Here is a 222,833-nt window from a genome sequence, read left to right on the forward strand (position 1 = left end):
GTGGGAGAGTTGTAGTTCACCTACATCTATAAAGCACCACGAACTCAAATGATGATGCACGCATGCCTGGTACGCTCAAACTGGAATAATGGAGTGGTTTGGGAAGGATAAACCTCAATTTTTGGGAATTGTCATTCACCTATAACCAGAGAAAATGTGAACCCCACCGATGATGGACCTGGATCAAACTTGGCACATAGAACCATCATGACCAACTGAATATACTGGAGGGGTTTGCAGGGAACTGACCTTCATTTCTGGGAGTTGTAGTTCACTTACATTCAGGGACACTCTGACTGCCACCGATGATGGATCTGAACCAAACGTGGCACACAGAATCCCCATGACCAACTGAACGTACTGGAGGGAATTGAGGGCGACTGACCTACCATGGTGGGAGCTGTAGTTTATTCTGCAGCCAGAGATCACACTGAATCCCACCAATGATGCATCTAGAACAAACTTGCCCAACATGACAAACTTTAACTACTGATGAAGTTTCAGGGGGTTAACTTGGCATTATGTGAGTTGTAGTTCACCCACAACCATATGCATTTTGTAAATAAAAAAGACTTTTTCAAATAATCCAAGCAATGCCGAGTACCCAAGCTAAATATAAATAAAATAACATTGTAATGCTGAATTTTGACCTCCCCAGTTAGGTTTTGAAGTTAAAATACCCATGTTAGATTTTCGACAATCAATAGTCATTTATATTTTTAATAAATCTTCCCCCCAGGTTTCATTCTGACTCTTTAAGCATTTTAAAACTAGTAGTGAAAATCTAAGGGGAAAATATTTAAGGGTATTAGCCTATGACAACTTGGGACAGCCCCCATCCAGTTGCCAGTCGTGGTAGAAACGGGTTATTATGGAAACGAAAATAGCCAGGAATTTGGCATTAAACCTCACCTCCTTTCCCCCACCCCCCTTTTCTCATAGCAACATATCATGGTGGGTAAGTGGGTGGAAGGAAGTGGGGAGCCGGTTCTGAATCAGAGCTGACTCAACCGCTTTGATGCCAGTCTTTTCTGCCCCGCGCTTAAGGACCTTTTATCCAAATGTTGGGTGTTCTGCGGCAAACCATGGCACAAAAGCTAGCTTGACCACCAGGCAGGTGAGCTCCAGGTAGCACAGGTAGGCGGGTCTCCCTTTGTGTGCCTCCTCCTCATAACGCCATTCTATTCCAGGCCTGGATTAATGCACACCTAAATCCTACCTAACACATTAGCTATTCTAGGCACCTCATGCCCCAGGCGGTTCTCTCATGACCTACAAGCCGAGCCTGAGCCGACAATAACATACAGCCTCCAGTCGGTTGTTACACAATTCCTCAGGCTTTTTTATATCCTGTTGAAGTAATCTGTCAGGGGCTGCATGCCAACGGTAAGAGGGGCCAAAGCCTTGAATGGGTAGAGTCAGAGCCAAAAAGTAGCTGCAGACATCCCTTTTCCTTTCTATCATTGCCTTCCCTCTGCCTGCCTCCTTTTTTCTTTTTCCTAAGAAAGGGACAAATGTCTTATCAACGATTTGGATACACTAGCAAATTGGGACATGTAACAATAGGGCCCCATCTACAAAGACACAATAAACACAACTCAAAAAAGTGGCAGCTACAAAATGCATATCTCAACGCATGCTGCAGCACCCATTTAAGGGCATACGGTGGATTTTTAAAGTTGCTGCAAAGTCTGGCTTTTGTCAAATAATGTGTTACAGCACATACCAGTGTATGCCAGATTCATGCCGCAAAATGTGGTGTGCATTGTAGACATCCACCCTGGATGAAGCGCATAATAGGCTCCAGAATTATAGACTCCAAAAAGGATCTCAAGGACAGCATGCTCTGGGATTAATAATTGATTACTTCTTTCTGCTCCTAAATGTTTTCCCAACACGGTTTTTTTTTTTTACTCCATATGCTTCCAGAACACTGATGCACATCTACTTTGGAAATGAGGGGCTTTGGAAATGAGGGTACTCAAGTTTGAGGACAGGTTCCGCTTTCAGTGCGGTCACCCACCTGACCGCAGACCAGTTCCAGAACTGTCAATCTAATCACCTGCACAGCAAAACCAGTTCTTCCCAAATCGGTTCCAAGTTGCATTATAGTGTCAGGAATTCCATTTTTTCAGAGTGTTCTCAGTGGCAAGGGTGTTATAAAATTCCATACCTCCTGAACAACTCTCTGATACATTATTTTGTGAGACAGTTGCACATTTATGCTTTTCCTTATATGAGGGTTATCCAGAAAGTAAGGTTACAAGATTTTTTTTTTAAAAAAAAAATCAAATAATGAATATATTTTAATAAAACTTACATGACTTGTACATAGGTATTACATTATTTTTCCACACCATCACCATTCCGTTCAATACATTTTGTCATCCGTGGGACGCCTGTCTCATAGAAGGGTCTGGAGAACAAGCCTTATGAGGAGTGGCTTAAAGAGCTGGGCATGTTTAGCCTGCAGAAGAGAGGAGACATGACAGCCATGGATAAATATGTGAGGGGAAGTCATAGGGAGAAGGGAGCAAACTTGTTTTCTGCTTCCCTGGAGACTAGGACGTGGAGCAAAGGCTTCAAACTACAAGCAAGGAGATTCCACCTGAACATTAGGAAGAACTTTCTGACTGTGAGAGCTGTTCAGCAGTGGAACTCTCTACCCCAAAGTGTGGTGGAGGCTCCTTCTATGGAGGCATTTAAACAGAGGCTGGATGGCCATCTGTTGGGGGTGCTTTGGACTGGATGGTCCACGAGGTCTCTTCCAACTTTATGATCCTATGATTCTATACGTTTCCCTCTGCCTTTTTCAGCCAGTTCATCATTTCGGTTTTCACTTCGTCGTCATCGGAAAAGTGTTTTCCACCAAGGTGTCCTTCAATTTTGTAAACAGATGATAGTCACTGGATGCAAGATCGGGGCTGTGAGGGGGTGGCTGAAAACATCCCAACCAAAAGTCAACAAGTCTTGGGTTATATGAGCGGTGTGCAGATGCGCATGAAGAACACAGACTCCCGCTGTCAGCATCCCATGACGTTTGTTTCGGATGGCTCTGGGAAGTTTCTTCATGGTCCCACAATATATTCTGTACCCATTTTGTCACATGCTATCTTGACATTATGCCCTCCTCATAATCTGAATTTTTTTTACAATTAATCGCAGTGGCGTTTATACCCTTAGCATTTAGGTAGCATATTACAGTGCGAATTTCGCACTTGGAGGGAAACAGAATGAGGACGCTCATCTCTAACCTTCACCATAATGCAAGTCGATGTGCTATTGATGACTGGCACTGCTTGTTTGCTTCTATTGGCTTCTCGCTACATGGCAGTGATACTAACTCCCCCTGCGAAAATTCCCAGCAAGAGCTATGTGCCTTGTACCCGTTCTTTCTGGATAACCCTCGAACATATGCCTGTGCTGTGATTTTGTTAATGTACACCAATAAAGGCTTTTTGTTGTAGTAGTGTCAGTGTAAATGTGCCCAGGGTGGTCACCTATCTTTGCCCTACAAGATGTTCCTGCACGACCATTTTTGCCTCTACAAATAGTGGCACAGGAAAAGGATCAAATGTACTTTTAAGGGGAACACATATTCCATTTGGTTGGTGTGTTTCCTCTCACACAATGGGATTTCCTCAGATATACAGACATCAACAATCAGCATTAGAAATAACACCTGTGTTTCCTTTTCCATGGTGACTCATACGGCCCCTTCCACACTGTATTCCAAGATCTAATCCCAGATTATCTTCTTATCCAAGATTTTCTGGCAATGGAGACTCACATAATCCAGTGTAAAGCAGATAATCTGGGATCAGATCCTGGGATATAGGGTGGTGTAGAAGGGGCCTCAGAGAATCAAACATGTGGCCCTTCAGATGTTTGGACCTCCAACACCCAGAAGCCCTTGCCAGCTTGTCCAATGGCTAGGAATTTGGGGATCGGAAGTCCAAAACACCTGGAGGGTCACAAGTTTGACACCACTGTCTAGATCAGCAGTTCTCAACCTGGGGGTTGCAACCCCCAGGGGGGTCGTTAGGCCATTTTCGGGGGGTCGCAATGCTGCCTTGGTTGGCCCCGCCCTCTCCAAAATGGCTGTTGTGTGGGCAGCCTTTCAGGCCGGCCCATGCGCCTTTTCAAATTCGGAAGGGTGTGTGGGCCAGGCAGAGGGCTGCCCACAAGGCCTCGCCATGCAGGCAGCCTTTCCACCTGGCCCACGTGCCTTTCCGAACTCAGAGGGGTACATGGGCCAGGCAGAGGGCTGCCCGCAAGGCCTCACCATGCGGGCAGTCTTTCTGCCTGGTCCACGCGCCTTTCCGGACTTGGAGGGGCATGTGGGCCAGCTGGGGGGCTGCCCGCAAGGCCTCGCCATGTGGGCAGCCTTTTTGTCCGGCCCACATGCCTTTCCGAACTCAGAGAGGCGCATGGGCCAGGTGGAGGGCTGCCCACACAGCCTTGCCATTGAGGAGCCTTTTCTGCTCGGCTCTCATCCCCTGGGCGGATGGCTCCTCGCATGGCCTGGCCATCCACAGAGTGCCATGGCTGCCTGGCACTCACCCTCTGCTGAGCTTAAGTGGGGCAGAACCAGGAGGAGGGCTCCACATGGCCTGGCAGTCTGGGGAGCCTTTACCACCAAGCCCTCACCCCCTGCCAAGCTCGGTCCAGATCCATTGGTGTTTGGGATCACAGTGCTCTCTGGATGGAGGACAACTACAATTTCAAATCAAGGTAAATTTCCCCTAAAGACCAGTATTTTTTGCTGGCCGTGGGGTTCTGTGTGCCAAATTAAGTCCAATACCATGTTTGGTGGAGCTTTACTAATTGCAGGAGGAACTGTAACTCCTACATGTCTGAACATATTTTCCCCAAACTTCTCCAGTATTTTCTATTGATAATGGGAGTTCTGTATGCCAAGTTTGGTTCAATTCCATTGTTGTTGGAGTTCAGAATGCTCTTTGATGGCAAGGGAACTATACATCCCAGTACCTGCAACTCCTAAATGTCAAGATCTGTTTCCCTCAAATTCCATCAGTATTCAAATTTGGGCATATTGAGTATTTGTGTCAAGATGGGTCCAAATGCACAGTCGTTCACAGTGCTCTCCATTTGTAGGTGAACTACATCTCCTGTAAATCATTGTCAATTCCTCCCAGCCCCCTCCAGTATTTTCTGTTGATCATTGGGGTTCTGTGTGCCAAGTTTGTTCCAGGTCTATAATTTGTGGGGGTCTTAGTGGTCTGTGGAAGTCAGAGCTGAATCAGTTGAAGGTACTGCAAATCCCATCATCCATCGTCCATACTCCTCGAGCATATTGTTTTTATAATCAATCACTATGCTTTAATTATGCTCAATTTCTAACAATGAAAATACATCCTGCATATCACATGTTTCCATTATTATTCATAAGAGTAGCAAAATTACCGTTATGAAATAGCAACGAAAATATGGTTGGTGCTCACCACAACATGAGGAACTTTATTTAGGGGTCACGGCATTAGAAAGGTTGAGAACCACTGGTCTAGATGCAAGAAATTGAAGAAAAGCTCCTTCTTGGGCAAGATATCTTTCACCACTTGAGGGAGCACTTCCTATAAAAATGTGCTTGGTGTATCATCTTGTTCAGAGTTGGGCAGAGAACTGGTTCTGCGTGCAGCTCCAATGGGATATTGTGGGGATCTCATATCTGTGACAGCCCAAAGAAGGGGAACACAGCAAAATGGCCAGTTGGGAGAAATATTTCCCAAAACAATTTTGGGAGTGCTCCTCCAGGACCAGGAAATGGGATACTGCCTGCCAACCCTTGACAATATCCCACCTTTGACTTAGTCTTTTCCTAACAATATAAGAAAGGGGAGAATAAAGGAACTTCAAAGCTACCCATAAGTATTTAGCACTTGAGCAGTAGACTGCGCGGGAGGCATTGCTTTCTTCATCACGGGAGTGAAATAAATAGCATTTCCTTTAAATTACTGTCATTATTTCTAAAATTGCACCTACCCTTATAAACTGTCACCATTTTTAAAGTGAAAACCGTTGTCCTTTTTTTTCCTGGTGATACATTTTCTCCTTTTTGGGGCAATACATAAGTGGCCACACACAATCCTTTTACAGAGCATATCCAGGTCAAGTGAGAAAAGTTGCATCCTGGTGATTCATTTATGCTTGCCTTCAATCGCTTGCTCAAGAGGCAAAAATAGCAGTGCCTGTGCGGACATGTGCAAAGCTGATAAATTGGGATTTTTGGAGGTTTTTTCTAATGTCTCCTTAAGGAGGAATTTCCAAATCAGCGGGGGTACCTTAGGTATTATGAATGTTATTAATTCTTTGGCAGCTATTTAGGGCTGGCAAGTGTATGAGGTATGCCTTATTTGAGATCTGGAACACTTGCTTCTTATATGACTGGTAGATGTTTGAAGATTGGAAAGATTTTTCTTTCATACAGACTGAATTAAGTTGCCAACAAATCCTATAGTTTGTTGCAGACACATATTGTGTTGCAGACCCTTCCAAAGGAAATGAATATATTGTATAATTTATGAATGTGGACCAATATGTTAATTTTATAGAGAAATGCATAGCTAACTTAGCAGAAAATAATACTTGAATTTTTTGTTGTTGTTGTTGTTTTTGTCGTGTCAGGAGCGACTTGAGAAACTGCAAGTCACTTCTGGTGTGAGAGAATTGGCTGTCAATTGACTTAGCCCAAGGGATACCTGGATGTTTTTGGTGTTTTATCATCCTTATGGGAGGCTTCTCTCATGTCCCCACATGAGGAGCTGGAGCTGATAGAGGGAGCTCATCCACGCTCTCCCCGGATTGGAACCTGCGACCTGTCAGTCTTCAGTCCTTGCCCGCACAGGGTGTAACCCACTGCAAAACTGGAGGCTCCACTCGCATTTGGCTATGTGATTAGATATATTTGTATTAATAACTACTTTTAAGTTATCTACTCTTTATCTTTGGTTTATTGCTAATTTGAAATCCTGGCAACATTACGGCCTTCTTGTATTGAAACTGGATCCTTTGTCCACCTATTTTAATGTTGGGTTGCTGTGAGTTTTCCAGGCTGTGTGGACATGTTCCAGAAGCATTCTCTCCTGACGTTTCGCCCACATCTATGGCAGGCATCATCAGAGTTGAGGGGTCGGTTTGTTCAACCTCTGAGGATGCCTGCCATAGGTACTTACTTTACTTACTTACTTACTTAGGCGATCCCTCGTTGTCCGAGTAGGATAGCCTTCCAAGATCAGTGTACTGGTGGGTCCGTAGGTGACTGTGGAGCCCTATTCTTGATCTGCATATTCTCCCACAGTGAGGGCATTGGTTTTCAGGAGGAAGGCAATCTCGGTCGGGGTTAGCTTGATGTGACTTCCTCTTGGCACCTTTCTCTCTTTCGCCCTCCATTCGTGCCTCTTCAAATTCTACAGCACTGCTGGTCACAGCTGACCTCCAGCTGGAGTGCTCAAGGGCCAGGGCTGCCATAGATGTGGGTGAAACATCAGGAGACAATGCTTCTAGAACATGTCCATACAGGCTGGAAAACTCATAGCAACACAGTGATTCTGGCCATGAAAGCCTTTGACAACATATTTTAATGTTCTCTGCACCTGGGGTGAGAATCATTGAGCCCTCCATGGTAAGATTTATTTGAAACATTCGTCTAGATACCACTTTAGGAGGAAAGTGGGCATGCTCACACTTGCATATAACTTCCAGAAGGGAAAATTAGCTGATCCATCTGAGATACAGAAGCTGCTTACCTTATAAGTGCATGATTAACTTATTTTTTGTTGTCTGGTTGATTTTCTTTCTTCGTTTCATGCATTTTCTGCACAGATGTCAGCACTGGAATTCTGTGGGGGAAAGTTAATGAAATCTGCAATCTTCACAGTTTTAGACAAATGATCTCGCTCTTCAAATTATCCAAAGCAGTAGTTAAGGTTTCCATCAAGAAAAGAAGCTAAGCCATCTCTGGACCTCTGCAGTGCTTACCAGACTGAATGGGTGGCTGAGATAGGGGGCCCTTCCACACAGCCCTATATCCCACAATATCAAGGTAGGAAATCCCACATTATCTGAGTGTGGACTCAGATAACCCAGTTCAAAGCAGATATTGTGGGATTTTCTGCCTTGTTATTCTGGGATATAGGGCTGTGTGGAAGAGCCCAGTGATACCTTTGCTTTCCGATGGTTCAGTGTACCCAAACTTTATTTTATTCACAAAATTATTAAAAATATTGTAAATACAATTACCTTCAGTCCAAACGTATAAGATAAAAATGAAACATAAAAAAGCTTCATGTTTAGACATGGGTCCCATCACTAAGATATTTTTGTATTTATACCTGGGCCCTCTGATGGCACAGAGGGTTAAACCACTGAGATGCTGAACTTGCTGACCGAAGGTTGGCCGTTCGAATCTGGGGAGCGGGATGAGCTCCCGTTGTTAGCCCCAGCTTCTGCCAACCTAGCAGTTCGAAAACATGCAAGCGTGAGTAGATCAATAGGTACTGCTTCTGCGGGAAGGTAACGTCTCTCCATGCAGGCATGCTGGCCACGTGACCTTGGAGGTGTCTACAGACAAGGCCGACTCTTCGGCTTAAAAATGGAGATGAGCACCACCCCCCAGAGTCAGACATGACTAGACTTAATGTCAGGGGAAACATTTACCCTAGCCCCCTGGTGATAACAATGGGTTAACCTACTGAGCTGCAGAACTTTCTGACTAGAAGGTTAGTGGCTCTAATCCGTGGAGTGGCGTGAGCTCCCACTGTTAGGCCCAGCTTCTTCCATCCTAGCAGTTCGAAAACATGCAAATATGAGTAAATCAATAGGTACCACCTTGAGGGGAAGGTAACAGTGTTCTATGCAGTCATAGTAGCAATATGACCTTGGAGGTGTCTGCCGACAACGCTGGCTCTTCAGCTCAGAAATGGAGATGAGCACCACCCCCCAGTGTCAGACACGACTAAACTTAAGGAGAAACCTTTACCTTTATTTTACCTATACAAGGTATACCAAAATTGGGGGGGGGGGGCAGAAATCCAAAACACTTCTGGTTCCAACCAGTGTTACAAAGTCTCTAATAAGAACTTCCCTATTATGCCCAACTAAAATATTTCCAATTAATTAGTAGAATTTAAACCAGGGCCAAATGACCAACACTCTTCAACACTAGAAAAAAAATCGTAGTTGTCAGGAATGTGGAAATTGAGAAGGCGCATCGGTTGCTTTGATAAAATTGTCCACAGATGCCTGTCTCTTTGTGGGTGGGTGTGTATTGTGGCTGAAGCAAGTAGTGGGAAGGAAGCACCATCCAAAAATGTCAGTCGTTTTTGTTTCCTCCTTTTTGGCTTCCGGTTGCAATTGAAAGCAAGGCGGAACAATTTGCCATGGCAAAGGAAGATACGAGTTTCAGATTCACCCATTTCCAAGCTAAAGCTAAAGCTTTTCCCCTGACATTAAGTCCATTTGTGTCCAACTCTGGGGGTTGGTGCCAGGCCCGTAGCCAGGATTTCGTTTCGGGGGAGGGGGGATTTTTTCAGGGGGGATTTCGGGGGGGGCTGAGTTTCGAGGGGGGGGCTGAGTCTGAGTCTAGCCTAGCAAACCTTTTGTATCATTACCCCAATACCCCCATGCATATGGGATATATTGAGTATGGTGATCAGATCATGATATGAATAAACATAACAGTTTAAATAATGCACCAGTAAGGCCTTTTCGCAAACCACCATGAGAATTTTTTGGGGGGGGGCTGAAGCCCCTCAACCCCCCCCCCCCCCCCGGCTACATGCCTGGTTGGTGCTCATCTCCATTTCTAAGCCGAGGAGCCAGTGTTGTCCATAGACACCTCCAAGGCCAGGTGGCCAGTATGACTGCATGGAGTGCCGTTCCCGCCGGAGCGATACCTATTGCTCTACTCGCTTTTGCATGTTTTCAAACTGCTAGGTTGGCAGAAGCTGGGGCTAACAGTGGGAGCTCACACTGCTCCCTGGATTCAAACCTGTGTCCTTTCGGTCAGCAAATTCAGCAGCTCAGCACTTTAACTCATTGTGTCACCGGAGTTTCCAAATTCTGAGTATTTTCCATGCATCCGTTTAAGGTCATGTTGACTAAATGCAGTCAATAGCAGCTGGTATTTGCTAATGGTCTCTCATCCAAATATTAACCAAGACTTACGCTGCTTAGCTTCCAGAATCGGATGGGATCTGTTGTCTTTAGAGTACCTAAATTATCTAGAATTATTACAGGGTGCATCTACTCTACAAAATGCAGTTTGACATCAATTTAGCTGCCATGGCTCAGTATTGTGGCTTCATGAGAGTTATAGTTTTACAAGGTTTTCAGCTTTCTCTGCCTAAGAGAGCTGGTACCAGGGTTGCACAGGAATTGCAGTTAAAGTGGTGTCAAAGTGGTGTCACTCTTTCCTCCAAAATATTCTAATAATGTTGTCCATTGCATCATTTAGTCCCCCCCCTCCCCCCCGCCTAAAGAGCCTGCAGCAGTTAGTAAACTAAAGACAGAAGAGGAAATGGGGAAGATCTGTTAGAACTGCCTTGTGCTCAGGCCAAAAAAGCAGAAAGATGCAGGAAATGGGTAGCAGAGAAAAGAAGCTCTGCTCATGTGGTTTCATCTGGGTCCTAACGCACTCTCACTTTCACCTTCCACAGCTCAAGATGTGGCTTTTCTGTGGCTGAAATGGGATTCAGTTATCTATTTGCTTCCCTTGGAACATCATATCTATTGGGTGATGCTTAGCCCTTTCTCTCCCAGATCTCTTGTAGTGTTCAATGCTTTTCATCATTCTTGCGCATATAAAGGGAGGATTCAGTATAATGGCTTGAGTGATGGAATATTATGATTAATAATAATATTTATTTGTACTCCACTTTTTCTCTCTCCCAAAAGTAGTTCACAACTTTTAAAACTATCCAGTCGAAAAAAACCTATAAAATGTAAATATTATAATAGAATTAAATGCTATCATACAATTATGGAGACCAGGATTCAAATCCCTGCTCTAGCATGGAAACCCACCGTGCGGCACTCCATCAAATTGCATTAAGTCTACAGTGTAGATGCACCGTCATTCATATGGTTGTCATTAGTAAATATTGACTTGATGGTACATAGCAAAAATAAATACCCCAGTGAATGAAGGAGCTGTGCTCTTAGGCCCCTTCCACACTGCACCTATATCCCAGGATCTGATCCCTGGTTGTCTTCTTATCCCGGATTATCTGGCAGTGGAGACTCATATAATCCAGTTTAAAGCAGGTAATATGGGGTCAAATCCTGGAATATAGGGTAGCGTAGAAAGGGCCTTACACATCACTTATTTGTGACAAAGTTTGATACAGGAGGCAGAAAAACATGGAAAGAATACGCCACAAAAAAAGATGTTACAGCAAAATTTTCATTTCAAGTTAAAATGCACATCTATATAAATAAAAATGTAATGTTCATTTGTGGGATTAACATAACTCAAAAACCACTGGAGAAATTCCTGCCAAATTTGGCCACAAGACACCTACTAACCCAACGAGTGACCATCACTAAAAAAAAATTGATTTTGCTATTTGAGAGTTGTAGTTGTTGGGATTTATAGTTTACTTACAATCAGAGAGCATGCTGAACTCCACCAATGATGACACAGGTCTCCCATGACCAACAGGAAAGACTAGAAGGGTTTGGTGGGCATTGACCTTGAGTTTGGGAGTTGTAGTTCACCTATATCCAGAGAGCACTGTGGACTCAATAATGGATCTGGACCAAACTTGGCACAAATATTCCATATGCCCAAATATTAACACAGATGGAGTTTGGGGGGAAATAGACCTTGACATTTGGGAGTTGTAGTTACTGGGATTTATAGTTCACCTATAATCAAAGAGCAGGCTGAACCCTACCAACGACAGAATTGGGGCAAACTTCCCACACAGAACCCCCATACTTAAGGCCATCCTGTCCAACTCCCTTCACAAGGGCAAGAAAACGTAATCAAAGCCTTCCTGACAAAGAGCCATCCAGCCATAGATATAGATAGATAGATATGATTCACACACACACACACGTATATGACAGATATAGTATCATAGACTTGAAAGGGACCCCTAAAGAACAATGATATGTTGCATGTTCCAGAGCAGGCAAACCAGACAATCTCCACATCAACACTGACAAAGAAACAGCAAGAAATACTGTTTACCCAGAAGCACAAAGAAATTACATATATTAGAAACCAACAATTTCTCATTACTATATTTTCCAGATCACCAGACTGGGCCACAGCAACGCGTGGCAGGGGGCAGCTAGTTATATAAATAAAAATGTCATGTTCGTTTGTGGGATTAACATAACTCAAAAACCACTGGACGAATTGACACCAAATTTGGACACAATTCACCTATCAGATCAACGAGTGACCATCACTCATAAAAACACTGGAAAACACAGCAGAAGAGACTTAAAAAGCAAAAAAAATACATTACAACACATACACAAAACTACATATATATACACAAACACACATATATACAGAAATACACACACACACACACACATATATATATACACACACACACACATATATATACACACATACACATATATATACACACACAAAACACATATACACAGACTGGGCCACAGCAACGTGTGGCAGGGGATGGCTAGTGTGAAATGAAACAGTCTGATTCATCCACTTTTTAATGATTTCTTAGGTTGGTGTCAAGACTTATAAATCTATCAATTTGTAACATGTAGGGGTAAACTAATCTGCACCCCCCCCCCCCCCCCGTCTCCTTTTATGCAGAGTTAGTGAGGAAACATGAAGAAATCTGCTAGTAGGAAATTTCACAAACCCTAGTCTCTGAAATTAGGTCTTTGGTTCAGCCTCACTCATATCAGCTCAATTTTGCCAATTGTATGGGACAGACTTCATCACGACAGCTGCTTAGATAAATTTGCAGTAATTTCGCTGTCAGTCATAACTGCCTTTTGACACACAGCAAAACTGGGGCTGGAGCCTTTGATTCCCATTCCCTTAAAAAAGCAACATTTAAACTGGAATCCTGAGTTTTCATTTACGGGAGGAATTTAATATAAGAGAGAACAGCTGCTTTATGAATGGTGGTATTTGACAGGAGAAATAGTTCCCACCGGCAGACTTTGGGTGCATTTGCATTGTAGAATTAGTGTGGTTTAACTGCTATAGCTCAATGTTAGGGAATCTGCTACAAAACAGGAGCTTTTTGGTTGAGTTCCAGGGTCAGAGAAGCAGATGGCGAAAACAGAAGAACGGCCTGCCTCAGAAGAGCATGCTTGCTCCATCAATGTTTAACATTTACACAAATGATCAGCCACTGCCAGAAGGGACAGAGAGTTTCATCTATGCTGACGATCGTGCCATCACCGCTCAAGCAGGGAGCTTTGAAATGGCTGAAGAGAAGCTCTCCAAAGCTTTAGGTGCTCTTACTGCCTATTACAGGGGAAAGCAGCTGATTCCTAATCCATCTAAAATATAGATGTGTGCTTTTCATCTTAAGAACAGACAAGCATCTTGAGCTCTGAGGACTGCCTGGGGAGGAATACCACTGAAGCATTGCAGCACACTAAAATACTTGAGAGTTTTTTTGGACTGTGGTCTGACTTACAAGAAGCGCTGCTTAAATATCAAGGAAAAAGTGGATGCTAGAAATAATATCATACAAAAGGTGACTGGCACAACCTGGGGATCACAATCAGACACAGTGAAGACATCTGCCATTGCGCTTTGCTACTCTGCTGCTGAATATGCATACCCAGTGTGGAATACATCTCACCACATTAGCACAGTATATGTGGCGCTTAATAAGACATGCCTCATCATCACAGGATATCTACGTCTCACACCACTGGAAGAATTATACTGTATAGCTGGTATTGCACCACCAGACATCTGTCAGGAAGTAGCAGCCTGTAATGAAAGGACCAAGGCATTAACATCTCTGGCCCATCCTCTGTTCAGGTATCAGCCAGCAAGACAACTCCTTAAATCAAGAAAAAAGCTTTCTAAGATCTGCAGAGATACTCGCAGAAACAACTCAGCAAGCAAGAGTCCAAAAGTGGCAGGTTAAACCCTGGAACCTCAATCCGTGGCTGATACCAGATGAGGAACTCCCTCCTGGGCACACAGAAGACTTGAAAGGTGCTGAACAGACTGTGCTCTGGAACCACGAGATGCAGAGCTAACCTTAAGAAATGGGGCTACGAAGTGGAGTCCACAACATACAAGTGTGTAGAAGAGCAAACCACAGACCACTGACTACAATGCAGTCCGAGCTCTGCCACATGCACAATGGAGGACCTTCTTATAGCAACACCAGAGGCACTCCAAGTGGCCAGCTTCTGATAAAAGGAAATTTAGTATAATGCCAAGTTTTTAAACTTTGCTGTTTTTTTATACATTATAACCATATTCTAAATTTGCTTCTGACATGATAAATAAATTAAACAGGGAATCATGGGTGCTTTACATGATCTTTAGCCTTCGCTACCAAAGAATGCTTAATGCTTTTGCTCCACCAAACTAAAACTCCCATGATTCTATAGCATTAGCCAAGGCACTTAAAAGTGGTGTAAAACAACATTAATTCTGCAGCACATATGCATCCAATGCCTGTAAACATTTTAGGTTTATTTTAAAACCAAAGGTGGTCTAATTTCTTTTTATTTTCTCCGTTTTGTTTCTCCTGATGTACATATGTCTGAATCTGTTTGTTTGGAGCAGGCATGTAGCCTGCTCATGGTGGTCCACAAGAAGGTCTTACTGGTACATTATTTAAACTGTTATGTTTATTCATATCATGATCTGATCACCATGTCAATATATCCCATACGCATGGGGGTATTGGGGTAATGATACAAAAGGTTTGCTAGGGTAGACCCTCTTTCACTCAGACTCAGCCCCCCCCCCCCCCGAACCAAACACAGCCCCCCCCCCCCCCCCGAAACAAAATCCTGGCTACTGGCCTGGTTTGGAGCGTCCAAAGCAGCTTGCAAATACAATATGATCCTGTATCTGCAGGGGATAGCTCCCTGTCTTTTGCATGAATACAAACCACAGATCATAACAAATCCTATTGAAATGAAGGACTTCTGGCCTTAAGAATATCATATAGTCTTGCTGGAGGATCTTAGAAATGTTGCGAGAGGACATATTTTGTTAGACATGGATAAATGAAACTAGGGACATCGGTCTTGCAGATATGTGGGGTATGTTGTAGCACTCCAGGAACACTTTGCTAGGGCTCAAAAGAACGGATAAAAGCATCGGTCCATTAGAGAGCGAGAGAATCCCAAATCCACTCTCAGGCAATCGATAAATCTTTCTGAGGGTGGATCCTGATGTCACAGAATAGTGAGCAAGCTTTCCAGTAGTCCAAGTAAAGGCAAAGATTTTCCCCTTGACATTAAGTCTAGTCGTGTCAGACTCTGGGGGTTGGTGCTCATCTCGGTTTCTAAGCCAGAGAGCCGGTGTTGCCCATAGACACCTTCAAGGTCATGTGGCTGGCATGACTGCATGGAGAACTGTTACCTTCCTGCTGGAGCGGTACCTATTGATCTACCGTATATACTTGAGTATAAGCTGACCCAAATATAAGCCGAGGCATCTAATTTTACCACAAAAAACTGGGAAAACTTATTGACTCGAGTATAACTGAGGGTGGGAAAGGCAGCATCCACTGGTCAATTTCAAAATAAAAATTGATACCTATAACATTACATTAATTAAGGCATCGGTAGATTCATAGTTTTGAATATTTACATAAGAGGGTCATTTAAGATAAGGCTGCCCAACTCTGACGAAACCATTATTCTAACCTTCTTCAATATAAATGTGCTTACGTAGCCTTCCACTAATAGTAAAGAGAGTAAAATAATAAATATAATAATAATAAATAGAGTAAAATAATGGAAATGTAATCATAACAATAATAAAGTAAAATAATAAATATAATAAAAGTAATAATAATAATAATAATAATAAATCAAGTAAAATAATAAATGTAATAAGAATAACAGAGTAAAACAGTAAATATAATAATAACAACAATAACAACAGAGTAAAATAATAAATAACCTTGACTCAAGTATAAGCTGAGGAGGGACTTTTTCAGCCTAAAAAAAGGATTATAAAACTTATTTTCGAGGATATACACTACTCACATTAGCATGTTTTTGAATTGCTAGGTTGGCAGAAGCTGGAGCTAACAGTGGGAGCTCACCCTGCTACCCGGATTCCAACCACCAGTCTCTTGGTTAGCAAGTTCAGCAGCTCAGCAGTTTAACCTGCTGCACCACCGGAAGCTATGCAGTCGTCCAATGCATAATTATGGTTGACATTTCAGTCCCTATTGTGAATTTTGCAGTATCTCAGCTGTCCCATCAGCAACCCCACACTTGTGTGGACCCCAAGCAGCCCATCTGACAGCCCATCTGACATTGGGAGTTGTCTGCACTGTGGAATGAATGCAGTTTTACACCACTTTGACTGGCATGGCTGAGTGTTATGGAATTTAGAGACTTGTTCAATGAGGTACCAGTACTCTTTGACAGAGAAGGCTCAAGAGCTTGTAAAACTACAACTCCTGTGCTTCCATAGCATTGAGCCACCGCTGTTCATGGAATTATAGAGCTGGAAGAGGCCACAAGGGCTACCAAGTCCAGTTCGCTGCCATACATGAATACACCATTAAAGAATCCCCAACAGATGGCCATCCAGTCCTGTCAAACTGCATTCATTCCATAGTGTAAACATGGGCAAACTGTGGCCCTCCAGGTGTTTTGGACTTCAACTCCCACAATTCCTGGCCTCAGGCTCCTTCCATTTCCCGCTCAGCAGCTGAGGGGAAAAAGAAAGGACTTGAGGCCAGGAATTGTGGGAGTTGAAGTCCAAAACACCTGGAGGGCTGAAGTTTCCCCATTCCTGGTGTAGATGTACCTATTGCAATACACTCCTAGGTTGACATGCATCTCCAAAAAGCCATATAGCAAAACATTTTGGGGTTCAGCAATTTTTGCAATCAGCACAAATTGTGCTACTGGTGGGCCTCAGTATGTGCTGGGATTTGGTTCCAGGATCCCTATGAATACCAAAATGCTCAAATCCCATTATGTACAATGGCATAATAGAATGTATGTATCCCTTATATAAAATTGCAAAATCAAGTTTGAGAGTTTTTTGGGGGGGTGGGGCAAATTAAACATACACACACACACACACATATAGACACTAGCCGTCCCCTGCCACGCATTGCTGTGGCCCAGTCTGTGTATATGTGTTTTGGGTAGGAATATGTGTGTGTTTATATTTTTGTATATGTGTGTTTGCGTGTATATATGTGTGTGTGTGTTTTTGCGCATGAGTTGTAATTTTTGTTATTTGTGTTATGTTAATCCCACAAAAAACATTACATTTTTATTTATGAAGACTAGCCATCTCCTGTCATGTGTTGCTATGGCCCAGTCTCTGTATATGTGTTTTGTGTGCGTATATGTGTATATGTGTGTGTATATATTTGTTTATATATGTGGTTTTGCGCATGCATTGTAATGTGTGGGTTTTTTTTTTTTTTTTTTTGCTTTTTAAGTCTCTTCCAATGTGTTTTTCAGTGTTTTTATGAGTGATGGTTCTGTGTGGGAAGTTTGCCCCAATTCTGTCATTGGTGGGGTTCAGCATGCTCTTTGATTGTAGATGAACTATAAATCCCTGTAACTACAACTCCCAAATGTCAAGGTCTATTTTCCCCAAACTCCATCTGTGTTCATATTTGGTCATATAGAGTATTCATGCCAAATTTGGTGTAGATCCTACATTTGAGTCCACAGTGCTCCCTGGATGTAGGTGCACTACAACTCCCAAACTCAAGGTCAATGCCCACCAAACCCTTCTAGTGTTGTCTGTTGGTCATGGGAGTCCTGTGTGCCACGTTTGGTTCAATAATTCCATCGTTGATGAAGTTCAGAATGCTCTTTGATTGTAGATGAACTATAAATCCCAACAACTACAACTCCCAATGTTGTGATGTGAGAGCTGGACCTTAGGGAAGGCTGAGCGAAGGAAGATTGTATCCTTTTGTATCCTTTTGAGCTGTGGTGTTGGAGGAAAGTTCTGAGAGTGCCTTGGACCGTGAGAAGATCCAACCAGTCCATACTTCAGGAAATAAATCCCGACTGCTCACTGGAGGAAAGAATAGTAGAGGCCAAGATGAAGTACTTTGGCCACATCATGAGGAGACAGCAAAGCCTAGAGAAGACAATTATGTGGGGGAAAGTGGAAGGCAAAAGGAAGAGGGGCCGACCAAGGGCAAGATGGATGGATGGCATCCTTGAAGTGACTGGACTGACCTTGAAGGAGCTGGGGGTGGTGATGGCCGACAGGGAGCTGTGCCGTGGGCTGGTCCATGAGGTCACGAAGAGTCAGAGACGACTGAACGAATGAACAACAAGCAAAGGTTGTCCCCTGACATGAAGTCCAGTCGTGTCCAATTCTGGGGTGTGGTGCTCATCTCCATTTCTACGCCAAAGTGCTGGTGTTGTCCGTAGACACCTCCTAGGTCATGTGGGTGGCATGACTGCATGGAGCGCTGTTACCTTCCCGCCAGAGTAGACCTATTGATCTACTCACATTTGCATGTTTTCGAACTGCTAGGTTGGCAGAAGCTGGGGCCGCTCCTTGGATTTGAACCTGCGACCTTCTGGTCAACAAGCTCAGCAGCTCAGCGCTTTAACCCACTGCGCCACCGGGGGCTACACTTTATTTATATAGATAATATATTATATAGATAATAATATATACATACATACACACACAATTATATATATGTATATATATAGACAATATATTATATATTGTATTATATATAATATAAACTAGCTGTCCCCTGCCACGTGTTGCTGTGGCCCAGTCTGTTGATCTGGAAAATAAAATAATGAGAAAGTGTTGGTTTCTAATATTTGTAATTTCTTTATGCCTGTGGGTAAACAGTGTCTGGTTTGCCCACCCTGGAACATGCAACATATCATTGTCCATCTTTAAGGGTCCCTTTCAAATCTGTGATACTATATCTGTTTGTGTGTGTGTGAATCATATCTCTATCTATCTATGCCTATCTATGGCTGGATGGCTCTTTGTCAGGAGGGCTTTGATTACATTCTCTTGCCCTGATTAAGGGAGTTGGATTGGATGGCCTTAAGTATTTTCTGTTGGTCATGGATGTTCTGTGTGGGAAGTTTTCCCCGATTCAGTCGTTGGTGGGGTTCAGAATGCTCTTTGATTGTAGATGAACTATAAATTCCTGTAACTACAACTCCCAAATGTCAAGATCTATTTTCCCCAAACTCCATCTGTGTTCATATTTGGTCATACAGAGTATTCATGCCAAATTTGGTCTAGATCCTACATTGTTTGGAGTCCACAGTGCTCACTGGATGTAGGTGCACTACAACTCCCAAACTCAAGGTCAATGCCCACCAAACCCTTCTAGTGTTTTCTATTGGTCATGGGAGTCCTGTGCTACGTTTGGTTCAATTCCATCGTTGGTGGAGTTCAGCATGCTCTTTTATTGTAGGTGAACTATAAATCCCAGCAACTACAACTCCCAAATGACAAAATCAACTTTTTGAATGGTCACTCCTTGGGTTAGTAGGTGTTTTGTGGCCAAATTTGGTGGCAATTCGTCCAGTGGTTTTTGAGTTATGTTAATCCCACAAACTAATATTACATATATATGTGTGTGTGTATATATGATACATATAATATATATTTATAGTATATATATTATTTAATACTAAATTGTATATATATCTTAAATTGTGTGTGTATATGTATGTATGTGTGTATATATATTCAAAATGTGGATGATGGGGCCCGCGGATACGGAGTCTTGGCTGCGCCTTCTTCCCTCCCTCCCTCCGCCCCAAAGGCCAAGGGCCCGGGATCTGCGTGGGAGCCTCCGCCACGAGGAAGGTATTGGATTATGCTGGATGATGAGGATGATTTTGAATAATTGATGGGCGAGGCAGAAGCACCAAAGCGTGGCCCCGCTCCCCCCCTCGCCCTTCTTCCCCCTTGCCATGGGTTGACGAGTTCAGTGGGCTTTTTCTCCCTTTCTTTTTGCAGAGAGAGAGAGAGAGAAAGAGAGAGGGAAGGAGGGAGGGAGAAGAGGAGGAGGAGAAGGAGGAGGAAAAACGTGTCTCGCAGCAGCGGGGTTTTTTTCCCGCTTCCTTTCTGGGCGATTGTGACTGTGTGCCTTAGAAGCAGGATCTCTTTAAGACCCAGAGGGAATTTCCTCTTATTTCCCTTCTGCTTCCCCCCTCCTTTTTAATTTCCTTTTTTCCCCCTCTTCTTTCCAGGGTGCCGTTTGCATCAGGGCTGGGTCTCCATCGCTGAGCTGCTGCACAAGCAGAGGATTAAAAAAAGGAAAGAGAAGATAGAGAGACACAGCGAGGAAGAGGAGGAGGAGGAGGAAGAAGAAGAAGGGGTGATGAAGGCGTAACCCACCCAAGCTGCCTGCAGGAGTGGGCCTGGGGAAGGAAGGGAGATCTCTTTCTGTCCTCCCCATTGACACCCATCCCAGGGGTAAGGACCCCATTCCAACCTCACTACTCCTACCCCTACTCCTTTGCTTAGCTGCTGGCCGACCCATTTTTCACATACCCCCCCCCTTCCCAACCCCAACCCCAGTCAATGACTGACTGACTGACCGCCTTTCCCTCCCCGACACAATGAAAGCCGCTTTCTAGATGGAGCTGTCGCTGTTGCTGCTATTGCAGCCTCCGCTGTTGCACTACGGCGCAGTTCTTCGCTGGCTTCTCGCGATGTGAGTCTGGGCTGCAGCTGAGCAAGGAAGGGAGGAAGAGGAAGAGGAGGCAGTCGAGGAGGAAGCAGTGGAGGCTATGTGGTGTCCGCGACACCCGGAGTCCGGCTGAACCATGATGAAGACCGAGCCCCAAAACTGTCCAGGCAGTGGCACCAACAGCAGCGCCAGCAGCAATAGCAGCACCGGCAACGGAGGGAGCCTGCGGAGCGCCTCGCCTCACCGGAACGCCTACGAAGCCGGCATCCAAGCCTTGAAAGCCCCCAAAGATGCCCTGGGCAACGCCGAGAGCGAGGAGGCCAAGAAAGCCCGGCACAAGAAGTATGGCTCCAACGTGCACCGCATCAAGAACATGTTCCTCCAAATGGGAGGCGAGGCCGGAGGAGGTGGCGGTGCTGGCGGTGGCGGCATTGGCGTTGGAGGAGTGGAGCTGGCCAAGCTGAAGGAGAAGCCCGTCCGGCTGTCCTTGCCCCGGGCCAGCAGCCTGAACGAGAACGTGGACCACAGCGCCTTGCTGAAGCTGGGCACCAGCGTGTCCGAGCGGGTGAGCCGCTTCGACTCCAAGACGGACAAGCCACTGTCCAAGCTCCAGGAGACTCGGAAGATCTTCGAGAGGAGCCTTCAGGAGAAGGAGACCACCAACAAGCTCCTGCTGAGGAAAGAAAGGGGAGGCTTCCAGGATAGGAAGCTGGACGTGGTGGTGCGCTTCAACGGGAGCACTGAGTCGCTGGACAAGCTGGACACCGAAGCCGTCTCGCCCACTGTCAGCCAGCTCAGCGCCGTCTTTGAGAAGGCCGACCTGAGGAACAACCTTCACAAAGCGCCGGGCAAAGTCGGGCCTCTCAACTCCAAGATTGTCCCCAAAAGATCCAGGGTCTTTCTCCAAGCTCCCGAAGTGGGGGCCAAGGCGGACACTCGGAGTAGCGATGGACCTGCCGCCCAGGCGAGAGGACAGCAGCCCGAGGCTGACAAGAACCAAGGCAAACCTCCATCCAGTGGTCCAGCAGGGAAGCCAGGCGATAAGGACAGTCACGCAGGCCTCCGTCCGCAGAAGGTCCAAGAGGTGCGTAAGATCAAGCCTGTGGAAGTGGAGGAGAGTGGAGACTCGGAGCAGGAGTTCGAGGCGGCAGAGGTGGCAGTGGCAGCCGCCATAGCGGAGGAGCACAGCAAGGCCTCCAAAGGGTCGGACGCTCTCAGGGCCGAGGTGATCCAGGCGGAGGTGACGGTCCATGCGGCCTTGGAAAATGGGCGGCTGGGGTCTGAGTCCCACTTGGAAACTCCAGACACGTTGGCAAGTTCTTATGGTGAGGAAGCTACCAAGGCTGAGGGACCAGAGGAGAATGACTTGTGTGATGAGTCCAAGAAGGAAGACTTCTCCGAGGCTGACCTGGTGGACATCAGTGCCTATAGTGGGCTGGGGGAGGATTCGGGAGGGAGCGGGCTGGACGAAGACGAGGATGCCGACGGACTGTACGCACCAGAATCCAGCTGTATGGAGATCGCTGGCTTGTCGGAAGAGGAAGAGTCTGCCCCCAACCGCAAGATCCACTTCAGCACAGCCCCTATCCAGGTAGGCCTTTGGGTGCAATGTCCCTTGTAGTAGTGGGGCCCAGGAGGACCACTTATCTTTGGGATGTGATGTGGTGGGTAATAGAAATGCAAATTCTAAACCAGAATCCTACAACCTTAGTAGGATGCAAGTTCACAGTCCCTGCCTTTGGGCGTAATTTCTCACTGACGAGATGGGGAACCACGGTTTCTTGTTTGTAGCCCTTCAACGACAGCAAGTATGTGACAATGCCCTTCCATAGAAAACCCAGCAAATGATTAAATAACTATACTTCTTTGCACAATGTCGAGGACAAGGTTTCCAGCCTCACATTTCCTCTGATGTGTTAGTCTTCTATCCGTGGTGAGCTTTGTGGGGACATTGTTTTGTTTTGTGAGTATTCAGGCGTGTAAGCTTCCATCTGTCATCCTAAGCGGCACAGGAAAGATATAGGCTTTCCACCCTCTTTCTGAGAACCAGGCCGAAGCCTGATAGATAAGCAAGGGCTCCCCCTTCCTCTCTTCAATACGATTTCCTGTTGAAGGTCTTGATTTTGCAAAGCATGTTGCTTTTGTGCTCAAGGGCTAGAAGCACCAACAGGAAAGAGGCCGTGTTTTCTTTTGTTTGCATTTTATTATCCCCTTGGTTTTTGGTGTATTCAAATATATCGACTGAAAGGAAGTAGATTGTCTCACAATGAAGGGCTGGTGGATGAGATCCGGGCCTACTTTTGACAGAATGTGATGCTGGGTGTTGAAATGGTGAATCACAGGCTGCCAGAATATCTGAAAATGTGGCTTTTGTAGCATCGGGCCCGCAGATATCATTGGAGAGAGTGCTGGTATTATACAGTACATCTCCTCCCACCCAGCAACACCCTTTCTGCCCCTCTTTTTTTGCTCACCATTGCAAAATGGGGAAGGAAAGAAGGGGTGGGGTTGAACCAGGCCATTGGGGTGACTTGATTTCCAAAGGTGGGACGGCGAAGGGAGAAAGAAATTCTCTAGAACATGGCCATATAGCCCGAAAAAACCTACAACAACCCAGAGAAAGAAATTGCTCTCCATTACTCATCCCCCCCATCGCTATAGCATCCCTTTTATGAAACGCTAGGGGCGAGGGAGGGATTATTAATGAACCCATTTATGTCTGGTGGCTGGTAGTAAATGGAATAACACATTTGATGTGAAATCTCAGCTTCTCGCATGGTTTCCGGCCTTGGCTGTGTCGGGTAGGGTGGCCGTGGAGGTGCCTTTGAGACAAATTGAGAGAGATGCTCTCCGGCAAGCAGCACCTTTCCGTCTTTGCCTGCACACCTTTTGCTCACTTGGGAGTCTCTGTTGGTTTTAGTCTATTTTCATAAACTGTTAGTCTTAAAGACGTTTTAAGGTCCCTATTTACCCTTTCCATCCCAGTTCCTATCTGTAGGAGCCCTTCCAAAACTTGGCTCTTCTGATGTGCCTTTGGAGAGTGACCATTTATCCCATTTCTGTTTGTTCCATCTATAGTGTTGCCCCTATGATGCACTTTTCCCCATCCTAAACTGAAAGCCTTACCCCACTGTTTATCCTTTTTGGGCTCCCCTCAATTACACTTTTCCTATTCCTACCTCATCCAGGGTTTTATCATTTGACCTCATCCATTTGGCCTGCCCTTTCTGTTCGATTTTATATTGTGTTAATTTGCTTTATTTATTTTACTACTGTATGCATTTTATTCTGATGTAATTTTTGTTTTCTGCATTTTATTTTGCTGTATTGTATCTTTGGGCTTGGCCTCATGTTAGCCGCCTCGAGTCCCTGTCGGGGAGATGGTGGCGGAGTATAAATAAAGTTATTATTATTATTATTATTATTATTATTATTATTCTACACATTATTGGCTTTGAACTGGGTTATGTGGCAGTGCAGACTCAGGTATTCCAATTCAAAGCAGATATTGTAGCATTTTCTGTCTTGTATTCTGGGTTATATGTCTGTATGGAAGGGCCCTTGGCTGTCGCACACCATCACCCGGTCCAATGCCAGGCAAGGATCAAAGGCATGCTGTGCATCGTTCCCTAGGCTTGGCAGAATTTCATAAGAGGCCAACCAATTTGCCAAGGCAAGGTTGGAGGGCCCTCTGCCTTCCCTAGAGAGGAAAATGGCATCTCACTTTGACAAGTCATTGCCTTTACTGCAGCTTTTCCTAAGGTGCTTTCTTCCATATGCACCATATACTCTGCCAACCGTACCCTGGCTTGGTCTGGTGGGACTTGTAGTCCATGGTGTAGTGCAGTGCATCTGGAGGACACAGTAGCTTGCGAAAGGCTGCTGTAGGGTCATAGAACTGGACAGATGACACTCGGCCTGTCCTATCCAATCTGTATAAGACTCCAGGACAGGATTTATGACTTAGTAACCTAGTTTAGCTAGCTATCAGCTTCATTCAAGGCCAAGAGCGGGCAACATGTAGTTCTCCAGATGTTGTTGGATTGCAACTTCTATCCACCATAGCCAGCATAACTAATGGGGAGGAATGTTATCATATTCTCGAGGGCTAAACTTTGCCCATCCCTATTCTAGATATTATAGAATCATAGAATCAAAGAGTTGGAAGGGACCTCATGGGCCATCCAGTCCAACCCCCTGCCAAGAAGCAGGAATATAGAGCAGTGATTCTCAACTTTCCTAATGCTGTGACCCCTTAATACAGTTCCTCCTGTTGTGGTGACCCCCATCCATAAAATTACTTTCGTTTCTACTTCAGAACTGTCGTTTTGCTACTGTTAGGAATTGTCATGTAAATATCTGATATGCAGGATGTATTTTCATTCACTGGACCAAATTTGGCAGAAATGCCTGATACGCCCCAATTTGAATAATGGTGGGGTTGGTGGGGGATTTGGGAGTTCTAGTTGCTGGGATTTATAGGTAACATACAATCAAAGAGCATTCTGAACTCCACCAACGATGGAATTGAGCTAATATTGGCACACAGGACTCACATGAGCAACAGAAAATACTGGAAGGGCATTGACCTTGAGTTTTGGAGTTGTAGTTCGCCTACATCCAGGGAGCACTATGGACTCAAGCAATGATGGATCTGGACCAAACTTGGCATGAATACCCAATATGCCCAAATGTGAACACTGGTGGAGTTTGGGGAAAAGAGACATAACATTTGGGAGTTGTAGTTGCTAGGATTTATAGTTCACCTACAATCAAAGAGCATTCTGATCCCCTACCAACGATAGAATTGGGTCAAACTTCCCACAAAGAACCCCCACGACCAACGGAAAATACTGTGTGTCCTGGGGTCTTTGGTAACCCCTTTGACACCCCCTCACGACCCCCCCCAGGGGTCCGAACTCCCAGGTTGTGAAATGCTGTTATAGGGGTTAGCAGACTGAATTAAAAAAATAGAACAGAGAGATCCTGCTTGAAAGTTCTGCTTGAACAGGAAGGTTATTGGTGACCTTGGGTAGTCACCATCCTTCACAATATTGTCACAAGAATAAAGGGGAGGGGAAGCAATATGCCAACTTGAGATTCCTGGAGGAGGAAAGAGCCAAACACACAGAAATGGGTTGGTGTAAGTTATCCAGGCTGCATGGGCATGTTCCAGAAGCATTATCTCCTGACATTTCGCCTGCATCTATGGCAGGCATCCTCAGAGGTTGTGAGGTCTGTTGGAAACTAGGCAAGGGGAATTTTATATATCTGTGGAATGTCCAGGCTGGAAGGAAAAACTCTTTTCTGTTTGAGGTAGGTGGACCACTCTTAACAACTACCATGTCAGAGGAAGCCATTGAAACCCACAAGCATGTGGACAATTTCAACAGAAAGGAATAAATGATGGAAATGAACAAAATCTGGCAACCAATATTAAAAAATTCTAAAATCATAACAGTAAATAAAGAACAACATTAAAAAAACAGGGGAATTCCAGACAAGAAACAATCAGGGCCAGCTAATCACCTCCCAACAAAAGATTCCCCCAGGTAGTAATAAGCCAGACATTGAAACTGCTAGGATATTAAATGCTAATCAAGGTGTCCAATTGAAACATTCACACCTACCTCAAAGAGGTAAGAGTTCTTTCTCTCATCCTGGACATTCCACAGATATATAAACCTCATTTTCCTAGTTTCCAACAGACCTCACCACCTCTGAGGATGCCTGCCATAGATGCAGGTGAAACGTCAGGAGAGAATGCTTGTGAAACATGGCCATACAGCCCAGAAAATAATAATAATAATAATAATAATAATAATAGGTTTGTTGTAGGTTTTTTCGGACTATATGGCCATGGTCTAGAGGCATTCTCTCCTGACGTTTCCCCTGCATCTATGGCAAGCATCCTCAGAGGTAGTGAGGATGCTTGCCATAGATGCAGGCGTAACGTCAGGAGAGAATGCCTCTAGACCATGGCCATATTGCCCAAAAAACCTACAACAACCCAGTGATTCCGGCCATGAAAGCCTTCGACAATACAATAATAATAATAATAATAATAATAATAATAATAACTTTATTTATACCCTACCACCATCTCCCCAAAGGGACTTGAGGTGGCTTACATGAGGTCAAGCCAATCAAATACAAATACAACAATACATCCACAAACAAGCAAGCAAATAAAACAATATAAATAATATAAATAATACAATATAAATAATACAATTGAACATATAAACAATAACATTAGAAAAACTTACAACAACCTAGTGATTCTGGCCATTAAAGCCTTCGACAATACAGAGATGGATTGTAACATGTGGGCAGACCTCAGGCTTTTAGGTGTGTGTGTGTGTTGATACAAAACAGAAGCACTAAGACATACAGAAGTTTGAATCTGTTTTGAATAGCAGAACTGAATTGGAAGCTCGTGGCCCTTCTGTGCAAAAATCTGCCTTCATTTAAGTGGCATAATTTCAGGCAGAGAGAGTCATTGTTAAGAAATTAATTTTAAAAATCTATGGCAAAACTCACTTGAGGACGTAGCCAGGAACCCGTATCTTCTTCCTTGGATTAATACCTGGGGGTGGGGTGAGGGTGAGGATTTTGACACTGCAGAGACAGATGGTGGGCACGAACAAGGTGCCACATGCCAAAGGTTGGATTTCCTGGGCTCTTGGGGCATCGTTTAATCTCAGCCAACATTCTGGCTTCGAATCACAGCCAACTCAAATGCCTGTAGGGGAAGAAGCAAGGGGACAAGAATGCTTGGTCCTTAGGAGCCGTCCTTACCTTGGGTTTACAAAAATATTTAAACTTAGAAGCCCAAAGCATCTCAGACCCTAGGATTTTAAAACCACTTCCTGATTACTATGAGCCACAATTTACATATGACTGCAACTCTCTAGGGGTGGCAGTTAAATGGGATATGGTTAAGTAACAGGCTTTAATAGACAATAAGTACATTCAGTGTTGCCTGTTTATTCCCCCAACATGCATAAAAAAACTACCCAATCCTCACCCACCCAATCTACGTCAGAATCAAAAACTGAAAACAGGAAACCATAGTTTAGAGAGAGCGCTCGCGTTTGTGACCTTTCCAAATATATTCTGCCATTAGTCCTTGTATTGGCTGTGGATGATGGGAGTTGTCATGAAAAAATTCTGGAGAGGCCCAAATTAAGGGAGGTTACTCACAGCAATAATTCTCAATCTTTGGCCCTCCATATGTTCTAGCACTTTTTTGAACTGCCACAGACAACAAAATATGTTTATTTATGTATTTATTTACTAGCCGTCCCCTGCCACGCGTTGCTGTGGCCCAGTCTGGTAATCTGGAAAATAAAGTAATGAGAAAGTGTTGGTTTCTGATATATGTAATTTCTTTATGCTTGTGGGTAAACAGTATTTCTTGCTGTTTCTTTGTCAGTGTTGATGTGGAGATTTTTTGCCTACTCTGGGATATGCAACATATAATTGTCCTTTAGGGGTCCCTTTCAAATCTATGATACTATATCTGTGTGTGTGTGAACCCTATCTCTCTCTCTCTCTCTCTCTCTCTCTCTCTCTCTATGGCTGGATGGCTCTTTGTCAGGAGGGCTTTGATTACGTTTTCTTGCCCTGGTGAAGGGAGTTGGACTGGATGGCCTTAAGTATTTTCTATTGGTCATATGGGTTCTGTGTGGGACGTTTGCCCCAATTATCTCGTTCGTGGGGTGCAGAATGCTCTTTGATTGTAGGTGAACTATAAATCCCAGTAACTACAACTCCCAAATGTCAAGGTCTATTTCCCCCAAGCTCCATCTGTGTTCCTAGTTGGGCATATGGAATATTTGTGCCAAGTTTGGCCCAGATCCATCATTGTTTGAGTCCACAGTGCTCTCTGGATGTAGATAAACTACAACTCCAATACTCAAGGTCAATTCCCACCAACCCCTTCTAGTGTTTTCTGTTGGTCATGGGAGTCCTGTGTGCCATGTTTGGTTCAATTCCATCATTGGTGAAATTCAGAATTCTCTTTGATTGTAGGTAAACTATTAATCCCAAATGACAAAATTATATATATATTTTTTTAGTGATGGTCATTCGTTGGGTTAGTAGGTGTTTTGTGGCCAAATTTGGCGACAATGAATCCAGTGGTTTTTGAGTTATGTTAATCCCACCAACGAACATTACATTTTTATTTATATAGATTTACTATATTTGTATACCGCCCTTCTCAAACCGCAGGCGACTCAAGGCGGTTTACAGAGGCAACAATTCAATGCCCAACAACACCATAAAACATTTTAAACATTTTAAAACATTTGCGCCTCCAAGTTAAAACGTCCAATCTCATCATCCAGTTGTTCCATAGCCCTATGTCTGTTACACTGCATTTTCAAATGCTTGCTCAAAAAGCCAAGACTTGACTTTTTTCCGGAATGTTAAAAGGGAGGGGGTTGATCTAATGTCCCCAGGAAGGACGTTCTATAGCCAAGGGGCCACCACTGAGAAGGCCCTGTCTCTCGTCCCCGCCAAATGTATTTGTGACACAGGCATAATCGAGAGTAGGGCCTCCCCCAATGATCTTAATGTCCTAGATGGTTCATAAGGGGAGTTGTATTCGGACAGGTAAGTTGGGCCAGAATCGTTTTCTCAGTTTTGCAAGACTATTTTCTTCTGCTCACATACCACTAGCCACACTCCTCTGGAGTATGAAAGGCTGAGCACTAACGTATCTGAAGAATGAAAGCTGACAACCACTCTCTTAGGACGCACGGAAGACTGTCACTTGAAAGCTATGAGGTGCTTGGTAGTGTTAATGCTTGCTGTGCCAAACAGGAGGTGTGACATTTGCCATATCTGAGCTAAAGATGGAAAATTTGCTCTAGATCTGTTTGTTAAGCATACCTCCAAAGTTTAATCTGATCTTCTTTCAACTTCCTGTGAAAACATTGCTTGGCTCACTTGCAGGAGAGACCTAGAGTTAGACCAGTGGTTCTCAGCCTGTGGGTCCCCAGGTGGTTTGGCCTACAACTCCCAGAAATGCCAGTTTACCAGCTGTTAGGATTTCTGGGAGTTGAAGGCCAAAACATCTGGGGATCCAGGGGTTGATAACCATTGAGTTGCAAAGACTTTATTCTTGTTCTCTTCTTAGAGATTCGTGGGTTGTGTGAGAAATCCTATCCTAGAAATTTAGTTCCAGCTTCTGTGATGTTGGGAATTCCCATGTGCTCCATCTTTCTCCGAAACCAGGTTGTTGTTAGGTTTGCATCATTGTTTGGCAGGAGCTCTGGTAGCACAATGAGTTAAACCCTTGTGCCAGCAGGACTGCTGACCGAAAGGTCGGCGGTTTGAATCCAGGGAGTGGGGTGAGCTCCCGTCTGTCAGCTCCAGTTTCTTACGCAGGGACATGAAAGAAACCTCCCACCGGATGGTAAAGCATCTGGGCATCCCATGGGCAACATCCTTGCAGATGGCCAATTCTCTCACACCAGAAGCGACTTGCAGTTTCTCAAGTCGCTCCTGAGACGGAAAATAAAAATCATTATATCACAAACTATAGGTGCAAAATGCAAAAGGACTTTTTAAAAAAGTATGTGGCACAGTGGGTTAAACTATTGAGCTGCTAAACTTGTTGACCCAAAGGTCGCAGGTTCGAATCCGGGGAGCGGCGTGAGCTTCCGCAGTCAGCCCCTGCTTCTGCCAAACTAGCAGTTTGAAAACATGCAAATGTGAGTAGATGAATATGTATTGCTCTGGCGGGAAGGAAACATGACCTTGGAGGTATTGCTGGCCACATGACCTTGGAGGTATCTACGGACAACACCGGCTCTTCAGCTTAGAAATTGAGATGAGCATCAAATCCCAGAATTGGATATGACTGGACTTAGTGTCAGGGAAAAACCTTTAGCTTTACCTATGTTCAGCATAGGAAAATAAGCACAGTTCTTCTAGATCAGGTCAAGGCCTTGCCTTTTCCACAGTGGCCTTTCAAATGTGTCTAGGAACTCCACAAAGCAAGATATGAAGGCAACAACACCTTCCCACTCATGTTCCCAGTAACTAGCATTCCTGAATATATTGAATAGGTCGCTGGAGGTAATATGTAACCATCATGACTATTAGACACACGTGGCTGTAAATTTCCTGTTTAAAACCATCCAGATTGGAAGCCATCACTACCCTTTTGTGAGAATAAAATTATGTAGTTCTCCTTGTGCATTGTTTGAAAAGGTTCATCATTTTGTCGTTTTCTTTAATGTCATGCAATTCATCTTACAGCAGAGTGAGGCACACACAGCTTGTAGGAATTCATTTTAGAATCAAAGAGCTGGAAGATACCCCAAGGGCCATCCACTCCAACCTCGTGCAGGAACATACCCTCAAAGCACCCCTGACAGATGGCCATCTAGCCTCTGCTTAAAAACTCCCAGAGAAGGGGACTCCACCACACTCCTGAGGCAGCATAGTCCACAGATGAACACCTCTTTCCATCAGGAAGTTCTTCCTAATGTTTAGGTGGCATTGTTTTCCTTGCAATTTGAATCCATTGCTCTGTGTCCTAGTCTCCAGAGCTGCAGAAAACAAGCCTGCCTGCTCCTCAATGTGACATCCTTTCAGATATTTAACCATGGCTATCATGTCCCCTCTCAGCCTTTTAAGCACTCATCTCCTTAAATAATTTCTCATAGAGCTTGGTTTCCAGACCTTTGATCATTTTGGTCGCCCCTCTCTGGACATGTTCTAGCTTATCATTATCCTTCCTGAATTGTGGAGCCCAGAACTGGACACAGCGTTCCAGGTGGTCTCAGACACCATTTTTTTCAGAGACAGTTTTTTGTTTTTTTTTTTTGTTTTTTTTGCTATCACAATCTCCATAAGAACCTTACACCATTTAACACTTGCCCAAGGCCCACTTTCATTACTGATAGAGGATCTGAATGTGATCTCTCAGGGTCCTAATCCATCTCTCAAACCACACCAACATACACATACAGTCAGCCTTCTGGATCCATGGATTTTGGAACCATGGATTCAGTCATCCACCACTTGAAAATGTTTGACAATAACAAAATCCCAAAGGCAAACCTTGATTTTTTTTCATTTTATGTAAAGCATGTCATTTTACTATATAATGTATATCATGGGACTTGAGCATCCACAAGTTATAGTATACATAGGGAGTCCTGGAACCAAACTCTAGCAAATACTTAGGACCCACAATAGGAATGTATGGTGGTTTAATCATTCGTATATGTGTATGTTTGTGTGTGGATAGATAGATAGATAGATAGATAGATAATATGATATAATATAATATATAATATAATATGTAGATAGATATAATATATTGTATATACATATAATATTGATAATAGTATTATAATGTAATTTAACATAATACTAATAATAATACAATATAATAATTTTATATTATATATTACATGTAATATTACTAATAATATTGCACTATAGTGGTGTAGTACAATAGTTATATATAATATTAATATTGTGTTATGCTAATAATTAAAATATATTATATGTACATATAATATTTAACATAATATTGTAATACAATATAATACTAATGATCTGGGAGAAACCTGGGCACTCTAACCCCCTTCCCAAAAGCCCTTTAAAAGACAAAAGAACTTACCCAGCCTCCATTAGAGGGCTACCAGAGCTTTCCTGGCATATAGAAATGATGCGCCAGGAAAAAGGAGGGGGCAGGAACAATTTTCCTCCTACCCCACCCTTTTCTCCTGGCGCATCATTTCTACGTGCCAAGAAAGCTCTGGTAGCCCTCTGATGGAGGCCGGGTAAGTTCTTTTGTTTTTTAAAAGGCTTTCGGGGACTTTTGAGGAGGGGTTTGGTGTTCTCATAGTTTTCTGGGGTAATTTAGCCCGAAAACAGTGGGACTACTGTCTGGATTGCAGTCCAGACCCCGGAAGTAGTGGGCGTGGAATAATTCGCCACAAACCAGGGTTTGTCCAGGACATCATCTGAACAGCCCCCTTTTAATTGCGGGAACTCCTGAGTTAAAGGGGCTGTCTGGAATAAACCCACTAACAAATTTGCCACAAACCAAGGTTTGTCCAGGACGTCATCTGAACATCCCCTCTTTTAATTGTGGGAACTTCCGCATTAAAGGTGCTGTCTGGATACGCCCATAGTGTTCTAAACATAGCATGAAACCATGGCAGTTAAAGTGGTGTTGGACTACATTGATGTTACAGTGTAGATGCAACCCTAGTTTCACCCAGAAAAGAAAATACCTTGCTAACTTCAGAAACAAACTAAAATGAAAAACCTTTTTAAAATATATTTTTAATGAGGAGAGGATAAAGCTGAGGAAATTGGCTTTGAGTGTGTGTATGTGAAGTCTTCTGAGCAAAATGCCCCTTTAGCCAGCCCCATTGCTCACTTAGGGGCAAAAAGAGGCATTTTAATCCTTGATTAAAGCTTTGCTTGCAGAATATACTGATTAAATCAATTAAAACTTAGAATCCCCCATTTAACATACCATCAGACTGTACCAAGTTCTTCTGACTTGCTTCAAAAATGTTATATTTCTTTAACAACTAGCTTTGAAATGAGGTTGTGCAATAGAGTCTTGCCTTAAATAAAGACGTGGTAGAAATTCACCCACTCCATTGTTATCTTGAGCTTCATCTCGGAAATGCAGAACAGTTTGTATGGTTCTCCTCAGTCCTGTATCTTTGCAACAACCTTGTAAGGATGAGAGATGCTAGATGCATACTACTATACAGTTATAGCGGTTGGATGCCACTTTATGTGCCAGGGGTCTGTTCTATTAAATCCTGGATTTTATACTTTGGTGGAAAGACTTGCATTCCCCAGAGTTCTGTAGGATAGAATTTGGAATCCCTTGTGACACTACAAATCCCAAGATCCCATGGAATGGACCCATGACACTTATAGTAGTATCAGACTGCTACAATTATACAATGTGGATATATCTAAACGGTTTGGGACCCGCCTGCCTGCGTGACCGCATCTCCATATATGAACCCACGCGTTCCCTTCGGTCATCTGGAGAGGCCCTGCTCACGATCCCACCTGCGTCGCAAGCGCATTTGGTGGGGACGAGGGATAGTGCCTTCTCTGTGGTGGCCCCCTAACTCTGGAACTCTCTCCCCAAGGACATCAGACAAGCCCCAACGTTGGCAATTTTTAGGAAGAGCCTGAAGACCTGGCTGTTCCAGTGTGCCTTTCCAGATTAGGAAACTCCTGGCATCATGTCCCAAATGCACTTTGTCAGAGACCAGGATTGTCTGCACATTGCACTTACCTCCAAAAAACCTCTACATACCTCCTGTCAAGTTCAGCACTTTTAAATTCTGTCCATTACATTTGGCCCGGCCTTTAGGTTTGAATGCGTCATGATGTCATTGTTTTAGTGTTTTATTGTTTTGCTTGATGTTTTACTATTTGCTTATGAGTTTTACTGTGATGTTTGTATGTTGTTGTTGTTGGCGGCCTTGGACTTTGTAAGCTGCATCGAGTCCTTCGGGAGATTTTGCGGGGTATAAATAAAGATAATATAATAATAATAATAATAATAATAATAATAATAATAATAATAAATCTCTAGAGATGGAAAAGGTTATCAGTCCATGGTTAGCCATGGAGCATTGTTTTTAGAATTTTCAAATATTTATATTCTACTAAAATCCAAAATTACAAAGTCATATACAGTACGTAGACCTAGGAACACATCTCTTGTGAGATCCTTACCTGAATATGTTTTTTTCAACTTGCATCTAAAACTAAGAAAATGGGAGCATGTTGCATACTTAAGTTACATAATTAATTTGACAAAGGAACACATGGTTAGGTTAACAGAAATCAATACTTCCATTTGATATTCAGGTAAAACACAAAACCAGTTAACAGTTGCTTCCTAGTTGTCACTCTGGCATGTCATGAATGTTGATTGTCTGTTTGGAGCTCTAATCCTAAAAGTAGTGAAGATAAAAGAGATTTTTCTTCTCTATTTGGTTAACTCTGCAGTGATTTTCTAGTTGGCAGCCGAACAGATGTGATCATGATGTATCTAAGTGAATTGCTGCATAATGTAAATTTTTAAGGCGTGATTTACACATGCAGCAGAAAGAGGCAGTGGAATGGAAAGTGCCACTCCAAACTACAGGTGGGAAGGCATCCTTTTTGAATGTTCACTCAAAATAAATAAATGCATGGAGATGGGAAAAGAGCACGCCAGGCAGAAATGTTCCTTACTGGTCTACTCTTCGGTGCACTTTATTTCTATTTTTAAAAGAAATACAGAGGGACATTTTTAAAATGTGTTCCCCTGCATGAAAGGGAAAGTAGTATGGATTTACTCTACCTTCTTTATCATACACTTTTAGACTGGACCTAAGGATCATCCTTACTTCTTATCTATTGCCTATGTCAAGAATGACTTTTCAGTAACTTTGAAACATAAGTTCTTTTTATTGCAATTTCCAGTGTGAGAGAAATTACAAAAAAGCATTTAGACAAAGAATGAAATTAGACATACAGACATATAATAATAACAACAACAACAACAACAACAACACTTTATTTGTACCCCGCTACTATCTCCCCAAGGGACTTGGTGTGGCTTACATGAGGCCAAGCCCAAACACAACAATACAAGCAATTAAAAAAAACATAGACAATAAAATACACAACATTATCAATAAAACAACACATAATTAAAAACAGTGGGAAGGCCAAATGTAGAGTTAAAATTGGAAATAATGCTGGGACATGAACAAAAGGCGATACTGGTGTTTGTGGAGATTCCATGTGACTACATTGGATTCACAATTATATTGGTTAACAAACAAACAAAAGGGAATTACATTTTCACTCAACATTCACACCACATGTACACGCATTCATCCTCAGGCATTCAAATATTACCATATCATTTTCTCCCTCCTTGGAGAAGCACCTGTTAGGCCAGACCCTGCTTTCTTGCAGCCTGTCAACATACAGTTCCAAAACTTCCATAATGCCATAACTTCAAAATGCCAAAATACCAAAACTTCTTCCCTAAGAACAATGCCAAGGACCAGATCTCTGTTTTCTATACAGCAGAACCGGACTCCCTGCACAAAATCCAAGACTCCAAAGCACACCTCTTCCTCTTCCCTTGAGAAAGAAGGCCAAAGTGACCAGATTACTCCCTTGCAAATCTGCCACTCCATGGTACACTATCTCTCTCCTTCCCATGGAGCAGAGCATAACGAGTGAACAGCGACTCTGTCTGTCACACTTTGAGCATTATTAGACTGAGTCTTATAGGAATATTCTGCTGATGTAGTCCCAAAGTTGTAAATTAATGATAGACGTCTTCTATCCTGGCTCCATCTCAGTTTTCTGGCCAGATATTGATCTTCTTGATTGGTATTAACAAACACAAGGTTTGTGTTGGCTTCCTTCTTAACATTGTAAACATTTCTGTTATCACTGTCCCTTTCTTATCAGAGTTTACTTTTTCAGCTGTCATTAGCAACTTTTAATTACAGTCCAGCAAGCAGGTAGTTAGTCATTGCAGACCTTAATATTTTACTGGTGTTTCCAACATTATTAACTCCATTCATCATTCCATTCTTCCATTCATTCCCACACATCATTATTAAACCCACATTTATCAAATCTGCATATTAAATTTTTGTGACACCTACCTTGGCTCTTGCTTATACTTTTCTACTCTGACATTATGCAAAGAACACAAAATACTTGTTTCCTGACTTAAGACTGCTTCCAGGTCAAAGGTGTGAGAAATGTTTCATTAGTGCAATGGTTCTCAACCTTCCTAATGCCGTGACCCCTTAATACAGTTCCTCATGTTGAGACGACCCCCAACCATAAAATTATTGTTGTTGCTACTTCATAACTGTCATTTCGCTACTGTTATAAATCATCATGTAAACATCTGATATGCAGCGTGTATTTTCATTCACTGTACCAAATTTGGCACAAATACCAGATATGCCCAAATTTGAATACTGGTTGGGTTTGGGGGGGGGGGGGGGGGCAATTGGTTTTGTCATTTGAGAGATGTAGTTGCTGGGATTTATAGTTCACCTACAATGGAATTGAACCAAACTTGGCACACAGAACTCCCATGACCAATATAAAACACTGGAAGGGTTTGGTGGGCATTGACCTTGAAATTTGGAGTTGTAGTTCACCTACATCCAGAGAACACCATGGATACAAACAATGATGGATCTGGACCAAACTTGGCAAGAATACTCAATATGTCCAAATGTGAACACTGCTGGAGTTTGGGGAACATAGACGTTGACATTTGGGAGTTGTAGTTGCTGGGATTTATAGTTCACCAACAACCAAAGAGCATCTTGAACTCCACCAAACAATGGAATTGAACCAAACTTAGCACACAGAACTCCCATGAACAACAGAAAATGCTGGAAGGCTTTGGTGGGCTTGAAGATTGAAGCTTCAACTCCTTGAAGTTTGGAGTTGTAGTTCACCTACATCTAGAGACCACTGTGGACTCAAACAGTGATGGATCTGGACCAAACTTGGCACGAATATTCAATATGCCCAAATGTGAACACTGGTGGAGTTTGAGGAACATAGACCTTGACATTTGGGAGTTGTAGTTGCTAGGATTTATAGTTCAACTACAATCAAAGAGTAAGGATAGAATTGGGCCAACCTTCCCACATGGAAACCAGATGGCCAATACTGTGTTTTTGATAGTCTTTGGTGACCACTCTGACACGTCCTTATGACCCCCCCCCCCCAGGGGTCCCGACCCCAAGGTTGAGAAACACTGCATTAGTGGGAGATGATAGATAGCATCTACCACTCTCCATCAAGACTTCCACATTCTCTTTCAATTAACAGTGATCCTCAGATTGATGTTTTTCCCAAAACAAGAATCATAGAATCAAAGAGTTGGAAGAGACCTCATGGGCCATCCAGTCCAACCCCCTGCCTAGAAGCAGCAATATTGCATTCAAATCACCCCTGACAGATGTCCATCCAGCCTCTGTTTAAAAGCTTCCAAAGAAGGAGCCTCCATCACACTCCGGGGCAGAGAGTTCCATTGCTGAACGGCTCTCACAGTCAGGAAGTTCTTCCTCATGTTCAGATGGAATCTCTTTTCTTGTAGTTTGAAGCCATTGTTCCGCGTCCTAGTCTCCAGGGAGGCAGAAAACAAGCTTGCTCCTTCCTCCCTGTGACTTCCTCTCACATACTTATACACGGCTATCATGTCTCCTCTCAGCCTTCTCTTCTTCAGGCTAAACATACCCAGCTCCTTAAGCTGCTCCTCATAGGGCTTGTTCTCCAGACCCTTGATCATTTTAGTCGCCCTCCTCTGGACACATTCCAGCTTGTCAATATCTCTCTTGAATTGTGGTGCCCAGAATTGGACATAATATTCCAGGTGTGGTCTAACCAAAGCGGAATATAGGGGTAGCATTACTTCCCTAGATCTAGACACTATGCTATTGATGCAGGCCAAAATCCCATTGGCTTTTTTTGCCGCCACATCAAATTGTTGGCTCCTGTTTAACTTGTTGTCCACAAGGACTCCAAGATCTTTTTCACACGTACTGCTCTCGAGCCAGGCATTGTCCCCCATTCTGTATCTTTGCATTTCATTTTTCTGCCGAAGTGGAGTTGTAAGATACCCCAAAGCAAAGTGATTTTGGATCGCTTTGTTTTAATCGACAATTGAGATCTGTTAGCTTGACAAAATACCTACTTATTGTTGAGATGGAAACAGCCAGCATAATGTGAAGCAGATGAACTCTTGGAGTATCATCGTAGTCAGGCCTTTTACTCCTCTGTACTGTGTTGTGGTCAGAAACTCCTCTCTGATTTAAGGTCCTGCATATCAGAAGCACCCCAAAGGATTGCCCTAGCATTTTCCAGGCTCCAAGCATTACTCAAAGCCGCAAATCAAAGTGTGAATAGATAATGCCAACTGGTAATGGACCAAGATGGTGAAAGACCAAAGGGAGGAAGATAATTCAGTCTAATCTAAACAACAGGAGAAAACAACGATAACAAAGGGACAGAGCAGGTTTGAGGGAAGCTTTTCCTCCCATTATAGTAGCATTTCTCTGACTTTAAATAGCCAGCGGAGAAAGGATTTAATTTTAGAGTACAGTAGACTCTGGCACACATGGGAATTGGTAGATGCTGGATAAATGTAGTTTCTAGTTGCTTGAGAGTTGCTATTAAAAATAGACATAATTCATACTATATCATACCATAAAGTCTGTATTGATTTGATATTACTATTGAATTACCAACATTAAAAGCAAATTAAGAGAAATAAAGACAAACTGAATGCAACAGAGTTTTACTGTACTATAAAAACAGCTTTGTGAAAGCAATACACAATTTTAGTTAAATGTTTTGGACAGTTGCTTGACTGTATATTCAATGGATGGGACTACAGCTCCTGCCAGGATTTATCATTGGTTTTGTTGTTATTTGTTGTTATGTGCCTTCAAGTTGTTTTGGATTTGACCCTGAAGCAAATTATCACAGGTTTTCTGAGACTAAGACTTGCCCAAGTTTTCATGGCTGAGCGAGGATTTGAACCCTGTTCTCCAGATTTGTAGTCCAATGCTCAAATTACTACGCCAGGTAGGAGCCCCCAGTGGCGCAATGGGTTAAACCAGGGGTCCTCAAACTAAGGACTGAAGGCCAGATATGGTCCTCCAAGATCATTTACCCGGCCCTTGCTCAAGGTCAACCTAAGACTGAAATGACTTGAAAGCACACAACAATAAAAACAATCCTAGCCAAAAGCAAGCCCACACTTCCCATTGAAATACTAATAAGTTTCTATTTGTTAAAATTGTTCTTCATTTTAATTATTGTATTGTATTTAACTGTTTTTTGCACTACAAATAAGATATGTGCAGTGTGAATAGCAATTCATTCATGTTTTTTTCAAATTATAATCTGGCCCTCCAACTGTTTGAGGGACTGTGACCTGGCCCTCGGTTTAAAATGTTTGTAGATCCCTGGGTTAAACCTTTGTGCCGGCAGGACTGCTGATAGAAAGGTTGGCAGTTTGAATCTGGGAAGTGGGGTGAGCTTCTGTCTGTCAGCTCTAGCTTCTCATACGAGAACATGAGAGAAGCCTCACACAGGATGGTAAAACATCTGGGTGTCTTCTGGGCAACGTCCTTGCAGACGGCCAGTTCTCTCACACCAGAAGCAATTTGCAGTTTCTCAAGTCACTCCTGGCACGAGAAAAAGAGAAACTGCACCAGGTAGGAATGAGCTGACCCTGGAGAGAATGCTTCTCTTCCATTTCTGCTCAACTCATTAATCTGAGTGAGGCCTCTTCTACACTGCCATATAAAATCCAGATTATCTGCTTTCAATTGGATTATATGGCAGTGTAGATTCATATAATCCAGTTCAAAGCAGATAATGTGGATTATATGTTTTGATAATCTGTATTATATGGGAGTATTGAAGGGGCCTGAGACTCTTGACTGGAAGGAAAGAAGTGTCGTATGCAGACAACCAAAGAACAGCCTCATTCTTGGCTCCTGTTGCAAGAAACTCATAGCATAATAGCTCTCCTGTATTGGTGTGTTTGGTTGCATCCCTTCAACCAAGGTAGTGCTTGCAATGTACCATTTTTATCTCCCTTTTTCGCAGTACATAATTCTGCGACATCTCGGCAATGAAAGCAGGCAAACTACCCAGTCAAATCCAAATGCATTGAGCTATCTAGTCATATCCAACTGCGTATCCAGCTATTCAACTGCATGGACCTCCTGTCTCCTGCATAGTAGGAGATGGAGCCAGTACAACAAATCAGATCAGAGAAATGATGGGCGATCCAGCCCATGACATTGTGCTGCCTGAGGCAGAGTAGCAAATAGTGATCTAAACACATGTATACAAAAATGGATTGAATGATATACCAGAGTTAGAATGCCTGTCTGCTGAAGTTGTCAGTTAAACAGGGCAACCTAAGGGTGCATCTCTATACTACTGCAATGCAGTTTGAGACCACTTTAACTACTATGGCCCAATGCTATGCAATCCTGGGAGTTATAGTTTGATGACCCACCAGGGTTCTTTGACTGAGGGCCTTCTACACAGCCATATAGCTCAGAATATAAAGGCAGAATAACCCACAATATCTGTTTTGAACTGGATTACCTGGATTATTATTTTATTTTGTTACTTTATGTATTTTGTTGTGGTGTAATTTTTTTCTGTTGTTTTTTGTCTAATTATGCTGTACTGTTTTTGGTCTCGGCCTCATGTTAGCCGCCCCGAGTACCCTTTGGGGAGATGGAGGCAGGTTATAAATAAAGATGATGATGATGATTATTATTATTATCTGAGTCCACAATCATATATCCCAGTTCATAGCAGATAATGTGGGATTTTATTCAGCTTTGTGGAAGGGGCCTAAGAAGACTGATGATCTTGTAAAACTGAAACTCCTATGATTCTATAGTAGTTGTTCTCAACCTTCCTAATGCCACGACCCCTTAATATAATTCCTCATGCTGTGGTAACCCCCAAACATAAAATTATTTTCATTGCCACTTCATAACTGTAATTTTTTTACTGTTGTGAATCGTAATGTAAATGTCTGATATGCAGGATATATTTTCACTCACTGCCCAAATATCCAATAAACCCAAATTTGAATACCGGTGGGGTTTGGGGGAGGGATTGATTTTGATTGATTTTGTCATTTGGGAGTTGTAGTTGCTGGGATTTATAGTTCACCTACAATCAAAGAGAATTCTGAACTCCACCAACGATGGAATTGAACCAAACTTGGCACACAGAATTCCCACAAGCAACAGAAAATACTGGAAGGGTTTGGTGGGTATTCTCCTTGAGTTTTGGAGTTGTAGTTCACCTACATCCAGAAAGCTCTGTGGACTCAAATAATGATGGATCTGGACCAAACTTGGCACGAATACTCAATATGCCCAAATGTGAACACTGGTGGCATTTGGGAAAAATAGACCTTGACATTTGGGAGTTGTAGTTGCTGAGATTTATAGTTCACTCATTATCAAAGAGTATTCTGAACCTCACCAACAATAGAATTGGGCCAAATTTCCCACACAGAACCCCCATGGCCAACAGAAAAAACTGTGTTTTCTGATGGTCTTTGGTGACCCCTCTGACACCCCCTCACCGCCCCCCAGGGGTCCCGACCCCCAGGTTGAGAAACGCAGTTCTATAGTATTAAAGTGGTGTTGATGGCATTAATTTTACAATACAAATGCACCTATAGTCACAAGACGGTGTTTTTTTTTTACATATGACTACTTGAACTTTAGTACTCTAGTGTCCATGAATTTGCTGCTTTCCCCTCTGATGTTTAAATTGCATATACTGCTTTTTTGCATCGAGGGGTGCGCCCCACGTGCAATACAAATCAAGAATATTGTAGCATTCAGGAAATCTGCTTTTTCTTCCCATATCATTGCCCTAGTTTGCTTCATGAATCTGTTGCTAATTTATTTAGTTTCTTGATGTCTGTGGCAAGGTTATGTGTCTCCTCCTCCCACACATTTTGTTATAGATAAACTGGACTCCTTCGTAAGACTGAATCAAGCTGCAGCGAACAGCTAGATTCCCCAAACTGTATTAGTTGCTTCTTATTGAACACTTCTCAGTCACAAGGTTATGTCACGTTATTGTTTAATAAGCTAGAATCTCTCATAAGGATGGTGTCATGTTGTTGTTGTTGTTGTTGTTGTTGTTGTTTTTACCTCATTTTTTCTCCCAACGGAGACTCAAAGCAGTAGTGGTTAATAGGCAAGACTGCAGTGTTGTAGTCTTTTCCTGTTTTACTATTATCTATCCTAAGTAATGAAGCTGGAATGCCATACAATACAGTTGGGCTCTCTATATTCTCAGTGCATTATTATTATTATTATTATTATTATTATTATTATTACTACGTGAAACACAACAAAATGAGTCCACAGCAGACAAGATCACTCTGCTGGCTATTGTATTAGATTATTATTGTTATTATTATGATGATGATGATTATTATTTTAAACACAACAAAATGAGTCCACAGCAGACAAAATCACTCTGCTGGCTGTTGAATTGGATCACACGTCGGCCACTTCCCAAGTGTCTAGGACTGTGTGATGCATTGGTGAATAATGTGTGCAGATCCCAGAAAGGTGGCCTTCTGCAGCTGGCAGATGGTAATTTTGTCAGCGCCAATTGTGTTTAAGTGCAGGCCAAGGTCTTTAGGCACTGCACTCAGTGTGCCAATCACCAACGGGATACAACAGTTCTAAATAAAATATAATAAATAAATAATAAATAAAGTACCTAACATTCAGTTCCAGCGTGCCATATAGTTGTGCTGGAGGACCTAGAGGTTCCTGGAGAGATTGACTAGGTCCACTAGCATAACTTCGTGGTAACACCTAGAGGAGAGGGAGAATACCATAGAATCACAATGGAATAACTGTCAACTTTATGAACCTTCGAGGACTTTTAAGATCGTCAGGAGAGGCCCTGCTCTTGTTCCCACCATTGTGCAGGTAGCAGGGCTCAGGTGGGATTGCAGCAGGTGGTCAGTGGTTTGCTCTTCTCCACACTTGCATGTTGTGGATTTCACTTTGTAGTCCCATTTCTTAAGATTGGCTCTGCATCTTGTGGTGCCAGAGCGCAGTCTGTTCAGTGCCATCCAAGTTGCCCAGTCTTCTGTGTGTCCAGGAGGGAGTCTCTCATTTGGTATCAGCCATTGGTTGAGGTTCTGGGTTTGAGCCTGCCACTTTTGGACTCTCGCTTGTTGAGGTGTTCCGCAAGTGTCTCTATAGATCTTAGAAAACTATTTTTTGATTTAAGTCGTTGACGTGCTGGCTGATACCCAAACAAGGGATGAGCTGGAGATGTCACTGCCTTGGTCCTTTCACGATTGGCTGCTACTTCCCGGCGGATGTCAGATGGTGCAATACCGGCTAAGCAGTGTAATTTCTCCAGTGGTGTAGGGCGCAGACATCCCGTGATAATGCGACAAGTCTCATTAAGAGCCACATCTACTGTTTTAGCGTGGTGAGATGTGTTCCACACTGCACATGCATACTCAGCAACAGAGTAGCATAGCACAAGGGCAGATGCCTTCACTGTGTCTTGTTGTGATCCCCAGGTTGTGCCAGTCAGCTTTCGTATGATATTGGAAATGTAATAATAACAGTAATAATAGAGTAAAATAATAAATGTAATAGTAATAGAGTAAAATGATAAATGTAATAAAATAATATAATAACAGAGTAAAATAACAACCTTGACTCGAGTATAAGCCGAGGGGGACTTTTTCAGCCTAAAAAAGGGTTGAAAAACTAGGCTTATACTTGAGTATATACAGTAGTTTGTGCTCATTTAATTCAGAGAGAAGAGAATCTTTCCCTCTGCTGTAGATTCAGGTAAAATCAAACTGCTGCAGTTTCTCTCGACTTGTGTGTTCCTCCTCATTTATAACTTTTGCCATCTTTGGCCACGCTCTGCTGTTGCTTGGCTACGCATGTCCCAATTTCCGTTTGCAAAATGTGGGAGGGCATGAGATTCCCAAGGTTGCTTTTCTCCTTCTATGCAAGAAGTGTGCTCAGATGCAAGGAGAACATTTGGCAGTGGAAGCTTGTGGGCGAATTCCTCCTCCTTCTGCCGCTTGGTCTACACACCTGTGGCACTTGGAGAGAGATTGGCAATGGCAGCGGTCGGTTCGATAATGCTCACTCGCACACACATTTTGTGGTTAAAAATGAACCACGTCCTGTTTCACTACACTGAAATAGATCTGTATTTCAAAACAATAATGAGATGCTCTAGTTTGGTCCAGTGTGCAGCTGTAACATTACTTTCCTTGTGACCATCAGAATAGGAAAAGGGTCAGAGAGATAATGAAAGAAAAGGGACCGCAAATGCCAGCTCGAGCTCAATATTAGCTGACAACACTCATCACCTGGGAAAGAAGTATTTATAGCAAGCACATGCTTCGTGATCCATTTGTGACATCAAACAAAACTGAGGAAATTCAGTATCAACCAAGAAATGCCATCTCATTAAAGGAAAACTCATCATGCTAAGATTGTTCGAGGATCAATGGTGAGGACGGAGATAGGCAAAGCTGAAAATTCCTGCCTTTGGTGGCTCCCTATTGCTCTCTTCAATGGTAGCTGCCTTGCTCCGTATGGTATCTGCAGTCAGCCTTCCACATTCATTGGGGTTAGGGGTACAGGACCTCCGTGAAAGTGGAAAAACTTCTCTGTGATCTTTTTAGAAAAGGGGTGTCAATCTCATTTTCTTGATGGCCACAATAGCCTTATGGTAATAGTAATGGCTGTTCTATTTTCTTTGATGTCTCTTGTTTTAGTTTGCTATACGTCTCTTAGTTGGCACTGAATGTTTGCCAGATGGGTTGGATACTGCCCTGAGTCCCTTTGGGGAGATAGGGCGGTCTACAAATACATTATTATTTGAAACACAACAAGATGAGTCCACAGCAGACAAGAACACTCTGCTGGTTGTTGTATTGGATTACACGTCAGACCCTTCCCAAGTGTCTAGGACTGTATGGTGTATTGGCAAATAATGTGTGCAGATCCCAGTAGGATGGCCTTTTACAGCTGGCAGATAGTAATTTTGTCAGCGGCGATTGTGTGTAAGTGCAGGCCAAGGTCTTTAGGCACTGTACCCAGTGTGCCGATCACCACTGGGACCACCTTTACTGGCTTTGCAATTCGATCTTTAAATCCTCATATCGTGTCAGCTTTTCCTGTTGTTGTTGATGATGTTGTAGTTGTTGATGATGATGCTGCTGATGATGATGATGATGATGATTATTATTATTATTGTATTCATGGCTACAGATGGGTCAACTACACAGTGACCATTGCTCTTTCCCCCCAGTTTGGGTCCCCAGACATTATTGAATGACAACTCACATCACTTTTGATCATGGGAATTGCAACCCAACAGCACTTGTGGTTGGAAAGGTTAAAAGGACATTTTAAAGTCAGACATCCTATCCACAAGACTGTATTTAAGTCTAAACCTCACTCTCCTGACTCAACAGAACAAACAGCAGCCTTCCAGATGCTACTGTCTCAAAATTCCTATAAACTCTAGTCATGATATCTAATATTACAGGAGTTTGTTTTTTGGTGGTTTTTTGTTTGTTTTTTGTCGTGTCAGGAGCGACTTGAGAAACTGCAAGTTGCTTCAGGTGTGAGAGAATTAGCTGTCTGCAAAGACGTTGCCCAGGGGACGCCCGGATGAATTGATGTTTTTATCATCCTTGTGGGAGGCTTCTCTCATGTCCCCGCATGAGGAGCTGGAGCTGATAGAGGGAGCTCATCTGCCTCTCCCCGGATTCGAGCCTGTGACCTGTCGGTCTTCAGTCCTGCCAGCACAGGGGTTTAACCCACTGTGCCACCAGGGGCTCCAATACAGGAGTAGTAGTCTAGCATCTGGATGATCACCTAAAATGACATGTTGGGCCAGATTTGACCTGTGGACCTTGAGTTTTACACATGCGATTTAGAACAATTGTGAATATGTCACAATGTCACATATGGTGAGTGCATCTGTGTGTTCTGTGGATGTGGCATTGAAGAGACACCAAAATCCACCCTTTGGGTGTTTAGATATTTTTTTAGTTTATGTTCTTGTAACATAGAGCTTGCAGGTAAGGTCAGCATTATTCCTATCTAATACATGGTAACTGAAACTAAATGGAAAGCAAACCAATGTGCTGAAGGGCATATAGTGTGCTTTCCAAGCATTCTGATGTATTAGACCAGCAATAATTTTTTGCAGTGTGCCAGGGACCAATACTCTATTTGTGTACATTAACTATGATTGTTCTTTCTTTCCTGGAACTCAGCAGGGATTGGCAGCTGATGGTTCAGGGCCTGATACCAATCAATTCATAGCCCATCACTTTGGGCATCTCTGCTCTAAAGAACCCAATCTAGAAATCAGTTTCCTGCAGTCCAGTGTTTGTAAATTCTTTTTTTCTGGAGCTGGCTTTCTGAAAAATTAGTGCAGGGGTGGATAAAACCCAACAGTGAATCCAACATCACTGTTGTTTGGTTGTTTTTTCCTCTGCGATAATCTTCTGCTGCAATCCTAGTGTTGCAAATGTCGAAACCATGATTGCCCAGTTGTGGTAAAATAATAAAAAATGGGATGGGGGAAATAGAGCAGTTTCACTGGGTAGGACAAACATGGGTAGAAAGCAAGGCTATGTAGGAATTTGCAACAACAAAGTGCCAGCAATTTTCAATTGCAACAAGGCTTGAAAGAGGGTGTTCCAATGATGTTCTGTGTATTTTACTCATAAAGGGTTATAGTAATGGTTAACAAAAGGTGTGGCTACACTGTAGAATTAATACAGTTCGGCACCACTTTAACTGTCCTGGCTCAATGCTGTGTGATCTTGGGAGTTCAGTTTGTGAGGCATCATTGTTATTTGGCAGAGAAGATGAAAGACTTGTTAAACTACAACTCCCAAGATTCCGTAGCATTGAGCCATGACAGTCAAAGTGGTATCAAACTACAGTAATTCTACATATAAATGCGTCCAAATACATCAACCCATTTTCCTCGTTGAAACAGAACTGAGAATCCACTGAAAAATGCAGTATGTACAAAATGCCTTCTGTCTCCTTATCCCCGTGCTGTGGGCGTTCGTGATGGTTTTGATAGATAGCTGCAAGCCACCAGTTGTAATCTCATTATGCTTCTGACATAATATCTCTTTGGTACATTGTAGGAAATATTTTTTTAAAAACAACCCGTTATTAGAAATTTAAAATGGTGGGATCATGAGCACACATTTGTAGACATAACAACAACAACAACAACAACAACAACAACTTTATTCTTGTATCCCGGCACCATTTCCCTGAAGGGACTTGGGATGGCTTACACATGGCACAAGGTGCCAAAAACAGAACATAAAATAAAACACAATTTAAAATACAGTTGAATAAAACTTATAGGCATAGGTAAAGGTAAAGGTATTCTCCCGACATTAAGTCCAGTTGCGTTCTACTCTGGGGATTGGTGGTCACCTCCATTCTAAGCCAAAGAGCCGGCGTTGTCCATATACACCTTCAAGATCATGTGGCCAACATGACTGCATGGAGCACCGTTACCTTACCATGTTTTCGAACTGCTAGGTTGGCAGAAGCTGGAGCTAACAGTGGGAGCTCACTTCGCTCCCCGGAGTCAAACCAGCATCCTTTTGGTCGGCAAGTTCAGCAGCTCAGCTGAACTTTAACCCTCTGCACCACTGGGGGCTCAATATAGGCATATAACAACTTAAAACTCAATTAAAAGAGCACTCATCAACCAATGGCGGTAAGCAACTGTAAACATGGCTAGGCTTTGGGATGGGGATAAGTGCAAAGCTGTAACCATGGGACAAGGGAATGCGATGAAGTGCAAGGCTGCATAAAAATCGCATAGATCAGTTAGGGACTAGGCATTCTCAAAAGCTTGTTTGGAAAGCCAGGTCTTCAGGTCCCTACGGAAGAATATAGTTTCCAATATTTCACAGATGCCCACCAGATTTTGAGTGGCCAACCAACATCAAAAGTGTGACCAAAATGGCAAAAGTTATGAATGAGGGGAGAGACATACGCTAGGAAAAGCAGCAGCAGTAGTCTGCTTTTGCCAGAGTCTTGAGCAGTGGTTCCCAACCTTTTTTTAACCAGGAACCTCTTTGACCTTGACCAGGAGCCACTTGACCAGGGACTACTTTGACCAGGGATCACTCTGCAGCATTAGTACCAAAAGGATTATGAATCAGTTTTTGGTCAACTTTAGATTCGGTTTGGGGTTCTGATTCAGAAAATTGCATTGGATAGACCACATCAGCTCTAGTTTCTGATACAGAACATATGCCATGGTCAGTGACAGTGAAGGAGTGGCAAGCGGCATGAAAGGAGTGGAAATAAAATAAAGAGAAAGGAAGCTTGCAGACCAGATTTTTGTTTTCATCCCACTGATAGTCCACAGCCCACAGGTTAAGAACTACTGGTCTAGAGGAAAGGAGAGGATTTTTCCCCTCTTCTCCTGAGTTAATTGGGGATGAACTACCTTTTGAACTTAGTTTGCAGCAATTGATGTAGGTTGAGGACAAAAAGGAAAGTGGGAGGAAGAGACAGAAACTGTAATATTTTAGACATAGCTTAAAACATGGAATAACAGGATTAATTGGGATAGTTGAAATGAGTCTTGCAGCTAGTGAGGCCTGCTAGGGCAACAAGGTTTGAATGCCAACACCATTTCTGGCAATGTGCACGTGGGTTGTCAGTATGGCCAGTTCTGTGAAATGCGGAATATCACTCCAGGTCAGGGCAGCATGTAGTGGTTACGAGTGTGAGATTCAGGGTCATGTCCCCATTCAGCCATGGAATGCACTGGGCTACTTACACTTAGCCAGAATAACCTCACAAGATTGTTGTGAGGATGAAGTAGGGATGGAGAGAATCACTTATGTGCCACTGTGAGCTCACTTAAGGAAAGGCAGAACAGAAATATAACAGGGAAATGTCAGCTAGCAGTGACTCGTGAAATATCAACCGGCAAGGTTATAAACAAGGAAATCAAATGCATTCGAGTATCAAACAGAGCTCGCGTATAGGCGGCAGCTGGGAGACTAGCTGGCAAATCTACAACAGGAAAGACAAATTTGAGGATAATTTCTGAAAGCTTATTCATCTCTGCTACTTTGCCTTTAGTACCAGCAATATCGGAAGGTAGCTCTACGCCCAACCATACTGATTCCTTCATATTATTTTGGGTGGTAGAGTTTGTCCGAGTGGTGTTATTGTCTTCCATGTTTAACCCCCTGCTGCTATAATCCCCCATGCCCCCTCCCCAGGAGAGGATGCGGCTTTATCCTCTTGGTTGGTGGCCTCCATTTGCCGGCTGATGGGCCATCTGCTCGGCCTCATTCTTGGAGCATCAGGTGTACTCTAAGCAGTGGGATGAGTGAAAGAGAGCAAATTGTCAGACAATACCCTTTGTGGAACAATATAGCGCTAACAGGCTTGTTGAAAGAGCCCGGACGTGCTCTTTTGAGTTGTGCCACACTTCCCCTTTATCTGATGCTTGAGAGAAGTGTGAAAGTGAGGACAAGAGAGGCCCATGGCACAAAGATCCTCCCTTGCATGCACCAGATGGGAGATGCTGATGAAAGGAATGAGGGTGTGCCATTCACCGAAAAGGAAGATAATCTCATGTTTCCACAAAGCGTGGCCACAGAGTCCACAGTAGTTATACTGGGCAGGGATCACAGTCTGTCTGTCTCTATAATATGACAAAGTTGCTGTGCAGAAGAACATCAACAAGTACTTCTGGGTTGAAGTTGGGTACCTTGTGTCCGTACCACTTATTCTGAAGTTTATCACATGGAAGTGCCAAACAGACAAAGCAGCATGCCATTGTGTAAGACTTGTCGCCTATATGTCACCTCCCTCCCCATGGTGATAGCCCCTGGCCATAGAGCATTATAACTGGAGATCAGGTGTTATGAACAGTGCTATGGATTTTGAAGAGGCACAAATAGAGGATCAAAGAGAGAAACATGTCAAGAGGAAGGCGCATCAAGCCAACCCTTGTCAAGCCAACCCTTTTTTATGGTTTCTTGTTAAAAGTTCCCTTCCATTACTGATCTGTAATGGAATGCCTTCCGTCTGCAAAAGATCATGCAGATCCAAAATAATACTCTACATTCACTTATGGACCCACCACCAAGACTCTACTCATGGAAGATAATTATACTTGGCCACAAGTGATTGCCTATGATGATAGCTTCTGATTTTGCCACAGTGCTGGGATTTGTGTGATGAGGTCCCCTGGTTTCTCTGGTGGCATCTGCTCCTCCAGGATTTTTGTATTTTTTAAAACTGCTCTAAACATTAAAAAAAACTAATGGAGGGGGTGACTTTGCATTGCGGAGGAGTTGCAGTTGCAATGTTACCCATCACAGTGACAGTAATTAGCTGCTAATCCACATCATGGAGACACTGAGAGATAGTGATCCATGTGCAGTAATGTACTTTGTCACTGGCATATTTTCCTCAATAATTTTCCCAAGGTCTTGTTTTCTCAACCTTCCCCAAACTACATATTTTGGATGAATTTAGGCTCAGCAAAAATGCACACCCCCCCCCCCCCGACCCAGTTCCTATTCAGCTTTTATCAACACTGATCGATCCGTCTCAGATATAACACTAACTTATAGTATATGGAAAACCATGGGATTATGCATTTCCCTCTCTTCTGATAGATGTTTCCCGCTTGCAATGTTGTCCAAGTTAATCCTAACTATGATTTGTTGAAAGAAGTCTACTTCAAACTATGTTTTAAGAAACTAGCTTATAGTTCATATTTACCACACTTTTGTGTTCATTCAAAATGCTGAGTTGTGATTAACTCAAAAGTGGAAGTGAACATTTCCTCGTTGTAGCTGCATCAGCAGAGAGAAGGGAGGAAATGGGAAATATAAGACCAAGAAAAGGATTATTCTCACAAAAGTACAGCGTGCTTTAGTGTTACCACCAAACTCTGATTTGGTTAATCCAGACTTTGTGCTAAATCATGGTTAAGGAGGCTTTTATATAGTTTAACATGCCCAACCACAAACCCTGATGGACATCTGTTAACCTTTGTTTGAAATTGATTTGCATTACATGTGTTTTTATTACAATGTAATGAGCTCTATGTTGTCAAACTGCAGTTTGATCAGCCATATGTGGTTAGAGATTATAGGAGGTGCAATCTATCAGCATCCAGAAGATCACAAGTTATACATTCTTGCATTAAATACGCTAAAGCTTCTAGAATCTATCTGATATTGGAAGCTAAGCAGGATCGTATTTGGATGGGAATACTAACGAATATGCCAACAAATACCTGGTTCTGTAGAGGAAGGAATAGACAAAACAACCTCTCTAAGAAAACGGTATGAAATATATAGTGTCACCATGAATTAACAGGCAATTTGAAGGCAACCACATACAGTTATAACATCTTATTACTAGTGTCTTATGCAGATGTGACATCTGAGATGCGGTGAACCAATATTATCTTGGACTACATTCCATGTTTCAAGTTACGTAGAAAAATGTTTGGTGTGACCCTACTGTGAAATGTAGTGGTTGGTTCAGCCAACAGGTCCAAGAAACTGGATTAGACTAAGTCCATCTACTTCTGGTTCCTCAGTAATCTGAAGCTTGCATATGGTTATCACAGCAAATAGCCACTGATACCTTTATCCTTCCTGAACATGGCTAACCTCATTTTAAAGGCCCCTAAGCTAATGACTGTCACTATATTTTACAGTAGCAAAGTCAATGAGTTTGTCATTTGCCTCTGATTGGAATCTCCTGTCAGTCTCTCTCTTGTCAAATCAATGTCATTGAGTAACCCTAAACTCTTATAGTATGAGAGAGGAAGGAAAGGTCCTCTCTTATCCATCTCTCCAGACTATGCATAATTTTATCATGACTTGGAAAAATTACTTTATGGATTACAGCTAAGAGAACTAGGTCAAGACTATCTTGGGTCCTGTAGTTTCAGGGCTACAACTTGGGGACAAGGACAACCTCTTCTGATGCCTCAAGGATGGACCTTGGTCATGTAATCAGGTTAATATTACAAAGATCAGCCCCTGGTGATGCCAATAAACATGAGAAATTAAACATAATTAGTTATACAGTGTGTTAAAGAGTTGCTCTAATGAGGAAAATACAGGGTTAGTCAAAATGCATAGGCCAATAAGCCATTGTATATAGACATGGGTCTTAAACTGAGATTCTTCCTTCCCTCCTGAAAACTGAAGTAGAGGGACCAGACCTGGAGATCTGTGAATTCTGACTACAAATCTCAGCGCTCTCTGTCAGAAAGTTTGCTGGCTTGGGGATTTGTAGAGGTTTTTTTCCAAATAGTTTTTTATTGTGTTAAAAGTAAGGTTTACAGTGAAAGTGAAGGAACACATGATATGTATTGTAGGACAAAAAGTACCTTTTCCAAACTCTGAATGATAGAAAACGTTATCACGTTTCCTCTAGAATATTTTTTTCCTGAAATTGAAACATGCTATATGTCATAAACTTTATTCAGAGGGCAGTCACTCCAGCCCTTTAATCATGTTAGTGATTAAATTCAAAGGGCAGGTTATTACCTACAAAGCCCTACATGGTTTGGGTCCAGCCTATCTTCATGACCACATCTCCTCCTATGAATACACCAAGATCTGCCAGGGAGGCCCTCCTCTCGGTCCCAAGCATGGTTGGTGGGGACAAGGGAGAGGGTCTTCTCATTGGTGACCCCCCCCCCCCAGCTCTGGATCACCCTCCCCAGGGAACTTAGGCAAGCCCCCACACTGCTGCACTTTCAGAAAGAACTAAAAACTTGGTTTTTCAGTAGGCCATTGACAACATTTAAGATAGTAGCCAGACTGATTGTCAATTACCTTAGCACCTTCACAAAAATACCTATTTTCTGATGGGTATATAGTTGGGATGCTAAATCGTTGTATGCATCTTTTAACCATGGCTATAGCCATATTTTACTTACTCTATTTAATAGAGGTTGCTTTTGTTAATTTTATATGTCTGGTTTTATGTAATGCGTTACTGATTTTCTATGTTGTTGTGTAGCATTGTATGTGTTGTATGGCACCACTGTGTGCTATTTTGTAAGCCACCCCAAGTCCCTATGGGAGATCGTGGCAGGGTATAAATAAAGTTGTGTTGTTGTTGTTGTTATGTTAGTTGGCCTTTTTCTCTAATCTACAATATCTGTGAGATTTTCATATATGGCATCTTTGTTGAAATTAAGGGTGGCTATGGGCCAACATAATATAGTGTTTTGAGCACTTGACCACCTTTGAGACCGAGATTCAAATCCATGGAAACCTACTGAGTGATGTTGGGCAAGTCACGCTTTTTTAGCCTCAGAAGAAGACAAAGGCAAACCCCTTCTGAACAAGAAAACCTTGTGATAAGTTCACTTTAGGGTCATCATAGGTCAGAAATGAAGGCATACAACAGCAAGCAAGATGGTTGAATGGAACACTGATTTGACCCAGTCTGGCAACACTTATGCCAGTGACCCATTGAGAAGTTGGGTCACTGGCATCTCCTTCAACATTTTACAATGAGGTTGTCCAAAGGATAACCATTTCCATGGATTGCAACACATGTTAGGTGTGTGCATGCACTAGCTATGTAAAGAATGTACCAACATGTTCTGTCTTGGATGTAGAAAGGTGTTTTGACATATGGAGACACCTGGTTCTTCCCTGCTCCAAAATCAAATACATCTAGATTTTTGCACAGGGTTTTTTTTTTCATGAAAATTTGGTGTAAAGACTTTTTGTGTGTAAAAAGACGGGCTTGCACGAAAGACTATGTTTCTGTGGAAGAAACAGTGAAATTTTGTTCATAGTGCAGAGTCCTGGGAGAGGGAACAGGGTATAAATAAAGATGATGATGATGATTATTATTATTAATAATATATTTTTCTGTTTTCAAAAAGATTATTTTTTGCAGAAAACAATCCTAGTAAAAATTTCAAGAAAAAGTCTTGAAATGTGAAAAAAAATTAAAAATTCTGCAGACGTTACTGGAATTTTCACCCAGTGTAGAGAAATGATTTGCTACATTTTAATCATGTATGTGAAATTGAACACAAATGTTCATGTGGTATCAGTAAGACGATATTCTCCTTCAGCCTCAGGACAATAAATGCAATGAAACCCCTAAGCAGAAGGTGTCTTTTAATTTGAATTTCAGAGTCAGTTCCTGTTTTGGAGTCATTTTCTGTAATGCATGGAGAGGCAGCTCTCTACAGGCATCTGTAGAGATGTGTGAAAATCTTTTCCTAGCTTTTAAAGAGGGCAAATCGGTGCCACAGTTTTGCAGTATTCCCATCTGTATAAAGAACAGGCTTTCTTTGAGTCTTTGAGTCAGAAAAGAAAAGTCTTGGTTCAGCCTCCAGTGGTTTGGAACAAAGTTGGCAAACTTGACCACACTCTGCAGGTAGAAACAGCTCGGGACTCTGGAGAACATTGTTCACTCTGCATTTTAAATCAAGCTAGTGCAAAATGTGTTGGGTGTGTATTTTAGACCCCACATAACCCTGGTTTTCAGTTTGCTTCTGAGCTCAATCAAAAATGCCGGTTTTGACTTACTTGTGTTTGTATGTCATCTATCAAATTATGGTGAGTCTACAAATTTCATAGGGTTTTCTTATTCAAGGAATACTCAATGGTGGTTCTGTCAGTTCCTGCTGGTTGGAAGTAGTCTGCAGTGCCTTTCATGTTCCTTGATTCATGTTTGGGCAATGCTGTGTTTGGTGGTCCCTATGTAGACTTGTCCACAGCTGCATGGAATACGGTAGAATCCTGCAGAAGCGAGGGGATCCCTCTTGTCCTTTGCTGAACATAGCATTTGTTGGATTTTCTTGGTGGGTCTGTAGATAGTTTGTATGTTGCGTTTCCTCATCAGCTTCCCTATGCGGTCAGTGGTTCCCTTGATGTATGGCAAGAACACTTTTCCTCTGGGTGGACCTTGGGTTGCATCATGGCCATATAGCCCGAAAAAAACTACAACAACCCAACTTGAATAATGACTATGGATTTTGGAAAATGACTATGGATAAGTATGAGATAAAGACTTGACACTATATGTGGTTTTAATCTTTTAAAAAATTCTTTATGTGTTTTAATAGCTCATATGTTTTAACAGTTTTTATAATTTAATGGGATGTGTTTTATTGCTATGTCCATGTGGCATTGAATTTTGCCAGACTTTGTAAGCTGCCTTGAGTCCCCAGCTGGGTAAGAAAGATAGGGTAGAAATGAAGTTAATAATAATAATAATAATAATAATAATCATCATCATCATCATCCTACAGCATCTGGCTCTCATTGGTGCTCCCTCACACAAGTACTAACTAGACTGACCTTGCTTAGCTTCCACGGACAGACATGATGAAGTGCCTTCAAGACAAGTTATATGGAATATCTTGAGCCTGTCTAAAATTTGAGATCCTTACAAGAGACCCTTTTACATGTCCCAATATTTTGTGAAATGAGGCTGCTATGCACATGTAACAGAGCTTCCTCAATAGCAGCATCCCCATCATGAACTCCTTGTCAAAGGAAGTTTATTTATTTATTTACCTTGTTTTTTATCTCGTCCTCTCTCCTTCATTGAGGGACTCAGAGCGGATAACATTTGGTAACAATCTGATACCATTCAACATAACAAAAACATCAAATTCAAAATACATCAGAATAAATACATGGAAAATCTTACAACTCATCTAAACTGGGCATGATAAGACAGCATTAAAACCAATTAAATTAATTAAAAATCGTCTCCATCTCATTGCCATATCCAAAATCCATTGCCAATTAACTCAGCTAACCCTTGTCTTCCCCAAAAGTTTCCTTCCAAAGAAAAGTTTTTTATTTGTTTTCTGAAGGACAACAGGGAGGGAGACATTCTGATGTCCTTTGGGAGGGACTTCCAGAGCTGAGGGGGCACTCTCGAGAAGGCTCTCTCTCTCATTTTCACCAGCCACACCTGAGACGGGGGTGGGACCAAGAGTAGGGCCTCTCCAGCTGATCATAGGGCTTGGACAGATGAGGTCAAATAAATAGGTTGGGTCTGAACTGTTCAGAGCTTTAAAGGTTAAAACCAGCACCTTGAATTGGATATCTGTTGACCTTCCGTAACAAGGGAGTTGTTTGCTCCCTACACAGCTCTCCAGTGAGCAACCTGTCACGGATCTTTGGACCAGCTAAAGCTTTTGAATGGTCTTCAAGGCCAACCCTATGTAAAGCACATTACAGTAATCCAGTCTGGATGTGACAAGGGCATGGGCCACTATGGCCAGATTTGACTTCTCAAGGTATGGGCGCAGTTGTTTTAATTATGCGAAGGCTCCCCTGGCCACCACCAACCCTGAGGCTCCAGGGTCAGTAATGAGTCCAGAAGAACACCCAAACTGTGACTTTAGGGGGAGTATCTAACCCTATACCCTGATCGGCCTTCCGACTGACCAGGAGGACCTTTGTCTTATCAGGATTCAGTTTCAGTTTGTTCGTCCTCATCCAGTCCATTTCTGCCACTAGGCACTGGTTTAAGGTCGTTATGGCTTCCTTGGAATTGGGTGGTTTCATCTGTTTTTAGTTTCTAGCAGGCAGCTCTTCTTCCACGTGGCGTGTAATGTTTGAAACTGCTCTGTTTTCATTGTTTCAGAATTGTATTTTAGGATTGTTTTTAGACAGCCTTCAAAACGTTCTAAAAGTATTTTGATGTGTTCTTATTTTTTTTAATCTTTGTGCTCTTTTAATTGCTTTTATTTACTCATCACTTAGACTGGGATATAAAAATAAAATAGCACAAATCAGTAAGCAAGTCTCATTTCCTAGACTAGTATGCGTATAGAGAGTTTTGTGATACTCTTCTGGGTTCCGAAGTTTCACTCCCAACGTGAAAATACAGCATGCAATTTCCCTATGTTGAAGGAAATATATAGGCAAATAATTGCCGCATGTGTATGCTGGGAGAATTGCATGCAAGCTGCATGTATTGAGGAATGGGATAGGCAAAAAGCATGCATATTAGGGAATGCTGTGCACAAAAATGTGTATATTATAAGCAATGGTGTGCAAGGTAGTTATCGGGGAAATCATGTATGGAAATAAATGTGTATCACTGTGGGCATATTTAATTTAATTCTTTTTAATTAAATTAAATCTCAGATTTGGGAAAGGTAGGAAACAGACATAGGACTGAGTGAGTACACACAGAATTGACATTGACAGACAGCCCCCCTATCCGTACCCAGCAATCTTGGAGAGAGAGGAAAAGAGATTGAGAAGCATTGCTTTACGACTATGAGCATCTTCTAGATTCTTAGATGGAAGGAAGGCTTCTACTAGCAGTTTTTTAAGAGGTGTATTTCCGAGAAAGCACATTACAAGAAACCGAGTTGCTGCTTAATTTCCTTGCAGACTCAGGTCAGAATGACATGTTTGTTGCTGATGTACAGAGCGCTCTTGGGAGAGATGGGGAAGAACACTTGAAAGCTCAAAATAGCAGATGTTTGTGGGGGTTAATCCTTCTGCTGCTTTTCCTCAGCATCTCTCCTCCCCACTGCTTCCCATCCCCCTGGATATGTCTCTGTTACAGCAGAGCTATTGCTCAGGGGCTGCGCATAGGCCATGCATGTATGCCCTCTCCAGTTCACTTTCTGGCAATTCCAAATAGAATAGGATGGGCCCTTGGCCTACTTTACACTGAGCTGTGTTCGGTATGATGGGTTTTCAGTGGACAACTCTCTAACTGGAAGCATTCATAGAAGATCTTTCTAGTCTAAATCCAGTTTAATAATAAGGGAACATTAAAATAAGAATGAAACCCAGGAGTCATGAAATTGCCATACTTTCTAATTTGTCTATCATCCCACTTTTCCAGCTACTTTTAAACTGTCCCAGTTTCTCTTCTATTCTCCCACTTTTCCCATTTGTTTGCATGTTGCTTCAATGGTGGAAAACTGAGTTCAAAATGCAAAAGTAGTTTGCATTCAAGGAGAAGGGGAGAGGAGGCAGCCAAACATTGAAGAGGATGGAAGCCCAGGCAAAAAGCATTCTGCACTCATGGATTCAGCCATCCATGGCTTGAAGAGATCAATAGATAGATAGATCAGTCAGTAGATCAATCAGTCAATCATCTGACCAACCAGGCAATAGACAGACAGATTGATAGAGCTCAAAAAAACTTTTGACGTTGCTATTTTATATAAGGGGCACCTTTTTATTATTGCACTACATATCATATGACATGATCATCCATGGATTTTCGTACCTGCAGAGGGTCCTGCAACCAAACCCTAGAGCAGGGGTCCTCAAACTAAGACCCGAGGGCCAGATGCGGCCCTCCAAGGTCATTTATCTGGCCTCACTCAGGGTCAACCTAAATCTGAAACGACTTGAAAGCATAAAACAACAAGAACAATCTTATCTCATCAGCCAAAAGCAGGCCCATACTTCCCATTGAAGTACTAATAAGTTTATATTTGTTAATTTTTTTCTTCATTTTAATTATTGTATTGTTTTAAAGTGTTTTTTTTTTTTTGCACCACAAATAAGATATGTTCAGCATGCATAGGAATTCATTCATGTTTTTTCTAATTATAATCCGGCCCTCCAACAGTTTTGAGGGGCTGTGACCTGGCCCTCTGTTTAAAATGTTTGAGGACCCCTGCCCCAGAAGATACAAAGGGCCAACTATTTATTATTTTTTTATTTATTATTTATTACTATTATATATCAAGGCTGGGCAATATTGTTAACAATGGCACCCATTCTCCTTCATTGTTGGATATAAAGACTAAGGAATTTCAGTCTTCCAATATCCATAGACATTATGATTTCAGTCTTAATCCCACTTGGATGCAATTAAGTGTTGAATTCAGTGGAACCTATATCTGAGTAGGCATACATAGGACAGCCTTATCATCATCCTTCACAGCAGCGGTTTACAGCCTTTTTTTGACCAGGGGCCATTTGACCAGGGACTACTCTCCAACATTAGTACCAAAAGGGTTGCGATTCAGTTTTTGGTCAACTTTAGATTTGGTTTGGTTGTTCAGAAAATAAGCGGTCTATCCAATGCAATTTTCTGAATCAGATTTGGGGTGCTGATTTAGAAAATTGCATTGGATAGACTACATCAGCTCTAGTTTCTGATATGGAATATATGCCATCCAGTAGTTGTCATCAGCCCTCCCACAGAAACCCATATTTAATAATCTAGAGCTGATGTAGTAGTAGTAATCTTTTGTGGGTAGACAGCCTCTCCCCTCCCAACATCCCCATTGCCTTGGCACTATAAGAGGGTTTCGCGAGACCAGTCACTCTTGTTGCCAAGTGGTTTCAAGGCAATGGCTGTAGGCATGGTGAGGCTGCGGACCATGTGTTCATTCTTGCAGACCATTGGTGGTCCACGGACCACAGGTTGGGAACCACTGCTCCACAGAGAGTAAATTCACAGATTTCAAGCACATATGTGATCAGTATACCTGTTTCTCTTAAGGGAAGGAAGAAAATGGATCTTGTGAGCATGGAAGGAGCAATGGCTCTACAAATGGAGCTAGTTCTTCTCTCTATGCCATTTTTGCTGCCACAAGAAGTTGGCTTGACAAAAATTAGGGTGTCTGCTGTCTGCTGTTCTTACTTACTAAGGGGAGTTGTTGAGATGGAGGGAGCCGTTTCTCTTTGTCACCAAAAAGAAGCACAGAGGAGCAGATGTTATGTTCCTGCATGAATAAGACAATGAAGGTCATTTGGGGGAGTGAGTAGAAAGAGAAAGTGTAACAACTGGAATGCATGAGAGGGGGAGAGATAAGAAAGAAGCTTGTGGTGGAAGAGAGCAAGAGTGGATCACAATAAAAAGAGAATGTACTTTTTATTGCCCAAACTCTGCAGATATCTTCATTGGCTTTGTTGAGCCCAAAAACAGAAACTTGGAGGAGAGACACTCATACTTTGGAATTGATCATTCATGGAATCGATTAAGATGTTCTCTCTAGGAATCTCTAAGTTTTCCAGTGCAATTCTGTGGTCAGCTTTTGATAATGCCTCTGTGGCTGTCCTATTTATCTGCCTGTATACTGGGATGTTCTAGGTCAATATGATGCCCCCCTTCCCCACTGTGTATGAGAGCGGTCCATAGACTTCTGTTCTCATGCCAGTTCTGTAAAACGTTCAAAGGAAATGGCAAGACCCATGTGATGTTTAGAATATATAATATTACAAAAGAAACTGTCCTTGCCTGGGGATGCAGTGGGTGGGTAATATTGCAAGGGAATTAGCCTGTATTATTGGACCATGCTGCCATTACCAGCTGTCCAGGATCAATACCCCCCCCCCAATCTTTTGTGTGGGTTTCATGCAGCCCATCTATCAAAACCGCCCCACCCCTTTTCCCTCTGCTCTCTGTGTTACTTCATCAACAACATGCATATGTCCAGTTCAGGCTCAGCTGTTTCTATACAGGGAATCCCCCTCCCCTTTCCAGTAAGAACAAAGCAAGAGGGCAGAAGGGGAAATGGAAGGAAAACTGGGGAGCAAGCTAGTGGGGAAGGTCATAGAAAGGTTACCCACAAATAACGGAAAAGGACTTTTAAGTTGTCAGAGCATAAGGCCATGGAGTCAGGGTTGACATGCATTGTATGTCTATGTCAATGTTTCTCAACCTGGGGGTTAGGTCCGGGGGGGGGGGGGGCTTGCCAGGGGCTTTCAGATGGGTCTCCAAAGACAATGAGAAAACACATACTTCTGATGGTCTTAGGAACCCAAATCCCTCCAGTATTTTCTATTGGTTATGGAGGTTCTATATGGGGTTCAGAATGCTCTTTGATTGTAGGTGCTTTCCCCAAACTCCACCAGTGTTCACATTTGGACATATTGAGTATACGTGCCAAATTTGGTCCAGATCCATCATTGTTTGAATCCACAGTGCTCTCTGGATGTAGGTGAACTACAACTCCAAAACTCAAGGTCAATGTCCACCAAACCCTTCCAGTGTTTTCTGTTGATCATGTGTGCCAAGTTTGGTTCAGTTCCATTGTTGGTGGAGTTTAGAATCCTCTTTGATTGTAGGTGAACTATAAATTTCAGCAACTACAACTCCCAAATGACAAAATCAATCCCCCCCAACCCCACCAGTATTCAAATTTGGGTGTATTGGTCATGTGTGCCAAGTTTGGTTCAATTCCAAATTCTATTGTTGGTGGAGTTCAGAATGCCCGTTGATTGTAGGTGAACTATAAATTTTAGCAACTACTACTTCCAAATGACAAAATCAATCCACACCCCCCCCCCCTCCAATCCCACCAGTATTCAAATTTGGGTGTATTGGGCATTTGTGCCAAATTTGATATAGAGTTTTATAGTTGTATTTCAACTACATCCAGAGAGCACTGTGGACTCAAACAATGTTGGATCTGGACCAAATTTGGCTCGAATATTAAATATGCCCAAATGTGAATACTGGTTGTTTGGGGAAAATAGACCTTGACATTTGGGAGTTGTAGTTGCTGGTATTTATAGTTCACCTCTATTCTGCCTTGGTTAGACCACACCTGGAATATTGTGTCCAATTCTGGGCACCACAATTCAAGAGAGATATTGACAAGCTGAAATGTGTCCAGAGGAGGGCAACTAAAATGATCAAGGGTCTGGAGAACAAGCCCTATGAAAAGCGGCTTAAAGGGCATGTTTAGCCTGAAGAAGAGAAGGCTGAGAGGAGATATGATAGCTATGTATAAATATGTGAGAGGACGTCACAGGGAGGAGGGAGCAAGCTTGTTTTCTGTTGCCCTGGAGACTAGGACACGGAACAATGGCTTCAAACTACAAGAGAGGAGATTCCATCTGAACATGAGGAAGAACTTCCTGACTGTGAGAGCTGTTCAGCAGTGGAACTCTCTGCCCCGGAGTGTGGTGGAGGCTCCTTCTTTGGAAGCTTTAAAACAGAGGCTGGATAGCCATCTGTCAGGGATGCTTTGAATGCAATATTCCTGCTTCTAAGCAGGGGGTTGGACTGGATGGCCCATGAAGTCTCTTCCAACTCTATGATTCTAACTATTACAAAGGAGACAAGCTAGAAGGATCTTTGGCTTGTTAAAGTCTTGAGTTAACACTCTTCAGCTGTGGCTGATCCTGAGAGCAAAGAAAATCACAGCTCATATTGAGTTACAAAGTGAGAACACCAAGGATTTGCCCCAGGTAATGTCTCTGCACTAGAACAACCTCTCCTCACCTTTTGTGCTGTGTTTTTCTCAACTTGCTCACCTGACCTCTCTTTGTCTGTCTCTCTCTTACCTTTTTCACTTCCCCCAGATTGGGCCAGGCTTCTGTTTTGCTTTCCTTTTGAAATATTGCTGGGTATTGTGCATCCACCTCAATGCCCAGAGGTGGATTTGCTTTATTGTTGCGAGCAAAGAAATATTTTGGACCCTTGGTGAGTCCAGGACAGTGTTTGGGACCCGTATGAGCACTCTCCCAAAATACATTTCAGAAAAAAATAAGGCAAGAAAAAAATCCACATTTAAGAAGGTTAAAAATAAATCTGCGGAGCTCGATGAAAAAAGGAAACACACCCTTTTTAAAAATGCTACTTTGCATAGAATTTGTATATAGTAATTTATATGTTGAAATTAAAGTTCAGAAAGAATTCTTGTTGAAAGAGAAATATATTCATGTATTGTCAAAGGCTTTCATGGCCAGAATTCCTGGGTAGTTGTGAGTTTTCCGGGCTGTATGGCCATGTTCCAGAAGCATTCTCTCCTGATGTTTTGCCTGCATCTTGGGCAGGTATCCTCAGAGGTTGTGAGGTCGGTTGGAAACTAGGCAAGTGAGGTTTATATATCTGTGGAATGTCCAAGGTGGGAGAAAGAATTCTTGTCCCAGGATTCCCCCAGGCAGGAAGCAGCCAGGCTTTGAAGCTGCAAGGCTATTAAATGCTAATCAAGCTGGCCAAGTGCAACATTTACACCTGCCTCAAACTGACAAGAGTTCTCCCCCCTCCCTTGGCATACTGTTAACTCATGTATGCTGTCTATTAACAGTTGTGGGTCCATGGATCGTAATAAAGTTATGTATGTATGTGGAATACCCAGGGTCGGAGAAAGAACTCTTGTTGGTGAATGTTGCAATTGGCCACCTTGATTTAATAACCTTGCAGCGTCAAGGTCTGGCTGCTTACTGCCTGGGAGAATCCTTTGTTGGGAGGTGATTACATGACCCTGATTGTTTCTTGTCTGGATTTCCCCTGTTTTTGAGAAGTCAGCTATAGCAGAGCACTTGATGAACAAACCTGGACATAGCATATTATTTGGAGACATAGAAATGCTGGACCGCTGTGACAACCACCATGTCAGACTACACAGAGAAACAATTGAAATCTACAAGCATGTGGACAATTTCAACAGAAAGGAGGAAACCATGAAAATGAACAAAGACTCTAAAATCAGGACAGTAAATAAAGAACAACACTAAAAAATGGGAATTCCAGACAAGGAACAATCAGGGCCAGCTAATCACCTCCCAACAAAGGAATCCCCTAGCAGTAAGCAGCCAGACTTTGAAGCTGCAAGGCCATTAAATGCTAATCAAGGTGGCCAATTGCAACATTCACACTTGCCTCAAACAGACAAGAGTTCTTTCTCCCACCACCACAGATATAAAAACCCTACTTGCATAGTTTGTATAAAAACCCTACTTGCATAGTTTCCAACAAACATCACAACCTCTGAGGATGCCTGCCATAGATGCAGGCGAAACGTCAGGAGAGAATGCTTCTAGAACGTTGCCATACAGCCCGTAAAACTCACAGCCACCCAGAAATATATTATCTCTCACATTAGGTGATAGCTAAATTTGTTTTCTAAATGCTTGCTGGCGATGAGAAACTTCAAGGCCTCTTTTTATTTCTATTCTTGTGACTCTGTATCTTTAAATTGGGTTTGGACTGGATAGGTTTGTAAATAGAGAATACCTTGAAGTAGAGGACAGTCCTCTGAAAGCCCTTCGGTCAGAGAAATGAACCTTGCAAAGCAGAGTGCATGGACAACCTTGGGCAATTTAACTCTTTCCTCTGTGACATTTTCCCAATTTAAATCCTTCGCTAAAGCTACTGTTGGCCTCATAGGACAAATGTAGGGGAGGTGTGTATTTACAAGGAAGCGGGTTGCTATAACCTTTTCCAGAGGGGAAACCATGTTAGTCTGTGTTGCAGCAAAACAGCAAGGAGTTGTGTGGCAAACTGAAGCCTTAACAGACCTCACAACCTCTGAGGCTGCTTGCCATAGATGCAGGAGAAACGTCAGCAGAGAATGCTTCTAGAACATGACCATATAGCCTGAAAAACCTACAACAACCTGTAACAGATTTATTGAGTTTTTGTGAGAAAGCTGCTAGTCTTAAAGGTACTACTCGACCATTGTTTTGCAATTGACATTAACAATTTTCATGAAAATGTGCCACTGCAGCTAGACCTTTGCAGACTCCCTGCTTTCAAATTCTGTATAATCTACAAGCACATGAGCTGGTTGCCTGTTTCATGTGCAGGCAGCATGGGTACCCACACAGCGATGCTCTATGTCAGTGGTTCTCAACCTTCCTAATGCCGCGACCCCTTAATACAGTTCCTCATGTTGTGGTGACCCCCAACCATAACATTATTTTCGTGGCTGCTTCATAACTATAATTTTGCTACTGTTATGAATCGCCATGTAAATATCTGATATGCAGGATGTATTTACATTCACTGGAACAAATTTGGCACAAATACCTGATATACCCAAATTTGAATACTGGTAGGGTTGGAAGCATTGATTTTGTCATGTGGGACTTGTAGTTGCTGAGATTTATAGTTTATTTACAATCAGAGAACATTCTGAACTCCACCAACGATGGAATTTAACCATTCTTGGCACACCGAATTCCCATGACCATCAGAAAATACTGGAAAGGTTTGGTGGGCATTGACCTTGAGTTTTGGAGTTGTAGTTCACCTATATCCAGAGAGCATTGTAGACTCAAAACAATGACGTATCTGGACCAAACTTGGCACAAATACTCTGTATGCCCAAATGTGAACACTGGTGGGGTTTGGGGAAAATAGACCTTGGCATTTGGGAGTTGTAGTTGCTAGGATTTATAGTTCACCTACAATCAAGCATTCTGAACCCCACCAACAATAGAATTGGGCCAAACTTCCTATACAGCACCCCCATGACCAACAGAAAATACTGGAGGAATTTGGGATGAATTGACAGTGATTTGGGGGAGTTGTAGTTCACCTACATCCGCAGAGCACTGTGAACCCAAACGGCTATGCCAAATGGGTTTCTAAGGCCCGTCGCAAACTCTGTTCCTGCGAGAGAAAACCTTGCTAGCAAGTCCCTGACGTCATGAGCCTGCGCCTCTCTCCCCGCCCCTTTCTCCGCCCCTTTCTCTTTGCGAGCGTGGTTTTTCCTTTGCTAGGGCAGCATTGCCCGCATTTTCTCTCAGTTGAATTCTGCCAACTGAGAGAAAATGCGGGCAATGCTGCCCTAGCAAAGGAAAAACCACGCTCGCATGGAGAAAGGGGCAGAGAAAGGGGCGGGGAGAGAGGCGGAGTCTCGTGACGTCAGGGACTTGCTAGCAAGGTTTTCTCTCGCAGGAACAGAGTTTGCGACGGCTCTTAGACCATTATAAATATGTGTTTTCTGGTGGTCTATGGTGACCCCTCTGAAACCCCCTCACAGCCCCCCCAGATGTCCTGACCCCCAGGTTGAGAAACACTATTCTATGTAGCTGCTCTTCAGGTCTAGAAATCCCCTTTCTTTCTACAGTGTGGATAGGGATCTTAGGGGGCATCCAAGCTGTAGAATTAATGCAGTTTGACACCACTTTGACTGCCATGGCTCAATGCTATGGAATCATGGGAGTTGCTGTATTGTAAAACCCCTGCACTCTTTATCTGTAGATCTGCCATGCTGGTGTCCTGTAGATTTACCCCACAAAGGCCGTGGAACCATTCCTTTATTTTCCAGCAAAGCTAACTGTATTCCCCCAGCAAAAGCTGGGGAACTGTAACTTTACTCCCCAGCAAAGCTGTAAGAAGTGAAGCTTTTTGCAGGTGGGACAGAGAAAGCCCACACGTCCTGCTGTAAGGCTCCAAACTGTGAGACTAAACTAAGAGTCCCCTTTTCCCTCCAAACCTGGGGAAAGGGGCGGATCTAAAGGCTCTAATGATGATTGATGGGTTGTTGGCCCTATGACTGCAACCTGGGGAAAGCTACCCAATTGCAAAATGCATGGCCCAAATAGATTCATGCAAACTAACAGTGCAAGGAAAGGAAATTCAAACTCCTGGCACAGCTGTGCCAGCACACCATGGCAGTTCTAATGGTGCCAAACTGCATTAATTGTACTACTTAGTAACCCGTTTCGTACTGTACACTTTCAGTTTCATCCAGCCTTATGCTTGCTTCTCTCTGCATCGTAGGAGTCGGAAAAGATTTTATTCGCCAGGAAGACACAAGGCGTAAGGCTGAGAAAGTGGTTCTTAACCGCATCAGATTGCATTACAGTTTAGGAAGTGGTTCTTTCAGAATCTCATTATAAATACATGCAGTTATATTTGAGTGTTTCGAATGTGCTGTTGAATTTGGGCATTGTATTGACTCCAAACCGTCCAGTTGCCTTATGGAAATTAGCTAAAGAAACAGTGATACCCACCAATAGAAATATTTGGCCAGCTCAGTGAGTTTAGGTTTGAAATGCATGCCTAAACATGTCTATGCCAAAGTAATCCCCAGTGAGTTCAGTATGACTTCTTCAGTGGTAAATTTCGACAAGGTTGCACTGTGAGAATATCAAATGGACCGATGTTTTTCCTTGTTTTTAGGGAAGTGGTTGCCAAGTCTGATGCATTTATTTTTTGACTTATACATTCTGCGAGTCTGGGATTTTAAGCTGTATTTCAAAAAAGGGTTGTTTTTTTTTTCAAGCTCAGCTTCTTTCTCATATGAGTTTAGAAGTTAACATAAGAGATTTACTAATTCATATTTTAGTCCCTTTAGGGCAGGGGTTTAAATCTTTTGACTATTTCACCCTTGCTTGTATATTTTTCTGAATATTTATGACTGGTATTTGTACTTTCTTAAGTGTTTAAGGAAACAATAGCAAAAAAGATACACTATTTTGGTTGGGAAAACTCTGTTTTCAGGACATTTGGTGTTTTTGTGCAAAATTTCAGTGGGGACAGGAACTATGTGCCATTACTTACTTACTCGTTGTCCAAGTAGGATAATCCTCCAGGTTGGGTCCATAGGTGACTATGGAGCCCTATTCTTGATCTGCATCGTCTCCCGCAGAGAGGGCATTGGTTTCCAGGTGAAAGGTGGTCCTGGTCGGGTCTTCCTCTTGGCACGTTTCTCTCTTTCACCCTCCATTCGTGCCTCTTCAAATTCTGCAGCACTGCTGGTCACAGCTGATCTCCAGCTGGAGTGCTCACAGGCCAGGGCTTCCCAGGTCTCAGTGTCTATCCCAGTGTCTATGTCTACAGATATCACATGCAACTCCTAGAATGATTCCATCAGCGCTGCCGCTGGAAAATCCTGCCAATCTCTTGGGAAGACAAGCGGACAAATGCCAGCGTGCTGGAAGAAGCAAAGACCACCAACATTGAAGCGATGGTCCTCCGCCATCAACTCTGCTGGACCAGCCATGTTGTCCGTATGCCCGACCACCGTCTCCCAAAGCAGTTGCTCTACTCTGAACTTAAGAATGGAAAACGGAATGTTGGTGGGCAGGAAAAGAGATTTAAAGATGGGCTTAAAGCCAACCTTAAAAACTCTGGCATAGACACTGAGAACTGTGCCATTACATCAGATTTGTAGCAGGGCACCTGAAATTTTACCCTACATACTCGAGTATAACCCAACCCGAATATGAACCGAGACATCTTATTTTACCACAATAAATTGGGAAAACGGATTGACTCGAGTATAAGCTGAGCATGGCAAATGCAGCAACTACTGGTAAATTTCAAAATAAAAATAGATACCAATAAAATTACATTAATTGACGTTACATGTTTTTGAATATTTACATAAACTGTAATTTAAGATAACACTGCCCAACTCTGATTCTAACCTTCTTCAATGTAAATGTGCTTATGTATCCTTCCAATAATAATAATAGAGTAAAATAATTAATGTAATAATAATAAATAGAGTAAAATAATAAATGTCATAAGAACAATAATAAATTACAATAATAAATGTAATAATAATAATAGAATAAATTGATAAATGTCATAATAAGAATAATAAATAGAATAAAATAATAAATGTCATCATAATAATAACAGAATAAAATAATAAATAACCTTGACTCGAGTATAAGCCGAAGGGGACTTTTTCAGCCTAAAAAAGGGCTGAAAAACTAGGCCTATACTCGTGTATATATAGCACTTGAAAATAAGGAATGTTGGTATTATACAAGCAGACTTATTTTACTGGGTTGCTGTGAATTTTCCGGGCTTTACAGCCATGTTCCAGAAGCATTCTCTCCTGACATTTTGCCCACATCTATGGCAACCATCCTCAGAGGTTGAGGGGCCTGTTGGAAACTTGCTTGCCAAGTTTCCAACAGACCCCTCAACCTCTGAGGATGGCTGCCATAGATGTGGGTAAAACGGCAGGAGAGAATGCTTCTGGAGTCTGGCCATACAGCCCAGAAAACTGACAGCAATCCAGAAATCTCTCACATTAGGTGATTCCGGCCTTGAAAGGCTTTGACAATACATTCGACTTATTTTAATTTCATCTTCATGATTTATTGGTGATCAGATGAAATCCTCAAGTGTAAAGATATATCAGTGAGTACTAGTGTCAAAACCATCCATGCCAGAGTATTTCTGATTTTGGTGAAAGCAAACCAGGGAAGAAATCTAATAGGAAAGAAAATAAATTTATTTGCAATGTGTTCCTGGGACAGCATTCTTCTAACATAGTAGACTTCCACAAAGACAGATAAAATCTTAAACTCTCCCTAGAATAAATATGACTCAAGTGAGGTTATCATACATTGAGCATACCATGAGATACGAGGGTTGAATGAAAAAGAATGCCTCCACCTTCGTAACTCCTCAACAGATGGTAGTACTAGTAAGCGACAGGTACTGGCTTGTTCAGTAGACTCTTCTCTACAGTTCCATTTTGGTGGGAAGCCTTAGCATTGAACGGTTGTGTTGTTAAAATGTGAAGTATGAAACCCTTAAGCAACGTGCAGTCTTTGAAATCTTGACAGCAGAAAGTGTCACCCCAAAGGAGATTCATCAGAAAATACAAGCTGGTGATTGTGTTGATGTGAGTACTGTGTGTCATTGGGCGAGTAAGTTTAAAGATGTTGAGGTGATACCTTCTTCTGTCAATAATTCAATGACTACATGTTGCTTAAGTCGCATTGAGCGACCGTCTGCGCAAGGTTCCATACGTCGCACTTTAAAAACACAACTGTTCAATGCTAAGGCTTCCCGCCAAAATGGAACTATAGAGGAGAGTCTACTGAACAAGCCAGTACCGGCTGCATACCAGTACTGCCATCTGTTGAGGAGTTACGAAGGTGGAGGCATTACTTTTCATTCAACCCTCGTATAATAGAAATGGCATGAATGCTAGGCAAGGCTGAAGACAGTTAGAAAAGAGGAACATTGAGTTTTCAAGACTGGAGCTGGGATTTCAATGCAATAGACTCTTGGTATCTGCTGCACTTTGGTTCCAGGACTTTCTGTGGATACCAAAATCCATGGCTTCTCAAGTCTTCTTATATATATATTGGTGTAATAAAATAGCATATCTTATTTAAAATGGCAAACTCAAGGTTTGCTTTTTGGATTTCTTTTTGAACATTTTCAAGCTACGAATGGCTGAATCCATGGATAGCAAAATCCATGGATACGAAAAGACAACTATAATCAGATCTGAGTTGTAGGTTTTTTCGGGCTATATAGCTATGGTCTAGAGCAGTGATGGGCAAACTTTTGAGCTTGGTGTGTCAAAATTGGCCAAAAACCTGAGCATAACGGGTGGGGTGTCAACTTCGAGAAAAAATAAACGTAATTTTGCAATATTTATAGTTTAAATACGAAAAATGTATATTCCATGCTGAGTTATGGATTGAACAATGCTCAAACGTGCAGATTTATAGAGCCTTTTACAAATTTAAGGATGGAATTAGATTGGCTCTTATAAGGTGTACTTCTCTGTATGCGGCTGCATGTGGCCACGTGTCATCATAAATAGCCGTGTGTGTCAGTGCTGACACGCGTGTCATAGGTTCACCATCATGGGTCTAGAGGCATTCTCTCCTAACATTTCGCCTGCATCTATGGCAAGCATCCTCACCTCACTACCTCTGAGGATGCTTGCCATAGATGCAGGCAAAACGTCAGGAGAGAATGCCTCTAGACCATGACCATATAGCCCGAAAAAACCTACAACAACCCAGTGATTCTGGCCATGAAAGCCTTTGACAATACATATAATCAGATCTCTTGGAGGGCCCTCATTCATAGAGTCACCATATACCCAACTTGATTTGATATCAGTTAACAACATATTGCTAAAGATATTTTAGGATGGCTCAGAAAATGGGAAGCAAAAGCATCCAAGTGCCTTTTCTATGGGGAAACATTAAAAACATTACTGGCTTACAGCAGAAGAAGAGCCTTGCTGGAACAGACCCAAAGCTTATCTAGTCTGGGGCCTGAAGGCAAGATCTCCTCCTGCTGTTCTTCCCCAGCAAGAGCTATTCAGAGACCTACTGCCTCTGATCCTGGGGGGTAATATATAGTTATCCTAATCCCTCATTGACTCTGATACCTTTATCCTCCATTTAATGGGCATAAAGCCCCTTTAAAGTGATCTCAGTTATCTCAGTCTCAGCCTGGAGGCCATTATCACATTGTATGATAGAGAATTTCGTAAGTTAACAGCGCATTTTGGTTTGGAAAAAAAGGGTTGCTAAGAAGGAACATAATACAGATCCATAAAATCATGTGCGGTGTGGAGGCAATGGAGAGAGAGAACGAAATATATTTTTTTCCTGCCACTTCTATTCTCAAAATGCTAAAACGTAGGTTACGCACTGTAATCGATTAGTGGTAAGTTCAGGAGATACAAAAGGAAGCGTTTCTTCACACAAGCTGTAATTAACATGATTTGCAGCCACAGGATATAATAATGGACCCAGCGAAGACATCCTGAAGAAAAGATAAAACAATTTTTAAGAGTGGTAGGCATCAATAGCTATTGGCTGCATGGCAGCTCAGTCAATTCTCCATGTCCTAAGGCAGCATCCCCTTTGTGTTGTTGTTTGTGTACTGTCAAGTCATTACCGACTTATTGAAACCCTAACACAGGGTTTCTTGTCAAGATTTATTCAGATAGGGTTTACCCTTGCCTTCCTCTGAGGCTGAGAGAGTGTGACTTCGCCAAGGTCACCTGGTGGATTTCCATGGATGAGTGAGGACTCAAATCCAGGTCTCCAGGGTCATAGTCCAATGTGCAAACCACTTGCACCACACAATTATAGCATTGTAGGAGCCCCCAGTGGCGCAATGGGTTAAACCCTTGTGCCAGCAGGACTGAAGACCAAATGTCAGAGGTTCGAATCCAAGGAGAGCGCGGATAAGCTCCCTCTGTCAGCTCCAGCTCCCCATGTGGGGGCATGAGAAAAGTTTCCCATAAGGATGGTAAAACATCAAAACATCTGGGCATCCCCTGGGCAGCGTCCTTGCAGACGGCCAGTTCTCTCACACCAGAAGCGGCTTGAAGTTTCTCAAGTTGCTCCCGATACGAAAAAAATAGCATTATATATTCCCCTCTCATTGCTGTAGCCATATCTTATAACATCCTGGGATTTGCAGTTTGGGAGAGATATTTCCGCTTCTCAAAGAGTTCCTTGGTATGTCAGCAAATCTCAAATTCTGGGATTCCATGGGATTCAGCCATGGCAATTAAAACTGAATATATTAGTATTGTTGTGCAGTGTGGAAAGCCCAAGTTAATAAAGCTTTCTGAAATCGACGTCTGAACTGTATTTCCCAGAATTCACAAACCAGTAGAATGCTGGTTTGTGAATTTCATCAAGAAATAAAAACAAATTGCATTTTGGGCATCAAGGTTTCCTGATTGAGAGGCACACACACAAATATCCATTTCCCAGAAAGTGAACAGTGAACTTTATAACTTTCAAAACTAGCAGGTGGATGTGATCAAAGTAGATGATAATGCTTTTTATTTTTAGATGGGATACATCTTCACGTGATGAATGATGTCTGTTTGTTAGAGCACATGCTATTCCTCTGGAGAAAAACTGCTGAGAGAGGAGAAGAGTTCGACCCTGACCTTCCTTGTGTTACTCTTTCCTCTTCATTCCTTTTCTTTTTTGTTGTTGTTGTGGCATTTAATTTGGAAACTGTACATTGTAAGACAAGTCTGTCTCATTTCTACTCCGTGTACAGCACTTTGTAACTTTAGTTGCTTTACTACTCTTACTGTTACTAATACTACTTGAAGTTGGCATAATTATGGAAATACTTTCGATTTGGTTGGAATTCAAATGCATTGCAGGTGCTTGGGTGACATGGGGTCATTGTCACATGTGAATCTTCTCTCAGATAAAATGTTTGATTAATACAGAAATAGAAAACATAAAGCCTTCCAAAGGACTTGAATTTCAACTTCCAGCTGCTCCGGGTAGTGGTAGGGATGCTAGAGATTTTATTTATCGTGTCAGGAGCGAACCAAAACAGTTGTATTGCATTTAAAAAGCAACTCAGCAGCAGAGTAGCATAGCGCAAGGGCAGATGTCTTCACTGTATCTGGTTGTGATCCCCAGGTTGTGCCAGTCAGTTTTTGTGTATTATTTCTGGCTAGAGATTACAGTGCAACAACACCTGGAAGGCAGCATTATTCCTACCCTTTGGATGCATCTTACTGTAGAATTTATTTATTATTATTTATTATTTATTTACCACACTTATATCCCACCCTTCTCAACCCCGAAGGGGACTCAGGGCAGCCTTACAAAGGCAACAATTTCATGCTGTGTGTACACATATCATCGATAAATAAACAAACACATTAAAACATTAAAACCAGCCAGTCCAAACATCATATTAAACAACAATTCAGAATCACGTAATCCAGGTCATAATCCAGGGCCAGTTCGAGTCGTCAATGTTAATTATAGTCTCTTATTGTACTGCTCCCATTACTGACCAAAGGCTTGATCCAAAGCTATGCTTTTAGTTTTTTCCTGAAGGCCAGGAGAGAGGGAGCCAATCTGATTTCTTTGGGGAGGGAGTCCCATAGATGAGAGGCCACCACTGAGAAGACCCTCTATGTCGTCCCCGCCAGTAATGCTTGCGTGGGGATGGGACTGAGAGCAGGGCCTCCCCCAACGAGGTGGACCATAGAGGGAGATACGTTCAGACAGGTAAGCTGGGATGGAACCGTTTAGGGCTTTATTTATTTATAGACTAAAGCCAGCACTTTGAATTGTGCTCGGAAGCAGACTGGCAACCTGTGAAGATGACACAACAGGGGAGTTGTATGCTCCCGGTACACGGCTCCAGTGAGCAACCTGGCAGCCACCCGTTGGACCATTTGAAGCTTCCGAACAGTCTTCAAAGGCAACCCCATGAAAAGCATATTGCAGTTGTCTATTCGGGGTGTAACAAGAGTGTACCACCGTGACCAAGCTTGACTTCCCAAGGTACCGGCACAACAGGCACACAAGTTTTAATTGTGCAAAAGCTCCCCTGACCACTATTGAAACCTGAGGTTCCAGGCTCAGCTATGAGTCCAGGAGAACTCCCAAGCTGCAAACCTGTGTCTTCAGAGACAGTGTAACCCCATCCAACACAGGCTGTAACCCTATACCCTGTTTGACCTTATAACTGACCAAGAGTACCTCTGTCTTATCTGGATTCAATTCCAATTTGTTTGCCCTCATCCAGACCACCACAACTGCCAAGCACCAGTTCAGAACCTGAACAGTCTCCATAGTAGCGAATGGAAAGGAGTAATAGAGTTGAACATCATCTGCCATTTGAGACTACTTTAATTGCCATGAATCCAGGGAGGTGTAGTCTTACAAGATCTTTTGCCTTCTCTGCCAAAGACTGGTAGTGCTTCTCCAAACTACAAATCATAGGACTTTATAGCATTGAGTCAAGACATTAAAAGTGGCCTCATACTGCAGTAATTCTCCATTGTAGATGCGCCATCAAACTAATTTTGGTAGATCTCAGAGTGTCCTGGAAATCTTTTGAATGTAGGAATGCTCTGTTGTGATCTTTAAAATGTAGTGCTTCTTTCTGTTTATTCTGCCATTTTATTTTTGTGTCAGGAGCGACTTGAGAAACTGCAAGTCACTTCTGGTGTGACAGAATTGGCTGTCTCCAAGGCTGTTGCTCAGGAGACGCCCAGATATTTTTGATGTTTTACCATCCTGTGGGAGGCTTCTCTCATGTCCTCGCATGAGGAGCTGGAGCTGACAGAGGGAGCTCATCCACGCTCTCCCCGGATTTAAACCTCCGACCTGTTGGTCATCAGTCCTACCAGCACAAGGGTTTAACCCAGTGGTTCTCAACTTGGGGTCCCCAGATGTTTTTGGCCTACAACTCCCAGAAATCCCAGCCAGTTTACCAGCTGTTAGGATTTCTGGGAGTTGAAGGCCAAAAACATCTGGGGACCCCAGGTTGAGAACCACTGGTTTAACCCGTTATGCCACCGAGGGCTCCAATTCTGCCATAAGAAAAATGCACACTTTGCATACTTTGAAACACTTCTTCCTTCTGAGCTATGATCCAACTTCCGGTATCAAAAATTGGGTGTAAAGGTAAATCTTGGTTAACTCTTGCCTCAGTTTAAGTTTTAGATTTGTTCATCTTTGGATCTAGAGTCTGTTCCAGAGCAGATGTCTGACTCTGGATTGTTTTCTCTCTGGTGGAGTTGCTTTCTCCCACGGCTTTGGTTTTGTTTTGCCCTCTGAATGCTGTGAGGCGGAAATCCTGGCCCATTTTGCTACAGATGTCCTGGCCCCGACTAGCTTGCATGCGTGACTTCCACCATATGTGTGCCTGCTGACTCATACACTACTTGGCAGGTTGGCATTCTCATTTGTAGGGCTTGGCAGCTTGCATGTGGGCAGACTTTTCTGGTACAGCTCGGCTCAGTTATTTGCTCCTCCGGAGACAGTTAAGAGGAATCAACTGCTAGGAGGTGGGCGAGGGACAAGAGTTGGAACCTAAAGACAACCGAGATGTCTCCAAAGAGCAAACACAAAGGCTGGGGTTCCTAAGCCAAAGTGTCTTCAAGGCACCTGGTGTTTTGGGGAATCACCTCTGGGGAAGTCATGTATTTCTCAAGAGTGGCTCAGAGAGCCTATGTTTTTGTCAATTTTTGAGGTAATCCGAGCCCTACCAAAAACTCCTGGTACCTCACCAGACTACAAACCTCAGGATGCCATAGCATTTAGCCATAATAGTTAAAGTGGTGTCGAATTGCATTAATTCTATGGTGTTGATGCACCCTTAGATGCATCGCTTACTTTAGTATTGGGGATGGTACAGCATCCTTCACCATACCCTCCAAGATTTCACAGATGAAAAATAGGACACATGTGGTTGAGCAATTTTGGGTTATGATTACAATAGAAAAAGAAAGGACTACAAGGAAAGACCTCAACAGTTTGCTTTTCCCCGAATCTATAGGAAAAGGTATGATTTATCCCCTTATTCTCCTCTCTTCTCTGTTGAGTTAATTGAATGCAAATTACTTGTGCATTTTGCATTTACTTTGCATCTACTGAAATAAGTTCTCGACAAAGGGTGGGACGTTGGATGGAGGAGAGAGAAGTTTTGACATTTTTGAAACAGTTGAAAAAGTATGACAACAAAGCATTACTGGGATTATCCATTCAAAACTGAGATATACCTTCATCTAAGGCAGTGTTTCTGAAACTGTGCTCAAACTGTGCTCCTCCAAATATTTTGGACTTCAGCTTCCAAAATCCCAGACAGCTTGCCAGCTGTTAGGAATTGTTGGAGCTGAAGTCCAAAACATCTGGGGGAGCACAGTTTGAGAATCCAGTCTAAGGACTGAGGGATAGCTGAAGGAGGCCGCAATAGCTTGCCAGGAATAGGGCTACTCTAGGAACAGGGATAGGGACCAGGAACAGGGCTACTCTAATGCTTAATACAGTGTTTCTCAACCTAGGGGTTGTCATGAGGGTGTTTCAGAGGGATCGCCAAAGACCATCAGAAAACACATATTTCTGATGGTCTTAGGAATCCCTTTGGCAAAGAAGGCTGAAGATCTCGCCGCCTGTCCTTCTTTTCCTCAGGAGGAGGAGGAGCAGCAGAATCAGCTTAGGCAATTTGTAACATTATTTATTAGAAAAAAGTCAGTTTTTCATTTTGTTTTTTTATTAACGTTCCCATTAGAAAATGCATAAGGATGTGGGTGAATTACAACTCCCAAAATCATGGGTCAATCCTCCCCAAACTCCGCCAGCATTCAGAGTTGGCCATGCTAGGTCTGTGTGCCAAGTTTGGTCCAGATCCATCATTGTTTGGGTTCACAGTGCTCTCTAGATGTAGGTGAACTACAACTCTCAAAACTCAAGGTCAATGCCCACCAAACCCTTCCAGTATTTTCTGTTCGTCATGGGAACTGTGTACCAAGATTAATTCAGTTCCGTCATTGGCAGAGTGCAGAATGGTCTATCCAATCCAGCAACTACAACTCCCAATTATCAAGTTCTGTTTTCCCCAAACTCCACCAGTGTTCACATTTGGGGATATTGACTATTTGTGCCAAGTTTGGTCCAGATCCATCATTGTTTCTCCCTTAAATCACTGTCAATTCCTCCCAAAGCCCTCCAGAATTTTCTGCTGGTCATGGGAGTTCTATGTGCCAAGTTTGGTCCAGGTCTGTCATTCGTGGGGGTCTCAGTGGTCTGTGTAAGTCAGAGCTGAATCGGTGGAAGGTACTGCAAATCCCATCATCCGTTGTCCATACTGCCCCCAAATATATTGTTTTTGTGATGAATCACTATAATTATGTTCAATTTGTAACTATGAAAATACTTCCTGCATATCATATATTTTCATTACGATTCATAACAGTAGCAAAATTACAGTTATGAAGTAACAGCGAAAATAATTTTATGATTGGGGATGACCACAACATGAGGAACTGTATTAAGGGATTGTGGCATTAGGAAGGTTGAGAAACATTGCTTAATAGGTCTCAGAAGAGAAGGCTTAGCTAGCATATCCAATGATGAGGGATGCTGGGAATTAGAATCTAGGAGAGCCAGACATTCCCCACCACTGATGTGTCTTCTTTCTGGAAAGCTTCAAGAGAAAATGGGAAATGCTTTAGCATGTGCCTGCTATTACATCTGGCCAGTCCCTGGTCCTTTGAAGTAGATTGCTTTTCTGAACACAGATGTTCTATGTATCTGTCTTGGTCAGTAACCACCAGTGTATCTACTCTCTACGTTTTAATGGTTGCTTTGTGCACTTAACAGCTCCACACCAGTGATCTGCTTGTGTGAGCAGCATAATAGATGAGGAGGGAATGTGCTCAGTGACACAGATCGACTTATGCAATAGCAAAGCGCAAGGATGCGTACACGCGCACATATACCCTGCTCACAGAAGTGCCACTATTGCATAAGTTCCCTTTTCATATATTGCACCGCTCCCATGAGGAGACCACTTGTATGAAGTGTTCACACCCAATTCAGGGAACAGAATCAGTGCTGTCAGTCTCAGAGTCAATGTGTAGGTCAGAGGTGGAGAATTAGCTTTGGGTGCCTCATCCCATCCGTGTTTGGCCCTCCAGAGTTTGAGGAAGGAAGGAGGAGTAGGGCAGAAGCCACCCACTTCCTCTTCCCTATTTAACAAAGAGGCAGAAGAAGCAAAACATTTTTGCTTAGGTCAGAGAGCAGATAGCACAGGGAATCCCTCAACTGACTTTTGGGAAAACTTAAATGACAACTTCAGTCTGCTTAATATAATAATAATAATAATCATCATCATCTTTATTTATACCCTGCCACCATCTCCCCAAAGGGGACTCGGAGTGGCTTACATGAGGCCCTGATCACAATGATCACCATGTTCACTATGTTCTTATTATGGTCCTAGGAACCATAGATTTTTATGTAGGAAACCAGGAAAAGTGTTGACACGTAGAAGCAGAATGTGATCAAGAAAGCAGAAGTTATTCAGGAGGAAGGACACACCAGCTAGAAGAGGCTGCAGCATTTTGCTTTTGTCCAGGCATCCCAGGGAGGGCAAGATTCTACTCTCTCCTTTATCATTCTGAGTTAAGCAAATACAAGCTGCTCTTGTATTGGGTTGCTGTAAGTTTTTTGGGCTGTATGGCTGTGTTCCAGAAGCATTCTCTCCTGATGTTTCGCCTACATCTATGGCAGGCATCCTCAGAGGTTGTGAGATCTGTCGGAAACCAGGAAAATGGGGGTTTTCCATTTCTGTGGAATGCCCGTGGTGATAGAAAGAACTATTTTGTATGTACAACCCAGTTTGTGGCGCTGAAGTAAGCTGAGGACAAAGAGGAGAAAGGTGGGAAGGAGAGAGAAACTGGAACATTTTGACCATAGACTAGCACTGGAGGGTTTAGACCAGGGGTCCTCAAACTAAGGCCTGACGGCCGGATATGGCCCTCCAAGGTCATTTATCCGGCCCTCGCTCAGGGTCAATCTAAGTCTGAAATGACTTGAAAGCACACAAAAACAACAGAAATCCTGTCTCATCAGCCCACACTTCCCATTGAAATACTAATAGTAATAAGTTTATATTTGTTAAAATTGTTCTTTATTTTAATTATTGTATTGTTTTAAAGTCTCTTTTTTTGCACTACAAATAAGATATGTTGTGTGCATAGGAATTCATTCATGCTTTTTTCAAATTATAATCTGGCCCTCCAACAGTTTGAGAGACTGTGACCTGGCCCTCTATTTAAAAAGTTTGAAGACCCCTGGTTTAGACATTTCTAGAAAAGTGTTTCCTCTAGGAATTTCTAGGTCCTTCAGTATAACTCTATGGTCCACTTCTCTGAATTGCATTTTGTTTACATGGACTGCAATTTGCTATTGCTGTAATACTACTCAGATTGGTCTGTGTGTCAGAGGACAATGGTGACGCTGATATTGGTAATTATGGTTGTTTCAATGCAACATATTGCATTTTCATTGTTTTGTAAAAACATGCCTTTGGTTAGTCAGACCAACCAGCCAATGTTGAACCCCCACCTTAAAAGCTTTTCCAGTTTCTATACATATAGGTTAAAAAAGCAAGCTCTAAGGATTCAGATGCCAATTTCCCAGTACCAGGACGTACATTAGCTCCCCCCACCCCCAAAAAAGAAGGAGGAGGAGATGGAGAAATTAGGAGAGAGCAGAACAAGAGCAGCAGTGTGTGGAAGACATTTCTATCTCTCTTTTTTTTCAAGGCTTTCAAAAGTTGCAAACATTGGAAGAGGGAGAGCTGCATCTTCTATCAAAGGAGAGTCTTGGATGCTTATAGGAGTAGCAATTTGCCTTTTTCCCAATGAGTTTTGTGCTTGAGAAAAGATCTGACAGAGGCTGTAAAACGACAACAGGGAAACCTGTGGTTAAAAGGCCTCATGATTCCTACCGTTGCTAAAGACCCAGATCCTATCCAAAATGTATGTGGAATTCTGACCTTACATTGGTGATGTTCACTAGAGAGCGTCTGAAAATGATCATCCTGCAAACAACCAGATCTTTCCAAGCTTAGCACTCAGGTCCAAAGTACACATAAGTGTAGCCAATTCAAAGCCAGTCAGAGATTTTTAATAACCCTATCATTTTATATCTTCTTTGATGCTCAGAGCAGTAGCAAGACATTAGAGAAGAGACCAGCAGTTTGTTCTCCAACATGTAGTGGAAATTGAACTGCAGAAACAGCATGAGGATATCTGTTCTGCCTGATGTTCCCTTCTCACAGTAGTAATCTAGATCCAACCCCATAGATCCAATCAGATTGTTCAAGGACAGGCAGATGGGCAGAATAGGATCCAAACAGAGCAGAGTAGGGTTATCTTTTGAGCAAGATGGACAAAATTGTGTCAGGATCCCTATAGAGCAAACAGATTGCTTTCGCAAGTGATCCTATCTGCATAGTGTTAGAAAAGGTGGTATAGCAATAGCAGGAACAGTAACAACAGTGATAATTTGACTAATGGGAAGATTCCTTTCTAACTCTATATGTCTAATCAAGAGTGGCAATAATGTCTGAATTGAGAAGTGAAATTACATTTTTACATTTTTTTAAAAAAGAAGAGTGAACAACTAATTGGAAATCTTTGGGAAAACTCCCAAACACACCTGAATATATTTATTTCTCAGATGCTCTACTTTTCCCTTGTTAGGCGATTATATCTCAAAGCAGGTTTATTTTGTATATAATTCAGTTTGAAGGACATGGTGAGAATTTTGTGAAATATTAGATAGTGGGGGGTGGGTATAATCAATTTCTTCCACCACACGAATGTTATAGGTGGTACAGATATATGTCAGAAGGGGCAAGCGAAGGCAAATGGGTGGCTACCTTGGCAGATTAATTTATGCTGCCAAGGATGTGCGGTGGGAAGAGTGAGGGTGTTTTCAAGCTTTGTTTCTCTGACTGTGACAGCCTGCGTGGCTCAATTACAGGATAGAGCGAGCGTGAGAGACGGAGGCTGGGGGCGGAAGAGAATTAAACCTGCTCACAGGAATGCTGGCAGAGGAAAAGAGGCAGGGGTGGTGAGGATGTGCTGGAAAGATCACACTGAGTCTCCCAAATGTGGAAGGGTACCTGTGGGGTAACGGATAACTCTGGACTTGTGAAGGGCTGAAAGTGTGGGCAAGATTGGCAAACCTCTTTGGTTCTTGAGAATGCCAAATGCCAGGAACCTTTTAACGCTAGACCATTACAGTGCTTTAACTGCAATGGCTGGGTGCATAGCAGTTAAACCTTGGGCTTTGCAGTTTGGTGAGCCACTAGAACAGTCGTTCTCAACCTATGGATTCCCAGATGTTTTAGCCTTCAACTCACAGAAATCCTTACAGCTGGTAAACTAGATGGGATTTCTGGGAGTTTTAGGCCAAAACCTGGGGATCCACAAGTTCAGAACCACTGCACTAGAACCATCCGGGAATTCTAAATATCTCTTCCTAAACTGTAGACCTCAGGATCCCATAGAATCATAGAGTTGGAAGAGACCCCATGTGCCATCCAGTCCAACCCCCTGCCAAGAAGCAGGAAAATTGCTTAAAAGCCTCCAGTGAAGGAGCCTCCACCACACTCCAAGGCAGAGAGTTCCACTGCTGAATAACTCTCGCAGTCAGAAGGTTCTTCCTAATGTTCAGATGGAATCTCCTTGTAGTTTGAAGCCATTGTTCTGCGTTCTAGTCTCCAGGGCAGCAGAAAACATGCTAGCTCCTTCCTCTCTATGACTTCCTCTCACATACTTATACATGGCTATCATGTCTCCTCTCAGACTTCTCTTCTGCAGGCTAAACATGCCCAGCTCTTTAAGCCACTCAGGGCTTGTTCTCCAGACACTTGATCATTTCAGTCACCCTCCTCTGGACACATTCCAGCTTGTCAATATCTCCTTTCAATTGTGGTGCCCATAATTGGACACAGTATTCCAGGTGTGGTCTAACCAAAGCAGAATAGAGGGGTAGCATGACTTCCCTAGATCTAGACACTATGCTCCTATTGATGCAGGCCAAAATCCCATTGGCTTTTTTTTTGATGCCGCATCACATTGTTGGCTCATGTTTAACTTGTTGTCCACGAGGACTCCAAGATCTTTTTCACACGTACTGCTCTCGAGACATGCGTCCCCCATTCTGTATCTTTGCATTTCATTTTTTCTGCCTAAGTAGAGTATTTGTCACTGTTGAATTTCATTTTGTTAGTTTTGGCCCATATCTCTAACCTGTTAAGATTGTTTTGAATTCTGTTCCTGTCTTCTGGAGTATTGGCTAACCTTCCCAATTTGGTGTCGTCTGCAAACTTGATGATCATGCCTTCTAACCCTTCATCTAAGTCATTAATAAAGATGTTGAACAAGACTGGGCCCAGGATGCAGCTGTGAGTGGTAAAGGGGATGCCAAGGGCCCAGTGTACATACAGGAGGATGCAAAACATGGGGCACCATCAGCCAGCTAGAACCAGAAATGGCTCTAGGACATGGAGTTGTCTTGCAACTCTCCACTGCCTTTGCCAGTGTAGGTAGTGCTGAAGAAGAGTGGGAAGGAATACTGGCTAGAAGTAATGAACTTGGTTAGGCTCAGTATCCTGTTTATAAATTGGAACTGACATTTGAAGAATTCTATTTCATCTATATGACCAGAAAAAATGGGAATTGTATACCCTCCACCCCAGTTTGCTGGTTTGTTCCGTCGAATTCTCCTATTGCATATCTGAAGCTCTGTTTTTCCACAAAGCAGATCATTAGAGGTGGATCAACAAGTGATAGGTGCAGTCTACACTGCATGTCCAATATATCGTCTCTGACATCTTTAATCCTAATCAGAGAGTACTCTGCTGCATTCGTCCATAAATTGTCACATATCGCAGCTTGTGTGTCCTTCTCGCTTCCTTTTTCAGCCACCAAGTGTTAGCAATACTGGCAGTGCACACAAGAAAATGGGTCCCGAGGAAATGCTGCCCTTGATTTTGCATTGCAATTACAGGTGAAAATTAACTGTTAGCAGAGTGGACATGCCTTATCACTTATTCATTATTACATGGACCTTTTGAAAATAAAGTCAAAGAGTGAAGGAGGCTTATGAGAAATCAAGGACTGCTGCTCCTGAGTGGGGCCTTGTGGCTTTGAAAGAAGATACCTATCCTCTGGCATGTGAAATGTGTGGCTGACCATTAATTGGTTTGAGCTAAATCTGATCAATAGTTGCCCAGGGGCTGCCAGAGTGTATAGGAGAAGCTTCAAATAATTACAAGTGTAGTTATTTCAGAGAAGGAGCAGAATCTAGTACAGTCAACCTCCACATTCGCTGGGATTGGCGACTCTGGACCCCTGTGAAAGTGGAAAAGCACAAATTAAAAATGGTAGTTTTTATAGTTTCATTTCTATTGGCATTATATATACCTCAGTAAATATAGTTTTTTCCCAAAACAATCTGATTTATAACTGAGCAAACACCTCGTTAAGAATGTCTAGGTCCTTCAACATGACTCTGTGGTCAACTTCCACAGGAAGCTGAGCATAGCATCACACAAGAAAACATAGAGATTCCTAGATAGAACATTTCAATCAAATATGAGTACTAATATCCACCAAAGTCAAGCCAGCAAATGTGGAGGGTTGACTATACTGTAGATACAGTTGTGTTGCTACTCTTTAGGCTATATCTCAAGTGTTTACAACCCACCTTAGGAAGAAACAAAAAGAATGAACGAAGAGAGGGACAAGAGAGGGGGTGCATGGGACAAAGTGGCAGGAAAATGTGATCACAATGCTAGGAATTAATTCTAATCCTAACACTGGGCTGTGTAAATTGAATGTATGGCTCCATCTACTCAACCACTCAGTTTGAACTGCATTATATCGTCAGTGTAGATTCATATAATGCATATTGAACTGAAGTGAACTGGATTATGAGTCTACACTGCCATATAATCCAGTTCGATCGGCATTATAACGGCAGTGTAGATGGGTCTGAAGACTCAGTGCTATTCGTGCCCTACTGTCAGGCATACTGCAGCCTCTATCTCAAGTTATTGAAGGAAGCAGTTATTGAAGTTATATCATGAGAAGAGTGGGATGGATGAGTAGATAGATAGATGATAGATAGGTAGATAGATAGATAGATAGATAGATAGATAGATAGATAGATAGATTAATAGATGCTAGCAAATACTTCCAGACATTCTTCCTGAGTCTCCCTACTTTGGTGGAGGACAAACCCTTGTGTCCTCCATGACTTCTCATGCTCCCCCTAAAATAGCCGGCTGCTCTCAGGTGCACTGGAGGACACTGTTTTGTCAATCATGTTGAAATATTATGCAACGCCAGTCGGATTCACTTCTGTGTGTGGAAGCAGGGAGTGGTTACATCTTGTCCTTTGCTTCAGGCAGTAGATTGTCTTGGGATCTGTGGCATTCACATTCCTCATTCCTTTGCATGTTTGCTCAGACCCACAGTGGGCAAGTTTGATAGAGGATTGCTATCTCAAATAGTTGTACACCAGTTGACTAATCCAGCCTCATAAATAAACCTGCAAAAGATGTGTGTGTGCATTCACACTGTGTGTTGAAGTGCGCTTGAAGCGCAACTGGGGACAGCAGGCTAGTTTAGGAAGTACAGGGTAAGCCATGGAGAATATCTACCTCTGCCTTCCATCAGAGAAGGTGTTAATTTCATTGGGATTTCTTAGACAAGGAATACTCAGAAGTGATTTAGTTATGTGTTTGCAAAAAAAGTGGCTTGGGAACAGATTAATGGCTTGCATTTCCATGCTCAGCTTCAGATGAAAGGGGTTTTTTTCTCTGTTAAAAGTAGATTGTCTGTGGATGTGAAGCCAAGTTATCAATCTCTGCCCTGCCTTTCTGTTCACCTAACTGCAATGAATTTGTGGTCACCTGTTAGTAACAAGGATTAACTAATCACTCAGTAAAACCATCTTCAAAGGTTACCTCAGTTTATCTGTCACAGTTGGCGAGGTCTTTCTTAAAAATGTGTATTTGCTTAATATCTACCATGTTTTTAAGTAGGCAGACCAATTTGTGTCATTGCTACGTCGTGCCTTCAGATACAGTTGCCCTCCATGTCAATGGATTCTTGAATTCACAGATTCAACCATCTATATAGGTTGAAATTATTTTTAAAAATTATTCCTAAAAATAAAATTCAATTTTTTTTCATTTTATATAAGGGACAGCATTTAACTACACCATTATATATACTGGAACTATAGCATCCATGGAATTTGGTATCTACTTGGGGTTTTGAACCAAGCACCAGTGAATACGAAGGGCTCACTGTAATTTCCAGTTTATGGAAACCTACTACAGCAGTGATTCTCAACCTTCCTAATGCTGCGACCCCTTAATACAGTTTCTCATGTTTTGGTGACCCCCAACCATAAAATTATTTTTGTTGTTACTTCATAAATAATTTTGCTACTGTTATGAATCATAATGTAAATATCTGATATGCAGGATGTAGTTTCATTCACTGGAACAAATTTGGCACAGATATGCGATATGCCCAAATTTGAACACTGGGGCAGTTGAAGGGGGATTAATTTTGTCATTTGGGAGTTGTAGTTGCTGGGATTTATAGTTAACCTACATTCAAAGAGCATTTTGAGCTCCACCAAAAATGGAACTGAACCAAACTTGGCACACAGAACTCCCATGACCAACAGAAAATACTGAAAGGATTTTGGTGGGCATTGATCTTGAGTTTTGAAGCTGTGGTTCACCTATATCCAGAGAGCACTGTGGACTCAAACAATGATGGATCTGGACCAAACTTGGCACAAAGACTCAATATGCCCAAATGTGAACACTAGTGAAGTTTGGGGAAAACAGACCTTGACCTTTGGGAGTTGTAGTTGCTGGGATTTATAGTTCACCTACAATCACAGCAGGAGGGAGGGCTTTTGGTGGGAGGATTTCCTGTCTTGTTTCCAAAAAGGAAGAGAAGGACAGGTGGAGAGATCTTCAGCCTTTCTCCACCAAAGGGATTCCTAAGACCATCAACAACATGTGCTTCTGATGGTCTTGGTGACCCCTCTGAAACCCCCTCGCGACCCCCCCCCCCAGGGGTTCTGATCCCCAGGTTGAGAAACACTGTACTACAGAGTTTCCTTGGTAAAATTTGTTCAAAGAGGGTTTACTTTTAATATGTGAGAGAGTGACTTCCAGTGGGTTTCCATATCTGAGCCAATATTCAGACCTGGTCTCCTAAAGTCATAGGATGCATTTACACTGTAGAATTAATGCAACTTGGCCCCTGGTGGTGCAGTTGATTAAACCTCTGGCAGGACTGAAGAAGACAGGTCGCAGGTTCGAATCTAGGGAGAGCACAGATGAGCTCCCTCTATTAGCTACAGCTCCTCATGTGGGGACATGAGGGAAGCCTCCCACAAGTATGGTAACAAATCAAAAAACATCCGGGCATCCCCTGGGCAATGTCCTTGCAGACGGCCAACTTTCTCACAACAGAAGCGACTTGCAGTTTCTCAAGTCACTCCTGACACGACAAAAAAACCCACAACACTTTAATTGCCATGACTCACTTCTTTGGGAGTTGTAGTTTGGTGAGGCACCAATGCTCTTTGGCAGAGAAGGTTCAAAACTGCAATTCCCATGATTCCATAGTATTGAACTATCAACGTTGAAGTGGTGTCAAACTGTATTCATTCTACAGTATAAATGCCCCCTTAGTCTAGTACTCAAGCATCAGTAAAAACAAAATGCACTAAAATCATTATATCAAGTCTGAGCTGATGATCAGTTGTTTTAAAACATCCTAATCATAACAGATAATTAGATGTTCATTCCAGCAATAAAACCGTCTCCCGGAGGCATGTGAGAAGACATTTAAAATTGGTTCAGTGTTTAGGAATTAAGTAAAGGCAATAGAACTAGAAATCAAACCCTCTTTCATTAGTCAAGGGCATTGAAGTGTCTGTAACTATGAGAAGTTGCTCAGTGGAGCGATATCAAGGTGACCCACCTAGCCTAAAAAAGACTTGGCAGAAGATTTTGAACACGCTTTGTTTTTGCTGTCATCAGGGATTCTCACCTAATCCACTCCAAAGTACACCAACTGAGTTCTCCATTGTTCGGAGTCTAAAATGAAAAAGGCTTCAATGTACCCTGTACCTACTTCCTCCTTTTAGATATCAGTTCTGATGGGAAAATCTGCCAGTTTCAGTTTCTCTTACATTTTTAGAACCACAATATTTTTTCAGTTACTGGCAGTGAAGAAATTAGACATTTTGTGTTTTTAAAAAGATGAACCAAAATGGAATTGTCTCCCATCTACAATGGCTACATCCAAGGGGTGCATCTCTTCTCGGAATATCTAAAGCAGTGTTTCGCAGCCTTCCTAATGCTGTGACCTCTTAATACAGTTCCTCATGTTGTGGTGACCCCCAACCTTAAAATTATTGTTGTTGTTACTTCATAACTGTAATTTTGCTACTGTTGTGAATCGTAATGTAAATATCTGATATGCAGGATGTCTTTTAATTCACTGGACTAAATTTGGCACAAATACTCGATACACCCAAATTTGAATACTGGTGGGGTGAGGGGTTGATTTTGTCATTTGGGAGTTGTAGTTGCTGGGATTTATAGTTAACCTGCAATCAAAGAGTATTCTGAACACTACCAATGATGCAATTGAACCAAACTTGGCACACAGAACACAGAACATGACCAACAGAAAATATTAGGTTTGGTGGGCATTGCATTGTGTGCTTGTCCATGTTGTAGACCTTGAGTTTTGGAGTTGTAGTTCACCTACATCCAGAGAGCACTGTGGACTCAAACAATGATGGATCTGGACCAAACTTGGCATGAATCCTCAATATGCCCATATGTGAACACTGGTGGAATTTCGGGAAAATAGACCTTGATATTTGGGAGTTGTAATTGGTAGGATTTATAGTTCACCTACAATCAAAGAGTGTTCTGAACCCCACCAAGAATAGAATTGGGCAAAACTTCCCACACAGAATACCCATGCCTTGAAGGGATTCACAGACGCGAACCTCCCTCCACTCTCGCATGCTCCCCTTCACTTACACCTGCACACCACGCTGCCATGCACCAAGCACACCTACTTTCCCCTCCCCACTTGGAGTCTCAGAAACAGCCCTCCCCTTGGATGAGAAGCTGGCCAATCACAGCAGAGGAGGGGCTTTTGGTGGGAGGATTCACTGTTTGTTTCCAAAAGGAAAAGGATAGGCAGAGAGATCTTCAGCCCTCTCTGCTAAAGGGGTTCTTAAGATAATCAGAAATGTGTTTTCTGATGGTCTTTGACAGCCCCTCAGAAACCCCCTCATGACCCCCCAGTGGTCTTGACCCCCAGGTTGAGAAACGCTGCTCTAAAGGTTTGTGCTTGTCCATGTTGTAGATAGATAGATAGATAGATAGATATGGCAGTGGAGCACAAATAGGTGGCAATCCTAATTTAGCCTATCATGGTTGGAAACAAGAGCCAAATATGTATTCATTCCTAATCATGGAGAGAAGTGGATGGAGAATTAAGTTCCAGCATACCTAATATCAACCCTTGAGGCTTCCAGACAAGCCGCCTTTTGGTGTTCTCATAAGCCTGTCAAGAAAGCATAGCTTCTGTACAGATTTGTGGCTACTTGATAGGCACTCTATGTTCATGGAAGCATTCATTTAGATGTTTCAGAACAGGGATCTCATCACTGAGAACGGTTTCCGAGATTAGGATTGACATGTGTCAGCCCTAGTTATTATCAGTGATATTCATTTCTCTCTTTTTTCTTTTTCCAGGTTTTCAGCACCTATTCCAATGAGGAATATGACCGGCGGAATGAAGACGTTGATCCCATGGCTGCTTCAGCAGAGTATGAACTTGAGAAGCGAGTGGAGAGGTTAGATCTCTTTCCTGTGGAGCTAGAGAAAGGTAATGGAATGAGCCATGAAATGTACAAGAAGGGTGTGGGTGAATTGACATTTCTTCTTCGTCTGGACAAGAGGGAGCATGAACATGCTTTCATACAACTATTTGGAAAGCCAGATAGTCCTCTGTTTTTGGTTCCATCACAAAAACATGGAACGGCTTTATTAAACTACAAAAACTTTATTTTTGCGGGACATTTGCACGACATTTTGTCATAATAATAATAATAATAATAATAATAATACTTTATTTATATACCGCTCCATCTCCCCGAGGGGACTCAGAGCAGTTCCCAGGTAACGTCACAAAACATAGAAAGTAAAAACAACATACGATAAGATTAACAAAACAAAATATAAGCATGAAAATTGTCGCCATAACACACATATATTAAAAGTAATCCTGCCTGTTCAAGGCAATTTAAAAATTTAAAAGGCTGAGCCAAGATTTGTGCAAGCCCAGAAAATTCTAGGGGGCCCGGGAATTAAGTGCAAAGCTATGGCAGGAAACAATAATATTAGGTCTGTGGCTGTCCATTCCAGGGCCAATTAGAGGAAAGAATCTGGGTAACTGGTAGGAAGAATAAGGCCGTATTAGACAATATGTAGGGCTGAGTTAGAACTGGTCATTTTCAAAGGCTTGTTGAAACCACCAGGTCTTCAAGCTCTTATGAAAGTAGGGGAGGGATGGGGCCTGTCTTATTTCCCTTGGAATGGTGTTCCAGAGACGGGGGGCCACCACTGAGAAGGCCCTCTCTCTCCTCCCCACTATATCTATCTATCTCAACCAATTCAACAGAGTTCATGGCAGCCACAAAAACAAAGTTTCTGGAGTATAATAACTACTTTCAAAGTAAGTACCGCACAATTAAACAGGGAATAACACTTTCAAACCAAGAGCAGAAAATTGCCAAATTTTGTTACATTTCAGATGTCCAATCGTTTGCCTTGCCCTAAAACAATACTGTATATTAGGTTTTATATAAGTTCAAACCTTATAGCACAGAGATGGCCAGCCTTTATCAGAGTGGAAGGCCACATTTGTCCCCATTGAATCCTTTGTGGGCTGCATGATTGAGCAGGACTGGTGATGGGTTGAACTGAGACAAATGTATTCACCCCATTCAGTGACATACAATTCTCATGTGTATTTCTAACACAAAGTCTTCCCCATCCACCCTGTGTGTTTTTGCTTCGAATGAAAGTGGCTTTACTTTCAATCTTCTTTCCAGCAGTCCTAATGTAGACGGTGAGGAAAAGTGGGTTGGGTATCTGGGGACTGTTTAGAGAGCAGACAAGAGCCATCTGCAGGTTATAGTTTGTCCACTTATGCTATAGCACTTATAATCACATTAGTTAGCATTAAGCATTTTAGTAGGATTTCTTGAGCAGAGTGCACCCTTACTCCATTACTGTACACACTCAGGAGTTTATTACACCAGTTTCTAGTTTCATTACAATCATGTTGTTCAAGCGAATGGAAACATAATAATAATAATAATAATAACAACAGCAACAACACTAATAATAATAATAATAATAATAACTCAGCTGTTATCAAGACCTCAAAATCAAACTGCAAAGGCTCCGGCATAAACCAGTACAGGTGGTCCCAGTGGTCATTGGCGCACTGGGTGCCGTGCCAAAAGATCTCAGTCAGCATTTGGAAACAATAAACACTGACAAAATCACGATCTGTCAACTGCAAAAGGCCACCTTACTTGGATCTGCACGCATCATTCGAAAATGCATCACACAGTCCTAGGCGCTTGGGAAGTGTTCGACTTGTGATTTTGTGATACGAAATCCAGCATATAGATCTCATTTGCTGTGATATACTGTGATTTTGGGTCAGTAAAATAATAATAATAATAGCAACAACAACAACTATTTATACCCCGCCACCATCTCCTCGGAAGGACTTGAAGCGGTTCACAAAAAGCACACAATAGTGCAGTGACAAAACAGCATACATTTACATAACAACATACGTTTGCATAAAAACAACATAACATTTACATAAAATAGCATATCAATATAAACTCTACCAATTTAAAATCCAAGAGACGCAGCAAGACTGCAGATAAAAACAAGCTGTGTACATGCCATTATTGAAACAGTCACTTTCATACCTTGTTGCAACTGTGGTATTTGGATGCTTTGGTGATGCAAATTCCCACAATTGGTCCTCTACACAATCTCACTTCCTATCTGCGTTCACCCTATTCAATGCATGTGCATTATCTTTCCCCCTAATTTTAAGGCAGTTGCATAGTTGCACAGCTTTGCTTTAACCACCTGTCTCCATCCTGTTGCTCATCTGTCCTTAGTCTTCTTCTCAACTGTTTTTCTCAAAGACGAGGAGAGAAAATAAACCATCCTAAGAAAATTGGGAACCCCCTGTGGTGCAGCGGGTTAAATCGCTGAGCTGCTGAACTTGCTGACCAAAAGGTCAGCGGTTCAAATCCATGGGATGGGGTGAGCTCCCGCTTTTAGACCCAGCTTCTGCCAACCTAGCAGTTTGAAAACATGCAAATGTGAGTAGATCAATAGGTACTGCTCCAGCGGGAAGGTAACAGTGCTCCATGCAGTCATGCCAGCCACATGACCTTGGAGGCGTCTACGGACAATGCCGGCTCTTCAGCTTAGAAATGTAGATGAGTACCACCCCACAGAATCTTAATGTCAAGGGGAAACCTTTACATTTACCTAAAGCAACAGATTGGTAAACCCACCAGCAGCTTCTCTATCTCTGTAATCTTCTATCAGTTCCACTATTAGGTTTAAGTTTTTAAGTTTAGTCAAAGGTCTTTCACATATAAGGCAAATAGATAAATACATGAAAACCTGATTATTAAATACAATATAAAATACACCATTAAAATCCTATATATCATTAAAATGCTGCATTACACTATTAAAGAATCCTGAAGTGCTGATATACTAGGTTGTTCCTTCCTTGTCCTACTCTGTTTCTTATTTAATGTAGGATGTTAGAGTCTTTTCAGTTGTCAAATCCAAGAATTAACTCTGAAACCAGAGAGGTGTTACTATTTTTTCATTGTACGAGAAATTTCCATCCCAATATTTCCCTGAACAATTTGCATCTGCTCTGTTTCATTCCCAAACATCCATCCACTCCTCGTTTCCTTTTCAGAGTCCTTCACTTGATGTACATCCCTTCCTGCACAGACACACACCAGTCATTTCCCTACCATGTGTCTTCTGTAGTTATATGGCTCCCTTTTCTTTTTCAAGTCCTCACCTGTGTTGAGCCACTCTCTTTCTGCCCCCTGGGGCTGGAAGCTGAGAATACATCTCCTTTTCCAAAAAGCCACTAAGGATTTCCTTAGACAGGATGAAGAAAGCTCCAGTACTGGATTTCAAGTGTAAAATTTCTTGTTGGGTCCTGATTACTTCCAGCCTCGGCACAGAACACCCAATTGCTTCCAGCCTTAGCACCTCATCTTTTCACACAAAGCCCTTCTTTGTTTCTCCCCTGCAGATTCTGAAGGTCTTGGAATCAGCATTATTGGGATGGGAGCCGGGGCTGATATGGGCCTTGAAAAACTTGGCATCTTCGTCAAGACAGTGACAGAAGGAGGAGCTGCCCACCGAGATGGCAGGTCAGTCTGGTGTATTCGAAACGCTTGCCAGTGCAAACTGGTTTTGTTGGTTATATTCAAATTTATCATGCATAAATGAGTCTTGGAATCCTTCTGTTTGTTCAAAAGTGACGGATTCTATTCTTACTCGTCCATTGCTGATTCTACTCTTACCCCTCCTGTGCCAAATATATTGTAGTCTATGGAGTGTACAAAGGCAGCAAAATGGCATCATTTTCTCTAATCAGGAATATGGCCCTTTTCTTTCTATTGCTGTCTGTCTACACAAAGACAAACAAGGCAACCCAAAATGAGGAAGTACTTAGTAAGTGGGAGGAGCTGGAACATATGCCAACACTTTTAACGCAAATGACATTTAAAAAAAAAGAAATCGGAAATGTATTCATATATTCAAGACATACCGACATACTTGAGTATAAGCCGAGTTTTTCAGCCCTTTTTTACTCTGAACAACCCCCACCCCCACCCTTGGCTTACATTCAAGTCAAAGTGGCGCAGTGGGTTAAACCGCTGAGCTGCAAAACTTGTTGACCGAAAGGTCACAGGTTCGAATCCAGAGAGGGGTGTGAGTTTCCACTATCAGCCCCAGCTTTTGCCAACGTAGCAGTTCGAAAACATGCAAATGTGAGTAAATCAGTAGGTACTGCTCCGGCGGGAAGATAACGATGCTCCATGCAGTCATGACCTTGGAGGTGTCTATGGACAACGCCGGCTCTTCGGCTTAGCAATGGAGATGAGCACCAACACCCAGAGTTGGACACGACTGGTCTTAATGTCAGGGGAAAACCCTTATTATTATTACTATTACATTTATTATTTTACTCTATTTATTATTATTACATTTATTATTTTACTCTATTATTATTGTTATTACATATCCATAATTTTAATCTATTATTATTTTAGTACATTTATTATTTTACTCTATTATTATTGGAAGGATACATAAACGCATTTACATTGAAGAAGGTCAGAATAATGATTTAATCAGAGTTGGACAGTCTTATCTTAAATTTTAGTTTTATGTAAATATTCAAAAACATTTTTACCTACTGATGCCTCAATTAATGTAATTTTATTGATATCTATTTTTATTTTGAAACTTATCAGTAATTGCTGCAATTCCCACCCTATACTCAAGTCAATACGCTTCCCAGTTCTTTGTCGTTAAATTAGGTGCCTTGGCTTAAATTCGGGTCTGCTTATACTCTATCTTCATTGCCTCTCAGCATAAAATGGGCCCTGAGGCAATGCACAGTTGATAAAAATATTTTTAAAACTTTGCATAAATAACTAAAAGCCCATTAAAAATGCCCAAACCTCTCTTTAAAAAAATAATTCTAAAAGTAATCATTTAGAAAACAGCTTGAGCATGCATCCTTAGTTTTAAGAGCCAAAGGCCACAAAAAAATAACATAGTCTTCACTGTCTGCAAGAAGCTTAGAAGGGATGGAGCCAACTTAACTTCTCCTGACAAATAGTTTTATCATCAGGATGCTGCTACTGAGAAGCTACTACCATGTAGCTTCCTGACTGTGAGAGCCATTCAGCAGTGGAACTCTCTGCCCTGGAGTGTGGTGGAGGCTCCTTCTTTGGAAACTTTTAAACAGAGGCTGGATGGCCATCTGTCAGGGGTGATTTGAATGCAATATTCCTGCTTCTTGGCAGGGGGTTGGACTGGATGGCCCATGAGGTCTCTTCCAACTCTTTGATTCTATGATTCTATTCTATGATTCTATGTGTGCCTACCAGCCTCACAGGCTGATGGGAGGTGTAACACTGCAATTCGTGTGATCCCTGAATATTGGGCATATTGGCTGGAAGTTGTTCAAAATATCTAGGGGCACCTACATGCATTATCCCTATTCTGCAGACATACATAAAACAGAGTATTGGAATGCCTGGTGTGTGTATATCAGTAGGCTGGGGGTGACATGTTAGTTGGATTATAATGCACCATTTGAGACGTGCACCCCTTAAAACTTCTAGAGACCCCTCTCCCTTAACAATGGCTTTTCTGCAGACAACACAGAGGCATAGAGACACATTCTCAACAGTTGCTCCACATCTCAGGTAGTCCTTTGTCTGGGAAACTTGCCAAAAGCTAGATTGAATATTGTTTAAGTAACACAATAAGAGTATTCCCTTAAAAAAAAGATATAAATAGTAACTGACCTCAAAATCCATTGTTCCATATCATTGTACCAAGATATGAACAAACGTCTGGTTTGTAAGATTGGTTTTGATGATTCTTATAAAAGAAAAACAAATCGCAGTCTGGTTCAAAATACTTGCTTGTTGTTGTTGTGTTGCCTTCAAGTTGTTTTCTGATTCATGAAGACCCTATCACAGGGATTTCTTGGCAAGACTTACTTGTTCTGGAGCACAATACTCCTGACCTCACAATTATGTTAAAAAACAAAGTATGGATTGTCGATGTCGCAATCCCAGGCGATCGCGGGATCGCAGAGAAACAACAGGAAAAGCTGACACTATGAGGATTTAAAGATCGACTGCAAAGACTCTGGCACAAGTCAGTCAAGGTGGTCCCAGTGGTGATCGGCACACCGGGTGCAGTGCCTAAAGACCTTGGCCTGCACTTAAACACAATTGGCACTGAGAAAATTACCATCTGCCAGCTGCAGAAAGTCACCTTACTGGGATCTGCACACATTATTAACCGATACATCACACAGTCCTAGACACTTGGGAAGTGTCCAACGTGTGATCCAATTCAACAGCCAGCAGAGTGTCTGCTGTGGATACATCTTGTTGTGTTTCTAATAATGATGATGATGATGATGATGGTGGTGATAATGATGATGTATTTGTAGACCACCCTATCTCCCCGAAGGGACTCAAATTAGATAAAAGTTCAAAGTAGATAATGTGGATCATCTGCTTTGATAATCAGAATTATATGGCAGTGTAGAAGAGGCCACAGTCCTTACAGAGAATAATCTGCTCCTGGTTAAATTATGCTTCCTTCATTTCAGTGCAATTTAATACATGATGAGTTGAAAAGAATTTCTGCTATTATTTAATGATTGGGCTTCAGATTTCCTTCTCAGTCTAGTGAGACCTGCTGGTCAATTCAGATTTCCCTTCTGTCTACCTTCCCTCTTACATTTCCTTAGTAAATGAATATATGCAAAGGAAAGGAAATCTAGAAACCACTATTACCACTATGTCCATATTAAAGAATTGAGCCACATTTAAAATAAAATAAGTCATGGCACTATTCAGGTTCTATCACTATTGCAAAAGGTGGTGCGTATGTCTTGCTCTGAGTTTTCCGGGCTGTATGGCCATGGTCCGGAAACATTCTCTCCTGACATTTCACCCACATCTATGGCAGGGTACCTCAAAGGAATGTCCAGGGTGAGAGAAAGAACTCTTATCTGTGAATATTGCAGTTGGCTAGTTTGCTTAGAATTGAATATCCTTGCAGCTTCAAAGTCTGGCTGCTTCCTGCCTGGGGGAATCCTGGGACAAAAGTTCTTTCTCCCACCCTGGACATTCCACAGATACATAAACCCCATTTGCCTAGTTTCCAACAGACCTCACAACCTCTGAGGATGCTTGCCATAGATGTAGGTGAAATGTCAGGAGAGAATGCTTCTGGAACATGGACACACAGCCCATAAAACTCATAGCAACCCAGTGATTCTGGCCATGAAAGCCTTCGACAACACGGTGATGCATATCACATCTTGGCACCTCTAGAATATGCTAAACAACTTCCGCTGTATGTAAAATGGCATTGCTTGCTTGTCTTCTCAGGTGCTTTTAAGAGAAGGTCAGATTTGTCATTTCATGCCCCTTTTTCTGACAAATCAGCCAGAATCCTCTTAAGTGTGTCACGCAGCTCCAATTGTTGCAGTATAATAGTCACCTAATTTGCATTAACTTTGGGGAGGTTAAGTCACAATAGGACTAATACTTAAAAGATTGTTTTATATTGTGTGGTTTCCCGTGGGTTTTTGGAATACAGTCAGCCCTCCATATTTGTTGGTTTAATTTTTGAGGATATGATTATACACAGATTTAATTAATATGTAACTTAGGAATCTGTAGGTTCCTCCGGTGAGAGCTTACTGAATGCTGACCTTACCGTCATTCTTGAGGACCCAATGATTCCTAAAGGAGTGTTCTTTTGGTTAAAAAAAATAAAAATGTGCATTTTTTTAACTTTCATAAGGGTCCTGCATCTTTAACCCCAGCAAATGCGGAGGTCTGACTGTAGTCCATTATTATTTTCAAAGTACTAAAATCCATTGTGAGGCTTCATGAAGAGAAAGAGTAGCCTTCCATATGTGCAGGACTTCAGTCTCCTTCTTCCCAACAGCACTATGGGAGTTATACTCTGTATTATTATTTTCAGTCCTATTATCCACTAGGAAGCTAAATGAAGGGAAAGAGCAGCCTTTCATATGGGAAGGACTACAGCCCCCTTCTTCACATCCAGCACCGTGGGAGTTGTAATCTGTATTTTTGGAGAGCACGATCAGCTTCAGAAACGCTGGAATAGAATATACATACATTGGAATGAATAAGTATCTTCGATTGCATGCTGCAAGTTGCTTCCATCTAAAATACAAATGTGTACTTTTCACTTAAGAACAGACAAGCATCTTGAGCTCTGAGGATTACCTGAGAAGGAACCCCACTGGAGCATTGCAGCTCACCAAAATACCAGAGAGTTATCCTGGACCGTACTCTGACCTATAAGAAGCACTGATTAACTATCAAGAAAAAGGGGGCACTGGAAATAACATCATAAGAAAGCTGACTGGCACAACTTGGAGATCACAACCAGACACAGTGAAGCCATCTGCCCTTACACTTTACTATTCTGCTGCCGAATATGCATGCCTAGTGTGGAACACATCTCACCATGTTAAAACAGTGGATGTAGCTCTTAATGAGACATGCCGCATTATCACAGGATTCTGCATCCCACACCACTGGAGAAATCTGTTTAGGCGGTATTGCACCACTGACATCCATCAGGAAGTAGCATCCAATAATGAAAGGACCAAGGCAGTGACATCTCCAGCCCATCCTCTGTTTGGATATCAGTCAACATGCCAGTGCGTTAAATTAAGAAATAGCTTTCTCGAATCTACAGAGATACTCGCAGGAACATTCAGCAAGCGAGAGTCCAAAAGTGGCAGGCTAAAATCCGGAACCTTAAGCCATGGTTGATACCAAATGAGAGACTCCCTCCAGGGCACACAGAACACTGGGCAACTTGGAAGGCACTGAACAGACTGCACTCTGGCACCATGAGATGCAGAGCTAACCTTAAGATATGGTGCCACAAAGTGGAGTCAACGACATGTGATTGTGAAGGAGAACAAACCACAGACCATCTACTACAATGCAACCTGAGCCCTGCACAATGAAGAACCTTCTTACAGAGACACCAGAGGCACTCCAAGTGGCCAGCTTCTGGTCAAAGGACATTTAGTGCAATTCCAAATTTTTAACTTTGTGCTTTTAAATACATTATAACTGTATCCTCGGTTTGCTTCTGACATGATAAATAATTAAAAAGTCTCTTTTTCTGCATAATATATGCAGTAAAACAATGTATATACAGTAGACTCTCAGTTAACTATGGGGATGCATAGATGTCTTATAGAGGTTGTTTCTGGTTGCTTTAGAGTTATTATTAAAAATAGGCCCAGCTAATACTATATTCCATACTATATACTCTGTATTGACTTGATAATAATATTGGAATACAATCATTAAAAGCAAATAAAGACAACATAATGTGACAAAGCTTTAGTGTATTATCCATGTGTTTTAATTTGTATATATAGTATTATTTCTTTGATTTTTTTGCTGTTTGTTTGAGAGTTCTGGTTAATTCAGAGCCTACTGTATTATTATTATTTATTTATTTATTTCTTGCATTTATTGACCGCCCCTCTCAGCCCGAGGGCGACTTTGCAAGCTATTTCCGTCTCCCCCAGACCCTTAAGGTTGGGCAGGCCATCCATTTAAATAAATAAGCAGCCACTGAAACGGCCTTTAATGCTGCCTGTGCATTTCCACAGGACCGAAATTGTCCCAAAAAAAAAGCAAGATGGGGGAATGGGGGAGAGGAAGAGAAGCAGGCCTTGTACTCCATGCCAGCAGGGTTGCTGCTTGCTGTCATGACAACCAGGATGGCTCCCTGCCCGGTTCTGGGGGCACCAGCAAAATATAAACACCAGCCTTTATGGGAGAAAACCTCAGCACAATCACATGCACACACAGATACTGGAGATATTGCTCTCCCAACTTGCGTCAGGAAAGGGGTTTCTTTTGTAAACTTGGATGACTATAATGATATCTTTCTAGTTTAGGGAGGACGTTGTCCTTGCTTGCCACGGCTGGATGCTATGGAATTCTGGGGGTTATAGGTTCACGAGACACCAGCATTATTTGGAAGAGAAAACTAAAGGCCTTGTAAAACTACAGTGCCCATGGTTGCATGGCATTGAGCCAGGATAGTTAAAGTAGCATCGAACTGCATTAAGGCTCCAGTATAGATGCACCCCTTAATGCCTATAAGTTCATCCCTGCTACTCTTTATATTCCACCTCTCACACCATCCATCCAAAGGTGCTCCAGTGGCATGTTAGCCTTTGCATCATGGTTTATAGTGCCATGAATAAAAACATAAGGATTTTGGTGTAGTAAGTAAAAGGTTGTCTTTGGATGGAAGAGATCAAGGTTCAAGTCCTTGATTTGGCCGTGAAGCTCACAATATAACCATGGACTACACACATCCTTTTTTTTTCCAGGGTGTATCTGCTCTATGGAATGAATGCAGTTTGATACCACTTTCAATGGCGCAATGTTCTTCAATCATGGGTTTTGGTGTTTTACCAGGTCTTCAACCTTCTTTGACAAAGTGGGCTGATGCCTCACCAAACTACAATTTGCATGATTCCATAGCATTGAGCCATTGTGGTTATAGTGGTGTCAATCCACATTAATTCCACAGTGTAGAGGTACTCTCAGGCTGGAACTACATTGCCATATAATCCTGATTATCTGCTTTGAACTAGATTATGTAAGGCCCCTTCTACACTGCTATATGAAATCCAGATTATCTGCTTTGAACTGGATTATATGGAAATGTAAATTCATATAATCCAGTTCAAAGCATATAACGTGGATTATCTGCTTTGGTAATATGGATTATATGGCAGAATAAAAGGAGCTGGAGTCTACACTACCATATAATCCAGTTCATAGCAGATAATCTGGATTTTATGTGGCACTGTAACAGGGGCTTCAGTTTCACCTATTTGCAGATAAATAATAAAAAAATATATAAGAGCCAGCATTATGTGGTGTTTTGAGCTTTGGAAACCAGGATTTGATGTCCTGCTTGGCCATCAAAGCCCACTGGGCAACCTTGGATGATCACACACTCTCAGCCTCAGAAAACCCTACAAAAGTTTCTATTCCCTAATATCTTGCAAGCGGACGACAATAAAAAGAATACACATCTCTAGTTATACTGAGACATTCTGTAGAAATGACTGATAAAAATAACAGCAGGTTTTCAGATTATAAAAATAACACATCTTCTTCTGTCAAAAGAAGATGGGCTCCACTTTCCAATGATGAGCTGAGATTTAAAAATAAAAATACAAACTTAGCACAGAGGTGCTGCTTGACAATGAAACAGGAATGTATTCTTAGATATCAGGTTGGACTGTATGGCCCTGGTGGTCTCTTCAAGGCTCTGTGATTTCAGTGAATGGTCTTTTTGCTGCATTGCTGGCTTTGCACAAATATATGAATTGCATGGGAAACCCAATTCTAACTCTCTTCCTTTTCTCCTCTCCATCATTTCAGGATCCAGGTGAATGACCTGATTGTCGAAGTAGATGGCACCAGTTTGGTCGGCGTCACCCAAAGCTTTGCAGCATCTGTGTTGAGGAATACCAAGGGTAGAGTCCGGTAGGAGAACACCTAAGCAGTGTGATGGGACCAAAATATATTGTCCGTCTGTCTGTCTGTTTGTCTGCAACATAGGATACATCTACATTGTGGAACTGATGCAATTTGACACCACTTTAGTTTCCATAGCTCAGTGCTGTGCTATCCAGGGAGCTGTAGCTTGGTTTATTTATTGTGTAGCTTGGTGAGGCATCATCATAATCTGGTTGAGAACCTTCATGACCTTGTAAAACCACAATGCCTGTGGTTCTATAGCATTGAGCCATGGCAGTTAAAGTGGTGTCAAACTGCATTAATTCTACAATGTAGATCAGTTGTTTCCATTTTTTTTTACCAGGGCCCACTTTGACCAGGGTCTACTTTGACCAGGGCCCACTTGACCAGGGACCACTTGACCAGGGCCCACTTTGACCAGGAACCACTTGAATGGGGACCGCTTTGACCATGGACCACTCTCCAACATTAGTACCAAAAGGGGCGGGGCTGGTTAGCTCTGTGGAAAGGAGCGAAAATAAATAAAATAAAGAGGAAGGTGGTTTGCGGACTGGGTTTTCGTTCTTGTGGCCCATTGCTGGCCTGCAGCCCACAGGTTGAAAACCACTAATGTTGATCAACCTACAGGAATTATTACCTGGGAGGAAATTCTGAAGCTGTCCTATGAATTGACCTTTTGTTTCCTGGGGTATTTTATGGGAACAAGATGGCAACTGATAGGTTTTCCAATTAGGAATGATTTTGCTTTCTCTGTGTATACACGGATGAGCAAATACAGGAAGGTATTGCCTTGGGGAGTTCATTACATTGTGGGAGAGCCAAGGGGCTAAAATCTTAATGGTTCTCTAGCAATATTCTGGCTCCCAATTTCAGTTGATAAAATGCTCTATGTAGGAGGCGAGAACAGTGGAAACACATGGGAATTAATGTAAAAGACATATAAGACAGGCAATCATTGCAGGCTTTTAACTAATTGTGCCAAAAAAGTATAAAGAACACTAAGCAATAACAACATCTTTTTTTCCCTAGCAGTGAACATAGCTTTTGCTTTTGTGCTGTTAAATGTCTTGTGCGAGTTAGATGTTGAAATAATAATGTCACAAAGAGGAAAAACTTTACCTGATGAATTTCTGCCTATTTTAAGGTACCCAAGTGTAGTTTAAAGACTACCTTTTGTTCAGGAGCATTGAAATAGAACATTAGCTACATAGTTTTAAAAATACAGAGGAATGGAAAGGACATCTGTGCTTCTAAAGCTGCGTGAACAGAAGTTCAGTTGCTGCAACCTTCCCACATTATACAAAAAGGCTTCGTTTTGGCAAATATCTTTTATCTGTCACATCTGTTGCAAATTCCATTTCAGGTATCAAAAATGAGCTTTAACTTCTTGAACATATGTTCAACAATCCTTATTTCATTTTTGACCAAGTATAATTTCTGCACTGTCGTTTCCAGTTGTAAATTCCTAATATAAATCTTTTCCCCCCATTCTCTCTCTAGCAAATATATTTTCAATTTACCAGTATTACATTTATTAGGGCCCTTCCACACAGCCATATAACCCAGAATATCAAGGCAGAAAATCCCACAATATCTGAGTTATTTGAGGGCCTTTCCACACTTCCCTATATCCCATAATATAAAGACAGAAAACCCCACAATATCTGCTTTGAACTGTGTTATCTAAGTCCACACTCAGATAATGTGGGATTTCCTACCTTGATATTCTGGGCTGTAGAGCTGTGTGGAAGAGCCCTGAGTCCACATTTCCATATATGCCAGTTCAAAGCTGAAGATGTGGGATTTTATTTAGCTGTGTGGAAGGGGCCTCAGATAACCAAGTTCAAAGCAGATATTGTGGGATTTTCTGCCTTGATATTATCGGATATAGGGCCGTGTGGAAGGACCCTGAGTCCATTCTTCTATATATTCCAGTTCAAAGCAGAAATGTGGGATTTTATTCAGCTGTGTGGAAGGGGCTTCAGATAACCCAGATCAAAGCAGATATTGTGGGAATTTCTGCCTTGATATTATGGGATATAGGGCTGTGTGGAAGGACCCTGGGATAACCCAGTTCAAAGCAGATATTGTGGGATTTTCTGTCTTGATATTATGGAATATATGGCTGTGTGGAAGGGCCCTCAGTAATGCATTTTGGAATGGGATTTGTTTGCAGGATATTCAAAGCACATTTTTGTTTTTTTGTTTTTTTGTTTTGTTTTTTTTTTGTATATCAAAGTTTTATCTTAGCCATCCAGTGAGATGAATATTGCAGTAGAAGAAAAATAAGGCACACTGGGTTATCTAGATTTCAGTGTGCAGCAACCGCACATTGAGCATGGCTGTTTAATGTGTTTTTTTCTGACAGCCATTCCTCTGTATTTCCACAGCTCTTGCCCAGCACACAAAGTATTCTGACTGGAATCCAATGGGAGGGCTGAGTGGAACGTTTTGCGCTCAATGAGCAGGCATTTTGTTTCCTACAAAACGGACAGCAGCGATTTGCCTGGAGCATTGTGTGGCTATTTCGCTGAAAATGGGAGAGCAGAGCCCATTACTTTGGAACGTGTCTTCATGACATGACGGGGGAAAATGTTCACTGTCGTGGCCGTTTTAATTCCTAACTGAGAAGCAAATAAAAAGGGGGGGATGCTTTGCAATGGGTGCTGCTGCTGGTGGCGATAGACACGGAGCTGGCTGAATTTTCCTCTCAGCTGTAGCTCTGTTTTGTCCTTTTATCCGTACAGCTGCCTCTGTGGCCTTTTTCGAAACCTCACCAGAGGCATTTGGCCTGCCTTTTCCTGGCAGCGTTCAGAAATCAGGGGTTTGGCCTTCTTCCAGCATCCTCCTTGTAGTGGTTTTAAAAGAATGGCCTGTTTGAGAAATGGCTTCCAAGCAGGAAAAATCTCCAGTCCTCCCTTGCATCATTCTCTCTGTGTCTCTCACACACAAATATACATTTAGGGACAGGCCCGTACAGCAGGATGTATATGGGGCCGGACCTAGAACCCCGACGCCTTCCTTTCTCGTTTGAGTGATGCTGTGTTCCCAAGCGACAAGAACCTCCGCTGTGAGAAGGGGTTGCTAGGCAACCGTTTTCCTCCATGCGCCACGGCAACCACTCCGCCTTCCCAGGCATCGCTATGGCCCTGTTAACCAATTAATGCCTTTGGGTAATCAATTTAAGTGGTGCGTTGACCCATTTTAATCATACCGCCAGGACACACAAATGGAAGGGGGCATCCTTCGCCAGTCGTTACATAGCAGTTGCATCCAGACAACGATGCTAGTGGGACCCTAAACGTGGTCCTAGATCTGTCAATAGCAAGATAATGACTCTGAATCAGGCATGGGTAAACTTTGGCTCTCCAGGTGTTTTGGACTTCAACTCCCACCATTCCTAACAGCCTCAGGCCCCTTCCTTTCCCCTCTCAGCCGCTTAAGCGGCTGAGAGGGGAAAGGAAAGGGCCTGAGGCTGTTAGGAATGGTGGGAGTTGAAGTCCAAAACACCTGGAGGGCCAAAATTATTTATTTACTTATTTACAGTATTTGTATTCTTCCCTTTTCACCCCACAGGGGACTCAGGACGGATTACAATGCACATATACATGGCAAATATTCTATGCCAGGGGTCCCCAAACTACGGCCCGCAGGCCGCCCCCCCCCCCAAAGTCATTTATCTGGCCCGCGGGGTGTGGAGAAGGTTGAGACGCGGTGGGCGAAGGCTGGCTCTCTGGGCTCAGCCTGTGCTTCACCCCCGCCTCCCTGGCTCAGCTGCTGCTTCTCCTGCCTCCGGGATAAGGCCTGGCCTTATCCCGAAGGCAGGAGAAGGGGGGAGGCACCACCTCCCCAACTTTATATTTTACTAGTCGTCCCCTGCCACGCGTTGCAGTGGCCCACATGGGGGTTCTGTGTGGGAGGTTTGGCTCAATTCTATCGTTGGTGGGGTTCAGGATGCTCTTTGATTGTACTTGACCTATAAATCCCAGCAACTACAACTCCCAAGTGTTAAGATTCTATTTTCCCCAAACCCCACCAGTGTTCACATTTGGGCATATTGAATATTTGTGCCAAGTTTGATCACGATCCATCATTGTTTGAGTCCACAATGATCTCTGGATGTAGGTGAACTACAACTCCAAAACGAAAGGACACTGCCCACCAAACCCTTCCAGTATTTTCAGTTGGTCATGGGAGAAATGTGTGCCAAGTTTGGTTCAATTCCATTGTTGGTGGGATTCAGAATGGTCTTTGATTGTAGGTGAACGTTAAATCCCAGCAACTACAACTCCCAAATGACAAAATCAATTTTTTGAGTGAAGGACATACATTGGGTTGTTAGGTGTCTTGTGTCCAAAATTGGTGTCAATTTGTCCAGTGGTTTTTGAGTTCTGTTAATCCCACAAACGAACATTACATTTTTATTTATATAGAAGTGTGGGTTTTTGTTTTTTGGTTGTTGTTTTTGGGGGGGGGGGGGGTTGCACTGCAAATAATATATGTGCAGAGTGCATAGGAATTCATTCATGTTTTTTTTTTCAAATTATCATCCAGCCCTCCAATAGTTTGAGCATGCATCTATAGTTAACTTCTGGTGGAAGTTAGCCATAGTGTTACACTGGAGGATTTCTTCCCTTTCCACACAGCTGTATAAAATCCACATTGAACTGGATTATATGGCAGGGTGGACTCAGATAATTCAGTTCAAAGCAGATATTGTGGATTGTCTGCCTTGATATTCTGGGTTGTATGGCTGTGTGGAAGGGCCCTTAGATATTCCTAGAGTTAACAAGATCTGCAAATAATCATGACCCCAAGAGTGAAATCTGCAAAGAAGGAGTCCTTTTTTTTATTCTCCACGAGTACTTGAGTCTTCTGTTTGAAAGCAGTCTCAGGCCCTGTTTACACTGCCATATAATGCAGTTTCAGAATGCTGCATAGAACTGCATTATATGGCAGTGTAGACTCTTATAACCCAGTTCAATGCAATTAAACTGCATTATATGACAGTATATATGCAGTGATAAAGAACAGGAATCTGAGGGCCCTTCCACAATGCCTGCAAAAACATAAAAACAATTAAAACATTTAGCATAAGTAACAATCAATAAAATAATAAAACCAATAAAAGTATAGAACCTCAGCGTCTCATTACTAAAATCATCATCCAATCACATTGTCCAGTCATGCTGAAGATCAGAGTTTGTCTGCTACACTGCATTTGGGAAAGCTTGCTCAAAAAGCCAGCTTTTAACGTTCTTGTGAAATTTTAAGAGAGTGGGGGCAAATCTAATGTCCCTAGGGATGGCGTTCCACAGCTGAGGGGCCACCACTGAGAAGGCCCTGTCTCCTGTCCCCACCAACTGAATCTGTGAAGAAGGCAGGACCGAGAGCAGGACCTCCCCAGAAGATCTTAGGGTCCTAGATACTGTACTACCCTATATCCTAGGGTATGATCCCAGATTATCTGCTTTGAACTGATTTATATGAGTCTACACTCTCAGATAATCTGGGATAAGATCCTGGGCTATAGGGGCAGTGTAGAGCCAGGCTAAGGTTGCCACTGGGGGCCTTTCTACACAGCCCTATAACCCAGAATATCAAGGCAGAATAACCCACAATATCTGCTTTGAACAGCGTTATCTGAGTCCACACTGCATTATATTCCAGTTCCAAGCAGATAACGTGGGATTTCCTCCCTTGATGATTTGGGATATAGGGCTTTGTGGAAGGGCCTTAGGATAGAAACTGGAGAAGATTCTTGTATATTTAATGATGGTGTAAAACAGGGGATTCAACAGGTTTTGCTTGTCATGCAACAAGGTAACAGGTAATGGTTATAAGGCCCTATATCTCAGAATATCAAGGCAGAAAATCCCACAATATCAGCTTTGAACTGGGTTGTCTGAGTCCACACTCAGATAATGTGGGATTTTCTGCCTTGATATTCTGGGATATAGGGCTGTGTGAAATTCCCTCTTCTATCCAAGATACAGCAGCCAGCTCCAACTTTCATTTGGAGAACCCTAGCCCAGACTCAAGACCAGGGACCTATCATCCTTTTGACTTTTGTTTTCCTGAGACACACACACCTCAAACAAATTACAGTGGAAAACAACCTGTACAGCTATGGCATAGATTAGAAAAGGGCTGATGAATGTAGTAGACCATGGGCCAGTACTGGGCCAGAAATCACTGTTTGCCAGTCTGCATCAGCTTTCCAGGAATGAAAGAAGACTGTCACTAATGGGCACAAATATAGTATCAGTCCCTAGCACATTAAGGAAAATAAATTCCAATCTTCCATATGAGATAGTTTGAGAAGCAATAGATTAGAAACTCCATCTGCAGGGGAAAGACGGTTAGTTCACATTTTATAGTCACAATTATATTGGGATTGGAATGGTGCCCTTATGCCTCTGCATTGCTTGCTAGAACAGAATATATGCTGCCCCCATAGTATCAGCCTTGTTTGGGTTGGGGAAGACTAATAACACTACAGGGCTAATAGACAATGTGTGGGGATTTAGTTGAGAAAAACTGCAAGAGTTTCTCTTGCATGCACACACATACACAGAGGCCCCTTCTACACTACTATATTAAATCCAGATTATCTGCTTTGAATTGGATAATATGGCAGTGAACACTTGTATAATCCACTTCAAAGCAGACCCCTTCCACACCGCCATATAAAATCCAGATTATCTGCTTTGAACTAGATTATATAATGATAATAATAATAATGCTTTGGGTTGTTGTAGCTTTTTTCGGGCTATATGGCCATGTTCTAGAGGCATTCTCTCCTGGCGTTGTTGTAGGCCTCTAGAACATGGCCGTATAGCCCAAAAAAAACCTACAACAACCCAGTGATTTGGGCCATGAAAGCCTTCGACAATACATAATAATACTTTTTTTATATCCCATCACCATCTCCCCGAAGGGACTCAGGAAAGCTTACAAAGCACTCCAAGGTGCCCATATAACATACAACAGGTAAAAATGGTACAAAAGTATAAAACAAGTTACATAAAATTATAACAACAACCCCCATCAACACATGTAGCATATAATAATAATAATAATAATAATAATAATAATAATAATAACAACAACAACAACAACAACTTTATTTATACCCCGCTACCATCTCCCCAAGAGGACTCGGGGTGGCTAACATGAGACCAAGCCCAACAATTACAATAAAGCAAAATAAAATGCATACAACAAATAATAACCTCAAATAAAATGTGAACAAAACAAATAATGCAATAAGGTAAACACAGGATATGAAATAAAATAAATAAAATTGAGCACTGTGGGCTGGGCCAATTGCAAGGGATAAAATTATGAAAAACTTGTCTGAGATGGATGAATAGGGTAGTGTATCTGGTGGGAGATTCAGATGGGACAAGCGATGAAGTTTAATTTCACTAAAGGATGAGATAAAGTGCATCAAAGGACATTTTGCACTGAGCTGGTCATGGTATGGGGATTTGTTTATTCCTTAAAGGCACACCAGAACAGCCAGATTTTAAACCTCTTCCTAAAGGCTGCTAGAGTGGGTGCTTGCCTAATCTCTCTGGGTAGCGAGTTCCAAATAATATAATTTTAAAAGAATGGTAGATAAACTAATTATATCTATATATATAAATTTGTTAGGGGCATCCAACGAGGAAACAAAACTCAAAAACCCCCCAACGAAACTTAACCAAAATTCCCATGCCCATAACACAACCCACAAGGTACAAACATATCTACTCAAAATGAAAAACAACACAACAACACACTCACAAAACGGCAAAAGGATAAAACTCTAAAAAAAAAAAACAACGAAACTTAACCAAAATTCCCATGCTCATAACACAACCCACAAGGTACAAACATATTACTCAAAATGAAAAACAACACAACAACACACTCAAAACGGCAAAAAAAAACCTCAAAAAAACCCCAACGAAACTTAACCAAAATTCCCATGCCCATAACACAACCCACAAGGTACAAACGTATCTACTCAAAATGAAAAACAACACAACAACACACTCACAAAACGGCAAAACAACTGAGCATGCGCATTGGCGCCCAGCCGCAAGTTCCCTGGCGCGCGCACATGCCCTTCCAGCCAACGTTCCCTCTGCGGAAACCATGCCCACTCCAAGCCCCGCCGCGCCACTTCCCGCACACACACACACCCCTGCCGCACACACACACACAACCCCACACTCCATCACTCCCCCCGCCGCCGCACACACACACGCAACCCCACTCCCCCCGCCGCCGCACACACACACGCAACCCCACACTCCATCACTTCCCCCACTGCCGCACGCACACACGCAACCCCACGCTCCATCACTCCCCCCGCCGCCGCACGCACACACGCAACCCCACTCCCCCCGCCGCCGCACACACACACACAACCCCACGCTCCATCACTCCCCCCCGCCGCCGCACACACACAAGCAACCCCACGCTCCATCACTCCCCCCGCCGCTGCACACACACACACAACCCCACGCTCCATCACTCCCCCACCCCAATCTTACCTCCTTTTACTTCACGCCCCCTCCAAACCCCACCCCGCCCCTTCCCGCCCTGTCAAAATCTAGGAAAGACAGGAAGGAAGGAAAGAAGGAAGAAAGAGAAAGGGAGGTAAAGAAAAAGGGGGAAGGAAGGAAAGTTAGAGAAAGAAGGAAGAAGAAAAGGAAAGAAAAGGAAAGATGGAAGGAAAGGAAAGAGAGACAGCAGAAAAGAAAGAAAAAGGGGGAAGGAAGGAAAGAGATAGAGAGGAGAAGGAAAGATGGGAGGGAAGGAAAGAAGGAAGGAGGCAAAGAAGGAGAGAAAGAGGGAAGATTGGCCACAGCAACACGTGGCGGGTAAAGGTTGTTATTTCTATTATTATTATTATTATGCTATTGTTCCTATGAGACCCTGGAGGAATGGGAGAGGTGTCAGGTCCCAGAGGCAATACATTGCATTATTGTTATTGTTATGATGGTGGTAAAATAAAAGGAAATAAAAAGTGAAAGAAGGAAGCAAACAGGGAGGGAAGAAAGGGGGAGGGAATGAAGGAAAGAGAGAAGGATGAAACCAAGTAGTGAAAGAAAGAAAGAGGTAGAGAAGGAAGAAATGAGAGAAAGGGGGAGGAAAAGGGGGAAGGAATAGGTAGGGACCTCTCTTTCATAATAGTCCAGATATCTACCTCAACTTTGATAAGTTTTACTATAGGCCACAGCAACGCGTGGCAGGGCACAGCTAGTATATTATAAGGCAGTGAGGACCCATATAATCCAGTTCAAAGCAGATAATGTGGATCATCTGCTTTGATAATCTGGATTATATGTAGAAGGGGCTGCAGATAATGTGGATTATCTGCTTTGATAATCTGGATTATATGGCATTGCAGAAGGGGCATCTGTCATACTTTGCAGCACCATTGCCCAAATCATATTCTGTCTTCAATTAAAGCTGAAACACAAGGATATATATCCCTTATTATTTCAACCCTCTGAAAGTGTGGCCAAAGAGGGCTTTTATTAAGATGAAGGTTTTCTCCCCTACTTTTTGGCCCCTTTTACACTTCCATGTAAAATCCAGATTTGAGCTGGATTATATGGCAGTGTAGACGCATATAAACCAATTCATAGCAGATAATGAGGATTGTCTGCTTTGATAAATCTGGGTTCAATGGCAGGGTAGAATGGACCTTTGTCAGTGGCTAATCTAAGAAGAAATAAGTAAATATTTTGAAGCCTTTTCAGAATACAAAACCTGGCCTTCCTGTGATCATTTTGAGTGCAGGGTGGTATATACAGCCTGAGGCCGTTGTCAAATTCTGCAGTATTTTGTGACCCTTACTCTTCCCTTCAGAGAGCCACTGTAGTGTAGTGTAGTGGTTTGAGACCTGGACTAGGATCCTAGGAACTAGGGTTCGAATCAGTGCTCAGCCATAGAAACTGCCTGGGTATCCTTGGGCAAATCATAGCCTCAAAAGAAGGCAAAAGCAAACCCCCTCTGGTGAAATATAGCCAGGAAAACCCCATGATAGAGTCTCCATAAGTTAGAAACAACTTAAAGGCACACAAGAACTCTTCCCTTCATTCTGTTTCCTTTCATTTCCCTTAGGTTCCTGATTGGGAGGGAAAAGCCGGGAGAGCAGAGCGAGGTGGCGCAACTCATCCAGCAAACACTCGAACAAGAGCGATGGCAGCGGGAAATGATGGAACAGCGGTATACCCAGTACACAGAAGAAGATGAAGAAGTAAGTAGAATATTTATCTGGTTGCTTGCGAGGAAAAGAAGACACAGCTTGAGTTTTCTCCCAGGTGTTCTTTTTTGGCCGGCTGGTGATGAATACAGTATGGAGACTCAAAATGGAAGGAAAGAATTAGTGGGCGGATTTCCTAGACTGGATCTACACTGCCATATACTCAAGTTTCTGAAGCCAGATAATAATAATATCTGTTTTGAACTGGATTATGTGAGTCTACACTGCCTTATAATCCAGTCCAAATGAGATAATCTGGATTCAGAAACTGGATTATATGGCAGTATAGATGGGGCCCTAGATTTCAACAAGAACCTGCCACACAGACATACACACTCACAACCTTTTCTCACATTCCGGCCATGAAAGCCTTCTACATCACATTGAACATCTCTACAGGGAGAAACTGTTCCTAGGGCACTTCAACGCAGCCCTATATCCCAGAATATCAAATCAGAAAATCTCACAATCTCTGCCTTGAACTATTTTATCTGAGTCCACACTCAGATAATTGGGATTTTCTGCCTTGATATTCTGGGATATAGGGCTGTGTGGAAGGGCCCCTAGACACATGGAAATTTGAAGAACTAAGGACCAGGAAAGCACATCTACTGTGCTTTCAGATTTTCCTTCTACACTGCAGGGACACAGACACTACCTCACAATTTGTCGCAGCCAAAATCACTTTTAAAACACCATAGGCTTACTGTATTTACAACCATCTGGAACGCAATCTCTGACGAGAGGGAATTCACACCATCCACAAAGAACTTGCAAACACAGACAAGGAACTGTTGCACCTCCATATCAACACCAGCCAAAAGGTGAAGACCCAGGATTGGGATAAAATAGGCAACCTCACCTACAGAAAAACCTACAAGAGTTCTTTCTCCCACTCCGGACTTTCCACAGATATATAAACTCCACTTGCCTAGTTTCCAACAGACTTCACAACCTCTGAGGATGCCTGCTGTATATGTGGGTGAAATACTTCTGGAACGTGGCCGGACAGCCTGGAAAACTCACAGCAACCCATTTTCTCACACTGTTGAATTAAGTTCCTATTCCCTTTGTAAGGTGTATCACAAGGTTATGGAGCTGGAAGATACTATAAGGGTCATTCAGTCCAGTCCCCAACCATGCAGGAATAGCATTGCTGACAAATGACTGTCCAATGTCTATTTAAAAACTTCCAGAGAAGAAGACTCCAAGGCAGCATATTCCACTGCCGAAAGTTCTTCCTAATGTTTAGATTAAGTATTTTCAGTTGGTCTGTGCCTCATTCTTCGGAGCAACAGAAAACAAGATTTGATTCCTCTTTTATATAACATACTTTCAAATATTTAAACATGGCTGTCATGTCATCTCTTAACTTTCTCTTCTTCAGGCTAAACATACCCAGCTCCCTAAGCCGCTCCTTATAGGGTTTGGCTTCCAGACTTACTTCTGCTTTACTGTGCTGTCTCCTTTTAAATTGCATTGACACCGCTCCACATTTCCTCTTGAAAGCTATTTCTTCTCATGCCTTTTGCTGTTCATCATGCTTCTTGCCCCAACCTTTATGGGAGTTCAACTCCAAATAGCCAACTTTGTCTACGTTTCTCACATCATTCCTCTGACCTTCTGATACCTGTGACAGATTTGGAAAAGTATTTCCGATTCTTGTATGCATTCCCACATCCTTTGAGGCCATGCTTCAATTAGGTCACAACACAGGAGAAATGTACCGTTATGATTTCCATTACATGTTTTAATGCAGGAAGTAAATTGTTTCACTTGGTTTTAGATTTTATAAGTTGTCAGTCAGCATCCCCGAAATACAGCTCATGAATGTTCTCATTGTAAAGATGGGGAGAGAACAACTTTTTCAAGGGTTATTTCTGGCTCTGATAACATTAGATATCCTAAAGGCACCAAAATCCTGTCTGAACTTGGAAGCAAAGCAGGTCAGTTAATACTTGGAAGAGAGACCACTAATGCAGTGGTTCTCAACCTGTGGGTCCCCAGGTGTTTTGACCTACAACTCCCAGAAATCCCAGCCAGTTTACCAGCTGTTAGGATTTCTTGAAGTTGAAGGCCAAAACATCTGGGGACCCACAGGTTGAGAACCACTTCCTAATGTGCTGTGGACTATATTTTAGAAGAAGGAACTGCCAAAATCACCTCTGAATACTCATTGTCTAAGAAAACCCCATTGAATTCATGGGATTGCCATACTATGATAGGCAATTTGAAAGCATATATACACACACATAACTCATCACTTCCCTCAGTAGCTACAATGGCCATGCTGCCACTATAAGGGGAATAAAAAGAGAACTGGTGGATCAAGATTTTAAAATCCACAGATTTCGGCATATTTTTGCATTCAGTAGGACAACAAATGATTTTGGGACACCAACGAATGGAAGGTGAAATCAATATTCTTCTCAGCTGTCCTATTTTTGTCTGTCTTTCTTTCTTTTCCTTCCTTCCTTCCTTCCTTCCTTCCTTCCCTCCGTCCGTCCGTCCGTCCGTCCGTCCGTCAGTCAGTCAGATGGACAAAAGAAAGGAAGGAGCAAAGGAATGAATTACTTCACCCACTTTTCATTTGAGGGTGCATCTACACTGTAGAATTAATGGAGTCTGACATCACTTGAACTGCTATGGCTCAGTTCTGTGGAATCCTCTGATTTGTAGTTTGGTGAGGTGCTAGAGCTCTTTGGCAAAGAAGGCTGAATACCTTGTAAAGCTACCATTCTCATGAGTCCATAACATTAAGCTATAGCAGTTAAAAGTGGTGTCAAACTGCATTAATTCTACAGTGTAGATGCACCCTTAGTAAATCAGGTTAAAAAAATCCCATGTAACTCTCACTGTGTCTCTTACAATCACAGTATGCTCTCCATTCTGTAGAGCAAGGGTCCTGAAACTAAGGCCCGGGGCCCGGATACGGCCCTCCAAGGTCATTTATCCGACCCTCGCTCAGGGTCAACCTAAGTCTGAAACTACTTGAAAGCACACAACAACCACAACAACAACAACAACAACAATCCTGCCTCATCAGCCAAAAGCAAGCCCACACTTCCCATTGAAGTACTAATAAGTTTATATTTGTTAAATTGTTCTTCATTTTAATTATTGTATTGTTTTTAAGTGGTTTTTTTTTGCACTACAAATAAGATATGTGCAGCATGCATAGGAATTCATTCATCTTTTTCAAATTATAATCCGGCCCTCCAACAGTTTGAAGGACTGTGACCTGGCCCTCTGTTTAAAAAGTTTGAGGATCCCTGCTGTAGAGTATATAGCACAATGTGTGAATATAAAAATACTCAAATTAGATTTTTTTTTCTCTTTTGTGACTTGCAGACAGGTGAATATGCAACCGATGAAGATGAGGAGATGAGTCCCATGTTCCCCAGCAGCGAAATGGCAATTGAGGTTTTTGAGCTGGCTGAAAATGAAGATATGCTGTCTCCAGTAGAGATGGACCCTGAAAAGCTGGTGCATAAATTTAAGGAGGTAAATATAATCTGAGATCTAGTGTTGTGTAGTGATTTGAGTGTTAGACTGCTCCTTTAGAGACCAAGGTTGGAATCCTTGGTCAGCCATGGAAAACCACTGACAAACTTGGAAAGCTCATACACCCTTAGTCTCAGAAAACTCCATGATAGAGTATCTGGCCCAGCATCTTTTCCAAACAGATTATCCATGAGGAGTGTTGTCCTAAATAGAAATAAAAGTGTTCTGTCTCAAAATATATTCACATTGCTCTCTGACTGGTGGAAATAGCACTGGGACCTCTTTCTGTTTCTAAGCAAGCCGCAGAAAATGGTCAATACCATTTGTTCAGTACTATTAGTCACTTCTGGTATGAGAGAATTAGCCATCTGCAAGGAAGTTGCCCAGGGGATGCCCGGATGTTTTGCCATCCTGTGGAAGGCTTCTTTCATGTCCCTCCATGAGAAACTGGTGCAGACTCTCAAGTCGCTCCTGACATGGAAAAAAAAGTACTGTTCGTACAGCTGAGGAAATGAAAATCCTATTCTTAATTTTGAAGCAAACATACATGGAATAGTTCTATTTCTCAAGTTGTAGAAATGCATGATTAACAAATACCATATCCATGAAGCATACCTGGCCAGATCTGTGTCTAATGCATGTTAAAGGTCTCTTTCCTGAGAGAAAACCAGAAGTTTTTTCGATTTTGGAATCTTTGCAGATACATAATGAGATGGGTCTCAATACAGAATTCAAAATTAGTGTATAATGTACAGTCAGGAAGCAAAGGTGTCACTATCTCAGTCATTCATGTGGACAATTTCAGATTTCCAGATAAGGTATACTTTTTCTTTTTAGGGATACCTGAAAAGCTTAACGAGGCCTCATGCTTTTCACTCACCTCTACCTCAAGCCTCAGAAATCTTTCTATTGAGATCACAGAAGTTTCCCCCATTTTTCTGCCCCTTCTTTGCCTCAGGAACTTTAGCTACAATGCGTGAAAGAAGTATATCTTTTTAATATATGAACTTTTTTGGTTCAGGAGTGACTTGAGAAACTGCAAGTCACTTCTGGTGTGGGAAAATTGGCTGTCTGCAAGGATGTTGCCCAGGGAATACCTGGATGTTTTACCATCTTGTGGGAGACCTCTCTCATGTCCCTGCGTGAGAAGCTGGAGCTGACAGATAGGAGCTCATCCTGCTCCCCGGATTGGATCCGCCGACCTTTCAGTCAACAGTCCTGGCGGTACAAGGGTTTCACTTATTGTGCCACATATGAGCTGTGTGTATTTGATATCCCAAAGTGTGTCCATGGGGCCTGACACTTTTCCATCCCTCCTATTTTGAGGCATTTCTTTATGTGAAGATCAAGTGACAAATGTGGAACGTGTCATGGAAAGCAAATTTCCACATGGATGATGGCTGAGGGAAAGAGGAGAGGCTGCTGTTGTGAACATGAACGCGAGAGAGGCTGGCACCCATATTTCACATCCAGTGACATCTCACACTCACTGAGCCATGTTGCCTTGAGACTCAGACCTGCCACTTGGTCATCTGCTGAAAACAGTCTGCCAAGTTTCAAGACAGCAAATTACAGTTGTGAAGATAATCTCCTTTATTATATGCCAACTAATCTTAGTTTTTAATGTGGAAAAATATCTGCAAGCCCTGTATTGTATAAATTTTGTTTCCCAATGTCGATGTTTTTGTATCTTAGCAATATATAAGTATTTGCAAAGAAATGATGCCACCTTCCCTGCTAATCACAAAGTCTCAATGCATTGAACCTGTTGGCATTGGCTCCACTACAACGCTGTGCCCAGCAGCCAATTATTTACAGTATTTATATGTTTATTTACAGTATTTATATACTTCTTTTCTCACCCCAAGGAGGACTCAAAGCCAGGAGGCATCTTGCAATTGCATGTGACTGAGCAGGAGTGGTACAATGGGTTAAACCCTTGTGCCGGGGAAAGTGCATTGAGCTCCCTCTGGCAGTTCCAGCTCCCCATGCGAGGACATGAGAGAAGCCTCCCACAAGGATGGTAAAACATCCAGGCGGCCCCTGGGCAACATTCTTGCAGATGGCCAATTCTCTCACACCAGAAGCGACTTGGGAGTTTCTCAAGTAGCTCCTGACAAGGAAAAAAATGGGACTGAGCAAAATTGCTTCCTCTGTACTGAGCTGAATTGACATCCCTGGTCTCTGCTGGCCCCTAGTGGCAGACAAAAACCTTCCATTTTTAAGGGGACTGTCTTAAATATAGAACAAAGTCCTTGAGATAGCTGGGTTGTTCCTCTTATAGCTCAGCTCCACTGTGAAACTTGGCCTGTCGCTGTGCTCTACACACTTTCTACTAATACAGTCTTCTCATGTCTGCCAGGAGAACGCACCGTTCGCTTTGTTGGCTCACTCCAGGTGGCTTCATATATAATTCCTGGAATATTAGACACTCAATGCGTACCTAATTCTCCTCTGAAACACATGAGGTGGCTAGCCATTCTTTTGATCCAGAATAGAAATGTGCTGTGAGGACTTGACTCTTCAGCATGAGCTTCTGCAATCCATAAGTGGAGAATTAAAAAAGGAGAGGGAGACAGAGAGATGTACACATGACCAGCTGGAAAGCACTGAATATTTAATTATATCACTTCCTCGGCTGTAATGTGTGAAGCGGCCTCTATTTGACCCTGGAATCTGTGTCAACAAGCTTTCATTGAAGAAGCCAGAATCAAGCCAATTCAGTGCTGGTTTGCTGACACTCTATCCTGAATTTGAAGGAGGAAGAAGTGGAGAAAGGTTAAGTAGAAATCTACCAGGAGGGTGTTAAGAAGACAGGTCCAGGGTGAGAGATCTTGCTTGAAGGATGGAGGAGCTCTTCCATCCCAAAGACTAATATCAAGTTTAAGACCATTTCTCAAGAACCCTGTTCGAATAAAGGAAGAAGTTTTTTAAATTGATAAACCACCAAGCAGTGGTTTAAATGGAGAAGGGATATGGTCATTTGCAGAAACTCAGAGTTCCAAACCCTTCTCTGGCTCCAAACCCTTTCTTCCACCCCACAGCCAACAGCAACAAGCAGGAGCAACAACAATGGTCCAACCTCCCCTCTCCCTTCCCTGGCTGCCAATGAGCCTTCCAGCCATGTGATTGGGTTTATATACAGCAATGGATGCCAGAGACTGCAAACCCCTCTCCTCCCCAAAACGTAACCTCTGATTGGCTAAGAGGCAAGCAGCTTAGGCTTCGCATCCCAGCAGGCTTGTTTGTCGTTTCTGACTCTTCATGACTTCATGGACCAGTCCACGCCAGAACTCCCTGTCGGTCGTCACCACCCCCAGCTCCTTCAAGGTCAATCCAGTCACTTCAAGGATACCATCCATCCATTTTGCCCTTGGTCGGCCCCTCTTCCTTTTTCCTTCCATTTTCCCCAGCATAATTATCTTCTCCAAGCTTTCATTTCTTCTCATGATGTGGCCAAAGGACTTCATCTTGGCCTCTACCATTCTTCCCTCCAATGAGCAGTCAGGCTTTATTTCTTGAAGTATGGACTGGTTGGATCTTCTTGCTGTCCAAGGCACTCTCAGCACCACAGTTCAAAAGCATCTACCTTCCTTCACTCAGCAGGCTGAGTTGCATTAAAAATGCTTCATCATAGACATGAGAGAAGCCTCCCCGCAGGATTGCAAGACATCCGGGAGTCCCCTGGGCAACATCTTTGTAGACGGCAGATTCTCTAACTCCAGAAGCTACTTGCAGCAACACAAATCAATAAATAGTTTTCTAAGATCTACAGAGACACTCGCTGGAACACCTCAGCAAGAGAGAGTCCAAAAGTGGCAGGCTCAAACCCAGAATCTCAATCAGTGGCTGATACCAAATGAGAGACTCCCTCCTGGGCACAAAGAAAACTGGGCGACTTGGAAGGCGCTGAACAGCCTGCACTTGGGCACCACAAAATGCAGAGCCAACCTTAAGAAATGGGGCTACAAAGTAGAATCCACGACATGCGAGTGTGGAGAAGAGCAAACCCCAGACCACCTACTGCAATACTACCTGAGCCCTGCCACATGCACAATGCAGGACCTTCTTGCAGCAACACCAGAGGCATTCCAAGTGGCCAGCTACTGGTCAAAGGACATTTAATAAAATACCAAGTCTGCAAACTTTGTGTTTTGTTTGTTTTAATGCAATACAACTATTTTGGTTTGCTCCTGACATGATAAATAAATAAGTCATACTTCTGATTCACTTTCACATCCCTGAAATCAGGTTCGCAAGGCGAATTGAAACTATAGGGGACTACAGCCTCACGGAAACGTGGCGGAAGTCCCTTCGGAAGGCAAAAACATCCGATTTTTTCCTAATTATGCCACATCCGATTGTACATATCCAACCCTATGGAACATGTAGAGACCTGAAGCTGGATTTTTGTCTTATCTTTATTTTTCTATCTGCATCCTGTTACTCCTATTTTTTCTTCCATAGTTCCCACCTCATGAATACTATGGTGTTTGTTGGGAAATCTGAGCTGCTAGGCTCAAAAATAACCCTCAGTTGGAGTGGTTCCACTATAAATATAGAATAGTACCAGAAGTAAACATCATAAGCAGCAGAAACTTACATGTGATGAGCTGGGATAAGCTTCTATTTCTTAGGATGGCACAGGACTGCAGAATCAGAACTTGAGGCTCAAAAATATTTACTGAAGTAAAAGGAATACATTCTAGATAGGAAAGGACTTGGAGCTAACTAGCTTACTAAGTCTCATCTTCAAATGGAGGCAAAAGGGTAAAAAGTAAAAAAAAAATCCATGCAGCTACATTTTGCCCAAAGAGAGAGGCAAAAATGTGCATCCTCATTGGAAGGAAGAAAAACCAGAAGAGAGAATGGTGGTGAAAAGGCCACATGGCCAGGCCAGGGCAATAAAAATATCTTTCTGAAAAAGGAAGTTCCCTCACAGAGATTCCATTGCTACCTCTTCAAAGGGGGAGGAGACAGTGGAAAGGAGGAGGAGAAAAAACAAAGCCATTTTTGGTAAACATGCATAGGAATGTGGGGGAAGAATCCCTCAGTCTAATCCTATCTCAGTCTAGCTATCTCTAGTCTAGTTGGGAGCCCTGGTGGCACAGTGGGTTAAACCACTGAGCTGCTAAACTTGCTAACCGAAGTTTGAATCTGGGGAATGGTGTGAGCTCCTGCTGTTAGCTCCAGCTTCTGCCAACCAAGCAGTTTGAAAACATGCAAATGTGAGTAGATGAATAGGCACCGCTCCAGCGGGAAGGTAACAGCCCTCCATGCAGTCATGCTGGCCACATGACCTTGGAGGTATCTATGGACAACGCTGGCTCTTTGGCTTAGAAATGGAGATTAGCACCAACCCACAGAGTCAGACACAACTGGACTTAATGTCAGGGGAAAACCTTTACCTTTACCTAGTCTAGCTACTCACTGAGGACTGGGAACTTGATTCCACAAGATACTTGTGCAGTCCAGGGATGAAACCCAACAGTGTTAGCAAGGAGTGCATGGACATCAACTTTACATTTTCATGCAAGCTTTATAGTTGACAGGAAATCAAGATGCATGTTTATGTGTGTACATACGTACATGCATATACATATACAAAAACATGCCTTGCCTCTGAGGTTTTCTTCTCTGACTGATGGCAGATGATATTTAAAGCAAAGCAAAACAAGTGATACCTGCAAACCCTATGCCTACCCACAAACACCAGTTTTTAATGTGTTCTTTCAACCCAGCCATCGTCAAAGGAAATTAAGCCTCTTCCAAGAGATCTGGCTCAACCTTTGACCAAGACAGACACAGACATACTGCATTAGGGGGTCTGTGCTCTCATCCAAATAAGGGGAGGGTCTAAAACTCTCTTTTCTTCCCTTTGCCAGCTCCAAATCAAGCATGCTGTGACCGAGGCTGAAATACAGCAGCTGAAAAGAAAGGTAAGCATGAAGACTGTCCTGGAGCAATGAAGCATTGTTTTTGGCAGCCTTGAAAAGTCCCCTTCCTTCCCTTGAAGACTTGCCAAAATCCATGCTTGAGCACATTTTCCGGAAATACTGTGTGAGCTTCTCCTTTAGGCTGGCTTTGAACAGCTATTTTTAATTAGTTTTGGTGTCCACTGGGCAAGCAGTTCAGGCCTGATTTAGGTTCAACCCTGCTGTAGTTCAATATGATCTTAGGCTGGCTGAAAATTGAGAAATTTCATATAAGCCATCTTGGGCTTTTTCAGGGTGAAATGCAATAAAGTTCATGTACATTCCATAAAATTCATTAGTGAATTTACTTTACCCCTGTTCTCCTCAGTATCCTCTGATAGTCTTGGAAAAGTAGCTTTTTTGGACAGTTCTGGAATGCAACAGTTGGTAAGGTTAGTTTGCATGCTGGCTTCAGGATTTCTGGCACTGCAAAAAATAATTTCTCCAAACTTCAGTCCTTAGCTTCTCGGTGCTATTTGGGATACAAAATATTGGAAGCCAACAAAAGTATCTGGAATGATTCACCAAATCTTCGTGTGATATTAACTACAAGTTGTTCACTTGTATCTTTTGTTGGTACATCAGTTGTGTCCACTTGCTATGCACAAGCTGATACAGCACTATGAGGACTATAACCTCATCCTAAACTTTAATATTTCCATATTCCTCGTGAAAATGGGGAAATCGCAACCAGAAAAACCCACACTTTTTTAACCTGAGAGAACTTCTCTCTAGGAATCTCTAGTTTTTCAATCACTTTCTACGGGAAGTCTCATACTAGCAGTGGTTCTCAACTTGGGGTCCTCAGATGTTTTTGGCCTACAACTCCCAGAAATCCCAGCCAGTTTACCAGCTGTTAGGATTTCTGGTAGTTGAAGGCCAAAAACATCTGGGGACCCCAGGTTGAGAACCACTGTATTAGAGGGTTTCTAGGAAGATCATAATAATAAAAACCAGAAATAATACAAGCCAACAAAATCAAACTTTTTGTAATCATCAGAAATGAGAATAGCACAGTTTAAATCAAATTTTTATGCTGATTTTAAGTATGTCTTGCTTTTTTAATTTGAGGAATAGTACATTATAGCAGAATACTGTAAAGTCTGCACATTTCACATCGTATTTGTAAAACGCAAGCCAACAAGTATTTTTCATTAGATATAATTATAGGTCATTATAGAGGTTTTTTTGCGCTGATTTCAGATCTGTGTTTATTTTTTCTTTATCACGTGTAGTTTTTGCTATGGGGCTAATGGAATAATTAATGCATTTATGCAGTGTTATCAATTAGATTCTGTTGATATCATTGCCTAAATTAATTAATTATTCTATTAACTTGCTCCTTTTTTATCTCATTAGAGTTTTTAACATTTTATCCTGTACATGTGGCCCGCCCACGGTTACTGCGACTGTGTTTTTTTATTGTAATGTTATTTTGTTTTATAGATAGATAGATAGATAGATAGATGTAATTTTGATGATGTTGCTTGTTGTCTATATTTTGGTTTTATTTTGATGTAATATGTTGTTCGGGCTTGGCCCCACGTAAGCCGCTCTGAGCCCCCATCGGGGAGATGGTGGCGGGGTATTATTAATAATAATTATTATTATTATTATTATTATTAGCCTCACCGCAAAAACTGCATGTGAGAAAGAAAAAAAATAAACACAGATCTGAATTCAGTAAAAAAAACTCTTTAAGAATGAAACTAAAATTACATCTGATGAAAAATATTTGTTGGCTTGTGTAATTAAATCCACAAAACTTAAATCCACAAACTGTTAGTTAATAAGTAATTACATAAATAACACTTCTCTCCCCTGCTCTCCCCTGTTCTCAGCTGCAGTCCATTGAACAAGAGAAAGCCCGTTGGCGTCTTGAGAAAGCCCAACTAGAACAGAGTGTAGAAGAGAACAAGGAACGGATGGAAAAGCTGGAAGGTTACTGGATGGAGGCCCAGAACTTGTGCCAGGCTGTGGATGAACACTTGAAAGAGACCCAGGCCCAATACCAGACGCTAGAGCGGAAGTACAGCAAAGCCAAACGACTCATCAAAGAATATCAGCAGAAGTAAGAGCTCACTCTCCAAGGCCACTTCATATTTCTAGATCTCCATTCATCAAACTCCTGTTCTTTCATAAGGAGGGTTTAGCAGCCCTTGCTGCATAGCAGGCTGTCAGATTAGCAGATAATATTTTATAGAAGTCTGTGTACATTGAACAGGCCAGCAGTTGGCAAAGTGGGAAGAGTGGGAAACCTGGCTCAATAGCAGTACGCGTGAAAAAGATATTGGAGTCCTTGTGGAGAACAAGTTATACATGAGACAACAATGGGATGTGGCAGCTAAAAAAGTTAATGGGATTTTGGCCTGCATAAATATAAGTATAGTGTCTAGATTCAGGGAAGTCATGCTACCCCTCTATTCTGCCTTGGTCAGACCACACCTGGAATCACACTGTGTCCAATTCTGGGCACTGCAACTAAAGGGAGATGTTGACAAGCTGGAATGTGTCCAGAGGAAGGTGACTAAAATGATCAAGGGTCTGGAGAACAAGCCCTATGAGGAGCGGCTTAAAGAGCTGTACTATGATTTCAAACCTGCAATATTTAAACACTGTTTTAGTAATTGTAAAGCATTAATGAATTGTTTTAATTGCTTTTATCATGTATTACTGTTGTTGGCATTAAATGAATGCCTGTTGTGAAGCCGCCCTGAGTCCCCCTCCAGGGGTGAGAAGGACGGGATACAAATATGTGAAATAAAATAAATAAATAATAAAATGTTTAACCTGCAGAAGAGAAGGCTGAAAGGAGACATGATGGCCATGTATAAATAGGTGAGAGGAAGTCATGAGGAGGAGGGAGCAAGCTTGTTTTCTGCTCCCCTGGAGACTAGGACACAGAACAGTGGCTTCATATTACAGGAAAGGAGATTCCACCTGAACATTAGGAAGAATTTCCTAACTGTCAGAGCTGTTCAGCAGTGGAACTCCCTGCCCCACTATGTGGTGGAGGCTATTCCTTTGGAGGCTTTTAAACAGGGGCTTGGTGGCCATCTGTCAGGGGTGCTTTGAATGCGATTTTCCTGCTTCTTGGCAGGGCGTTGGACTGGAAGGCCCACAGGGTCTCTTCCAACTCTATGATTCTATGACTCAGGCATCACAGTCATTGTTCCAGTTTATTGAAATAACTGACTGGAGAGTAAAATATGTGATCGGGAGACTCTAAGGCAGGGGTCCTCAAATGTTTTAAACAGAGAGCCAGGTCACAGTCCCTCAAACTGTTAGAGGGCCGGATTATAATTTGAAAAAAACTTGAATGAATTCCTATGCACAATGCACATATCTTATTGGTAGTGCAAAAAACACTTAAAACAATACAATAATTAAAATGAAGATCAATTTTAACAAACATAAACTTATTAATATTTCAATGGGAAGTGTGGGCCTGCTTTTGGCTGATGAGATAGGATGGTTGTTGTTGTTGTTGTGTACTTTCAAGTCATTTCAAACTTAGGTTGACCCTGAGTGAGGGCCAGGTAAATGACCTTGGTGAGCCGTATCCGGGCCTTAGTTTGGGGATCCAAAAATGTGATCCAAAAATGTAAATTCTGCCTCATCTTTCTTCATTTCTACTCAATGACTGACTTCTATACTTCTTACTCTAATTCTTCCTTTTTGCTCTTCCTTATTCTTTCAGGGAGATTGAGTTCCTCAAGAAGGAGACGGCTCAGCGTCGCATCCAAGAGGAGTCTGAGATGGCCCACAAAGAAGAAGTTGACAAATTGCAAGAGAAGGTGGGCATCAAGGACAGCGCTGGGGGCTTGCCTTGAGCCCCAAATAAGGAAGGAAGGAAGGCAGGAAAGAAAGAATGAAAGAAAGAATGAGAAAATGAAAGAAGGAAAAAGAAAGGGCCTGTTCTTACTGGGGAGGCCATGGTTCAGCTCAGGGACACATATGGAAACTGTGCTCTTGGAAGCATCTAGTTGTCTCACACTTGTCAGAGGACAAGAAATGGAGGAAGGGAGGGACACATCAACCTTTCAGAACTTTAGATATCAATGGCTGGGTTTTGTAAAAGCTCGTGTCAAACACTGGACCATTTTTGGGCAGTAAATCCTGCTGCGTATGAGGGCAGAGGGAAAAAAACTTGAATCCTTCTGAATCCCAGATTCAATTGCATCTCACATGTAAAAGGACCCCATCTACATTGCCATATCAAAAGGGATCCTGCATTTAGATACTGCTGGTCCTTTAACTGAGTGCTGTTGAATCCTCCAGCAGGCCAAAGTGGATTTTTATGCCTTTTTTTAAAGCCTATGCTATACCTTCCTCATATCCTGTCGGTAAGAAGTATAGTAGATTCCACATCTCCTCAAACCAAATCCTATAGTAAGCTGTTTAGGCTTCAGTAGTGCTTTCTAGGCTTATGAACATTTTATTGAATTTTTGTCTCTTCATCACAAACATCACACACATGAGATTCTGTACTAGGCACCAGCTTTTGTTTGACCTTCCAAAAGATCTCATTGTCAAGTGTATTTACCTATTTTGGCTGGGCCATGGTGGATTCCTGCGATATCTGGATCCTACATCAGGCAATGGATCATGTCAGATTTGTTATGCTTGTCTGTGTTCAATGTTTGTGTTTGTGTGTTTGTGTGAATGCACCTGGGTTTCTCTGCTGGGAATATCTAATCTCCAAACAGTGTAGAAAGAGAAAATCCCTCTCTGTGAGCATATAGGATGCTCTCATACTTGGTTTTTTACTATAGTTCCCTCTGCTGGGCATTATTGACAATGCAAGACTTACTTACGTACTTAGGCAATCTCTCCTTGTCCGAGTAGGATTGTCTTCCAAATTCAGTGTACTGGTGATGAGTACATAGGTGACTGTGGAGTCCTATTCTTGACCTGCATGATCTCCCGCAGTGAGGTCATTGATTTCCAGGTGGAAAGTGGTCCCAGTCGGGGTTGACTTGACACGCCTTCCTCTTGGCACATTTCTTTTGCCCTCCATTCGTGCCGCTTCAGCACTGCTGGTCACAGCTGACCTCCAGCTGGAGCGCTCAAGGGCCAGGGCTTCCCAGTTCTCAGTGTCTATGCCAGAGTTTTTAAGGCTGTAAAACTCTAAGTAAGGAGAGGTCTTTTCTCAGCACCCTAAAACATGAACCACTGTCCTTAACAGATTTAGGAAATTAACTAAGGCCCCTTCCACACAGCTGAATAAAATCCCACACTTTCTAATTTGAATGGAATATATCATCATCATATTTAATTACTTATTAATCGCCCTCCATCCAAGATGCTCTAGGCGATTTACAAGCTAAAATTGTAAAGGAAAAAAATACATACATACAGATATTGAATAATGACATAGATCAAAAGCTCTAGTAAAAAACCAGGTCTTAAGTGCTAGGGTAAAAGGCCCTAACTCACGCATGGCTCTCATATAGGACAGCAAGGAATTCCATAAGGCAGGGGCAGAAATAGAAAATATAAAGTAAGTTGCGTTGGAATGGTCGTTGTGACCTCCGATGCTGGGAGAAGGAGAGACGGTCCCTAAGTTAAGATGGACCCTGGCCGTAAAGAATTTTAAAGGTCAGAACTAGCATCTTATATAGACCACGGTAATCAGTTGGAAGCCAATGCAAATGCCGCAGCACTGGTGTTATATGGCAGTGTGGACTCAGATAACCCAGTTCAAAGTAGATATTTTGGGATTTTCTGCCTTTATATTCTGGGTTATATGGCTGTGTGGAAGGGCCCTATGTTTGAACTTCCCAATTTTACAAAAACCCATCTTAAGGCTACATTCTCGTGATGTCTTTGAAGACAAATCAAGCTCTTTTTTTTCCTCCTTAACAATATAATGCTTTGAATGGTTCAACTGTTTCCTGACATCCAAAGAACTTGTACTTTCACTTTGATCCAACCAAGAGAGTGACAGCTTCAACTATGATTTGCTTTCTCTAGACATGTGTGTTCACTCTCATTTTCTAGTCATCATCACACCACCCCCAATGATTTTTCCTTTATCTGTGTCTCATACAGGCTCCAGGTTAATATTTCCACCTTGCCCCATTTAGGCCTGGTAATTGCTTGTATATACTATTTATAATTGCTTGTATATACTATTTATAATTGCTTGTATATACTAATCCCCTGGTCGGACAGCGGGTTAAACCACTGAGCTGCTGAACTTGCTGACTGAAAGGTCGGTGGTTCGAATCTGGGTAGCAAGGTGAGCTCCCACTGTGAACCACAGGTTCTGCCAACCTAGGAGTTAGAAAACATGCAAATGTGAGTAGATCAATAGATACCGCTTCGACTGCGTCCCATGCAGTCATGGTGGCCACATGATCTAGGAGGCATCTACGGACAACACTGACTCTTTGATTTAGAAATTGAGATGAGCACTACCCCCCAGAGTCGGACACAGGTAGACTTAATGTCAAGGGGAAACCTTTACTTTCTGTTCCTTCATTCAGAAGTTGGAGAAAATGACAGTGAAGTCTTTCAGTTTTACAAATATATACTAGAAAAACTATTTCCAATGGAATTGGTCTGTGGGTTATTAATTCTATATCTCCCAAGTTCTAACATGAATTTTTTTGGATTTCCAAATGTTCTGGGACTGAATGTCCTATGAGTTCCAAATAATAGGGCAAATCATTAAGTTAGTGTAGACACCATCTGATAATAATAATAATAATAATAATAATAATAATAATAATCTTTATTTAATACCCCTCCACCATTTCCCCAATGGGGACTCGGGGCGGCTTACATGAGGCCAAGCCCAACAGCATACTACAATAAAGTAAAACCAAAACACAGTAAAATACATACACATATGAGTACAAAGACGATAAAGCAAAATCATACACAGTAAAATTAACATAACATAACAATGAGCGGGTCGCATGTGCAAGATAAAAACTAAGATACTAAAAATACTAAAATCAGGATGGGATAGGGATGGAGCAGATTGTTTGTGGGGGAGAAACTCGCAATGGAATGGGGTCATAAATATACTGCCATACAATGGGGTTTCATGATATAGTTTAACTGCATTGTCAGTTTCATAATCCAGTTAAACTGGACTATGAAACTGAATTACATAGCAGTGTAGATGGGGCTGTAGTCTATCAACTTCCAAATAGTTACACATTTTAACCCTGTTGTAACAGTAGGTAAAGGTAAAGGTTTCCTCTGACATTAAGTCTAGTCATGTCTGACTCTGGGGTTGGTCCATTTCTAAGCTGAAGAGCTGGCATTGACCATAGACACCTCCAAGGTCATGTGGCCAGCATGACTGCATGGAGCGCTGTTACCTTCCCACAGAAGCAGAACCTATTGATCTACTTACATTTGCATGTTTTCAAACTGCCAGATTGGCAGGAGCTGTGGCTAACAGCGGGAGCTCACACTGCTCCCCAGATTCAAGCCTCTGACCTTTCCATCAGCAAGTTCAGCAGATCAGCGGTTTAATGTGCTGCACCACCAGGGGCTCCTGTTGTAACAGTAAATTAGTTTATTTATTGATTTAAATACATAGCCATCAAATTTACGGAAATGTCATAAAAATAGATAGAAAATATCCTAACCCTTTCCACAGAATTAATATCTGTCCTCCAGTCTACAAAGAGAAGGATGTTTGGAAATTGCTCACAAAATTGCTCCTATTCCAGGGAACGGAATATCAGGGTTCAAAGAAAAATGGTTTCTGTGCATAGCCATGAAATAACAACATAGCTAATAGTTTCAAGAGAGATCTTACAGATTGTGATAGGATGTATGGAGAGATCAATGCTAAGTAAAAGCTTTGTAGGTCAAAAAAGATGCCCGGAAAAGTGTAGTCAGTCACAGTGACAATTGGTCATGAAACTTGCCTCTGTTGATTTGTTAAAAAGGGAGGCACTGAGTAGCGAATGTCCTTTCATTCCTAGACCTTCAAGCTTACATTCCTGTCTATCTCAATTTGGAATAGTTAGATTTATCTGTTTTGTGATGGCTTTGCTCTAGGAAACTATTTAGAGGCATGTCTAAAGTAATCATATCTATGTCAGGTTGTTTCAGAGATTTCTAACTGGAACAAGAAAGCCTGCCTGCCTCTTGGCCTGTTCCAGTAAACTCAGTTTGGGTGTTGGCCTCTGTTTTTCTGTGATTCCCTCAAGTGATGCCATTAATTTGAAGACGTTTTAGACATCTAATTGTATCCTCCTCGTGTGATTTAACAGCCTGATGTTATTTACAAGAGCACTTCCAGGAAAAGATAATTTAGAAATCCTAGTTTTATCTGCTACTCTTTCAGCCTCATGTTTACCTTTTACATTTGTGGAATCCAAAAGAATCAGGGGTTGAGTTGCTGTGAGTTTTCCAGGCTATATGGCCATGTTCTGGAAGCATTCTCTCCTGACATTTCACCTGTATCTGTGGCAGGTGCTCTCAGAGTTTGTGAGGTCTGTTGGAAACTAGACAAGTGGGGTTTATATATCTGTGGAAGGTCCAGGGTGGGATAAAGAACTCTTTTCTGATTGAGGCAAGTGCAAAGGTTGCCATTGGCCAGTTTGATTAGCACTTAATAGCCTTGTAGCTTCAAGGTCTGTCTGCTTACTGCCTGGGGGAATCCTTTGTTGGGAGGTGTTAGTTGCACCATTCACATCTGCCTCAAACAGACAAGTGTTCTTTCTCCTACCCTGGACATTTCACAGATATATACCCCACTGGCCTCGTTTCCAAGAGACCTGTTGCACTCCAGGACAGGAATAACCCTCTGATTTTAAAACACCACGCGTTGAATAGGAAAACAGTCCTTTTATTGAAGATAAGTAAAAACAACAAAGTAAAGAAAAACACTTTAAAGGAATAGGCAAATCCAGTTAGGTAAAAAGATAAGCAAGAACAGATTAGTCCAAGGCCCTGAGTTGCCTATGGGCTGAGAGGGGCGGTATATAAATATAGCAAATAAATAAATAAAAAGGTAGAGTTCACCAATGCCCAAAAACAAAGTCCACAACTCTCTAACAAAATCCAAAGAACCAGAAAATGTTGATCCAAGGCATGAGCAGGTAATCACAAGAGACAAAACTCAAACCAGGAAACAAGAAATCTTTAAGCATGAATCTTCAAATCAAGGCTTCTCTAAGACAAGGACAAGAACTTAGCATGATTCTAAACAATGCTTCATCTTACTGTATTTTCCATGCTTGGAACTTTTAAGCACTCAGAAACTCGTTTCGCTTTCCTTGAGCGGTCCTTATCTTTTTCTGTTGAAGCCTGGCAGCACGCTGAAGGCATTGCTCGGCCTGTCTGATTTGACGAATTTCTGCCCACCTATCTATATGCTCATTAGTTTCTGCAGGTGCTGAGTTCTTTTCAAGCCCCAAATCCTGGGAACTCTCCAAATCCTGGGAACTCCCCAAATCCTGGGAACTCTGGGAGCAATTCAGGGAGTAAACCATCATCCATATGCCCTGTAGGAACATTCTCATGGGAAATTACACTTTCAACAGGTGTCTCTCTGTCATTCTCTGCATCAATATCACTGTCATCTTGAACCTCATTTACATCATTCCCCACATCCAAAGCACCCTGATCCTGAAACACAATCACAAACTCCAACAAGGCCTTACAACCTCTGCCATAAGATGCAGGCGAAATGTCAGGAGAGAATGCTTCTGGAACATGGCCATACACCCCGGAAAACTCACAGCAACCCAGTGATTCCAGCCATGAAAGCTTTTGACAATAGAATCAGGGGTTGTTTTCCGTTGTCATTATCCCTGGATAACTTAGTCATTAAAAGTCTGTCTCTTGGAAGTAGAACTGATTAGACAAAGAAGGCAGCTGTATTTGACTTTACCAACTTTGATTAGTGTAATTTATTCTGCACATTCTGGAGAATGCCAAGCAGAGTCTTCTAGAAACATTTGTCTCAGCAGGGACTAAGAATTACATGAAACAGATTGCAAACCCAAAACCATTCAGAAGCTGTGCTAACGATGTCTCCCGGCTCATATCCACACAAGGATGCCAGGTGTCTCTTCCCTTGTTCTTCACCATTTTTTTTTACCACTACCCCTTCCTCCAATCATTTCCCATTGCTGTTTGTGGCGAAAACAAACAACAAACAAGCCTGTCAATTGCTTTGCTTTTGCCTAGACGCCTGCATCTCCTGCCTGAGTCCTCCTGTCTCTCCCTACCCGATCCTGCTGTTTCTCTACCCGGAGATACTCTCCTTACCCCTTTCTGTTATGTGTTTTTCAGATCTCTGAACTGGAGGCGAAGCTGCAGACTTTGAAAAATTCCAACCCGACTTAAAAAGAGAGAGAGACAGAGAGAAAGAGAGCAGAAAAACATATAAAACCAACCAGAGCAATTAATTCTTCTTCTCTAACTACTACTATTATTTGCAAAGGATATATTTAGAATTTTTCTGCCACTCACCCACTCTAGAGTCTTCTCCCATCCTCTGCCTGATTTCCCTTATTTCTCCAATTGGGAAATAAGACCTAGTACAGTCAGAAGAACTACTGGCGGAAGGGTAGCCAATGGCCTTGCCTTCTGTTGAACGTGGGGGAGAGAGGAAAGCGGTGAAAGGTCAGGTGGGGTGCTGAAATACAGAGTGACTGCAGAGGCACAACCCAAGGGGGGCGAATCGTTGTCAGTTTCTGTGTCCAGTGTGCGTCTTGTGTCAACTGGATGGACAGACTGTGGGGAAGTGGAGGCTCCAGTCCCGTGTGTCCAACCTTATGTGTCTTCTGTCCCATCTGCCTGATGAGAACCTTGAACCAGCCAGGATGAATCAGGACTGAGATCTCTTGGCCTGCCACTCCTACACATGGTTTTCTCAGCCCTTCACGTCTGCGGGCGACAAACTGGAACACAGCAGGACTCTGCTGGCAAGAAGTGTGACCAGCTCATTCATGTTGCTTCCTAAATCTTTTGGGGTGGGTGGGGAATGGACAGACTTTGGACTTTGGAACTGGATGATCTTGCCTTTAAAATGTTCATGTGTTGGACAACTTGGAACCCGTTATTCTCTGTTTAGTGCGATGGTGGGAAATATGTCTGTGATTTTATTTTATTTTTTACAGAGGGGCCAGTAGGAGATTTTGCTGGCTTCCATCTCTGGGGACTCAAAAGAGGCATGACCTCCAGAAAGCCCAGGTGGCATCTGAAAAGACACAATGGCTGACTTTTTACATCAGGAAAAGAACATCTGCCTCGTTTTTCCTCCTCGTTGCATTTTATTAATGTTGTCCTGGAAAAATGGGGGGCTGGGGATAATACTCAGGAGGTTTACAAACAGGGCGGGAGTTGAATATTTAAACCTAAGAGTCATGAGTAAGCATGGCAAGGTGACTGTAGCCAGGAGTTGAAGCCAGAGCTTTGAGAAAACATGGAACTGAGTGGGGAACCCACTTTCTCCAGTGGCATCTCTCGACCTACTTGATCAAACCAGTGTCGCAGTTCTGTGCCAGCTGTCGTGCATTCGATAGAAGGAAATGTGCAAAGGTACCCCTTCTCCAAAGACTTGATCTGTGTCTGCTTGGCTCCTGTCAGCACGAGGGTGCAAATGTGGAGGTGGGGATCTAAAGCCAAGGGGCTGCAAAAGATAGAAACAGAATCAAAATGCATGATGAACCAATCTCTGGGGCATTGCTTGTAAGGGTTATTGCCTGGTGTTCCTTATTTTAGGTCATCACTTTCATTCCAGAACAAAACACTGAACCACTGTGGATATCCCATGTTTACATCACACCCACCTCTGCTTCATAAACTGCACACATACATTTAAGTTTTTATGTTTTGACCTGGCATTATTTAGAGGTATACTGTTCCTCTCTGATGCAACACCATGTTGTCAGAATTATCCTTGCAAGTGGATGCCCACCCAACATCTTGACCAGCATCTCTTTTTTCCCTTTTTCAAAAGTATGAGATAATATCAGTCCCAAAGGCACTTTAGCAGTGACTGGCAAATCTGATGGCATAGCCTTCATAGCCAGTAGTTTGAAGCAGTATTTAATATTGGCAATTATTTACAAAAGCTCTTAGTTTCGAAAATATCAGACAATTTCGGGTCCTCTTTCTTTCCAATCTTCTGAGAGCAATAGTCCAGGAATGTTGCTCCTCATCTACCATAACCATCATGGACCAAGGATTGATATGCCTGAAAATGCAATTATTCAGGCCTGAGCCAAAACATTATGCCACGGTAAACATAAAAAATATGAGAGAGAGCATGCATAAAGCTGCATTTCCATGGTATGGCTCTCCATCGTGTTTGAAATCTGCTGACCGCAAGGCATCAATTTCATGGACAGTGCTGCGACTGACAGCAACTTCTGTGTGCAGGGTGTAATGCTGGAATCAGGGTTTACAGAGCAAAATAGCTTATCCATGGAAAAGGGCAGGATGAAGCTTTCAAGAAGGCTGTATGGAGGCTCCTACTTTCTCCACGTGTGGTTTCTTTGTCTCTTTAACATGGTTGCCTTCTGAACCAGGCTTTTCTTTTTGATCATTGTACATTAATCAGCCTAGAATTTGATGAAAGGGTGGCAAGATAATTTTCTAAGCAGCTGGTGGGAATCGCTAATCCTTGATATTTTCTCAGAATTCTGTAAAATAGGTGCATATCACCAAGAAGGAAGTTCCTTTCTGAATCACCTGTAAGACATTTTGACAGTATTTTTGGCACTTCTATTAACTGTGAACCTAAAGCTCTTGTTGCGTATCTTCCAGGGAAAATGGAAGCAAATGTGTATATTGTAAAGTGATTGCTGGAAAAGTCACTTTTTCCCCTCAAAAGGAGCCAAAATAATGCTGTTTGAAAACCCTGTAAATTATTATTAGTAGCGTTAGTATTATTTAAAAGCAGTATTCTGTCAAGAATGAACCTACGTTTGGCTTTCATTTGTAAACTGGAATTTGTTGCGAGAGTGGAAATGCCTACCGCTTCCCCCCTTCTTCCATAGTTTCTACTTGAGTAAGAAAGGGGCTGTTTCCCTCAATTTAACTTTATATTCTTGTTCTTTATTTTTTGGGGTATATGATATCCCTTCATAATCATAGCATTTCTTGCTGTGATTCTGATACCTGCTTCAGGGCTTCTCAATGGATTGGGAGATACCGTAGAGTCTCACTTATCCAACATAAACGGGCCGACACAACGTTGGATAAGCTAAAATGTTGGATAATAAGGAGGGATTAAGGAAAAGCCTATTAAACATCAAATTACGTTATGATTTTACAAATTCAGCACCAAAATACCATGTTTTAAAACAAATTGACAGAAAAAGCCGTTCAGTACACGGAAACGTTATGTAATTACTGTATTTACGAATTTAGCACCAAAACATTGCAATGTATTGAAACAGCTGTGGATCTGGGCAGGAGGCAGACTGCATTGGATACAGAACTTTGGATGTGTGAAGGTTGGATAAGTGAGACTCTGCTGTATTTGAAAAGGTGGACCATCTTTCTCTCATTCTTCCATTCCTTTCCCTAAAACATTCAGACCAAAAATAAGGATATATAAATTCTCAAAGGGTAGATTCATACATAATTTTGTAACTTGGCATTCCTTGTTCGTTTCACCAGGTTCGCTGGATTAAGAGGCAATGAAAGCTGTCAAGCATTTTTCATACATGGCAATGATGTACAGGATGCAAACCTAAGACCGCAGGTCATACCTGTGTAACTATCTTTATGCTCCCAAGAGCAACTAAAGATGGAACAAATGGTAACTTGTTTTCAGGGCATGCTTATGAATGGAGTGCAGCTTCTGCTCCACATATCTGGTCATCCAGAATTAAAATGCTCAAGACCGTTTGGTCTAGAACTGGAAAACCTGTTTGCAGTTGTCAGATTGTATGCGCCATCACATATATATAGTACTTAGAAGCTCACGCTTCAGGAGGTAAGCACATCAATGCCCATAAATACATGCCTTGGATACAAATGACTGAACTCTTTGTGTTGGAAGAGTTTGCAAAAGGTCTCACCTGTATCCATGATGCGATCCAGAAGGTTGGGGCGTAAGTTTTTGGTTTGCTGTATTCATTTTCTAATGTGCTGTTATACCCACAGAATGCAGAAGTTCCTGGCTATTATCAGTAGCCAGAGATGCAGGAAAGGAGTGGATGACATTGTGGAAATCTCCTTTCCCCAAGGGTCAGAAAAAAGTCCATTAAAAAAAACACATTACCTTAACACAGACAACCACACATAGCATCCCAGGTTATAGCCAATGGAATAGCTTTGCACCGAAGCCGTGGTGCCAGAGACGTACAATGTACTGTAAACAGTAACTGTGTGCCAGGTCAGAATATTTTTTTTTTATGCAAAGGAAGATATGTTCTGCCGAAAAGTGTTTTAAAAGAAATCATCTTAAATTTTTAATTTGATCTCCTTTACACAGGTATAAAAGTGTATGTATATAATATATATATATCTATATGTATGTATGTACGTATTGTTCCTGGTTTTGTATTCCGATTGTCCTATCATCCGATCATATCAGATAAACTGCAGGTCTTTGTTTCCACCCTGTTCAGTTTTTCCAACATTGCTCTGTTCTCCTGAGCGGAAGGCACTTTGCATGGATATCCACTGTTGCCGCTGTTTGGGATATTCTTCACGGCAACCCTTACAGAAGGGCAGGGATGTTAATTTTGGATGGATGGCTAGGATGTAACCGGTTGGTGAGGATTCAAATATAAAAGTCCTCTTTTCATGGTGATGTGGACTGGTTATTATTATTATTATTATTATTATTATTATTGTTATTTTGAAAGGATACTTCAAGTCATCACCAACCATTAGATGAAACAATGGAAAGGAGAGATGTTTCTTGAATTGATTTGCTGTTCTAGAATTAATGTGTACAACTTTGTCACTGGTCCATAGTGTGTAAGGTAAAGTAATGCAAAATAACATCTTACCTTATGTATGGAATTTGAGGAGAAAGGTTCCAAATCTCTCACACCCCAGTTTTACATTAAGCCACTTTGTAGGAGACTCCAGTGGCACAGTGAGTTGAACCACTGATCTGCTAAACTTGTTGACTGAAAGGCCAGTGGTTCGAATCCGGGGAACAGGGTGAACTCCCACTGTTAGCCCCAGCTTCTTCCGACCTAGCAGCTCGAAAACATGCCAATATGAGTAGATCAATAGGTACCACTTCGGCGGGAAGGTAATGGAGCTCCATGCAGTTATGTTAGCCACATGACCTTGGAGGCATCAATGGACAATGCTGGCTCTTCAGCTTAGAAATTGAGATGATCACCATCCCGCAGAGTTGGACATGACTAGACTTAACATCAAGGTGAAACCTTTACCTTACCTTACTTTGTGCTAGTTTTATATTTTTTGGAACAAAGGCATTATCACAGCAGAAGTGGGTCAGTGTGGCAGGCGAAGAGGACTTTTTTTCTGCTCCTGAAGCCCTCTGATGGCTGCATTGACTGGCTATGTAAAAATAGATTTGGCAAAAAGTCGACTTCTGGTTTTGGAAAATGTATGTGTACCACTTTTCTCCCCATATTAATAAGTACAGTCAGCCCTGCAAGCTATGAAGAAGGAACATAGCTGCTGTATATGTTCCCAACATTTCACAGATGGAAACAAAGACCTGTCGGGCCAAGCGATATCAGATGGTGGTCAAGATGGCAAAAGGTATCAGGAAGAATATGCAAGCTAGGAGGGGCTGCAGCAGTTTGCATTTGCCTGAGCCTACTGAGAATGACAAGATTCTGCTGAATTCTCCGGCTCTTGCTTGAATTAACAGAATGCAAATGGCCTTTCATGGCCGGAATTTTCTGAGTTTTATGACCTGTATGGCCATGTTCCAGAAGCATTCTCTCCTGATGTTTTGCCCAGATCTGTGGCAGGCATCCTCAGAGGTTGAGGGGTCTGTTGGACCACTCTAATAACTATCATATCAGACTACACAGGGAAACCATTGAAATCCGCAATCATGTGGACAATTTCAACAGAAAGGAGGAAACCATGAAAATGAACAAAATCTGGCTACCAATTTTTTTTTTTTAAAAAAAAAACTAAAATCAGAACAGTAAATAAAGATCATGACTCATAAAGCAGGGGAATTCCAGACAAGAATTAATCAGGTCCAGCTAACACCTCCCAACAAAGGATTCCCCCAGGCAGCAAACTGGCAAGGCCTTTACAGGCCATTAAATCAAGGTGGCCAATTGCAAAATTCACACGTACCTCAAGCAGACAAAGAGCTCTTACTCCCACCCTAGACATTCTACAGATATAAACCCCACTTGCCTTGTTTCCAACAGACCCCTCAACCTCTGAGGATGCCTGCCGTAGAGGTAGGCAAAACATCAGGAGAATGCTTTTGGAACATGGCCATGCAGCCCGGAAAACTCACAGCAACCTGATATTGTCCATTCCAAATGGGAGAATTAATTCATACTGGGTTGTAGGTTTTTCGGGCTGTATGTCCATGTTCTAAAAGCATTCTCTCCTGACGTTTTGCCTGCATCTATGGCAGGTATCCTCAGAGGTTGTGAGGTCTTCTAGAAAATGGCCATACAGCCTGAAAAACCTACAACATCCCAGTGATTCCGGCCATGAAAGCTTTCGTCAATTCATACTGTTTTCCTGACAGAAAACAAAGTTGGTCTAGGAATCTGGAAAGCCAAGTGTCACGAAGTCATCCTTGGGAGCTCTATGTAACCACATGACCACACTTTGCTCACTCCTGTATCTACTGGGCAGATTCAAAAGCATGAAATGAAAAGGGGTGAATCCAACTAAAGCACCTTAAGAGGAAGCTAGCCTTTCGATAGAGTTCAATAACGCAATGCAAGGTTCCAATTACATTAAAAACACTTTTATTGTCAGCAACCAAGCAAAGATAAATGTAACGTCATACATGTAGAACGGAATATATTCAGCCCTGAATGCAACTAGAGAATATTGGTACACATCTGTTTCAACAAATAGTCTTTCATCAAGTTCATATGATTAATTCCAATTCCTAAGGGGAATGCTTTTCTGCTGAAATCCAGTTATATTGGGGTCAAACTACATGCTACATTGAACATGTCGCCTGCAGCTAAAGATAACCTTTTTTTGAAAGAACTGTAAGGTAAGTAAATGCCTGTGTCCCCGATCTGGACTGGAGCGTTCAGCATGGGTGGCTCTCATCTGCTTCAGGCTGAAAAAATCCCACATGGGGGCAAGGGGGGTTTAATAAAACTTGGCACCAAATTATAAATGTATAGGTCCCTGCCTCCCACTCTTTTCTTTATAATCAGGTTGGAGGCTCGATTCCGGGGATAATGTGGATGAGCTCCCTCTGTCAGCTCCAGCTTTCCATGCGAGAAGCCTCCGACAAGGATGGTAAAACATTAAAACATCAAGGCATCCCCTGGGCAATGTCTTTGCAGACAGCCAATTCTCTCACCCCAGAAGTGACTTGCAGTTTCTCAAGTTGCTTCTGGCACTATATATACATATATATACATTACACACATATATATATCACTATGTAGAAAGGGAAAGGTTTTGAAATATTTGAAGGCATACTAGCAGGAGAGAATTTCTAGGTCCTCCAGCATAACCAAAAGAAGTTGAATGTAGAGTTGCCTTGGGGAATCTCGAAACTCTTAGAACATATTAATCAAATAAGCCTATTAATAATAATAAAATCCATAAACATGAAACCCGCAAATGTGGAGGGCCAACTGTACAGATGGTTTATTTCTCTGCATGAGGAAGAAGATATCATTACTCTATATCAGTGGGTCCCAACCTTTTTTTGACCAGGGACCATTTTGACCAGGGACCACTCTCCAACATTATTACCAAAAGGATTATGAATCAGTTTTTGGTCAACTTTAGATTCGGTTTGGTTATTTGGGGCGCTGATTCAGAAAATTGCATTGGATAGACCACATCAGCTCTAGTTTCTGATACGGAACATAATTCATCCAGTAGTCACCATCTGCTCACCAACAGAAAAGCATATTTAATAAGCATCAGCACTATAAGAGGGTTTTGCAAGACCAGTCACTCTCGTTGCAGTGGTGTAGTAATGGTGAGGCCATGGACCATATTTTAATTCTTGTGGACCACTGGTTTTCTTCGGACCACAGGTTAAGAACCACTGCACTAAGTAGTTCCTAAAAGGAGGTTACGGAGGGCCTTGGTGTGGCGTAATGTAAAGATAAACCACGTGTAGTTCACATTTGATCAGCCCATGCACTGCCTCACCAAAGAAAGAAAATATGCCACGCAGGTGAACAATAAAGAACAAGTAGGTTACTCTTCATAGTTCAGAACAACATGTATACAATGTGATCAGTTGTATCAACTCACATAATGTTCTTTTATGAGAGATTTAAAATTGTCTTTCTTTGTCCATGTGGATAAACTCCTTCAGCAGTTTATGAAGCAAAGGCACACTTCAAACTCTCTCTCTGCTTCTCTCTCCTTCTCTGCAAGCATCTGCATAGCTCAAGCCTGAAAAATGTAACAGTATCCAAAAGTCCCAGACTCAGCCTGCTCCCTGGGCATAGCCCAACCAATCAGCTTCATGCATCTTATTTTGTAGTTAACACACACACACTCACTGATTCCTTACATGCTCCAACACTGCGCACATTCATAATGTGAAGGTGCATGTCAGTTAATTCTCACACAGAGATATATATGACAGTGGGCCCTTAGTATCTGCTGGGGTTTTGTTTTAGAACATCATTGAAAAAAATGAATATAGGATGCATTTAAGGAACAGCCCACATTGCAAGCCACACTTCCTTCTATAGCGAGTTCACTTTCATTGCTTGTTGCTGTGTGATTTCAGGTCATTTCCAAGTTATGACAACCTTAAGGTGCATCTATTTTAGTGTTTTCTTGGCAGAATTTGTTGGAGCCCAAGGTAATTCAATAGGTTTCCATAGACTATCACCTACAGAGACGTACACAGGCATATAATTAGGAACAGTGGTAAAAAGGTTTCCTTTAATGCTATATCACAACTTGGAATATAACAGCAAGGTGCAAATCAACATAATCCACCTCTAAGGCAATTTGCTCTCTGGTTAGTAGAAATGCTTCTCTGTAAACAAGAGATCAAATTTCCAGGAGCTGTCCATTCAGCACCTTGTATGCCTTTACCTTACTTCTCAACTTGATTTTTGAATTTCAGTGGCTCCAGAAAAGACAATAACTACCTGAATTCAATCCATCTTTGGAGGAGAAAAGGTCATTGAAGAGACAGGGAAAGTATTTGAAAGGATTCCTCTCTGTAAGGGCACTGGTAGAAAGAAATCCAACTCAACTGAAATGTGTTTTCTGAGAGTTCTACAGGTTGGTCAGCCAGCAAAAGTAATGGGCCTGAAAGTAAGTCAGTCCTGAATTCTTCCTAGAAGCTAAGATTACTAAACTGAAGCAGTTGTATTTTGAACATATCATGAGATGACAGGACTCCCTGGGGAAAAAAATAGCAATGTTCAGGAAAAGTGGACACAGTAAGAAAAGAGAAAGAAAGAACCACAGGTAAATGGATTAAATAAAGCAGTGTTTCTCAAAGTGTGCTCCTCCAAGTGTTTTGGACTTCAGCTCCCAGAAATCCCAGCCAGTTTGCCAGCTGTTAGGAATTGTGGGAGCTGAAGTCCAAAACACCTGGAGGAGCACACTTTGAGAAACACTTCAACAAGGAAAGATATAGCACAGTTTGTAAGATCTGAGAAGAGTAGTTGATGGCTAAGGCTCTTAGAAATCTCTCATTCATAAAGGCTGAAGTTGACTTTATCCCAAATTAAAACTGTGAGTGTATCTACGAGTTGTTGTACAGTGTACAGTGTTGTACAGTGGTTCTCAGCCTGTGGGTTCCCAGGTGTTTTGGCCTACAACTCCCAGAAATCCCAGCCAGTTTGCCAGCTGTTAGTATTTCTGGGAGTTGAAGACCAAAACACCTGGGGACTCACAGGTTGAGAAGCAGTATAAGAGTTTTTTTTTCAAAAAGTCACACTCTGTACTTAATAGGAAGTCAGTAGGAACTGATATTCTTGACCAATAGCACTATCAGATAAGAATAGCTTATTTGTTTATTTATTTATTTATTTACAGCATTTATATCCTGCCCTTCTCACCCCGAAGGAGACTCAGGGAGGATCACAGTACACATACACGGCAAACATTCAATGCCATTAAACAGACAGGACAGACAACAGATATAGGTATTATGTCAGCATTTTTTCCAACTTTGAAGTCCTGGAGGTTGTGCTCGATTCTGGCCACAAGGGGGTGCTGTTGCTCCATCCTCTATGATGAAGAGCCTTGATCACAGACTTCCTCCTTCCTTTGATGGCTGGCATTTTCTGATATTTCTTTTATGGCGCCATAAAATACGTACCTCCTCACTTCAGCGGTATCCAATTTCTGTACTCACAGTTCACAGCTGTTTTCTAACTGCTTAGATGGACAGTAAGCTGGGCTGAAGGTTGGGTGCTCACCCCAACCCAGGCTTTGAACTGCCAACGTTCTGATTGGTAAGACATATTGCTGCTGATGATTAACAAGCTGTGATAAAGCCCAGCCCTTGCTAAAGCTTGGCCCTAGGCTTAGGTCAGCCTTACTCAGTCTGACAATGTTTCCATCTATTAAGCCTTTTGACCATGTTAGATATGGATGATGGGGTTTCAGTTCCACCTTTCTCATGGTGGTCAATATATTTTATTTGCAAATCCAGCCTGAACCATCCCTAAAAGACAAAATGACTAAAACCAAAGCTATCATAAGTTGGCCATATCAGGTGAAGACAAGACTCACTGGAGATAGAAAGTAGTAGAAAAGGAGGAAGATTGCATTACAGATGGACAGACTCAAGCAAGGAAGTCACAGCCTTAAGGAAGGGTGCATGTGTTGTAGAAGCAATGCAGTTTGGCAGCACTTTCACTGCCAAATCTCCATGATATGGAATCATGAAAGTTGTTATTTTACAGGGTTTTTCACCTTCACCACTCAAGAGTGCTGGTGCCTCAGTGAACTACAACTCCCACAATTCCATAGCATTGAGACATGGCAATTAAAGTGATACAAAACTGTATGATTTCTACAGTGAGAAAGCACCATTATGTGGGGAGTGTGCATACCTCCCTTCCATACTTAGAATGCACATTGCTTGCTGTGCCTCAAACAGCAGAATATCTTGAGCCAACCGGATGAACAGTGAACTACCCCTGGATGCCAAAGTAAAGGTAGACTCATAGCACTATAGAGTTGGACGGGACCACAAGGGCCATCCAGTCAAACTGCCTTCTGCCAGGCAGGAACACACAATCAATCAAAGCCTCCAGGACAGATGGCCAACCCTCTTCTTATTAAAAACCTCCAGAGAAGGAGATTCCATTACACTGGGAGACAGGATATTTTACCATTCAGGAGAGTTTAAAGAGTGGGCTTGCATCGTGATGCAGGGTGGGCTCGGATTTAGATGTGGGGTGGTCTTGCATTGGGATGTGTGGTGGGCTTGCAATGAGATGTGAGATGGGCTTGCAATCAGATGTAGTGTGGGCTTGCATTGGGATGTGTGGTTGGCTTGCATTGGGGTGTCAGGTGGGCTTGTATTGGGGTGTCAGGTGGGCTTGTATTAGGATGTAGGGTGGGCATTGAGATGTAGTGTGGGCTTGCATTGAGATGTGCAGTGGGTTTGGATTGGGATGTAGTGCAGGTTTGCATTGGGATGTGAGGTGGGCTAGTATTGGGATGTAGTGCGGGCTTGGATTGGGATGTAGGGCGGGCTTGGATTGAGATGTGAAGTGGGCTTGTATTGGGATGTGAGGTGGGCTTGTATTGGGATGTAGGGTGGGCTTGCATTGAGATGAGAGGTAGGCTTGCATTGAGATGTAGGGCGGGCTTGTATTGAGATGTGTGGTGGGCTTGCATTGGGATGTAGTGTGGGCTTGCATTGGGGTGTCAGGTAGGCTTGTATTGGGATGTAGGGTGGGCTTGCATTGAGATGTGCAGTGGGCTTGCATTGGGATGTAGGGCAGGCTTGCATTGGGATGTGAGGTGGGCTGGTATTGGGATGTAGGGTGGGCTTGCATTGAGATGTGAGGTAGGCTTGCATTGAGATGTAGGGTGGGCTTGCATTGAGATGTGAGGTGGGCTAGCATTGGGATGTGCGGTGGGCTTGCATTGGGATGTGCGGTGGGCTTGCATTGGGATGTAGTGTGGGCTTGCATTGAGATGGGCAGTGGGCTTGCATTGAGATGGGCAGTGGGCTTGTATTGGGTTGTAGGATGGGCTTGCATTGAGATGTGAGGTGGGCTTGCATTGAGATGTGGGGTGGGCTAGCATTGGGATGTGCGGTGGGCTTGCATTGGGATGTGCGGTGGGCTTGCATTGGGATGTAGTGTGGGCTTGCATTGAGATGGGCAGTGGGCTTGCATTGAGATGTGCAGTGGGCTTGTATTGGGATGTAGGATGGGCTTGCATTGAGATGTAGGGTGGGCTTGAATTGAGATGTAAGGTGGGCTTGCATTGAGATGTAGTGTGGGCTTACATTGGGATGTGCAATGGGCTTGCATTGAGATGTGCAGTGGGCTTGTATTGGGATGTAGGATGGGCTTGCATTGAGATGTAGTGTGGGCTTGAATTGAGATGTAAGGTGGGCTTGCATTGAGATGTAGTGTGGGCTTACATTGGGATGTGCAGTGGGCTTGCATTGGGATGTGTGGTGAGCTTGCATTGAGATGTGTGGCGGGATTGCATTGGGATGTGAGGTGGGCTTGCATTGAGATATAGTGTGGGCTTGCATTGGGATGTAGTGTGGGCTTGCATTGAGATGTGAGGTGGGCTTGCATTGAGATGTGGGGTGGGCTTGCATTGAGATGTAGTGTCGACTTGCATTGAGATGTGAGGTGGGCTTACACTGGGATATTGGGTGGGCTTGCATTGAAATGTGAGATGGGCTTGCATTGAGATGTGCAGTGGGCTTGCATTGGGATGTAGGGTGTGCTTGCATTGAGATATAGTGTGGGCTTGCATTGAGATGTGAGGTGGGCTTGCATTGAGATGTGTGGCGGGATTGCATTGGGATGTGAGGTGGGCTTGCATTGAGATATAGGGTGGGCTTGCATTGAGATATAGTGTGGGCTTGCATTGGGATGTAGTGTGGGCTTGCATTGAGATGTGAGGTGGGCTTGCATTGAGATGTGGGGTGGGCTTGCATTGAGATGTAGTGTCGACTTGCCTTGAGATGGTAGGTGGGCTTGCATTGGGATATAGGGTGGGCTTGCATTGAAATGTGAGATGGGCCTGCATTGAGATGTAGGGTGTGCTTGCATTGAGATGCGAGAGTCCTTTCCCCTTCTGTGGCTGAGCCTTCCTCCTTGCCTCTCCCCTCCTTGCCTCTATCCCTGTATCCCTCCTCCTCCTCCTCCTCCTCCTCCTCCTCCTCTTGCAAGCTGTGCTGCTCCTTTCCCTTTCCGCTTTTCCCATCCCTGGGGCTCCTGGGGATTTTCGCAGAGCAAGCCAGCCAAGGCAGAGAGAGCATCTGGGAGGGGATTTCAGGAGATCAGCTCCGCGCGGCTTCCGGGCTCCAGGTTCCCCCCGCCCTTTGCTGACCCTCCTTCCTCCCACCAATCCTTGGGCTGACTCTTTCAGGGGTCGGGTTTTGGGGGGAGGGAAGGAGGGGGCAAAACATCTCCCCCGCAGAGCTGCCCATCTTCCCTCCTGGAGGCTGGGGCCCGGATTGGCGGTCCTGCCTCTTCCCTCCCGAAGGATGCTTTGATTTTTGGATGCAAAGACCCGAAGGACCAGAGAAGCAGCAGCAGCAAAGGGATCAGGAAAAGAGGCTCTTTTTGGGGAAGCCATGGGGGGAAAGGAAGATGGCCCTGAAAGGCAAGCACAGCAGGTCCTAGAAGAGAATTAGGAGGCTGCTCGAGGATGCCTCCTTGCATCAGGTAAGACTCTCTGATGGAGCAGCTTTCTCCTGTTTACAGTGCATGGGCTTCAGGGGCTAATCTGTACTTTGGGGAAGGGGGGGGGTCTTAGATATTACCCCCCTTTAACACAGGCACCAAGATCCATCGCTGGCACCTTCCTTTCCCAGTGCCAAACATTCCCCCAGATCTTGTGCTTTCTTTGCTTGGAAGATGAGCCATGACAGTGTGATTTCAGATTTCCTTCCCACACAGACCCACACACACACAATCCATTGATTTAATCCCCCTCTCTGACCCTTTTCGATCCCTCTGTCTCCCCTTTTCTTTCCATCTGTTCTCCCACCTGGAAGAAAAAGTCTACTTGCATGGGTCATCTCCAGATCTGGAGAGAGAGGAGATTTTGAATGATCGCCAATCATTCCCAAATAAATAATACATGGGTGTGCAGTATAGCAGAGCCAGCAAAGGTGGGGAGATGTATATGTTGCATCCCTGGGAGTGTCCACTGTCCATGGCTCTGCAGGTTTAAGTCTTTTTAAAATTCCAAATTCCCCATTTGCAGTTCTTATCCTTTTTTGGCTGGCTTGCTGTCCAGGCCTTTTGAGGTCTGTTTTCCCTGAAACATGAAGTATGTTTTTGAACAAGTTGCTTCCTTCTCTTTCTCGATCTCCATCAATGATTTCCCTTTTCCGTCTTTAGTCTACTGATCCAATTTTCATAATAATAAAAGACTTAATTGTGTTGTCAAAGGCTTTCATGGCCGGAATCACTGGGTTGCTGTGAGTTTTCAGGGCTGTATGGCCATCTTCCAGAAGCATTCTCTCCTGACGTTTTGCCCACATCTTTGGCAGACACCCACAGAGATTGTGAGGTCTGTTGGAAACTAGGCAAGTGAGGTTTATATATCTGTGGAATGTCCAGGATAGGAGAAAGAATTCTTGTCTGATTGTTTCCTGTCAGGGCCAGCTAACACCTCCCAACAAAGGATTCCCCCAGGCAGGAAGCAGCCAGGCTTTGAAGCTGCAAGGTTTTTTTGTCGTGTCAGGAGCGACTTGAGAAACTGCAAGTCACTTCTGGTGTGAGAGAATTGGCCGTCTGCAAGGACATTGCCCAGGGGACTCCCAGATGATTTGATGTTTTGATCATCCTTGTGGGAGGCTTCTCTCATGTCCCCGCATGAGGAGCTGAAGCTGATAGAGGGAGCTCATCCGCCTCCCCCTGGATTTGAACCTGCGACCTGTCAGTCTTCAGTCCTGCCGGCACAAGGGTTTAACCCACTGTGCCACCAGGGGCTTCAGCTGCAAGGCTATTGAATGCTAATCAAGTTGACCAATCGCAACATTCACACTTGCCTCAAACACACAAGGGTTCATTCTCCCACCCTGGACTTTGAAGCTGCAAGGCTATTCAATGCTAATCAAGTTGACCAATCGCAACATTCACACTTGCCTCAAATAGACAAGAGTTCTTTTTCCCACCCTGGATTTTGAAGTGCAGGGCTCTTCAATGCTAATCAAGGTGACCAGTTGCAACTTGCCTCAGAGAAGAGTTCTTTCTCCCACCCTGGACTTTGAAGCTGCAAGGCTATTTAATGCTAATCAAGGTGACCAATCGCAACATTCACACTTGCCGCAAATAGACAAGGGTTCATTCTGCCACCCTGGACTTTGAAGCTGTAGGGCTGTTCAATGCTAATCAAGGTGACCAATCGCAACATTCACACTTGCCTCAAATAGACAAGAGTTCTTTCTCCCACCCTGGACTTTGAAGCTGCAGGGCTGTTCAATGCTAATCAAAGTGACCAATTGCAACAGTCACACTTGCCTCCAACAGGCAAGTGTTCTTTCTCCCACCCTGGACTTTGAAGCTGCAAGGCTATTTAATGCTAATCAAGGTGACCAATCGCAACATTCACACTTGCCTCAAACAGACAAGAGTTTTTTCTCCCACCCTGGACATTCCACAGATATTAAACCTCACTTGCTTAGTTTACAACAAATCTCACAACCTCTGAGTATGCCTGCCATAGATGTGGGTGAAACATCAGGAGAGAATGCTTCTGGAACATGGCCATTCAGCCTGGAAAACTCACAGAAACCCAATAAGATTCTTGTTTACATAGATTTTATACCACTCCAAGCATGTTGAGTCAGCCATGAGACCCATTAAATTGAGTGGTGCTTTCTCTATGCTACATCAGACACAGATGTGCTTAAGATTGCGGTGTTATTTATTCAATTTCCTTTCCGAGCCACTTGTGATAGCTATTCCAGCGGTGTTTTTCAACCTTGGGGTTTCTTTCTCTCTCCTTTCGGCCCCAGTTCTATTGTTTCAGCACAAAATATATTGGGTTGTTGTGAGTTTTTTTTATTTTATTTTTATTTTATTTAAGTAAACATACATTTGCAAGTGTTTGTTGCATATAGTGCAATACTTTCTATCTATTAATGTTCTATAATCATTTATCTCATAATATATTTCTATTAAGGGGTCACAGTCTACTATCTAAATAATACATAGAAAGATATCATACATTCTTTCTTTATATCCACTTCTTCCTTGTCTACAGTCTTATAAGGGGTTGTTGTGAGTTTTTGAGCTGTATGGCCATGTTCCAGAAGCATTCTCTCATGACGTTTCACCTGCATGTATGGCAGGCATCCTAAAAGGTTACGAGGTCTGTTGGAAACTAGGAAAATGGGGTTTATATATTTGTGGATATATAACTGCTAGGACATTAAATTCTAATAATCAAGGTGGCCAATTGAAACATTCATACCTATCTCAAACAGACAAGAGTTCTTTCTTCCACAGTTGCTGTTAGTTTTCTGGGATGTATTACCATGTCCCAGAAGCATTCTCTCCTGATGTTTTGCCCACATTTATGGCAGGCATCCTCAAGCAGACAAAAGTTCTTTCTCCCAACATTCCACAGATATATAAACCCCACTTGTCTAGTTTCTAATAGACCTCACAACCTCTGAGGATGCTTACCATAAATGCAGGCGAAACGTCAGGAGGGAATGCTTCTGCAACATGGCCATACAGCCCGGAAAACTCATAACAACCCAATGATTGTGGCCATGAAAATCTTCGACAATACAAAAGATATTGGATGGCTAGTTGGGTTCTACATCTCTGGCCAGAATGAGTTCAGAGTTGAGAAAGCCATGGTGCAGTGACTACTGCTTTTGGTTTGCAAATGGGAAAACCCAGATTTAAACCCCTGTTCTTTGGTGGGATTCCCTTGGTGGCCTTCTCTCTCTTAGCTGAATCAGCCATACACCCTTGCTTTAGAGCTGTATGGCTGCTCTGAGTTAGTGGAAGGGTGGGGTAAAGAAATGCAACACACAGTTGGGTTTTTAGCTTGGACAGCAAACAGCTTGCTTTCCTTGTATCTTGGTGACTAGTTTATCATGATGTGTTCTAGAATGAGAGAGAGATGTCTTTAAAGTTAGTCTATTTTTCCTATTTTTTCTTGCCTTTGACTGAGTTGAAGATTTAGATCTCAAATACCCATTTCTCTTTCCATGCTATGTTTTGCTTCTCTTTTGACCAACCCTTTTCCAAATCTTCCCCATTATCTTTCTGTAAACAGACACACAAATACCATCAGTCTTCCTTTTCCTTCCTGCTTTTAATTTTTTGTACTTTTCCTTATTTCTTACTCTCTTTTAACATAGCCAGTTATGTATTCTTGCCTCGGAGGTTTAGCACAGCTGGTAAATCATCAGCAATTATAAGATCTATCAACCAAAAAGGTTGCAAGTTCGAAGCCCCGAGTTGGCGTGAGCTGCCAACTGTCAGCCTAGCTCATTGTTTACCTAAGCAGTTCAAAAACAGCTTTAGCTGTGATTAAAGAAATTAGGTACCGCTAAAAGCGGGAGAGGTGTTTTACGATGCCATAAAGAAAGATCAGAAAATGCTGGGTGACCAAAAGGAAGGAAGAAGTCCTGACGGCTCTTCGTCATAAAGGATAGAGCAACAGCACCCCCTGGACTCAAGCCTAACCTTCCATGGCACCTCCTTCTGTTCTGTCTGTCTGTGTATTGTCTATACAAAGCGGCAGTGAATGTTTGCCGTGTATGTGTACTGTGATCCGCTCTGAGTCCCATTCGGGGTGAGAAGGGTGGAATATAAAGTATTGTTGTTGTTGTTGTTGTTGTTGATTGAGTCTTCGTGCATGGCAGAATGGGGTTGGACTACATGGCACATTGAACTGGATTATATGGCAGTGTGGACTCAGATAACCCGGTTCAAAACAGATATTGTGAATTATCTTCCTTGAGTCGCCGAAAACTGCCTTGAGTCACCGACAGGTTGAGAAAGGCGGTATACAAATACAGTAAATAATAATAATAATAATAATAATAATAATAATAATTGATATTCTGGTTTATATGGCTGTGTAGAAGGCCCCTCTGTGCATCTATATCAAATGCTTGGGGAATGTTGAAAGCATGAAAGAAATAACAGAAAAAGATGATAAAAAAATCCCCACTTCTATACTACTAATATGACCACTGATCCAGCTGACAAGCGTAAGTGAGCTTCCATAGGCCAGTATTTCTCAACCTGGGGGTCGGGACCCCTGGAGGGGGGGGGTCACAAGGGGGTGTCAGAGGGGTCGCCAAAGACCATCAGAAAACACAGCATTTTCTGTTGGTCGTGGGGGTTCTGTGTGGGAAGTTAGGCCCAATCCTATCGTTGGTGGGTTCAGAATGCTCTTTGATTGTAGGTGTCATAAATCCCAGCAACTACAACTCCCAAATGTCATGGTCCATTTTTCCCAAACTCCACCAGTGTTCACATTTGGGCATATTGAGTATTTGTGCCAAGTTTGGTCCTGATCCATCACAGTTTGAGTCCACAGTGCTCTCTGGATGTAGGTGAACTACAACTCCAAAACTCAAGGTCAATGCCCAACAAACCCTTCCAGTATTTTCTGTTGGTCATGGGAGTTCTGTGTGCCAAGTTTGGTTCAATTGCATCTTTGGTGGAGTTCTGAATGCTCTTTGATTGTAGGTGAACTATAAATCAATAGCAACTACAACTCCCAGATGACAAAATCAATTCCTCCAACCCCACCAGTATTCAAATTTGGGCTTATTGGTATACTTCCCCAATCTTCCACAACTATCTAGGATTGGAAACTGACCTTTTAAAAAGGTTACACTGTATTGTCGAAGGCTTTCATGGTTGGAATCACTGGGTTGCTGTGAGTTTTACGAGTTGTAAAACAGCATTCTCTCCTGATATTTCGCCTGCATCTATGGCAGGCATCCTCAGAGGTTGGAGTTCTATTGGAAACTAGGCAAGTGGGGTTTATATATCTGTGGGGTGCCCAGGGTGGGAGAAAGAACTCTTGTGTCTAATTAGCCACCTTGATTAGCATTGAATGACCATGCAGCTTCAAGGTCTGGCTGCTTACTGCCTGGGGAGTCCTTTGTTGGGAGGTGATCAAAAAATCAAAAGAGTAAATAAAGGACAACACTGAAAAGCAGGGGAATTCCAGACAAGAAAGAATCAGGGCCAGCTAGTCACCTCCCAACAAAGAATTTCTCCAGGCAGTAAGCAGCCAGACCTTGAAGCTGCATGGCCATTAAATGCTAATCAAGGTGGCCAATTGCAACATTCACACTTGCCTCAAAAATACAAGAGTTCTTTCTGCCATCCTGGACATTCCTCAGAGATATAAACTCCACTTGCTTAGTTTCCAACAGACCTCACAACCTCTGAGAATGCCTACCATAGATGCATGTGAAACATCAGGAGAGAATGCTTCTGTAACATGGCCATACAGCCTGGAAAACTCACAGCAACCCAAAGGTTATATTGTTTAATATTTTTTTCAGGACTAATTTTTGGATATTGTATTTCCTTCAAGCAGAGGGAGAGGTTGTGTACCATTTCTGGCAGTCTTTCCCACTCCTCCAGGATCAGAAAACCAGTCTTTGGAGTCCCTTTAATTTCCTCCTCTTTCCTAAAGGAATCCCTAAATGTCCCTATGACGTACATTTAACAACATCCTTCTGGGGAAGCAACCATGATAGAACGGCAGTCTAGTCTCTTGATTTTCTGGGCTGAATCTGTAATAAAGATACAGACAGACCAGAGAAACAGAAAAAGCTGACATTTGGAGCAAATCAAGCAGTCTTTATTGGTGCAGGTATATCTTTGGGTATCTAAGGTTCATCTACACCAGTGGTTCTCAATCTGTGGGTCCCAGGTGTTTTGGCCTACAACTCCCAGAAATCCCAACCAATTTACCAGCTGTTAGTATTTCTGGGAGTTGAAGGTCAAAACATCTGGGAATCCACAGGTTGAGACCACTGATCTACACTGTAGAATGAATGCAGTTTGACACCACTTTAACTGCCCTGACTCAAGGCTGTGGAATTATAGGATTTGTAGTTTGGTGTCACACCAGCACTTTTTGGCAGAGGAGACTAAAGACCTTGTAAAACTACAACTCCCAGGATTCCAGTGAACCACAGCTGTCAAAGTATTGTCAAACTGCAATAATTCAACAATATAGTTGCACCCTATATTGACCTTGATATTAGCATTCAGACCCACTGGAGGCGCAATGGGTTAAACCCTTGTGCCGGCAGGACTGAAGACCGACAGGTTGGAGGTTCAAATCCGGGGTGAGCATGGATGAGTTCCTTCTGTCAGTTCCAGCTCCCCATGTGGGGATATGAGAAAAGCCTCCCACAAGGATGGTAAAACATCAAAACATCCGGGCGTCCTTTGGGCAATGTTCTTGCAGACGGCCAATTCTCTCACACCAGAAGCGACTTGCAGTTTCTCAACTCTCTCCAGACATGAGAAAAAAATCCAAGATGCTCAGTTAGAAAGATCCAACTGAGTTTGTTTCTGTTTAGATTTTTTAAATGACAAGATGGAAAGTATTTTGTAGACTTTCCCTTTTCACCTTTTCTCCAGACCATTCAAAAACAAATGGACAAGCAGATCTCTTTTTTATGGTGCTTTTGTTTACTCCTGACAGTATCTCTATTTCTGTATTTACTATTCTCCCCAAACCTATTTCTGTAGCCCCATTCATTCTTTCTCATCTAGACGTTGGGTCATCCTATTTTCCTGGCAGGTAGGCCTAAGCAGTAGTTAGCTGTCAACGAAGATGTATGGGGCTTTTCTTCCCCCTTCCTCTCTCTCTTTCTCTCCTTCTGCCAGACTCATTTGATCTCTGGCTTTTCCCATCAGCCTTAGGAAATGCACTTAGCTTTTGTGTCAAGCCAGGAGGTGGGGTTAGATGTGGAGGATTGCTTCCACCTCCTACACACACACACACACACACACACACACACACACGGACATGGGGATGTCGGAGTGGTGGACTAGGCAGGTCTCAGCTGGTCCCAAGGAGGATGCCCCTGCTGAGTGATGGATTATTTCAATGCAAGGATGGAATCGGAAAATACTTGCCATTCAGGGAGAGAAGCCACGAGAGCCATTAAGACTCCCAAATCTATTTTGCTCATACGTTTGCATGGCATTTGCCTTCCTTCTTCCTCCACACCCTTTCCATCAAACCAGCATCTGAAATTGGGCTGAAATACAGCATTTAGGATGCATAGAAGGAATAATGTTTTGTGTTATTTGGGCAGTTTAGCCCTTTAAAAACTTGCTGGTTTTCTCAATTTTTTAAAAAAAGAAGTATTTATGCTGCTCATTCTGTTTTGCTTTTAATGTATGAGTCAGGAGCTGCAAAACTTGTACCCACTTTATCATTTACCTGCATCTGACAGAATATGCCCTTTGTAGGCATTTTCTAGGACCTCCAGACAGTTCTATGTTATGCTAGCACCAGAAGTTGTCCATAGAGTCGTGCTGTTTCTATAGGCATTTTCTAGGTACTCCAGCATGAAGCTATGACAGTTATGAGTAAACCCAGGCCCAGAGGCCAGATCAGGCCTGCCTCTCTCACCATCCTATCCTTCCTTCTCTCTTTTCTTCCTCCTTCCTTCCTTCCCTCCCTCCTTCCCTTCCAACCTTTCATCCTTCCCTCTCTCTTTCTCCTTCCTTTCTTCCTTCCTTCCATCTTTCTCTTTTGTCTTTCCAACCTTCTCTCTTTCTTTCCTCCCCCATTCCCCCTCTCTTTCTCTTTCCTTCCTCCTTCCCTCCCTCTCTTCCTTGCTTACCTCCCTCTTTCTCCCTTCCACCTTCCTTCCCTTCTACCCTTTCATCCTTCCTTCCCTCTTTCCTCCCTCCTCCCCTCTCTCTTTCTCCTTCCTTTCTTCCATCTTTCTCTTTTGTCATTCCTCCCTCCTCTCTTTCCTCCCTCCTTCCCCCTCTCTTTCTCTTTCCTTCCTTCTCTTTTTCCTTCCTTCCTTCCCTCCCTCTTTCTCCCTTTCGCCTTCCTTCTTTTCCACCCTTTCGTCCTTCCTTCCTTTCTTCCCTCTTCCTACCCTCCTTTCCTCTTCCTTCCTCCCATGTTTCCCTTTTGTGTTTCCTACCTTCTCTCTTTCCTCCTTCTTCCTGCCTCTCTTTTTCTTTCCTTCCTTCCCCTTTCTTTTTCCTACCTTCGCTCTTTCCTTCCTTCTTCCTTCCCTCTCTTCCTTCCTTCCTTCCCTCCCTCTTTCTCCCTCCCGCCTTCCTTCCCTTCAACCCTTTCGTCCTTTCTCCCTTCCTTTTCCTCCCTCCATCCCTCTCTCGCCTTCCTTCCTTCAATCCTTCTCTTCCTCTATTTCTTCCTTCTCTTTTTCCTTCCTCCTTTCCTCTGGGAGATGTTTAGCTGGGAGAAGAGAAAGTAGAGAGGGAACATGAGGACCATGTTTCAAGATTTAAAAGGGTCTCCCATTGAGGAGGGGGAAAACTGACATTGTGCTGCTCTAGAGACCAGGGCACAAAGGAGCAATGGCTTCAAATGGCAGGGAAGGGGATTTGACTGAAAAGATTAGGCACGTGGCATAGGCTGCCTGGGAATGCAATGGAGTCTCCTTCTCTGGAGGATTTTCCGCAGAGGCTGTCTATCAGGAGTGCTTCGATTGTGCCTTCATGCATGGCAGGGGATTGGACTGCATGGCCCTTGGGGGTCTCTTCCAGCTCTAGGATTCTATAGCAGGAGTAGGCAATATGGAGTCTAATTGATACACTTTTTCTCTCCCGTCCACGATCTCATCCCGACCAAGGCCAACCCTTTTGGGGTCCAAACATTTCCTGTATTTCCTTCACTTTCTGCCTCCGAAAGAGAAGAGGAAGGGGAGGAAAGGGCAGCGAGGGGACTAGGAGTCAACCCACCCCCTCCCTCCCGGCCCACTTACCCTGTTCCGGTCTGCCATGCAGCCCCCAAATTAGAAAGTTTGCCCATGCCTGCTCTGTGATATGCTTCCACTGGAAGTCATTCATTCCATTGAGTTTGCTATTACCCATGATTTCATGTATCCAATCAGAGTTGTGGAACCTATTTTCCTGTAGATACTGGAGGTGTGGGTGGTCATACTGATCCAAACATAATACATCATAATTATGGGCTACATTTATTTCCCTTCCATGTGGGCATCTGGTTGCTGCTGGCTTTTATTTTGGTTTTAATAAATGCTGTTTGCCATTCATTTGTTCTTACTTTGTATTTGATGTTTTTCATTTATCTATACCTTACCAAGGAAACTTAGCTTAATGGGCAATCTAAAGTGTAAGCTATAAACCAAGCACAGAAATTTGGACTTGCAAGTTGCAACTCCCCGAATCCCTCATCCAGCATGACATACAATTCTCAGAATCATTCCAGATCATTCTGAGAATCAAAGCTCCCAGAAATAACTTGTCCAAGGTCTTCTCTTACCTGTTAGGAACATTTACCAGCAGACAGGAGGCCTTGTTTCGGGTGGCAGATTGAGAATATACAGTTAGGGTATGAAGTTGTCAACAAACACATGACTCACATAATCACTAACATTTCACAGATGGGGCACATGTCGCCAAGCAATAACAGAGTGTGTTCAGAATGGTAAAAGTTATTCATGGGAAAGAACAGACAAGTCAGGAAAGGCTGCAGCAGGTTGTTTTTGCCTGAAACTTTAGGGAAGTACAAGATACGTCATGCATTGTATGCCAACTGTTTTTGTATTTTGACCGGCAAGTCAGTGCATACTATTTTTGCACTCCGTTTGCATCAACTGAAGTAAGCTACAAATAAAGAGGAGGGGTGAGAGAAAGAGGGGGAAATTGGGAATTTTTTTTTCATTTCAGGAGCAACTTGGGAAACTGCAAGTCGCTTCTGGTGTGAGAGAATTGGCTGTCTGCAAGGACAATACAAAAAGTCTGTTGCAACAGAAATAGCAGTTTGGTGGCAGCTTATAAAATAGCATGGTTGGGAACTATGTCTCCCCAAATGCTGAAGTGCAAGTTCTAGCATTCTTCACTTGCAGTGCTTTTGGGAATTGAAATTCAATGACATCTAAATGTCTGTAGGATTCCTGCCCCCAGATTAATATGTCTTATTTGGCACAAATTGTGGGGTGCAACTCACTCCAGTCAGAAGTGTGTTATGTGAACAGCCAGATAACTTATATACCTGTTTGAGTAGAAGTGGGATACAGGGAAGCAATGCCTACTCATTCTACCATCTCAGCGACTTCCAAGAACCAATATTGACATGGCTGGGGATGGGAGAAGGAGATAGTGGTGTGGTATAAGAATAAAATAATAATAATAATTATTATTATTATTATTATTATTATTTATGATTTTTCAAAATAATCTGCACTCAAGATAACTCTGGTTTCAGGCTCCATAATTCTACAATCTGTCCACCTCTCATCCTTAAGACCAGATGTGTTTATGGCCCTGATGGTTATTTTTCTGTCTTTCTCTCATTCTCTCTCCAGATTTGCATCATGTCTTCCTCCAAACTCCAAGATGCGGATGAGGTTTTCGGTAAGCTCCTTGTGACTCTTCAATTTATTCAACTCCATTCTAGGCCTGCCATCTAAGTTGAAACGTGTTCACCCCTCCTACAGTCTTGACTGCAAGGGGAGCACCTAATATTGGAGAGAAAAGGATACATATTGGGGGGGGGGGGGAGTAATTCACAAGCACCATCTTTTACTATCATTTTCCTCTAATCTTTAGAGTTACCTATGGTGGGGAAAATATTATTTATTTATTTATTTATTTATTATTTACTGTATTTATATACCACCTTTCTCACCCCTGGGGAGGAACTGAAGGCAGTTTACAACATACCAGTGGCAAAATTCCAAATTCCATCTTACATGTAAAAAAAAAAATAATAACTAAACAATAGCATATAACTATGAACTGAAATAATTAAAACCATTAAACATAAGACGTAAACAACATTTAAACATTAAGACAAAGCATTCAAACATTCTAGTATAAATATTAAAATCACATGATCCAAAGTCGTAAACTGTAGCCATTCCAAATTGTCAACTGCACATATTCCCTAATTAATCTTTGCACCGCATTGCATACTTTACTGGCCAAAGTCTTGGTCCCACAACCATGTCTTTGTTTTCTTTCTGAAGGTCAGGAGGGAGGACGCTGATCTAATATTACTGGGGAGAGAGTTCCAGAGCCAAGAGGCCAGCACTGAGAAGGCCCCGTCTCTTGTCCCCACCAATCGCTTTTGTGAAGGTGGGACCAAGAGCAGGGCCTCCCCAGAAGATCTTAACCTCTGTATGTCGGTGCTTTTATATTGCTACCTAACCTGTGGGTGCTGGGTCTTGACACAAATGTAAAAGTTGCCAAAGTTTTGTTTTATTATCTGAAAAGGTGTGTATACAGTGCTGATACTGAACCAAGTGGATACCCGCCAACATTTTGCAGAATATGTGTGGCCAAGCCACATCAAAGTCTGGTCAAAATGGCAAAAGTTATTAATGAGGAAAAACATGCAAGCAAGAGGAAGCTGCAGCAGTTTGATTTTGGCTGAGCCTACTGGGAAGAACAAGAGTCTGCCTCTCTTCTCCTCTCTTTCCATTAACTCAGGGCCCTTCTACACAGCCATATGACCCAGAATATCAAGGCAGATCTTCCACAATATCTGCTTTGAACTGGGTTATCTGAGTCCACACTGCCATATAATCCAGTTCAATGTAGATTTTATACAGCTGTGTGGAAGGGGCCTCAGTGCAACCTCTGTTTGCAATTTGAAGTCATTGCACATTGCAAGATATGCATTGTGGTTGCACAGTGTATATTGCCATTGCTCATTTTGAAAGACCAACTCATCATTAGATGTGTTGCTCAATTCTGCATAGGAGTTGCATGGTGCTGTCATAGCATAACTCCACATGTTGGTATTTCTGTTATGCTGTGTTGTATTGCAGTCTATGGTTGGAATCCTGTCGATGAGTTACCCATGTATAAGCTAACATACTTTTTTGGCTGTTGAGGAAGGAAGGAAACACTGTCTCCTTGAGCAATGCCTGCTCATCCAACCATCTCAGCAACTTCCAAGAACCAATGCTGACATTGCTGGGAATGGGAGAAGGAAAAGGAAAAGCACTAGTCTGTGACTGTATTTTAACAACTGGAAAAGAAAGCTTGGCTTGCCCTCTTAGATCGGAGTTAGTCTCCAAAGATCTAAGAATTCACATCTCAGTGTAGCTTTTTGATAGGGCTGGCTTCATGCCTGCTGGGCATTTTCCATTTCTCTGCTTTGAACTCACAAGGCTGGCTTTTGAAGACAGAAAAAAAATGGTTGGAACTGGATTTCAAATGGCCATTCAAGCTTGGTGTCTAGAAAGATAATATCCTTCAAAGAAAAATTCAGAACTGCATGAGCCTCTTCTAAATAATCTTCCAAAACAGGGTGTGGGAGGGTTCCCTTTTGGACAACATCTCTCAAAACCCCTACAAAACATGGCCATATACACTTTCCAAGAATCTATGATGGTGCAGTGGGTAAAACTGCTGAGCTGCTTAACTTGCTGACCGAAAAGTCAGCTGTTCAAATCCGGGGGGGGGGGGGGGTGAACTCCAGCTTCTGCCAACCTAGCAGATCGAAAACATTCAAGTGTGAGTAGATCAATAGGTACTGCATCTGTGGGAAGGTAATGGCACTCCATGCAGTCGTGCTGACCACATGACCTCGGAGGTGTCTATGGACAACGCTGGCTCTTTGGCTTAGAAATGGAGATGAGCACCACTCCCCAGAGTCAGGCGCAACTAGACTTAATGTCAGGGGAAATCTTTACATTTACCTTATTTATGTTGAACCGTGGCCCAGCCTTATTCTTTCTTTGTGTGATAGCCCCTCTTTCTTTATAGTACCTATAGACTTTCACCTTGGTCCAGTATAGGGACGTAGACAGGTGCCTTATAAAAGATCAGACTGGTTGTTCATCCTGGCAATTTACTCTGATTGGCAATGTCTCTCCAGGATCTCAAACAACTGAGGACATTGTAAGTGCATCCCAAGTTGAATTACTTCCCAAAGTTCTGCTTGCACTGACTAGAATGGATTGCAAGGACTGGGTTCAGAGGAGACAAGAGAGCTTCCCTTGCTTAAAAGGAATGCCTTTCCAGCACTATCATTCAAATCCAAGGAGTTGAGTTTTCCTAGGATTTTCAAGACAGTCTCCATATGCACATGAACTGCTCATATTCCAGAAGACAAACTATGCTGGACCACTCTAACAACTACCATGTCAGGCTACACAGAGAAGCCATTGAAATCCACAAGCATGTGGACAATATCAACAGAAAGGAAGAAACTATGAAAATGAACAAAATCTGGCCACCTGTATTAAAAAAAACCTCTAAAATTGTGACAGTAAACAAAGAACAACACTCAAACACAGGGGAACTCCACACAAGAAACAATCAGGGACCGCTAATCACCTCTCAACAAAGGGTTCCCCCAGGCAGTAACAAGCCGCACTTGAAAACTGTCTTGCCGTCAAATGCTAATCAAGGTGGTCAATTGAAACATTCACATCTAGCTCCAACAGACAAGAGTTCTTTTTCCCACCCTGGACTTTCCACAGATATATAAACCCAATTTTCCTAGTTTCCAACAGACCTCACAACCTTTGAGGTTGCCTGCCATAGATGCAGGCGAAATGTCAGGAGAGAATGCTTCGAGAATATGACCATACAGCCCGAAAAACCTACAACAACCCACAAACTATGCTGTTTGAAAAACTCCACGAAACCTACCATGTGCAGAAATTGTCTGTATTATGAGAGTACGAGGGTTGAATGAAAAGTAACGCCTCCACCTTTGTCACACCTCAACAGATGGCAGTACTGGTATGTGGCAGGTACTGGCTCGTTCAGTAGACTCTCTTCTACAGTTCCATTTTGGCGAGAAGCCTTAGCATTGAATGTTTGTGTTGTTAAAGTGCAAAGTATGGAACCCTTTGCAGACGGTCGGTCAATGCAACTTAAGCAACGTGCAGTCATTGAATTCTTGACAGCAGAAGGTGTCACCCCAAAGGGGATTAATCAGAGAATGCAAGCTGTTTATGGTGATTGTGTTGATGTGAATATTGTGAGATGGGAACATCTGACTTGTGTTACAAACAAAGAGTTGGACGTCCTGTGACAGTAACTACTGAGTTTCACAAGCAAAAGGTTGACAGATTGATTCAGGACAATCGGCGTATCACTCAAAGAAAATTTTCAAGCGTAATCGGCATTTCACAAAAACATGTGGGTCACATTATTGTTCTACTTGGCTATTGGAAGAGCTGTGCACGATGGGTACCCAGGATGAGAAAACTGTGAGATGCTGATTGTGGAAACAGAGTGTCAACTTCTTCCGTGACGGCTTCAGAAAACCTGTTCATCATTGGCAGAAATGTATCCAATTGTCTGGTGATTATGTGGAAAAGCGAATCATTGTAGTTAAAGAGCACATTCTAAGGATTATTTCTGCATTTGATTTATTAAAATATTCCCATCTAAACCCAAGTAATGAAGGTGGAGGCATTACTTTTCATTCAACCCTTATAATTCTGAGTATGTTTAGAATTCTCACTATGAAGTAATAACAGTTAGCCTTCAGATAGACAGAGCCACCCTTCAGATAGATATTGCACAAACTTCTGCATTTGGCATTTCCAAACCAGGTTGTGTTTAACTTGTATGTGTGCATGTGTATACACACAAACACTCACTCCCAACACTCTGGCTTTGCCTGCTGATATTTCATGCCTTCCGATATCGATGTTCCTTGCTTCCCACTCCCAGCGTGTCTGTGTAGTCAATTAAGCGGTGGCTGCCTTTCAAAACCCAGGAGACACTCAGATATATGCCTAGCTATCCCCACACTCACACACACACATACACACACACAATGTTTGCATTCAGAGGATGCTGAGCTGATTCGAATTAACAATTCATGAGGTATGATTGTCTTCGACTGTTCTGTATGCAGGGAAGGTGCCGTTGCAACGATGCATGAGCACAGATCGCAAATGGTAGGGAAGATAGGACTAGTATCCAATTGTAGGGAGGGAGCAAAGCTCAGGTTGTGTGTACGAGGCAAGGAGATGGTACAATATAATTAAATTGCTTCATCTTAGGACTGTAATCCATGCATGATGAAGTCTATGGGCCGTACTAAAGGCTGGCAGCCCTTTCTGTTTATTTTAATTGCTGAGGATGTGACTAATAACAGGGAAGAGACAATATTATGTATTGTGATGTTCGTATCCACATGCCTCCTCTTTATAGATGTTGCCGAAAGAGGTAATTACTACCTATTTGAGCAATGTTCACCACACCCTGGTAGCCTTCAGGAACTGGAGCAATGCTTGAGCTTTCTTCACCTGCTATGAAATGGTAATACATATTACCATTTAATAGTCATGCTATTCCTCTATTCTGCCTTGGTTAGACTACATCTCAAATATTGTGTCCAATTCTGGGCACCACAATTGAAGGGGGATGTTGACAAGCTGTAATGTGTCCAGAGGAGGGCAACTAAAATGATCAAGGTTTTGGAGAACTAACCCTATGAGGAGTGGCATAAAGAGCTGGGCATGTTTAGCCTGAAGAAGAGAAGGCTGAGAGAAGGCATGATGGCCATGTATAAATATGTGAGAGGAAGCCATAGGGAGGAGGGAGCAAGCTTATTTTCTGCTGTCCTGGAGGACGCGGAACAATGGCTTCAAACTACAAGTAAGGAGATTCCACCTGAATATTAGGAAGAACTTCCAGACTGTGAGAGCCGTTCAGCAGTGGAACTCTCTGCCCCAGATTGTGGTGGAGGCTCCTTCTTTGGAGACTTTTAAAAAGAGGCTGGGTGGCCATCTGTCGGGGGTGCTTCGAATGCCATTTTCCTGCTTCTTGGCAGGGGGTTAGACTAGATGGCCCACGAGGTCTCTTCCGATAAATAATAATAATAAAACTTTATTTATATACTGCTCTATCTCCCCGGGGGAACTCAGGGAAGTTTCCAAGCAAGAATATCAAAACATACAGACAAATTGAACAAAAAATAACAGTAACAGCAACATAAGCATGGAATTACCCAACAACACATAATATTAAAAGGATAAATCCTGCCTGCTCTTCCTGTCTATTGTTAGGGCATGGAAAAGGAATGGGTCGGAACAATTAAAAGGCTGGGTCAAGACAGATACAAATGGAAATAAGATGTGACTGGCATTTGGATACATTACTATAGTAGGTAGACGACAAAAGCGGGGAATGGGCTATTTCCAGGGGTCTGTTAGGAGAATGACCAGGGTAATATATAGGGGGCTAGGTCATGTCCGGACAGTGTCTGGGCTGAGCTAGCACTGGTCACTCTCAAAGATTTGTTGAAACCACCAAGTCTTCAAACTCTTATGAAAAGAGGGGAGGGATGAGGCCTGTCTTATTTCCCTTCGAAGGGCATTCCAGAGGCGGCGGAGGGGGGGGGGCACACCAAGAAGGCCCTCATTCTTGTCCCCACCAACCATGCTTGTGATGGAGGTCGGAGCAACAGGAGGACCTACCCGGGCCTCCTTAATCTATATCAGGGGTCCACAAACTTTTTAAATAGTGGGCCAGGTCACAGTCCCTCAAACTATTGAAGGGCCAGATTATAATTTGAAAAAAATGAATGAATTCCTATGCACACTGCACATATCTTATTTGTAGTGCAAAAAACACTTATACACAATACAATAATTAAAATGAAGAACAATTTTAACAAATATAAACTTATTAGTATTTCAATGGGAAGTGTGGGCCTGCTTTTGGATGATGAGATAGGATTGTTGTTATTGTGTGCTTTCAAGTAGTTTCAGACTTAGGTTGACCCTGAGCAAGGGCCAGGTAAATGACCTTCAAGGGCTGTATCCGGCCCCCAGGCCTTAGTTTGAGGACCCCTGATCTATATGATTCTATATACTTCAGGGCAAACTCTATTTTAAAATTGACCCTTTTTACACAAAAAGCACTGGCGAGAAGATGGAAGCAGAGAGAGGTGACCTTGCTGCCATCAACAAAATTCAAACTTAAAAACTTAATATGGACATACCACTAGTTTTACCTACCCACGCCACTGCCCAAACCCTATTTTAAGGAATTAATCAATTTTTAATCTTTTAATTTTTTTATCTTGTAGTTGCACAATCATTCAGGAGTGGGTTGACAGGCCAGTAGGCCAGGATGCCTTGTATTTATATATGGTTTTACTGTATGTATGGGCAAGTGTGTATGTTTTGATATGGTCAAAATTGACTAATCAATAAAGAATTGTTGTTATATATGTCAGGGCTCTTCAGATATTGTGGGATTGCATTTCCCATCATCCCAGGCCAATGTAGTCCGTGATGGTGGGATATCATGGGAATAGCAGTCCGAAAACAAAGCCCACACATTTTCTGGTGTTTCTCAAGTACAGTAGAGTCTCGTTTATCCAACCTTTGCTTATCCAACGTATCCCGCCCAGATCCACAGCTGTTTCAATGCATTGTGATGTTTTGGTGCTAAATTCATAAACACAGTAATTACTACATAATGTTACCATATATTGAACTGCTTGTTTTGTCGATTTCTTGTAAAACATGATGTTTTGGTGCTTAATTTGTAAAATCATAACATAATTTGACATTTAATAGGTTTTTCCTTAATCCCGCCTTATTATCCAACATTTTAGCTTATCGAAATTTCTGACGGCTCATTTATGTTGGATAAGCGAGACTCTACTGTACATCTACTTGAGAAAATAAAGTGCATGGATCTGAATGGGAAAAAAATACATCTGTATGGAAGGCGGTAGTTGAGCCTACACTTAAGTGAAAGCACTTGTCAAAGAGATAACATGCTTCTCTGTTTCAGTACAAATAAGAGGGGAAGGGTAAAAATGTAGGCCAAGGTCCTGCATCGGGAATTTTACATGTATCACATAGCGACATCTTCCAACACAACCTCACCAAACCCACCTTATAAGCAGCACAGTTTCCCCAGTATGGCCATTTTTGTGTTGACAGCACTCAAATATATTATTGGGTTAGTCTGGAATGTCACCATGTGAAGGGGTGATCTTGAATCACGTTTGAGACTGAGAAAAAGTTCAAGTGGTGTCAAAGTGCATTAATTCTACAGTGCAGATGCACCCAGAGTCATCCAATACTTCAATTTTTTCTTAGCATTCACTTATTGGTTCTCAATCCACCAGTTTTCTGGAGACACAATAGATAATTTAGGGCGCACCCGGTGGCGCAGTGGGTTAAACCCCTGTGCCGGCAGGACTGAAGACCGACAGGTTGCAGGTTCGAATCCGGGGAGAGCGTGGATGAGCTCCCTCTGTCAGCTCCAGCTCCTCATACAGGGACATGAGAGAAGCCTCCCACAAGGATGGTAAAACATGAAAACATCTGGGTGTCCCCTGGGCAATGTCCTTGCAGACGGCCAATTCTCTTACCCAAAAAGTGACTTGCAGTTTCTCAAGTTGCTTCTGACACAAATATATATATATATATAATCACTATGTAGAAATGGAAAGATTTTGAAAGATTTAAAGGCATCCAACATAAGCGAAAGAAGTTGAATGTAGAATCACCTTGGGGAATCTAGAGGCTCCTAGAGAGAACATATTAATCAAATAAATTATGATTAATAATCAAATCCATTAAAATGAAACGTGCAAATATGGAGGGCCAACTGTACATATGCTCTATTTCTTTGCATGAGGAAGAGGATGTCATGACTCCAAATCAGTGGTTCCCAATTTCAAGTCGCTCCTAACACGACAATAAATAAATAAATAAATAAATATAATATAATATTACATGTTGAATAAGAATTATGCGGAGTAGACCTGTATCATAGTTCTGTTATAAGCACATGAATGTGTGAGAAGGATCCGTTTGTGTGACAGCCAGCATCGGGTGGTATCTGACTTGCAACAGTCGGTTCTTTTGACAGCCAATTTGTAGCGCATGTCAACATTAGACAATATCAGATGGGGAGGGATAAACATTTGACAGTATGTTTTATGTGGCTTGCTGCCAAATTAGTAAATGTTGTATAAACTCATTTAATCCATCAAAACAGGACAGTTTCAAAGTCTGAAATGCTACACTTGTGATTCCAGGCATTAATTTACTAAATCTTTCCAATTTCCTGGTATAAAACAGGATCATAGAATCGTAGAGTTGGAAGAGACCACATGGGCCATCCAGTCCAACCCCATTCTTCCAAGAAGCAGGAAAATTGCATTCTAAGCACCCCCGACAGATGGCCATCCAGCCTCTGTTTAAAAGCTTCCAAAGAAGGAGCCTCCACCACACAGAGAGTGCCACTGCTGAATGGCTCTCACAGTCAGAAAGTGCTTCCTTATGCTCAGGTGGAGTCTCCTTGCTTGTAGTTTGAAGCCATTGTTCCGCATCCTGGTCTCCAGGGCAGCAGAAAACAAGCTTGCTCCCTCCTCCCTGTGACTTCCTCTTACATATTTATACATGGCTATCATGTCTCCTCTCAGCTTTTTCTTCTTCAGGCTAAACATGCCCGGCTCTTTAAGCCGCTCCTCATAGGGCTTGTTCTCCAGCCCCTTGATCATTTTAGCTGCCTTCCTTTGGACACATTCCAGCTTGTCAATCTCTCTCTTCAAGTGTGCCCAGAATTTGACACAATATTCCAAGTGTAGTCTGACCAAGGCAGAATAGAGGAGTCGCATGACTTCCCTGGATCTAGACACTATACTCCTATTGATGCAGGCCAAAATCCCATTGGCTTTTTTGCCGCTGCATCACATTGTTGGCTCATGTTTAACTTGTTGTCCACGAGGACTCCAAGATCTTTTTCACACGTACTGCTCTCAAGCCATGCGTCCCTCATTCTGTATCTTGAGTGAAAAGGGAGGGATTTTTTTCCCCATTGCAGTCCACCCAAAATCACGCAACATTATTTTTACTTAAGCCTAACTGGCTCAAGAGTTACTGTTTAAATTAATAGTTGTAATGGTAAATGGCTACTTTGGGAAGGACTTGACTCTGCAGCTAGGATATAATTCTCAATTAGAGTACGTACAAACAACAAATCTTTATTACAGTCCTAGAACAGCACAACTTAGAGTACATTTATGCTATAGAATTAATTCAATTTGTTACCACTTTCACTGCCATGGCCCAATGCTATGGAGTCATAGGAGTTGCAGTTTTACAAGGTCTTTAAAACTGCTAAAGAATGCTGGTGCTTCACCAAACTTCATCTCCCAGGGTTCCATAGCATTGAGCCATGGCAGTTAAAGTGGTGCCAAACTGCATTAATTCTATAGTGTAGATGCACTCTGCATTTCTTCTCAAAGGAACCAATTAGTTCTTCTGGCAATTAGCTTCCCACAACACCCTACAACAAGAAAAAAACCATACAATTTTCAAAGCAATCTAAGACTTAATCAGCACAAAATGTGCATTTTCCCCATAGAAAACAGCTTTTCCCGTGCAGTGAAGAACATGCCATTTTCTGTGCAAATCAACTGCATGCAAATTTTTGTGTACAATGAATTTTCAATTATAGCATTTTTTGAATCGAAAACAACATTTTTTTCTGCACAGAAAGTGCTGTCTGCACATAAATGTTTTTCTGTACTGAAAAAGGTTGTTTTGTGCATAAATCAATCATATGTGAACTGTAAAAATTCTCAACCTCTTTTCATCAGAGTTTGCATGGGATTTCCATCTTCATGCAAAAATGTTGAAATGGATCTCCTGAGACTATTGCTGACAGCTAGAGATTTAAGCTAAATATGTTATATTTTGGATACCATTTACATCTCAATCAACAAAAAGTGTTACAACAACAGCAACAACAATTTATCCTGCTCATCACTGGGATTTCATCTTGGGAATATCTCATGGACATTAAAGTACACAAAGAACAGACTGAGCATCTCTTATCTGGAATTCCATAATCCGAACTATTCTGAAATTCAAAATTATTAAAGTGTGTTTCTAATATAGTGATGGCTTCCAAAATCTGGAAAAATTCAAAATACTTCTGGTTCCAAGCATTTCAGATAAGGGATGTTCAACCTGTAGCATGTGGATGCTTATTACCTGGACACATTTTGATTTATATTTGTGTGACAGACCATTGGCCATGCACATGGAACAATTATTCACATACTGGACTAGTATTCTATTTTGGAGGCCCAATAGATATGTATACCTCACTGAAGTAGTGTAGGATCTCATCTAGGGACTGCATCCTTTTGATATGAAGAGGGCATGGAAAGAACAAACACATCTGTGCAGTGCCTTGCCACACAGAGACAGAGATCTGTATGGGGGTGGATTCACACAATATTCATGTGTCCTATTGCCATCTTAATTGCATTTACCCCTAGTGTAGTCTAGTTATCATGGAAGGTCATTTCTGATCTTAGTTTTGAAAGGGTAATGTGGGATGATGGGTGTTCCTCTCTTCTCTGAACACTTTCTCTGTGTCTCCTCCCTTTCTAACCCTTCATTCCACTACCCCTTCCCCTGTGTCCACACTCTGGGCATCTCATTTTAAACGTTTCTCCTCCCCGCCTCCCACTTTTACGTTGCCTCTGTCACTTGGCAACCTTCTTTATGCCTCTTATTGCTCTGCCTTCCACACTCCCTTGTGCAACTTGGCTTTTCCTTCTTTGTGCCATCTTCTGCCTTAATCTCTTTCTCTCTGTCATGCGCTCTTTCTTTCTTGCCTGCTTCTTCTCTGCTCCCCCCCCCCTTCTGTCCCCCACGGCCACCCTTCCCGTTTCTCTCTTTCACTCCCAGATTTTAATGATGTGATTCCAGAGACCCAGAGGCTGGACAGCAGCTTGCAGAAGGCCCGAGCCCAGCTTTCCGCCAAGGGCAGGCGGCAGCGCCCTTCCCGGTCCCGTTTGAGAGACAGCGTCAGCTCCACAGAAGGCGATGAAGTCCCAGAGAAGAAGGTCAGTCATGGAATGGAGATGTCCTCTCACTTCCTCTGATTTTGGGCACATCTACACTGCAGAATGAATGCAGTTTGACACCGCTTTACCTGCCATGCCTCAATGCTATGTGCTGGGAATCAAGAGTTGTTAGGCTCAGAAATAACCCTCACTTGGGGTGATTCCACAAAAATATAGCAGAATTGCAGAAGCACACTTAATAATAATAATAATAATAATAATAATAATAATAATAATAATAATCTATATAAAAATGTAATGTAATAATAATAATAATAATAATAATAATAATAATAATCTATATAAAAATGTAATGTTTGTTTGTGGGATTAACACAACTCAAAAACCACTGGACGCATTGACACCAAATTTGGACACAAGACACCTAACAACCCAATGTATGTCCTTCACTAAAAAAATTGATTTTGTCATTTGGGAGTTGAAGTTGCTGGGATTTATAGTTCACCTACAATCAAAGAGCATTCGGAACCCCACCAACGATGGAATTGAACCAAACTTGGCACACAGTTCTCCCATGACCAACAGAAAATACTGGAAGGGTTTGGTGGGCAGTGTCCTTTGGTTGTGGAGTTGTAGTTCACCTACATCCAGAGATCACTGTGGACTCAAACAATGATGGATCTGGACCAAACTCTACAAGAATACTCACTATGCCCAAATGTGAACACTGGTGGAGTTTTGGGGAAAATAGAATCTTGACATTTGGGAGTTGTAGTTGCTGGGATTTATAGTTCACCTACAATCACAGAGCATTCTGAACCCCACCAATGATAGAATTGGGCCAAACCTCCCACACAGAACCCCCATGTGGGCCACAGCAACGCGTGGCAGGGGAGAGCTAGTATATAAATAAAAATGTAATGTTCGTTTGTGGGATTAACAGAACTCAAAAACCACTGGGGGAATTGACACCAAATTTGGTCACAATACACCTAACAACACAATGTATGCCCTTTGCTCATAAAAACACTGAAAAACACAGCAGAAGGGACTTTAAAAGCCCCAAAAGCTAAATGATGAAAAGCTAAATGACAATACAGAAAAAAGGGAAGAAAGAGGGAGGGAAGGGGAGAAAAGAAAGGAAGAAAAGAAAAAAGAAAGAAGGAGTGAGGGAAAGAAAGAAGGAAGGAAAGGGAGAAGGAAGCATGGTAGTAAAGAGAGAAGGAAGGAAGGAAAGAGATAGAGAAGGAAGAAAGGAGAGAAAGAGGGAGGAAAATAAAAAAGGGGAAGGAAGGAAAGTTAGAGAAGGAAGGAAGGAGAGAAGAAAAAAGGGAAAGAAGGAAGGAAAGAGGGAGCAAAGGAAGGGGGGAATGTAGAGAAAGAGGGAGGGAAGGAAAGAAGGAAAGAGAGAAGGAAGGGAAGAGATAGAGAAGGAAGGAAGAAGGGGGGAGTAACGGATTGGGGTTTGGAAGGGGAGTTTTTAATGTAAACTTCAATATGTCAATGATTAACACCTTACTGATATATTGCTATCAAAAAATCTCAATAAAAATTATACTAAAAAAAAAAAAGAGAAGGAAGGAAGAAGAGAAGGAAAGAGCGAGGGAAGGAAGGAGGGAATGAAGGAGAGAAACTTGCCATCCAGTAGTCGTATCTGCTTGCCCATAGAAAACCATATTTAATCATCTAGAGCTGATGTGATAGTAGTAATCTTTTGTGAGTAGTCAGCTTCTCTCCTCCTGACATCCCTGTTGCCTCAGCACTATAAGAGGGTTTTGCGAGACTAGTTGCTCCTGTTGCTGCGTGGTTTTGAGGCAACAGGATAGTAATGGTGAGGCCGCAGACCATATTTTCATTCTTGCAGACCACTGGTGTTCCATGGGCCACAGGTTGGGAACCACTGAGCTGTAGAAACCCACTAGATGATTTTAGGCAAGTCACACTCTCTCAGCCTGAGGGGAAGGCAAAGGCAACCTCTCTGTCAACAAATCTTGCCAAGAAAGCCCCACGATAGGTTTGGCAGTGTGATAATCCAGTATGATAGCACTCCTAATGCTGGGATGTGTGTTAGTTAGTAGCAGCATGGTTGGAAAAGGCGAATATCTCACAGTGATGAACATGAAAAATTTTCTCACCATTGTAACCGTCTTTAATGCATTTTGGGTGATGAATTTGGAAAACATAATTTAAAAAATATCAGTCCACACACAGTATTTTCACAAATGTGAAGACTAATGTCAGTGCTATTTTCATTCAGTCACATCTCATTACCTCAAAATAATTAAAAATTAAAGCATGTTCTGGAAAAACGGCAAGTGGTGGAGGTCGTTTTTGGATTTAGTGTGCCAAATGCCTTTAAAATGAGCATACATTTAAAAAAAGTTTTTGTGACTTTCCATTTTTCAGGCCTATGAATTGTCACTGGCAGGACTTCCTGCTGCTTCCGCAATTAAATTGGCTGCAGTCTATGAAAGTGAATGCAATAATAAATGTATTAGCCATTAAGACTCCATAGGATTCTGTGGGCTGAGTTGTATTAGTATGCCAACGGTAGTAGACCATTCGCAAATGTGGTGACTCACCACCCACCCACCCATTGATTTAATGGCTCTACTTTTGTTGAGACTATCAACAGAATCCAGTCCCTCGTTGGGTTTTTTGGGGGTGCAATCAACTTTCTTTTCTTTTTGCTGTAAGTGCTTACTTACTTACTTAATTAGGATGCTATTTATATATAACTTGAAGGAATTATGCAGATCATGGATGAAAAGACATGGAGATCATGACTTATAAGCAAGTCACTTATATCTAAGGCAAAGCAGCAAATGATCCCTTTTCTCAAAGTTAAGGCACGTAGAAGTATTGTTGAAGGCTTTCATGGCCAGAATCACTGGGTTGCTGTCAGTTTTCCGGGCTGTATGGCCATGTTCCAGAAGCATGGCCATGTTCCAGAAGAATGTCGCAATTGATTATCTTGATTATCATTGAATGGCCTTGTAGCTTCAAAGCCTGGCTGGTTGCTGCCTTCGACAACAATATTTAAAAAGTATTTTTAATCGTGGTTTTTTTTGTACATTTGTGTTTGATGGCTTTAATGTGTTGTCGAAGGCTTTCATGGCCGGAATCACTGAGTTGCTGTCAGTTTTCCAGGCTGTATGGCCATGTTCCAGAAGCATTCTCTCCTGACGTTTCGCCCACATCTATGACAGGCATACTCAGAGGTTGAGGGGTTTGTTGGAAGCTAGGCAAGTGGGGTTTATTTATCTGTTGAATGTCCAGAGTGGGAGAAAAAAACTCTTGTCTGTTCGAGGTAGGTTTGAATGTTTCAATTGGCAAACCTTGATTAGCATTTAATGGCCCAGGAGTTTCAAAGTCTGGCTTCTTACTACCTGTCGGGAGGTGATTATCTGGCCCTGATGGTTCTGTGGAATGTCCACGGTTGGAGAAAGCACTCTTGTCTGTTTGTTTGAGGCAAGTGTGAATGTTGTCTCGCTTGCCTAGTTTCCAACAGACCTCACAATCTCTGAGGATGCCTGCCATAGATGTGGGGGGGGGGGGGGTTGGTCATGTCAGGAGCGACCTGAGAAACTGCAAGTCACTTCTGGTGTGAAAGAATTGGCCGTCTGCAAGAATGTTGCCCAGGGGACGCCCACATGATTTGATGTTTTATCATCCTTGTGGGAGGCTTCTCTCATGTCCCCGCATGAGGAGCTGGAGCTGATAGAGGGAGCTCATCCGCCTCTCCCCGGATTCGAACCTGTGACCTGTCAGTCTTCAGTCCTGCCGGCACAGGGGTTTAACCCACTGCGCCACTGGGGGCTCCTTATAGATGTGGGTGAAATATCAGGAAAGAATGCTTCAGGAACATGGCCATACAGCCCAGAAAACTCATAGCAGCCCACAAGTACTATCTCTTTTCTTGGCAGTAAAGCTTCTAATAGAATAATAATGAATGAATGCAACTAAGACTGACATGCTAAATGACAAGCTTCCCTTCACTTTACCAGAATATCATTGTTCTGTGTGGATTCTGGAGGTGATTTGCTGCTTAAAGGTGCTCTGGGAAAGCTGCCTTGGAACACTGCCTGCCTCAAAGTAATTTTCCAAGAGGTGATTTCCCGAGAAAGCCTTTCCACAGTGTATTTAGCTTCAAGGATTCCCCAGAAGGCCATCCGTTGTGGGTAGCATCAGCTTCCTCTGTCAATGGAGCAGTTTCTCGGCTTCCCACCACCCCCTGCAGCTACATCCTTTTTAATTCTGCTGCCAGCATACCTACAGCCTATTCCAGTATAGATAAAAATAGCCAATAAGATCACAGCTTATGTATCTCCTGATGAGCCTCCCTGCTTCGTATTAATGTACAGTACGACCCCCATATCGGCAGGGAATACAACACTGAATGTACTGTGAAAACAGAAAAACATGGGTAGAATCACAGAATCATAGAGCTGAAAGAGACCTCGTGGGCCATCCAGTCCAACCCCCTGCCAAAGAAGCAGGAAAATCGCATTCAAAGCACCCCCAACAAATGGCCATCCAGCCTCTGTTTAAAAGCCTCCAAAGAAGGAGCCTCCATCACACTTCGGGGCAGAGAGTTCCACTGCTGAACAGCTCTCACAGTCAGGAAGTTCTTCCTAATGTTCAGGTGGAATCTCCTTTCCTATAGTTTGAAGTCATTGTTCCTCATCCTAGTCTCCAGGGCAGCAGAAAACAAGCTTGCTCCCTCCTCCCTATGACTTTCCCTCACATATTTATACATGGCCATCATGTCTCCTCTCAGCCTTGACTTCTGCAGGCTAAACATGCCCAGGTCTTTAAGCTGCTCCTTATAGGTCTTGTTTTCCAGACCCTTGATTGTTTTAGTTGCCTTCCTCTGGATACAGTCCAGGTTGTCAACATCTGCCTTCAATTGTGGTGCCAGGAATTGGACACAATGTGATTCCAGATGTGGTCTAACCAAGACACTAGACTCCTATTGATGCAGGCCAAAATCCCGTTGGCTTTTTTAACTGCCACTTCACACTGTTGGCTCATGTTTAACTTGTTGTCCACATGTTGTCCATGAGAATAGTAATGAACCCTATTGAAATGAACGGTCAGCCACAAGTTACCATAGAGTCTTAATGGATAAAATTCTTAGAAAAGTAACCAACCTAGGAATTTGCTGGGTCCTTCAGTGAGGCTCTGTGGCAGAGCTTTCAAAACATTTCATGCTAGGGACACACTTTTTAAACATGCATCATTTCATGACATAATAAATAAATACATTGCAGTAGTAAATTTTATTGATTAGCTCTTAGCCATATCACAACACCAAACCAAGCAAAAAGGCTTGATAAGACTTGATTACCTGTATGGTTCCGGTCCAGTGTATCTGTCCGAACGTATCTCCCTCTACGTCCCACCCCGGAGTCTGAGATCATCTGGGGAGGCCCTGCTCTCGACCCCACCACTGTCACAAGTGAGGCTGGTGGGGACGAGGAGCAGGGCTTTCTCAGTGGTGGCCCCTCACCTGTGGAACTCACTCCCGGGGGAAATCAGGACATCATCATCCCTCCTCGCCTTTAGGAGGAGGGTGAAGACGTGGTTATGGGACCAGGCCTTTGGGCACTCTGGCAATTAAATTAGACAATCAGGCGAGTAAGACCAACAGGATTGATGAAGTGGAACGTAAAACTAGATCTATGAGTTAGCGAACGCTGACCATGTAAGAGGAGAAACTGGGTTTGTATTGGTTTTATTGATTTTATTGATTTTATGGTTATAATGCATGAACTGTTGTTAACTGTGAATTGATGTAATTTTGTGTATGATTGTTTTATGTTGCAGGCATCGAATTGTGCCTTTGCCTTTGTAAACCGCCCTGAGTCCCTTTCAGGGTGAGAAGGGCGGGGTAGAAGAACCCCAAATAAATAAATAAATAAAATTAATTACACTCTATATCAGGCATGGACAAATTTTGGCCAGTAGGTTGTTAGGAATTGTGGGAGTTGAAGTCCAAAACACCTGGAGGCCGAAGTTTGCCCATGCCGGTTCTATATAGTAGGCTAAATAAAACACTTAAAACAATACAGTAAATAAATATAATAATACCTCCCTAAAATGCTTTGGCATTTGAATTTTTAGATAGTTGGCCATTTGAAAGGTATGTTTATATCGGCTCTGCCATTTTAGGTTGGCAACCTAACTGACAGTGGCTCTATATTTTTGTGCTTCATCTCACTAGAGAATGAATCCACTTTAAATCCGGTTTCTGCTGGTGTGGAAGAAAGATTCAAAAGGTTCAAAATATCCTGTTTGTATTCCTGTGTGTGTGGAACTTTGCTTTTTAAGAAACTCAAGTTATAAGACCATTCTCTGAAAAAGTAAAGCCCGACAATTTATTGAAACCATTACTCATTTTTACTGTTCAAGAACAAAATAAACCTCATATTCTTGCTTTAATTCACCTGAAGAGTTTGTGTGGCTTCTTAAACATTCTAGTGAAGGAGGTGGGCTATGAATGGTGTCAACAAAGGAAACCTTAATATTTGGTGGAAGCAAAGAAATATTTAATATACAGTGGTGGCATCCCACTGGTCCTGCCTTGTACGTGAGGGAGTATGGGTGTCCCTTGTTCCTCATGGCCTCACCTGGCCATACCTGTCATTCCATCGTCTTTATTGCACATACCATAAAACCCCTGGAGGATCTAAACAAGTCTTAGGTCATATTTTGTCAGAGCAAGTTGGTAAAATTGAGGATACTTTCAGATACAGGGGTCATACATATCAACTGATAAACTTGGAAAAATTTATGTGACTTCTGGGAAGGGTATACATGCTGAAAGCTTTGTTTTGGCTCGGATAATTCTGTCATCTGGAGGCTTTTCTACCTGTTCTCTGCTTTTCCTTGCAGGGGAGTGATACCTGTGGAAGCCCACTCCATCGCCTGAGGTCCCCTCTTCATGGCTCCCTCCAAGCCTCTTCACCCCTCTCAGGTTCTTCACCCTTCACTCGCACTGGGGAGTTCTCATTCGACACCTCAACAACCCGGAGGTCGCTGGAGCAAGACGAGCAGCCGTCCTCGCCTCTCATCCGTTACCGTCCCCTGACCAACACCTCCTCCCAGGAAGCCTTGGGTAGCACCCCAACCAGCTCCTCTCCCAAGTCCTGCCCTAGTTCAGACAGCTCGCCCATCTATGCACGCAGAGAGCGGCACAGCGAAGGTAGTTGCCAACTCAAGGCGCCTGGTGGTAGTATGGGAAAGCATATGCCTTGTCACCCCAAGCTGGGGTATTGCTGGATATTCCTCTTAAGCAGTCCTGGGAGATGCCTGATGTACTGTGGTGGACTTCAGAGCTTAGTAGCATTAATTTTTTTTTGGACAACAACTCCCACAACCCCTTCTCCAGAATTGTAGCTTTTGAAATCTCTGGTTGACACCACATTAAAAAAACTTGGTGGCTCCCAATGACATGAGTAGCTTAACCTGTTGACATCCAGTCTTCTACAATTAAAAAATAGATGCTCTCATAAATGGGGCTATTGGCTAGTGCAACACTCTTTGGCATCTTGGTTGTTGTCTTTGACTTGACTTTTTTACTTGGATTTGTGTCCTTCACCATCCTATCCCATTTAAAATGGAAAGTATAGAGGAGAGGGTTCAATTATTACAGAAATATGTTCACCTAACTATTACATATGAAGATCCATTTTATTACACGCCTAGTTTGATGTATTATCAGAAGGCTTTCATGGCAAGAATCACTGGGTTGTTGTGAGTTTTCCGGGCTGGTGGCACAGCGGGTTAAACCACTGAACAGGCTGATTGAAAGGTCGCAGGTTCGAATCCGGGAAGCGGTGTGAGCTCCTGCTGTTAGCCACAGCTTCTGTCAATCTAGCAGTTCGAAAACAGGCAAATGTGAGTAAATCAATAGGTACCACTCCAACAGGAAGGTAACAGTGCTCCATGTAGTCCTTCTGGCCACATGACCTTGGAGGTGTCTATGGACAATGCCAGCTCATCGGCTTAGAAATGGAGATGAGCATCAACCCCCAGAGTTGGATACGACTGGACTTAATGTAAGGGGAAAACCTTTACCTTTTACTATGGCCATGTTTCTGAAGCATTCTCTCCTGACGTTTTGCCTGCATCTATGGAAGGTTGTGAGGTCCTCTCATGATGCCTGCCATAGATGCAGGTGAAACGTCAGGAGAGAATGCTTTAGAAACATGGCCTTAAAACCTGGAAAACTCACAGCAACCCACAGTTTGGACTTTGCAGGTTTCCTCATGATTTTCTATCCTGAATGGCATTTAACAGAATGGGTCAAGGCAAGGTACAACATGATTAAGACAGACTGTCAAATACATCACTATTAAAATGCATATATCAAAATACACACATCAAAGACAGACATTAATACATTCACAGTTAAAATTGACTGGGTAGGCCTTCCGAAAGAGATAGGTCTTCAGTTGTATCTTTAATTCTGATAGCGGATTCAGCAGTCGAATCTCTTCCGGAAGGTCATCCCAAAGTCTAGGGGGGCAACTGATGAAAAGACCCTAGAAGGGAATTGATCTCACGCTGCAAATGTTTGCCCCTATTTTTGATAAAATTCTGGCTTTCTCCAACCATCCTGCCTTCCTTCCTTTTCCAGACGACAGCCGGGACACGAGTCCACCAGAGCCTGCGAGCCCCACCGTTGGGCTTGACAAGAAAACCCGGCGGAAGTTCCTGGACTTAGGGTGAGTCACAGAAGCTGGTTGTTGCACATTCAAAAAGACGTTGTAGGTGACAGAGACACATCCTTGCATTATCCTGGCACCCCTTCCCATATCTTCAAGAACTGCTCCCAGTTCTTCCTTGTCTTCCTTATTTATCACCTTGTTCATCCTCCATAGGGTCACCCTCCGAAGAGCATCTTCTGGGAAAAGCAGGAAGGAGAAAGGGGGAAATCGTCTCTCCATGGGCAACAGGTAAGCAGCTTGAATTTCTGAGATTCCTCCTCCGAAGTAATGTTTTGCTGAACCCTGAGATTTATTTGGCTTATGCAAATGGGCACGATCTGCACCAGGAACGTCTTCAGGGAAAGTACTAAAGAGGCATGCCAATGAAAGTGCTTGGGGAAGCTCAGCAGATGGCATTGACTAATGCCCAAGACCTGAATGTGACAGGAATTTCTGGCCAGATGGATGGCAGATTGGATACAGATATTTTATTTCCTCTTCTCCCCTTTGTTACTTGAAGCTGCCTTTTAGGTCGGACTCTTTGTCTGATAGCTCAGCATTGTTTACGTTTATTTGGCAGTGGTTCTTCAGGGTTTTTGGCAGAGATCTTTCACATCATTTCTTATCTGATCCTTTAAAATAGGAATGGACAAGTGTGGCTCATTGAGTGGCTTTGCAGCCCCAGGGTCCCCACCAGTAACTTATTTCTCTGCAAAGATATATGGGAGACACCTTTGGCAATGCTTTTGCCATCTCAAAACCATATTATTCCCAGGAGAGAAATATTTTCTAGAGTAGGCAGTTAACAGCAAGTCATTTCCAATCACTTCCAGTTGCCAAAGAAATCTCTCTTTCACCAAAATACCTGTCATAGAATCATAGAATCAAAGAGTTGGAAGAGACCTCATGGGCCATCCAGTCCAACCCCCTGCCAAGAAGCAGGAATATTGCATTCAAATCACCCCTGACAGATGGCCATCCAGCCTCTGTTTGAAAGCTTCCAAAGAAGGAGCCTCCACCACACTCCAGGGCAGAGAGTTCCACTGCTGAAAGGCTCTCACAGTCAGGAAGTTCTTCCTCATGTTCAGATGGCATCTCCTCTCTTGTAGTTTGAAGCCATTGTTCCGTGTCCTAGTCTCCAAGGAAGCAGAAAACAAGCTTGCTTCCTCCTCCCTGTGGCTTCCTCTCACATATTTATACATGGCTATCATATCTCCTCTCAGCCTTCTCTTCTTCAGGCTAAACATGCCCAGCTCCTTAAGCCGCTCCTCATAGGGCTTGTTCTCCAGACCCTTGATCATTTTAGTCGCCCTCCTCTGGACACATTCCAGCTTGTCAATATCTCTCTTAAATTGTGGTGCCCAGAATTGGACACAATATTCCAGGTGTGGTCTAACCAAAGCAGAATAGAGGGGTAGCATTACTTCCCTGGACCTAGACACTATGCTCCTATTGATGCAGGCCAAAATCCCATTGGCTTTTTTTGCCGCCACATCACATTGTTGGCTCATCTTTAACTTGGTGTCCACAAGGACTCTAAGATCTTTTTCACACATACTGCTCTCGAGCCAGGCATTGTCCCCCATTCTGTATCTTTGCATTTTGTTTTTTCTGCCTAAGTGGAGTATCTTGCATTTGTCACTGTTGAACTTCATTTTGTTAGTTTTGGCCCATCTCTCTAATCTGTCAAGATTGTTTTGAATTCTGCTCCTGTCCTCTGGAGTATTGGCTCTCCCTCTCAATTTGGTGTCGTCTGCAAACTTGATGATCCTGCCTTCTAGCCCTTCATCTAAGTCATTAATAAAGATGTCATAGGTTCATCCCATCCCATCAGTACTGCCACTGCTAGAAATGACTTGAAGTCATTTAAACTGGTGGCTATGAATTGCTGGATTTTAGTCTGAACTTTTAAAGGCACTTACGAAGTACCCGTATATACTCGAGTATAAGCCAACCCGAATATAAGCTGAGGCACCTAATTTTACTGCAAAAAAAACAAACAAACCTGGGAAAACGTTTTGACTCGAGAATAAGCCAAGGGTGGAAAATGTAGCAGCTACTGGTAAATTTCAAAATAAAAATAGATACCAATAAAATTACATTAATTGAAGCATCAGTAGGTTACATGTTTTTGAACATTTACATAGAATTGTAATTTAGGATAAAACTGTCCAACTCTGATTAAACCATTCTAACCTTCTTCAATGTAAATGTGCTTACGTATGCTTCCAATAATAATAGAGTAAAATAATAAATGTAAATAATAATAATAATAATAATAATAGAGTAATATAATGGAAATGTAATAATAACAGTAATAATAGAGTAAAATAATAAATGTAATAATAATAATAATAATAATAATAATAATAATAACTAAAGAACTGGTGGGATCACAAGCCGGAAAAAGTTATAGAAAATAAATATGTCAAACTCCTCTGGGACTTCCAAATTCAGACAGAGTTTTGGAGCACAATACTCCTGACCTCATGATCCTGTTAAAAAACAGAGTGTGGATAATCAATGTGGAATCTCAGGTGACAACAAGATTGAAGAGAAACAACTGGAAAAACTGACATGATATGGGGATTTAAAGATCGAATTGCAAAGACTCTGGCACAAGCCAGTCAAGGTGGTCCCAGTGGTGATTGGCACACTGGGTGCAGTGCCTAAAGACCTTGGCCTGCACTTGAACACAATTGGCGCTGACAAAATTACCATCTGCCAGCTGCAAAAGGCCACCATACTGGGATCCTCACACATTACCGATACTTCACACAGTCCTAGACACTTGGGAAGTGTCTGACGTGTGATCCAATTCAACAGCCAGCAGAGTGATCTTGCCTGCTGTGGACTCATCTTGTGTTTCGAATAATAATAACTAAAGTAAAATAATACATGTAATAATAATAGAGTAAAATAATAAATTTAATAATAGTAATAGAGTAACATAATAAATGTAATAATAACAATAACGCAAAATAATAAATGTAATAATAATAATAATAATAATAATAAAGTAAAATAATAAATGTAATAATATTAAATGGAGTAAAATAATAAATATAATAAAATAATAATAGAGTTATATAATGCAAATGCAATAATAATAATAGTAAATATATTAAAATAATAAATTTAATAAAAATATTAATAAAAGCAGAGTAAAATAATAAACAACCTTCACTTGAGTATAAGCCGAGGGGAGCTTTTTCGGCCTAAAGAATGGGCTGAAAAACTTAGCTTATACTTGAGTATATAGAGTAGTTAATCTTATTCCATCCAATAATTCCAGCATTTGGATAGTTCCTTCACAGTTCAGACTAAAACCTGGAGTAGATATAGTGTCCCACTTACACTAGAATTGCCAGCTGCTATTTCTAGAAGACCACGTCACATATTTGCGTGTGTGTGAGAGAGAAAGAGAAGAAAACAAACAAAACTTTAAAATATAGCACAGAAGCGAAATGCCTTGGCTTCTTCCTTTCAGTGGCTAAAATGAGGCCACCATGTTTTTCTCTGTATTCTTCTGAGATTCAGGGCAAACTTGGAAGAAGTGCTTTTGGTTTGCTTTTTAATCATATCTGGATTATGAGTCACTTTGGGCCTCATCGTGACAGAAAGATGGGACTTTAATTGCTGTGTTATTGTCAACAGTTCAAATATTTATAGCTCACCTTAGACCTCTGGGTGGTTTGCAATAAAATTCATGGAACCTCATCAGTTTCTGGTCATTTTTCACTACTGAGTCATTTTCTTTACACCTCAAGCAGCTGCTTTTTTCCTTTGTACCTTCAGGTCATTTCTAATTTATGGTGCCCCTAAGGTGAACCTGAGTCAGTGTGATGCAGCAGTTTGTGAGTTGGACTATGGCTCTGGAGACCAGAGTTGAAATCCATTCAGCCATGGAAACCCACTGGGCGGCCCTGGGCAAGTCATACTCTCTCAGACTCAGAAGAAACCAAAGATAAACCTCTCCGAACAAATCTTGTTCAGGAAACCCCATAATAGTTTCACTTTAGGGCAGCATTTCTCAACCTGAGGGTTGGGTCCCCTGAAGGGGTCACAAGTGGGTATCAGAGAGGTCATCAAAGACCATCTGTTGGTCATGGGGATTCTGTGTGGGAAGTTTGGCCCAAGTATATTGTTGGTGGGGTTCAGAATGCGCTTTGATTTTAAGTGAACTATAAATCCCAGCAACTAAAACTCCCAAATGTCAAGGTCTATTTCCCCTAAATTCCACCAGTGTTCACATTTGGAGATACTGAGTATTTGTGCCAAATTTGGTCCAGATCTATCATTGTTTGAATCCACAATGCTCTCTGGATGTATGTAAACTACAAGTCCAAAACTCAAGGTCAATGCCCACAAAATCCTTCCAGTATTTTCTGTTGGCCGTGGGACTTCTGTGTGCCAAGTTTGGTTCAATTCCATCGTTGGTGGAGTGCAGAACGCTCTTTTGTTCTGGATGAACTATAAATCCTGGCAACTACAGCTCCCAAATGACAAAATAAATCCCCCCATCCCCACCCCACCAGTATTCAAATTTGGGCATATCAGGTATATGTGCCAAATCTGGTCCAGTGAATAATATATATCCTTATATCGGATATTTACATTGTGATTCATAACAGTAGCAAAACGACAGTTATGAAGTAGCAATGAAAATAATTTTATGTTTGGGGGTCACAATAGCATTAGGAACTGTATTAAGGGGTCACGGCATTAGGAAGGATGAGAACTACTGCCTTAGGGCCTCTGTAAGTCCGAATTACTTTAAGACACACAACAACAGCAAAGGTGGACCTGTCATAGGGTTTTCTTGGCAAGATTTCTTCAAAAGGAGGCTTGCCACTCCCTTCTGAAGAGGAGAGAGTGTGCCTTGCCCAGGATCACTCAGTGGGTTTTTGTGGCTGAATGAGGATATGAACCCAGAGTCCTAGTCCAGCATGCAAACCAGTACAGTGCATTGGGGAAATGCTTGCTAAGTGCTTTCTGCTTGTTCTTTGTTGTCCCCCTCTAGGGAGCTGATGGAGGGCTCCAGCCGTTCCTCTGTCTCACCCTTCATGCCTTTCTCCTGGTTTACAGACAGTGGGAAAGGGTCCGCCTCCTCGGGCAGCACGGCTTCACCCACCTCTTCTCCCAAGAACGAGGCCTTCAGCCGCAAGAAATCTGCCTCACAGGTTACAAATCCATCTTGTGGGGTTACACATCTCTCAACTATGGAATGGTCTGGCAGCTTTCCTTATTACACTATTTTTATTTATGCTGTGAATTTCACAGTAGCAATATTTGCAATGGGGCATCGAACTGGGAATGAGGAAGTAGGCAGGACAGCAACACTATTTTTCTACATTCACCCCAAAGTTAAATATATGCACAACTGTATTACAAATGGTAGACAACTTGCTGTCACCATATGTCCCATGATGCCTAATTTGAATATAATTTCTACATGTTAAAATGCTGACATCTTTTCCATCTGCCTCATAAAGTCTCTTGTAAATGTTCATTCATGTGCATCTATGTGCACTCTCTTTCTCTGCCTGTCTTTTATAGCTTCCTTTGCTTCCTCCCACCACAAAGCGCACCGTTGCAGCTACATGTGACCCCCAATTTTGTTTTCACATCCAAGACCCTCCCACACCCAGTTCAATTGGTAGCTCCAAGTCAGCGTTTCTCAACCTTGGGGTCAGGACCCCTGGGGGGGGGGGGTCATGAGGGGCGTGTCAGAGGGGTCACCAAAGACCATCAGAAAACACAGTATTTTCGTTTGGTCATGGGGGTTCTCTGTGGGAAGTTTGGTCCAATTCTATCATTGGTGCCGTTCAGAATGCTCTTTGAATGTAGGTGAACTATAAATCCCAGCAACTACAACTCCCAAATGTCAAGGTCTATTTTCCCCAGACTCCATCAGTGTTCACATTTGGGCATATTGAGTATTTGTATCAAGTTTGGTCCAGCTCCATCATTGTTTGAGTCGACAGTCCTCTCGATGTAAGTGAACTACAACTCCCAAACTCAAGGTCAATGCCCATCAAACCCAGTATTTTCTATTGGTCATGGGAGTTCTCTGTTCCAAGTTTGGTTCAATTGCATCCTTGATTGAGTTCAGAATGCTCTTTGATTGTAGGTGAACTATAAATCCCAGCAACTACAATTCCAAAATGACAAAATCAATCTCCCCAAACCCCACCAGTATTCAAATTTGGGCGTATCAGATATTTGTCCCAAATTTGATCCAGTGAGTCAAAATACCTCCTGCATATCAGATATTTAAATTACAATTCATAACAGTAGCAAAATTCCAGGTATGAAGTAGCAATGAAAATAATTTATCGTTGGGGGTCACCATAATATGAGGAATCGTATTAAGGTGTCACGACATTAGGAAGGTTGAGAACCACTGCTCTAAAAGATATAGTCATGAGAGGGGGGATTGGGGCATGTCCCCCAGTCAATGTTCTTCCCCCTATAAAATTGGATGATGAATAGATAGATAGATAGATAGATAGATAGATAAGGAGACAGGCAGACAGATCTCAAAGCCGACTTCCTGCCATTTGTGGCTTGAATTCAGTGTAGGGGAGAGTCGAGATTAAATTTTGTAAGTTTGGGCAATTTTCTGCTCTGAAACCCACATAAGCTGCTCACTGTTGCCCTGTACCTCAGCCTTCTTCTCCTTCTTCTGTGTCCATGACTCACCCATTACTTCTGTCTTCTGGAGAGTAACAAACATAAAAGAAGATGCCCTTTAGAGACACCAGCCGTCTCTCTAGGACACCTGGCAGGTGCTATTTTCATGGCACTGCTGCTGTCAGCAATGTGAGGTAATGATGAGAGGAGGAAAGTTGCCAAATTGTGGAATTTGGCACGATTCAATGCCAAATAAAAGACAATATAAGAAATGTACTGGACATAATAGAATATTTTGAAAAAAATCCTCAAGAAGAATTGGCCTTAGTCTTCCTGGATGTGGAAAAAGCCTTTGATAGTATAAATTGGGACTTTATATTTTTACAACTAAAAGAAATAGAGTTTGGTTTTTATTTCACAAATGCAATTAGAGCAATATATAACCTACAAGCGCCAACTATTGTGATAAATGGCCAGGAAACCAAAAGTTTTAAGATTAATAAAGGGACACGGCAAGGATGCCCACTATCTCCATTATTATTTATACTAGGATTAGAGATATTGCTAAATATCATACAAGAAGATAATGAAAGAATTGGGACTAAAATAAGAAAAGAGTTATAAAATAAGAGCTTTTGTAGATGATTTAGTATACATAGTAGAAGACCCGATACACAACATACAAAATGGATTTTAAAAATTGAAGAATTTGGCAAAGAATCTTCCTTGATCTTTTACAGGAATCCACCTTGAGCGATGACTCCACTCCTCCCAGCAGTAGTCCGAAGACTCTGAGTACTGCTCCACCCGAGGCCAAGTATTCCTATCCCTATCACACACTGTCACAGTCATCTGATGAAGTAAGTCCCCTGGCCAAACAAAGACACATTTTGGTTCATCTGTGTAGACCTGCAAGGATCTTTCTCCAGTTGCATTTTTTGCTCAGTGCAGACTAGAAATGTCTTTCAAGTTGAAAATCTTTCAGATAGAGCTTGGAATACTTTCTCTTTTTGGACAGTGGTCCTTTTGAGAAGTTGTTGGGGTGGGGGGGTCGGGGTTCAGTCTTAACCAAGGCTTAGTAGTTGAATCTTGTGGATTAATAGTAAAGAGATGAAATAATATGATCATATTATTTTGTATTTTCTATCACAACTTCATAATCCTCTCTGAAGTTCCTGGATGAGCCTTTGAGTACAGCTTCAACCTGGAGCAGCCAAAAAGTGGGCCAGTGGCTGGAGAGCTTGAACTTGGAGCAGTACATGGCCGAGTTTGCTGCTCAGGAGGTGGATGGCCAACAGTTGCTACTCTTGGATGGGACCAAGCTAAAGGTAAGGTGGGAGCAGGGAAGCGATGAAATCTCCATACTGTCCACAGACCATTGTTGTGGTTGTGTGCCTTGCAGTTGGTTCTGATTTACAGACACCTTATCACAGGGGTGTATGGAGCTGAGGGTCTGTGACTTGCCCAGGATCACATAGTGGGTTTTCGTGGCTGAGTGGAGATTTGATCCCTGTTCTCTGGAGTCATAGTCCAGCACTCAAGCCACAATGTTGTTGGCTGACATAGTCGTGCTTTGCAAATTACTATGAGGTCACATCTTCTCCAGCTTCTGGAGCCTGAAGAGGTGAACATTATTTTTATATTACTCACAATGTATTTAGCTCTAAAGTTGACAAGAGCCTTTCTGATAAATCAAGCTCAATATATAAACCCAGAATTGTTGTATGGCCAAGTTCTAGAAGCATTCTCTCCTGACATTTCACCTGCATCTATGGCAAGCATCCTCAGAGGTTATGAAGTCCTCACAACCTCTGGCCATATAGCCCGAAATATCTACAACAACCCAGTGATTCCAGCCATGAAAGACTTCAACAATACATATAAACACAGAGTTTGTGATCAAATATTTGATCACCTTGTATGTAATCTATAAAAGGAACCCATGTTGAAGTCAACCCAAAGAGAGAACCTGAAGAACTGAACTTCAGTCAAGGAACTCTAGGGATGCCGATTTTATACCAAAGTGAACAATGTGAAACTCTTAAGTCCCCTTTTAAGACTCTAAGGTAAAGGTAAAGGTTTCCTCTTGACATTAAGTCTACTTGTGTCCGACTCTAGGGGATGGTGTTCATCTCAATTTCTCAGCCGAAGAGCCAGCTTTGTCCGTAGACCCCTTCAAGATCATGTGGCCAGCATGACTACATGGAGCACTGTTACCTTCCCACCAGAGCAGTTCCTATTGATCTACTCATATTTGCATGTTTTTGAACTGCTAGGTTGGCAGAAGCTGGGATAATAGCAGGAGCTCACTCCACTCCCTGGATTTGAATGGCCGACCTTTCAGTCAGCAACTTCAGCAGCTCAGCAGTTTAACCCGCTGCACCACCAGGGGCTCTTTAAGGCCCTATTGCTATCTTAATTGACAGTGAAATGGGTGGCAAACTTCTTTATCTAGGATGGGAATCACCAGGCCCTCCAAATGTTATTGGGTTGCAGCTCCAATACTCATTACCATTTGCTATGCCTTCTGGAGGCATGATTCCCGCTGTTTTAAATATTTTATAGTCAACGGAGAAGATATAATGCTGACTCTGATATTGACTGACTACTGATTCTGGGCTATGGTCAATGGGAGGGTAAATACTATTGTAAATACAAGTTGAGTCTCACTTATCTACTCCCAGTGCCTGTTAATTGGAAAAGACTTGAAGGCATATAACAATAATAAATAATCATTCTTCATACATAGTGTGTGCATGTATATATCACTAACAGGATCCAAGGCTGAGCCTCTCATATGCTTTCTATAAGCATGTTCTTGCACATGGAACTTTGATCTTTCAAGTTAGTTTCATCCATTCCACATCCTCCCCAATAGACTTCAGGCAACAATGTGACCTAGCTTTAGAAATTCTACAATCTGAAATTGGGCCTCAGAACTGGCTTTGATCTATAGGTATGTCTTCTTGATGGGAAAACTCATGGGCACCAAAGCCCCTGGCATAATCCAGCCCATGGAGGGCTTGGTGTGTGATAATCTTTGTTCTCCATTCCTTCCTACTTGATAATTTGTAGTCAGGGATTCAACTTGGAATGTTCTAGGCACAAAGATGTGCTCTACCACTGAGCTGTGGACCAACCAAAATGGGGAGAGAGGAATGCCTGAAGGACAGAGACTCCTAAATGTGCCTAATTCTCTTCCCTCCACCCTTCAGGCTCTTGGCGTCAGCAATTCCCATGATCGATCTCTTCTGAAGAGGAAGCTGAAGGAACTCAATGCAGCTGTCGAGAAGGAGAGGAAAGCTCAGGAAAAGGTGGAGAAGCAGAAGGAGAAGCAGAAGAAAAAAGAACAGGAACAGAAGAAAAGTTAGATGGGGACAAGCATTTCCCAGTGCCCATGGCTTACAGCCTTCCCCCCTTCACCCATGGAGCATCTCTAGGGTGAGAGGGGATGGTACGGTCTACAGCCAGGAAAGGGTGGGTGGGGGGAATAGGAGGCAGGCCAGAGCCTGCGGAAGGTTATGGGTTTGGGTGGGACATATACAGCAAGGCTGAGCTTGCTGTGGGGCCAGGCGTGGCGGAGATTGCAGCAGGAGCTGAACACCACCCAGAACAACTGGATAGACTGCAAGGACAGAGCGGGTGATGGCTCTGCAAAATGGCGCCCCTTGCCCTGCAGCGCCAGGATTGTTAAGCAGCACTCTTGGTGGCCCAGCAAACCTTCCCCGCTCCCCTCTTCCTGGCGTGTTGTGCAGAAGGTGGTAGTGAAGTTGTACACTGATGCTACTCCTTGTGAACCCCTTCAGACCACTCCTCTGGACTTCCCTTTCAATCCTCTAGATGATGCCATTCAGCTCGAAAGGCCTAGATGTATTCACCTGTGTGCCAATTAGGTGTCCCTTCACACTGTCCCATTCCTACAAGCCACAGCGGGGTGGGGTGGGGTGGGTGGGTGGGAACCACAGCTGCCTCACAAAACACAGCCCACAGAGACACAAGCACACAAACACATGTGCGTGTGCGGACCCACAATGTCGTTCACCAGAACTTCATCCGCTCCTCTCCGCCACTTCCCTCCCAAATAGATTCTGCATCAGGTGTCGCCTCTTCCAGACCTACCTGTTGGGGGAGCTGGGCGGAAGGGAGAGGGTCGGCTCGCTGGCTACCTGTAGCTGAGATGAGAAGAACTATATGTGTGTGAGAAAGACAGAGCTGCAGATGTTTGATGATACACAACAACAAATCACAATGGAATAAAAAGCAGTTTGAAATCATTTCTAGAGTGCAGTTTTTGCACTGCAGGGAAAAAAGCTGGAATGTTCAAGCATATAAAGGTTTTCTCACTTCTCTATTTTTTCTCATGGATTAAAATGCATGTCAAGATCTTTTTATCTCTCTCCTTAGGGTCACATTCTATGGACAGGCTGGATACTCATGAACAAAGTCACATCCTCAAAATTAATGTATGTTTGAAGATAATGGCTGCTAGCAACCTATGATGGCGTACATTGGTCTTATGTTGTCAGAACTCACATTTCTAGCCATTGAATGGCTGTTTCTGAGACTCCCAAGTGGGGAGGGGAGAGTAGGCATGCTCAGTGCATGGCAGCATGGTGTACATGCACGGGCGAGGGAGAGCGTGCAAGGCTGGTGGGAGGCTCACAAGTCCCTTCAAGGCAGGGGGGAAAGCGCCCGCGGGACATGGGACTGAGAGTGGCCCAGCAGCATCAGGAGGAGGAGCAGCAGCAGCAGCTTAGGTAATGCTGTTTATTAGAAAAAAGTCAGTCTTTCTTTTTGTTTTTATTAATGTTCCCATTAGAAAATGCATAAGTATGTGGGTGAACTCCAACTCCCAAAATCTTGCACACCATGCTGCCAAACCCCACCAGTATTCAAAGTTGTCCAAATTGTGTGTGTGTGCCAAGTTTGGTTCAGATCCATCATTGTTTGAATCCACAGGGGTCTCTGGATGTAGGTGAACTACATCTCCAAAACTGAAGGTCAATGCCCACCAAACCCTTCCAGTATTTTCTGTTTGTCATGGGAGTTGTGTGTGCCAAGACTGGTTCAATTCCATTGTTAGTGGAGTTCAGAATGCTCTTTGATTGTAGATAAACTACAAATCCCAGCAACTACAACTCTCAAATGACAAAATCACCCCCCCCCCCCCAACCCCATCAGTATTCAAATTTGGGTGTATCGGGTATTTGTGTCAAATTTGATCCAGTGAATACATTCACTGGATCAAATTTCAGATATTTATATTACGATTCATAACAGTAGCAAAATTAGTTATGAAGTATCAAGGAAAATAATTTTACGGTTGGAGGGCACCACAATATGAGGAACTGTATTAAGGGGTCACAGCATTAGGAAGGTTGAGAATCACTGTTCTACCACAACCAGGACATGATCACATTGTGTGTGTGTGTGGGGGGGGGGGGGTGGCTTAGAATGTGGATTTGGAGAGTTGCATCTGGAGGCATAACCCTAGGCAAGATCTTCCACTGTACTCTTCATAGATCAAACAATTCCCTTTATGCCATTAACAGCCTTATTCCTTCCGCCTCTGCTGAATCATACTGTTCTTCAGCTTGCTTATGAACAGACAAGGATAGGCTGCTGCCCACACAGCAAAGTGTGAAATCCAGACTCATTTATTTTTAGAGCTGGAAATGTCAGACTACAGTGTGATTGGTATGTAAGTTATTTAATATATGTGTTTTTGTAAAGGCTGACGTTTGATGCCCACACGGTGACGTTTATAGTCACAGACTATGGTGCAGCTCAGTGTTACCAAGTTCTGAAAATAGAAACTGAAAATCACAACCAGCACTTGGGATTCTAATCACATAGGCTGGTGCAGGTTCAATCCAATTTGATCTGGAGGGAGAATTTGGATTGCATCTTCCTGCATTTTTTCCACCCAGGAAACTGTCATTCCCTCCAAGCTCAGTTAGGAATGCACTCTCATGTGATGAACGCTCCTCTTTCTTCAGCTGTAAAACAGGGTTAATTTCATACATGTGATAGTGAAATGTGTTGCCAAAGCACTAATGTGCCAGTGAAGAATGAAGGTGCGCTGATCAAAACTCAGCCAGCGGTCAACTGGACAAGCCTTGGCACTGGCAATCACAGGAGATGCGGCAGCACCTCTCCAGGGTACATTGTGTCTCACATGCCTCCCGCTGACCTTGCAAAGTGTACTTGAGGGCTCAGGAAAGGAGAAGGTCCTTCCAAGGATATTCCCAGCTTTAAAAAATAGCATTACCGTTATCTGTGCTCCAGGATAATGTGCCAGGGCTGTGTTTATTTGTAACCTTGCTACAGAGAAAGAAATGCAAGCAAAGGAAACAATATTTCAGAGACCAGGGCATCCTACGTAGTGTTGGCCGCCATCAAATAGGCTTCAATTTTGGCAAGAATATGAATAGGATACCTTTAAGATACTCTTGTCTTCAACAAACCTGCTCAAGTCCTGCAAGCTCAGGATCCAAACAGGTCTGATTTGAATCTATCCACCTGGTTTTTAATCTTTTCCTATTGTCTTCCACTTTATTCCATGTTTTCTAATGCTGTTTCATCAAATGACCAAAGTGCAATAACCTCAGTCTATTAATTTTGGCTTCAAGAGAGTTAGATTTGGTGGCATTCAGGCATTCCCTTCCTCCCTCAATGACCAACCCCATGCACCACCACCTTCCCCCAACTTATTGTAGAGCCACCACCGCATAATTTCTGTGAGTTTTAGAATAGAAAAAAATGTCTGACTATGGTATTTTCATCTGCTGATATTTTTGGAGGACCTTGCTGGACTGCAATGGATGATGGAATCATTTCACGTCTGGCTACAGGAACATAGCCAGATCCTTCATCCATTTTCCCCATCCATCCACTAGACACAGATTGAAAGAGCAGGACACAGTGACTCTACATTAAGTCCCGTAGGCGGTGAACAACCATCTGCAGCACAAAACTACATGCCAGGATTGGGTCATGTTGAGCCACAAGGGACTCTGGCCAATGTTACACCTTTGCTGGTAGACGTAACCTCTGAGCATTGGTGAAGGATTGGCTTAACACCATCCCATACCTTGGCGCTAAAGCAACCTCATTATTTCACCCCAAACTAGCAGAGGTGGGACAAATAATAAAAATACTGAAATGAGGTTAATTCCACAACCAATTAAGCAAACCAAACAAATGGATAGATTTCAAGTTTCATGGTTCTTTAATTATATTTTTCTTAATCAACCAGTGAGCAAAGAATACCATGACAGGATGTGTGTCTTGAACATGTCTGAGAATACGCAGAGAATAAAAAATATATGTATTTATATGTACAGGGAGATTTTCCAGACAATTCAAGAGCATGCCGGTGGGGGTGGGGGAGATGAAAGGAAGGAGAAGCTGGTTTTAGATTGCACACCCTCTCCCCCCGCCCAAAGAAAAAAAATAATAAGGTGCAGAGGGTGAGGTATGAAGGATTTGCTGGAAGGATAGGCATTAACTACACTTCCCGTTCCAGGGGTCTCATCTGCTCGTGCATCTTTGTATTTCCACTTGCTTAGACTGATAAGCACAGAGGTCTTGGCAAGAGTCACTGGAGTGGAGAGTGTGAGGAATATAGAAAAATGGCAAGAGTAGCTGGGGAAGCCTCAGAACCTCCACAACATTCAGGTTGGGAACTGTGCAGGCTATGGACAACATGCAGACCTATTTCTATGGCTCCCAAAGTTCCCGGCCTATCCTTAAGTCCACCACATTTTTATTAATATTTTCAATTTCAATGGGCTTTGGGGGCAATTTTTGCCTGCCAATCGGGCAGACAACCCCTAAAAACATGAAAGCAAGTGAAAATGCTCCATCCCCGCAAGCCACTCAGAAGCACGTACTATCCTGAATTAATTGATTATTTCCACCGCAGTCCTTCTCAAAAGGGTGACAGGAAGCAAAACAACGAGTCACCATTTTTAGAGGGATTGCAGAAGAGGAAATCATAGGTATTTGGGGTTTCTCCAGACCTCGTCCTTTAGAGGGGTCTGGAGGAAAACTGGCCCCAGACCCCGCCCTCCCATTCAGTTTCCCACCACTGTAACTAGAAACTATATGATGCTTCTGCACACAGTTTGTAGGCAGTCCTTTTGCTAATACTTGAGGCACATGGCTCGGAGTCTCCTCAGAGCATACATATACATACTTTGCCCACTTGTCCTGCTACAACTGGAGGGTAGGGAATTCTCAGCACTCCTTTCTCAATCTCTCGCCTCTAGTCCCAGAGCTTGGAAAAGTAACATTTTTCCAATGTCCCCAACAATCCTAGACATACTGGCTTGGGGATTCTGGGAACTAGTCCACTCTTCCACATCTGGCTCCTACGTAGCCATGTCTTCCACTCCAACTTTTATCTCTCATTACAAGATCAGTTGTGCAACATCAGTGACAGTCACAAAGGGCTTCACCATCATAATGCCAACCCAAATATCTCCCCACTCCTTTCATGAAAAGACTACGATCATGGAGAGAACTTCGGCTCCCTTGCTATCCCTATGATTTTCCTGGATACATACAGCCCCCTTTGCTACAAAGAGAAGTATCACAATTGCCCATCCAACATAAATCTCACTAGCTGCTGAGCAAAGCCAGGCAAAATGGCCATTTCTGCCCATGGTGAATGAGACAAGTCAGTAGGGAGGGAAAAAAACCCAAAGAAGGAAAATATCTGATTGCATCAACGTCGGCCAAAGCAATTCCTTTTACACTTCACCATTACTTCCTATTGCACAATTTAAACTCTCATATTGCGGCTTCCAATGGGAGATACTTCTTTGTGCTGGGAAAAGTATATAGATTATAATGCAAAGACACCCAAGCACTATTTTTTTCTCCTGGTATCCTCCCCACAAAAAAAACATTCTCTTGGTTTTCACTGACTTGCCTGTACATACCCAAATTTCACATTCCTTACTCTGCAACCAGAGGTTTGTGCCTATACCAGGAAATGTTAACATGATCAGCTCAAAACAAGTCAGCCTTTGCCTTCGTTTTCTTCTGTAGAATCACCGAATTCCTTTCAAAAGATTCATACCCAGCCTGTCAGGATCGACAATCCCTCCAGTTTACAGTCAAGGATTATTAAAAGGTTGTGAGCGAACACCAGACATGACTTTTGAAAGCAAAGCAAAACATTATTTAAAAGATCCTTAGGAGGCAAATCCCAATTTGTCGGACAGGACTGGACAAGAAGGAGAGGTCCCATGCAAGACTATGGCAATATGGTGAAAAATATCTATGCTACATATTTCCCAAAATAAAACTGAGAAAGTAATCAGGCTTCTGACAGGCTGGTGCACTTGCCAGTCAAGTCGAGAAGAAATATCTGTTGAGATGTTACAACACAAGGTGGATTCGTGCTGGCGATTACTGTTTTGCCTGTCTGTCTGTCTGTCCATTCCCGCACAAAGGTTTAGTGTTTCTGTTTCAGAAGCAAGGGCAGAGGCCCTTTTCTCTAACAAGTGGAAGCTTGACTTAGGTCACCCGGTAAGTGGATGTGTTCTTCGGTTCAGTACTGGGCACACACCAATCGTCAGCTTCCTGGATAGTTTGGTAGTGACGCCAGGCTGACTTGTTGTATACTGGGAGCCTCTCCACAGAGTCTGTTGACAAGGCCTGGAAAAACACAAATTCATTTAGGATGCACTATTGAAAAATATCAATGTAGTGGTTTGAGTGTTGAATTACAAATCTGGAGACCAGGGTTCGAACCACTGTTTGGCCATGAAAACCTATTGGATGACCCTTGAGGCAAGCTGAACACTCTCAGCACCAAGAACCCTGTGAGAATATCACTACAGAGTCACCATAAGTTAAATATGACTTCAAGGCACATAACAGCTGAAAGTATCTGTATAAAATACATTAGTCATGTAGAAAGGTTGCAGAAATAACAGTACAACAAACTTAGCAAAATTACTTTAAAACAGTATTTCTCAACTTGGGGGTCGGGACCCCTGGGGGAGTCGCGAGGGGGTGTCAAAGGGGTCGCCAAAGACCATCAGAAAAAACAGCATTTTCTGTTGAGAATGGTGGTTCTGTGTGGGAAGTTTGGCCCAATTCTAACATTGGCAGCAGGCATGTAGATGGGGGGGGGGGGGCATGTAGTCCCCCTCCCCCAATTTCTCATGGTATTTCACAAAAAGGCCTTACTGGTGCATTATTTAAACTCTTCTGTTTATTCATATCATGATCTGATCACCCTACTCAATATATCCCATATGCATGGGGGCATTGGGGTAACAATACAAAAGGTTTGCTAGGGTAGACCCTCTTTCACTCGGACTCACCCCCCCCCCAAACAAACTCAGCCCCCCCCCCCCCCGAATCGAAATCCTGGCTACGGGCCTGATTGGCAGAGTTCAGAATGCTCTTTGATTGTAGGTGAACTATAAATCTCAGCAACTACAACTCCTAAATGACAAACTCAATCCCCCCAAACCCCACCAATATTCAAATTTGAGTATATCAGCTATTTGTGCTAAATTTGGTCAAGTGAATGAAAATACACCTTGCATATTAGATATTTACATTACTATTCAAAACAGTAGCAAAATTCCAGTAATGATGTAGAAATGAAAATAATTTTATGGTTGGGGGTCACCATAACATGAGGAACTGCATTAAGACGTTGATAACCACTGCTTTAAAAATTAATAGTTTCTGAGGGCTCTGATTGCTGTAGTCTAAACACGTAATTTTCTTAAACTCTGCCTGTGCCATTTACTTAAGTCAAGCTGATTAGAAACGAACATCTCTCTCCTCTTTTGCATGGAGGTCCATGAAAGGCAATCAGTTTAAATAAAGAGTATAAACCAGGGATTGGCAAACTTCACCCCTCCGGGTGTTTTGGACTTCCACTCCCACAATTCCTAACAAAGTTTGCCCATGCTTGGCATAAACACTTCTCAGGCGAGAACTGGAAAAGGGATATTTTCTGTTGGAGCTGAGATACACTAAAGCAAATGAACTAGGATGACCTGGTAATGGCGAGGAGGATGATGACACAAACTCACTTTCAAGTAGATGACAGCATCCGTTCCAAAGCCCTCCATGGAAAAAAGTTGAAGGTCACCTTGGAAATACTTGGCATAGAGTCGGGAAATAGGCAGCCCATAGCCAAAGCCAGCCTAGTTTGAGTAGAAGGGAAAAGACAGAGAAAAATTAGTTGCATATATCTCCAAAACCGATTGTATCTATGTTTCTCCAACCCAGTTGGCATCCAGGCTCCTCTAACCTCCTGCCCAACAACATAAAGGATAATATGAATTGGAATGGCCAAGACAAAAGGAAACTTTGATTGGACCTGCAATAAAAAACATTAAAATACAAGGGAATAGGTTCTAATTCTGATTTAAGAAGAACTACAGGCTTCCCTCACCTCACCAATAAGATCTAAGTTATATCCATGGACTGCACTTCCAACATGTGGTCTGTTTTTTTCCACCATGCACTACCTCCGCCCGCCCCCCCCCCCCCCACCACACACATTGTCTCCCTCAATCAACATGGAACCATTTAGTGTTCAATCTTGCATTTGTAATTTTTTAAAAAAATCTGTTTTTCAAACTTTTCTCGTTTCTGAGAGTGCCCTGGTCTCTAACTTCAAATAACTGGGGAGTGGCCTATACTCAAAATATTTAACCAACCAATTCTTGGTTGTTGCCTTGATTAACGCTGCCTTCTAAAACTAGTACTACTCTTATTGAGGGAAAAGAACAAAGCATGATCCTTTTGCTCAGTCTGCAGCATAGTTAAGCACAAGGCAAGTAAGGTAAGAAGAATGCCATAGAAGGAAAAGGATGTATGTCCTCTCCCAGAAGTGATGCTTGAGTGTAAACAGCAGCATGAATAATACAACAAAATTTCCTTTCACCCTTGCCACCACATCACTGATCTCTCAAATCACATCTGTTTTGTCAAATGCCCTGATTTCTCCTTGTGGTCTTTCCAGATTAAAGAAGAGATTTCCAATAATCACACTCACCTTTTCGTCACATACCGTATATACTCGAAGATAAGCTGAGTTTTTCAGATCTTTTTATGGACTGAAAAAGCCTCCCTCGGCTTATAATGGGGTCAAGTCGGGCAGCGGAACCTGGAGGCCACTGCTTGCAATATATGATATAGTTCTCTCTAATCTTCCCCTCCCTAAATAGTGTGTTTTCTTTTCTGCTTCTCCTCCCAGGCTGGAATGTTTTGAAAAGGGAAAGGAGGGAGAGAGAAGCATTTGTATATCTGTGTGTGTATGTATGTGTGTGTGTGTGTGTGTGTATATAATTTTATATATGAATTTTCCCTTCACATGTTTGCAAATCCTATATAGATATAATTATCTATATATACATAGATGTCTAGATATATATGAATATAGATATATAGGGCTTGCAAAAATTACAGTGGAATAATGCACACACAAATATATATATAGACATGTCTAGATAGATATTAATATAGATATATAGGGTTTGTAAATATTGCAGGGGAAAAGAACACACACACATATAGAAAGAGATGTGTAAATAGATATAAACATAGACATATAGGGCTTCAAATATTGAAGGAGGGAAATGCACATATACAGAGAGAGGATTTGCAAATGTTTCAGAGGGAAATGCATATGTGAAATTACTATAAATAATTATAGATCTATATCTAGCTCTACATTTTTATATAGGAATTGAATGTTTACCTGTTACTATGTTGGAAGCTGGTCTGAGTCCCCATGGGGAGATAGGGCCGGATACAAATGACATATTATTATTATTATTATTATTATTATTATTATTATTATTATGTTATTGTTGATACCATTCGAAAACATTTAACCTACTGATGCCTCAATTAATGCAATTTTATTGGTATCTATTTTTATTTTGAAATTTACCAATGGATGCTACATTGCCCACCCTCGGCTTATACTCGAGCCAATAAGTTTTCCCAGTTTTCTGAGGCAAAATTAGGTGCCTTAGCTTATATTCAGGTCAGTTTATACTCGAGTATATACAGTTAAGTTTTTCAGAAAATACTACAATATTTTTATATTTGAAACAAACACCTTTAGAGTCTTTGGCCATGGTTTCCCATCTCTCCTTATGTAGTTGTGATCTGAGACACACTGATCTCAATTTTCTGGTCTAGTTAACACCTACCAAGGGTGTCCCACCGGTGCCCAGTTCTGGTTTGGGTGCTGTGGAATACATGTAGCTGAAGAGTCGTTCAATCTTCCGGAGAGGAACTCCACCTCCTCGGTCGCTCATCTGCCCCAACAAGGGAGGGAAAATTAAAATGCCTTCAGTATAGATGAGCAGGACTTTGCATAAGACAGTCCTCTATTTCAAGACAGAATAGTAGGACTCCCATATCTACGTGACTGGTACCTGCAATTTCACCTACCCACATCCAAAAAAATTGTTCCCCCTAGGCATTTTTTTACACCAATTAGCATAATTCTATCTATGCTTCTGCTGAAGCTTGAAGCCACAATCATGCTGGAGAGGTATTCTCTCTAGGCATTTTCTAGGTTTCCCATTCAGCACAATTGTATCTCATACTTCCTTCTGAAGCCATAGTAAGTCTAGGAATATATTTCTTGAGAATAGGGAGGTTGTACTGCAGTGTCTGAAGGGTTGTCTGATCCAAGTCCATTTCAAAGAGAAATAATTATAAGAAGAAAGAGCAGAAAGGGGTCTTAGAAGCTGTCCATCAGCAGAGGTGTACCTCTCCGACATTCACAATTCTACTCACCCTGATAGAAAGATCTTCATTCCCCAATGCCACCATTACTTTGATGGGTGGCAATCTGGGGCTAGACTCATGGCTTTCAACAGTGGCTCTCATGGCATTCTGGAAGATAAAGACAGAACAAAAACATACAAGAATGTTTGCCTCAGAAAGCCCAATGAATGAGACATCCCTATCCCAACCATGTCCGACATGCTTATTTATGCTGGAAACTGACCACGAAAGTTTCCTAGAGGATCTAGAAATTTCTAGAGACAGCATATTATGAGACATACATAATCAATTGTGGAAGGCCCGCTATACTTTCACAGCTACTCAAAATTTGAGAGGAATTTCTTTGCAGATGGAAATAGACCTGGTGGTGGGGAATGCGGTGGACAAATGCAAGAAAGGAGTGGGTGGAAGAGTTCCTACTTCCTGTTTCTGCAGCAAACTATAGGTCAGTGGTTCTCAACCTGTGGGTCTCCTAACGTTTTGGCCTTCAACTCCCAGGAATCCTAACAGCTGATAAATGGCTGGGATTTCTGGGAGTTGTAGGCCAAAACACCTGGGGACCCGCAGGTTGAGAACCAGTGCTATAGGTAAAAGTACAAGGTACTTTTACCTACAGTACAAGACGTAATGTAAGGTTTCCCCTTACATTACGTCTAGTCATGTCTGACTCTGGGGGGTGGTGCTCATCTCCATTTCTAAGTCGAAGAGTTGGCATTGTTCGTAGACACCTCCAAAGTCATGTGGCCAGCATGACTGCATGGAGCGCCGTTAACTTCCCGCCAAGGAGGTACCTACTGATCTATTCACATTTGCATGTTGGCAAATGTTGGCAGAACCTGGGGCTAACAGCAATAGCTCACCCTGCTCCCCGGATTTGAACTGCCAACCTTTAACCCGCTGCACTACCAGGAGGTCCAAACTACAGAATGGGGAAAATCAGCCAGCATCCTTTCCCATACATTCCAAATCCTAAGGTAATTAGTTCATCAATAGTGCAGGAATCAGACCAGCTCATAATTCAAGTCTGTAAAGGAACTTCACCCCAAATCTTTGGAGCTGCTCTAGTGAAGACCAAGCAATTAACAGAAATCGTATTTCCATTAAAAAGGCACAGAATGAGTAGCTACCAAGAGGTGTTTTTTATTTTAATTATGAGAGACGAACTTGTAATTGATCTGATACAGGTACTGCTGGGGTTTAACAATGGTCTTCCTCTGCCCCTTTTCCTCCAAGTTGTTTAAAGCATGGGCATCACAGATAAAAGGAGCCCTAAGCAAAACATTGGAGTGTAGAATATTCCTTGCTTAAGTTTCCAGCTAGCTATACCACTTTCAGCATTACTCCATTCCATTCTTTCTTATCACCTTCCTGTTCCATCCCCTCCCCCTTAACAAACATGCAACATTATGTGGCCACAAAACATGTGTAACCCTCACAGGTCAGAGGGCAATGATATACATCTCCTCAAATGCAATTACAGGCAAAGATGATTAATAACCCACATTTCTCCCAGTATGGGACCCAGGGCAATGTACAACAAAAGTTAAAAACAAAATACAGGCAAAGGAATTTGAGGGACACAATGAAATCCAAACAGATAATATTCTGATTAAGATTAAAAACATTTAAAGCACAATAATGAAGGCTAAAATAAAGAACCTCCAAGGCAACAGCTGAGAAGACCTGTCCAAATGGAAATGCTGTTGCATGTCAAAAGAGAGAGGAAACCAATCTGATCTCCTGAAGGAGGGAGAAACTACCACGAAGGCCTTCTACAATTTCTTTACCAAATGTGCCCAGGACAAAGGTAGTACCAAAGGAACGATCTCCCTGAAGAGGAGGCTTTCCTATAGAAAGATACAGTCTTTCAGATAGCCTGGACCTAAGCTGTTCAGGCTTTTGGGTCACTGCTCCATTTTCCCCCAACAGAATGCACTGCCATTCATAATCAGAGCTTGAAAAGGTTACTTTTATGGACTACTGATCCCAGCATCTCCAGCCAACAGCAATGATGGTTAAGGGATTCAGAGAACTGCAGTATACAGAAAGGTGACTCCCCCAAGCTCTGCTCTTGATCTCACACCCCAATACTGAATCCAGAGTTGCAGCTCTGATTTCTGATCTGGATTGTCTGCCATGAATAAGTGAAGGAAAGATACTCCTAATGCCAAAAGAGAGGATTACCTTGAACAGTTCAAAGAGCATGTGGTACAAGTGGGATGGGACATAAACCATGTGGATGGACTGGTCGAGCTGGTTAGCTAGAAGTGAGAGAAGAGAGGTGTTTAAGAGCATGTCAGCCTCTATCTCTTAGCCACTTGCTATCAGCTTGTTACATGCAACTCCCTTCTCTTTGGAATGAAGAGGAGCCATTGATGAACACCTTTTGGGTTTGGCCAGTCAACCTAACAATAGCATTTTCTAGTACACATTTTACTAGTTTGTTTGCAGAAATGTAATGGTAAAAAGTCCTAAATAGAATCAAGGTATGGTATATCCACAGCATTCCCATTATTTGCCGAGGTTCTATATATAAAAAAGAAGCAGGATTAGTCTGCCATGACTTGTTTTCAAAAGGACCATGTTTACTTATAGCATTCTGTTCTAATTGTATGTTTCACGATCTGCTCCAGAATCTTTCCAGGTACTGATGTAAGACTGACTGGGCGATAATTGCTTTCAGAACTATCATTCATTTAGACAAATGTTAAGACCCATGCTAATAATTGCATTAGGTAAGATGCCATGCTCCATGTCTGCCCCCCCCCCCCATCACATGAAAGTGCATGTCCCCACTCCTTCATGCCAAACAGCAGGAGGTCTCAGCTTGTGGGGCCTGGCACAAATCTAATTGTAAGTCCCAAGGACAGAAGAGCAAATGAATCAATGGAATGTACACAACAACTGACTTACCAAGGTTTCCTCTAATTGGAATGAACAACTGCCATTAGGCCAAGAACTCCTGCTGGATCAGACCAAAGGCTAGTTATTTTGGACTACACTTCCCAGAATCCTCCAGTCAGCATGCTGTCCAAGGTTCGTTTAGTTCCACAGCGCATTTGGCTCTCACGAGCGGCTTAACAAAAACCACTCTCCCACTCTTGAGCAATTGATATTCAGAGACTGAATCTAGGACAAGCTGTCTCACCATCTCAGTTAATTGCCATTTTAAGATTTATCCTGAGTAAATAGGGTTGCTGGGAGAATTGTGATAGATGGCTTCTTGTTCTAGAACTGGGTGTAGTTCCAGGCACTAAAACTGACACACATTACCACTAAACCAGTGGTTCCCAACCTGTGGTCTGTGGAGCACTAGTGGTCCACAAGAACTAAAATATGGTCCGCGATCTCACCATTACTACGTGGTTGCAACAAAAGTGACTGGTCTTGCGATACCCCCTTATAGTGCCAAGGCAACGGGGATGTCGGGAGGAGGGAGGCGGACTACTCACAAAGGCGCGACAACAAGCCTCCTGACTGCTGCCTCTCCTCCTCCTCCCTCCCCCTGAGCGGAGCCATTTCATGTGGCGCCTGGAAGTGGGGGTGCCTTGGTGTCTTCGTTTTTAGGCCTGTTCCTGAGGTTATTTGGGATGCTGATTCAGAAAATTGCACTGGATAGACCACCCCAGCTCTAGATTATTAAGTATGGTTTTCTGTGGGTGAGCAGATGGCAACTACTGGATGGCTTATGTTCTGTATCAGAAACAAAAGCTGATATAGTTTATCCAATGCAGTTTTCTAAATCAGCACCCCAAATAACCAAACCAAATCTAAAGTTGACCAAAAACCAGTTCGGAACCCTTTTGGTACCAGTGTTGAAGAGTGGTCCTTGGTCAAAGTGGTTCCTGGTCAAAAAAAGGTTGGGAACCACTGCACTAAACAGTACTGGTTTATGATGAAGCGAATGGCCTACAGCTGAAAAGCATTTCAGCCTTTTCAACTGATGGGATCTAACAACTCAGTTGAAGAACTGGTCCCCCAAACGAATTCTACCCAGATGATCTCTTGGCTAGAAATCAAATTGCTCATTGCTGCATATACAGGGAGTCTGGGATTTTTTCAGAAACAAATAATCAAAATGCACATGCAAAATTACTCCTATCCCCTGGCCACCAATACCTGTGAGAACCATACAAGCAGCTTAGCAAGAGAAAAAAATCTCTCTCCCAATCTGTTCCCAGTCTTCATATCTTTTCCCAGTCTCAAACTGCAAAGCTAATACAAAAAGTACCTAGCAAGGTCATCAAAGCAAATTAACTCTGTCATGTCTTTAGACAGGATTTAAGATCTGGTTATGGTGCCAAATAAGATTTCAAAACCCATTGTATAGTGGCAGAGGTCCAAGTAGATAAGACTGCACGACCCTCAGCCACATCCACGTTACTAGAGGCTGAGCCAGGAATGCTTTTGCAAAGGAGAGTCAAGCACTGTGGGCCAGAAAGCAGGACTTTGGACTCAGTAGCTCATAGGCTACACATGACTCACCTCTGCTGGAAACTATTCCAAGCTCTGATGGGGGTAAAACATAAAGCATTGTCTAATGTTGCCATTCAATTCCAGTGATGTACTGGATCAAGAGGGGTCCTGATCTCAATCTCATTTTTATGCCATGACAGTGTCAAGACACAAGAGCTGATGTCCTTTTGTTTTGAAAGGCAAGGCGAAGCCATAAGCTATGAAGCCTGGATTCTAGCAAAGCTGTTGGTGCCAAGCCATAATGCTAAGAGTATACTGGCTGCTTATCAAATCATCAGTTCATCTACTTACTAAGCCATGGATGGGGTCTGGTTCCAGGGGCTGAATCAAAGGAGGGAAACGTGAATGAGGCTAACACAAATTCTTGAAAGTCAAATGACAGAGGTTGCTTTCTTATTTTTAGGTTTTAAAACCCCTTTAAAAGAGAGGCCTAGAAAAAATGCACTGAAGATTGCAACACATACAGAGATGGTTTACTGTCCAGCAGAAAGACCAAAAATCCCATTCGTAGTCCCAGGCCAATGGAAGCACATGAAGTTGAGACATAAAGCCCGTTTGGTTGAATCAGATCTAGTCAAGACTAACATCTGGATTTAGGACAAACTAGAGAATCTTATTAAACTAGAGAATCTTATTATATTTTCCAGCCTATCAGAATTGAATGAATCCAAGGAGTCATTTTTGTAGTGACAGTTTTTTGAACAAAAATGAGGTGATCAGTGATCCATCTAAAAGTAAAATAATACAACTTTAACCGTAACAGGAACCTGTAATTGCCATAAAAAAACATAAATGGTGGGCTACCTTTCTCTCTGTCTTTCTCAAAGAAACATTAAAATAGGAAAATCCTGTCATTGGAGCTAAGTTTCAAAGGATGGGATGAAACAGGCACCAACTTTTTAATGCAGTGTTTTAAACCTATGATTAAGGGTACAAAAAAGACAGCCCATAATTACCAGACCTTTGTTAATAAAGGAATGGAACCATTTTGTGAATTCCAGCTGTTTTAGTAAAATAGTGGTGAGAGACAGAATTTATGGCAGGAGGTGGATTGTAACCTCGAGACTTGACAGGTTCATGTTCCACCTCTGTCAAGGGCACCTATAATAGCTTTTGGATCTTCCATCCTTAACACTTTCTTTTTGTGATCGATAGAAACCTACATTAATGGGTTGTTAAGACTAAGGTTAACAACAATGCAACACTTTGAAAAGTCAAGAGTTATTGTAGCTGGATATTTTGTCTCCATTCAGCCATGAAGTTCATTGGAGGACTTTGGACTAGTCGCCATCTCATACCTGGGTCTACTTCACAGAGTTCTTGTGGAGATAAGAAGAGAAGTAGGCAGGATCATGTACATGAATGCACATGAATGCTTAGGAGAAAGGGATTAAAATTTAATAAAAATTGAAATACTGTTCAACTGACTGTCTTCATTCTGGAGTCCTGTGGGACGGGATGAACTAGAAAATGACAGTCCACTGACATATAGGTGGTTGTCATGTATAAAGACTGCCTGCCAGACTTTGATCTTTATTGAATACCCATGTGCATGCCTCCCATCCAAATCCTAAGAAACTGGGATAAGTCCCTCGGGGATAGTATAGGCTGCTTTTATGAGGTTTCAACATCTATTAAACAAAAATCACAGAGAGAGAGAGAAGAAGAGGAAGAAATGCATATTCAGTAATCTTATTATTAGTTTTATAAGGAGCTATATGGTGCAAAACCGGTCAGAACGGAAGTCCCACTTTTCCTGTTTTATGGCAAACAGGTACCAACACACTAAAATAAGTCACAATTAATCAGTTTGTTTAAAAAATTGCAAAATGCTTTATATTTACCACAATTATGTTACATGATAAACTTCTCCATTAAGCTGCTGCCTGATCTACTCAATTTTTTCCATTTTAATAATTGTGTACCATCTTTAGAACCTCTGGCCAAATTTCTAGTAACTATTTATTTATTTACTATATTTATATACTGCCTTTGCTCGTTCAATGTTCTGTATTATCCAACACAGTCTGCTTCCCGCCCAGATCCACAGCTGTTTCAATAACAATGCAATGTTTTAGTGCTAAATTCGTAAATACAGTAATTACTACCTAATGTTACCGTGTATTGAAACCGCGTTTTTTCTGTCCATTTGTTGAAGAACATGATGTTTTGGTGCTGAATTTGTAAAATTATAACGTTAGACGTTTAAAAGGCATCTCCTTAATCCCTCTTTATAATCCAACATTTTTGCTTATCTAACATTCTGCCGGCCTGTTTATGCTGGATAAGCAAGACTCTATTGTACATATACAAAGAAAAAATCACAATAACTGAACACTTACATATAACTATGAATTAAAATTGTTAAAACCATTAAACATAAGACGTAAACAACATATAAACATTAAAACAAAGCATTAAAACATCCTAGCATAAATACTGAAATTACATGATCCAAACAATTCCATGTGTGCATACCCACACACAGGGCTGAGGGTGTATGGAGAGTGGACATATTTTCTGAACCTTTCTCAGTGGTGGCCCCTCACCTGTGGAACTCACTCCCGGGGGAAATCAGGGCATCATCATCCCTCCTCGCCTTTAGGAGAAGGGTGAAGACTTGGTTATGGGACCAGGCCTATGGGCGCTCCGGCAACTAAATCAGACAACCAGGCGAGTAAGACCAGCAGGATTGATGAAGTGGAATGTAAAACTAGATCTATGAGTAGCGAACGCTGACCATGTAAGAGGAGAAATTGGGTTTGTATTTGGTTTTATTGATTTTATGGTTATAATGTATATTTGTTGTTAACTGTGTATTGATGTAATTCTGTGTTTGATTGTCTTTATGATGCAGGCATCAAATTGTGCCTTTGCTTTTGTAAGCCGCCCTGAGTCCCCTTTGGGGTGAGAAGGGCGGGGTAAAAGAACCCCAAATAAATAAATAAATAAATAATAAACCTTGGAAAACCTCTATGAAGACAGAAGGCTATGCCAAAGCTGGCTCGGGCAATGCCCACCATCTCTTGGGCTACATATTCCTGGTATATAAGTTTCTACTTTCAACTTAAAACTTTGCTCCTACTCTTACCATTTACTTCCTGGATCTCTAAGTCAGGAGAAGTCATGTAATATTTGTCACACAACAGCTTGGCCATGTCATACGCATCTGCAACAAAGAGAGACATAAAGCTAGGGTTATCAGACAAAAGATGGTGTTTCTCTCTTCTCGAGAGAGATCAGCTTCTTGTGCTTCATAAAGCAAGGTCTCTGGCTGTATATTTTTGGAAATACATAAAGGTAAAGGTAAAGGTTTCCCCTTGACATTAAGTCTAGACAAGTCCGACTTGGGGGAGTGGTGCTCATCTCATCTCCATTTCTAAGCCGAAGAGCTGGCATTGTCCATAGAACCTCCATGGTCATGTGGCCAGCATGTCTGCATGGAGCGCCATTACCTTCCTGCAGAAGTGGTACCTATTACTCTACTCACATTTACATGTTTTTGAATTGCTAGGTTGGCAGAAGAGGGGCTAACAACCAGATCTCACTTTGAACTGCTGACCTTCTGGTCAGCAAGTTCTGCAGCTTAGCGGTTTAACCTGCTGCACCATTGTGGCCCATATAGAAATACATAGAAGCAGCTCATCCTCCTGAAGAAACAAAAAGGCCTGAAGATGTTTCAGCTTCACCAGCAAGGGACTGTCCTTTCCTTTCTATTCCACTTCATGGTTGTCCTTGGCCAGCAGAATGGCAAAAAAGGAGATTCCGGCCTCTTCCATTGGCCACAAGATCAAAGGCCACAAGAACCAGGCCAACCCTACCATTAAGAGGACAGCCACATTAGAAAATAACTTCTGAGTGTCGTAAAAGGACAGCAGATAACAGGGATTTGTGCGTGAGTGTGTTCAGGTATGATATCAAATTAAACTGACTGGCTTGTGGTACCATACAACGATCAACATTTATAAGCCTAAAATTTCCCATGTGCTATTGTAGAAGGCCACTGACCTCTAACTACCTCTGAAACGTTGCAGTTGGGATCAATGCTGCCGATGTGCTTGGGATGGGCCGGGTTGGTGCTACCATCAAAAATCAAAGCTGTAGAAAAAGGAGAAACAAATGAAGAAAAGACAAGTCACTTTTCCCCGCATCTTCTGTTGAACTGTGGTTTCCAAAACCCTTTAGCCAATACAATTTAAAAGCAAAGCGAATTGGAATTTGTGGGTTCCATTTAACCTGTATTCCTCATGTGCCTTGTTTCAAAGCAAGGAGACCAAAGCATGGCCCCAGGGGTTTTGTGGGCCCCAGGGATAAAAAATATTTCTTTTTCTTCTACTTTAAAATGCTCCTAAATGCACACTAGGGGATGTGGAGGACATCTCCATCATATTTGAAGGCCTCTTGTGAGTCAAAAACATTTTTTGTTTGGCCCTACAGAGCTTCAATCTATTGGGTATGTGTTTTGGGCATTTGCACCACATTTTTCCTATGAGATGCCTTGCTTGAAACCCGAATCATGATGAAAATGCCCTCCTGTCCCCTAGATGTATCTGGTGGCAATTTTAAACATCATTACCATCATTTGCTGGAAAGGGTGAGGCTCTCCAAGGTCTTCTTGGGAGCAGATGTAGCTCCCCTAGCTTTATACAGTTGCCCATACCTGTAAAGCAATTGTATGCTATGTTTTAAAGCAGGGGTCCTCAAACTAAGGCCCGAGGGCTGGATACGGCCCTCCAAGGTTATTTACCCAGCCCTCACTCAGGGTCAACCTAAGTCTGAAATGACTTGAAAGCACACAACAACAACAATCCTATCTCATCAGCCAAAAGCAGGCCCACACTTCCCACTGAAATACTAATAAGTTTATATATATATATATATATATTAAATGTTCTTTATTTTAATTATTGTATTGTTTTTAAGAGTTTTTTGGACTACAAATGAGATATGTGCAGTGTGCATAGGAATTCATTCATAATTTTTTCAAATTATAATCTGGTCCTTCAACAGTTTGAGGGACTGTGACCCAGCCCTCTGTTTAAAAAGTTTGAGGACCCCTGTTTTAAAGTAATCTTTGCAGTATGATCGGCTGAGGGATTCTGGGTGTTGCAGTTCAAGGTTGGAGAAGCTTGCAATAAAACAATGGCATATACTTTGTCAGGACTTCTGTGGCTGAAAAGAAGCAGGATCTTGACTACCAACAGGGCCTTATCAAACCAGTGCACCACACCAAGAATACAGCCAACAGAAACCATGGCCACACTCTTGCAGATCATGAAGAAAGGAAATGATAGGAAGACAAGACAGTAACTCACTATGTTGATTAATGAGCATACGAATGGAGATGCGGCTAAGGTAGAAGCGGTCCAGGAAATATTGGATGTTCTGGTTGGAGACAGGGTCATCCCCATAAGCCTCTTTGTACTCAATCACACCCTGCGCCATGGTGGGGACTACATCGTTGTGACGGTTTCGGATTGTGACCAGGGCATTGGTGAATCTGAAAGGGAAATGGACTATCAGAAAAAAGTTTCAAATGATAAATCCAGTTCCTCTCTCCCACTACAATTATTCTATGATATTTGTACAGCAAAAACCATGCCTAGATATGACGAAGGATAAGTGGGCAATGAAATCTATGTTAGCACTGACCAAAAGAAATATCTTGCTCTTCATTTAGCTATGTGCCTCTTCTTTTTACAGGAGGGGCTCATCCAAGAGACGAGGACCATCTGCCCTTTTCTCACTGCACTCCAGATGATCCCTATCCTCCAGATAGTATGAAAAAAGCAGTGTTCTGCCTTTAACAAAGCTAAAACAAGGTGCAGACACTCCCATCATGTTTAATTTAAATTCCTGAACACCTAATGAACATCAAACCACAGCACCATATTCAATGAGACTCCTAAGGAAAGTTATATATGTCATTCTTCTCAGGTTTAAAGGTCAACTTTGTCAAACCTCAAGAGGGAATAGCCAAACAAACAGAAACAAGTAGATACTGCCCTGACTTCAGATGATGAGCTATGGGCACCGCATGCAGAAAATTAATGAAAGAAGCAGCCTTCAAAGATACTCTGCAATAAGATGTTCACACAGGCTTTGCAACAAGAGTCTCCACATCCCAAACTCACTGTCCCAGGGCCCCAGAGTCTTCAGGGTCCTTATCCAGGAACACCATGATGTCCAGCAAGCTCTGTACATACCTGGTGGAAAAAATGGAGGAATGAAATGTCAACACTTGCTTGATTCCAGCACTGTTGTCTTTTCCAGGGAATAACACAAGCACAACTATTTAAGAAAGAGAATAATACAGTAATCTATGTGGGAATTGCATTTCCCTTGGTCGTTACTGAAAACAAAAAAAGCATGAGTATAACTGCCCCCACTTCATTGGAGTTGTCACTGACTACAGAGAGCATACAGTGAACAAAGCCTTTGTCAAAGAAGCTCCTTTTATTACCCACTCATTCCCTACCATTTTTCTTCTTGTCCTTCCTTCCAGCTGGAAGTTTGTTTGTTAAGGACATTGCTGTTTACTGAGCAAAGGGATTTTAAATCAAACAAATCAACCCATTAAATATTGTGGTGTTATATGAATAAAAGAATATGATGACTGTAGGTTGCTACAGGTCAAAGCTGACTCTATGGCACACAACAAAACAACTAATAATCAAGACTGAGGGACAAGGAGGAAAGAGGCCTTTAGGAAGCTAGAGAGAGCAGAGATCTTACACACAAATAAGAGATTATTCTAGTTGATGCTGCAGTGAGAATTATGCTTCTTTTGAGGCTGGACTGAATTGGGTTTGTTTTCTTTTTTGGCATTGCTTAAAAGGATGGCCAGGCCTGAATTCCCTGTGTAGTGGCAGGAGAACATTTTACAGTTCCTCTGGGATGGAATTTGGCATTTTTGCTCATAGCAAAGCAAAACAGAGCACTGCTTGACTCCTAAGATAAGTTAAATGTAAGGAAGTTCACACAAGGGAAACTTCCTTCTGCCTCCACACCCTCATTGTCTCACCTTCTTGTAACCCTAGAAACTTTCTCTGAAGGTCTTGGAGGAGCTTTCCTAAACAACACAGGACTCAGCATGAGGTGGGGAGACGAGAAGGAAGGGATGAGAAACTTCCTTCAGTTATCTTAGGGCCTGAGCCAGATTTGAGGTGATTTCTCCCTTCTCTTATAGACCCTGGAAGCCTCCCCCACCTTGTCTCATATCAAATTTATCCCATCGCCTTATTCCTCAGAAAAGCCAAGGAGAGTTTTAAATGAGGTGAAGCAATAGGGGAAGCTTTTCTCTCTGCAACTCCATTAAATTAGGCTTATTGTAAAACTCAAGCCAGTGTGGTGTAGTAATTAGTGCACCAAACTGAGATTTGGGAGATCTTGATTCTTGTCCTTACTGAGCCATGAAATCCACTGGATAAACTTGGGCAATTGTTTTCCCTTGACCAAACTGTCATGGGGTTTCGGTATCACAAACAAGATTTCGCTGGCAATGAGAAATAGGTATAATTCAGTCTCTCTCATACTGGCATCTTTTAAACATGTTAAGTACAAGTATGACCAACCCTTGTAAGTATAATAAGTACAAGTATGTATTATCATCCCTTGCCAGTGTACCAAATAAATTTTTGCTTGTGGGCGATAGGACTTGTAGTACAATACACTGGACTGAGGAAGATGGGCATAATCCTTCATTAAGCAGACCCCACCTTATCAGATACTGGACCATTGCCCTTAGCAGGTAACAAAATATAAATACCTGAATCAGGGCGGGGGGGGGGGGGGTATATGCAAACAGCGAGGCTCAAAGTTCACTGTGACCTTTCCATGGAAATTGAAGATAAGCAGCAGAACAATTTTCAACAGCAGTAGTTAGCAATAACGTCAATCTTCCTCAGTTTGCTGTGATAATGGAACATGTGTAGTGGAAAAAAAGATGTTGCTGCTACCTGCACCCTAATCATATAATCTAATTTCCTGATATATTCTTATTCAGTATGCTCGGATTGCTAGTTCTGCTCTGCCAGCTGAGAATGCACCATGAATTTAATGAAGCAGGTTTTATTCCACACACATTTAGACCATAAAAATTAGTACGGACTGATCCAAAGAAGTCATGGCATTTACCTCCATTAGTGGCCTAAAGGGACTTTTTTTTGAGCCTCTTCCCTGCATCGAGTGATGCTATTACAAACAGAATATGGAGCATTTTTCTGGGGGCTGGAAACATGGACAGTGGGCACTAAATAATGCCAGGACAGCAGCAGCTCTCTGGCAAAAGCATATTGGCATCTACTGCAAAGCAGAACACATCACTAGCCGACTCGTGATTGCAACCATTTTAATCTGAAGAATTCTTCCTGGTGTGAGAGACCAGCTGTGAGTTCAAAGGGTACTTTTTGGAATACACTAAAATAGCAAGAACACTGGCATGGTAAAGAGAAACTCTTAATATGCTCAACCCACTGTCAGGCTGGGAAAAAAACAGTCCAACTTAAAATGGAGGGAAGCCATACACTTGATCTGACTGGTCTAACACTTGGATTCACAGCTGTACCAGCACCAAACCAAGTTGTGTCCTGGCTATCCAACTAAGAGGCTTGTGAAGGAGAACAAACTTGGACAAGTTCCAAAGCCAGCTTCTGGGAAGTGATGGGAGGGGGAAATTGGGCTTTCAAACAATTCATTTCACTACAGGAACTGTGAGTATGTGCATTTCCTATGTTTGTAATTGTATTGCAGCCATAAAGGGATGCAGAGGGCAGGAGAACGGGGAGATCTGAAGCAGAACAAACAAACACTAGCCAGTCAGCTGCTTGGCCTAAAGTAGGACACAGTTTGCACTGGCTCCTTAAAGAGCTACACCTCATTGCTCCTTCCAGTTCTTGCTCATGTTAAGACCTGAAGGCAGAAAGAATAGCACCATCGACTTAAGAGTGCCTGCCAGTCCCATCCATTAAAAAGAGTCAGGCCTGAGAAAGAGAAAGGGGATAGGAAGAGAATAAGGAGCTCAGTTTTTCAGGACAGGTGATAAATAATGTGAAGGAAATGTTGAGACTATGGTTCCTAGATAGTCTGACTTCTGGATTCACTGGTGTTAGGTTATAGGACCCTCGCAACAGTGGAAAAACCAAAAAGGCTTTTTTTTATTATTCTGAGAGATTGCCTCTCTAACAATCTCTCCATCCTCCTGGCACAACATGATAGTCAACTTCCACCAGAATCAAACTGGAGGACCTGCAGAAACCCAGAGAAGTGTTCTCTCTAGGAATCTCAAAGTCCTCTATCACGTTTCTATGTTCAACTTTTAGCGGAAGTTGTACTGGAAGGCCCAGAAATCCCTAGAGTTAATGTTTTAGTTAAATCAAGGAATAACCAAATCTGCAAAAAACAAAAACAAATCCACCTTGATCAGCACAGTCAACAGTGGGGAATCCTGGGAGCTGTAGGCAAGGCATTTTAAAGTAATAGTGGAAACAAATGGATGTAACCTTTACTCAGTTTATGTTCATATCTTGCAGCATAAAATGAGAATGAGAAAAAAGTATTGTGGCAACACATATAAGAGATATGGTTTGAAACTTTCTGGATTGTATTATAGTCTATCTCATTCCCACAATAGCACGAATATGTTGTATACCTGGGCTTTAATGTCTTTCGGTACTACATCTATTTTTCAGTACAACTCAGGCTAAAATGAAAACTAGTTAGTCTTAAAGGTGTTGCCATATTCTTTCCTTCTCTCCTATACATTTAATTAGTGAACCATGTGATCAAAAATCTCACCACTAACTAAGTCTGATTTAACTGGACCCAGCTCAAGATGGACACCAGTATTATCCAAAATCTCCATTAAAAATGGTCTAGAGCAGCATCAGATTTAGCAGCAAATTATCTGTAAATAATCCAACTGTGAAAGTTTGACCCACAAATGTGAAGGGACAACTGTAATTCTATTCAAATAGGGATCAAATATACTGTAGTTCAAATGAAAAATTTATAAGCACATGTGAAAAATAACACTAATCTATTCTGGGGGATGATGCTGCAACAGCTGATTCTGTTCTGACACTGAAGACCATGTGAAGGACAAGCTGCCAGCATTCATTCCTGGTTTGGATATGCAAGTACACTGATGTACTTAATAAGTTTTAATCCTTCAAACAACATCTGAAGCAATGCATTGCTCAGAGTACGTTGATGTTGCTTTGCATATACAGGGGTTTGACTTATGCATATTTGATTAATATGTTCTCTTTAAGGATCTCTAGGTTCATCAGGTCAATTCTATGGTTATTTCCACCAGACATTATGCTGGAGGATCTAGAGATCCTTAGGGAGAACATTTGTAAGTCATCTACTGAGATTCTATGGTCAACTTCAAATGAAAGTTTATCATAGAGTTATACTGGAGAACCCAGAGATTTCTTGAGAGGTGTCCTCTCAGGTTAAAATGAACATTGTTTAGTTAATGTTTTTTTCCCACTTTCATAGTGGCCCTGTGCCTTTGACCCCACCAACTGTGGAGGACTGACTGTAACTAAGACTGTGAACTGCATATCTCTCCTATTTTGTCTTATTTTGTCATCTTCTTCTTAGAAGAAGAAGAACTTTATTTTTCTACCCCGCCTGCATCTCCCCAAGGGGACTCGGGGTGGCTTACATGGGGCCGAGCCCAAGCAACATACAGATTGAAAGCAAAGACAACAGCAAATTACAAATTAAAATAGCACAAACAGCATAACAGTAATAAACAAAGTATCAAGCAACCTCAAACCAATTTTAGAGTGGGGGAAAGGTCAACATACAAATTGATTAAAGGGTAATTATTTCAATAAGGTGGATAGGAACATAAATGGCACAGGAGATATCTTGAGAACAGAGCAATTAAACAGGATCAGGATCATCTCAGTCTAACTTACATATATGAATAGTGATGTAATATAGGAATTCAGATTAAATGGTGAAAACAGATCACGGTACAATCGTTTGTCATCAGTCGAAGGCACAACAAAACATCCGCGTCTTTAGTTCCTTACAGAATGTGACTAGGTAGGGTGTTCCAGAGACAGGGGACCACCACCGAGAATGCCCTCTCCCTCATCCCCACCAACCATGCCTGAGACGGGGGCAGGAGCGAGAGAAGGGCACCCCTGGAAGATCTTAAGGACCGTGTGGGCTTGTAGGGGAGGAGGCGGTCACGCAGATAGGTAGGTCCTGAACCCTTTACTCATATGATATCCTTTCAGTGGATAGTTGTGGATCTTCCATTCTCTGCCCAATTCACAGCAAACGGGAGGAAGCAAAGAACTCACCAGCTCTGCACCAGCTGAACAGAAGGGGTGCTCAGCACTCGGTCTGGGAGAAGGTTGATTTCCTTCATAATGTTGGCAAGCCGGACAGGAAGTTCTTGGCGGAGGAAAGTGAATGAGGTCTTCTCGCAGGCATTACTGGACCCTAGAAAGAAAACCTCACAATTAACTGGCGTGGTATGTCTACATAGGCAGCGATTTTTGCCCCTCCAGTGTTAAATAGCATCTTGGCATTTCTTGGTCTTTATTTCTGAGAGCAAATGGCTAGATCTCATAACTTAAGAGGACAGGCTGGAAAGGGGATAGGTGGCAGGAATGTCTCAAGTTGTCTCATTTTTCAAATGAACGATACATCTTCTTACTTAAGACTCACACAAAGGAAACAGTATTACTTGTAGGTGACTGAGAGCAATGAAAGAACAAAGGGAAACTGTACTAGTTTACTCCTTCACATGCATACTAGGAAACTTTGCATTACTCAGTCTGCATTAATCTGTTTTATATATGGCATTGAATGGGTGCCATTTTTTTCTTTTTGGAAGCCACCCTGAGTTCCTCTGGGGAGAGAGCGTGGGTTAAAAATAAAGTATTATTGTTGTTGTCATTGTTGTTGTAATTTTAGAATTTTTCAAGGATTTGTATTTGTGTGTCTGTGTGTGCCTGCATGCATATCTTACCAACCTTCAACTTAGAAAAACAAGAGGAAGTGCAGAAAGATAACCATTTTCAAAAGCTGATTTCTTCCTAAGGAATTTAAAAGGGTTTAATTTTCTCCAAGTTGTGTTGCTGCTTTATTTTAAACATTAAATCACATGGAAGCTGCAAACTTCTTTATCCATCTACAGGGCTGTAGCCGGGGGGGGTTAAAAGTTTAACCCTGCCCTGAAATGTGTCAGGTTAAAAAAGAAACCTGGTTTACTCATAACTTTCTTGAGTAAACCACATTTCGGGAGATGGGGTTAGAACCTCTCTCTTTGGGGGGGGGGGGGGTTAGACTCCTTAAAGCCCTCTCTAGCTATGGCCCTGTCTATCTACCTCCTTCAACTCCAGCCAAGAGAGGCTTTTAGTTCCAATGGATTAAAGAACAGGAAATTCAGTTTACCCCTGAAGCTGGCAGTGCTACAGAGCACTGAGAAAGTGAACAAATACAAAGGCTATCTTAGCATGGAAGCTGAAGCATGGTCAGATGCAGAGGGTACTGCCAGCTAGGGCAGACAAGAAAAAGCAGATGAGGTGAACGCAAAGTCAAAATGAAAGGCAGATCCTAAAGTTACCCTGACACTCTTCTATTCAAACGGTCCAGAGCAATGCAGGACAGGGCAAAACATTGAGTCTGCCATAGCTTCAGAAAAGAACAGGGAGGAAAATGCCTCCTTTGTGTCTGCATTGTTGGTGATTTTCCACATAGACCAGGCAAAAAACTCAGTTCTTTATTTAGCACTACTGTTTTGAAAGAGCAACACACATAGTTATCCTGGTCTAGATAAAGCACCGCAGAAAAAAGGGGGGAAGATGTTAGCTGGGGGAGGTTCTTTCATGCCCTCTGACGCTGAGAATGATCTCCCAATCAGAACTGCACGTCCTTCATATCCTTCAAAGGGCATCATGAAATCCCTCCTCCCCCTTCCACCGCACAACACCAGCAAAGACAACGCAATGTTTTCGCTGCTCAAAAGAGCAGTTCCATTCAGCTTATGCTTCTTTTAAAGCTTCTTTTGTCCCCCGTTTCCTGTCACTTAAAAACCACAAGAGGAAAGGGCAGAGAGACTGCTAAATCTAGCAAAAACAGCTTTACGGAAAACAGAACATAGCCAATATTATCTGACAAGTCTGAAGTCAAGTGCCTGCTCTACTGTCTTATGGGCAAAACAGAGCAAATATGTGACCTTCCAGATGTTGCTGGACTCAACCTTCCACTACCACTGTCTTCTATTCCTACTGGCTGGGAGTGATGGGAGATGCAATGCAACAGCATATGAACATCCACAGGTTCTCCACTAATGGGACAGAAGGATACTATATATGACTTTGCTTCAAACTTCAGTTATTTACCAGTGCTAAGAAAATATGTGGCACCAGAAGCAGCTTTCTGTATGTAAAAATGATGTCAATGCAGGATTAGTATGCAGTTATTCATTAACACACACACACACATTTATATATTTCTTCCAAAGTAATCTCTATGTCCATCTCATCCCTGACATTGGGTACTGGGGAAGGTTCACTTACAGTAGTGATTCCCCAAACCTTGGTCCTCCAGCTGTTTTGCACTTCAGCTCCCAAAAGTCCCAGCCAGCTTTGCTAACAGTCAGGAATTATGGGAGCTGAGATCCAAAATACCTGCAAAATCAATGTTTTGGGAAACACTGATTTAACTGGTACTCTCCAAACCTCTGAACAATTTCCTGGATTCTTGATCACTGCCCTGCTGGCTGGGAGCTGAAGTCCAAAGTTCTAACAGAAGGACACACATTTAAGAAAAGCTGGTTCATAGTAACTGACTAAATCCACCAGTAGCTCACAGGATTCGTAAGACCATAGAATCATGGGATTTGGGGGAGGCCACAAGGGCCATCCAATCCAACCCCCCTGCCATACAGGAATACACAATCAAAGTGTTCTCAACAGATGACCCTCCAGTGCAGCGAGTTCTACAGGAGATAGGGGAGGAGGCAACTATATGAAATGAAAAATGCAGACATGTTACTTCCAAAACATCCTGAGCCATACAGGCACAACATTTCTCATGATCTGCTATCTGATACTTTCCCCCAAAATTGCTTGTGACAGAATATAGGATTTTCTGCATGAAAACCATATGGTCAGCAATCAAAGATGACCTCCCTTCCACTTTCTTCAGAGATGAACAGGGTGCAGGAGAGAATTAGATACAGCTATGAAACATTCTTTCACAGGCACAACAGAAAATGTTTAGAGATCTGATTAAAGTGGCACTTGGTATGCCAAAAAGAGAATCTGAGGTCATAACTCAATGTCCCTCATTGTAGTTTGTTTGTTTGTTTTTTTCCCATGTCAGGAGCAACTTGAGAAACTGCAAGTTGCTTCTGCTGTGAGAGAATTGGCCATCTGCAAGGGCGTTGCCCAGGGGACCTCCGGATGTTTTTATGTTTTACCATCCTTGTGGGAGGCTTCTCTCATGTCCCTGCATGGGGAGCTGAAGCTGACAGAAGGAGCTCATACACACTCTTCCCCAGATTCGAACCTCCAACCTGTCGGTCTTCAGTCCTGCTGGCACAAGAGTTTAACGCATTGCACCACCAGGGCCTCCTGTAGTTGTAGTGAATATGTTAGATACAATGCAGACAGTATCTCCAACAGGAAACAAAATTCCTGAATAGATACCATATTGCTGATGGCGATACTTATCCCACACAGTTAGGTTTTGCACTGAATCTTATGTATCTATAAGTTTTGCAGGACAATATCAGTCTCTACTGATAAAGTAGATTCAGTCTACAAAAGTGGACAACATACAGTGTCAGGCTGCAATCTTAGAGTGATTTTAGTAATTCCTCTCATTCAGCTCCTTGGGACTCACCTGAGTAGCTATCACACTATTTAATTGAAACAAAGGTCTCCTTTTTTCCTTAAAAAACTGACCCTGGTGAATCTTTGGCAGGGCTACTGCTGATTTTTTAAAAGAAAACAGTGGGGAAGAAAAATTAATGATTAATCTAATTACAAATTAAAGAGTGGGAAATGTCTCCCTTTGTTGATTTTGAAACTTTTATTTCTATTTAACTCCTGCCTATCTAAACAGAGGTAATCGCGAAACCACAGCAAGATTGTATCTCCTGTTCCCACCTCTCTGGAAATAAGTCCTACTCAATGCAATTGAACTTAGTTCTAAGTAGACTTGTACTCTGCAAACAGGCTGCTTGAAAATAAAACACGGGGTAATCCAAAAGGCTCCCAAACAAACTACATGGGTGACTGAGATGGTGACAACTGTGCTTCTGAAAGGTTCATGATCACAATTGTTAAAACATTCTCTGTACACAATTACCTTCAGACTATATGTAAAAGGAATCTATGAAAGATAAACGAATTTCATGCCAAAATATGAGTCTCAAATTCAAAATGCATGGCCTAAATAAAGTAAAATCACCTGATCCCATTTGATCTTGAAAACTGAGCCAGGTCAGCCCTGGTTACTACTTGGATGAGAGACAGACAAGAAGTACAAGATGCTGTGGTCTACATTTCAGAGGAAGGAACTGACAAAACTAACTCTTGTGTTTTATCTGCCCAAAAAAACACATGAAGTTTATGAGGTCACTCTATAATATACATCCTCATCTCCAAGATGTCCCATTAAGTACAGCAAGGGTCCTCAAACTTTTTAAACAGAGGGCCAGGTCACAGTCCCTCAAACTGTTGGAAGGTCGGATTATAATTTGAAAACAGCATGAATGAATTCCTATGCACACTGCACACATCTTATTTGTAGTGCCAAAACCACTTAAAAACAATACAATAATTAAATGAAGAACAATTTTAACAAATATAAACTTATTAGTATTTTAATGGGAAGTGTGGAGCTGCTTTTGGCTGATGAGACGGATTGTTGTTGTGTGCTTTCAAGTCATTTCAGACTTAGCTTGACCCTGAGCAAGGGCCAAGTAAATGACTTTGGAGGGCCGTATCCAGCCCCCGGGTCTTAGTTTGAGGACCCCTGAAGTACAGGTTGGCCATCCTTTATCTAAAGTTTTCAAAATCCTAAACACCCAAAATTGTCCACGTGGGTGGCTGAAATAGTGACACCTTTGATTTCTGATGGTTTAATGTTTAATGTACAAAATGATAATAAAAATATTGTAAATAAAATTAACTTTGTCTTAATGTTTACATTTTGTTTATGACTTATGTTTAATGGTTGTAATGATTTTAAGTCATTATTATATTTTCTGATGAGATGTCTTTGTTTTACTGTATGTTGGCATTGAATTCTTGCCATTAGTATGTTGTAAACCGCCTTGAGTCCCCCCAGGGGTGAGATAGGCGGTATATAAATACAGCAAATAAATCAATAAATAAGTGTAAATAAAGTGCACATGAAACATAAATTAATTTAAACATGGGCCCCACTCCCAAAATACCTCATTGTGTATGTATATACAAATACAGGTATTCCAGGGAGGAAAACTAAAATCCAAAACACTTCTGGTTCCAAACATTTAATTAAAAGATACTGTATATTATGCACATATTCCAAAACTGAAGAGAAAAAACCCAAAAGCTAAAACCTTTTTGGAATCAAGCTTTCAAAACTAAGGGATCCAAACTTATATATGCAAATATTCCAAAAGCCAGGGAAAGGAACTGAAATACCAAATCAAAGTAGTTGCATACACAATATTGCAATCATTCAGGCACAGAATGATTGCAATATTGTGTATGCAACTACTTTAAGAAAGTATCTATGAAATATAAACTGACTTGGATCCCACCTCCGAAATATCTCATTACATGCCTATGTGCAAAATCCGAAGTGGGGAAAAACTCAAATCCAAAACTGTTATGGGGCCAAACATTTCAGATCAGGGTAAATGTAAGTAAATAATCCAAAATCCAAGAAAAGTAACCAAAAATGTAAAAATCAGCTAAGGTACCCCCGGTGGGGCAATGGGTTAAAGTGCTGAGCTGCTGAACTTGCTGACTGAAAGGTCGCAGGTTTGAATCCGGTGAGCGGAATGAGCTCCCGCTGTTAGCCCCAGCTTCTGCCTACCTAGCAGATCGAAAACATGCAAATGTGAGTAGATCAATAGGTACCACTCCGGCAGGAAGGTAACAGCGCTCCATGCAGTCATGCTGGCCACATGACTAGGAGGTGTCTACGGACAACGCCGGCTCTTTGGCTTAGAAATGGAGATGAGCACCAATCCCCAGAGTCAGACATGACTGGACTTAATATCAGGGGAAAACCTTTACCATAAGGTGCCCTCAATTTATATATCAGGCCTGGGCAAACTTTGGCCCGCCAGGTGTTTTGGACTTCAACTCCCACAATTCCTAACAGCCTCAGGCCCCTTCCTTTCCCCCCTCAGCCGCTTAAGTGGCTGAGGGGGGAAAGGAAGGGGCTTGAGGCTGTTAGGAATTGTGGGAGTTGAAGTCCAAAACACCTGGCGGGCCAAAGTTTGCCCAGGCCTGATATATATGAATGTATTCCAAAATCTGGAAGGGAAAATTCCAAAACTCCAAAACCCTTCTGATGTCAAGCATTTCAAATAAGGAATCCTCAAACTGTAAATGCAATTTTTCCAAAATCTGAGGGGGGAAAAGCCCCCAAAGTTTTTTATATGACAAGCATTCCTTTCCCAAAGTTTGGCCTTCCCAGCTGTTTTGGACTCCATCTCCCAGAATTCCTAGCTGTTGGCCAAGCTGGCTGAGGCTTCTGGGAGTTGAAGTCCAAAACAGGCAAAGTTTGGAAGAGAAGCAGAACAGGTAACCAGAACACTTCCCTCGCCTTCAACGCACCGAAGTCGAGGAACTGCTTCATGGAAAGCGGCGACGGCGAGAATTTGCTGAAGTGCTCGATGTACTTGGGCGCCCCGGCCAGCGCCGACTGGCCCTTTAAGAGGCACCTCAGGAGACGCATGGCGCCGCAAAGGAGACTAGGCCCGAGCCTGAGGGGAAAGGGTGCTCCTCCGAGGCCTCACCATTGACAGCCCCTCACTCCCTTCCGAACCCTCCAAGGGGTGAGCGACGACTGTGGCCGCCAAACACCTCAGCCGGAAAGTGACGCCCCTACGACTGTTCCTGACCAATCCGCGACTGAGCCCGCCCCCTTCGCACAGAGCCAACCAATCGCAGCTCAAAAACAACTCCTTTCCAGCCAATGGGACGCAAATACCGCCACGTGGCATAAGGGGGCGGGGAAAAAGTGCTCCCAAAATTCCGACAGTTAACCCTTCCCTCACCGTCTCCATCATAAACAGTAATCATCACCACCTTAAGTCATGGTGAGGATGATGTAGAATAGATGGCGTTTTGTGAAATAAACGATAGGTTGAATATCATAGAATCCCGAGCTCTGAGGATTACCTGGGAAGGAATCCCACTGGAGCATTGCAGCGCACCCAAATACCTAGGAGTCACTCTGGACCGTGCTCTTACCTACAAGAAGCACTGCCTGAACATCAAGCAAAAAGTGGGCGCTAGAAACAACATCATACGAAAGCTGACTGGCACAACCTGGGGATCACAACCAGACACAGTGAAGACATCTGCCCTTGCGCTGTGCTACTGTGCTGCTGAGTATGCATGCCCAGTGTGGAACACATCTCACCACACTAAAACAGTAGATGTGGCTCTTAATGAGACATGCCGCATTATCACAGGCTGTCTGTGCCCCACACCACTGGAGAAATTACACTGCTTAGCGAGTATTGCACCACCTGACATCCGCCGGGAAGTAGCAGCCAATAGTGAAAGGACCAAGGCAGAGACATCTCCAGCTCATCCCCTGTTTGGGTATCAGCCAGCACATCAACGACTTAAATCAAGACATAGTTTTCTTAGATCTACAGAGACACTCGCTGGAACACCTCAGCAAGTGAGAGTCCAAAAGTGGCAGGCCCAAACCCAGCACCTCAATCCGTGGGTGATACCAAATGAGAGACTCCCCCCTGGGCACACAGAAGACTGGGTGACTTGGAAGGCGCTGAACAGACTGCGCTCTGGCACCACGAGATGCAGAGCCAATCTTAAGAAATGGGGATACAGGGTGGAATCCACGGCATGCGAGTGCGGAGAAGAGCAAACCACTGACCACCTGCTGCAATGCACCCTGAGCCCTGCCACATGCACAGTGGAGGACCTTCTTGCGGCAACACCAGAGGCACTCCAAGTGGCCAGATACTGGTCAAAGGACATTTAACCAACTACCAAGTTTGCAAAATCTGTGGGTTTTTTTTAATCTCTGTGTTTGTTTTGTTCTGTTAGAAATGTAATACAATGGTATAATTGCTGATGACACGATAAATAAAATAAAAATAAAAATAGAATCATCGAGTTGGAAGAGACCACAGGGGCCATCTAGTCCAACCCCCTGCCATGCAGGAAAAACACAATCAAAGCACCCCAACAGATGGTCATCCAGCCTCTGTTTAAAAGTTTCCAAGGAAGGAGCTTCCACTACACTCCGAGGCAGAGAGTTCTACTGCTGAATAGCTCTTATGGTCAGGAAGTTCTTCCTAATTTATTTTGGGTTGTTGTAGGTTTTTTCGGGCTATATGGCCATGGTCTAGAGCCGTGATGGTGAACCTATGACATGCGTGTCAGCACTGACACACATGGCTATTTTTGATGACACGCGGCCACATACAGAGTAGGACACCATAGAAGAGCCAATCTAATTCCATCCTTAAATTTGTAAAAGGCTCTACAAATTTAACATCTGCATGTTTGAGCATTGTTCACTCAATAACTCAGCATGGAATATACATTTTTTTATTTAAACTATAAATATTGCAGAATTACGTTTATTTTTTCTTGAAGTTGACACCCCACCCAAGTTATGGTCAGGTTTTTGGCAAATTTTGACACACCAACCTCAAAAGGTTGCCCATCACTGGTCTAGAGGCATTCTCTCCTGACGTTTCGCCTGCAAGCATCCTCAGAGGTAGTGAGGTCTGTTGGAACTAGGAAAAAGGGTTTATATATCTGTGGAATGACCAAGGTGGGACAAAGGACTCTTGCCTGCTGGAGCTAGGTGTGAATGTTTCAACTGACCACCTTGATTAGCATATAAGGGCCTGACAGTGCCTGGAGCAAACTTTTGTTGAGAGGTGATTAGGTGTCCTTGTTTGTCTGGCTACCAGTATTAAAAAACTCTAAAATTACAACATAGAATCATAGAATCAAAGAGTTGGAAGAGACCTCATGGGCCATCCAGACCAACCCATTGCCAAGAAGCAGGAACATTGCACTCATAGAAACAGCACAACAACAGAGAGGAAACAAACAAGGACATCTAATTACCTCTCAACAAAAGTTTGCTCCAGGCACTGTCAGGCCATTATATGCTAATCAAGGTCATCAGTTGAAACATTCACACCTAGCTCCAGCAGACAAGAGTCCTTTGTCCCACCATGGTCATTCCTCACTTCCTCTGAGGATGCTTGCCATAGATGCAGACAAAACGTCAGGAGAGAATGCCTCTAGACCATGGCCACATAGCCCGAAAAAACCTACAACAACCCAGTGATTCTGGCCATGAAAGCCTTCGACAATACTAATTTATTTTATTTGTTTTGTTATTTTGTTTTCTATCCCGCTCTCTCTCATTCATTGAGGGACTCAGAGTGGCGAACACTTGGCAATAATTCAATGCCATTCAGATATAAGACACTGAGATCTGGGAAGCCATGGCCCTTGAGCGCTCCAGCTGGAGGTCAGCTGTGACCAGCAGTGCTGTAGTATTTGAAGAAGCACAAATGGAGGGCGAAAGAGAGAAACGTGCCAAGAGGAAGGCACATCAAGCCAACCCCGACCGAGATCGCCTTCCACCTGGAAACCAATGCCCTCACTGCGAGAGAAGATGCAGATCAAGAATAGGGCTCCACAGTCACCTACGGACCCACCAGTACACTGCTCTTGGAAAACTATCCTACTCGGACAATGAGGGATCGCCTAAGTAAGGTAATTGTTCTGCTGGGAAGAATCCAGTGATTGCTTTTTTAGTAATGGCCTCACGATTACCTCTTTCAAACTTGTTGGAATTTTACCTTCTCTTAAAAAGGCATTTACCACCGCCTTCTCCCACTCCACCAGTCCCCTTCTGGCAAGGGTCCAGGACACACGTGGTAGGCCAAGGAGCAGGTGGAATCTCTTTTCCTGTAATTTGAACCCATTGCTCTGAGTCCTAGTTTTCAGGGCAGCAGAAAACAAGCCTGCTCCCTCACCCTTATGGCACCCTTTCACATATTTATACATGGCTATCATGTTTCCTCTCAACCTTCTCTTCTGCAGGCTAAACATACCCAACTCTTTATGACACTCCTCATAGGGCATGGTCTCCAGACTTTTGATCATTTTAGTCACCTTCCTCCCGACACTTTCCAGCCTGTCAATATCTCTTTTGAACTGTGATGGCCAGAACTGGGCACAGTATTCCAGGTGAGGTCTGACCAAAGCAGAATACAAAGGCACCATGACTTCCCTCGATCTAGACACTATTTTCCTTTTGATGCAGCCTAGAAGCCCATTGGCTTTTTTAGCTGTTGGTTCATGTTCAACTTATTGTCCACAAAGACTCCAAGATCTTTTTTTCACATGGACTGTTGTCAAGCCAGGCATCACCCATCCTGTATCTTATGTAGTACAAAGAAATATACATAGGTACATACTCTGACTTTTAGATAAATAGATATCCCAGAACTTGAAGCTTGTTGAAAGAATCAGTATGTGTCTAGAGAATTGACAGTTGAATGGTGAGATCCTTTCCTTCATGTGTACATGACTGACAGAGTCCATTTAAAAAATAATTGTAAGTTTTGCTTAGGGGTTTTTTTTTTGGGGGGGGGGGGGTAAGTACCGACATTTTCTTCTTTTTCAGATGATGATGATGATGATGATGATTTTATTATTATATAGTAGAGTCTCACTTATCCAATATAAACGGGCCAGCAGAATGTTGGATAAGCAAAAGTGTTGGATTATAAGGAGGGATTAAGGAAAAGCCTATTAAACATCAAATTACGTTTTGCTTTTACAAATGAAGCACCAAAACATCATGTTTTACAACAAAAAGCAGTTCAATACATGCTAACGTTATGTAGTAATTACTGTATTTACAAATTTAGCAGCAAAACATTGCAATGTATTGAAACAGCTGTGGATCTGGGCAAGAGGCAGACTGCGTTGGATAATACATAATATTGGATGAGCAAAGGTTGGATAGGCAAGACTCTACTGTAATTCATGTTACTGAACTCCAATGCATTCCATTCAGTTCTGCATCAGTTCTGGAAGATGCTTCATTCTCCTTGGAGGATAAACAAACACTAAACGTTCTGAGAAAAAACGGAAGTTCCAAGTTACAAATCAGTTT

The 222,833-nt window shown here is 42.4% G+C and overlaps 2 protein-coding genes across 3 annotated transcripts; one reads left to right on the plus strand and one right to left on the minus strand.

Annotated features, from left to right (window-relative positions):
* Nucleotides 1–20,254: 20,254 nt before the first annotated feature.
* PPP1R9B (protein phosphatase 1 regulatory subunit 9B) lies at nt 20,255–186,445 on the plus strand. The gene is made up of 20 exons (XM_067470542.1): nt 20,255–22,437; nt 89,096–89,228; nt 92,730–92,850; nt 100,717–100,821; nt 110,941–111,076; nt 114,434–114,586; nt 120,472–120,525; nt 122,403–122,632; nt 124,262–124,358; nt 130,834–130,884; nt 144,483–144,521; nt 155,357–155,405; nt 166,703–166,860; nt 173,719–174,028; nt 175,466–175,553; nt 175,710–175,784; nt 180,559–180,718; nt 182,912–183,031; nt 183,344–183,499; nt 185,387–186,445. The coding sequence occupies exons 1-20, from the start codon at nt 20,983–20,985 to the stop codon at nt 185,540–185,542; spliced, it is 3,846 nt and encodes a 1,281-aa protein (XP_067326643.1). The 5' UTR covers nt 20,255–20,982; the 3' UTR covers nt 185,543–186,445.
* A 2,934-nt stretch (nt 186,446–189,379) lies between these two features.
* Nucleotides 189,380–218,506, minus strand: PDK2 (pyruvate dehydrogenase kinase 2). 2 transcript variants are annotated; one of them, XM_067469997.1, is made up of 12 exons: nt 218,258–218,506; nt 211,763–211,904; nt 206,573–206,644; nt 205,754–205,938; nt 204,447–204,536; nt 203,530–203,607; nt 200,730–200,759; nt 198,147–198,223; nt 195,972–196,070; nt 195,377–195,484; nt 193,241–193,354; nt 189,380–191,840 (listed from the first exon to the last, which is right to left on the minus strand). In XM_067469997.1, exons 1-12 carry the CDS (start codon nt 218,376–218,378, stop codon nt 191,700–191,702), a joined length of 1,257 nt encoding a protein of 418 aa, XP_067326098.1. In that variant the 5' UTR covers nt 218,379–218,506; the 3' UTR covers nt 189,380–191,699. The 2 variants fall into 2 exon arrangements, with proteins under 2 accessions (XP_067326098.1, XP_067326099.1); XM_067469998.1 differs by lacking the exon at nt 200,730–200,759 and having other exon boundaries at nt 218,258–218,505.
* Nucleotides 218,507–222,833: the final 4,327 nt, after the last annotated feature.

The sequence above is a fragment of the Anolis sagrei genome, chromosome 6 (assembly GCF_037176765.1).
Source record: "Anolis sagrei isolate rAnoSag1 chromosome 6, rAnoSag1.mat, whole genome shotgun sequence".
Classification (NCBI taxonomy): domain Eukaryota; kingdom Metazoa; phylum Chordata; class Lepidosauria; order Squamata; family Dactyloidae; genus Anolis; species Anolis sagrei.

Excerpts from the sequence above, each read along its gene's own strand:
- PDK2 (XM_067469997.1), bottom strand. The coding sequence starts at position 218,378 with ATGCGTCTCCTGAGGTGCCTCTTAAAGGGCCAGTCGGCGCTGGCCGGG. Across the intron at positions 200,760-203,529 it reads AGAGATCCAGGAAGTAAATG|CCCCTGGAACCAGACCCCAT; the intron begins GTAAGAGTAGGA and ends CCTTTGATTCAG. Across the intron at positions 198,224-200,729 it reads CAGACCCCATCCATGGCTTA|CTAACCAGCTCGACCAGTCC; the intron begins GTAAGTAGATGA and ends TCTCACTTCTAG.
- PPP1R9B (XM_067470542.1), top strand. The coding sequence starts at position 20,983 with ATGATGAAGACCGAGCCCCAAAACTGTCCAGGCAGTGGCACCAACAGC. Across the intron at positions 114,587-120,471 it reads TGGTGCATAAATTTAAGGAG|CTCCAAATCAAGCATGCTGT; the intron begins GTAAATATAATC and ends TCCCTTTGCCAG. Across the intron at positions 120,526-122,402 it reads TACAGCAGCTGAAAAGAAAG|CTGCAGTCCATTGAACAAGA; the intron begins GTAAGCATGAAG and ends CCCTGTTCTCAG.